This window comes from Phyllostomus hastatus, unplaced genomic scaffold (genome assembly GCF_019186645.2).
Source record: "Phyllostomus hastatus isolate PE091 unplaced genomic scaffold, TTU_PhHast_1.1 phas_contig_16, whole genome shotgun sequence".
Lineage (NCBI taxonomy): Eukaryota > Metazoa > Chordata > Mammalia > Chiroptera > Phyllostomidae > Phyllostomus > Phyllostomus hastatus.
The window spans coordinates 1373217-1656871 of NW_025333643.1; the positions used below are offsets into that span (position 1 = coordinate 1373217).

Here is a 283655-nt window from a genome sequence, read left to right on the forward strand (position 1 = left end):
TGTAGATATAGGTAAGAATTAGTTAATGCTGTGCCGTATACCTGAATGCTGCTAAGAGAGTAGGTCTTGAATGTCCTCACCGCAAGAAAGAGACGGCGCCCACGTGACAGCGTGGCAGCATTGCCTGAAGCCACGGTGATAGTCGTTTTGCAACAGGCCAGTGTATCTAATCAACACATCGTGCACCTGACATTCACACGATGTTTTGTGCCAGTTACATATCTTAATAAAGCTGGGGGGAGATTTTTAAAATTAATTAATTATTTTTAGAGAGAGAGAAACATTGATTTGTTGTTTACTTATTTATGAGTTCTTCGGTTGATTCTTGTATGTGCCCTAAGCGGCGGGGGGGGGGGGGGTGCGCCAGGGTGCGGGGAGGTGTTGAACCTGCAACCTTGGCATACCAGGACAACGCTCTAACCGACTGAGCTACCCAGAAAATAATTTTTTTTAAAGAATATGTGCTGAACTATGTAGGAAACCATCAAGGCAATGATGAACCTATACTGGAGGCTTGGACAAAATGTTCCCCCCAGCCTGGAGCTTGCCCTTTGACTTTCTTAAGGGTGTCTTCAGATGGAGAAAAGTTTTTAATGTTAATCAATTACAATGGATCTATTTCTTCTCTTCTAGCACCTTGTCTTCTGTTTAAGAAATCCTAGTTTCGAACTCTTCTGCTGGTCCACACTCAAGTCTGTCATCCACTCCAAATCAGTTTTGTGTGTGGAACTGGGTAGATAGTCAAAGTCTGTGGTTTTCCATGCGACATCCAGGCATGCCGGCACAGGCACCGAAGGTCGCTCCTGTCGCCCCGGGGGAACTGCAGTGGGGCTTTTTCGTATGGAATGCTACATGTGATGAGCACAAGAAGCAGCCACCTCATGCAGCGACGTGGGCGACGTTGGTAGGCTTCATGGTAAACGAGAGAAGCCAGACACCCAAGAACACGTTCCAGAGGCCCCTGCGGTGGAATGGGGTGACTGAGGACCCTGCGGGGCAGGGTGTTGTCTGGGACGAAGCACAGGAGGGCCTGCCGGGGTGTGGGAATGTTCTGTGTGTTGACCTGGGTGTGGCAGCTCCACAGGTGTGTGCAAATGAAAAAATACATGCGCTATGCCTTAAGATGAGCTCACCGAACTGCTTGCATCCCGTGTGCTGATATAAAGGAGCGCCCTTGGGCCTGGGGAGGGGGGAGCAGATGCAGTGTGTGCCGCAGAAGCTGCGAAGAAGCTCTGCAGAGATGGAGACTTAGGAAGAACAATGGGGCAGCGCTTGCCGTCCGGAAGCTGGTCTGGCTTCCAACAGGGCCTCGCTGTTCTCCTGTGGGTCCTAGACACGCTCAGAGGACACCAGCCTCAGGCAAGGCCCCTTTGGGACCATGTGCCAGTGAGACACAGCAAAGTCACTTCACAGTTGTGTTTTGGCCCAAACTAAATGAGGGCCCCATGCCACCCGCACAATACCAAGCATATCTCTTCTCTCAGGCCCCTCCTTCGGCTAAAATGAGTAATTACTACGTCTTTACCAATTACAGCTTCAGTGTGTTTTTCAGTCTCTCCTTTCTGTGGATGAGATTTACTAAGGTTCCCCAGTCATGGAAGTGCCCCCACTTCCTGCCAGCATTCAGTCTGCCTCAGACCCTGCCCCCTTAGGCTCTCCTCCCAATCACCCAAGGAAGCCCGCATCCTGTGTGATAGCTCCGTGCTGGCACCCTCTGCCGACACCCCACCATCCCCTGGGGGTGGGACCTCCCTGTCTCGGTGAGTAGCAAACCCACCTCGTATAACTACGAGGCTCCGAGTGGGCCTCGGGGGCTCCGGGTGGTCTTTGGTCGTGGGTCATCTACAAGACGTTTTATCGAAGCCTTAAAGAATGATCATACGTTTGACAAGCACAGAAAGAAGAAAGGGTGCTCCAGGCCAAAGGCATAAAATGAGCAAACACTTTCGCGGAAGGGAAGGGTACGTTGAGTGTATTTGTGTGTGGGGCTGGGGAAGGGGGTACAGTGGAGGTCGGTTGGGCTGGAGTGTGACCCATGTCAAGTGACAGGCTACAGGACCAGGATGAGGCAGACACGCCTTCAATTGTATGTCCAAGGCACCTAACCCCAGCCCTGGCAGTGTTTCTGTAACTATCTGTAACTCAGGGCCTAGCCCCAGCCCTAAGCTGGCTGTCAGCATCGCTGGATTCTGGTCAGGACGCAGTCCATGGCGAAATTGGTGGATGAGGCTGTCACTAGTGCCATCTCTGAGGTCAGCCCTGTCTCCTGCTGCCTGCAACGACCACTTCCAGCCTTCGCCTCTCACCACGCAGCTCCCGTCCTCCACCTTCCCGCTCCTGGCTGTGGAGCGTGGGCAGGGGCCCGCCAGTGGGCAGCCATTCCCACCCAGGTCCCTCCCACCGAGGCTTCATTTCTCATTCCTGGCCTGTTGCCACAGAAGGAATGAGGCGGCAGCTCTTTTATCCTGAGGCCGGCCCCTTGCCCCCAGGGGCCTCTGCCCCACTCCCCCAACCCTGCTCCTCTTCCCCAGCCTTCCCCTGCACCCCCCACCCCAGCACTGGCTGTGCTTGCCCTTTGCTCACCATCCTAAAACACTAACAACAAAAGCCTCCCTGGACTCCCCTCTTCCCCAGGCTGGTCGGTTCTCCATCCCTCCTGTCAAAAGGCATGGCCCCCTCTGGTCAGTCCCAGGCCCTCTTTGGATCCCATCTGACTTCTAACCCCTGGAGACATGCTTCTCCCTCTACTCAGGCGGCGTTCCTGGCTCTTGGTCCCTGGAGCCTCTGCTGGGCTGACTCCTCCTCCTCTGACTAGTGAGCTGTGGATGCTGGAGATCTGGGTGTGTCTGTTCTCACTTCTTCTTGGGTGACTTCACCTCCTCTGCTGATTTCTATGACCTCACCAGTGCCCAGATCTCTCTGCCAGATGCTTCCACGTGAGCTCCCCAAATTCCACACACCCATCTCAGGCTGGGCCCCCCATATCAAAGATTAATGAACAAGGGATGCGATAGGAAGAGCTCTCAGTAGAAATTGGAAAGGCGGAGGGAAAGCAGGATCGGGAAGGGGAGGGAGTCCAGCAAAGACGGCAGAGGGTGGCTCTGGCCTGTCCCCTGGGAGCCCCATCTGGAGGCAGGGTCTCTGGGCTTACACATTCCTGCACCCACACAGAGTCAGGGCCTGGGGCTGCCCCATGGGATGTCCATTCCCAGGCACAGCAGCATGGTGAAGGCAGCCTGCCCAGGAGGAGATGCAGGAGCAGGCCAGCCCTAGGGCACAAATACAAGGGGAGATGGGGAGGGCAAAGATCCCAGAAGGCAGCATCCAAGACCACACCCACCATCGGCCCAGGCTGCTCCCCTCTGGGATTTGCCACCCCAGTGGGTGGTGCCTCCTGGACCCAGGCCGGAGGGCTGGAACCACACCCTCTAGCCCCCAAGCACCTGGGCCAACTCCTCCTCTAAACCCTGCACTGGACATAGGCGAGGGGTGGGGGTGAGAGGTGGCACAGAGAAACCCAACCAGTCCTTGCTCCAAGAATTCCTGGTCTAGCAAGGAAGGTACACTTCTAAAGGGACCATTAGGAGCCCCTGAGATGGATGAATGACGAAGGGAAGGGCTGCTGCCACCCCTCCCCCGCACTATTCCTCAAGGAGAAGGGGCCCCTGGGACTCAGAGACATGAGCAAAGCCCGTCAGCTTGGATTTGGGTCAGGAAGATTGGGTCAAGGAAGGCTTCACAGAACGAGGAGTCCTTAACCAGGCAAGGAGGTGGAAAGGGTGATTCAGGCGGGAGGCCCGGCAAGAGCAGAGGCAGGAGGCAGGGCGCAGCCTGCTCTATACAGAGAACACTGGTTTCACCAGGAGTTCCGTGACTATCTGCAAGGCTCCCAAGTAGTCTTCTCTGGAGTCCCCGTAGCTGCATTGGGTCCCTCCCCTTTCTTCCTGGTGAATGTGGCCTGAGGACCCAGGGACAAAATCATACCCTAAACCTGACAACTGCCTAGGACCACAGTGGCAGAGCTGAGGACTGGAGGTGGGGGTTCTTCAACAGCTCTTCAAGCTAGGACAAATACCGTCTGCATGTGCAAATTAAACGACCATTGGAGACAGATAGAGATGCGGTGGAGGTGGGGAATCTCTGGTTGGTGTTCTGACTGCTGACCCTGGCTGAGCTTCAGCACTGCACACCCCCCCTCCCCCCTCCCCTCCCTCCCTCTCTTCCTGGTTTCCTTTCTTCCTTCTTGCCTCTCCCCTCTCTTTTATTTGAATACTGGCTGTATTTATACAGTGTTTCATAATCTACAAGGTTTATTTGGGTAGAGGTTGTCCAGAATAGGTGTCTTTTCCATCTTATTGATAAAGGAGTAGAGGCATGGTGAGATTTACACGGTTCCACAGACACTCAGGGGTAGAACTTGACCCTAGATGTTCCGAATCCCAGTCCCATACCAGTCGGGAGACTGTTGGGATAATCCAGGGAGGGGGTGGCAGTGGTTCAGAGACGGTGGCCACCATGGAAGTGCCGGGAAGCCGTCATGTTCTGGATATGAATTAGCTGTAGTCCAAGAAGGAAATGGAGGGGTCAAGGGCGATTCCAAAATTTTCACGTGAGAAACTCAGAGGTGAGTAGGTTCAAGGGCAGGGAATCCTTAGGGTAATCAGAGCCAAGTAACATTTGAGATGTCCATTAAACAAGGGGAGGGGGTGTCCAGGAGGCAGCTGGACACGTGGGTCTGGAGTCTGGAGGTGGGTAGGGGGACCCGGACAGGACGTGCACATTCAGGGTGATCAGAATGTGACTGATGAGGCCACCAGGAGGGCATATAAGAGAAAAGGGCCGAGGACCGAGTCCCAGGCTGCGCCAAAAGGTGGGGAGCGGAGAAGAAACCAGAGAAGGAGCTGAGAGGAGGGACCACAGGGCCAGGTGGATTAGCAGGAGGAGACGAGCTGCTCTGGAAGGCGGGCAGAGGAGCTGGCTCCTGGCCCTGGCGGGGCACGGCCCCCAGTGGACTGCAGAGGCTGACCAGCAGATTGCTCCTCCTGGTACAGCGACCTCAGCATTTTGCCTTAAAATCCTTCCCCCACCCTCCCCCACAAACGTAAACTTTAATTTTTTACAAGGAAAAACAAATGATGATTAATATCTTTCCAAGGGACTAAGTAACTAAAAAACAACTTTTACGTAATTAAAAAATTGAGATCTTCAACACATCCCTTTCCAAAAATAACAAAAGCAAAAAAAAAAAAAAAAACCAACCCATACCAAATATACAGAGCCTTATTAAACACCAAAGTGGGCAGGTTTCCAGAAAAATAAAAAAATATTTGTCTAAGGTTTTCACAACCAAAATGACACTTCCCCGCCCCTCCCCAGGCCCCTCCCCCGCCCCCGCCCCTTGGCTTCCAGGCTCTAATCACGAGGCTCTAATCAGAGCTGAACGGCAGAGCGAGGACAGGCGTGTTCTCCCGGGGGTACAGGCCCACATCAGCACATTCTTTGGTGGTGGGCCCGGCCCGGTCCAGGTCTCCAGAGCTGGTGGCTTCGTGCTCCTGGGCTGATGGGCGAAGGGACTCTGCCTGGCAGTCTCCTGGTTCGAGTTTGCAGCACCTGCGTTTCTCCCTATGGTGGGCATCCCCCTTCTCCAGGAGACCCCTGCTTTGACCTCAAGGGGCCAGTCTTAGTAGACTGTGCTGAGGATTCCTCACTCCTTGGGCTGGCATTCAATGCTCTTTCCAGCCCCCCAGACTTCCTTCCTTCAGCTTCAGCCCTTCCCAGCATTCACCTGGCAGTTTCCCACCTTTGAGCATTTGTAGCTGTTTTTCCCTCCATCTGATATCCTCTTACTGCCACTCCTCCCAATCTTGCATATTCAAATTCTCACCATCTTTTAAGAGCACTATGACCACAGGATCTCACTGACCTTCCACAGTCCTGATTTATAACTGTTATCCTGGGGTGATTGTTAATAGTTCCCCCTTTCACTCTCAAAAATACCCTGGTTCAGACAACAGGTTCTCTAATCACCTGATGAGAAGCCCAGCTCAAACTCCTGCTTCGAGAAACCACCCCTGGTCCCCAGAGGGAAGGTCTCCGTTATCCTGACCTTGAACGGCCCCCAGTCCCTTTCCTGAGTGTTCCACACTCCAGCCGACATCCTCCTCTGCGCAGAGCCGCTCTCCCCTGCCAGGCAGATACAGCCCCTTGACTAAAAGCATTCAGAAACATAGTGTCATGGCTTGGGTTGTGTACCCCAAAAAGATACATTAAAGTCTTAACCCTGGATACCTGTAAATGTGACCTGGTTTGGAAATAGGTTCTCTGTAGATTTCACCCAGTCTTGAGTCATTGGGGTGGGTCCTAATCTGATAGGACTGTGACAAAGGGATATTTGGATGGAGAAAGACACATGCAGAGGGAAGATGACATGAAGACACCCAAGAAGATGGCGGTGTGACCGAACTGAAGCAGCGATAAGACAAGGGATGCCTAGGATGGCTGGCGAGCCCTGGAAGCTGGGAACCCAGCTGGGTTCTCCCCATGGCCCCCTGAGGGAGCGTGGCCCTGCTGGCCCCGCAGCCTAAGACACAGCGGTCAAAAGTATGAGATGGTAAGTTGCTATTGTTTTAAGCTGCCCTGTTTTCCAATTTTTGTTACAGGGGACTTATGAAACTAATCAATATAAAAACTACCCTTTTGACTAACTGCTTCAATGAGATACAATTTATATACTATAAAAGTCACCCTTTTAAGGTATAAAATCCAATGGATTTTTGGTATATTTGCGGAGCTGTGTAACCATCAGCACCATCTAACTTTAGGACGTCTCAGCACCCCAAGAAGAAACCCGATATCCGTCGGCTGTCTCTCTCTACTCTCCCTGCCCCTCAGGCAGCCGCGCATGTGCTTTCTGTCTCTGTGGGTTTACCTGTGCCACCCATTTCGCACGACATGCAGCCTTTTGTGTCTGGCTTCTGTCACTTAGTGCCCTGGGTTCCAGGCTCATCCACGTGGAGCGTGTAACGGTACACCACGCATTTTTACGGCCCATTCTTCAGCTGATGAATACTTGGATTGTTTCCACTATTTGTAAATCATGCTTCTGTGAACATTTGCGTACAAGTTTTTGCATGGACAGATAACTTCGATTTTCTTGAATATGTAACTCTTTTTTAATGGAAAGATAATACTTGCATGCAGTAAGCAGAATTGCCAGCGGCAGAAAGAGCCCACAACTGGAAGCCAAACTCTCTGTCTTCCCTGTCCAGAGACCACCATTTGTTTTGGTCCTGGCCTTCCAGAAACATCTTCCGCAGATACACCCTCAGGCAAGTGAACATTTCTTTTCTCCAGCAGAATTACCAGCAGCTGACTGTCCTGTCCCTTGTTCTTTTCACACAGCAATACCTCTGGGGCCTTCTGCATCGCTATATGGAGCTGTATGTCATTCTCTCAGCGTCTTTGTCACTGAATTGCTTGGATGTACTCATTATTTGTTGGACTATCTAAAGGGCATTCAGACTGCTCCCAACCTTTTGTCACCGCAAATAAGCCACCCCGAACATGTTGGCGCGCCCACGCAAAGATTCCTGGGGGGCGTGCGGAGTAGACCAGAAGATCCAGAGGGGGACTTGCTGAGACGTAAAATGCGAGCTTTTCTGCAAATTCAGCAGCCAGATGGTGACTTTATGTGGATGTCACAACCCACATATAGAAACTAGATCCTTTGCCAATCTGTTTCCATAAATGTGAAGAAGCAAGCCCAATTTTCTCTTAAACAATAGTGACTTTCAAGAAATTGGAAGTCTGCAACTTTAAGATGAGCCAGAGTAATACAAATAATCATTCTGAAGTATCAACTTAGTATCATGGTATAGAAAGTCTTTTTTCTCTTTTCATCTTGCTAGTTCAAAGACAGGCTGTAAAAGCAAACCTCAGTAATAACTCTGTGCCTGTTGTATTCTAGCTGGACAAAGTTTTTTTGACGAGTCAATTTTATCATGCGGCCTGCCTTAAAAGTTGAGAATCATCAGGTGAAGTCCACTCTCCCAGCCCTGACACTGAGTTAGGTCAGTGACCTTGAGAACACTCCTTATCTTCACCAGGTGTTGGATGGTTTGCCTCACAGGGAAGCGTTGGATAAGACTAAGACTCTAGGATATTAAGCTTCTAGGTCACGCTGGTCTCTGCCCTGTGATAGCTCCTGTGTGCCCGTGGGTGGCCGGGGAGCCCTCTGCTTTGATATAAAGCCTTAACCTCAGACAAGGGGGTAATGTCAGATTTAAATGTCTAAACCTTGTTTGAACTTGAAGTGCGAACCAAGGGTTAATGTCATATTTCATCATTTAAAGGGGACATTTAAATGATGAAATAGGGACCTTGGGCAAACTAGGGACCTTGTTTGCCTAGATGAACTCAAGACCAATCTTATTAACATGTGCAGGTACCTTTGGCAAGGGTTTGGGGGAGGTGGTGGGGCTTGGGACTGTCCCAGAGATCACAGATGAATTAGCATTTCTTGCTCTGGCTCATTACCGGTGGATGGAGGCGCCTCCTGCAGCTCCCAGCAGGTCGGGAGCAGGAAGTTGGGTGGTTTGGACAGCAGGAATCTGGCTCCACAAAGGCTGCTGAAAAGCCATTGTTCCAGGGTTTAATGGGCCCTTTTGTTGGCAGCTTTCTCCTGTCTCAGCTGGAGCCAAAGTCTTCACCCAGACACTGATAAACAACACATTCGGTGCCAGAATGAGCTTACTGACACTCCCCTGCCAACCAGCCACCCCCCTGCTCAAGAACCTTCAATGACTCCCCATTGCCAACTCGCTCTCTACTTGCTACCCCAAGGTGACCACAGTCTGGCTTAATTTTACTGCCCACTATTTCTTAGTGTTTATTTTTTAAAACATTTTTTAGAAGATTTTATTTATTTATTTATTTTTAGAGATGGGAAGGGTTGGAGAGAAACATCAATATGTGCTTGCCTCTCACATGCCCCCCACTGAGGACCTGGCCTGTGACCCAGTCATGTGCCCTGCCTGACAAGGAATCAAACCAGAGGCCCTTTGGTTCACAGGCCAGCACTCAGTCCACTGAGCCACACCAGCCAAGGCTCTTATTGTTTTATTTTTTTTTTTAAGATTTTATTTATTTTTAGACAGAGAGGGAGAGAAACATCAATGTGTGGTTGCCTCTCGTGTGTCCCCCATTGCGGACCTGGCTCTCAACCCAGGCATGCGCTCTGACTGGGAATCGAACCTGTGACGCTTTAGTTCAGAGGCTGGCATTCAATCCACTGAGCCACACCAGCCAAGGCTCTTAGTGTTTTATTTTAACCAGCATGGTTCCAGCATCCAGTCTGGGTCAAGCACTGTGTTAAATGCAATGCAAGAATCATCTTGTTTCATCTTGATGAGTGTTCTTTTCTTAATTATATTTTGTTGATTGTGCTATTACAGTTGTCCAGATTTTCCCTCCTTTGCCCCCCTCCACCCAGCAACCCCCACTCCCTCAGGCAACCCTCGCACCATTGTTCATGTCCCTGGGTCATGTGTACAAGTTCTCTAACTACTCCATTTCCTTTACCGTGCTTTACATCCCTGTGGCTATTCTGTAACTACCTATTTGTGCTTCTTAATCCCCTCACCTCTTCACCCACTCCCCCACACCCCTCCCATCTGGCCACCACCATTGATGAGTGTTCTGAAAAAGGTCTTATCCCTGTTGTATAGATAAGGAAACTAAGGTCCAGAGCAGCTAAAGTGGCCTGCCTAATGCTACACAGCCAGACAGCAAAGGGCCAGTCTCTCACCCTGAGCTCTTCCTCCCTCCCTCCCTCCCTGCCTGAGGATGGGGCTGTGTGCTGAGCACTAGTGTGAGCAGGGCACTAATGGAGGGCTTCTGAGGGGGTGACCCTGAGTAATGTGAGGAGGAGAGCTAGGCAATGAGGGGAAGAATATTTATGACAGAGGGAAGAGCAAAGCCTGGGCCTCAGTTTCCTTATCTGTCAGATGTGTATTTGTGTGTACAAGTGTGTATGTGTAAATGAGAGATGTTGCTTCCTGGTTCTCTGGTTCTACTTGTACCCTAAAGCACCCTGCATTTCTCTGAATTTCCCCCCAGAATCAGTGAATGGCGAGCACCTCTAAATTCTGTGCCCTAGATGCCTTGAGGCCTCACCCCTAGCCCCATCAGGCTGCTGGCTGCAACCACCCTGCAACCTGAGGCAGGAAATAAACAGACCAGCTGAAAGGAGTGTGCTGGGGTGGGGGGGACTGGAATGAGCAAGGGCTCCCCCTTTAGAACAGGGCGCCATCTCCACTACTCCGTCCTGTCCTATAAATCTGGTCAGTCTACTCACTTGTATCTTTTGCAAGGCCCTTGGAGCAATTTGAGTGTGTGACTCTGGGGTGGTACGGTGTGTTTGTTTCACGAGTATGGTGAGGACCCATCACTCAGTTCCTGTTCCACCTAACACACCTTTGACAACCATGCTACATCTTTATTTGCTGCTTTTTTTCTCACTTTCTTCTTCCCTGGTTTCTCATTCCATTAGCTTCTGTTCTTTTCCTCTATCCTCTCCTCAGTCCTCAACAATTCCCCTCTTACCCCTACTTATTTCTCATGTCTAAATATACTTCGACATAAGAAGTCTTTCAGGGGGTCAGAGCGGGCTTTGGAAAGGTGGTAACACTCTGAAACCAGAAAAGTCGATGTTCGTGCTGCCGGCCACCCACCAGACCCAATGTGCAGAGACAGGGGTTGAGTCTTCATGGGCGCTTTGTTCAGACGGTCGGCGGTCTGAGAAGACAGTGGGTTTGTGCCCTAACAGATGGTCTTAAATTCCATTTTAAACCGACCCTTTTGAAAAGGAGAAGAAAAGTGTAGGTAAGGGGATTGGAATTCAGGGGAAAAAGTTAATCAGATAAAAAGCTGCTGCATTCTTTCATCTGTGTCCTGGGCAGTGGTCTTTATCTGTGCGGTGGGCAGTGGGCGTCACACCCTGGAGCACAATGGCTCAGATACGATCTTGACGGCTTGCAGTCCTCCCAAGACACAAAGGCGGAACCACTCATGGTCTCCTGGAGTCAGGGTGAGTCATATCTTCAGTTTCTGGAACAATTGCTTTTTACGTTCATTAATTACTAAGCTTATTAGCTATTGCCTGAATTAAAAATTTTTCCAACATTTGAGTCCCCTATCAACTTGAGCAGGGCTTTGAGGCGGTGAACAGAACAGGAGTTTGTCTGGTAGAAAAGGGAAGAAGTAGCAGGAGACTAGGGAGCTTAAGTGTAAAGACTGGATTCATACAGGCAAAGTTGGAATCCTAGCTTCTGCACTTGTCAGCTCTGTGATCCAGGGCAAATTATATCACATCAGCAAGCCTCCGTTACTGCACCACCATAAAGGGCCTCAGTTACTGCATCAGTATAAAGGGAATTTCTGTAGCACCTACTAAAGGGCTGAGCTCAGCCTTCAGTGAGAACATTTCTGGTGCTCGATTTACAGAAGGCATGCTATAGATATTTGTTGAGTGAATGAATAGGTATTCCGGGCAGAGGGACGGCATAAAGAAAAGCTTGGCAATGAGACCAAGCACAGCATGTTTGGGGAATTGTCTTCGTGCCAGAGCCCGTGATAGAGCCCGATCTTACTGGCTCCTGAGAGGCGATAGCTCACATCTCTTTCTGACTCTGCATTCAGTGATGTTACCTCAGTAGCTTGGAATCCACCGCCATCGGTGTCTCTGCACCATGGAAATTGGCAGACACTACAGGTCAGAAGGTCTTTTTTCCCTCCAGTGAGCTGGTCGACCAGCACACCGTCCCCTGTAGCTGGGAAGATGGGTGGGTTAGGCTTCAAGGGGTCTTAGCCGGCAGGGCCTGGAGATGTTCTGCTGACCCTGTTTACTGCAGGACTTCGGAAAGACGATTTGAACCCACCTGACCTGAATAAGATATTTTTTTTAAACTAAAAAAAGTCCAGGCTTTTGAGTTCCTAAAAAAATCCCAAACATGTCACCATATTATATTTACATCATTCTAAAAATAATCAGTTTTTTAAAGACCATTCATTTTATTGAATTAGCAAAACTTGAATTAGAAAATCACTTAATTTCTCCAGCTAAAAAATCAGGGGCTTTTTTCATTGGGAGAAATGGGGTGCGAGGGGCCCTGTGTGAGACGGTGGAGGCAGCCCCTTCACAGGTGATCATGCAGGAAAGAATGTCTGTTGGCCTTTATCTTGATGGCAGTGGGAAGTCCTTGGAGGGTTAGAAGCAAACAAGCAATATGATCGGATTGTGGTCTTGGAAAAGATGTCTTCCACTGCTTTGTGAAGAGCCTGGGGTGGACGCAGGCGGATGGGCAACAAAGATGCAAGTGGACCAGGTAAGAGATAACAGGGTATAGAATAGAATGTTCCTGGAGAGACAAGACCATGTGTTCTCTTTCCTCCTGGGTACTTAGCTGAACTACATTTCCCAGGCCCCTCTCCAGTTAGGAGGGAAGTGATGTAAGCCACTTCTAGGCCTACGTGTAAAAACCTCCCATATGATCCCCAGGTTATTTCCCTAACACCCCTCACCCCAAGGATCCATTGTAGGTCTCCAAGGCCTAAGGGATGGCAGAGCGACTAGCTGGAAGGATCCTGGGTGTACGAATGGCTGTATGGAGCATCCCCACCATCTATTTCCCTGCATGGGACTCCTGAGAGGAACACAGCTCTATAGTGTTGAGCAATGAGATCTGGGGCTGCTTGTTACAGCAGCCAACCTGACCAGTGTAGGGAGGCTGGTGGAAGCAGAGACTGGTATGCAGATCTGAGAGCACTTCAGGGGTAAAATCATGGGACTTGTAATAGACTGGACATGGAATGGGGGACGAGGAGGCATTGTGGGCCATGCCCAAGTTTCTTACTGAATGCCTTTTACTGTGCCTTTTACTATGGGGAGACCCTCAGGGGTTTGATCTTGAGCTTGGTGTGTTTGAGACATGAGTGGGAATATCAAGAGGCTCTTCTCTTGGCCCGTGCAACCCAAGGCAGTCTGGCAGCTCGTCTTGGGAGCACATCCTGGTAGTGAAGGCCACCTGCCATTCACAGGGGAGAGAATACAAGGAGCTTCTGTCTGTGGAGCCATTGTCCTGCCCTTGGCCAGAGACTACCTGTGCGGCCAGGGGAAATACTGACGGCTTCCGTCCCAGTCCAGCACACATTCCACCATGTCCAGACTATGGACTCCAAGCTGTAGCAAGGTTAATGTTAAAACCACTACTTATTGAGTACCTACCATGTCCCAGACCCCATGCCAAGCACTAGACTACATGACTTTATTTAATCTTTAATCAACAGAGTTGAGAACAACTAGTGGCCCCATTTGACAGGTGTTGCATCTGAGGCTCACAGAGGTCATGCAAGGCAAGCCTTTAACCCAGGTCAGAATTCCAGAGTCCATCATCCCAGACATGGAGCCAGCCCTGCCCTGGGTGCTGAGACTGACAGTCTCCAGAGCTGAATATGGCCCAGCCTCCTGGGTTCTCCCAGTGAAGACCCCTTCAGCCCCTCATAGTTCTTGTTCCTCTCAGCTGGGCAGTGGCTATCTCCGGCATGTCCTGGAACCCTCTTCTTTTATCTTCAGGAGGCCTAAGGCTAGGACACCATATCTTATTTCGCTCTCCCAGAGTGGGCTGTTACTCTGCCAGGTCTTGGGGCCTAGATTATTGATCCACCCACTTTTGGCACAGTAAAGAGACCACATGACCCTAAGTTCCTAGGCTAGTTCAGAAACCCATTTCTACCAGCTTAGTCTAAAGGTAGGGTTTAAGGCATCACAGAATCCAAGGGACAGTTGAACTAAAACCTAAAATCAGGTACCTAGATGCCACTACAACCTCTGCATCTCTTATCTCTGCTTCTTGAGGACTGTCACAAGGCAGACCCAGCCTCTCTTCTCATTTAAAATAGCCCCAATTTTGTTCAGCAACATGCACAACTAAATACTCTTTCCCAGCTTCCTTTGCTGCAGCCATGAAACATAGTTTTGGTCAGTGAGATGTAAGCAGGTATCTGCTGTGAGTTCTGGAAAGGTTTTTGTTCTTTTTGATAAAAGGCATCCAGCACAGCTGGCCTAACCCTTCTTCTTTTCATCCTTCCTTGAATGCAGATATGATGGCTGGAGCAAGGGCAGCTATTTTATAGCCATGAGAAAAAAGAAAGACAATGACAGAATTCTAGCTGACCCTACTGGGTGGCTAAACCAATGCCCCTCTAGAGGTCACTTCCCTCTGGACTTTTTATCATATGAGAAAAACGTAACTTTATTTATTAAGCCATTGATGGCCAGATTGGTTTTGATTTGCAGGTGAAAGCTATCCTAATGGAGAAAATTGCTATCACTTTCACTGTGGCTGCATAAATGGAAACATAGTTACCCCTGGCCCCTGAGCTTCACATTTTACAGCATCTGAACTCAACCTTCTGAACCCCAGGTTCAAAAATAACATTCCTGGATTGGGACCCATTGGCCTCATTTAGATTGTTTCTGCCTGGCCCAGTCACCACTGGCAGGAGGGCAGGCTATGATTGGTCCATTTGGTGCCAACCCCTAGACCAATGAGCATCAGCCAGCACATGAGTAGAAGGAGTGCCATTAGAACATAATGGTAAGAAGGCCTCTGAGTAGCCTGATCTATCAGTGTCTGTTCCAGTCACCCAGCCAAGGGCACTGATTGGCTCATCTCTAGTCACCCGCTCCAGCTTTTCGTTATTCCACCAAGTTTATCATTCATTCACTGTGTGCATGCTGCGTGGTATCGCAGTAGGGCAGGATTTGAACCGAGTCTGTGATCTGGCCCATTTCCACTGCTTGTCCCCAAGGGCGGCCTAGCTCCATATAACCACTGGACCCAGTTTACAGACTTGAGGTCAGTCCTGGACTCTGCCTTGTACTGGCTGGCCAGTGACTGACCGTTTCCCACTGCAGCTCAGTTTCATCTACGGCAGGTCTGGGCTTCCTGCTGTTCTGTGTCCTCTCTCAGCTTCGAAGTCAGTAGACCCGATTCTATTCCCTCTGCCCCTCCACCCCTGCACCCACCCCTGACTGTGTGACCTCAGGCAGCCGTCTCACTTCTCTGTGCTCAATTCCTTGTCTGTAAACCAAGGGGATAATCCTGACCTTGTTGGTCATTGAGGGTAAAAAGATTCATGACATGACTCTGGGCCACACAGGAGGTGCTCAATAAATACTAAAAATAAAAATTTAATGGCCCTGAGGGAATGTATGACAAGTCATAGGCAGAGTTTCCTGAGGCCAGCCACCCAGGAGGAGCTTGGGCAGTGGGTGGGATCCAGCCCAGAGATTCTACTGGAGCACGACAAGCAAAGGCTCTCCGAGACCCCTGCGTTAGGCCTGCGTAAGCTCATGAGACTGGTTGGTAGATGTGGGTCAGTGGTACATGCCAGTACCTAGGGGAAGGGCAGCAGAAAGCTGTCCCTGTCCATCTGAGGGCTGGCAGCCACTAGGGCCACATGTACGTAGGAGAGAGAAACCAAGGACAACACATGGGACCTGTCAATGACAGCTGCTGGCCACGGAAGAGAGGCTGACCTTCTCTTTGTCTCTCCCTGCCTTTCCCTGGAGCTGGGCAGGGCTGGGTGGGTGGACAGCAGTGCCAATTCAGGTGTTTAGGTGCTTCCTGCACAATTTTAAAGTGCTTCCCCAGCAGCAGACTCCCTGCACATGGCAGGCAGGCACCACTGCCTTCCAGGGCCAGGCCCGGGCCAGGGCTTTGGAGAAGGGCTCCCCCTGCCTTCAGCACCCTCACTGACTCATGGGGGATAGAGAGTCCAGGCCAGATCAGAACAGCTCCTTCTTCTGTACCTGCTAAACATCAGGTGGTGTGACACACACATTCATGTACACGTCATCATTACTCACCAAGACCCCAGGAAAGAGAGGGCCTATTATTATCCCCATTTTACAGAAAAGGAAACTGAGGCTCAGAGAGATGAGCTAGCTTGCCCAGGGTCACGTAGTCAGGAAGTAGAGGCCAGGATTCCAGACCATGTCTGTCCAGCCCCAAGGAGTGGTCTCTTTCTCCTGCATGACAGTCTCCAGGGCAGCAAGCCAAAAGTCAAAATAGCTCCGTGGTGTCATGGGAGGCAGCGAGCTGGGCACCAGAGAGCTGCGCCTGGTTCCCCAAAGTCCTCACAGGCAGGCCTGGCTGTCTGCTTCAATCACCTTTCCTTCCTCTCCCCAGCTGAGCTCTCCCTCTAGCTCCAGGCCTCCGTTTAGATGTGTCTCCTCTGGGAAGCCCTCCCATATTTCCCAAAGTTGGGACTCCTCCTCTCAGCTTCCCCACCCTTCTCTGCTTGAACCCATTGTCTGCCTCAGGAGACTCCAACTCCAGAGGACAAGACTATTTCTGTCACATCCCCCACAACATCTTCAGGTGTAGGTAGCAAGGTGCCTGGTGCATAATAGGTCTTCAATAAACATATGTGGAATATATGGAATAAATGGGTTTTACTAGATCCCCTCCCCAAAGAGTATGAACCCTTTCCTCGGTGGTAGGTACTACATTGCTGGACCAAGGAGAACCGGAGTCCCAGGGACTGCTTCTCAGGAGCCTGTCCCCACCCCCAGGGTGAGATGTGTCCCCAGAGCCCAGCCCATTGAATTTTTTCCTGCAGACTCACCCTGTGATTCATTCTTAGCCCCTGGAATGCCTGTGTCTACCCAGAGGCCACAAGCCCCGGTGCTAAGTTTAGTGACTGCAAAATGTCCCCGTGAAATTCCAGGCAGAGCCAGGGGGCTGGTGGCACATTCCACAGAGCTTCCTTGGGCCCTCCCACTCAGTGCCAGGGCCTGAAGGGGAACCAAGCGTCCTTTCAGTAAACAGCCTGGGAGGGCTGGGTTGCCATCTCAGGGCCTTGTCCAGCAGCCACAAAGCTCAAGGACAAAGGTTTTCTTTAACGTCAGAGGAGCCTGGCATGGAGGAGGGGGAGCCCAGAGGAGCCTTTGAATGATGTACCATAGTGGAGAGCAGCCTTGTCGAGGTTCCACGCAAACTCCTCTCCCTGGGAACCCTATTGACCTGTTGGAGGGTCTGCGCCTAGAGTAAAACTCTCCTGCGGGGGGGAGGGCCTGCTTCCCTGCACCTCCCTAGGAGATGGAAGGGTCCCAGCTCTACCCTTCAGGCCTCAGAACCCCCTGTCTCCTGCGCTTTGCAAGGCAGTGCCCCCAGCCTCCCCCTGCTCTGTAGGCCCCTTCACATTTTCTCTGTCTGCTCTGCCCCTCTCCCACAGATGAGCCAAAGACCCCCACACAGGACTGAACAGAGGAGACGTTGTGAGACGTACCGAGGAGGACCCCTTCCTCTCTCTGAATAGGGCTTGGCTGTGTATGCCCCCTGAAGGTGGTGGACGGGGATCTCCAGTTGTCTCAAATTGTTGGTTTGGGTCAAGCCTGTGGCCCGTGAAGACCGTTAGATCTTGTTCAGACAAACATGCTCCTCGGGAAGGCCTCCCCCAACCTGCACTGGGGCCGCTGGTTTCAGCCAGCTCCTCTCCACCTGTGCCTTTCCAAACAGGAGGAATCCCACCCCCTCCTCACGTGCTGGAAACCCCAGCCACCCGCCGGTGAATCTCCGCGGTCGCCCCAGCACTGAGCAAAATGCCTTCACAGAGGAGGCACTGAGCTGGAGGCTCTTTATAAAATGGGAACTAAATACATTTGTGGATTATAACAGTTTAAAGTATAATTTAAAAGAATAAGGTATTTAGTGAAATCAGTGGGGAAATGAAAATGCTTTTAACAAATGGAAAAAATGAATATCAGACAAAAAAGAGTCTTAACTGCTACTTCACCCCACAGTCTATGCAAAAATGAAATGGAAACGATAATTAATAACAATAGTAGCAATGGCAGGAAGAAGCTTTGGGAGCTGATGGATGTTTCTATGGCCCTCATGGTGGTGATGGTTTCATGGGTGTATACTCGTCCTCAAACTCATCGACTTCTGTACATCGAATGTGTAGAGCGTTCTGCGTGTCAAAAATAATCCATTTAAAACAGATCATAGGCATAGATGTCAAACACAGAACCAAGAGGACACAGAGATGTCTTTGCTACATTAGGCAGGCAATGGTTTCTTGGTCAGGACACAAAAAGTACTAACCTTAAAAGAAGAATATGAAAAAATAGGACTTCATCCAAATTCAAAGTTTCTGCTGATTAAAAAGACACATTAACAAAATTAATAGGCAAGAAAATACTCACTGTGTGTGTGTGTGTGTGTGACAGAGGACATATTCCCAGAACACACAGAGAACTGCAGACCCACAGTAAGAAGATGAATGACCCAGTCATAGAAAAAGCCAGAAGACTCGAGCAGATCATACTAAAGAGGATGCTAATGGCCAGCACTCACATGCAATGGTGCTCAACACCAAGGAAATACAAAATATTAGAATCAAAATTACTGCCAGGTACTACTTTATACCTGCCAGAATGGCTGGAAATGTTAAGAACACACAGCACCAAGTGCCATGAGGATGTGGGACAAACTGGAATCTCACACTCTGCTGGAGGAGAATGAAAGATGTGCAGACACTTTGGAGAGCAGTGGGGACAGCTAAGGAAATTCCAAAGTTGCCTTAAATTAAGCATACACCTACAGAGTGTCTTGATCATTCTGCTCCAAGCTATTTACCCAAGAGCAATAAAAACATATGTTTCTACCAAGACTTGTGTGAAAATGTCCACAACAGCTTTCTCCATGTTAGCCCAAGCTGGAAACAACCCAGATGTCTATCACCAGGGGAGTGGACACATGAACTGTGGAACATCCTCACAATGGAATACGACTTAGCAATCAAAACACGTCAGTGGCTGATAACAGCGTGGGTGCCTCTCCGAAAGGACACGCTGAGGGGACGAAGCCAGACCCCAGAGAGTACATCCTGTACAGATCCGTCTGTGTGAAACTCTAGGACAGGCAGAGCTGGCCTGTGGTGAGGGAAATCAGAGCAGCGGCCGTCTCTGGGGACAAGGAACGGCCGTGAAGGAGCTCAGGGCAAGTGCCTGTGGTGCTGGAAATGGTCCACATCTTGCCAAGTGACAATGATGAGGGTGGATACAAATGTGAAAATGCATCCACGAGACCACTTAAGATTTGCGGAAGTTATGCTATGCTAATTACATTTGCCTGCAGCAAAGTGTATCTTTAAAAAATTCTAAAACAATTCATAATATTTCTAATAACCTACAATAATAGTAACACAGCAAATCATGGATTTTTACTGCCCAGCTTAAGAAACAGAGCACGGCCACTATGTTAATACCTCCCCATTTTCCTCCCTCCTTTAGAGGTCAGCACGAGCTGGAATTTTGTGTTGATTATTCCTTTGATTTCCCTCCTAGGTGCACCACCTCTGCCCATTTCCTTCAGTAGTTTACTGTTCAGTGTGTCTGTTTGGCCACCACATATAAACGGAACTGTTCTGCCTGTGTTCTTCTGAGACTTGCTTTTTCTTGCTCACACTGTGTCTCCAACATCCACTCCTGTGCGTGGCTGTGACTTGTTCGTTGTCCTCCCTGCACAGTATTCCAGTGTGGAGCCGAAGTGCAACTGATTGTCCTCCCGTTGATGGACATTGTGTCACTTCTAGGTTACGGCACATGGTGCTTGTGCATACCCTCGTGTGCAAACGGGTACAATGTCCTCCAGGGTGTTAACCAAGGACAGGAATTGCTGGGTTACAACAGCTTTGCTAGAAATTCCTAGAGAGTTTCCAAAGTGAACCTGGATGATTCTGCAATTTACCTTGCCACAGCAGAGGATGAAAATTGCACATCCTCACCACACCTTGGAGTTACTGGGCTTTGACATGCTCGAAAACGAAGATAGGGATCACAAACTCAGATGCCTTGGAGGCCGTTAAAGTAACCAGTGACTGCGCTGGGGGAACTGTAGGGATGGGTGGAGGCTGCGGCAAACTGGAACTGTCTGAATTAGGGACCTTGGCTGTGCTCCCTGACCGTAGCTGGGAGGAAATGTAGACCCAGGGCTGCCAGCGTTCTGGAGTGTTCCAAAGAAGCCAGAAGTCCAGATTTTTATTTGAGCCATAACATCTGATTTTGGAGTGTCAGTAACGATTTCAGATTTGTTTAAAACACTGTATTATACCAAGTACATTCGTGGGCCAAGCCCGAACTCTCCTAGTGGATTTATTTCATTAAAATTCAATGCAATTGCATTTATAGCTGTTGGAACTTACTGGAACTTTGGCGAGTGACTGACTGAACTCTCCGTGGCTTACGCTAATGTATTCTGCAGAATGTTGTGCCCCTCTGGTGGGAGTCAGCATTCTTCCTCCCGCCTGATTACTCAGAAAGCTTAGCTTTCCCCTCAGAGGGATAAGGGGAATGAGGTGCTACTCTCATTGGCTGTGCCATTAAATCTTACTCATTTCAAGCTACTGGAGAAAATCACTCCCTCCTTCATGCCTGCATCCCTTCCTGTAACTTGTTCTCCACTCAGCAGTCAGATGCAATCTTTCAAAATAGAAATCAGATGACATCACTTCCTTTGCTGGCACCCTTCATTCAATCCCCACCACGCTCAGAGATAATCCGGACTCTTGACCAAGAAGGGCCCTTCACTGCCCCTTGCCGTCCACTCTGCTTCCCTTCCAGCCCATCCAGCTCCCACTCAGTCCCCACTCAGGATGTTTGCACATGCTGTTCTGTCTGCTTGGATCTCCTCTCCCTCTGATCTTTCTGTGACTGGTTTCTTCTTAGCCTCCAGGTCACCTTCCCAGAAAGGCCTCCTCGGACCACTTACCTAAACAGCAAGTCACTCTACCTTGAGCTCTCGCAGCCCTTGTGGAAGTTGTTCTTTGCACACACCGTCCACAACCAGCTCACACATGTGTGTACATTTTGCTGACTACCTTCCTACCACAGGGTCAGATCCCTGAGGGAAAGATCTGTCACCATCATGTCCCCAGCCCCTGGTGTGGGGCCTGGAACGTAAGTAGCTTTTGAAAGAATAGATGTGTGTGAAGCCCCTCCCATGAGCAGGACGCTGTGCTAGGGGCTGTTGTGGAGTGAGACAGTGACTAACTGAGGCCCTGATTTCAGAGGGCAGGACCTCGGAGAAGAGGCCAAATCATCTGCGGTACAGGGCAGGAAATGCCCACTGGCCAGGTGGCAGTTGAGAAGTCCTGACATGGCTGGGTTGGCTGTTTGCAGCTGACATCTCTTTCCACTGTGCACCCTGACAGTTGTTAAGTATTTTAATTTTCTTCCCTGGATAAAGCTAGAGGTGAGATCAATGGCTGGCAGGGCAGAAGAGACTTAGAGGTGATGAGCACTGGATGCTGGGTCAGAACCCATCCGTGTGGCCTTGGGAAGTCTCAGCGTGGACGAGGGACGGATACCCCGACTCTCAGAGCTCCATGTGCAAAGCTCGGAACACCAACTGGCAGCTCTTGCCAGGTGATGCCAGGCCAGGAGGTTTGAATGGAGTCTGGGGTCACGGTGGGGTCGGGGGCAGGGGAGTGCCTTCCTGGCAGATGGAGGGGAGTGAGGTCGAGCCAGGTAAGCAGGTGGGGAGGAGGGCAAGGGGCTGAGACTCAGGAAAAAGCCAGGGCACCGAGGCTTCACACAGGCCTCATGGTATTCCATCTGCCCTCTGGCCTGACAGGGATTTCATTAAAATGCTCTCCTCTAGATACTAGAGGGTTCCACTCAGAACTTGAGCTGCTGTCACTCCTATGGGCTTTCCTGGGGGAGACAAGGGGTGCCCATCCCCTGTGAAATCTCCACTGGATCAAGTGACCCCTTTGCAGTCTAAGTGACCTCTGGGGACCACCTCTGGGGGCTTTGTGTGGCAACATGCCAGAGAAGGCTGTAAAGAGGCAATATTTATCCCGAGGGACCTGCTATACCCCAAGCCACAAGGAAACTGGACTCAGAGAGGTTAAGTGAGTTGCCCAGGGTAACACAGCAACAACCACAGAGACTTAAACCCAGCTCTCCTGACAGCAGGCCCCAGGATCATGGTACAAAGGCACTGTGTGGTCCTTTACACGTGCAGGCATCAGCACATCTAACCCTTGTGATAGCCCTGTGAGACAGCTCGAGTAGTTATCCTGATTGTTCGGAAGAGAAGTCTGAGGGTCAGAGAGGCTCAGAGCAAGGTGGTGGGTGGCTGACTCAGAGCGTAAGAACATGCGCAGTGAAAGTAGTAGTAGTAGTATGGATAGCTAGCACTTAAACAGTGGCTACTCTGTGCCTGGCACCGCCCTAAGTGCTTCAAATGCCTTAACCTATTTAATTCTCACAACTGCTCTTTGAAATATCTGCTAGTTTTCTCCCTGTTTCCAGAATCTGAGGAAGAGGGAGGTTTGGGTCTTCCTGGCTCCTGAGCCTACACTGCAATGTGCCAACTGTGCGGCGCGGCTCCACGTAATCGGAGGCAGCCAGCGCATACTCGTCTGCTGCCCCAGAGGATGCCACGGAGGCCCCCGGAGAGGCAGCAGGCCTCCCATCTGAGGGGATGCTGTGGGACGGAGCCCTGGATGGCCTGGGCCCCTTGCTCTCCATGCTGTGCAAGGGGGAAGCATCCATGTTACATAACCAGTCTGAGCCCCCACTGGTGGCTTTTGCAGTCTAGGTGGGTAAGTGGGTACCAGCCAGGGTGCAGAAGGAGGGTTTAGCCCAGGATGCATCGAGGTTCTGGCTTCTCCAGTGGAACTGAGCCCTGGATTCTGGGGGCTCCACAGGGCCCGGTCCTGCCCTGCCCTTGCCCTTCGAAGGCAGTGACCTCTCCTGAGCCAGGGCAGGCACAGCAAGGAGCCGCCTGGCAGCCAGCAAAGCAGAAAACACAGCTCTAATCAGTCTAATAGGTGCGCTAATCAGTGTGCATCTGGCGCAGCTCCAAAACAGTGCAGGCTCCTGTCCCCCACCGGGGCCCAGCTGGGTCTGGCTGCCTGGTGAGAAAGAAGCCTGATGCCTGCCAGGCTAGAGTCTACTGTGGGCCCCTTTCTACCTTTTTTTCCTCTCTTAGACATTTACTGAGCACCCAGTGTTTGCCAAGCACAGTCTGCCTTGGGTCCTAACTCATGGTGTTCATCTCTTAGTTCCACCTCTAAAAGTTCCTTGGGTGAGAGCGGCCTCCACTCCTCCCATCCACTGCATTAGAGAAATGGGCTCTGACAGCCCTGGGTTCGAATCCAAGACTGCCCCTGGCTCACTCTGTAACCTCAGGCCATTGCTTCCCTGTAAAATGGGTTGATGGCTCAGCCTATTGAGGCAGTAGCTGTAAGGGCCCCTCTCTAGGTAAACTGAAGTCCCACCTCCTCCAGGAAGCCCTCCAGGCTTCTGGATCCCAAATCCCAGATGGCTTCTCCCTGCTGGTCTCTGGTCTGACCCTATCGTGTACTGGAAAGCATCAGGGCTGAAAGGTGAGAAGTGATGACCAAGGTCAACCCTGCCCATCACACAGTGCCCAGGGGACCTGAGACCTCTCTGGGAAGCGGCCTGAGATACCTCAGTGAGCCAATGGCAGAGTTGGTGCTAGAACTAGGGCCTCAGGGTTTCCTCTCCAGTGCTTTTCTCTAGACAGAGCCTTCTTGGGGCAGCCAAGCTAATGATGAAGAACACGTTGCGAGTGAGCTTGAATCCCAACTGTACCACTTAGCAGTGTGGGGGGTGGGGGGCTTGGGGCAGGTCTTTTCTTCTTGCTGAACCTCAGTCTCTGCATCTGTAAAAGGGATGATAATTATATTGTTGTTAGAGTATTTATTGCTGCAGGCCCTGGGTAAAAGCCAGGGATTTGAGATTCACTTGCTCTCCCTCTGGGCCTTGTCTGGGCTGGTGTGGGAGAGAGGGTGGGGAAGACCGTGGGCCCTGGAGCCAGACTGTCCTGGTTCAAAGCTGGGCTTTGTTCCTCCCCAACCCTGTGACTTTGGGCAAGTTACTTAACCGCCCTGTGCCTCATGCTCCATCTGCTAAAACAAGGTTACTATAGAAACTTTCCTTGTTGAGGATGAAATGAGTTAGTATTGGTGAAGTGCTTGCAACAGGATCTGGTAAAATAAAACACAAATGCCTGTCTTGATGTCTTCCTTCCTACAGAGCCCATGGGGCAGTCACAGAACCTGCAGGATGGGGCGTTCGGAGCATTCCCGGGCCAGGCCCTCAGCCCTCTCTCTGGGGGGAAGGTGACCTCCGGGTGTGACAATGGGCTTCCTGAGCAGCAGTCACTGGGTGAACAAAGAAAAGATCGGAGTGCTAATGCACACTCATGACACTTTGAGCAATTTCATTTTGAGTACGCGTTTTGTAATCTATGTAATATGCTAGTTCAGTAGCATGTCTATACTTTATAAATAAATGTCCATCTTTGGGGGCTGTGTGCTCATTCAAGCTTGGTGACCATCTGACCTAAAATAATACCAATCATAAGGAAACATTTTGGTGGGGGGACCACCTAGTGCTGAGCATTGCATTAATACCCCCACCCCCGCCCTGACTCCTGGCCGTCGCGGGCCTGTGCAAGCTGCACCCCCCCGCACTGTTTCATTACCTTCCCCTCTCAGTTCCCCTTTGCCCTCTTTCCCCGCACGGACAGCCCTTCTCCAGTGGGAAATGGCTACTATTTTGTGCGCAGCTTGCAAGATGAGTATGTTTCTACTCTTCAGTAAGATTGTTCCGGGTGAGACTTTCATGCAGAAAAGGCCAAAACCAACACATGGAGGGCTTTATGAATTTTCACAACCTGAACATGCTGTGTCCTGCCAGATCAGGGAAAAGAACATAATGGGTGTTCCATAAGCCCCCACCTGTTCTTGTTAGGGGGCCACCCTCCTGACTTCTGACACCATAGAGTTGATTTAGCTGTCCCCGAACTTTATACAGATGGGGACATGCACTGTGTGCCTCTCTGTGTCTGGCTTCTTTCGCTCACTAGCACATCTGTGGGGTTCATCCATGCTGGTATAGACTGCATCGGTTCTCTTTGTTGTCTGCAATGTCCTTGTGTGTAAGGACCACAGGTGTTCTGTACCCACTCTCGCTGGACGTGGGGGTGTCTCCAGCTGGGAGGGGTCACAGACAGTGCTGTGCATTCCTGAACAAAATTTCTGATGATCACAGTGCATGTCTCTGTTGAGTAAATAGCTGCAGGCGGGATTATCGGGTCCTGGTGTGCGCGTTCACTCGGCCTCGGGAGGTTCTGCCAGAGCTTTCCCAAATGCCTGCACCTGCACCATTTGGCACTCCCACCGGCGACGTAGGAGAGTTCCGGCTGCTCCACATCCTTGCCAGCTCGGAGTCTGCCTTTTTCATCACAGCCATGACAACGGATGTACCTGGATTTGTGATTTTTGTAAGTGATGCTGCCTCACAGTTTTCTTTTTATTGCTTACTTCCCCCCTCCTACAAGCTTCCCCTGCCTCCTTCTGAATAGCTGGAAGCAACAGCTCCTGTTTGCTAAACACCTAGTATGTGCCAGACCCAAGAGATTCATTCTACATCTATCTCATTTATTTTTTGCTACCACCTGTTGAGGGAACTACCATTTTACAGGTGAGGAAACTGAGGCACAGAGATGGAAATACCCCTCCCCAGGCCCAGCTCACCATTTTGGTTGGCAGAAAGGGGGTCAAAGTGAAAAACTCCAGTGTGACTTATGGGTGTTCTGACCTGATTCCTCCTTGGCCTGAAGTAACCAGGATTGGACTGAGGGAATGGTGTCTGAGGGACCGCAGAAGTGTGCGTTCTCACGGAAGGAGGCGGGGCTGGACCTGCAATCAGTGCCCTGATTCTGGGAAAATCCTGGTTCTTCCCAGGCCTCGGTCTTCCCAGCTGTAACACGGCAGTGTCCAGCACAGGGCACAGATAGATCAGATAAATGTGTCTGCCAGATTAAATGACACTCCTAACTTTGCATCGAGTTCCTACCGCGTGCCAGGTGGTCTTCAATTGTTACCGCACTTATTTCTCACAAAATTCCTTCAAGCCATGTATGGAAATCTCCCTGTCATAGCCAAGGACACTGAGACCCAGAGAGGGGGACACACTTGAGCACTGTCCCACTGTGCACAGCAAAGCCGGGGTGGGAATGCGCGTGGCTCACTGAGGTGCCCCATCTCCTCAAGGACCCTGTTGTCCGGGCTGAGCTTTACAGAAGCTATAGAACTGCTTAGGTGTTGGAATGTATTATTAAATTCTTCAAGAAAAAGGATTGCTCTCCCCTCCACTCCTAAGTAAGAGGGAGCAAAATGTTAACAGCAGAGTTACGACGTGACCCAGGAATTCTACTCCTAGACACACGCACAGAAGAAACGAAAACGTGTGCACAGAGAACTTGCACCTGAGTGTTCACGGCAGTGTCGTCACAGCCGCTGAAAAGCGGTTAAAGACCAACATCCGCCCACCGATGACTGTGCACCCAGAATGCAGACCGTCCACGCCAGGGAACGTTAGTCAGCTGTGAAAAGGAGTGTGGTGTGGTGCCGACCCTTCCCGGTACGGATCGACCTTGAGCACGTTGTGCTAAGTGAAAGAAGCCAGTGCCAAACCACCACAGATTGTATGATTCCGTGTATGCAAAATATGCGGAACTGGTAAATTCCCAGAGACAAAACACAGATCCCTGGCTGTCTAGGGCTGGGGTCAGAGAGGTAGCAATAGGGTGCAGGATTTCTTTTTGGAGTGATGAAAATGTTCTAAAATTAGTTTGTGGTGAGGTTGCAGAACTCTATGCTAAGAAGTGCTGAATCGCACATTTTAGAGGGATGAATTCTGTGGCATGTGATTATGTCTCAATAAATCTGTTTTTAAGAAATGGAAAGTAAGTGGCTGAACATGAAGTTTGGTGGACAGGATACTCTCTGAGGGCTTTCTGCAAGTGTGGCGCCGCCTCACCCCGCAGCTGGCCCCTTCCGTTGGTCAGCCTTGCCAACCATTCTGAGTGCATAACAAAAGGTCATCAGAATGCACTTGGCATTCAGGCCTGGCTCACTGTGCCCTTGTTTGCAGGGGAAATTCTTGGCTGTCTTCCCTGTTGTTTTTTTAGGTCCCAAATCATCTCTCTAGTTCATTCATTCTTTTGTTTATTCATCAAGCATTTATTGAGCACCTACAGCATACCAGTCTGTGTTAGTCGTGAGACAAATACAATCCGATCCCCGCCCTTAAGGAGTGAACATTTTGTTAGGGGAAACAGGCCTAGAAAGAGCAAAGCCTGATCAGATATGATATATCTGGTCATGCACTTGACGACTATTCACCGAGTCATTACTGCACACTAGACCTGTGTCCGGGGCCAGGGGAGTCATAGTGTGAGAGAGGCAGCGTGGCCTGACGTGGGTGCACAGACCACAGCTGCGCCGCGAGGGCCAGGTCCCGGCTCTGCCACTGACCGGCTGTGTGAGTGAGCCTCTCTGTGAAATGAGGATGAAGTGGAGTCTACGCTGTAGAGCTATTGTGAACATTCAATGATCCAATATATGTGATTTAGTAAATTAATTTTAATTTTAATTTAACTGGCCGTCCTGTGCTTGGAGCAGTGCCTGGTCCCTACCGTGGACCTGGGAAGCATCGGCTGTGCTGCAGTCATTACACTGGCACTAGATGTGACCAGTCCAGGGAATCGACAAGGCTGTGGCTTCCAGCCTGAGGGAGACTCCAAGCTAGTCAGGGGGTGACTAGGCAAATGGCGTGACACGCAGAGGGAGCAGCTTGGGTTGAAGCCTGGGGCAGAGTGACCACGAGGCTGAATGTGTAGAAGAGGTAGCGGCAAGGATGAGGGATGGGGTGGGTTCTGGACCAGAACTCCTGGTTCTGGTTGGGACTCCTGGTTCTCTTTGCACTGGCCCTGTGCCTGCTTTGGGTTGGGGGGGGGGGGGTGGCAGTCTCTCCTTTCAGGTCCCAAGCAAACTTATGGTGTTGAACTCGGGGAGGCCTCTTGAGCCAGCCCAGGGAGAACAGGCCAGTGTCCACGGGGAGAGAGGGTCTAGGGATAGAGCTGGACAGCAGCTGCTGAGACTCCAGGAGGGTGGGAGGCATAGGATTCATGCGTTTCCCTTACTCTGTCATCACTGACTTCCGAAATGGGCATGTCATTGTCCCCATTTTACAAATGACAAAACTGAGGCTCTGGGAAAGGAAGCACTTGGCCAAGGTCACCCAGACATTTTTCCTGAACCCCACCTCTTTAGCCCCCAGACCAGGGAAGAGGGCAGTGGCAGTTTTGAAGGCTGGAGCCTTGAGTTAGGGTTAGGGTTAATCAAGCTTGTGTTAGACTGAGGTGAGGCTTCCCCTGAGCCCCAGACAGCCCCTCTGCCTCCTTGGACTGCAGTTTCCTTCTCTGCAAGATGGAAGCGGCAACACTGAACTCACCTCCCCGATGGCCTGAGATGCATTCGAAAGCACCAAGCACCATCCAAGTGTCCAGGGCAGACTCGCTCTGCCTGCATGACCTCAGGCAAAGCCTCCTACTTTCTGGGCTTCATGTCATAGATGGTGAAATGTGATTTCTAAGTCACTCTCATCTTGAGCTTCCTGAAAATGCTCACCTGGGCTTCAGCTCTGGGAGTTCTTAGGTAGTTGTGGGGTTACGAACTGGAGGTGGAGCATGCAGGCTGACTGGAGTATGGCTGCCAGACTTTGCAAATAAAAATACAAGATATGCCCTGGCCGGGTGGCTTGGTTGGTTGGAGTGTTGTCCCAGGCACCAAAAGGTTGTGAGTTCAATTCCTGGTCTGTATACTTACCTAGGTTGTGGGTTTGATCCCAGGTTGGGGTGCAGGGGGGAGGCAACAGACCAATCTTTCTTACATTGACATTTTCTCTCTCCCTTCCTCTCTCTAAAATTAATAAAAACATATCCTTGGGTGAGATAAAAATAAAAAAATTAAGGTTACCCACTGAAATTTGAATTTCAAACAAATAACAAATACTTTTGTGATAGAACTGTGTCCCAGGCAATATTTGCAACCTATTTGTACTTTAAAAATGTACTTGTTTATCTGAAATTTTAGTGTAACTGGACGTCCTGTGTTTGATCCAGCAGCCTTAGCCAAGGGAGGTTGAATGCCTGCCTGTCCAGCACTGGCCTGGGTCTCTCTTCACCTGAAAAACATGGGCCCAGGAAGCCAGCGGCTTGGTGGGTGGGGGTAGAAAAGTCAGAGGGAAAACATACCTCCCCCTCCAGCCTCCTCCCTGCTTCTGTCCTTGCTTTGAAACTCACCCATGCCCTTGGCTGGGCGCTGGCTCCATCAGCTCTGGGGCTGAGAGCGGTGTGATGTAAGACCAGCTTTTATCTGATGGGCAAGCTTGGAAAGGCTGTTTGGTGTTCGAGGCCAGGGTGCTGGTGGGTGGGATGGGAGCCCCCTGGCCTTGGCAGGCTCTGGAACCCAAATTATCTGGGCCAGCCCCCTCCTACCTGCCACTCCCCCACTATGACTGGAACTCAAAGAGCACCCTGGGTTTGAGGACTGCCCCCGTCCCAGGAAACACTATGCCCTGGGCCTCGTCCACCATGTGACCCGGACCTCCGAGCACTCCATGGGAAAGAGGGACTTCTCCCTTCGGGCCCTGTTTCCCCGCTACCTTAAAACAGGATTAATTCCTCTGGCCGCTCGCACTGGGGAGAGCATTTCTGAAGCCGTCCCGCACAGGCCTGTGGTGCAGTGGTCTCTTTCCTGCATCCACTTCCCTCTGTCCGGCCACACGGCCCAGGGCCCCTGTCAAAAGGCAGGACTGAATTATCACTGAGGGGACTAAGATGCAGGCCTTTTTCATTCTTCTGCTGATCGTTCCTTCTCTCCGTCCCCCCGCCCCCTCTGGCTCTCTCTCTCAATCTGTCATGTTGTTTTGTATTTGCTACTTAATGTCATATCCCTTTGGGTATGGGGACACTCACGGGGGACCCACATCAGCAGCGAGGCCTTGCCCCACAACTCAGCACTCACATACCCACTCAGTTCTGGGTTCCGGCTGCCCGGCCAATGCGGTGCTGCAGAAGGAGGCAGTAGACTGAGCCAGGCATCTCCCCTTCCCTGGCCTGCCACCCTACCCGCAGTGACAGGTAGCCACAAGGGTAGTGTACCTTTCACACTGAGGTAGTGTTCCTCTGTACTAGGTACCTTGATTCCTCTACCAGATTAGCCCACCTAATGCCTTCTGGTGCTGCCACTTCGGAGTGAGGGAACCCACTGCCTTGCCCTTCTCTGAGACGCTGCAGGCTTCAACTCTGGTCCTGTCTGTGCCCTGGCCCCCTGGTAGTCAGGGCCTGGGGTGCAAGGGGGAAGGGTCATGGGCGGGGCCTTTAATGTCACAGAGAACTGGCAGGAGGCGGGACCACATGGCAGCCTTGGTCCAGGTCCCCGGTGCATGCTCCATTGTCCCACTGGACTTCAGCAACACACAATCAAAGATAAAATTATGAATTTCCAGGCAGCAACCGGGAGCTTTAAAGCCCAAGCACAGGGCTGGCTCTTCTGAGAGACTGCTCTGGTCTCACCGGTGGAGGCAGCCGTCCTGCTCCCTCCTGCTGCATGGCCTTTGCACGGGCTGCTCTCTCTGCTCGGAATGCTCCCCCTCCCCTCTTTCCCCATTCCCGCACACAGCCCCAGTGCGGCTCGGACTTCGCTTCCCTGGGAAGCCTGCATTGTTCACTCCCCCAGACTGGAGGCCTGTGATAGCAGGAGCCAGGATTTTGCTAGTCAGCCTCTGAGCTCCGAGAGCCCGCCGCACAGTAGGGCTCAGTCGGTGTGGAATGAGTTCTTAGCTGAGTGAATGGCTGGAAGAAGGGAAGGGCAGGGGAGGATGTGTATCCCAGGTAGTGGGGACAGCAGGGCAAAGGCCTGGAAGTGACAGGCCTGGTGTGTTTGGCATCACGGTGCCCTGAACCAGAGGGCTGGTGCAGCAGAGGCCGCAAGGTCAAGTTGGGGTCAGACTGTCAAGGGCCTCAAATGCCAGGCTCAGGATTCACACTGTCCTGGACAGGGCAGGGTTCTCTGACAGGCATGGAGCAGGGAATGCTGTGGCCACAGCGGTGCCACAGGCAGACTGGAGAGGGTGGTACAACTGGAGGCAGGGAACCCGGGGGAGGCTGGCACAGTTGTCCAGACCGGGAACAGTGAAGGGGGAAGGAAAGTGGAGAGGTTTAGCCTCTGCCCCCGTGCTGGGTCCCCCACAGCCTAATCCTTTCTCTGGCACACATTCCAATGAGGTGCTTAAATGTCACGTGGCAGCCGATCCCCACGCGATGGGATTACTGCACTCTCCTGCACTTCCTAGGCCCCGAGGAGGGCAACAGCACACGCCAACCTACAGCCACCTCTGAATCCTATCCCTCCATGGGGTTTTTCTCACCTGACCCGGTGCCCAGATTTAGCTCTGAGTCTGAAACACCACTCGGAAAACGAGAACACTAGAGATCTTGCTGGCCACCGGAAAAAGACATGTGGAGAGAGACAAGCAGGTGTCACCAAGGAGAGTAGGTGACAACTCCAGGAGCGTCTGAGGGGCAGAGTCCTGTCTGAAGGATTGTTTGAAGGGTCGCTCTTAGGACAGAGAGACATCTAGACCAGCGGAGATGCTGGGGGGAGGGGAGGAGGCCAACTGAAGGGCCGTGTGTGCCAGGGGAGGGCAGTGGGTGATGGCTCGGCGATCGCTGAGTTTACCCGAGTGGCTTGCTGGAGTGGGGAGAGACCTGCCTAAGGGAGAAATACTGGGCGGCACCGGAGTCCATGGGCCAGACTGCCCTGGGGTCAACCAAGGGCCACCACTAACGACACTGTCCTCCCTGAGCCATAGGCCCCCAAGAGGAAAGGACAGGTAAGCTGCCGGATCCTGGAGGAAGATCGTGGTGGCCAGTACATCAGGGTTATGAAAGAGAACTCGTTAAACTCATTGGGCAGTTTACAAGCACAAGCTTTAGACCTGCCAGGCAGCTCCAGAAGACAGAGCCAATCAGATGTCATTTCTGCCCTCAAGGAGCTTCCAGTCTGGGGGAGGAGAAAGGCCTCGGGGAATTAATTTCTAGGCAAAGGCGGTCATTCTCTTCAGAGAGAAGTACACATTGCTGGGGGCCAGAAGGGGGGGGCCTGCAGCTGGGAGACACTTGGGGTGGGTTCAGGGCTCCGCCCTGAGCAAGGTGAGGCCTCCTGGGCCTCTGTTTCCTCTCTCAGATTCGACCGGAGCAGGGGTTCTCAGCCTTGATGGACCATAACATCCCCCTGGGGGCTTATGAGCACACGATTCTGGCCCCCACCCCCAGAGTGTCTGATTCCGTACATCTGAGGAGGGGCCGGGAAGGCGCATTTCTGACAAGTTCCAGGTGCTACTGATGGTGGTCTGGGAACCCTGCTTTTGAGGACCAGTAGACTTACATAAGGGTTTCCAAACCTTATTTCAACCACTAACCTGTCTTCAGGAGCTCTAAAAGAGAAGCAGGGGTGTGGTGGAGAGCACCGAGTTCAAGGGTTAACTACCATCCCCCGCTGAGTTCAAGTGCTAACTACCGCTGCCTCCTTCATTCCACCAGCGAGGAAGGCAGCAGCCCTGAGTTGGCACTGGGTCCCTCAGTGGGGTCAGATGTGGTTTGCCATTGACAAGTTGACCCTGGGTAGGCTGGCCGTGTGCCATCTCTGGGCCTCCATTTCCTCCTCTGTGAAATGGGTTGTAGGAGTATGCAGGCGTGAAGCTGCTACCATGGGGAGAGCAGCCAGCATTTCCATTCTCGGGACTTCTCCCCGCATCCTCTGGGCAGCTGCACTGGCCTGCAGCGCTCACAGCCAAGATTCCAGCTGGATTCGGCCCCCAACGCCCTAAACCACAGGCATGTGGCCGCCCCCACTGGGGAGGTGCAGACCAGGGTTAACCCGGCCCTCTGCACCCCCTGGCCTGTGGCTTTGAGGGAGGCTGGAGAATATTTCCAATTACAAAATCTCCCAGAGCAGCGGCTGTTTGGAGTTTGCTTATCTCTCTGCCCACCCCTTAGAGAGCCCCTTAGGCAGGGGCTGAATCATGGGGTGTTGTTCTGTGTTTTGTTCCTGACTTTTTCTCCAAGAAAGAACCCGCTGTGTTGGAATGCCTGGAGGCTGGCAGGGCAGGAGGGTCAGCGCCATTGCCCTCCTGCTGGGCGGGTCGCTGGGAGTAGAGAGAGTTCCGGGGCTTAGTTTTCTCCTCCCCCCATCTCCTCCCTCCAGGGAGCAGCCACCAAGATGTGATAGCGGTTCTTGATGCCCAAGTCCTGGGTTTGCCCTTCATGGCCCCTGGGATGATGCCTCTCTCCTCTCCCAGTGAGGAAACCAAGGTGATTAGCTCCCCAAGCCCAGCAGGGCCATGTCTGCCACTCTCACCCTTTCGTTTCCACCTCCCAGCTTTGCTGGGCTGGGCCCCCATCTGCCTTGCCCTCCTTCCACTCCAGAGTGGCCAACAGTCCCTGTTCTCCCAGGACTGAGGTTCCTGGGATAGAGGACCTTCGGTGCTTGGCTGAGAATGTCTCAGACAAATAGGGTGAGTTGGGTAGGGCACAGACAGAGAGTGGAACAGAAATTTGGTGCCCAGCCAGTCCCCACCCCTCAACGCTGTGTGGTTTTGGACAAGCCACTCTGCTCTCTGAGCCCAGTTTCCCCAGTCATAAAACCAGCCTTATAAACTATCCTTCGAGACCATCAGTAATGGCAGGTGGGATCATTACCAGGTTTAGCCAGCAGCTCACAGCAGATGGACGGGCCCAGAATCCTGTAGTCTAGTGCCCTGCTCTCCCCACACGTTCGGGTGTGAGATTCTGAGCCCAGCAGAGAGATGTCCCCCACCTAGGGAGTGGAGGCACAGCAGGGCAGGGCTGAGCTGCAAAGGCCTCCTTGAGGAGGTGACCTTTGGGCTGAGACACAGAGAAGGAGAGAGACCAAAATCTGGGGGAAGAGCATTCCAGGCAGAAGAAACAACCAGTGCAAAGGCCTTGGAGTAAGATCTAGTGGATGTGTCCTAGGTCGATGGGGCAATGGTGAGAGACAAGGTTAGCAAGCCCTGCATGAGCCAGGCCATGCAGATGGGTGAGTGAAGCAGACGTGGGTCCACGGAGGTCAGGTGAGCCATACGGGGTCGCACGGCAAGTGCGGGAGTACAGGGTAGAGGGGGAGCCATGTGAGGCTGAGAGTGGGTCCTCAGAGCCTGGACCCAGCAGAGGATGCTGTCGTTTGGTGCCCATGAACCAGAGGATGCCAAGGGCTGAGGTGCGATTCCCCCAATGCCCACTGAGCTAGAGCAGGGCACCCAGATGTGACCCAATGCAGCCTAAGCAGGGAGTAGATTCCAGACCTGTGAAACAGCAGGACCGAAGTCATCAGAAAGGCCAGCTGCACTTTGTGTCCAGGGGACTGGGTTCCAGGTGTTCCTGGGTATGGTGTGTCAGTAAGATAATGAGAGTAAAGATCACTGCCTCTGGAGACTCTGCTGTCCCTGGAGAAGACATGTGGCCCTAAACTCACCACCTACCACCCACTGGACTCATTCATTCACTGAAAAAACTTTAATGGGGGCCAGGCTCTGAGTCAGATCCTATCTACAGCCACAGAGCCTCATCAAGACCCGTATCAAAATATATACATAATGTGACATTTTTTGAAAGAGGACCTGGCCGCAGGAAAACATCCGCAGAGGTGAGGACATTGGAGCCAAGGCCGCAGGTCTGCTGGAGAAGAAGAAAAGACATTCTGGGCTTTAAGTGTGACTAATACAGAGGTACAGAGCTGTGAACTCGCTCGGCTTTTAGTGGCAGGGGACAGGGCCGCTTGTCGAGCGTGATTGCGTCACAGGGTGCAGGGAGCTCTGGAACAATCGGAGAGGGCAGCGAGATGCGCGGGGCTGGGGGACCTGATGCCGTGGGCCCTGGGGTTTATCTCACCGGCTTCCAGCTCCGGCCGTCGCTGAGCTGGCCTCCAGACCCCGAGACCCTCACACCCTTCAGCAGCTTTGCCGCTTCTGCCTCCTGCCCTGGCCCTCCCAGGAGCTCCATAAATCAACTCTGCTCATCTCTGAGTTATTTTTTCACTGTGGGGATGTAACCTCGCACATGCTTGCCCTGGAGCGACCCTTTTGCTGGAAGGAGACATTGAGGCCTGTATTGCTCAGAGTTCTATGAGCCTTTCCGGCCCCAGCACACCCGGGAAGGGCAGCTGGGGCTGGGAGCCTTCATCCCCACTCGTGGGTCATTAAACGTGGCTGGGCCCACGGAGGGGCTCAGTGCCCGCGGACAGCGTCCAGAGAACAAGATGGGGCTCATCCTCCTCCCCAATGTGTGGTTCAGATGAGGAAAAAAACCCTGAGGACCCTCTCATTGACACGAAGGTTTTACCTCTAATGTCTTCACATTTTTTTACTAAGCCACTCGCTTCCTTTCCCAGTTCAGTCAGCTCTCATCCTGGCTGAAATCACCAGGATATTAACACCCCCGACGTGTGAGCTGAGAAAGAAGATGGTAGCTGGGAACCTAAGTGTTAACTGAGAACTAAGGTGTTTAGCCGAAAACAAAGATGTTAGTTGCCAAAAAACACCCATGATCACCAAGGTATATCTTTTAGATCTTGGCTAAAAGTTAGACTTGGCTAATAACTACAGGGTTAGGCGATAACTGAGACGTTGGCTGAAACATTCAGCAGTTAACAGATAGCTAAGGTTGATAACTGTGACGTTAATTCGAAAGTCAGATTTCTATAACTCAGTAATTAAATGGCTAGCCAGCTACTGAAGCAGAAACTCAAAGAGGTGTTTGTGCATACACATTCATCTCAGGATTACTCACAATAGCTGGAATGTGGCCATCAACCAAAAAAAAAGGATAAACAAAATGTGGTATATTCATACAATGGAATATTATTCAGCCTTAAAAAGGAAGGGAGTTCTGAAACATGCTACGGCACGGGTGAACCCTGAGACTTTGTGCCCAGTGAAGCCGCGTCCACCTGGGAGCGAGGTCCCGAGTGCCTGGTGCAGAGTAAGTGCTGAATAAACGTGAGTTCTCCTGCCTTACAGATCCCTCCACTGCGTCTCCCTTCCTCCTCATTCATGCCTGCTAAACCCATCTTTCTGGATCAAACACCGGCCACAAATTTCCCCCCCTTGGCTTAACAAAGGCAAGTTAGAACTAACCACAAAACAGAACAAAATACCTGAAGGAGAAAGAAAAAACTGGAAACAAACAAGCCCTGCCCTACCCCAAATGCCTCTGAGCAACATGTGAGGTGGGCGGGGGCCGCAGAGAGCCTCACTCTGACCAGCAGGCGTTGAGAGGACTGGGGGCCCGCCCACGGCTTTCAAGCTGCCAGACCTACCTGTGAAGCCAGGCTCCACCTTTCAGTGGCTTTAGGAAGTCACTTTGCTGTTCTGTGCCTCAGTTTCCCCATCTGTGAAATGGCAGAGAGGTAGTAGCAGTACCTGCCTGTCTGATGACCCTCTTGTTTGCTTGTCGAACCTTCTGCTGAAGATGGAGCATCTATTGTATTTATTTATTTATTTTTAGAGAGAGAGCAAGGGAGGAAGGAAGAGAGGGTGAGAAACATCGATATGAGAGAGAAACATGGATCAGCTGCCTCTCATACGCGCCCTGACCAGGAACCAAACCTGAAACCCAGGCATGTGCCCTGACTGGGAATCAAACCAGTAACCTTTTGCTCTGTGGGATGATACCCAACCTACTAAGCCACACCGGCGGCGGGTGAGGGCTGAAGGTAGAGCATCTAACATGGTGTGAGGCAGATTGGGGCTTTTCAAGAGGCAGCTGCTGGGGTTCTTCTATTGTAGGAGGAAACGTGGGGGGAATGAACTTGGCCCTGGACTGCAAGCACTCCATTCTGCACCGCTTCTTCACACAAGGGCTGCGAACACAGTCAAACGAGTAGGGCGTCCTCGCCTCGCCCCCGGAGAGCCTGTCCAGAGCCCTGCATGCAGTAAGTCCTTCGTTAGTCACACACATTTAAGCCCTAGCCCAGACGTTTTAACTTTTTTGTGTAATTTCCTTTTTCTTTTAGTCTTCTTTCTTCAGCGGATTCCCACAAAGAGCTCAAGGTTCCAAGTCTGGTTGGCTTGGTCCTCCTTCCCCTGCCTCCAGCCACCTGTGCACATCCCCATGAACCACAGTGTGTGAAATCCCTGCTCAAGCCCAGGGATAATGACACCTATCTGCATTTATAGTGCACCTGCTGTGTACTCTGCACTGCCTGAACAAGCTGTCTCCATCCCCCACTGTACTTCTCAATCACAGTCCTAAAACCATTTCATCATCCCATTTTCCAGGGGAGAAGACGAAGCCTAGAAACATTCTAGTTTGTAAGGCCCCCCAGCTTGTAAGTGGTGGACAGTGATTTACAGTGAAGCCAGCCTCTCAGCCTGTGCTCCCTTTACTGACCCACGTGAGGCATTGAGGAACTGAGGCCTGGAGCTGGGGGAGTAGTGACTCCCCGAGGCCATGCTGCTGAGTCTGGGTCAAGGCAAGTGTGATCTTAGTGACTTCCAGGCTGAGGAGCTGTGCTGGGACGAGACAATGCTTGTGGGTCCCCAGGGTGGGGAGAGTTTGCTGCACCAGGTTTTATAACTGCTCCGGACTCTGCTATGCAACAGATTAACATCCAGAGCAGCTGAAACCATATCCAAGTTTAGGGTGTTGCCACTGCCTCGTGCAAGCCCCCAGCTGGGGACATGGCCTGCGACCGAGACACACGCCCTGACTGGGAATCGAACTGGTGACCTTTCAATTTGTAGGACGACGCCCAACTCACTAAGCCACACCAATCAGGGCATTAGGTGTGTTCTTAACTGTCTTCTTCTTCACCCTGCACAATGCCCATTTAGTAGAAGGGGAAACTGAGGTTCCAAGAGGGGAGGTAACTTGCCACTTCTCCCTGACACTAAGACTCACTCCCCAATGCCCTAGGAACCTATAGTAGGAGTAGTAGTGTAAGGGAGGGGAGGGGCGTAATTTATAACCTTAGGGATAGCTACTGAGAATCCTCTCGCCTCCCCCCACCAAACAGAATGTGGCTCTACTGTACATAATATATGTTTATTGAATGCATGGTGGAACAAATGCAGGTCAGACTCAGGGGTAGTGCTTCGAAGTGTTTATTGAGTGAGTGAATTAATGCGTGAATGGATGATTTTCAGTGGGGCATATTAAGAGGCTCCCAGCCACTGTGCTTTAGAGGGAAAGCAGGGAACAGTTTGCTCCCCTGCCCTCACTTATCTTCTCTTTCCCCCTTCCCACCCCTCCAGGGGAACCACCTGCCCAGCTCAGTGTCTTATTTGGAAGCAATCATCTCTGCTTCCCTCTGTCTCCTGCCTCCCAAAGCTAGTTCCATGATTCATTCCTTTAAACAGACCTCTTGCTCACCCTGGCTGGTGTGGCTCAGTGGGTTGAGCACTGCCTGCGAACCAAAAGGTCACCAGTCAGGGCACATGCCTGGGTTGCAGACCAGGTCCTAGCTGGGGTGTGGAGGGAATGCAAGAGGCAACTAATCAATGTTTCTCTCCCTCTCTTTCTCCCTCCCTTCCCCTCTTAAAAAAAAAAAAAAAGCATTAATGGGCTGCCTTGGTTCCTTTCTAGGTGACAAGTTTGTGCTTTGAAAGGGGTAGTCCTGAGAAAACGGAATGTGTGAACTTGTGTGGTCTGGCAGCGCCCAGGATTGGGGCTCAGCCTGGGGTTGGAGTTAGGGCTCAGGGTCAGGGGACCATGGGTCATCCAGGAAACAAGTTAGTGCTCAATTTCTGACCAGAACCAGAGCTTCCTCAGCCAGAGTGAGGGCTGAGATCTCAGTGTGCGACTCGGGCTAGGATTCCGCAGGCTTAAGGTTTGTACTCAGATAAGGAGAGAGAACAAACCGAGGACACAGTCAAGATCTCGGCTTAGTTCATTTTGTGAATCATCCTTGTGGATTAGTGGATGGTTAAGGTCAGGGCTCTACCGAAGACCAGGATCAGGCCTGTGCCTATGTCCTGAACTGGGACTCAGTCCGCGACCGGAGTCAAGACACAGGTTATGACCAGGATCAGGGCTCAGCCTGAAAGTGAGATCAGGGCTCAGCCTGTTTCAGGGTAGAAAGCTGGCCTAGGAATAGAGTCAGGACTTAGTCTATGACCGACATCAGAGGTGAGTCTGTGGATAGAACTAGGGCCGAGTTTGGGAATAGGTTCTGGCCTTGGGATTAGGGCCTCAGCCTGGAACCAGAGCCAGAGCTCAGCCTGTGACCAGGGTTAGGGACCGGGTTATGGTTGGGATCAGGGCTCAACTTATATTTGAGGCTGTTCACAGCCAGGCTGTGACTGGATGAGGAGTCCGCCTGAGACCATGGTTAGGGCTCAGCTGGCATCTGTGTGCAGAGCTCCTGGGTGGGTTCCTGATGAAAAGAGTGAACACAGCTTCCGGAACCACTTAGCTCCCTCCAAAAACTTGGACCCCCCTGGAGACAATGGAATTTTCCTTCTGTTGCTTAAAAACCTAGCTTTTTACATGTGGGCACTGTCCAGGTCCTCCCACGCCACCAGGGGAGCTGCCTCGGTGCCTCCACCCAGACCCCTGTCTCCACCTTCTTGCCAGGGAGCCTTCTGGCTCCAGGGTTATTAAGGAGGAATCTGTGGGAAGGAGCGTGTAAACAGAATCCGTCACACGGGGCTGGGGCAGGCGCCGGTCCCTCCTGTGGCTTCTCTGGCAGCGGTGCTGAGTGGGTGATGTTGACAGGAGACTTCATGAAATCCAGAGGGAGGTGCCCTGGCAGGGCCCACCTGGACGACAGCCCAAGACGGTAATTAAGTTAATTCCGGTGTGTGTCCCAACAAGCGCAGAAGCGAGACCGGGGCCAGGGCCCATTCATACAGGGCTCCATGAGTCTGTCATAATGACAGAGAAAAATAAGTTTTGGAACTTACGTAACCCCACTGCTTGGGCCCCCAGGGTTAGGCCCAAATTGCTTTTCTTTCCCAGGAAGTGCACATACTGCAAAACGGTACCTGTGTATCAGAGTCACCTCTGTGGGCCATAGGGCATGGAAGAACACAGACCAAGAACTTGGCTCTTGTCCCCAGTTCAGAGGAGGCCAAATGAGGCTCAGGGAGCAAAAGCATCTTGTTCAGAGTCATGTGCTCTGGATACAGGACGACCATCAGGCGCCAGATCCCAGTTTTCCTGCCTCGAACCTCTCCAGTGTGAGGGCTTTGGGCGACCAGGGGACAGGGAGATTCGTTCTGCCTGAGAGGGAGGAAAGGAAGACTCTCAAGTGGGGCCCTGTAAAGGAGAGATGGGCGTGGCCAGGCCAAGGAGGGGAAGAGCATACCAGGCAGAGGAACAGTGCGTCCAAAGGCACTGTGGCTGGAAAGAGCACAGCATGATGGGAGGAAGAAGCAGCCATCCCATGGGGCTGAGTGCAGGTGCAACGGTGGGGGTGGGGAGGAGAAGGAGGTCGGGGGGGGGGGGCCAAGAGCCTCGTACACCAGGGTTGCCATAGATACGTCTCCCACCACTTATCTCATTTCATCCTCACAATGGACCTGTGAGCTAGATGCTTTTATGGTTCCCATCTGATAGATGAGTAAACTGAGGCTCAGGAAATTTGAGATGTCTGCCTAAAGCAACACAGCCAGAAAGTGGCACAGCTGGGATTGGGAACCCGCATCTGCAGGGCCCAAAGCTGCTCCCTTAAACACGCTTATAGGCTGCTGTAGCCTTCCCCCACTGTTTTCCAGGCCAGAATGGGGTACCACCAGGACCTCCAGGAAGAGGAGAGGAGAGGGGAACCACTTGCCCAGGAACAGGGCAACAGCAGAGAGCCCATTTCCAACCCCAGGCTTCTGCAGGGCTGTCTCCAAGGCTGAGGAAGCATAGGGGCTTGGGGGCAGGGTAAGACCCGTGGTGGCAGAGGAGGGAGAATTACAGAGACGCCAGTTCCAGCTGAACTTGGGGCTTCTTGGGCAGGAAAGGAGCGCTCCATCCTGGGAGGCATGTAGGTGGGGGAAACAAGAGAAGGCACTCCTGGACTGCGTCTCTCCTGAGATGAGAACGCCATCTGCGTTTGGAGGATCACCCACCTCTGCAAAAAGCCATTTCTGACCTTTGGCAGTTGAGAGGTGTCTTTGAGTAGTTTCTAGAAGAGGCAAAGCCTGCCTGAGGGTGTTTCTAGCACCTTGTAAACAGCCTCCAAACAGGAGCTGAAGTAAAAGTCCTTAGTGTGCAGAGATCTCTCTGTGGAGTCTTGTCTCTTGCCTGAGTAGGAGGCAACAGAGGCAGTAGCACAGAGAGGGGGAGAAACTGACCAGGCCTCACACAGCATGGTTCCGGCGGGCCTCCTGGAGAAGGGAGGCGGCCAGGCTCCACCCTCAGGGCGAGGCCCTCCCATGTGGGTCAGAGAGTCCTTGACCTCGCCCTCAACCAGGAATGAGAGTTTGTTTTTGGCTGAATATTTCCCCAACCGCAGATGAGATGGGACAGGACTGCACATTCCAGATTTTTGGCAGCTTGGGAAACTGCTCTGTGGGTTCTGCCTGGTCACTTTGCCTCCTCCTGGTGGCCTGCTGCCCACCGCTAAGGCCCTGGGGTCTGGCTGCCAGCTTGGATGAGAACCCTGCTTGTGGCCAAGGGTGCTGGCAATGCCCCACCACCGCCCTCCTCTTGCCCCGAGCTCCAGACTCCTCTGTTCCCTCCCTCGGATCTCACCTCCACAGACGTTAACCTGGGTCATGGGAATTCCACCAGCACCGTGAAGACAGGCGTCTCAGCGGAGGGACAGCTTGTGCTGCAGCCTGGAGGCACGACAACAGTGTGGGCTCCTTGGAGAAGGGCCCGCGTGCTCTGTGGCTGAAGCACAAAGCTCCTGTCCTGCAAGGGGTGGGCGATGAGACTGCAGGGTAGACTCAGGCCAGCCCGCCAAGGGCCCGGAGCAATGAGGACTTGTGCTTTATCTTGGAGCAGTAGGGAGCCATCCACATTGGGCAGGGCAGTGCCAGCGTCAGAAATGTATCCCAGAAAGGGCGGGGGTGGCGAGCAACGCACAGTGGACTGGGTGAGTAAGAGTGCGAGGACCAGGAGATCAGGGAGGGAGCTGGAGTGAGGACCCAGCACAAGCAGGGTGCCAAGGAAGGGACCAGCCAAGCATCTCCAGAAGACAAAAAGACAGGCCAGGTAATTGACTGGCAATTGTGGAGCTGACAGATACGGATATTAGGGCCCCCATTTTACCGAAGAGAAAACTGAGACTTAGAAGAAAGTGACTTGCTCAAGATCATTTGTCTAGGTACTGATGTAGCTGGCACCATGGACTCCAAGTGCAAGGCCCTTTCTCTCTCCTGCAGCCCCTTGGCAGAGTTCAATGCCTTTGACACCTGAGGCTGGGGTGAATTTCTAGGATTTCTAAGCCCTCCCAGTGAGGGCCTAGCCAGAGACCCAAGTCTCTGCCCACAACCCTCCCAAGGACCCCGGTCCCTTCATCCCTGCAGTAAAGCCCCATCCCTCCGCAGTCTCTATCTCCCTTTCCACTCCTGGGTGGGGCCCATTTTGGGAAGTTCAGGGGTCAACCTCCCTTCCTGCTTTCAACTAGCCTAAGTCCCTCCCGCCCTTGCAGCCCTGCCACTGTCCCAGTCCAGGCCCCGTCCTGGCTCAGCTGCACAGTGGAGCAGCTTTCTCCCCGTCACACTGGCTCCCGTGCACTCCGCCACCTTTGTGACGCCAAACTGTCTGATGTCCCCAGATAGAGCAAGCACTTTCACCTGGACACGACTTTGTATTTGCCATCTTCTCTGCCTCGTTCCCTCTTCCTGGTAAACTGCTATTCACCCGTTGACGCCCAGCTGAAAACCACTTCCTCACGGCTGCCCTCCCAGACTGCTGCAGATGGAATCCGTCTCTCTTCTCCACATGCTGGGAGGTTGCTTGCTTGTTGTCCACCCCACAACCTGGGAGGGCCTTGGGGGCAGAGGGCCTGTCTCGTCTCTGTGTCCCCAGCCCTCAGAACAAGGCCAGGCACACAGCAGATGCTCAATAACTGCGGAGGGGAAAGAGAGATGAGTGCACAAACAGGCACGTGAGTCAAGGAACGGCTGACGCTCACACCTTAGAAGCTCAGACGGTTGAAGACAGGTTTTGAAGCCAGACAGATCAAGATTAAATTCCAGCTGTGCCACGTGCCAGCCGGGTGGCCATGGGGCTTCAGCCCCCAGAACCTCCGCTTCTGCCTCTGTAGAGCGTTGGCAATCATTCTTAGTGCCTGGCCTGAAGGGTGAGTTTGGTAGCACACTGATAATGGACGCAGCACAGTGAAACATTTGAGTGTGGCCTCTGTGGAGCCAGCTGGCCTGGATTCAGATCTTGCCTCTGCCACTTTCCAGCTGTGAGTTTGGCCAAGTTACTTGACTACTCTGTGCCTCAGTTCCCCCACCTGTAAAATGGAGAACAATAGTGCTGACCTCATAGGGGGCTTTTAAGGGTCAAATGAGGAAATGCGTGTGATGTGCTTACGACAGAATGTGGCCAGTGGGAAGCACCAGACACGCTTGTGTTTCACGAAGTGAGCAGAAAGTGCCCAACACCAGGGGGGTGCTTGCCCAGGGCGAGCATCCTGCTCCCCCACCTCCTCTCCCTCCACCCTGTGGCCCAGGGAGGATGCGGCAGGGACCTGTCAGGGCCAGAGGGGGTTCCAATCAGCTGTCATGGCCATGGGCCCTCTGGGCGGACACAGCAGGGGCCACGGTGCTCCCACATAGATGCCGAATTACCGGCCCACTTCACCGATAATGGTGATCGTTTCAGAATCTTCCGTGCAGGAGGATGATACAAAGCAGGTTGCCTTGCGAGGGGAGTTCCGCTGAGTGGATTTCAAACTGAGCTCCACTCCAGAAGTGCCTTTCAGCATGCTTCTTTGACGCCCGATCAGAGCGCTTCCTTTCACTCGGCAAGATCTATATCGCTATGAGAGTGATTATTTTCGTTGCTATTCTTTTTTGAGCACTAAGTACAAGGTGATTCAGCCAAACTGCATAATTTAATTCCTTTAGCCTGGTGACAGGAAGGTCATTCCCAGTGGGAGGAGGAGGAGACAGCCTCAGAGACACGGCCAAATAAGCCTCCGGTCACCCAGCGTGGAAGTGGTTACACACAGAGCCCCCTGCATTGGGCCCCAAACCAGTGCTCTTAACACTGCTTCTCAGCACTGGCCACTTGGGGTCAGCTGAGAAGCTTGGAAAATGTTGATTCTGGGCTGGGCCTGGGTCCTGGGTTTTATAAAGCTCCCCAGGAGATCTACCAGGTGGCCAGGTTGGCAGGACAAATCGGGGGGACAGAGGGGCACACCTAGGGAAGAGCTGTCCTATGGGAGAGATGTAATCCATGCAGCTCTAGCCCTTGCCCCCCCCCCACACACACACAAGGATGGAGTCAGCATTGATGCCTTGCTGAGCCAGCTCTTCCCCAGAGACAATTTAATCACTGGAGACCAGACCCGGGCCAAATGTAGGCTTGGAACATCCAGAAAGCTGCAGCTCCTCAAGGAGTCAACAAGGAGGCAGCAAGTCTTATGGCAGCATTTCTTCCAGGAGCCCCTCCGGACTGCGGGCCATCACCTGCCTGAAAGCCCCTGTCTGGCCTGGCTCATTTCTTCACACGAAATCTTGGGAGTCTAGTTTGTCTGGACTTTGACTCGGGCCTATTCATTCTGACGTTCCGATGAAGTGTCTCTGAGCCCGCGTCCTCCCTCCAAAAGCTCCTCTCAGATTTACAGACGCCAGCTCTGTTTGCTCCTCCGCCCTCCCAGAGCCGGGCAGATTCCACAGCCTAAAAGATTTGGGGCTCTGATCCCGGTTCCTCCGCTTTCAAACTCAGTGGCTTTGGGCTAGCCATCTAATGTCTCTGAGTCTCAGTTTCCCTGTCTGTAAAATGGGCACCTCGTCATACTCACACAAAGGCTGCCAAGATTCAGTGAGAGACTGGTATACAGGAGGCACTCAGCAGTGACTGTTAGTTTTACCTTGACTGTAAAAAGAGAGGGATAGCGAGCAGCCCAGAGTTTCACAGCCTACACCACAGGCTTCGGGGGTTTATACCCTGTGCAGCCCACAGCTCTGACCCCAAGTCATCGTCCTGCTGTGAGAGACAGACCGCTGGTGGCCATCCCGTGGGTCGGAGGCTAACGCAGCTACTGCTGCGCTCCCCAGCTCCCCTCCACCCAGACCAGCCTCCGCATTGGCTTTAACAATGTGATGAGCTTGAGCCCTGGCTGAGGAGCCCCCTGAGTGCTGCCACCCCTCCCGCCCTCCTCTGAAGCTCTCTCCCTCCAGCCCTGCTGCCCCCACCCTCGTCTGTGCCCCCAGAGGTGCACACTTCCTCACTCTCACCCTGCAGCCAGGCTCTGCCCCTCGGGTGGATTCTCCACCCAGCTGGAGCCATGCAGACCATTTTAAAACACTGTGGCCACCTGGTTATAAACCTCATGGCTCCCTGATCCCTGCATCTCAGCCAGCCCCCAGAGGCCTGTTGTAACCTGGCCACAGCCAGGCTCTCCACCACCCCCAGCCTCCACTACATGTTCCGCCTGCCCTGCACCTCTGGAGCTGCCTGAATGTGCCAAGTTCTCTCTTGCCTCTGAGCCTTTGCACATGCTGTTCCTCCTGGAATGGCCTTTCCCTATCTCCTCCACCAACTGGCTCCTACTAAGCCTTCAGCTCAAATACCTGGGGCCATGGATCTTTCCGGGGTGGGGGTGGGGGGCCTCTGCAGATCACGTGGACTTCCTCACAGCGTGGTGGTTGGATTTCAAGAGTGAGGAAATCAGAAGAACCAGATGGAAGATGCATCGCCTTTGCAACCTAGCAGTGGAAGTCACACTGCATCCTTCTGTCATTGTCACCGGCCCACCCAGACTCAAAGGGGGAGAACATATGGGCCTCACCTCTCCAAGGGAGGAGTGTCCAAGTCACATCAAAGGTGAGCCTGGATAGTGGGAGATGCCGCCACTCTTGGAAAACAAAATGCCACCGACGGGAAGGTCAGTGTAAGAGCTGCACAAGCACAGTGCCTGGGGACACTTGGTACGGGGGCCGCAGTCCGGGGCCCTCACTGTCCTCCGCTACTGCCTTGGGGGACAGTGTGGCCTGACTCGATACGAAAGCTCAGCAATGTTAGTCTCCTCTGCAAAGTGTGTGAAGCATCAGGGGAGATTTGTCTGTACTTGGAAATTTCACAACTGAACAGGTTTCGAATTTTAAAGGTTGAAATGTTAGCAATCTTGAAAACTCCCCAGTGGCACTGAAAAAGTAAGATGGGCCATAAATTATTTCAAAGAGATTTGGGGCAGGAAAAGCAGGGACATTTTCCAAGTACGCCCGGCCTGCTAAAGATTAGGCCTCCCAGAGTTTATTGGGAGAAAAGGATGTGTCTGGCATCCATCCTTCCGACCACAGGAAAGGCCTGGAATGTTCTGGGGAGATGTTCTGATGGGGTCCATCAGAGGCCACAAGACAGAACTGCAGGCTGGGGGTGAGGGTGCTGGGGTGGGGAGAACCACTCTAGATTTTCCTTCTTCGTTTTAAAACCCTGGGCCCTGCTTCCTCTGCACCTATCAGTTGTCCCCAAATGACTGAGATTTCCAGGTTGTGAGGAACACTGCAGACCCCATGAGTTAGCTGCTGACACCCTATTTTGGCTATTGTATCTGAGGGGACCCCCACTTACCCTCAGGTCTCCGATCGCACCACGTGGATCTCCTGGACCTCCAGCGCAGACACCTGCTCTGTCTCCTCGGCCAGGAAAGGTGAAGCTGTGCGACCTCCGCGCATCCCCCCTCTGCTGTGAGCCGCTCATAGTGACCCCTGAGCTGCTAGCCTCTCGGACACCACAGAGTGCTTGGTGACCGGCTGTGACGGGCTGTGTGGGACGCACTCATTATTAACAACGATGGCACCGCCTTCCAAGTTGGAGCAGGGCGTGGACAGAGAAAGGGGCTCAGGACCAGAAGGCACGAGCTCTTCCACTTCTGAGTGTGAATGAACCTTTCACTAAGCATTTATTGAGCACTTACTGTATGCCAGACCTCAGACAACTCTGTGGGCACGGTGCACAGGAGAGACATGGCCCCTGCCCTTGAAGGCTCACTATCTGAACTGTTCCAGAAATGGGGGTGTCTAAGTGGAGACTGAAAGGCGAAGAAGCATTAGCCAGGGGGAGGGGAGGGGCTGCTTTCCTGACAGAAATGGGGGAAATGTGAGGGCCTGGGGTCAGAGACCACAGCGGCTTCTGGGGCACAGAGTGTGAGCACAGAGGCAGAGCTGGAGGGGGAGGAGATAATAAGAACAATAAAATACACAACATGTGAGGGGCTAGAAAGTGCTGAAGAGAAAACTAAAGCGAGGAAGAGACTGAGTGTGTGTTGAAGGGTGGGGGTGGGCCGGCCATTTTACACAGGGGATGACCGCCCTGCGGGAGGGCCTTTCCGTGGAGGCCAAAGGAGGGAGAGTTGTGTGACTGTCTGAGGGAAGGACATTCCGGGTGGGGGGTGGGGGAGCAAGTGCAAAGGGCCTGAGGCAGAGACCTGAGACTGGAGCCAGGAGGCCAGTGCGCCTGGAGCAGAGGGGTGAGGGGAAGGAGATGGAAGGTGAGGTCTCGAAGGCGATGGGGGTCACACTGCACGGGTTTCGTGGGCCGCTGTGAGGGCTTTGGCTTTCCCCAGTGCGGGTGAGAGCCATGCCGGGGCGGGCGGGTGCTGCTGGGCAAAGAGGAGTGAGGGTTGACTCAGGATTTAACAAGATCCTCTGGGCTCCGTGAGCAGAGGCGGAAAGGGCAAGGGAGAAAGCAAGAGAGATGATGGTGGCCGCACCGGGGCAGCAGCGCTGTGGCAAGAAGTGAGTGGTTTCTTGTGTGTTTTGAAAGCAGAGCCAATAGAAACTGGAGAAAGAGAGAGAGAGGAGTGAGGAGGAGAGGAGAGGGCAGGGGAGGAAAGAGAATGGCAAATTCATGGCACACACACCTCTCCATTCTCCCCTGGGCCCCTGGCACGCCGCTGACTGAGGCCCTGCGCCCTCGGTTCCCAGACTGATGCTCAGAGTCCTCCTCAGCCCGAACCTATAAGCCATCACTCCCATTCATCAAGGTCAAATACTAAATGAGCTAACCTCATTTAGTCTAAACAGTCTAAGCTCACACAGCGATGGGAACCATTATTTGTGGGTGCTACCCTGTGCCTGGCACTAGCTAGTTGCTTTTGTTGTTATTGATTTATTACCATTTTTAATTACTTAATTTCCAGCTTTATTCTAGTTGTTTTTCAAACTCTCTCATATCAGTACTCCCAACACAGACTGTGGGGTTGGCTGGCATCAGCATCAGCATCCCCACTTCACAGATGAGGAAACTGAGGTGTGAGCAGTCTAGAGACTTGCCCAGAATTTTCCAGTCGGGAATTTCAGCACCAGGATTCAAACACAGCACTTACTTATTCCAACTCCCCACAGGAGGCCCCACTCTCCCCTGGAGACTCCGCTCCCTGCCCAGCTCAGGTCTCACCCATCACACCTGCACCTCCTGGCCCTGCCAGGGCTCACGTTCCAGCAGGCTGGTAGAGGCAGGTGTGAGCAGAGCACACCTGGAGGCTGAGAAGCCCGCCCACCAACCCCTCGGCTATCGCCAGCCAAGGTGGTGTGGAGGGGGTACGTGCTCCGACTTTGGGAGCCGGGCCCAGGCTGGGGGATCCCCCCTGCCCCCAGCTGGGGGGCTGCCAGCTGAGCCCAGCCAAGGGCAGCAGTCTTTTCATTCTGACGCACCTGACGCTGAGAGCCAAGAGTTACTAAGGAAAAGGTACAACTGAGGACACCAGTACCAAGGTAGGGCTGGCCATTGTCGTCTGGGCCACACTTCCCTCCACCAGGGCATCTTCTCTGTAACTAGAGTTGATGTGTCTGTCCGTCCTGATGTACTGCGGGGGTCTCCAAGAGCCTATTGTGACCTAGGAGGACAAAGAGGCTCATGATTCCTCAGGGGGCTCCAAAGCGAGACCACCTGAGCTTGGACCCCAGCTCTGTCGCTTACCTGCTGTGGGCCTTGGGTCGGTTACTTTACCTGTCTGGGCCTCTTCCCAGGAATAAAAGGAATAGTAATGGCACTCACCTCATAGATTTTTGTGAGTGCTGTGAGTGGTCATACGTGTGAAATATTTAGCACTGTAGGTGCTCAGGAAGGTTAACTGTCATCATCGTCATCATTATTCTTCCCTGAGTCTTCAAGGTCCACATGGACCTGAGTGGGTGCCTAGTGCAGCTATGGGAAAACACAGTGGCAGCCAGCTTCTGTGGTACCGGGGGTGGGGGCATGAGGGAGCTGGGTACAACCCATAGGAGCTAACACCTTGCTGTGTGACCCTGGGCACTTCCAGCGCCCTCTCTGGACCTCCCCCTCCCCCTTGTTCATGTGCAGATCTGACTGAAGGCCCTCCCAGCTCTGCAGCTCTGTGACTAGGCTGTTTTGGAGAAGGAGTGCCTGCTGTGTGCCCAGCCCAGGGCCAGGTGCTTGGTGATGCCTTGATTTGGAGGGGGGCTTGGGACCCTGGGACTCCTCTAAGTCTCTTAGAGGAGTAACTGGGTCTTACTGGTTATTTGGTTTGCCCTGTGCATTCCTACCCGCTCCCTGCTGCCCCCTACCCCGCCCCCCAGGAGGCTGTAAGTTTCAGAGATGAGCGGTGCTCTCTCTCCGTGCTCTGTAAGGCTCGCTCTCTGTACCACACAAGCTCTTCCTTTGCCTTCCACACTCGGGCTGGGCTCCACCTCTTCCAGGAAGCCTTCTTTGACACAGGCTGAGTTAGCTGCCCTTGCAGGCCTCCTCAGGGCCCCTCTCGTGAGATGGCTAGCTTTGGGGTGTGTCTCCCTACCACATGAGTGCTCTGGGAGATGAGCGGCTACTGTGTCCCTGGCACCGCAGAGTGCCAGCCGGGGCAGGCACAGGAAGTCCTTAATGAATGACGAATGGAGGAGTGAGGGAAGGAATGCATGGTGGCCACCTACGACTCTAGGAATCTTCGACGCGGCTGCCTAAAAGGATGGGATGTGCTGAGAAGAGCACAAAGTGCGAAGAGCCCGTAGATTAGGATCCCATTCCTGGCTGTGCTCCAACGGAGGCGAGAGGGCCTGGCGCAGGGCTAGGTGTCCTGTAATCCTCTCTGCCGAGTGCTGTTCTGTCCTGTCAGCAAACTGAGGCAGGTCTCTGGCTCTGAACTCTCCCAGGTAACAACAGCATCTAACGAAAATTATAAAACCGTTCTGTCTTTATTCTGTTTGTTTTTCTGGTACCATCTGTTTATAGTGGCCAATTCTCCGACATGATATGGATTTTCCTTTTCACCTATGCTGACCTAAGCAATAATGTCAGTAGGGGGCTTAAGCCCCCTGGATTCTGGGAATCAAGTGATCCAGGTTCAAATCCCAGCTCCACCTCTTCACAGTCATGTGCTCCCAGGCAGTTCTCTTTGCTTCAGTTTCCCTACCTGTGCAATGCAAGGATAGCACTGGGACCCCTGTCCAGCCTGAGAGCTGTTACAGGGGTTGGTTTAGACCCACAAAGTGGCATAGTCAAGGTTACCTTCTGCTATGAGGACGTTTTAGAAAGTGTGTTGACACAGGGCAAGCATGTTAAATAAATAGGGTGACTGGCAGACATCATGGCTTGGGGAACGCTGGCCTGGGCCACCGCTCCACCCCACTCCCCAAAGCCTGCTGCTACCTGCCTGCCTCCTGGTAAGTCCCGGGAGCATAGCCTTAATCTCTGAGCTGGTAAACATGTGCTCAGGTTTCTCAGCTTTGTCCTGTTACTTGGAGTGCTTCTCAGGCCCTGTCTCTCCTCCCACCAGCACCGCCCACCACCCTGATTCTAAAAGCCCTGGGTTCCAGGTTCAAGTCCATCCTTGACCCATGCCTTAGTTTCCTCATCTATGAAATGGGCAGGGGCACCTGCCCCTTACCCACAAACTGGGCACAATGCTCTTCCCACCTCTTAAGCTGTGATAAGACACAGAGCCTCTGTTGGCACAGGCAATGTCATTACTGTGGCTCACTGGCTGGCTCAAACCCTTGACTGCAGGGCCCCAGGAGACTCCACTGTGCCCTGCAGCACCCCTGCTCACTCCCACCTCTCCCCTCTACCCTAGCTGGGACCCTCGCCCAGGAGGCCCCGCCCGTTCTTCCCCAGCACTCCCAGCATCCCACAGGACAGGGACTGAGGGCTTTACCTGCCACCTGTAGGTTAGCTGGGGAAAGGAAGAATAGCAAAGGCCACTCAGACCTTGGTTACTAACTGGGTGGCCTCAGGAAGCTCACTGGACTTGCTTTGCCTCAGTTTCTTCATCTATAAAATGGACAGCAGCTTCCTCATAAGGTGATCATGGTGATTTCATAAGCCATGTGCCTGGCACGTGGTCTACCTCCCATGGATGTGCCCACTGGAATCGTCATCCTTTTGAGGCTCAGACAGGGAGGAGATCCTGCCGTCTATGGGCTGGTTTCTGGCACTGCGCTTGGTCTTAGCACGTATGGAGAAATTCGCCTCATCCTACAGTTTCTACACACAGCCACCCTGGCAGGATGGCCGGCACCTCTTATCTGCCTCACCCCCACGGCCCATTCATTCCACCTCCACAACAGCCAGCCCCCGGCTTCCCAACCCCACATCCAACCAGCCCCACCCCTGCTCCAAGCCTTCTATGGTGCCTCGCTGCCCTCACCCCCTCCCGGTACCCTCCTGCTGCCCCTGCTGGTGCCCCTGACGTGTGATTCCCTAGTTATGCCTTGTGCTTTCACAGCTGGGCCTCCAGCCCAGAGGCCTCTTGGGCCAGCCCCACTCTGTCACCTGCTGAAATCTTCCTCATACTTCAAGGCCTGCAGCTTGCCACCTTCCGGCACAGAGCTGGGGCCCAGGGTCAGCCAGGCCTGCATTTGAACCACGGCTTCCACCCCTTCATCTGCTGCTTGGTCTGGGCCAGGTCACCTTTCACCTCAGAGCCTCAGTGTTCCTACCCGGGAAACAGGACGGCATTGGAGATGGAAGACAACGTAGCTCATCAGAGGTTCCCAGGCACTTGGCACCCAGCCAAGCATTTATCAGCATGATTTTGTTTTCTCTCCCCAGCTGCGCTGTGACGTGGGAACAGCTAACGTTTATGAGCACTGACCCCGTGCCAAGCACTTTATGCGTGTTCACTCACTCAGTCCTCACACAGTGCCCTAGGAGAGGGACTGGTGCTACCCCGTGACAAATGACAGAGCGGGCAGTCTGGCTCCAGAACACGGGTGCGTAGCCACGTGGTGACCTGATCTCTAAGTACAGCCTTTTCAGATGAGAACACTGAGTGAGACCAGGGAGGAAAAGGGGCTTGTCCCAGTCCCCACAGCGAGGACACCGCAGAACGGAGTCCAAGTTTGGGCCATGCCAAGCCCCATCCTCGCTGCCCTCTCCTGCGCCCAGCATAAGGCCAGGCACACGGCAGAGCCTCTGCAGAGGAGGCCGAGCGGGGCGCCCACCGACTCAGGGGAGATCACTGCCCTGGGAATCTGTGGGTTCCCCTCAGGGCCCCTGAGCATCTTTGCCTGGGGGAGAAATGAGTTGTGAGAAAGGGTAACTCTCCCACCCACCTGGGAGCTTCTTGATATTGGGAATTTTGCTTCATTTGTCATCCACCTACCCACCCACTCATCCTTCCACCCACCTACATATCCGTCCATTCATGCACACACCCACCGTCATCCATCCATCCATCCATCCATCCATCCACACATCCACTCATAACTCATCCATCCATCATCCATCTTTCCTTCCATTGTTCTGTCTATTCACCCATCACTCCACCTTCCAACCATCTACCCAACCGTTTATCCTTCCTGCCTTCCTTCATCCATCCTTTCGTCTATCTATCCATTCATCCATCAATCCAGCCAGTCAGCCAGTCAGCCAACACCTCTTCTCTGCTAGGCCCTGTGCTGTGCTGTGCTGTGGACTTGAGTGGATTGTCCCAAGTCCCCAATATCCAGGACTCACTCCCCAGTAAAGAAGACCAACTTATAACTCAGTGGGATATGAAGTGACAAATGCTATGTAACCAAGGTAGTATGAAGGACTATGGTAAACCAGAGGAAGTAGAGGACTCTGCTTAGGTATTGAGGAATACTTCCTGGAGGAGGTGCCCTTTGAAGGGCATCTGTATTAATAAGGGCTCTCCAGAGAAACAGAAACACTAGAAAGTATATATAGAGAAAAAGAGATTTATTTTAAGGAATTGGCTCATGCAATTATGGAAGCTCGCAAGACTGAAAATTAGAGTTGGCCGGCAGGCTACAGATGCAGGAAGAGCTGATGTTGCAGTTCAAGTCTAAAACCCCTCTGCTGCAGAATTTCCTCCTGCTCAGGAGAGACTGGTCACTTTGTTCTAGTTGGGCCTTCAACTGATTGGATGAGGCCCACTGATGTTAAAGAGGACAATCTGCTTTGCCCAAAGTTCACCAAATGAAGTGTTCATTTCATCCCCAGACACTCTGACAGAAACATTTAGAATAATGTTTGACCATGTATTTGGGCACTGTGGCCCAGCCAAGTTGACACATAAACGCAAACATCACAGCAGCTTATATGAGAAGGAGATGCAGGGGTTCAGAGCATTCTAGGCAGCAGAAACAATCCCTGCATCAGTCCAGAGGCGGCTTTGGGACAGAGGACAGTCTAGGATACAGAACATGGGCGGGAAGGCGGTGGGCAGCAAGAGCAATGAGTAGGGGGACCAGTCCGGACATGAAGCAGGAACATTTGATGGACTCTGACCTCTCAGGTAGGTTAAAGGGAAACGGAGCGGTTCACAGGTGACATTGTCCTTCCTCTCCCCTTCCCCAGCCCCAGGAACCTGCCAGACCCAAGTCAGATGTGGCGGACAGAGAAGAATGCCTGGTGGGCAGGGGCTGCTTTAACCACTGCCTCCAGCTGCCCCCGAGTCTGTGAGAGAGGCCCTGTGTCTTTGCTGAGAGACTGTCCTGGCCGGGTTCCCCTGGGCTCCCCACCCCTGCACTCCAACTCACTTCACGCCCCACTCTCCATGCCGTTTCGTGATTGCCTTCTCTGCTTGGTGCATTTTGTCCTTGGCTGTATCTCTTTCTTTCTCTGTCTCTCTCCTGCTCTGGCTGTCTCCCTCTCTCCCTCTCTTGCTCTTTTTCTCTGAGATACACGGGACACAGGTAAATGGCTCTTTGCCACCCAGACACTGGAGCATCCCCGGTACAGAGACTACCCTGCTGGACACGTTGCAGAGACCACCTTGTCCGACAGTCAGGACAACCGAGGCCTGAGTCTTGCCTGGATCACTCAGCAGGTGGCGGAGAAGCTAAGAAATGCCTCCTACACCCTGACTCAGGAGTGCGCTACCGCAGAGCCTCTGGGGCTGAGGCCCTTCTCTCAGGCTCCCACAATGGCTACACTCTTGGCTTGCCGGAGGGGCCAGTTGCCAAGGGCCAAAGACTCAGCTTAGTGAAGAATAAGCTCAAGGGAGAAGCCATGGGACAGGCGTCCAGGAAGAGGTGGTCATGGAGGCAGATGGCCCATGTGCACCTCAGTTTCTCCTCTTGTCCCTGTCTGCCTCTGCGATCCCGCCAGTCCTTGGAGAGCTGCGGCTGGGGCCCCCTTTGGAGGTTTGCACAGGCCCAGGCCCCTCCCTGGCATGACCACGAGGAGGCCCCACATGTCCTGCCCTTCAGCTTTCCCCCTCAAGCCTCTCAGTGCACGGCCTGGCGCACAGGTGTCTGCCCTCCCTGCAGGGTGGCCTTGGGCCAGTGAAGCCCCCTCAGTGGACACGGGGCTCATCGCCCTCCTGGGCAGGGCTCTGGTGTCCAGTTCCTGGCATTAGTCTCCCTTGCTTCACTTTTCTCATCTGTAAAATGAGGATGGCAGCACCTGCAGTGGAGCTGCTGTAAACTATGCATCAGTCCACATCTGTAAGTGCCTAGAATGGTGCCTGGCACACAGTAGGTACCACAGTCCTCCCCTCTCGCTTGTTAGTGTTGTTATAATTACAATCACAGCAAGCAGCAGGGTGAAACAGACTTCAGCCTCTCGTTTCTCTGACTGAGAAGATGCCAGCTCTGTGGGTGTCTCGCTCGGGAGAAAGAGCTTAAGAAATTCCCACTAGCTGTTGCTGTGACCTGCGAACAATGCCTCCCAGAGGTCAGGAGGCCTGGACGCTCACGCACCTCTGCTAGGTGACCTCGGTCAAGTCTCTGACTCACTCTGTGCCTCAGTTTCCCCATATGGAAAATGATCCAGCTCTGACATGATTCAAATCTGGGAAATTTGGGCACAAAGTCAGCCCAACTATTTCAGTGGGAAACATTGAGTGAGCCGCCCTCTCGTAGTGGGAGCAAGGGGGAGAGAAGCCAGAGCTCTCTGTGGTGGATGGGACAGTGGGCTCTAATGCCGGGACCCTCCACGGGTGGCCTGCCTGCTGACGCTGAAGGACACCGACTGGCAGGATTCATCATCCCCGTCTTTGGCCCGATCAGCCTCTCACGGGGCCCTCCCCCAGCTCCAGACTCTCACTCTTCCACAGGCATCCGCAAGACTCAGCTGAAAACCCCTTCACTGAGGAAGTGTTCTGGGCTCTCCCCGACCCCGCTCCCCCCGTGGCTGTCAACCCCTTTTCCTGTCCTTCCCTCTGTCTACTCTCTGGTTCTCTTGCTGGTTGCTTTTTTCCCTCAGTTCCCCTGTCTCTTCCTCTCCCCCTCTTTTCCTGCCCCTCTTTGGCTAATTTCTTTTTGTCACTCCCCCACCTATGCATTTAGCAGCCATGCCCAGCTCAGCACACACCCCCACTCCCACCCCCACCCTAGCCTCCCTTCTCTGCTGTCAGTGTTTGCCATGGAGCACTGGGTGCGAGCCCTTCCAGCAGAGAGCTGGAGCACACTCGCCCCCCTGTCCTGGACTCTGCAGGGCCCTGCCCCCTCCTCCACCCCATCTAATCCACACCAGGGCTTAGACAGGACACGCAGGGAGCCAGGGTCACACAGGCTGGCAGTGGCAGAGCCGAGATCAGCCCGGGCTGTCTGACCCAGTTTCCAAGCTCTTCAATCCACTGGCCACATCCGCATCTAGAATGGGGTCCTTGAATCACCTCGCGATGGGTCTCTCTGAAGACAGTGGGGGATGTGGGAGGCAGAAGGAGATGGAGGTCGACTTAGATAAACCAGCAGGGGCAGGAGTGGAAGGGACCCTTGGTATCCGGTGGTACCCAGATAAGATTTTCCAGCAGGGCCGCCGTGGTCTGAGCCTGAGCAGTCCCTGAGGGTGACCCAAACCGGCTCTTCCTGCCAGGTTTGAGTTTGCGTCAAGCCAGCGCCTCATGCCTGAGTGACGACGTGAGGGTGGGCAGGCTCCCTGGCAGAGGCCACCCCTGGCAGGATGGGCAGGGGCCTGTGCCAGGCGCCAAGGGTTGGTGTTCTTCGGTGGTGGGCAGGCAGGGGTGGCTGTGGAAACTCTGAGAGAAGCAGCTGCCTCTCCCCTGGGAGTGGGAGGGAGGAGGAGACGAGAGGAGGGGGGTTTCCCTAGGCCCCAGTCCCTAGGGTGACGTGCCTGCATGTCTGGAGCATGAGCTGACAGCCCGATTGTGTCCATGGAGGCTGCGTCCTGGGGCCTGCCCAGTGCGGGGTGGTGCCAGCCGCCGGTGCCCTGGCTCAGGGGATGCTGACTGGGGGCCTTTGTAGACTTGCCTCTGCCTGGGGGGGCTCAGGCTGTGCTTCACCCAGGTCAAAGGGGGACGACACGGCCCACCTCCCTGTAGCCACGTGAGGGTCTGGGCACCTCACAAAGCCCATGCCCCAGGGGAAGAAAGAGTGGTGCAGAGAATGGGGGTGGCCCAGGGTCACACAGACAGTCTCTGATCCGTGGTTAGAGACCCCTATGCCACAGCTTGTGGCTGTGTCCTCTGCCCCATCCTGGCTCCTAATTCTCAGTCACTGCTGGGCCCCCAGTGTCCCATTTAACACCTCGGCCTATGGTAGATGTTTGGCACATGTTTGCTGAGGAAATGAATGAATGCATGAACTTGGAGAAACCTGAAAAAAAGCACATCAGGATCATTGATTGAATCTCAGATGTTCTCACCAGGGGTGCCCAAACTTTTGGCATCTCTGGGCCACACTGGAAGAAGAAGAGCTGTCTTGGGCCACACGTTAAATACACAAACATGAACAAAAAGTGATTAGCAAAAGAAAGATTTTAATTAAACTTATGATTTTGTGTTGGGCCGCATTCATAGCCATCCTGGGATGCGTGTGGCCCATGGGCTGGGGGCTGGATACCCCTGCATCATTGTCTGAGCCTTCCTCCGAGTGAGTACAGTGATTATCCCCACATTACAGATGAGGAAACTGAGACTTAGCGTGCATTTTCTTATCCAGTGCCCCAGGTAGGAGTTGTCTTATGGAGCTACTGTCTACCCTGTGACTTGTGTGTTATGTCCCTACACTACCTCTGGGGTGGACTAAAGCCCACAGATGGATTTGGGGCTGGGGTGGTTTCTGACCACTGAGCAACCTTCCCAATTGACACCACATCAAGTCTCCTCTCCTGGCCACCCACTGTCTGAGACGACCCCAGGACTTGCCTGGCTTCAGGGCCTCTTTTCCTTTTTATTCACAGAATTGAATTGAATTGAATTGAATTTGATTTTTAATTATATTTTATTGATTACACTATTACAGTTGTCCTTATTTTCTCCCCTTTGCTCCCCTCTACCCAGCACCCACACTCCCTTAGGTAGCACCCCCCAACCCTGTTTATGTCCATAGGTCATGTGTGTAAGTTCTTTGGCTACTCCTTTTCCTATACCACACTTTACACCCCCCTGGCTGTTCTGTAACTACCTATTTGTACTTCTTAATCCCCTCACCTCTCCTCCATTCTCCCACAGCCCTCCTCCAATCTCCTTATCTTTAACCCTTTGCATTTTAATTATAATGTGTCTTGGTGGGGTCCTCTTTGTATCCATCTTGTTTGGGACTCTTTGCTTCCCAGACTTGCGTGTTTATTTCCTTTACCAAATTAGGGAAGTTTCCTTTCATTATTTTTTCAAATACATTTTCAATTTATTGCTCTTGTTCTTCTCCTTCTGGCACCCCTATGATGTAAATGTTACATTGCTTAAAGTTGTCCCACAGGCTGCTTACGCTATCCTCATTTTTTTGGATTCTCTTTCATTCTTGTAATTCTGATTGGTTGTTTTTGCTTCCTTGTGTTCCCAAACATTTATTTGATTCTGGGCTTCATCCACTCTACCGCTGTTTCCCTAAATTGTTCTTTATTTCAATTAGTGTATCCTTCATTTCTGACTGGATCTTTTTTATGCTGCTGAGGTCCTCACTAAGTTTCTTGAGCATCGTTATAACCAGTGTTTTGAACTCTGCATCTGACAGATTGCTTATCTCCATTTTATTTAGCTCCTTTTCTGGAGTTTTAATCTGTCCTTTCATTTGGGCCATGTTTCTTTGTCTCTTCACTTTGGCAGCCTCCCTGTATTTGCCCTGTCTTGGTAGAGTGGCCTAATGTAATAGGTGTCTTATAGGGTTCAGTGGCACAGCCTCCCCTATCACCCAAGCTGGGTACTTGAGGTGTATGCTTTGTGTGGGCTAAGTATACCCTCCTCTTATAGTTGAGCCTTGGTTGCTGTTGGCAGATCAATGGAAGGGATTTACCCAGGCCAGTCAACTGCAAGGATAGGCTATGACCACTTATACTAACCTCCATCCTCCATTGAGGATCAGCTGTGCAGGGGCAGGGTGGTGGTGTTCCAATGTGGTCTGTAGCTTCCACTGGGTGTGCTGGCCCTGGGGTTTCCCAGGTGGTCCAGGCCAAAATCAGCTCCCACCTGTGTTTTGCCCATGGCCACCCTGCCTGAGTTATAAAGCAATCTGAGATGGCTTCTACTTGTGCTGGGCTTGGAGATCTCTAGGCTTAGCCAAGCTGTGAATCTAGGTGGCTAGTTCCAGGCCTACGACTCACTGAGGCCAGCTGCTGCTTGTTTAGGAAGCTGTGAAACGTAAACCAAGACTAGCCATTCATATGAAAGAGCAGCCTGGGTGGGCCCATAAGTTGGGTAGGGTAGAGTCTCTGGGGGTCTCCAAGGCAGGTCAGTGTTAGCTAGGTTGATAAAATGTTAGGTACAGCGCCAGTCTACGGTCTCTGTTGTGGGGAGGGCCCAGAAAATGGACAATGGCCTCTGCTTGCCTTGATGCTAGATACCTCAGACTCCTCCAGCATGCCACTGGTGCCCCTTGAGATGCCTCCCTGGCACCTGAGCCCAGAGGAAGTGAGTCTAAGTAGGTGAGTCCATGTGTGGGGTATTTAAGAGGAACTGCTTGGGGGCTCCAGCAGTTTCTTCCACCAACTCAATCCCCACTGGTTTTGCAGCCAGAAGTTGTGGGGACTTGTCTTCCTGGCACTGGAACCCTGGGCTGGGTCGCCTGGTGTGGGGCTGGGACTCTCACTCTTAAGATATCCTTCCTAAATATTTACTCACCACATGTGAATGTGGGACCAGCCTGTTCCATGTCTGTACCCATCCTACCAATCTGGATGGATGTGGCTTCTTTAATGCTATAATTCTCAGACTTCCATTCAACTCGATTTCTGTCAGTTCTGAGTGATGGTTGTTCTAGATTTCAGTTGTAATTTTGTTGCAATTGTGCAAAGAGGTGAGCTATGTCTTCCTATGCTGCCATCTTGACCAGAAGTCCTTAATTTGTTCTTAGAAAGAGCAGGTGAACATCATTTGAGACTCAATGGAGGTTTTTCTGCCACTTAGAAGCTGGTTGATCTCAGATAAACCGTTGACTTCTCTGAGCCCACTTTCCCATCTATTACATCAGAATCAAAGTCACACCCACATTGACCAGTGGGAGTTAAACAGGAACAAAAGATTGAATTAGAGCCTCTCTATAGAGTATCATACAGCAGTGAAAAATGAACGACTTTGTGCTACAGGTACCACCTTGATGAAGAAGGAGAAAAGGCAAGTTCCAGAAGAAAGTATTACGTGTGGTCCTCTTTATCTAAAGGTCAAAGACACAAAATATTTGGCATATATTATCTGTAGATAGTGAGAGAACAAAACTACACTTTAAACAAGACTTGGTTACTTTTATAAAGACTGAGAGGTATCTGGAGGTGTTCAGCTTATCCAAGGTACACGTTTGCTAAAATGTGACCTTTCTCAGCACCACTTGTCTATCTGTTCATCGCCCAGGCAAGTGATAAAGGTGGATAGGGCCTGCATAGTGGCAAAGGACAGGGAAAGCTGGGGCAGGTCCAAGTGATGTTTTGAAGGTATATATTTTTTAAGTTTTTAAAAATATTTATTTATTTATTTTTAAAGACAAGGGAAGAAGAAGGAAGGGGAGAGAAACATCAATCAGTTGTCTCTCGGACACTTCCTGACTGGGGACTGAACCTGTAACCCAGGCACGTGCCCTGACCAGAAATCAAACCAGCAACCTTTTGCTTCATGGGTCAGTGTCCAACCAACTGAGCCACACTGGTCAGCATGAAGGTATATTTTGACAGGACTTGCTTTGGGGTTGCATGTGCCTTTGGGCAACTGACTTGACCTCACTGAGCTCAGTTTTCTCATCTGTGAAGTGGCGACAGCCCTGCATGGAGTACGAGAAGACAGTATATCAGTGCCTATAAAATGCTCAGCACAATGCCTGGCTCACTGAGGCTCTCGTCCAGAAGTAGAGGGCCTTAACCACTGTGGTCTTTATGCAGTAGGGGGTGAGTGAGGGATGGGGCCACATGGGGGCCCCCATTAGCCTACTAGTTGGCCAGGGCTTCCACGGTTTCTCCCCACCCCCACCTCCGTGGCAGGAGATCAGTCCTGGAGACATTTTGCTCCAAGCAATCCCTAAAAATCCCTTCCCACGTGACTCCCACAGGCCCTGCTAATCAGTCATATGGTTGACCTTGAGCTCGGAAGCTGAGCCGCACAAGTCCACGTCACCCTCCTCCCACTGTTGTGAAGTTCTGGGCCTGTGGGTTCTCCTGCTGGTGGAGAGGAGAGGCCTAGCCAGCACCCACAGCCCAGAGTGTGCCAGAGCCGGGCTGAGGCCTGCTGTGCCCACTTAAAAATCCTGGGAATAATAGACCTGGCTCTGTGACCTTGGCCTATCTTTTCAGCTCTGGGCCTCAGTTTCCTCATCTGTCAAATAGGGATATGATGGCAGCTGCTGCAATAAAATCATGATTTTCTATTGCCTGACTGGAATGGAGCTACCTTTACTGTTTGTTAGTATTGACCTCAAAGTCATCTCCAGGCCCTGTCCCTGACCCACTACTATAGTTTTAAGCACCACGAGATTCATTTCATCCACTGCTAGTCAAAACAGCGGCCAGCACAGGCCATGACACATGGCACAGTATGTGACCAATTGCTTGGGTCAAGTAGGAGTTGGTGGGGGTGGGGAGATGTCTCAGGAAGTCTCCGGCATGAGCTTGGGTCCCATATTGGCTCTGACCCCTGTGTGACACTGTCCCCCACCTGCCTAGTTCTCCTGGACATCAAAACGCCACCTCCTCCCTGAATGGTTCCAGTCCAGAGCGTTTTCTCTCTCCTCCTTGGTCCTGTTGCCATGCATCCCCGAGCTCCTGGCAAGTCTGGCTGTGTATTTAAGGCTCTGAGTGGTGAGTGGTGTGTAGTGTCCCCACCAGTGAGGCTTTGTCAGGGTCTGGTGGCTTTGTCCACCCCTGCATGACCCATAGGGTGCCCCCCAATGAATCCTCTGAATGGATGGAGTTTTCTCTCTGCTTAACTGGGGCCAAACCTTCTTACATCACCCCGGTGCGCCCAAGGCCAGACACGGTGACTGGAACACGGGATGACCAGAGCACGGACTAGCGTGGAGCAGAGGGCTGGCAGGGTTCTTCCCTGTTCGTTGGGATCTGGCTGCCCCCGTGCCCACATCTGGGTCTCTGTGATTTTCTCCTCCTGTTCTTCACACCCTTACATAGCCCTCACCCACACTGAATGGGGCTGGCCAGTGCAACCGGTAAGATATTGCAGAAATTACCTTGTGTGAGTTTTGAGGTTTTGTCATACAGCAGGGCAGCTTCCTCCTGAGGCTGGGGCTGCGTCTTCTGGAGGAAGCCAGCCACTGTGGGGCCAGTAGCCTGTACAGAGCAGGCAGGACTGTCGTGCCAGCCCTGGATGTGAGCCATCTTGAGAGCAGAGCCTCCAGCCCCAATCAAGCACTCTGATGACAGCGGTCCCAGCTGAGGTGTTGACAGTGACCTCAGGAGAGACCACACTGCCCCCTTCCAAGCCAGAAGCACCCTGCAAAGCAGCTCCAGGGTTCCTGGGCCACAGAAAACACGCGATATAGTCAATGTTTTTTGTTTGGGGTAATGTGTTACACAGTGATGGATAGCTGGTACAGACCACAGGGCTCCTACCACATCCCTTAGGACCAACAGGATTTCAGGCAAGAGCTGCCCCTGAGTTTTTGGAGGAATACTTGTCAGGCTGCAGGTTTCACACAGGACCCTAACCCTACACCTGGACCAACATGGGGATGCAATGCACGAGCATTGGGGAGGGGGAGCAAGCTGTCTACTGCAGGCCCCAAGCTGGGAATTTCCTGTCCTCAGGAGGCAGGCGTGACTGTTCTCAATACTGTCACTCTGTGCCAATGAGAACAATGCTTCCCCAAGGCAGAGAGGGCTCCCTGGTGATTTGTGGAGTCCAGGGAGGAGGGCTGAGAGTTTTATTAGTAAGAAATTGCTTCAAGGCCTGGTGGGTACCCAGGTCAGACTCTTGTTCTGTTTTTGTTTGTTTTCTAAAAAAAAAATTTATTGCAGCATCAAACCACAAAAGTTGCAGTTTCCCTGAATTCAGGCACACCCAGTTATGACCGAGACGTTCTCTCTGCCAGTATCCAGATGCCCCGCTCAAGCCAAATAACAGTTACTGGGCACCTACCATATGTAGGTGCGAGGCCACCCCTTACTCCCTCCACTGCTGCCCACGTCAGTGCTTGTCCGGACTGGTGCCACAGCCTCCTCACTGGTCTCCCTGCCTTTGTCCTCATTTCCCTACAGTCCATTCTCCAAATGGAGCTAAAGGGTCTTTACAAAGGGTAAATCAGGTCATGTCATTTCCTGCTCAAAACCCTCTACTGACTTGGACGTAAAAATGAAAACTTGCCCTGGCTGGTATGGCTCAGTGGATTGAGTGTGGGCCTGCGAACCAAAGGGTCGCCAGTTTGATTCCCAGTCAGGGCACATGCCTGGGTTGTGGGCCAGGTCCCCAATGGAGGGCGCATGAGAGGCAACCACACATTGATGTTTCTCTCCCTCTCTTTCTCCTTCCCTTTCCCCTCTCTAAAAATAAATAAATAAAATATTCAAAAAAATATTTTTTAAAAATGAAAACTTACCATAACAGTGGAACAATCTGGGGTTACCACCTGACCAGTTTGAGATCCCTCACAATGGGAACACCTGACATTTTGAGCCTCCTGGTGGAATGTGACATGAGGGCCACAGCCCCACCTGTGAAGTCTCAACTCGGCATATTTAAGGGTCTCAGTTCATGTGAAATCAGGGGAGAAAACAGCCCAGTGACACTACAGGGAAACCGACAGACAGCATGGCTGTCTTGGGCTCTTCATGAGAATCAATGTCTCATTCTCTGTCACCAAACACACCCACTGTCCCTCCACAGTCCAACAGGAGAGTGTGTCCCATCCAGAGGTGATGGACATGGTGACACAGTGAATTTCTCAGACTTCATCCTGAGTAGAAGAAGCTGAGCACGTGAGAAAATGCTGTCTCATTCCATCTATATGAAGTTCTAGGGCAGCCCAAACCAATCTCCTGTGATAGAAAGCAGAACTGTGGGTGCCTCAGGCGTGGGTAGGGATTGCCTGAAAGGAACTTGTGGGAAACTTCTGGAAGGGTGAAGACATTCTGTACCTTGATCTGGGTGGTAATTAGATGTGAACAAATTCACCAAGCTGCACACTCAACATTCGTTCACTGAATGGGTGACATTTAATTTAATAAAGTAATTAAAGCAATAGACTTTCTAAAAAGTCAATGTCAGGGGAAATAGGTGGGAAACTATTCTAGTTTAAAAGAATTTGACATAGCAACCAAGTGCAACATGTAAACCTTCATTAGATCCTGGTTCTAGGGAAGGGGAGGGGGAGGAAGGGGAACGGAGGGGAGGGGGGAGGAGACCCAGCTATGTAAAACATTTGGGGGGCAATTTGAACATGGATTGAGTCTTAGGGAATTATTTTCATTTTCTCTGCGAATGATGGTAACATGCTTATGTAGAGAAACATCCTTGCTCTTAGGAGACACATGATCAAGTGTTTAGGAATTCATTAGGGGTCACACAGTCTTCAAGTTGTCTGCAAATGCTTAAGCAAAATAAAAGCCAAAACATATATATGAAGATAAGACAGTGAGTGCCAAAATACTAACAGAGGCTGAACCTAGGTAAAAAAAATATATGTATGTGTGCATGTGTGTGTTCTACATTCTTTCAACTTTTCTATATATCAGCACATTTTTATAGATACAATGTTGGGAGTACAATGCATAAAATCTAAAGCTCTGGCTGTGGCTTGTGAGGCCCTATGTTACCCAGCCCCTGCCATCACTGGTCTCACTCCCTGTCATTACCCCCCACACTCCCCCTACTCCAGACACTCACTCGCAGCTGCTTCTCTGGTCTGCCTGGGGCCTTTGCCCTGGCTGTTCCCGCTCCCGGACCACCACCCCCTAGATTGCCACGTGGCCGGGTCTTGTGACTCACGTCTCAGCTCTGATCCCAGAGGGATCAGTAGCTCAGTGCGGTCCCAGGGGACACCAGCACTTTACAACTTTTTGCAGCAGCACCCCCAGTGTGTCAGTGACACTTTTCCCTGGAGGTCCCTGGTGGTGGTTGCAGCTCCAGAGGTCGATGCCCTGAGCTGGGCACCCAAAGCTGGGAGAAGTGAGGCGATGGCTGCCTCCCGGAACAGTGAGGTGTCCCATGTCTTTTCTCCAGAAAGAAAATCTTTCCCATGAGCCTCCCCCAAACAGACCTTCTCTTCTGTTCCATTGGCCAGAACCTAGTCACATGCCCACCCCAGACTGGTCACTAAACTTGGGGGATGGGATGGCTAGAACTCTCTGGACCGATCAACATTATCCCCCAGGGTAGGGCATGTTGCTCCCTCTCCTAAATCGGAGTTCTCTTGGCCGAGAGGAAGGAAGATGGCTGCCGAGGAGACAATGCTATGGCAGGGTCCTCATAGGTTCCTGGAATGTGGAGATGACACAGCTCACTTGGCATCTGTGCCCTTTTTAATCCTTCCAGCAGGTCTAGGGAGCAGCTGGTAGTCTCCAACCCCATTTTGCAGATGGGCAAATGGAGGATCAGAGAGGCAGAATGATGTATCTGGCTGGCCCAACCCCAAATTCTCTGTGAGTGCAGAGGCTGCAAGGGCGGGACCAGCAAAATATCATGCAGATCCGGGTGGGAAGAGATTTCATCAGGCTGGATAATGCAGCAAGGCTTCATGGAGGGGTGGCATTCAGTGGTGCCCGAGGAGCAGAGATTTCAGCAGAGGCTGGGCAGAGTGTTGGGAGGAGGGAACAGAGAGGGCAAGGCCAGGGATGGCAGAGCACACGGTACACTGGGGCGAGGAGAATGGAAGGAGGAGAGCCTAGATTTCCAGGCCACCCAGAAAGCCAAAGGAGGGCCTGCTCTTTGTTTTGCAGGCAACGGGGAGCCACTGAAAGTTCTGGGGGAAGGGGCAGGGACATTGCAGAGCAAGCTGAGAGAAAACTGCAGGAGGCTGGGAGACCGTGGGAGAAGCCGGTGCAGAGCTGTGGACACAGAGAGGAGACTCAGTGGTGGCGCAGAAGGCCGGGAGCTTGTGGGGCACTTCTCTGGGGGAAACATTTCTACTTCCTGGGCGACTGGGCCTCATCTGTGACATGGCATCATGGCAAGACCGCCGCCTCAAAGGGGTCTTGTGAAGACTCAAGTTCGCAGCCCAGCCCATTTGTAAGGCGCCCTCCCCTTCCCACACCTGCTCAGCACTGCCTGCTGCCGTGTCTGATCACTTCCTATGTAGCGGTCTTGTGCTGAGAGCTGCACTTGCTCCGAGTTCCACTGACTTCCCGAGCCGCCTGTGAGGGCCATGTTATTTGAAGGGTCTTGTCGAAGGCACACATCTGGGGAAGGCTCCAGCCCCAGTGCCCTGGAAATCGGGGCCTTTGTACCAGTTGCATGTGACTCCCTGGCCCACAGCCCCACTGAGTTAGGCTGACCCAGCTCAAGGACTCCCAGGACCTGCAGTGGCCTGCCACAGGTGACCCCATCTCACCTCTAGTCCACTCTTGGACCACCTCTCTCTCGGGTCCCCCATCCCTGCCTCTGTCCCAGCACTGCCTCATCTCCCAAACCTGCACCTTCTTTCCGACAGTGCCGCCCCAGAGGGCCCTGTGGAGAGATCTGAGCCTCCTGGCCGAAGCCAGGAAAATAGGCAGAACAGCCGGCTCCTGCCAACACCCTGGGGTACAGCCAAGATGCAATTCTGGTCTCCAGAAAACCTCACACTTGGAAGAAGCATTTAGAATCCTCCCGATGGGAACCGGGGAGGTCCATGGTGAGCTGAGGCTTTTCTTTTAACTGCTGACTGATGCAATTCTATGAATCACTGAAATGGGCACACGGGGGCAGCTTTTTATAGCAGAATGAACAGTTGGCAACAACAACCTCAGGTATACCAATTTTGGAAATCCTCCTGGCTGGTGTCTTCTGGGATGCTCCGGCTGCGGGAGAGGGAGGACTCAAGTTTATGGCTTCTCAAGTTCATGCAGGTTTGGAGGTCCCTTAGGCCTAGGTACTAAATCCCCTGCTGCCTGACATTCCCCCATTAGGGCAGGAGCCTCTGCCCAGCTTTATTTCCTGTTTCTTGTTAAGGCTGAAAGCTCCCACTACCATGTGATTCTCCCCCTGAGGCTGGAGAGACGGTTCCCTTGCAAGGGGTGTGGGCTGGGGAGGTGGTGCTAATACAGGGAGTATAGAGAGGGCTAGACTCTGGCCCCGGCCTCAAGGAGCTAAGGAGTAATAGCACAAAATGCACTCTGGCAAGATGCATTCACCTCTGTTACCTAACTCAAGAGGAGCCATTAGCTTGGCCTGGGGAATAGGAGGGCAGACCTATCAAGGGGCTGCTCATGCAAAGACTCACAATGGGAAAATCCAAAGGGAACAGAAAAGAATCCTCTTGTGTGGCTGGTGGGAGAGGTTAGGGGTGAGGGCTGGCAGTCCAGCTGAAGAGATAGGATTGGGAGACCTGGAGGGCTGGCCGAGGTCTCCCTTTGGCGAATAATAGGGAGCCACTGAGATTCTTTAGCAAGAGAGTGACATGTGAGTTGGTTTTTCCCCAGGGGCTCAAGTGGAGCAAAGCCAGTGAGGGGGGTACTGGCGGGGGATGGGTAGAGTGCAGAGCCTAAGCCAGGGACTGCGTCCGGAGCTCCTCCTATTTGGGAGAGTCTCCTAGGATGCCGGGGACTTGGTGGCTGAGAGTGAGCTAGGGCTGTCCAGATGGAGTGTCTAAGCCCTGGTGAGGAGCAGGAAGAGGCCAGGACAGAGGAGCCCCTGGGTCACTTAAGATAGCAGGGCTCAGCCCTTCACTGCACAGATGGGGTAACCGAGGTCTGGAGGGGGCCGGGGTCACACACGGGTCTGTGGCAGTTCCAGGCCTCAACCCCAAGCTGTGAGCTCCGTCTGCTCAGGCAGGCACCCCCTTCTCTGCTCTGGAGTCAGCCCCCCAATCCTGCCTCTGCTCCCCAGGTTCTGTCACATGGGGGCAGATGTCTTCACGTCCCTCTTGGCAATGATAACACTTTCCTCACTGGGCTACTGCGGGGACTGCATGGATTGGCAGGTACAAGAGCTGAAAGCGGTGGCCGGAGGCAGCGAGAGCCCAAGAGCATTCCTGCCACAGTTACCTCCCCCCACTCCAACCCTTCTCCTTCCCCTTATCTTCCTTCTTGCCTCCACTCCTGCATGCAACCCTTGCCCCCATTTCCCTTTTCCCTTCTAAAACAAACAGGCATCTACCTGGTCAGGTGTGTTTTGTGAAAACAAAAAGAGTGAACTCACAGTTCCCTGGGGGATTTGCTAGCCAAGAGAAGACTCTCACACCCACACTGCTATCCACTGAACTCCCCCACCTTTGGGGGTCTCACCGCTCCTTCTCACCACAGAGCCTGGAGTGTTGGCAGCTATCACAGCTCCACGGTACAGGTGAACATGCCAAAGCACGGAGAGGTGAGGTTACTGCCAAGGTCACATGGCTTGGAACTATGAGAGCTGGGACCGTCCTGCCCCAGAACCTCTGTGCTGGGCCCCGGTGCTGTGCTGGGAAGGGCTACCCTTGGGGATATTCTACCCAGGGATATGTCACTCACTCATTTTTTCATTTATTCATTCATCATTACCTGTGTTTCCTCAGGGATCTCACATTTCTTTAAAGACTTTTTTTTTTTGGTCCTGTCTAGTGTGGCTCAGTGGATTAAGCACTGGCCTGCAAACCGAAGGGATGCTGGTTCAATTCCCAGTCAGGGCACATGTCTGGGTTTTAGGACAGGTCCCCAGTTGGGAACGTGCAAGAAGCTATTGATCAATGTGTCTTTCACACACTGGTGTTCCTCTCACTTTCTTTCTCCCTCCCTTCCCCTTTCTGTAACAGTAAAAAAGAAAAAAAAATTTTTTGCAGTTGCCGTTGACATTCAATATTGTATTAGTTTCGGATGTTCAGCATAGTGGTTACACATTTATATAGCTTGTGAAGTGATCCCCTCTGATACCATGCAGTTATTATAATATTATTGACTATATTCCCCGTGCTGTACTTTACATCCTGTGACTATTTTGTAACTGCCAGTGTGCACTTCTCAATCCCCTCACCTTTTTCACCCAGCCCCCAGCCTCCCTCCCATCTGGCAACCATCAGTTTTTCTGTATCTAGATCTCATTTCTCTAATTGTTTTAAAGATTTTATTTCTTCGTTTCCAGAGAGAGGGGGAGGGAGAGAGAAAGAGAGGGAGAGCAACATCAGTGTGTGGTTGCCTCTCATGCACACTGCACCAGGGACCTGGCCCACAACCCAGGCATGTGCCCTGACTGGGAATCAAACCGGTGACCCTTTGGTTCTCCGGCCAGCACTCAATCCACTGAGCCACACCAGCCAGGGCTAGATCTCACATTTCTTAAAGATGCAAACTGTCCTTTTTATTCCTGTGTTCCCCAGTCCTTTGGAGCATGTGAGGTGCTCCCAGATGGAAGGTAAAGAAATACATGCAGAAGAGAGTATTTGTGAACACAATATGCCTATGCTCCATGGCTCCACTTGCTCATCCAGCTTATTCCTGGAGCCATTGTGTTCCATCTCCATCCCTTGCAGCCCCTGGACCATATCCTGCTGGAGGCACTGGTGGTTGACCTCCGGGTGGACACATCCAGTTGTCACTTGTCAATCCTCTTTCACTGAGCTTCCTTTGACTCCATTAACCCCTCCTCCTTCATGGTACCCAGGATTTTCTCTTGGCTCCCATGATATGCCGTCTTCTGATTTCCTTCAACCTCCTGCCATTCTTCTGCAGACCCCTTCATGAGCTCCTCTTCTGAGACCCACTCCTGCAAGTTTGGGTCCTCCTCTCTCTTAAAGTACTTTCTCTCAGTATTCTTATGAATTCCCTGGGATGTAAAATGCTAGTCAAGGAGGGCTTTGTGCCCTGACTGGTGTGGCTAGTGGGTCTGCATCATCCTGCAGACCAAAGGGTTGTCAGTTTGATTCCCAGTACAGGGTATAAGTCTGGGTTGCGGGCCAGGTCCTCATTTGGGAGCATGCAGTAGGCAACTGACCAATATTTCTCTTATACATTGTTGTTTCTTTCCCTCTTTCTCCCTCGCTTCTCCTCTCTCTAAAAATAAATAAATAATTTTTTTTTAAAAATTTAAAAAAGAGGGGAGCTTTCATGAAGAGTACCTAAATCCAAATCACCAACAGGAGCCTTTCTATAACTAAGACGTAGAGACGAGACCAATATCGGGTGAAATGAAATTAGTGGCAAAATCACCAGACCCATAAGAGCCCTCACCTTTTTTCTCTTACCTTCGATCACTGGAAAGCATTTTGAAATAGGAACAGGAGAACGCCAGCATTTAATGGCCATCTTCTCTGTGCAGGCACCGTCTAAAGCGTAACTTCACTTACTCCTCACCAGCCCATAGAGGATTAGAGTGGGAGGTATTAGTTAGTTTCAGCTGCCTAACAAATATCCCAAAATGAAGTGGCTTAAAACAACAACAACTTAGTTGGTGATTTGGGCTGGGCTCAGCTGGATGGTTTTTCTACTGCCCTGGCTGGGCTTCCTCAAAAGTCTGTGGTCAGCTGGTGGGTCTCCCTCCACATGGTCTCTCATCCACCAGAGGGCTACCCTGGTCTTTTTCACATGGCAGGGAAAAGGTTCCAAGATAGCAAAAGCAGAAGCTGCAAAGCCTCTTGAGGCCCAGATTTAAAACTGGCACAGTGTCACTCCCACTATATTCAATTAGCCCAAGCAAGTCACCAGCCAGCTCCAACACAAGAGCAGTAGGGACAGGTCCCACCTCTTGATGGGGAGGATTATATAGTATTAAGACCAGGTCCTAATCTTAATCTGCCACCGGGACAATGTTCATGTTGCTGGGGAGCCTGGTAGGGAGAAAGCAGCTGGAGAGACTCCAGATCCGGGGCCCCTCCCACAGCCCCAGAACCGTATGCCTTTGAGCTTGGAAAGGCAGACCTCACTAGAGATGCTGCTCTGAGGGGTCCCGGCCAGTTTGAAAACCCCAAGAGCCAAAGCTCAGAGAGGGGATGGTGGCCCAAGGTGCCCCAGTCACCAGGGCAAGGCTGGGACTCCCTTCCCCATGCTCTTTATCCTGAGCGGTGTGCCCCAGACCTTTGTTAGGTTTTACTGTGTAAGTTTTTCTTTTGCCACAACTCACCTGTTACGGGTTGAAAAATGTCCCCCCAAAAGATATGTTGAAATCTTAACCCTTGGCATCTGTGAACGTGCCCTTGTTTGGAAATAAGGTCTGTGAAGATGCAATCAAGTTAAGATGAGGTCACCAGGGTGGCCCTAATCCAACATTACTGGTGTCCTTATAAGAAGAGGGAAATCTGGACACAGGGGAGGGCGGCCGTGGGAAGTCAGAGACTCGCAGGGAGGGGATGCAGCAGTGGCCCGGCCAACGGGGGAATGCCAAGGATGGATGGCAACCACCCGAAGCGAGGAAGGGGCAAGGAAAGATTTTCAGCAGGGCCCCCAGGGGTTCGTGGCCCTGCGACTCGTAGGCCTTGGACTTGTGGCCTCCAGAACTGTAAGAGGACACGTTTCTGTTGTTCAAGCGCCCCCCACCCCCCACCATTGGTGGTGCTTCGTTCCAGTCTCCCTAGGAAACGCGCACACCTTCTATCTCCCTACTCATTTCATCTGTTTTCCTTCAAATGGGCTCATTTTCAAACAGCTTGCACATATTTTACTACAGAGTAAATCCCCCATCACTGCTCTAACTGGAAGACCACAATGCTTTCTGTAAATAGAAGGCTCCTTAAAACTAACGACAATGAAAACCAGACAATCTAGCCAGATGCTCTTGCCTGACAGCTTTGATCTGGGGCCGCCTTTGATGAAAAACGAGATGATAAGTGACAAAGGGTGTCAAAGACACACAAACACCCAGCTGAGACTTCTTGATCTGGCAGAGGGATAAGAAAAGAATTGAAAAGAGGAAACTCCCTGATTACCTGGAAATGTCTCATTCTGAGATGTCTCCAGTGATTTGGGCTTCAGAGTAACCACTCCTCCCATCCCCCACACCTGTCCTCCCCTTAAGTTTTAAAGAAACTGAGGGCCAGAAAGGTCTCATGATTTGTCCACGGTCACATAGCACCGGTGGCCAAGTCTGGATGTGAGCCATACTGCTATGTGCTTCCCAGGAAATCACACGTCGGAGACCTCTTGGTCTGTCCAGTGGCCTTGGGTCATGCCCAGGTGGCCATGGGTTGAGCATGTGGACACAGAGCAGGGACAGTGAACTCTGAAGGCTGTGCAAACAGACAGACAGGCTGCATGTCCTAATCCTGCAGCAATCGCAGCCAAGCAGAAGTGGGGCAGAGGTACTACTACACTTAGGGGCAACTGGACCGGGGCAGAGCTGGACTCACACTGAGGGGTATAATCCAAGTGATGATCAAAAGATCATCACTTTCTTCTTGCTCCATTGGACCATGTAGACTGAAGACCAGGGTCCATGCCGGCAGCTGTTCCACATCCTGTCACATGTGGTCACGTGCTAAACCACAGAGGTCATGGAGCGCATCTCCAAACAAGCATCTCCTTCATCCTCATTCTGACCCCACAGCCATCTACTTCCTTCTTCCTCTGCTTCTCTCCTCCTTCTCCCTCTTTCTCTCTCTTCTCTCTTTGCTTCCATTGCCTGCTCTGGCCTGTGGAAAGGAACAAGGTCATAACTGAGCCAGATCTGCTGGGATTCAAACCCCAGCTCCACTGCGTGGCCTTGGATAGGTGGCTCATCATCTCTGAGCCTTGGTTTCCTCATCAGAGAAATGGGTCCGCTCCTCCCAGGGTACTGGGAGGGTCAATGTGGTCATGCCTATGGACATTTGACTCAGTACCTGGCACATGGTAGGAGTTCAGTAAATACAGCTTCCCTCTTCCCACCAGAGTGCAAGCCTCCGTCTCCTCTGCTGCACAGCCTGTCACAGGGCTTCTCAGCAACCCCGTCAATAATGAGGACTGTGTCAGACCCTGGGCTAAGCCCTCTCCTGCATTAACTCACTTAATCTTTCCATCAACCTTGTGCAAGAGACACTGTCGCTACCCCAGACAGAGAGTCCTGTGCCTGAGAGGGGGCCCCTTGGGACCACTTTCCAACAGAACGAAGACTCTTCAAGGCCAAAGAGAAGTGCCCAGCCAGGGCCCAGAGTGCTGGACTGTTGGCCTCTTCCCCCTTCCACCCACCTGGGGGTGGAGAGGTCCACTGGTGCACCCCACAGGCCCTGGGAGGGACAAGCAGGCTGGCTACTTCGGGGGCTGCTGGGTGTGGCTGAGCTGGAATGGGCTGTCTTGTCACACTCACATGTGTGCAAAGTTGCTCAAGGCTGAGGGCAGAACCAGCAGTGGCAGGAGAGGAGCGAGGGGCCAGCCAGGGCCACAGAGGGAGGGCTGGCTCTCCCCCCACCACTTGAAGTATCAGACTCCAAGACAGAAAATGTGTCATTCAAAAAAGTTGATCGAATGACAGAGTGTTGAAGACACACAAGCACCTGCCTGAGACTTCTTGATTTATCAGAGGGATAAAAAAAAAAAGAATTGCAAAGAGAAAACTCCCTGATTACTCTCCAGCCCACCATGAAAGCATACCTGCCCAGGAGGAGGGGCAGGCTAGGTTTTATTTAGCAGCGTAGTAGCTTGACGTATAACTTTCCAATATCAAGACAGATGCATGTGGGCCTCCCATTTGTTGCCCTGGGGCCGGCCCTGCCAGTGTGAGGAATGACTTGGTGTCATCCCTGTTCTGCCAAATACTGACCCACAGAGGACAATGCACTCGTCAAGTAAAGGAATGTGCTGGCCCCGACCGGTGTGGCTCAGTTGGTTGGGCGTCATCTGTGAAACGAAAGGTCGCCAGCTCAGTTCCCAGTCAGGGCATGTGCCTGGGTTGCGGGTTTGGTCCTCTGTCAGAGCATGTACGAGAGGTAACCATCAATGTTTCTCACAATGATGTTTCTTTCCCTCTCTTTCTCTCTCCCTTAACCTCTCTCTAAAAATAAATACATAAAATCTTAGGAAACAAAAAACAAAGGTGCTGGGAATAAGCCTTTTAATACACAGGTGGAGAAGATCAGGCTTAAGACCTGTAAATAGCATCCAGACACGAGGGCAGATAATGCCCCTGAGACCATCTTCGGGTCCATGTGGCAAGCCATTTCCTCCCTTGGTGCCTGGTTCCCTCACTTGCACAGAGAAAGCAAGTGGCTTTTCCTCTCCCCCAGTCCCTGTCTAGAATTGCTCTGATAACCTTGGACCTGTCTCTTCCCTTCCCATCCTCCAAAGCGAGCCCCTTACCTCCGGTCAGACATCTGAGACCTGGCCGGGTAGCCTCCCACAGCCCTCTTCCCCACTGTCTTCCACACACGCTTCTCGCTTGCTCACTCCATTTCTCTAGGATGGCGAAGATGACCTTAGAAGGGGCTCTAGTGTCATCCTCATTGTATAGCTAAAGTGAGGCTCAGTTTGGGATTGGTTCCTACCTCAGTTCCACCTGGTGAGGGTCAGAGCCAGGAACCAAACGCATGTCAATATCTGATCCCCAGAGCCTACCCATCTACCCTACAGCTGGAAACCACAGATGAGAAGCATCTTCTAGGCACTGCTGTGTGTCCTGGGACAAATCACTTGCCCTTTCTGAGCCTCCGTTTCCCTGGGAAAGTGTCCTGGGTCACTGAGAGCTGAGGGATTCTGGGATTCCAGGAGTGGAGCTAGGGTGTCCTGTGTATGAGCCAGGTCCCACCCTGCCTAGCTCAGATGACCAGTCCCGAGGGCCCAATCAGGGCAGCCTTGGATCAGGCCATAAGTGGGAACAAAACAGACCGGGAGCTTGCCTCCCTGGCTTTGTTTATTGTCTGGGAGCTGGGAATATTTTGAATTGTTGTGTTTGCGGAGGGAGGGAAAAATAACCAAGTATAAGAAGGCAGCCAGTGAGAGGCCCGGGCAGGAATGCAGAGGAATCGGGCCTGCCTGGGTATGTCTGGGAGCTGGTGATGCTCCCAGAGGCCCAGCACCCTCTAGGTCGAGGATGCTCGGCTCAAATTGCCCGGAGAATTTCCTTTTTTAAAAAAGCTTCATACCCAACTAAATTAGGCTTTCTGAGGGTGGCGCCTAGACAGAAAGGTTTTTTAATCTTCCTGGGCCCTGGCCATGGGCAAGTCAGGTTGAAAACCTGTGTGGCCAAACTGCAGCCCCCTGGAAGCCCCATCAGAGGACTCGGAAAACGGGACCCCTGGGTACCAGCCCAGAATTCCCAATTCAGGAGGTCTGGGTGGGGCCTGGGACTGAGAATTTCTCACCAGTTCCAAGCACTGCTGCTGCTGGCCTGGGGACCACACTTTGAAAGCCACTCACTCGGGGTGACAGAGCCTTTAAGGATCCCTCAGGGCTTTGATTCCCCTCTCTCTAGGGGAGAGGGGGAGGGGATGTAGCTCCCATGGTTGAATGCAGTCTCCAAGACTGGCCCCTATCCCCAAAGTTACACGGACAGGGAGTTTTGCAGTGCAGTTGTGTGTGTGTGTGTGTGTGTGTGTGTGTGTGTGTGTGTGTAGGGGTGCTCTCACGTGTGGGTGTGTGTGACAGGCAGCTCCAGAGCCATTCATTCACTCCGAAGACATCTGATGGCCACCTCCCACAGCCGCCACTTCTCTAGGCCTGGGGACATGGTGCTAGACCTGGCCGACTCAGCCCTGCCCACGTGCCCACGTGAAGCAGGCAGCCTAGCTGTGAAAACAGGTACACAAAAAGTGATCAGTGTACATTCACAAAATTATCCAAGTTGGGAGGAAAATAAAATCAAGCCAAGGCACAGAACTGGAGGAGGGGCAGGTGGCTATCGGAGACACAGTGGTCAGAGAAGGTCTTTGGGAAGGAGGCATGGCTGAGGCATAAATGGTAGGAAGGAGCCAGCCCTGGGAAGGGCTGAGGAGAAAGTGTCCTGGGCAGGGGAATAGTCAGAGCAAAGGTTCTGTGGCAGAAGGAGCTTGGGGCTGAGAGAAAGCCAGGAGAGCAATGTGGCTGGAAGGGGTGGGGGTGAGTGACAGACATGTGGCAGGTGGGGTGGGGAGGGAATGGAGGAGGGGGGTTGTCCAAGAGGCTGTGAGGAGTGTGGGCTTAGTGCCAGTGTGGTGGGGGGCTGCCCTTGGGGTTCAAGGCAGAAAGAACTGAGTGGGTCTGAAGCTCTTTCTTTTGCTTTTTACTGGGGTATTCACGTCATTGAGTGATGTGCAACACATCTAAAGTACACAGCTCCTTGGGTGTTTGTATACGTATACACCTGTGTGGCCTCCACCTAAATCAGGTTACAGCACCTTTCCAACCCTCGGAAGGGTCTCTCAGAGTCCTTCCGGCCAACTCCCCGCTGCCCCGCCCCACACGCAATCAGGGCTCAGATTTCCAGGCCCATAGAGTCACATCCCCGGACTGGAAAGTCCCCATCACTGCAAGCAGCGGCACAGCGTGCGGCACGTGGCGTTCTCCTCTCCCCACAGGTGTTTGGAGATTCCCCCGGGTGTTGTGCATCTCAGGAGTCCTTCATCTGTTTGTTTTTCTCCTATGGATGTACACTACTGGGGCCGTTTCCTTTTTTTTTGCTATTATGAATAGTGCTGCTATTTACATTCTTGTGCAAAAAACAAAATTCAACCAAGTAAATTTGAAGTTCTAATTTGCTTTATTAAGCAATTCGTTAATTGGGTAGAATCCAACTTAGTAAATAGAAGGGCCTCCGAAGGGTTGTACGGAATGGAAGGTTTTTCTAGAAAAGAAGAGTGGGGCCAAGAAGCTATTAGCAAGAGAAAAGAAAGGATTATTTTGGGGCCGGGACGTCTTCCTTTTGGGGGAAGAGAACAAGAAGGGTTTTGTCATGGAGATTGCCTCTTTTTGGGGGGAAAAGTAGTAGGAGGGCCTTGGACAGATTACCTCGTTAGTGTTGACCAGAAAATTCCAGACTGGTGGAGTGCATTGCTGGAGGAGGTCAAAAGTCGAAACTACAGTCGGGTTAGGTATTAAATCTAGGTTTGGTATCGTGGGCTTTTAGCACAAGTAACGCCACCTTGGGCCTGTGGCTTTTCTTTTTAACGATAGGCATAGAATTAGGGATAAAAAAAGGAGTCCCACGAAGAGCAATCTCGGAGGTTGATCTGATCATAAATTCCTAAGTGGGCAGGTCATGGTGGGTAGTCACGCGCTAGGCATATAACTTCCTTGTAAAAGGCTTATCTTTGCTTTAAGCAAGCCCTGTGCATTGTTTCTGTGCATCTGGGTTAACACTTTTGTTAACCTCTTTTTAGACAGCTCCTTCTAAACCTGACTGCCCTTTCAAATCCCTTCTTCTAAAGCGTATCCACACTCAAGATAACAACCCTGTAATCTGTTCCCGCCTTTCTTTCAATGACCTAAAAACCAAATGCGTTAAAGAAGCTGCAAACTGTCATTACTTGGGAGCTTTTTCTCAGCCTGTTGAGATCTTGCTTCCAGGTGTATCCTCTGTTTGGCTCAAATGAATTATAAATTCTCTACAGGTTTGGACATTCTGCCAGCTGACAAGTTAAATGGATGTTTAAACCTTAAAGGAGATTGCCAAACTGTTTCCGCAGTGGACGTGCCATCAGGCCGCCCCACCAGCCGTGAGGCAGAGTTCACGGATCCCCTGGCAGCTCACGGAGATGGGCTGAGGGGTGGGAGAGGAGGCGAGGGAGGAGCCCCGCCGCGCCCTCCTCGGCAGTCAGTCAGTCAGTCACCGGAAGGGAGATGGTGGTCTGCTGGCATCTGGTGAGTGGCTGCAGCCTCGGTGAATGAATAAATATGCACGTGTGTCCCCCCCCCCGCCCCCCCGCCCCCCACACACAGCTCTGCAGGTTTGCCTCCAGCACTGTTACCTTCCCCTGCCCTGGGGCAGATTTGCTGTACCCACCCAGGGAGAGGGGAAAGCGAGCCCTGGAGGCTTGCCACCTGCAGACCACATCCAGTAAGGGTCTCCCAGGATCCTCTGCGCTCCAGGCCCAGTGCTAGGCACTGCCAGGCATCCCTGCCTTCCAAGTACTCCCCACTCAGGCTCCAAGTGTGCCGGAGATCTAGGCTGCAGGAAGGCAAAGGGTTAAGGGATTTGGGGGAGGGAACAGCAGGGAGTAAGGCCTGGAGGAGGGGAAGCCAGGGGCACACCTGCAGGAGGGCCATCCAGTATCCTTCCAGGCACAAGACTTGATGCTTTTTGTGAGTCAGCTGTGCTTAATCCCTACAACAATCTGGGGCATAGGGGTTACAATTAGTCTGGCTTTACAAATTGGGAAACCGAGGCACATGACTCACTCTAGTTTACACAGATCAAGAGAGATGAAGCTGGGGCTTGCAAGCAGGCAAGAGGAGGGTGGGTGAGGAGAAGCAGCTTCCTGAAGGCTTAGCCGCTCCGGCCAAGCCTCTGATACAGCCATCTGTCTGTGCACCTCCGGAGGACTGGACACATGGGGTGTGTTCAAGAGAAAGTGACCAGGACAGGGACCACTCGGCAGCTTCATCACTTTGTCTCCTTAGGGAACGACTTTCTCAGAGGTATAAGAAGCTGGCCAGGTGGACCTCCAGCCGGCATTTCACCAACTCCCGTCAGTTGCCTGGAAGATGAGATGACCTACTCTGTGGCGAGGGATAAAGGGCGAGTTCAAAGTTCAGGATCAATTTCATTTTATTATTTTCAACTGCTTAAAAAAACCCCTTCCCAGTCCCATTCACTGCCTCTAAGTTCAGGGCTGCGGACACTTGGCCATCTTTCCTCACACGCCTTCGGGGAGCTCTCCCAGCTATCGATTTTCAGTTTTGAGATGGGAAGAGGTCGTCCCCAGGGAATTTCAGGCCGGCTTGTGGCTTCTGAAGGAAACCACTGCTTGGGTTTCCTTGAAGTTCCCTCCTCGTTGCCAACGGTTTCTGTTCCTTGGCATTCACAGTCTCTTCCTAGAGCTTCCAGCTGCCGTGCCCTGGTGAGGGGACAAGGGTGATGCACTAAGTACTTCATGGGTCTCAAACTCAGCCCCTTGCAGGGGACAAGGAGGTGACATAAATGAAGGGATTAGCCAGGTGGGGACTGTGGCAACCTGGGGAGCCCATGCCTCCATGTGAGGGTGTAGCTGATGCCACTCAGCTCCAAGTGATGGCAGACAGGTAGATAATGGGCCTGGAGTGACTCTGTGTCGCCATTCTTTGAAAAAAGATTTTATTTATTTGTTTTTAGAGCAAGGGGAAGAAAGGGAGGGAGAAAGAGAGGGAGAGAAACATCAATGTGCCAGAGAAATGGTTGCCTCTCTCAAGCCCCTAACCAGGGACCTGGCCCTCAACCCAGGCATATGCCTGACTGGGAACCGAACCTTTTGGTTTGCAGGACGATGCCAAACCCACTGAGCCACACTAGACGGGGCTATCTTGCCATTTTTTTTCCAGAGAAAGCAGACATTCAGGTTTCTAAAATGTGAACTCTCCCAAGTTTTTTGTTTTGTTTTGTTTTTTAGATTTTATTTATTTATTTTTAGAGAGGGGAAGGGAAGGAGAGAGGGAGAGAAACATCATGTGGTTGCCTCTCGTATGCCCCCTATTGGGGACCTGGCTTGCAACCTAGGCGACCCTTTGGTTCACAGATGGCATTCAATACACTGAACCACACCAGTCAGGGCTCAAGTTTTTAATTGTGGCAATTAACTCAAGTATTTTAGAGCCCAGTAGAGTCCAGAGAAGCACATCTGAGTGCTGAGTTCAGTGCAGGTACTCCTCCCCTGCCCCCCCGCCCCCCGCCCCCAGTTTGAGACCTCTTGTCATAATGGTTCAATGAGGCAGGATTTATTGTCCCATATTATGGATGAGGAAACCAAGGCACAGGGAACAGGCATGCAGGCCCAAGTCATACAGCTGGGAAACAACAGAAAGGGGAATAGACACTGGGGGTCTCTGGCTCCATGCCAAGTTTTCCCCAACCACCCTGAGTTTGCCCATGGATGCCCCCCAACCCCCCTTGCCCTTCTCTGCCTTTTATCTACCCACCTGGCCTTGGGTTGAGGTTGGAGCCCTCCCTGACTTCTCTCCTCCTCTTCCTCTTTCTCTCTCCTGTCCTCTGAGGCTGGTGTTTTTGTCTGACAACCACTAAGAGCCCAGGAATGTCCTCATTTAAAAGTGTGGCCTCTAGACCTACACGGCCTGGGTTTGAATTCCAGCTCTACTACGTGACCACAGAGTGACCGTGGGCAAGTTACTGAATGCTTCTGCGGCTCAGTTTTCCTTCCCGTGAAATGGGAAGGTTAATAGTACCCCTACCCCACAGGGTTATTGTGAAGACTGAACAAGTTAACATATTTAAGTGCATCACACCATCCCCAAAATGCAGCTAAGTGCTATCTATAAAAGGGTTTGTTAGATAAAATAAATGCAACAAATGTGTTCAATACCCAGTGTGTGCCAGGCCCAGGACTCAACAGGGGCACAAAGGACCAGGTCCCATCTCTCGTGGAGTTAATAGCCTAGAGGAGGAAGATGGGGGTTGGCCGAGACGTGTCGTGTGCATTGCTCAGACACCATCTGCACTACACTGGCCTGCCTGAAGTTCAGACCACCCAATGGACCTTTCAAACTGCAGCCCTGGACATGTCACTCCCCTCATCCCTCCCGTGGCCTCACTGCCCTCACTCCCTCCCTCCCAGCCTAGCTGGGCCCACATCACCTTTGCTTAGAGCCACCACCGCTCTTGCCAGTGAGTCTTTGCTTAGTGGCTCCCTCTGCCCGGATCACACTTCCCTCTCCCTTCTCCTCAACCCTGTGGCTTAGTCAGTGCTTCCAGGTTCCATCTTAAGCTCCAGAGTCAGCTCCACACTATGACCTGCCTCTTTGCACAAAGAGTCTGGGGAGTTTCTGCTTGCTGTCTGCTCCTTCAACTCACAGAGGAACCTCACTTCCATGAGAAGGGGAGAAATGTGGGGACTCAGTTGCTTTCCTCTTTAGCTCTGGTTTCCTTACAGACAAAAGGGGTACAGGTACCTTGAACCCAAAGAAGAGAGCTGAGGTGGCTGGAAGTGGATGCCACCCAGGGCTGCTGGGATGCTGGAGACACTGCTGGTCCCTGGATACTTCCTGGAGAGAGGGGCACTTGGGGCCGGTAGAGAAGGGCAGGGAAGGCACAAGAAGCCAAGAGAGAGTATGTGCCAGGAGTGGCCCATGTCTGGGTTGGCTGGAGTTGGGTGGGGGAAGCCTGCCAGAAGGTCAGGATGGAGATAAGACAGCAGGGGGCCCCAATGAGAAAGCCAGGGAGAGGCCGTGTCATTTCCAGAGTCCTGTTGTTCAGCATCCTGGGTCTATCCCAGGTCTGATGGGGTGTGGGGGTGGGGGTGTCTGTCTGCAAGGCCTGTTTGGTACTTCTTCCTTTATTCTTAGTCCAAAAGGTGGAAGGATCCATGAGCTCTCCACATAGTCTCTCAGGTTCAGAGAGGGAATGACACAGAGAGGAGAAAACAGGTTCGGAGAAGGAAAAAACATTGCTGGAAGTCACACCGCACTTCCCCCTCATGCTCAGCCAGAGCCTGGTTATGGAAAATGGTCTCTGAGGACTTGCTCATGCAAATAAGGACAAGAATAATGGCACATTCCCCATTTTCATTTAAAAATAGTCTCAGTAGCTGACACTCGCTTGGCACTTAAGTGCCTGGTGCTGTTCTGATTGCTTTACACTGTTAACCTTGTATCTTCACAGCAGCCAGGGGAGATAAGTTCTCCTATTTTTATTTCCATTTTACAGATCAGGAAGCCAAGGCACAGAAAGCCCCAGTAACACTACCCCAAGGTCACCCAGCTGGGGCAAAGCCAAAAATCCGGAAGCTCTTTATTGGCTTCACATCACACTGTCAGGTCGCCCTCATGCCTCGGGGAGGCAGCAAGGGAGGGCTGTTGTGCCCATTTCTTGAAGGAGCATATCAAGGCTGAGAACCTGGATGATGGTCCAGGAGGACGCAGCAGAGTGGTTTGGACTTCACAACGCAAGGAACCAGATGCCTCCCACGAGCCAGGTGGATAAGTGAGTGGTAGAGTCTTTAGCCTGGCGTTAGGAGCCTGATCGAGGCGGGGTTGGGGCCTCTTTTAGCAGGAAGGGGCTGAGGACTGGCTGTACCACTTGGCACCAGGAGTTGTTGAGTAAGGATTTCCCGGAAAATTCGCTGTAGTGGGGAAAGCATCGGGCCGAGTGTTCGACCACCACCTGAGGTGTGCACGCGCGCGCTCGGCGAGCCCGGGCTCTTTGTGTGTCCGAGCCCGTGCGCGCGTGCGTGTGTGGAGTGTGCGCGCGCAAGTACATGTGTGTGTGTCCGCGTATGGGGAGGGGCAGGGTTCCCCGGGCCCGCCCCTGCCCCGCCCCGGCCCCGCCCCCGGCCCGGCCAAGCTGGTATTTTTCCACCCAGCAGGATGGGTGATGCTGAGAGCTGCCGGCTCAGACAACAGACACGCGAGGTCAGGAAGAAGCCGCTTATAAATTACTGCTTCCTTCGCGCCGCTGCCAGCATCGAGCTCCGGGCCCTAGTTGCAACCCCGCTCGCTGGCGGTAGCCGAGCCCAGACGACTGCGAGCTCGGAGACCCAGCCACGCTGCGGAGCGCGGAGCGCGGACCCCGCGGGCCAGAGATCCAGTTGGTGGGCAGACCCCGGCGAGTGGAAGGGAGCGCAGCGCCGCGGACGCCCCAGGTACTCGAGGGAGAGGAGCCGGGCTTACGGAGCCCCGTCCCCGTCCCTGTCCCCGCGCTCCAGCTGGCCCCGACTTCCTCCCTACCCATTGCCCCTCGTTCTGGCTCCCCTCCCACCACCGAGGGAGGGAGGGAGGGACGGAGGGACGGAGGGTCGCCTGCCCAGACCTGCTGGCGCGGCTGTTATTGTTTCCCGGGCGAAAGGGCTAGGCTTCTTATGCAGGCGGCAGGTGTGTGTGTGTCAGTGTCTCAGTCTCACTGCAGTCTGTTCTTATCTTCGCGTCCCTGTCTGTGTGTGTTGGGGGTGTGTGGGTGGGGGGGTGGGTGGCTGTTTCTTTATATCCCCAGTAGCATGCACTATGTGACCCAATGTATGACTGCCATTCTCTGTGTCCAGGGCTGTGTGTGTGTGTATGTTCTGGTGTGTCTGTGATACCTGAGTGTGGTTGTGTCTTCAGACGTGTGCAGTGTGTGCCCCGGTGTGTGTCTGTGTGAACTTGTATGTGTGTGACTGTGGCTTCAAGTAGCTGGCTGTGCACATGTGTCCACCCGAGTGTGGCTGTGTCTTTGGGTCCCTGGTTGTGGACACTTGTGTGTCTTTGGCTGTACGTGAAGGAGCGTTTCTGGTGTCTAGAGGGCTGAACAGCGCCGCTGGTTCTTCAGGGCAGACACTGAGTGGGGAGAGGTGATAGGGCGGCATGGCTCCAAGGGTACTGCCTGTGTGCCGCGTGCAGGTGGCAGTGCCAACATCCAGTCGTCTTGAGGGACAGCTGGAGGCCAAGTGGGCCGTGGGCAGGGGCAGCTAGACACTCCTCCTGACTTTTCCCCTTCCTTCTGGGTTCCTCTTTGGGGCAGGAGGTTCTACTGCTCCTACCAGGGAAGCCATAGACAGAATCTCAGAATCCACAGCTCTGAAGCTTCAACCTGACTGGAGGGAGGGAGGACCTGTGGGCTGCCTTCCTGGGCACTCAGAGGGAGGTGTGTGCTCAGCAGGGCCACTAGCCTGGCTATTTTGGTCATTGCCAGGCCTCTGCCAGATCCCAGCCTTCCCCAGGACCAGCCCTAAAGGCTTGGGAGGCAGCCCAGGCCCCCTGTTTCATGGCTGGTGAAATAAATTAGCTCAGTAACCGCCCAGATGCTTGAACGGAGGGTCTTCAGGCTGAGGTTTGAGGTTTAGTGGCGCGTGGCTCCATTTGGACTTCGGTAAATTGGCCCACACTTTGGCACTGCTGACGTTCAAATGAATGTCATAGAGGAGATCTTTTTAAATTTCTTTTAAATTTTTTCTTGGCTGGAAGGGAGGGGAATCTCATCCAGAGTCTCCTAGCCAGAAGGAGTTTATTTTTATGAGAGAGCGAGAGCGAGAGAGAGAGAGCGTGGGTGAGCACTTAGCAACCGCCTGCCTCCCTCTCAACCAGGGAGTCATCCAGGGAGTGTGGGGTGGGCATGAGGAGGTGTGGGGGTGGAATGGGGAAGGCAATTCATCAGGATGGTGTTGGGAGGGGGATTAGAGGGGGCCTGAGGGCACTGACTGATGAGTACCCACCATAAGGTGGGATTGGCAAAATGGCTAGAGGTCCTAGGCCTGGCTCAGCCCCCAATTGACCTTGGACAACCTTTTTGGGGGCCTCAGTTAACTCATCTGTGAAATGGGTGGAGTAGACTTGTTATGTGATAACTAGAATCTATCCCCAGGGAGCTGAGTTCAAGTACTGTGCCTCTGTCTGAGTTGGCCTGCAACCTTGGGTGATTCCCTGGGCTTCAGGCAGCACGGACACCAGTGCCAGCCTCACTGTGTCCTTGAGGGGATTGAGAGAGATGAGACCGAATAAGCCTGTGGTAAGCTGTAAAGCTGGGCTAGGCTTCAGAGCTGCTGATTAGAGAGTGTCACGAGGTCCCAGGTCACTGTGGTATGTGGTAAGGGGTAAGGCGCACCCTCAAGCTTCTGTCCTTCAGGGGTACCTTGACCCTTCTCTTTTATTTCATTCTGCTGTGATTGGGTCACATCTGCTTTGTGGAGTTGGGAGGCTCTAGTGAGTAGTGCCCATTTTACAGATGGGCAAACTGAGAGCCACTCAGAAGACAGCAGCTTGACTGGACAGTGGTAGGATTGGGCTCAAAGGCCTTCCCTTGGCCAGGTAAAGAGTTTCATCTGTGGAGTTTTAGTAATGTCTTAGGGAGCTGAAATTGAACCAGGACTGGGGAAAATGAGGGACAAAGGTGCCCTCATCCTCAGGGTTGGAGGGTGAAGGCGTGGGACTCATTGGCACCTCGATTCTGTCCCTATTTATCCATCTTCCCTTCTCTGTACCTTCTCTGGGAGCCCTGCCACTTGTCCTGAGCAAGTGCCAGCCTTCCAGGAGGTAATTCGGTCCCCATGGTGGCATTGCTCACTCGTCTGTCCACCTGTCAACCTGTCAACGGACATGAGAGCTTTACCTACCTGAAAATCTTCCCAAAGTTTCCCAAATAAGACACTTGAGTCATTGAACATATTCCTATAAATTGGAAAGAGCTGAAAAATAAATCGCGAGGAGCACTGGAAGGAAGCCTGGTGCAGCTGGAGGGGGTCTGGGTGAGAATTAGGGCTGGCTCTGAAGCCCCAGAATCATCCCGGTTGGTGTGGACTGATCCCTAATTTCTGCATAAGGTCAGAAGCAAGAGTACGATTCTTTTGGAGCCGAGTTTCACTTCCTCCGCGCTGGCCAGCTTATCTTGACCCAAGTGTTGGTGTGAATTCACAGGGTTTGCGGAGGAGCCATGGAGATGGAAATCTCAGTGGCCTTCCAGTGTGAATGAGAGCTCTTTTTTTGATGTGCCTCATTTAGTTGGTTAATAAACCCCGCTCAGGTCAGTTCTGGTCAGACACTGGATTCAGGGTAGAACATTGGTTTTCGGAGAGCTGATAGCCCAGAGGAGAAAGGACAGTATGGCAGCCACTATGACCATGCTGTCCACAGGGTGCTGTGAAGACTCCCTGTGCATTGATGGCAAGGTTGTAGGCAGGAGGAAATTTAGCTTCTTAGAAGAGGCAATTTTGGAGTTGGCATCTGAATGGGCTGGTGGTATGGGTGGTGGGCACAGCAGGCGCAAAAGCACAGGCACGCCTCCCAGGGTCCCAGCTGGAGAGAGGAACTGGTGGAGGCCCTGAGTGCCAGGTAAATGGGCTTAGCCTTTATTCTGAGGGCAGCCGGGGTAGAAATAGCACCAGACTAGGTTCAGGGACAGCAGTGAAGAAGCCAGTTAACCTCCCAAGCCTGGGAGACCCCTGATGGTGACTGAGGAATTAAGTTGGGGTGCAGAAAACCGAGGGTGGCCCAGCTGCTGTCGGTCAGGGCACAAAGCATTTTCTGTGCCAATGAAGCTTGCCTTGAGCTCTTTCTGTAAACGTGGGGTGAAGGCCTGGACATGCTGTTTAACAGGTTCACAGGCCATTAACTTACTGGCTTTGACCTCCCTGGGAAGACGAGGCCCCCGCCTCTTTATGATGAGGTACATCTGCCTCACAGGGCTAGACAGGGCTTCGGGGCTTCCCCTCTCACCTCATCTTGTCAGGGGCTGGGCGCAGGGGTCAGGGGTGGCTGGGAGAGGGCAGAGAGAATGAAAATTGTTATGTTTCTAAGGCTGGGCAGTCAACCAGCCCTCTCTTGTAAAACCCAACATACAAATCACTCAAAACAATTAAAGGGGAGGGGGGCCTGTCGGGGCAGGGGGCAGCAGCAGTTATTTCTAGTCTGGTATCAGAATTGCCTGAATTACTTTTTACAAATCCAGATTTCCAGGCCTGGTCTGGACACTGAATCAGAATCCCTGGGAGTGGAGCCAAGGAGTCTGCATTTTAAAATATTTTCTTGTGATTAAAAAAAAATTAAGTTGAGATATAATTTACATGCAAAGATGTGAAATGCAAAGATTCTGCTACAGTTTGATGAGTTTTGGTGAATCACACAGGTGGTTATACCTGTGTAGCCACCGCCCAGATCAAGCCTTGAACTGCTTTATCGTAGAACATTTCTTGTTCCCCCGGAAAGTTGTCTGTGCCCTTCCCTTCCCGAAGGGAGCCGTTTCTGATTTCTGTCTCCGTAAACGGGTTTGGCTGAGCCTAGAATGCACAGGAATGGCATACATACTTTTGTGTCTGGTTCCTTTCTGCCCAGTGTTCTTGAGATCCATCCCTGCTATTCAGTGGGTGTCAATGGTTTGCTCCTTTTATTTCTGGGTAGTGTGTTCTCGTGCGGATGAACCAGTTTGTTTATCTGTTCTCCTGTGTATGGACATTCGGGTTGTTTCCAGTTTGGGGTGACTTGGAATAAACCTTCAATGAGCGTTGGTATACAGGTTTTTTTATGGGTATATATTCATTTTTATAGGAGTGGCAAACTGTCAAAGACGTCTTTTTTTAATTATAAAAAACAATACACCTCAAACAATACAAAACTGTATAAGCTCAAAATAATTCTTTTATATATGTATATGTACTCATTGATTTTAGAGGGAGAGGAGCCGGGGTGGCAGGGGCAGACATCAGCTGGTTGCCTCCTATAAGTGCCTTCACCAGGGATTGAACCAAAAACTTTCTGGTGTACAGGATGATACTCCAACCAGCTGAGCCACCTGGCCAGGGCTAAAAGTGGTTCTTAAAGATCATTTAAAAAAAGTTCAATTTAATCTTTAGCCTGTCCATCTGACTGTCAACCTATTATCTATCTCTTTTTCTAAATTATATTTCATTTATTTTTAGGAAGAGGGGAAGGGAGGGAGAAGGAGAGGGAGAGAAACATCAATGTGTGGTTACCTCTCATGTGTCCCCCCACTGGGGACCTGGCCCACACCCAGGCATGTGCCCTGACCAGGAATCAAACCAGCAACCCTTTGCTTGGCAGGCCAGTGCTCAATCCACTGAGCCACACCAGCCAGGGCTAGCATCTATCTCTTTTTAACAGTTAAGGCCTTTAAGATGATACATTTTCCTCTGCCTACAGCTTTAAGTGTATCTCTCAGATGTCTGTGTGGACATATGTTCTTTTTTATTACTTTCTAGATCAGTTTTCATTTCCTCTCTCACCTAAGAGTCATTTAGGATCTCTAGATGTGGTTTTGTTTTGTTGCTAACAGAAATGGCATTGTATTGTTCTTGGTTCTGCCATTCACTCTATTCAAACAACGGAGCATTGTAGAAATGCTGCTTTTTGGAACATGCAGATTTGCCCAGCCATTCTGAACAGCTAGCATGCATTCAGGAGGCACCACCTGGGCTGGCTGGTCTCGGTCACCCTGCTCAGTGAATGAAATGCTCCTACCCCATGACTTGAACTTCCCTGAAGGTAAGCAGAGAAGCAACCCGATGCCATTGAGCATTCTGAGATGGGAAGGAGCCAATACTTACTGAGAACCCACTCTGCCTTATTTCCCTGAGTGCGTTTTAAGACTTGGGGTCCTTACCTCCATCTAATAGATGAGTTCTTCTAGTCTCAGAAAAATGACTTGCCTCCACTCACCCAGCTGGGAAATGGGGAGGGGCCTTGGAACCAGAGCCCATCTCCTTCTAATGTTAATTGAGCACCTACTGGGTGCTGAGCATTGTTCTGTGGCCAGGGGCACAGGGTTAAAGAAATCAAACAGCCCCTGTGCTCAAGGAGCCTTGTGGGAGCGGATGAGATCTCTATCAGGAAGAGTTAATAAGCAACCTGGGCAGTTTCTGGGCAGTTTCTGTCGAGGCACACCAGGGAGGGTCTGAGGGCGAGTGGGTCATTAGCTGGGAGTGTGGGGGCTTCGGGATTACTGAGGTAACCCTCCCTGCCCACCCACTGAATGGATGAGGAGACTGAGGTCTGAGGCATAGATCAGCTCTTGAAGATAGGCCATCAAAAAGGGCCCTTGTCCACAAATCTGTTCTTCCCCAGCCCCACCTGACTTTCAGTGGTTATGCAAAACAAGTGAATTTAAGGACTGATTTTTACCTGTCTCAAACTTTCTGTCTCAGACTTTCGGTGCCCATTGTCGAGAGTCCCTGATCCTGATATTATCACAAGGAAATGGGAAAAGGGGTGAAAGGGCAAAGCCGTACAGATCTGAGAGTTTCCTAAGGGTTTCATTGCTCCGGAGACACCTGCAGACTCTAGAACAGGGAGGAAAGCAAGACCACGTGTGTGGGGGTGGAGCCTGGAGCCTGGCTCCTGCTGGGCAGCCCTGGCCACTGTGGAGTGGAACTGAGGCAGCTGTGAGGGTGCTAATAGGTGTCCGAGCACGTCTGGGCTGCAGGGCAGGAGAGCTGAATTCTGGTCTGCTCACCTTGGGTTCTCCTTGGCATCTCTGAACTTTAGCCTCCCCATGAAGTGGAGGCTCAGACCACATTGCCTCAGGGTCGCTTCAACAAAGTTCTGAGAGTCCCACCTGTCCCCGGGCTTTTCTTAGCACAAGGTAAAAGTGATACGTGAATTACTGCCATGTTTCCAGCAGAGAGGCCTTAGTCCCGGGGGCCAGCTTGCCTGCTGCCTGGTTGGGCATGGAGGGGTGAAGTGGGCTGGTGGGTTTCAGCAGAGTCCTGCTTAGTGGGTGGTTTGGAAGGCTCTGCCGTCTTGGTGCATAGCCATTCAGCACCTGGAGGTGATGGTGGCTTAGCTCTCGTGGAGGACTCAGGCCAGGATTCCAAGGACTTCCATTCTGTTACCAGATGGCACCTGGTATCTCCTGTCTGGGTAGATGTAACCACAGGTCAAGAAAATAGCTTCCTTACCAGCCTCCATGGCTTCCGGGCGTCTCTCTGTAATGCCACCGACTTCAAGAACCACTTAACAATGCCTGGCACATAGTGAGCACTCAGAAAGGTTACAAAAGTCTAAGTACAATAGATATAAGCTCACCCTTCCTGGAGCCCCTGTGGGGCAGAGCTCAGGTCCCTGCTGTCTGCCTTTAATTCACCCACCTGACTGGGCAGACTCAGCAGGCGAGGGTGGGGGTGGGGGGATGCTTCAACAGAGGGCCTGGTGTGCAGTAGGTGCTCAGCGCCCGCGCGCGCACACACACACACACACACCTCTGCTGCCCTTGACCCTGAAGCGAGAGCCTATATTTTAAACATTTGAATGAGTATAGGCTTGGAAATTAAATTCACTCATCACTATCCACCCATCCAACAAATATTTATTCATTCTAGGCCCTGGCAATGTGGCAAGTGACCAAGATAGACCAATTCATGCCCTCATGACGCTGAGCACAAAGTGACGAGTTATCACTGGGCACAGGGACACCAGGGTTTGGGCCCCTGTGGCTGCTGGCCTGCTGCACCATCTGGGCGAGTGCTTTCCCTTCTCCGGTCCTCACTTATAAGGAAACTTGTGTTTGGGGGGAAATGCCTGCTGAGTAGAAGGGGGAAACATCCTTTGTTGTCTACTGGGGAGTGCATGCCCTCACCCGGAGGGGTGCTGCTCTGGCTGGTCCCCTTTAAGGCTGCCATTGTCATCCCGTTGGCTTGCGAGATGTCTCAGTCCTTCCCCTGGAAGGAGCCTGCTGACTGGGGGCCCGCGGTTCTGAGATGCTCTGAGCAGAGCAGTGGCACCGGGCATTTAGTAAAAAACATTCCTGGGGGAACAAAGCAGGCTTTTCTTCAACCACCAGTAGAATAGAGGTTAGAACACACCTTTCAAAAACGAAAGAGAAAGAACCCACTCTTGCTCCACCAAACCTGCCAGCCTCTCTCCACTTTACTGGGCAGAAGTCATCTCCGCCTTCCACTTCTCACCAGTGGAAAGTGTGGGTTGTTTTGAAAAGATTCACATCCCAGGCCTGAAAAAACAGTGCCGGTCACCTCAAAACACTCTCCCGGGGCCGCTCAGGACCACAGTGTGTTTTCTGTGTCCACTTAGTTTTATACATTTGAGCCAGTATTTTTCAACTCGGGATTTTTTCTTTTGCACCTGCATCTGGTCACCTGGTTTCTCCCATGGACTGCAGTGCTGTCCCACCCAGCAGGGACACCCCCCGCCCCCACCCCTCCCGCCCGCAGCGTGCGGGTTTCGGTCCTGGAGGTATGGCAGCATGGTACAGGTGGATCCCCAGTGGAAGTGTAGGGGAGGTGGCTCAGGAACTTCAGCTCAGTAGCCTTATTCTGTTACCCTGGCTGAGTCCTGTGATCTGTCCCTACCTACTTGCTCTCCACGTCTCATTGTCGGACATGCCCTACCTGTGCCCCTTCCCCTCTCTTGAGCCATCAGGGGGCTCAGGGGAGGCTAGGAGACATTGGAGAAATTTTCTTCCCTCTCAATGTTTCTTTACCTCCGACCTCTGCCGGCCATTCCCTACCCCACCCCGACCTTGGCTCTGCCTTGTGGTGCTGCACCCACAACAATAACATGTACCTGGGCCCCTCGGACTAGGAAGCTGTAGACCTCCCCCGGATTCTTGTTCAAATACCCTTTCCATGCAGGAGGACTGGGGTGGGGCCCGAGGTTCCGCACCTCTAACCAGCCCCCAGGCAGTGCCAGTGCTGCTGGCCTGAGGCCCACTCCCAGTAAAGGAGGGGTCACAGCCATTGCCCCCTTCCCTCCCACCCCCCACCCCCAGGCTGCCTCTGGAAACCAGGCCCCAGGGGGCCTTGTAAGCATCATTTCTCTAACCATCACAAAAGATACCATTGTTCCCATTTTGCACAAGAAAAGCTGAGGCCCCTGAATGAGCAGGTAATTAGCCCAAGGTCACACAGCTGGGAGGCAGCTGAGCCAGGCCAGACCCTCTGGGCCAGTGCCACCTTGGAAAGGATGCTGGTGGGGAAGCCCTTTTCTGCTGAACAGTGTCCCTGGTCCAGAAGCCACAGGAGGCCTTTAAAGGCAGCCAAGTCGGATGTAAATCAGAGAGAGTCCAGGGCCCACCAGGCCCTGCCAACAGCAGGGCAGCATGTCAGGCCCCGGCCCGCAGCGGTATTTGGCGCTGGCGTGCTGCCTGGGGCCAAGAGCCTTGGGGGGGATGTTCACAGCTCCTGTAAGAGCCCAAGGAGGCTCTGTGCCTCTTACAGCTTCCCCAATATTTAAATGATCCTCAGGGTGGAGGGCTGGCTGGAAGGGTGGGCAATGGAATGGGCGTGAGCTGGGACCCGGTGCTTCGATTGTTTCAAGACTGCTCATCCTCAAACCACATGGGCCCTTTCCTTAATTGGGGGTGTGCTTTGAAGATGGGCAGCGCTGGTCTGCTTGGCTGGGGCTTTATTTTGCACTGGCACCTGCTCCGTGCAAACTGGGAAGAGTAGAACATGCTTAGAGTCTAGCTCATGGAAATGTAGTCACTGGAGCAGCAGCTGGAGCCCCCTGGGAGGGAGCTCGTCAGAATGCTGACTCAGGAGTGGGGTGGGCCCGCTCCTCGCTGTTCCCACAGGCCCTCCAGGCTTAACCGCGAGGAGGGTGGATTCCTCCGGCAAGGGGATGGTACCCCAGTCCTGACCTTTCCTGTCGGCTCTCTTGGTAGCTAGAGCACCACCGCTGCAGGGGGCCTCTGATGTCACTTTATCTGTGCCCCACTTGACTGATGGCCTGAGTGTCAGAGAAGGGGCATGCATTAAATCGCACAGCACATACAAAGCAGGGCATAGGTCCATATTCTTGGGGTTACAAGCAGCAGAAAATCAGTTCAAACTAACTCACTCCCCCAAAAAAAACACACAAAAAAACATTTTCTGACTCCTTTAACAGATAAGCCCCAGGGTCAAATGTCAGGCATGGTTGCATCCAGGTGCTGAGACTGTCACTGGGACTCCTTTCTCTGCATTTCTGGTTTTCATGTCCCTCCTCTTTTGGCTCCTTTCTCCTTGGGGCGCCCCCAGTTGCACAGGGTATTCTTTCTCCCAGCATAGCCATCTCAGCTTAGAAAGAGCCTTGTTTTTTCCCAGTATTTCTTAGCATAGCTCCTGTCATCACTGTCATCGCCAGGCTTGGTCATGTGCTGCCCTCAAGCCAACTGTGACAGCCCCTCTGACTGACTAGGCCTGGCTCACATGCCCGCTCCTGGACGTAGGAAGGGGGTCAGCCCACCCAGAGCCACAGAGACTGAGAGTGGGTGCATGTGGGTCTCCTGAGGGAGATCGATGCAGGCTGTCCTGACAAGAAGGGGCCTGGGTGCCAGCCCTCTAGACTCACAGGACCCAGTGTCATTCTGACCTCATGCAAATGCGAAGTCTCACGCCAGATAGAATTGTACTCTTTTTCCTCTGGTTCCCTCAGTGTTTGCTTGTGACTGTGCACTAAACATGCTACCTTCATCTTTCCCATTGTCCCTCGTCTCCTGATATTGCCCAGGATAGCAGGGTGCACATTGCCACCTCCACTGCCCACACGGTTGGAAACATTATTCCTCCACCTGAGCCTTCACAGAGCGTGTGTCCACCTGGAAAACAAAGGCTCCGTGACATCTCTGTCACACGTGGGCCTTTACCAGGGGGTTCCACGAGAGTGGGGACCTCGGCTGTCCATTGCTGTGTCTCAGTGCCTTGATCAATATCTGGCACAGAGTAGGTGCTCAGTAAAGCACCGACTGAATGTTCCTGCGCTGTGGTGTCTCGGACGCAGTGGACGCCGCTGGGAGCCTGTGGACCGTGGGGCCCGAGCACAGCTGCGCGGTCGTCTCATCCGGGGGACAGGGAGGTCTCGAATGCCGGGCCGTTTCTGAGTCTGCGGAGGAGGCTGTGAGGGCAGGTTGCAGACACAGTGACGAGTGGGAAGCGTTCAGCCTGGAGGACCCTGTCTGCCCTTCCACATCTCTGCTAGTCCATTTAAATATGAGGTCTTAGGTGTGAAGGAACCATTTCCCAGATCTCTGCATTTTTATATTCTGGTAAACTGGAGGAACCTTCTAGTACAGCTCTGCTGGTGGAATGAGGGGTGGAAGTGATCTGTCCCCACTTGCATTGTTCTCCAAACTGAGTTCCAAAGAATAGGAGGTGTTCTATTTTTTTTTTTTAAGGGGGGTGGTTTCTGGAGTCAACCGCATTTGGGGACTGCTTGGCTCAGCAAAGTTCAACAAATTTCCTTGGCACATGAATCTCAGAGCCTCTAAATAGTCGATAATTATTCTCCAAGTATCTGGGGTCCCCAGGGTCCCCCCCCCAGCCCACCTATCTAGCCTTGGCTTGTCCCCGTGCTCACAAGGAACCGTCATTCCCAGACCTGGGTGTGTGACTGGGCTGGTGGGGTGCTCACAGAGGTGTGGACCTGAGAGTTGGGGCAGGGGGGCTGGCTTAGCCAGCAGGGCAGGCCATCTCCTCCTGACCTTGGACTTGGGCATCTGCTCCTCCCAGCACAGGCTGCCTGCGGACAGTTTCGGGGGCACTGCATCGCGGAGAGGGGTGTGAGAGCAAGTGTGTCCGCATGCATGTGTGTCTGTGTGAGCATGCGAGTGTGTGCACGAGCACCTCAGCACTTCAGTTTCCTGTCTCTGCTGGACGTTGATGGGGGCGCCTCCTGGCCTGTGTGAGGCGGGTGGTCTCATCTGGAAGAGGACTGAGTCCTATTCACAGTCACGACCTGACCAGATCTTTCCATCTTCGCTTCCTCTCGTTGTGATAGGTCCAGAACGACGGCCCCTTCTGAGGAGCCTCCAAACGTAAGTGGCACTGAGCTCTCCCTACGACCATAGGCTGCACGCATGCGACAGTGACCCAAGGTGGGGGGCGCAGGAGCTTGGTGTTTCCTCCAGGCCCAAAGAGGGGGAAAACAGACCCAGGCCCCAGGCTCTCATCCACAGAGCGTCACCTCTGGGCAGCGGGTCCGTAGCCCGGGCTGGCCACCTGTGCCCGCCGGTGCCAGGGAGGCAGCCCTGCAAATGGGCCAAGCACTGGTTTCAGAGCCCTGGCCCTGCTCCCATCCCGGCTTTGCCGCCAGTGGTGGTGGGGGCCTCTCTGGGCTGGCCCTGAGGACTGGGGCCAGGCTTCTGTGAAAGGGTGAGCTCCTTGGCTCCCGGCACAGACAGGACGCTCCAGGAATCGGGGCTGCTGTCCCTTCATTAAACTCTGCATTTTTTAAAAATTGAAAACCTTCAGAAAAGTTGCAAGAATATTACAGTGAACTCTTGTATACTCTTCACTCAGGTTTTCCCTTGGTCAACATGTGCTACTTTCGCTTTATCTCTTTCTCTCTAGAATATAAAAATAGTCACTTTAATACTTTCTCCCTCTCTGGCTCTCTCTTTTTTTTTTGCTGAATCATTGGGGGTTTTGCAGTCAAGATGTCCCTTTACCCCAACCCTTCAGCCTGTGTTTTGCAAGAGCAAGGCCATTAATTCTTTTATGTAAGCACCCGTAATTATCAACCCCAGGACTTTTGACATTGACACACTTCTGTTATCTAATCTGCAGACCAAATGACGTTTTACTTTTGTTGATTGTGTCCTGATACTTACAGAAGCTCCTTTCCCTCCCTAGCTTGGGACCATGACCGTGCTTTTCAGGGGGGCGTTCATGGGGGTGGAACCTGACTCAGTCACTTTTCTGCAGATGTCTACTCTGCTGCGATTTAAAATGTTCTCGCTCGCACGCTTTCAGAGTCTTTTAGTTGTGACGTTCAGTAAGAAATACTTTCTGTGACAGTATGCTGCCCATGCTCACACGTACACACGCATGAAAATGAAACCACAGTTTCAGAAATAATAACTCACGGCCTCACTGTCGGTGGGTTCTGTTCTCTTCTGGGTTCTTGTGTAAAAATGATAGCCTGACCCTTAAGTTGATTTCATAACTCACTAGTAGATTCTGCTCTGGAATTGGAAAATCCTGGCTTCATGGGCAGTGATTTCTCCTGGGGTTGGGGGGGTGCGGAGAGGAGGGAATGCCCCTGACCAAGCTCCCACTGGTGCAGGGCTGGGTTCTGGTTGATTTGGGGGCACCTAGAAGCCAGAAATAGGAGAAATGGCCCAAAGACCCTTGGCCTGCTGCTGCCAGTGGTGGACCTGATTCCATCCCTGTCATGAATATCCCGTCCCCCGCCCCCAGCCCCCCCGCCCCCAGCCCCCCCGCCCCCGAGCTGTGTCCAGTTCTTCATGCTGTGATGTCAGATGTGGACAAGCAGGTAGGCGTATCCCTGGTGGCTCAGGACACTGCCCTGACTAGCTGCCAGTAGGCACAGAAGTGTGTGTCCCATGCCATGTCACCTCCAGGGTCATCACGGCAAACATCGTAAATGTCAGTAAAAATACTTGCTAACATTTAACTCTCGAACGGCACTCTGTGGTGCTGAGGGGTTTAATGTATCCTAGTGCGTTTTACTCTCCAACACATCTATGACTTGGGTGTTGTTATTCTTTTTGTAAAAATGACATAACATTTATCGAGCGTTTACTCTGGACCAGGCATGACTAGGCTCTTCCCAGACTCCCACACCCCTCACAGTGGCCCTGTGAGGGGGGCACAGGTAGCTCCCTACACAAAGAGGGGAGCTGAGGTTTAGAGAGGGGAGTTGACTCCCCCAAAGGGCACAGTTGGGAGGGATTCGAACCCTGGTTGATCTGACCCCAATGGCAGGGTCATTCCGCAGTGCCTTCCCCTGCCCCTCCCGTGCTTGGAGCAGACTCCCACTTCAGCCCCTCCTGAGGCTCCGTCCTGGTTAATGAGTAGCCCAGGCAGCTGGAATCCAGGTGCCTTCTGTTGAGAAGCTGGAACGTGAGATAAAGGGAATATTGTTCCTCTCCTCCAAGGCTTGCTGACCCATCCACATGGGATGGGAGCTCATTTTACAGGAGAGGCAGTTGAGACTGAGAGGTGGGTGTGCTCTCGGGCCTTTCAGATGCCCCCTCCAAGCAGCCCTCCTGGGTTTACTTTTGACATAGTAGGCAACGGGAACAGAAGCTGTCATTCCTGAAGTCTGAGCATTGCTGGGTTGCAGCCCTCCTCGCTGTGCTTGCCAGGTTCCCATCTGAGAAAAGGGCTGACAGTCACTTATGACCTCCTCACAGAGTTTTGCGCAGGTGGAGGAGATGGTGCGTGATGTTTGTTCAGCAGACTCCGAGTTACTAATGAACCAGCCAAAATACTTAGTATTCTTGATGGAGCTAGGGCCAGGCAGTTCTGGGTTCAAATCCTGGCTCCACCCTCTGCCATTGACCTTGAGGGGAGAGTCACTGAATCTCTGAGCCTCAGATTCCCCACCTGGAACCTGGAATGTGGAACAGTAATAGCACCCGGAAGGGTCAGAAAGACAGCGAGTGCCAGATCGGGATAGTGACCACTAGGTCACTTTGTCATCACAGTGGAGTTTTGAAGCCCTCAAGAAGCCCAACAAAATTACCATATTTTTCCGTGTGAAATGCACACTCACGATTTTGGCCCAAACTTTCAGGAAAAAAAATCTTTCGTTTTAATTTTCAATTCAATTATTTATTTGTTTCTATTTAGAAACAAAACCAATGATCATATTCCAGGGTATTATTTTGCATATGGATATCGTTATTGCTTTCTAGAGTTACACTTCTAATGCATAAGCACAAGTGAAAAATTAAAAACATTTATATAGACACAGATGAGTGCTACTCATGTATAACGCGCATCCTCATTTTTCCCTAAAATATTTGGGCCAAAAAGTGCGCATTATACATGGCAACATGTGGCGGTTCCAAGAATCCCAGTACATTTTCTCGTCTCATCTCCCTGGCAGGATTCCCTAGCATGCCCCGCCCGCCCCCAGCTGAGAATCAGATCCACCCTCCTGGGTGTCTGGGATAAATTTAGCAAGATGGGAACCTGTCTGGACTTGTGAGAATTCCCACGGGGCGTTCCCCCTGCCCCTGCAGGTTGTCAGCTGGCAGGGAAAGGCCATTCATACCAAGACCTGCGACACGGTCAAAGCCTCAAAGTCAGCATGGCTCCCTCTAAGGGCCAAGGCATTGAGAGTAGTATTCCTGGTTTGTTACCTGATTTAAAAACTGACATAGATTTGAGCCCTGGCTGGCATAGCTCAGTGGATTGAGCACGGGCTGCGAACCAAAGTGTCGCAGGTTCGATTCCCAGTCAGGGCACATGCCTGGGTTACAGGCCATGACCCCCAGCAACCGTACATTGATGTTTCTCTCCCTCTCTCTTTCTCCCTCCCTTCCCTCTCTAAAAATAAATAAAATAAAATCTTTTAAAAAAATAAAAATAAAATAAAATAAAAACTGACATAGATTTGACATAGAAAAACATTCTGTAAGTTTAAGGTGTACAACATATTAATTGGATACATTTGTGTTGCAATGTTGATTGCCGTTGTACTATTAGCTAACACTTTCATCGCATCACATAACTATCATTTTTTTGAGTGTTGGGAAGTAATATCTTTAGTACAGAAAATTTGAAGAGCACCGAAAAGTCAAAAAAAAAAAGAAAGTAAAATTTATCCCAGTTTCCACCATCCCGAAATACGCTGTTGACAGCAAGACTGGCACCAGGTGTCAGACCAGTGAAGTCAGGCCAGACCTGGGCTCAGCAGCCTCGGTACCTGAGCCTGGCTAAGGAAGAATTCAGAGCCCAGACTCAACCTATAAGCAAAAGTTTATTTAGAAAGTCACAGGGGCAGAAGAAGTGAGCTATAGAAGAAACAGGCTCAGTAAACAAGTTAATAGAAGCCAAAGAAAAAAAAGGACCCTTGGAGCTTAGGAAAGAGACAAGGAAAAGGTGCCTGGGGGAGGGGCTGGTGTGGGAGTAGGTGCCGGAGCCTGAGCTTCGTGGGGTCCTCCATCTGGGGCAGGGGGTGTCCAACCTGCGGCCTCCAGGCCGCATGCGGCCCAGGATGGCTATGAATGCGGCCCAACACAAAATCATACATTTACTTAAAACATTACTTAGTTTTATTACTAAGTTTCATACTAAGTTTTATTACTTAGATATGTATATTTTCTACATTAGTAATTACAAACTTGGGACCTGCTCGACAATTCTAAAAGATTATCAAAAGAGCCGCTGCATAATTAGAGTTATTATATGAGGACTTTTTGACTTATCTGTGGTGGTGGGCATCACGAATACCGTGCATGGAACTTTTTTTGCTCATCAGTTTTTGTTAGCGTTTGTGTATTTAATGCATGGCCCAAGACACCCCTTCTTCCAGTGTGGCCCAGAGTCTCCAAAAGGTTGGATACCCCTGCTCTAGGGTATTTCTCTGGAGGTCTCGGGAGGATCCCAATAGAATATCCATCAGCCGTCATGAGTCTGCAGCTGGTGCTGACGTTAGCCCTTCCATTGCTTGTCTGGTTTTGCTGTTTTTCTGGGCCTGGAGCTGAAACACAGCTGACCCCTAGATGTCATCATCATCCCTAGGGGTTAATGCTGAAGGGACTGTCAGCAAGGGCCCACCTGGGAGTTGCATGAGGCCGTTCTAGGGCCCTTGTCCCTCCTCCTACAGACGGGGTCTACTGCAGGACCAGCTACATGCTGGGGGAGGGGAGGTCCAGACTGCACAACTGGTATATGAAAGGTCAGAGGGTCTACTTGCACATGCTGTGGGAGAGAGGGTCACCCTGGGGGCAAAGCTCCAGTTTTTCCCATTGCTGGGTTCCCCGGTCCCCCCCACCCTCACCCCGGTGACCTTCTGTACCTGGCTGCTGTCCTTGCCCTGCTCACGTCTGTTTGACGGCCTACCATATAGCCATATGCTATTTTAAATTTTAAAGTTTTCTGTGAAAATGGAACTCTCGGCTTGGTTGTGTTTAGAAGCCCACTCCCTTCCCCCACCCCAACACCACTCCTCACCTATTTCTGAGCACTTTTCTGGGTCTTGGGTCTTCTCAGTCAGGGGTCCACGAACTCCTTTGAGGGTCAGGTAGTGCGTGTTCTGTGCATGGGCCGTGTGGCCTCAGCGCTGTGTCGTAGCTAGCCCATGAAGCCAGTATGCAAATGATGGGTGTAGCTTTGTGTCAGTAAAACTTTATTTACAAAAACAAAAGCCTTGGGTCTGGTCCAGGGACCTCAGTTTGTTGACCCCCGGTTCAAACTGGTTTTCCTTTGTTAGGTAGATCATCATTTATTTAATTAATTCCCCAGTGATGAGGAACGGGACTTTTGCAGTTTCTCTTTCTTGTAAACCACTCTGCTGCGAACATCTTTTTTTTCCTTTCCATTTTTAACTGTGGTAAAATACACACAACGTGAAGTTTGCCGTCCTAGCCATTTTGAAGTTTACAGTTCAGCTGTGTTATGTGTATTCACAGCATTATGCAACGAATCTCCGGAACTTTTTCTTCTTGCAAAACTGAAGGCAGTGACCGTATTACACACGGTCTGGTCAGCAAACTGGAGTTGCCAGCCTGAAGGGCCTGTGCAATTTTTAAGATGCTGGACACAGTGTTGCCAAATTTTTGACCCTCCAGAAATTACCCTAAATGACAGCCCTGAGGCATCAAGAGAGTCTGGTGGCACTTCCCTGGGGAGTCCTTGCCTTCCGGGCTTTAGGGAGCAGAGGATTTAAACAATCCACCCCAGAGACCTGGCTCCCAATCTGCTAGCCTTCCTCATTTGGGGAAGAAAGTAAAAAGTAAACAAGAAATGCTATAAATAGTGGGCCAGACCCCGAGGATAAATACACCCTTTAGAGAGAGGAGAGGAGTGGTTAAGATCTTAGCTCAGATGTCCTGTGAGTCTGGGTGTAAAGGTCATCTGACCTCGACCTTACTGTGTGACTCAGGTCACATCAATCAACCTCTCTGGTCCTGAATCCTCTGACAAAGTAGACGTCACATAGAATGATGTAGGATCTCCCTTCTCTGGTTGCTGTGAGGATCATGGAAGAAGAACTATGAAAGTTCTCAGTACACGGAGGGACACGTAACAATTAACAAATGGTAGTTATTGCAATTGCTGTGCCGACTGCTACCATTATTGTAATTATTTCCGACACCTCTATCTCAGGATAGTCTGAATATACAGACAAGAATAGACTGAGCTGCCCTTTGCAGTTCTCAAAAACTTTTCCATCTTTCATACTTATATTATCTTACAGCGTAGTTATTACTGTCTCCATGTAACAGGTGAGAAATTTGAGGCTCATGAGGGCAGTGGCCAGCTCGAGGTCAGCCACGTGTCAGGACCGGGAGCCTGGGATTTAGCCCACATCTTTGGCGTGTAGCCTCCTCCACAGCTGCTGGGAGACGGGGCCTCTGGATGAGCAGGGTGACTAGGGCCTCCCTCTCTGGTCCCACCTGTGTCAGGAAAGCTCAGGTCCCAGGTGGAGAGAAGATTCCCTGGGTGTATCTTCCTGTCTTGGCTGTTAGGGATTTCAAGGAAAGGGGTTACAATTCTAATGTGTGGGGGCTTTCCCATACCACCAAACAGTTCTCCCACACCAGCTGGGTGTCCTAACATTCCACTCAATTCTGACACCATCCACCTGGGGTGGAGGTGCCAGCCTCCACTTAATTAAGGGCTCAGTCCACACGTTTGACCCCCTTCACACACCAATTACAAGTCCAGGTTGTCACCTGGGCTTCTAACCAACTGGCTTTAGATTGGAGGCTCCCATGACCTCCTCCTTGGGTTCTGTTATTTTGCTAGAGCAGCTCACAGAACTCAGAGAAACATCTTACTTACTAGATCACTGGTTATTATAAAAGACATAGCTCAGGAAGAGCAGGATGGAAGGGATGGACAGGGCTTGCTTAAAAACCTTTCACTAAAGAAGTTTCAGGCCTGGGGTGTGAATTTATGGTCAGATCACCCTGTGAGGTTACTTTCCATAGAATCCCTTTTTTCCCCACAGTCTGTATTCAGACCCAGCCAGGGAAGGGCCCCCCAGAGCCTCCTGTGGTACCTGGTGTTCTCACCTAAAATATGGGACTGGAATCATTTCCCCAGGACGGCTGCTGGGGTGGCAGTACTGAACTTTGAATGTGACTCTCGCTTTGCCGTTCAGGAGCTGGGTGCCCCGGGGTGAGGGTTCACCCTCCCTGAGCTGGGGGCTCACTGGAAAACGGACAGCAGTACACGTGCCCCTCCTCCTGTCTGCATGTGCTTAGGAGGAGGGTTGGCCCCCACCCCAGCCTAGCAGCTCAGTGGTGCACCTCTGGGGGGCGGTCTGTGTGGACACCTGTGTTCAAAAATCACTTCCGCCCTCCTTCCTTTGTTCCTAGGAACAGCCACAGGTATTTTGGGGTCATCTGCTCCCCTGCCCCTTAGCCTCTAGTTCCCAGCCCTGACTGGGCCCCTGCCTCACCTTGTACATTTCCCATCTTTATCCCCAAATCCTCCCGTCTTCTCCTCTCTGAGCCCTCAGTCTGTGGGTTCCCACTAGGGCTGCCATGATGCCACAGTGAGGGATGAAGTTCTTGGTCATATTTTCAGGGTCAAGTGGTGCTGTGAGCCTCTGCTTGTCTTGCTGTCCCCCTGGTCTTTTCTGGGTGTCCTGCCCGCCCTGACCGTCTCTCATACACGAGATCTTTCTCTTGCCCGTTAAGTTACTGGGGCCCAGAGAGGGGCTGTGTCCCGAGGAGGAATCTGAGGCTGGGCCCTGACCAGTGGGAAGGATGCTGTGCCCCATTAGCTATGTCTGTCGAGGGGGCAGGCGGGGGGAATCTGGAGTGTGATGGTCCATGTGACATGACGTCCTTGGTGGTGGACACCTGCTTTGGAAAAAATGTGGGAACAGAAGAGCCAAAGGTGGTGAAACGTCTGCACAGCAAGAGGCTTCCTCTTGGTGGCAAGGAGAATAGGAGCATGGCTACCTGTGTGTGTGTGTGTGTGTGTGTGTGTGTGTGTGTGTTAATCTCTGGACACGCTCATTGATTTTAGAGAGAGGGGAAGAGAGGAAGAGAAACATCAACATCAATGTGAGAGAGAAGTGTCCATCATTTGACTCTCTTGTGAACCTTGGCCAGGACCGAACCCGGAACCTGGGCACCTGCCCTGACCAGGAGTCAAACCCGAGACCTTTAGGTCTATGGGATGATGGATGATGCCTGACCCACTGAGCCACATGGGTCGTCAGGGCAGAGTGTGTGGTCTTCAGTCCTGACTCGCTTAATTTGCACTCTGCTGGAGGTTTTCAGACCAGGCAGCTAGAGGATTCAATTCCGCTTATTTCCTGGTCTCAGATTCTCTGCTGGCTTTAGCGGTGGATAACACGTCCAGACACTGTGGATTAGGTTGTGGAATAAAATGCAGGGCACCCGGTTAAATTCAAATTTCAGATAAACAATGAGTCATGTTTTTAGTCTAAGTATGTCCCGTGCAGCATTTGCTAAATCTGACAAGTTTACCTTTGCAGCTTTTATTTATCCAACAACCCGGGGAGATCATTCCCATGGAAACCATGACGAACTGCTTCTTGAAGTTTCAGATTGTCCCCATGAATCTAGTTACAGTGGCTGTCGCCCCAGCCCTGACCCTCTTTGCTGTGAGACTCTAAGACGCTGCTGCCTCGGGCCTCTGTCTCCTCATCCAGGCACCAGAGGGATCAGCTGAGTTGATTTACAAAGTCCTGTTCTGACGTAGAGATGCCTCCTGAGCACCTACCCTGCTCCAAAACTCATCTGAGCTGAGAGAGCCCCGGGAGAAGGTTACAATGTTCTCTGCTTTGTGGGCAAAGAAGCTGGGCCCACAGAGGTGCCCAGTGGTGCCACTGCGGCCACACCGGGTAGGAGACAGGATGGGGGGGCTTTTGGGCGCCCCACCTGCCCTCTCCTTCCCTGGGTTGCTACCCAGGAGGCCCCTGTTGCCTTTCCTGGTTTATTCCTCCTAGACTCTCTCCTATCCTGTGATGATCTCTCAAACCTGAATGAAGTCATTTATTCAGCATCATTTATTCACTTACTTGGTTTTTATTGAGCTCCCACTGTATACTGGGCACCGTGCTGGATGGTGGGGATAGAATGGGGAACAGGGCAGGGGGGAGAGACATAAATGATTACACAAACCATTACTCAGTTGCACAGTGAGACAGGGGCCCCCCCAACTCAGTCACTGTGCATAACCAGGAGACTGGGTCTTGTCTCAGGGTGGAGGAAGGAAGTGGCTTGGGAATGGGAGCCAGCCCTCCTTCTCATGACCCTGTCTGCCTCCGCCTTCCCACACATGCTTCTTTATAATGAGCCTCCAGAGGCTCAGAGAGGTGCAGCAAACTGCCCAGGGTCACACAGCATCTTGAAGTGTCAGGCCTCTGCTCGCCTCAGAACCACACTCCCTGTCCTGGCGCTGTCTAGAGAAAACTCCCTGCTCTGCTGCATCCTGGCTATGTGACATCCCTCAGGCCCTGTCTCTGGCTGGGCCTCCGTTGCCACATCTGTGAAATGGGTACTGTGATGCCCACTGGGTTAACTGGCGCACACACAAGAAAAAGCAGTTTGGTGTACTGAAAAGCTCGATGCAGATATTTCTTGTTAATGTGTCTTATTAATAATGGCCATAATAAAGTGCTTTCAGGGACAGTTTGGTCACCCTAAAGGCCAAAACTCTCACCCTAGAAGACAAAACTAGAAAAGGCAGAGCTCTGGATGGTCCCCTGTGTTCTGGGTAGTTGGTGGTGGGGCTGCTTGTAGGCACCGATTCCCACACATCGGACCTTCGCTGGCCAGCAGATCTCTGGGGCCCGGCCCGAGAGTCCTGGCTGGGGGCTGGGCCTGGGTGTGCGTCTGAGGAGAAGGGTTGCCTCTCACTTTTTTTAAAGTAAATTAATTTTATTTCATATTCACAAACAATATGACAGATGATAGTGATACAAATATAAGCAAGACATAGTGTCAGTTTTTTAGACTAGTAAGTATGTGGACATAAATGAGTTTTCATTTCCAGTTTAATTAAGAAACGACTGACATGCATTGCTGTGTAAGCCGGAGGCGCACGGCGTGGTGGTTGGCTGGACGTGTGTTTCGAGGTGATGCCCACGCAGGTTTAGTTAGCATTCATCCTCTCAGAACAATGGCCCCCTGCTCTTTAAGGTCACAGGTTGCAGACCTTTTGTTTTCCCTGGGCTCTTTAAGAAATCCCCATGTCTTTGAGCCCCACCTCAGCCCTGCTGAGTGAGGGGAAGGCCCAGGTGAGAGTTGCTGATGCCCGGGAAGTTTGGGGAAACCTCTGAACATCTGAAAGCTGAGAACTGGAAGCCTGTTCGTTCTGTCATCAGAGAGTTATGGACTTTTCCTGGGGCTCAGGTCCTGGCGGGGCCCCGGGGACCCAGAGGTGAGTGAGTCTCACTCTGCCCAGGCTGGACACTCCCAGGCCAGCGGGGAGACGGATCAGGAGTCCATTGGCGGGGTCTCGTGAAGATGCTTTGGGCATACGAAGTTTGAAAATCTTTCCCAGAGGCCTGAAATAGGCTCTTACCAGGTGGGCCCAAGACCAGAAGGGCGTTACTGGCAGAGAAGCCGCCCATGAAAAGGCAGGACTGAGGACTGGACACTGCCCATGTTGTAAGCGGGGGGCATGTCTGGGTGTCCTGTTCAGGAGGAGGGGCGAGGAGAGGGATGGCGTGCTCTTGCTGGCTGAGCCCAGATGCCCTGCTGAACGGTTGGTCGGTCTTGACTCAGTTTGGGGAGCCAGCCCGAAACCAGACGTCCTTCTGTAATGCTTCCAGGCGCCCCTGAAAGGTGTTGTAGCTGTTTTGAGTCGGCTTCTGCTCAGGAAGAAAAACAAAGCTCCACTCTCACCCAGACACGCTTGTGGGCGAGTTGCAGGCGCAGCCGGAGGTCCCGTGAGGAAACCCGCTCTGACGAGGTGTCTAACCCAGTTTCACCTCTCACGTGGTTTTGGAAGCATATGACGTGCCTTGGGAGGAGGAGGCAGTGCCAGTGAGCTGGCTGCTGCTTGACACAGAACACCGATGGAGGAGCTGTTTATTTGGTGTTTTCCCTTCAGGACAGACAGCCCCGGGTGTTTATGTCTGCCTTTCTCAGCTGTGGAGGACCTGAGAAAGGGGGTAGTCAATGTTGATTAACAGCGTGAAGTGGAAGGTGGCTGGTTTTCATTCAGGGCCACACTGAGAGCAAATCCGATCCCGTGTTGAGGCACTTCCGTGTACCTTCCGTTGTGTAATGTGAGGTGCCCCATTCTACAGATGATGCAACTGAGGCCCGAGAGGGAAGTGATGTACCTGAGGTCACCACTTCTTATAGCTGGCAAGTGGCAGAGTTAGGTCCCAACAAAAATCTTTTATGGTGACACAGCACAGGCGAAAGTGGAACTAGGCAGGCGTATTTGGGGAACAGTCTCGAGAGGCGTGGGGGTGCCTGTTGGGGGATTCAGAGGACAGAGCTGGAGAGGTCCGTAGGGCCCCTTCTCTCCAATGGCAGAGCTGGGTAGGAGTTATTTAGAACTGGGCCATCTGGGGGTCAGCAGGAGCTGATTGACCAAGTAAATAGATGAGTCAATTAAAAAGGACGGATGTCTCAACTATTTATAGTTGTGGCCTAAATCTCAGGTATCTATCCTTGCCCTCAAGCAGTAAAAGGAGACTTTTTCAGATCTCCTTCTACAGGATGAATAAGCTGATTAAGTGCTGGCTGGGACACTTTGCTGGAGGGTCCGGGTGAGAGAAAGCTCATGGGAGGTGTGGCCGTGGGGGCTGCTCTCCGGGCTGCGAGGGAGGAAGGTGGGAGGGGGCAGTCACATTCCCAAAAATGACGGGGGCTTGGGGACAGAACCCCTGGACCCTACCCCTGCCGTCTTCATTTGAGATTAGCCACACCCCTGGACATAGCTACTTAGTTGCTCCGCACAGGCTGAATTTAAATAGTTAAAAGCTCTTCCTGGGCCGAGGGGCCGGTATTTAACCATCCCAGCGGGCACACACAATGGAATGGGAAGGTCTCTGTGAAGCACTTAGTGTGAAGCCTCAGCTCAGTGGGTATTTTGGTGGCTGCTGTTCTGCGGTGGAGGTGGCTGCAGCCTCGTCCTTGGAGATGCAAAAGTACCTGTGACCCGGGCCCATCCACAGACCTGGGTCCTAACCCAGCTGGCTGATTTGCAGAATGACACCTCTATCTCCTGCTAGTCTCCGTTTCCTTCTGTGTCAGGCGAATAGGGGAACTTTCTGGTGTAAAAGTCAGGAGGTGCCCCAGACCCAGTGGCTGAGAACCTAGGACTCTGGAGCCTGGCCTCTTCCTGGCTGTGCAACCTTGGTCAAGTCACTCAACCTCTCTGAACCTCATAGGGTAAGATCCCTCATCTTGTAGAGTGGTTGGTGAGGACTGGGTAAACTTCTGCACTCAAATATCAGACGTTGAGCCTGGCACGCATGGGTGCCCAGCCCAGGGAGCTGGTATTTCTCTCCAGAGTGGGCCGTGCAGGTGGAGGATTCTCCATACATCTAAGGCACTGTGCTCACTCAGGGAGTCTGCCTGAGTGGGAGAGAGAGCAGGGGACAAATGCAGGAGCCCTTAGGTGCGTCTGAGTTCTGACCTGAATGTCCTGCTGAGGGTCTGGTGGCAACAGGGGCTTCCTCAGAGGCGTCCAGCTTAAAGCTGGTTGTGGCTCCCTGTGCTGGGGACTGCTTGCCCAGGTTGTCCACCCCTGACCACCAGTGCCCTCTGCCTACCCACCCCCTCAGTCCAAATTGTTGCCTCTCAGCCCCTGAGTTGACCAAAGGCAGGTTGGTATTCCCTTGGGGTCAAGGACCTCCGTGGGATTTGGGGCTCTGATGACCCTGGGCCTGGAAAAGAGGTCCCTGAATAGATAAGGAGAGTTGAACCGGGTCCTAAACATCCGAAGTTGTAGCAGGCTGGAAGGGGAACTGGCTGTACAGAGTCCAGAGTTGAAACGCTGGAGACTGAAGCTCTTATGCCTCGGCCTCAGTTTCCCCACCTGTAAGTCAGGCACAAGAGGCCAGATGACAGTATTGAATTTCATGAACTATACACATCCAAAAACCAGATTGGGGCAGAGGTGTGGAATGGCCTACCCTTGGGCTGGTAAACTTTTTATTTTACCACTTAATGGCAATTTTTAAAAAGATGCCATCTATTCTCACTATGATGATGTGAAAGAAATGACATTTTTAATTACCCCCCCACCCCCCTAAGAAGGAAGGCTGCAGCGTTAGCAGGTAGGGCTGATAGGGTTTAAGAAAGGTGCCCACGCAACCCCCCACCCCAGTCCTGGGCCCCCTGCCCTTGGCTTTCCCTTTGCACTTGGGGCTGGTGAAGGCTCACCCAGGCTGGCAGAGGCCTGGCACTGGACAGCCGTGGACGAAGCAGAAGCTCCAAGAGCAGCTGCCGTGACCTCGGCTGTCTTGCCCTCCGGACAGCGGGCCCTTCTCCGAGATCTGCCCTGGTGGGAGTCGATATTCACCCTCGTGCGTAACATCTTAACATGTGCCTGTCCGCGTGCCCACTCAACGCTGAGCAGTTTACCTGCGTCAGTTTATGTGATCACCCTCTGTCCTGGGAGGTTGGTGTAGCCCTGGGATCAGCTACAGTTTTAGTGGAGGAAACTGAGGCATAGCAGGCAGCCCAGGGCCACACGGCAGAGTCAGGATTCGACCCCTAGCAGCCTGAGCTTCCTCGCAAGCCCCCTTCCCTTTTCGGACCTCAGTCTCCTCACCTGTGGACTTGGGCTTGGGGGCCTGGGCTGCTGTGTCATTCAGTGATGGCTTAGTGAAGGGTCTCAGGTGTCCAGGGACCACTAGGGGTTTGAGGCTGCCAGGAGTCGTTGAGGGGTCATGTATCTGATTTCTGCAGCTGCAGCCATCCTGGGGGATGCCAGCGAGGCCACTTTCCTCTCCTGAAGGTGTTTTTCACAGCTGCCCAGAGTCTCCAGCTGTGACCAGTGGGAAGGAAGCAGGGAGGGAGGCCCCTTGGCCACTCTGCTCCAAGTAGCTGGGCTGCAGTTGCCCCCCGAGTTGCCAAGGTCACTGTGCTGTCCTTTTTCCCCACAGCTTTCCAGCAAAGCCTTTGTCAACTCTCAAGCCCGTGCCCCAGTCCCTGAAACGTCACCTCCCTGGCCTGGCAGGCATTGCAGCCCCAAGGGCCAGAACATCACCAACACCTTGTAGGGGGCTGTAGGTGCTGGTCTAGCTGCCTGTCCCTCCTCCTGCCCTCCATCCTTCCACGGGCAACTACCTGAAATATTCTCCCAGCTGCATCCCAAGGCCAGGTAGGGGAGGTGACAGGAGGTTCCCACATTCATGCTCAAAACCCAGGAAGCCACCAGCCCATGGTACCCACATTGTCCATCAGCCAGCAAAATACTGGGGGGGGGGGTACCCAGGATTCCCCATCCTACCCCACTGACGAAGAGGAGAGGAAGTTGGAATAGAAGGGAAAGGTCAGCTGGGAGGAAGCTGGGGTAGGTGTTGGGGTGATGGCCCTCATCTCAGAGATGGCTAGCCTGCGTTTGATCCCTGGGCCTGGCATTGCCCCATAGGCCCTTGGCTGTGAGTCCAGGCTGTCGCCGGTCTCAGGAAGAGTGTGTGAATCTGGCCATCATCTCGGTGTCTGACACCCTGTCTGGGTGTTAGTCTGGGAGGTCCAAACAGACTAGCTCATTGAACCCTGTAACCTTCAGACGTAAGCACTGTTACTGTCCCCATTCTGAGTTTGAGAGACTGAGGCAGAGGTTTATTTATGAGTGCAGAGAGAGGGCTATGTGTGTCTGTGCACACCTCCAGGTCGTTGGGGCCTGCAGGTCGCCCGGTCCACAGCACAGGCCAGAGAGGGCCAGCCCTTGCCTCGGTCAGGCAGTGGTCAGTTACTGGCAGAGCTGAGGCCTCCCCAGGGCCTCTTGGGGCCTTTCCTGTTGTTCCCTGAGCTTGGGAAGCTGGCATTTTAGGTGTTTCTCCTTGTGGGAAAGCCCTACCTGCTGTGTCTACTTTAGGGAAAAAGTGACTCCCCCCTCCATGGGGGTAACAGCCAGGGAGATCCCCAAGTCCCAAGCAATATCCCCTGCTCCTCATTCCTGTCACTGGGGACGCTGCCAGAGACCTGCGCAGCTGGATGCCAGGTCCGGGCTCCCTTCACGCTCTCCGCTGGGTGGTGGGGAGGGGACGTCTGATGCGTGTCCGAGCCCCAGGCAGTCTGCCTGCCAGCCCTTACCTGCCTTTCTCAAGCCCCCTTTTACTTGATCAAGCAGAACAAGGGTGTTAGAGTCTTGGCCTTGTCTTGGGTTCAAATTCTGCCTCTGCTACTCCCTGGGTAACCTTGGCCAGGTCCTATTGCCTCTCTGAGTCTCAGTTTCCTTATCCGTCAACTGGGAGCAAAAGCGCCCACCCCCAGGGGAACTAGAAGGAGCAGCGGCAGTAGGGTGTAGGAGAACCAATGTCAGTCTGTAGAGTCTACCACGCCATTACTGGGGCAGATCCCGGACCTGCCGGGGCTGGTGGGAATGAAACCAAGCCCGGACCAGCCCCCTGCTGCTCCAAGCCTGGCAGGAGCAACCATCCATGTGTACACAGTGTGCACACCACGCATGCTCTTGTGCACTCTCAGCTACCCATAGTCTTTTTTATTGGTCGATTTTTGTTACATATTTTACTGAGTGTTTCCAGTTCATTAGCACCACTGTTCCCAACATCACCTGATGCTAAGATTCATTCCAGAGCTGGGGGCTGGTTTAACAGCCTTGAAGATTCAGATTTCATAGGTCTGGAGCGGGGGCCAGGCGCCGGCCATTGCAGCCACAGTCCCAAGAGAACTTTGGATTTGTCCAGAGTCTTACAGTTCTGAGCAAGAGCCCAGCACCTGGAGAATAGTGCGATGATGCAGGCCAGAGGAGGAGAGGGGAGAGAGGGAGGTGGGAAGGAAAGGCTTCCTGAAGGAGGTAAAACTTGGGTAAGGTCTTCAGGGTGGGTGGGACCCACCTAACTATGAACCCACAAAGCACAGGAATGAACGGGATAGTGCTGGGGGAGCAAGGAGGCCCGGGACTCATGGGAAAGAGGAGAAATAAAGTGGCAGAGGTTGTGGACAGAGGCAAACAAGTATCATGAGCTTTGGATTCCTGGTGGGAAAATTTAGCAGCTGGGAGTCACCGCTAGTTCTGGAGCTGAGGGCAACACAGCCAGGGGAGGGGATTGCAGGACACAAGCTTGGCAGAGTTCGGGGCACCCCTCTGTGGAGTTTCCAGTGGCTGGGGTGGCCTTGCTCTCTGAGGCTGCGTGCGTGGCGGAGCCGTAACGAGGCAGGGCTGTATCCCCGACTCCGCGCAGACGCTGTCGACGTGGGATGGCACCGCAGTGAGACTCTGAGGGAGATGGAAGTTGTCGGGGCTGCCCTGGGGGGTGGTCTGCTTATGTAGGGAGACCGCGTTTGAGAGATATCTGCCTTCCCTTGAGCTCAGCCCAGACCCTGGTGTGGATCTGAATGCTGAGTTTTTCTTCTCACCGAGCAGTAGCTGCTGTTAGGCACCGTCCTGTAGCCCTGGAAGTTGCCGCTGCTGCTGCACCAACATCTGCCAGCCTGACGGAATTAGTTATGAATCCAGTCCACCCAGGTTTGGAATAAGAGCTTCCCTTTCAGCCTCTGGCATCCACTGTATTCCATCAGGTTGGGGGTGTCAAGAGTGTGTCTGCCCTTGACGACCTCCTCCAGCTTCGGTTTCCCTTCTGGGAACCCTGTTCCTTGCAGCTCTGATGATGGCCCATCTGTGAAAGAGGCTGGTGCCTCTTGTCATCGCTCTGCTCTGGGCCCCAGGCCTCTGTTTCCTCATCTAGAAAGTGGGCTTGCATTTGCACATACCAAGACTGCTGAGGACTCGTTCTGAGCTTTTGGGTTTTGTGCAGGATCCAGCAGCCTCTCCCAGTACTTGGCAAACTTTTAGGGGACTAGGGAGAATTCACCTCAAAGTCATTTTGGAAGATGCTCAGGGAACAGGTTGCATAATGAAAACTGATTTTCTAAAGCATGGAGGCTCACCCCTCCAAAAAGAGCAAAGGTTTGTAGACTCTCGTACCACTTGGGGGGAACTGTGTGCCCAGGAGCTGGGAACACACCTCTTTCCAGCAGAGTCGGAGGGGCCCACCCTTCCTCTGTCAACCTCCCTGCTCGTGTCTTAAACGTCTGCCATTGCTCCGTCGCTCTGACCGAGGAGCGCTCACAGCTATGAGGTAGATACTTACTCCTATGTTGAGTGTCTCCAGACTCCTGAGCCCTAAATCTGCCTGACGGATATCCACAATGCCAGGCACTGTCAGGAAGCAGGCCCTAGGCAACAGAGGGACAAACAGATAATTATGCACCGGAGACTGTCACATGGCCCGTGCAGCCCGGGCTTGGCACCAGGAGTTCTTCATCCTGGGACATTTGTTGCCTGTGAGTTAGTTGGGGACAGCTTGAGCCAAGCTGTGCTTTAGGAGTCCCTGGGGGTCTTGGGTGGGCTCCGGAGGGTGGAAGACACCTGAAGCTTGACTTCCAGATAAGCGAGTTCAGAGGACAGGTCCTTCGCTCTGAAGCAGGGGCAGGGACGGCAGACATTGCTAGTTGATCACCCCCTCTGTTTTGCGAAATCCCAGGCTTTCATTCTGCAGGCACCCAACTGTCGCTGCACTGAATTTCTAAGTTAGGGTGAGGTAAGGGTAGAGCTAGGAAGGAAGACGAAGGTCTTTCTTCATTGAGTAGAAACATGTTTAAAAGAGGAACAATGAAAACAAGGAGCTTTTTTTACAAACATTTACTGAGCTAGGAGGTTTCACACACTGTAGACAAGACATTGCGCCCACCTTACAGACGGCAGCGCTGAGATGAGAGGGGCGACTTGCCCAAGGCCCTGGAGCAGGGTGCCCTGGCTGCTTTCCACCAAGCTGTGCCTTCCCGCGGAGCTCTGCCGACAGAGTCGGTTGGGAGTGGCTGAGCTCTGAGTGGCATCGAGCTATAGGCATGCCATTAGCTGGCCTTGTCACCCAGGGCCTGTCTCCAGTTTCTGTAGAGTGAGAGAGGGGCTGCTTTTTGTTTGCTTTTTTTTTTTAAATCCTCACTTGAGGATATGTTTTCATTGATGAGAGAGAAAGAGAGAGAAATGACAATGTGAGTGACAGCCATCCGTTGCCTCCCCCGTGCACCCCAACCCAACACAAACCTGCAACCCAGCATATGCTCTGACCAGGAATTGAACCCGCAACTTTTTGGTGCACAGGATAATGTTCTGGCCAACTTGAGCCTCCTGACCAGGGCTCTGTGTTTGCTTTTCACAGCCTGTGAGAGGAGGGTGGCTTTAGGGTGACTTAAAAGGGGAAGTTTGAGGAAATAAAAACTAAGCTTTTTTCTCATGTCTCTTTTTGTGGCCTCCAGAAATAATTCTGGGTGCCACAGAGCCTGCTTCAGGATCACGATTGACTGCACCCCACCCCCACTTCCGGCAAAACCAGGCCTCGGCCTGGGGTGGTGGGGAAGCTGACAGGGAGCGCAGTGACAGGCTTGTGGTCGGTGAGTCAGTGCCTGGAGGCTGTGGCCTGCTGACTCACCGCCCTGTGCCTGAAAACAGGCCCCTGAGCACCAGCAGACATCATGGCGGCCCTCCTCCGCTTCCCTAATTCTCTCCGTTAGCTTAGCTTCAGTTATGGTGGCACGTGGCCTATGCTGGAAGTCTGCTAAGTGGCATTTGGGGTTTGAGCCCCTTCAGACGGGATCGGAGAGGCTTGAGCGTGCCCACACCCCCTCCTTCCTGTGGAGTGCAGGGCCAAGTCCTGCTGGTGGGCTCAGCCAGCGGTGTCATGAGACTTCCTCCTTGAAGCCTCTTTCATATTCCCCCTTCGCTCCGCGTCGTGGGCTCCTGTCCTCCTCATGGACTGGTAGAAAACTTTGTTACTTTGACAAATGGCCCCTCCCCCTGTCTCTGGGCGTTAGCACTGTGAGGGCATGAAAGTGACCCCGGGCTCCCCGCAGCGGGCCTGAGCCAGCCGGGCAGTCGGCACTCAGTCAGCGTGGGACGGCTTGTTCTCCTGACCAGCTCCCGGTGAGTAAGGGCCTGCTCGGGGCAGGGGACTGACCTGTCTGAGATTGAATAGCATCAAAGGCTGACCCTCTTCTTTCCAAACCCCCGGGCCTCCCCCAAGGAGGGATGAGGGGATTGGATTTGATGCATGAGAACGTTTTCTTCTCTGCGTCACTGGGCCCAGGGGAAGGACTTCCGCCGCCCATCTGTGGCTGGTTCCTCTTTCCAGCGCCACCTTCAGCCCATCCCAAGGGACTCGGTGCATGAGGAAGAGGCTGGCTGGCATTGGGATGTCTGAGCTAAGGGCTTGGGCTCTATGCAGGTCACCACCAGAAAGTCCCCACTGACAATGGCTTACAGGGAAAAGCCCGCTATGGGCCCTCAAATTTCCCAGAGTGGGAGGCATGGGTTGGCTAGGTAGGTGGTCAGGGACAAGCGTGGGGCTTTCAGCTGAATGTGCTGAGCCTTCAGTGGGGCAGAAGGAAGCTTTCAGGGACTCCCACTACCTTCTGGGTAAATCTAGGTTCTCACCCTGGCCTCCAGGCCTCGTCTCCTGTCCAGGTCACCCCGTGCCCTGACCTCTCTTGTTCTCGGTTCCTACACTGGCCTTCTCTGTTGCTTCACCTTGCCCAGTGTGGCCCTCTTTGCACATGCTGCTCCCCACTCTGAGAACACTGTTCCTCCAGATGTTTGCTGGGCAGAGCTCCCAGGGGTGTGGATTTGGACAAGTGGCCTCGCCTCCCTGGGCCTCATTCTTTCATCCAGGCTTCTAAGAGGAATAAGTGAGCTGGTACCTGAAAGGACTTAGTGTGGGGCCTGCCTACGGCCAGTCCCCAGAGGGGCTTCTCTGACTCCCTGTGCCCCCTGACCTCATCTTGCTTGGTTGTCTGCTACGCTCTGGGCCCGGGGGTAACTAGGAACTTGTGTGTGTGTTTGGTGTCTGTCTCCCTTCTGGAATGTCAACTCCTCAGGGCCCACACCCATGCCCCCAGTTCCTGGAGCCGTGCCTTGGCATCTAGGGTAGGTTGTCAGTGAATGTTTATCCAGCTTTCACTGCTTGCTAAAGCCACCTTTGCTCTGCTTTCTCCCTGGACATCTGAGCTGCAAAGGGGAAGTAGCTGCCCTGCGTGACCCACCGGAACCAAACTAGACCCGGCTCTCTGACTCCTAACCCACTGCCCTTTCCTGAGTCCATGGCCTGCTCGGCTGGTGCCTGGGGCACCTCTGTTTTGGGCATGATGTGTGCCCAGCTCGCCTTCACCTAGAGCCAGGTCATCCTCCCCTGGCCCCTCTGCCCTTCCCCAGGCCCGGCCCCGCCACAGGGGGACCTTCTGCAACCTTCCGCCTCCTCCCCGAATCCTCCCCTTTGTTTGCTCTCTGCTGCCCACCTGTGGTCTCCAGGCCTTGGGGCAAGGCCTGCCATCTGTAGGGAGATAAGAAATTGGGACCCAGACCTTTAACCTGCCAGTGCTCCCTTAGGAGGGGAAGAGGACAAGGTGGCTGTGCATCAGGCCCGCATCCTGCCCTGCTCCCCCCCAGAGCTGTACCAGAGGCTGGTTCTTTCAGAATTTGCCTACCTTCCCCCATTTTCCCTTTGCAAACCACAGATGAGCAGCATAGCCTACTCTGCTGGGTGCCTGTGCGGAGGTCCCTTGGCCCAGGGTTTGGGTGCGGTTCTGGGTCTTCCGCCTTGTGGCCGTGGGCCTGGGTCAGATCCTCCCCGGGAGGCTTCGGGAGGAGTAAATGCTCCTGGAGTTCTAAGGCTGAGCCGAGCCAGGTGGGCGCTCTCGGTGGAGGTGGGGGTCTCTGAGGGTAGACCTGAACTTTTGTGGGGCGGGGAGGTTGATTGCAGTTTAATTACAGGAAGGGAGAACCTTGCCCACAGCCGTCAAACTCAGGTGGGTAACAAGCCCTGTCCCCAGAGATGGTGTGCTGAAAACAGTTGTCCAAACAATTCACTTTCACTAGGACCAGGATACTGCTGCTCATTGTTTAGGCTTTGTTCCGGGCAAAACAATGCCAGGCTTCCTGGATGACCTCACTGGGGTGGGCCATCAGGCCTGTGAGGCTGGGCTGGTCAGCCTGTCCTTTGCTGTGGCCACCTTGAGTGACCTGGGGCAATGGTTCGACCAAAGAGGGCAAACTGTTTGTGTTTGGCCCACACAGTGTTTTAGAAATTGGACAATGCGTGTGCCCACACAGCTCGGATTTCAACCTGTCTTGAGAAATTGGAGGAGCTGGCCCCAGTGGGCCCCTGTCCCTGCTCCTCCCTGTGGCCTTCCCGCTGGACTGCTGTCCCCGCCGGGCAGGCCCCCAGAGGCCTTTGAGCTTTGAGGCCTTTGAGCTTGTCACACCTGAGTTAGCCTGAGTTAAGAATAGATAACAGCATTACCTTTGAAATGTGGTTAGCAAATCTATGTGATTTTAAAAAAATGTGTTTTGGTTTACTGAGAGCATAGCTATTTGCTTTTACTGTCAAATAAGCAACAACAACAACAATAATAAAAAGCAAACTTAAACAAATAAACAAGATAGAAGGATACAGTCCACAGGACTCAATCAAAAGATTAAATCTTCATAGGTATACTTTTATAAGAAAAAAAGAAGTTCCTATGATTAATGTCTACTTTTCAAAATTAGGTGCCCCTGGTAGAGGGGGAAACTGTGCTGTTAACACAATGCACTTTTGAGGGGGAAGGGGCTTGGTCAGCACACGTTTCCTGGGCCAGGATGGCGTGTGGCCGAAGTTACCCATTGAGCCCGGGTGTCCTCCTCACTGCACCTGCCCCAAGCCTGCAATCTGTGGAGACGGCGCTCACAGGAGCCCCTTCAACCCAGCAGAGAACTCTGGGAGGCTGTCTGTGTGCTAGAGGAAGCCCCCAGCCCACAGCTCTGTCCCCGTCTGCCCCAGTCCCGGGGGTGTCATTGGCCCGCCCAGCTAACTCCTGGGGCCCTGGCACGGACTGCTCAGCAGGTCCCCAGGCCCTGCCCCGTCTCTGTCATGTGGTCCCTCACTTCCCTGTTTGCCCTTGCCTACTTCCCTAATTTGCCAGCCCAGTCCAGTGGCTTGAAGTTGGCTTAAAGGCGCCAGACCCGATCTGACTTTGTGACTTTGCTGAAGTAAGTGATCCCAAACAGCCAAGTGGTTGAAAACATGGAATTTAGGGGCCAAAACAGACCCAGGAGCCATTTGAAGCTCTGGTGGCCTTTTACTTGCTGTGTGACTCTGGGCAAGTGACTTCACCTTTCTGCGCCTTGTCATCAAAACAGAGATGGCAACAGCATCATGGAGGGGCTGAGAAAACGCTTGCAATGCCTCAGCATAGTACAGAATAAGTGTGTATGCTGTCAGTGCCCAATAAATGCAGCCTGCTTGCTTTCCTTCTTTTTTTTTTAACACTCAGGATAAAATGTCTGCCACATAGCACGGTAAAATACAATATCCAGTATTTATTATTCAGTTAGTATATACCAGGCTCTATGCTGAAAATTTTATTGGCATCACCGAACTTAGTCCCTGTGAGGCGAGTTTTATTTTCACCCCCCGTTTTTTTAACCGAGGAAACTGAGGTGCAGAGAAGGTTGTCACTGGCCCCGGGTCACAGAGCATAGTCATGACCTCAGTGAGCCCGGAACACTGGCTCTGGAGTGGACCGGGGACTGGAAAGGAGGGCAGACAAGGGGACCAGCAGTGTGCTTCACTCTACAGCCAGCCCAGCAGGCGGGGGCCACTCAGGCCTTGGGTTTCCCCACTTGTAAAATGGGTCTGTCATCCAGGTCTCCTCCTCCCCTAGTTCTGGGGCGCTGGGAGCCACTTCCCTGCCCCATGAGGTTTTCGGAGACACGGCAACTGTCCAACCAATCGTAGAGTCTGTGTGTGTGGTTGGCCCTTTTGGAGTAGGGGGAGTACTCCAAAGAGGAAACAGAATAAGTCCCTGTCCTCTTATTTAAAACCATGGCAGAAGCTCCCAAGAGGTTAAGTCAGTGACAATGCGAGATTTAGGTCATTGTTCACTACAATGTAGCTGCGTGGGGACCTGGGGAAGGGTCAGGTTCTGCAGGGAGGCCGAGGCAGGGACCCCCTCACTGCTGGGCAGCTTCTCCTAGAAAGAGAGGGAAGGGCTTGGTTTCCCCATATCCCTGGCCTCAGGCGGCAGATGCTGGGGGAGACAGCCACAGCGGCATGTACCACTCAACCTAAGGCCCAGCTAGCTGGCCGAGGGCACCTGGGGCCAGAGTGGGTGGGAGGGCACTGCAGGCAGGCAGGCAGGCAGGCAGGACAACCCTCTGTACCTCTGTAGTCCTTTCCCCTTCTGACCTCAGTGTCCGCATCTGCAAATAGCCATGCTCCAATGCCTTGGGCCTTGAGCAGACCAAGGTGGGATTCTGGTTCCAGTCCCCTTTCCTGCTCGAAGCTCAACTCCCTGTCTGTACGACTAAAAGCCCCTCCACAAGAAGGGTCTTTGAAGAGTGAATAGAAAACTGTTTCCAGACAGCTCGGCCCAGAGTCAGTACTGGTAGTTTTCAATCAGGGGAGCAAAGGAACCTCTTCTAAATCCACTGCATCGCTGCCACCAGGCCGAATCTGTCTGAGCAGTGTCAGAGCTGACCAGGTCATCTTCAAGTCGTCCTAAGGGCATGGCCGGCTCTGGCCTCAGCCTGGAGCAGAGACAAGGAGAGCTGCAGCTGGGCCGCGAGGGAGCCTTCATCTTGGAGCCTCTGTATCGGAGCCGGTCTAATCGCTCGTGGCTGTAATAATCAAAGAGGAAGCTCTTAAAATGGGGAATTATGTATCACCTTTGCTAGAAAATAGCCCTGGGCCTGGCGCCAATGAAAACAGCTCTCAGGGCAGGCAGTGAGGCAGTGCCTGCTGGGACGCCTGTGGAGGGAGCTCGTTCCTAAGCTCTGGATCATGGGGTGGGCTGCTGGGTGTGATGGAGAATCAGTGGGTCTCATCGAGTGTCGCCTGAGATCAGGCTGGGCTGGCAGAGGGACTGCAGAAGCAGAGCCAAGAACCCGGGTACATCACAGTCACTGTCACAACCAGTTTCATGACCTTGGGAGTGTCACTTGGCTCTCTGGGCCTTGCTGATTTCACCCTGAGTAGGACTGACCCCAAGGTCAGGCTGGACCCGATAATAATTATAGCTGTAATAACAACAGTAATACTAGCAGCTACTATTTAGGGAGTACGTGCCTCATGCCAACTAGTGTTCTAAGCACTTTCTACACAGCTCTCTCATCGGTCCTCACCACATGCCTGTGAGGTGGGTACAATTATCCCCACTTTACAGATGAGGACACTGGAGACCAGAGATGCTGAATAATTTGCCTGAGGTCACCCAGCCAAGAAGTGGCTTTCAGCATTGAGGCCAGGGTTCGAGCCTTGATGCCTGCAGGGGCCAGGCTATCACTTGAGGGCCTGGAGCCGCATGCAGGGAGTCTGAGCCTAAGGAGGGGACGGAGTACAGCAGTTCTGTGGGGCTAGTGTCCCAAGGAAAAGGGGCCCCAGTAGGCTGTGGGGAGTAGCTGGGTTTTCTTCTAGGAGAGGTTGGAGGGTTGGCTGGTAGGGCGTGATGGTCTGAGGGTACTCTGTAAGTTGCCTTTAGCTGCTGTGTGAGAATAGATGGCGGGGGGTGGGCAGAGTGTCAGCAGGCAGGCCTGTGAGGAGGCTGCTGCCTCCCATGCTCTTCCAGGACTATTGGGGCCTGGAGCGAGGTGGTTGCCATGGCAATAGAGAGAAGTGGGTGGATGCCAGGAATATATGAGAGGCTGAATCCACTGTCTTGCTGCTGTGGGCTTCTATAGGCACAGGGCTGGTCAGACACCCCAGAGGGGCTTGGAATGAGCCCCTGGAGAGGGATTTGGGGTGTCTGCACATGGGTGTGGCCTCATCCTGCGTGAGAGAGCATTGGGGGAGGCCGTGGAGGATGGTTTGGCCCGAGGGAGCCAGAGGCAGGGCCTGTGAGTACAGCACCCACAAGGGAGGGCAGGTCACGGTGAAGGAGGAATGAATCTCTGGATGCTCCCTGGGAATGGGGATGGGGAAGCCCCCTGACACCGGGCACTGACGGGTCCCAGCTCTGCCCCATTCAGGCCCTACCTCCACCCGGGCATGGCTGCAGGGGTGGGAAAGATGGGGCTCTGAGTGTGGAGAGGGGGTGGAGACCTCACTTTGTAGGAAATCAGCCTGGAACAGAGGAGGTCTCAGAGAACTTGGTGCTCCCCCCTTCCCCCATATTTTTAGAGGGTTCCCTGAGTGCCAGTGTGGCAAGTGGGTGTGGGGGCCAGAGGACAGACCCAGGACTCTCAGGGTAGCCAAGGGGAAGCAGACCCCAGCTTCTAGTGGGGGCAAATTTTGCCAGTCTCAGCTGCCTATGTGAGCAGAAGCTGGCCACCTCCCTCTCATCTGGCTGACCTTGTGAAGTGCCTTCCAGCTCTGAGATCCAAGGAGAGCCCAACAGGGCGGAACCGACCTTCCTCAGAGGCTCAGGGGTCATTCCCTGAAAAACATCTTCACTAGGAGGGAGTTGAGTCCCACATCCTCCAATTATGCTCCCGTCCAGCCAGCCTACAATGGATCACTCAGATAACCATCGGGGGCTGCACACATTAACACTGGAACAATGCTGGCTGCTCGGGCTATTTTTACAGTAGCCATACGCCTGGGCGAACCCCCACGTCGCCCCAAGGGAGCAGGGCAAAGAAAGGCCATGCGGATGCCGCCACCAGTCTGCACTCTGGGAGACAGAGGAAGGGCTCAGTGAGCCGCCCGGTGGCTCCAGGAAGCCTTTTCTTGGTCTGCTCTCCACCAGATAGCAAAACAATTGGGGTCCCCCACCCTGAGCCAGGGAGAGGAAGGAGGCGTGGGGGAAACAGGGGTTCTGTTGTGCTTTTGTGCCTCTGCTCCTCCGGGCACGGCCCCTGTGGGCCTGGCTGCTGGGGCCAGGCCAACACATCCCCTCTCCACACCCCAGGCCCTCAGGCAGCCCCGCCTTCTGGGCCAGGCAGCGAGGAAAGCCAGGCTGAGGCCCAGTGACTCTCTGAGTCCTGTGGTTGGGAAGGGGCTGAGCTGGGGTTCCCACTTAGCGCCAGCTGCTTGCAGATCCCACTCTGGGAACCATCTACCTAACAATTCTCGCTTGATGGCCTACTGTGCACCCGGCTCTGGGCAAATAGCAGTGGACGAGAGAGGTCCCTGAGGCACTACTTTGGTCGAGGAGGAGATGGTTATCAAGGAGGCAAGGACGTGAATCAACAGCTTTTCAGGGAGTGCCCAGCAGTGTGGCAGGACAGGCTCAGATGCCAGCTGACGGTGTCCTATTGTGAGCGGGGTGCTGAGCCAGCCCGAGCCTGCCCGTGTGACGGGACCCCCATCGGGTCCACCTGATGGTTGCCAGAGGGAGTGTGAGCTACAATACACTCAGTCCGACCTTCCAGTTTGTCAAGAGAACCTAGAAATCTTAACTTTGCTCCGAAATCTGGTATTTACAGTGGTGGCCACCAGTGTAGATCGTGGGGACCAGTTGTATCCCAGGCTGCTTGGCTGTGAGTGGGTCACCTTTGCCATTATCCTTTCCACTGCACAGGGGGAGGAACAGGGGGAGGCAGGCCCCCGGGCTCTGGCCCCCCAGCACATCCGTCTTCTGCGGCCCTCTGCCTGGTGGGGGTAGACCCTTGAGGACGCCCTGTCCCTCTGGGCTGGGACTCCTGGTGCTCTTGCCCTCAAGGCCACACTCCCAGGGAAAGTGAGGAGTCGGGGACCTGAGGAGGTACGGGAAGAAGGGGCTCTGCCCTGGCGTAGTGGCAGATGTCCTCTCGAATGGGGTCCAAGCAGCAGTGGGCTGAGTGTGACCACACACAGCTCCCGGAGGCTTCGGGGTTTGACCTCCTCTGGGAGCCTGCCATTGCCAGACCTGACAGGGAGTCAGTGGGACGCCGGGAGGATGCAAGGGTCTGCACCAGCCAGAGAACCCATGGAGAGGGGTGGACAGAGGGAGATTGACTGGCTGTCTTACGTAATCCTCACCAGTGCAAATCCCTTATTTTTTATGCTGTAGACATGAGACTGGTTAGTGAATTGCAAATATATTTCATAAACATGCATTTGCCCACACTTTGATGGAAACCCCACTTTCAGGTGGTTCCCATTCCAGCCTGAAACCCCATTCCTCCTTCGTTTTGCGTTTGTCCGTTCTTCAGGCAGCCAGGGTCAGGCGCCCCCCGGGCTTCAGGCACCGTGCTGTGTCCTGGTTGCCACGGGGGCTGTTGTTTTCTGTGCAGATTGAAATTTGGAAATAGTATCTTCATTTCCAGAAAATTCAGGCAGGGGTTATTTGGAGGGTGCCTTAGAACTGTCTGGGATGTGTTGAATTTTGCAGCAATGGTGCCAGGGCAGGGGCAGTTTTGTGCTTATGTGCCATTAAGTGCAAGATAAGGTGGGACATTCGAGGACGACAAACGTGGGCTCAAGCTGCTTCTCCTCAGCAGTTGCCCGAGGAGCGGAATCTGTCGGTTTCCGAGTTGTCAGGTGTCCGCTTGCCTGCAGGGGGTCTGAATCACTCAGGGTGTTGTCAGAGCAGTGGATGGACAAGAAGATGGTCAGCTCGTTGTCAGAGCATGGGACTGACAAGGAGATGGTCAGCTCGTTGTCAGAGCAGTGGATGGACAAGGAGATGGCCGGCCCGTTGCCACAGGCCTGGGGAGGTCAGAGGCAGCCCGTGGGTGAGAAGGGAGAAGTTGTGTTGAAGACACACAGGCTGTTCCTTACCGACGTCTTGGGTTCTGTTTTGTCCCTGCAGAAAGCGAGGAGGAGATGGCCACCAAGGAGAAGCTGCAGTGTCTGAAAGACTTTCACAAGGACATCCTGAAGCCATCCCCAGGGAAGAGCCCTGGCACGCGGCCCGAGGATGAGGCTGAGGGGAAGCCCCCACAGAGGGAGAAGTGGTCCAGCAAGATCGACTTTTTGCTGTCTGTGGCTGGCGGCTTCGTCGGCTTGGGCAACGTCTGGCGTTTCCCATACCTCTGCTACAAAAATGGTGGAGGTGAGTCTGGGCTGGGCAGAGAAGAGGGTGGGAGCAGACGGGGGAGGGGGGTGGCGTCTTGTGCCCTGCTTTCCCTAGTCCCCCCCTGGACCTCCCTCGGTCAGCCTGCCGCAGCCTGGCCTCCCCCTCCCCACCCACCCCCCATCCCCCCGGCCTGAGCAGCAGGAGAGGGGCCCGCCTGGGAGTCAGGTGGTGCTCTGTCAGGGCCCTGCTGTGTTCCGTCCGGCAGATCCCTCAGACTCTCTGGTCCTCCAGTTTGCCGTCTCTGAAGAAGGGTGATGAGACCCACGGCCCCCAAGCCTCCGACACTCACACTCCCTTCGTAAATTGTATCCGTGTGCCTCCTGACTCCTTACTTTATATCTCTCCTAACGTTTGCTTTGGCTTCTCTAACTCAAACCAAACGTGGTTCAAAAGCAAGCTTCGCTCCCCCTCCTAAAGGGAAAATCAGCATTGTTTGCCATGATGGAAAGGTACCTAGGGAAAAAATATACAGTGAAGAGATTTTTGATTTTCCTATTTTAATTAAAATTTCTTCTCCAGTTTTTCTGAGATATAATGAACGTATCACCTGGGATTAGTTTCAGGGGAACAACGTAATGACTCGATAGGTGTACGTGTTGTGAAATAACCACTCCAATAAGTTTAGTTAGCGTGACTCACCTCAGAGTCACACAGTTTTTTTTCTTGTCTTGAGAACTTTCAAAATCCCTCCCTTAGCAGCTTCAAGGGTAGCGCAGTATTATTCACAATAGTCACCGTGCTGTATATTCCGTCCCCAGAACTTACGTATAACTGGAAGTTTGTAGCTTTTCACCATCTTCACTCATTGAAGATATTTTTAAAATATTGAGGTCTTGGTTGGTTGGTTGGTTTGGGCTTTTTACCCAAAGGCTGAGAGCTAGAGTCTCTCCTGCGGGTGGTGCTGCGGTTGGGCGGCGCGTGCTGGGACCTTGGCTGTGCAGCAGGAGAGCCCGAGGAGGGCTGGGTAGGGAAAGCTGCCTGTGCCTGAGGGCTTAGCGGTCCACAGAGGTGGACACACTGCATACAGTCCGCGTTAGGAGAACTGCCTTTTGGGAAATTCTGCCTTAGAGTCTGGTTTCTTAACCTTTTGTAGGTCTCAGGTGCCTTTGGGACTCTGATGAGTGTTCTAGACGCTCCCCAGAGCAAAGCGCATACACATAGACCCAAGTTGCCCACAGTTTCAAAGGGTTTATGGACCCGCTGAAGCCATTAGTGGACACCAGGTAGGAACCCTCACCCCGACTCTTTGTCCCTCACTCCTCCCCTGGCTCCCACCCCCGGCTGGAGGTGCCCACCTCTTGCTTCTCATCGCCGCACCCTTCCTAGCTAGTTCACCTCAGCTTCCTGCTCTGCGCAGGCCTGAGGACAGGTAGGTGAAGGCTTCCATGAGGTGGTCATATTTGAGATGGGTCCTAAGGGCTGAACAGCTCTTATTCAGATGGACAATGTGGGGAAGATAAGCAGGCAGTCGGCACAGCTTAACCAGAGGCTCCGAGGCTTAAAGCACCTGGTAGACTTGAAGAAAGTGAAAGGGTGAACCGGAAAGGTGATGCCCGATGGACAGGTGGGCAGGGCCTGGAGAATTCTCCACCACGTCCAGGAGTTTGGCCTCCACCCCTCACATCCGCACACATTCTCTCTGTTCTGTTGGCTGGGAGGGCTTGGGAGTGAGTGCCCACAGCCTCGGCTCTTGCGACAGACCCAGCCTGACCCTCATCCGCTCTGCTCTCTCCGCAGGTGCCTTCCTCATACCGTATTTTATTTTCCTGTTTGGGGGCGGCCTGCCTGTGTTTTTCCTGGAGGTGATCATAGGCCAGTACACCTCTGAAGGGGGCATCACCTGCTGGGAGAAGATCTGCCCCCTGTTCTCCGGTGAGTCTGGGACAGAGGTCCGGGGCCCTAGTGTTCCTGGGTTCTGCCAGTTTTTACTGAGCACTTGCTGTTTGCCAGGTACCTCGTAGCCTCATGCAGGTCACTTGGCACTGTGCCCGCTAGAAGGTAGCAGCCTGTACCTGGCACGCGTGATGCTGCTCACAGTGACTGCTCAGCATGTACCGGCTGGTCCCAGCTCTCTGGGCTGTGGGAGGGCAGAGAAGTTGGCAGCTGCTCAGCGGCGTAGTGCAGGAGACAAGCACTCGGACTCAGGGGTCTGCTGTCTGGGTTCCAGTCCCTCTTCTCCTTCTCTTGCTAACTCTTGTGACTTTGGGAAAGTCACTTAATCTCTTTGTGCCTCGATTTCTTCCTCTATAGAAGGGAAACGGTATGCTTACTTCAGTATGCAGACAAAATGACACAGTCATGTAACAGTGCTTTGTCTTCATCATAAGCCCCACATTAATGGTACCATTGTTATTATAACATTCAGTCCTATGTCTAGTACCCAGCATGCATTCGTAAGATAACACTGTTAACGATTATAATTGGCAAGAATGGCAGGATGTGTGTCTATTTAGTCACCCATATAAACATGTCCATCTATTGTCCATCAAATCTTTCTTCTTTAAACTAGTCGATTTAATTAGATTATTCATCCATTTGTCTGTTCATGTATCCATCATCCATCTGTCTACCCATCTACTCATTCCTCCGTCTGTTCATCGCCCTCACCTTCCAGCCGATCACCAGCCATGCATCCATCTAACCAACCACATGCCCATCCATCAGTCCAACATAAACCCACTCAGCTCTCTGTCTCTCTAACCAGTTCTCTCACCACTTATTCATCTAACCACCCATTCATTGACCTGCCCCATCTCCATGCAGGCTCTTCTATTCATCCAAGTATCCCATTAATCTAACCATCTGTTTTTTCACCCATCCATCCATCCATCCATCTAGTCACCTGTTATAACCTTACAGATATTTGCTGGTCACTGTGGAAGGTCCCCTGGGGGTGCCACAGCCTTCCATTTGAGCATGTGGACATAGTGGGCCTGGCCTTCCTCCTGATGCTTGTCTTGCTTGTCCACACCCGTAGGCATCGGCTACGCCTCCATTGTGATTGTGTCCCTCCTGAATGTGTACTACATCATCATCCTGGCCTGGGCCACATACTACCTGTTCCAGTCCTTCCAGTCAGAGCTGCCCTGGGCGCACTGCAACCACACCTGGAACACGCCCCATTGCATGGAGGACACTTTGCGCAAGAACAAGACCCTGTGGAGCACTCTCAACACCAGCAACTTCACTTCCCCTGTCACCGAGTTCTGGGAGTAAGGCTGGGCTCCCTAAGGAAGGGGGGGGGTTTGGGTGGGGGCAGAGGAGACAGCCCACTCCTTTGTCTTCTCCCCAGCAATATGGGATCAGGGAGAAGCTGGGTACAGATATGGAGATAAATCCGTGCCTTTGGTCTCAGACAGGCCTGGAATTGAGTCCCATTTCTGCCATTTTACTGGCTGTTTGATGTTCAGCAAGTATCTGCCCCTTTCCGAGCCTCAGTTTCTTTAACTGTGAAATGAGGGGAATGAATCGTTCTAACACCCGTGGGATCTTTATGAGGATGTTTGAGGATGTTTTTCCAGATGCAGGTATATGTACTTATATTGTCTGAAAATGATACAGTTTTCTTAATGTATTTTAGAAGAAATATAGTTAGCACATCAAACCTGTTATGGCATGAAGGAAAATGCATATATGAAGCTGGAGTAGTTATTCAAATGAAAAGGTAAACAGATAGAGTGAAAATTATGTGTCAGTTAGCTTTTGCTATGTAACAACCATCCCCAACTCTGTGGCTTTAAACAACACCATTTATTTGGCTCAAGGTTCTGCTGATTGGCAGTTTGGGCTGAGCTTGCCTGGGCAGTTGTTCTGGTCTTTGCTGGGTTCCCTCATGGGAAGGTCAGCTAGTAGGGCATGAGGGTAGCTGTTCTGTGGATTGGGGAGTTATTGGCTGGGGTTCCAGGGTCCATATGATCTCATTACCCAGCAGCAATCTAAGCTTATTCAGAGGCAGCTCAACATTCCAAAGCAATGAATAAGAAAGTCCCAATCAAGAGCAGTTTTTAAGCCTCTGCTTGTATCATTTTTTTTTTAATGTCCTATTAGCCAAAGTAAGCCACAAGACTAACCCAGATTCAAGTGGTGGAGAAATAGGTTCTGTCTCTTTATGAGAGGAGCAGAGAATTAGGGGCACTTTTACAGTTTACCACACTGTTGTCAATAGGAGCATACACATAGGACAAACATCAGAAAGGCAGTGTGTGGAGGGGCTTGAAGTTCGGGTACCTCTTAACTGATATATAGGAAAGTTCTTCTAACCCAGTCCTTGGAGGACAGTTGAAGATATATTTAGTGCATCACTTGTCTTGCCCTTCATGGGTGCGGCCCCTCCAACTGGAAATAACTGCGGCAAGGCCTTGCATGAAGCCCGGGAGCCTGGAGCCGGGGATGCTACGGAAGCAGGTGGACCCTACTCATCATACAATGATACTCCCTCTCTCTTGTGTGTGGCTTTGCTGTTTCCAAGGTGTCTCCTCACCTCTGAGAACCTTGCTCAGGAACAGGCCCACAGCAGAGGAAGTGGCTGCCTGCTGCTTGGCCCCAGGCATGATTTGAGGCCAGAGGTGGGAAATAATAGGCAAGTCAGTCAGCCCTCACTCAGATGGCGCAGGTCCCTGTCATGATATGCGGGCCTTTCAGTGTGTGCCCCCAAGTCCCCGGGGCTCTTTATGTGCATGTGTTTCCCCTTGTGGACAGAGGGGGCATTGCAAGCACATTCACCACCCCCTCAGCTGCCCACCCATCGAAGAGCTGAGTTTATAAGCACAGAAATGCGGCACTTTATTCTTCTCACTTCAGCAGGCCTGAGACCACAGCCCTGTCCGCTCTCTGCTGTTTGTGGCACAGCCTGATCACCCAGGGCCTGTCCTCCCAGGACACTGGCACTTAACCCGCCACTTGGGCGCCTGCTGGGGCCTCATGGCCTCGGGTGTGGATGAGCCGCCTGGGCTCAAACCCTAGCTGTGCCACTTCTAGCCTGGGCAGGTGCCTTGCCTCCCTGGACCTTGGTGTCCTCACCTGTACCAGGAAACATCACAGCACTGCCCTCCCAGGGATGGCCAGCCTGAGAGCCTGCGTGATAAACAGGGGCCATTGCTATTTATTCAGTGTCCTCATAGTGGACAAAACTCCAGTTCACAGGTCCTCTTGGCTCTCCCTTTAAAGTATATTCAGAGTCTGGTCACCGTCCCCACTCACACTGCAGCCCTCTGCCCTTCACCTCGGGACCCTCATCATCTCTCTCCAGACCCAGCACTGGCCCTCTCTCTGCCTGCCTTGCCCTTGCATGTCTGCGGCCGGTTGTGAATCCAAACATGTCGTTTCTTAGCTCAGATCCTCTCATGACTTTTCCCATACAGTGATCTCACCCAGCCTGAGAGGATTTTAAGTGTTTCCGCCCAGTTAAGTGCTCACTGACTGCTGATTCTTTTTTAAAAAATTTATTTATTTATATTTACTGAGAGAGGAGGGGAGGGAGAAAGAGAGGGAGAGAAAATCAGTGTGCGGTTGCCTCTCACACGTCCCCTACTGGGGACCTGGCCCACAACCCAGGCATGTGCTATGACTGGGAATCAAACCTATGACCCTTTGGTTCTCAAGCCGTCACTCAGTCCACTAAGCCACACCAGCCAGAGCTAGTTCTTCATATTAATTACGTATCTGCATCCACTTGGTGGTGTAGCCTGGAGCAGCAAGTCCCTACCCAGTTCTGGCCTCATTTTCCCTTCTGCAAATGGCCATCCATATAAGCTGGGCTTTGAGGGATAAGTAGAAGCTCACCAGGCTGAAAAGGCGAGAGAAAGGGCGTTCTGGGCAGAAGGAACATCCCATGTATCCTGAAAGCACGTGATTGTTTTGGGAACAGCAAGTCATTGGTTTGGTCAGAGCACAGGACACCTGGGGCCAGGGAGAAGGACTGAGGCCTCGAATGTTAGGCTGAGTTTGAGCTTTGCTTTTTATTTTTAGAAGGGGGACCCATGGAAGGTATACAAGAAGGGGAGTGACATGAGTGCATCTGTGTGTGCTGGACATTGCTTAGTGAACACTGGTGGGAGAAAAACTGGGATGTGTATTAAGTACAGACTCTATACTGGGCCTCAGGGGGCTTGGCCATCAGTGGGTCTGGGATCCCTTTGGGGTGAGATTCAGCTTACAGGACTTGCCCCGAGAATAGCCACCAGCTCCACAGTGATTAGCTCTGGGGTTTCCATGGAGAAGGCTTGCTGGGTTGACACCGAAGTGTCTCTGGCTGGTTCCCCTGTTGGGCTGCAGAGCAGTGTGGGTCTGCCAAGGCAGGCGTCCCTGCACCTCGAGGTGAAGCCTTGTCGTAGCCGTTGTTTCCCTTCTCTTACCCGCACCGTATGCACGGGCCCCGGAGCTGTCTTTTCCTCGGGGAAATGGTGCGTGCTGGGTGCTCAGCAGCTCCCTGGGCATCAAGCAGTGAGGCACCGTGGGACCGGATACTTCCTCCTGGCCCTGGACAGAGGAGGACCCGCTGATCGTCCCCGCACCCCCCCAGTTGCACAGGAGGAGACGGTGGAGAGCAGGGGGTGGCGCTCCCATCCCTCAGCCTGGGGACTGCCCCCTGGCTCCCCCGAGTCCCAGCTGCACGTCCTCGGGGCGTGTTCAAACCCCTGTCTAAACCCCTGTGATAGCGTGCCAGCACCCCTAGCCTGGCTAGAGTGTCAAAGAAGTTAAGTCAGGGCCTCCAGGTGGGGCTTAGGAGATGAGACACGGAGGACCCGAGAGGTGAAGTGACGTGTCAGAGGGTGCTCTGCGGCTGAGTTCCCAGCTCTGTCCTCAGCCAACGGATGCCACCTTCAGTGTCTGTGTTTCCTCAACCTGCGAGTCCAGGCTAAGTCCACAGCCGCAGCTGCCGTTAGGCCGTGTGTGTGTGTGGGCGCGCGTGTGAGACCCCACTCGGAGGTTACACGTGGGGTCTTCTCTTGGTCTGGATCCTCTGTGCCCGCCCCCTCTGCATCACTGAAGTGCCACGCTCAGCAGGGGCCGGTGAGGGGCCCTCTGCCAGGTCCCTGGGAGAGCCACCCGGCCCCCGAAGGTAATCGTTACACGCTGGCTTTATAATTTAACTCTGAGTCAGTGCATAATGGGAAGCAGAGCTTCTTCCCCCAGTCACCTTGGTCCTGCTCACCCCTGCTCTGGGGTGCCATCGTCCTGAGGGTCCTGCCTCACCCCTAGCCCTGGAGGAAGACAGGCGGGGCCAGGTCTGGCCAGTGCCCTCCTTCCTCCCCAGTTCCTCCAGAGCCCTCTGGGAGCTCCGCACGTATCATTAGACTTTATTAGAATCAAAGAAATGAGTCATATTTGCAAACAAGCCCTGCTCAGCCAATCTTCCCCTGCAGCTGTGGGAAGGGGGAGGCGGGGGAGAAAGCCTTGTGTGGCCCCATGCTCAGGGCGGACGGGCTCTTTTATAATTGTTGCTTCCATCAGTCTCCAGGGAAGAGCCATCGCCAATAAATGGCTGGCCGGCAGTCAAAAGGAAACGATTTGGCCCACTTGGAGGACGTATTTACATCTCTGAGTGCCGGCTGGACGGCAGCAGGCTGGCCGACTCAAAACAGACGTCCAGGCAATTCTTTTTTGGATCCCACCCTGAATGAATCATTACTATTCTTGGACAAGAATGCAGCTCACCTCTGTCTCTCCTCCCTCTGTTTGAGAGATGCAGGGGAGTTTGGGATGCCAGGGCCCTCGTGAAGGGTGGCAGAGGACTCTGCACCCTGGTGTCAGGTCCCCAGGGTGGCATCAGAAAAAGAGACCAGGCCCAGGGTTGATTTTTAGCTGGGTAATTTCAGGTGAATTCCTGAACCTATCTGAACCCCAGTTTCTGCATCAACCAAATGGGTGTTATTGATTTACTCAACTAATGTCTGTTGAGCATTTACTATGTGCCAGGCACTGTTCTGGATCCAGCAGGGATGAAGACAGACACAGGTCCTGTCTCTGCGCAGATGTCGTTGTGGTAGACCAGACATTAAACAGACACTACAGACAAGATTTTCATAGAAAAGTGATAGGTGATGGAAAATAGAGCCAGGGCAGGGGAAGGAGAGCAGCCAGGGTTGCTTTGCACACCGGGTGGCCGGGGAAGGCTGACTGCCCTGGTGAGGTGGTGTTTGAACAGAGACCTGGAGTGGGCGTGGGGTTCAAAGATCCTGAGGCAAGAGCATGCTCCGCCTATCCTGGGAACATTCCAGAAGGCAGTGTGGCTAAAGGAGGAAGTGAAGGGGGCCGTATGGGAATGAGGCCCCCATATGGGACTACCCACTGTGTGTACAGGTTGTCCTGGATACGCCCCGTTTACACCTGGGGTCCTGGGGTCATTACTAGGCACCACCCTCCCTGCAGGCATCTGGGTCTAAATGATAAGAGTGTTTGGACATGTTCAGGGAGACAGAAAGGAACGGGGCAAGTCGGGGGGCCTGTCGGCCAGGTAGTTTGGGGCCACGGGAGGGTGGAGAGCAGCGGAGGGCATGGCCGGGTGTGGGTGTTGATTGCTTGCCGAGGGCCAGCTGGGGGCTTCGAGCAGAGGCAGGAGAGACAGAAGCTGCTGCCATAGCCCTGGGGAGCAGTGGGGGGGTGGGGGTGCAGGGGAGATGTGGCCAGGTTTGGGGAAGGCTGGTGTGGCTAGGAGCCACCTGTGAGGGGCAGTGCACCATGGCGGTCTCTCCAGGGCATGGCACTGCAGTTTTCGGAGCACCGGGGGACAGCCCAACAGATCCTGGTCTGCTTTGTGGCTGAGGCTGGTGCGGGGTGGAGGGGGGGGCAGGGTGTGACAGGGAAGGGACCTGAGGAGGGTCCTTTGAACTGAGTCCCCTCAAAAATGGATTCAGATAGACCCACACACTTTCCGGCCTTTGTGGCCATACTTGAGATAATCCTGGAAAGGATGGATGTCCGTCGTTTTGGCCCCCAGCCCATGTCAGGCTGAGTTATGACAACCTGTGATTGATGAGACGTGTTCCATTCTTAGAACATCTGCATGGCCCATTATAAACGTTTTCTAGAGTTTAAAATAATTTGTATAAAGGTGGTAGGTGCACATTGAAAACAATCAAATAATGAAAAAGTATATTTAATGCCAAGTGAGCCCCCCCGACCCTCCCCAGCGGGTTGTCCCCAGCGGCAGTGACACAGCCAGCGTGTTGCACGTCCTGCCAAAAACTGTCCGTGCGTGTTCGAGCACAGTGTGCACCCACCCCTTTCACACAACAGGAGGCACGCCTGGGTGCTGTTCCTCACCTGGCTCTGTTCACCCGTGCGTCTCCAGGACGGAGTTCCTTATCAGTACCCAGGGAGCCGTCCCCGAGTCCGGGGCTGCAGAGCACTCATTCCACTGAGCCTGAGCCTGCTCCGCCGCTGTCGAGGGCCATTTGGGTGGCTGCCAGTTTTCGCCCTTGCAGACAGCACTGCGGGTGGACCCCGACTGTGGCCGCATGTGCCAGTGTGACTGGAGAGGAAGAGTCTTGGGACTGGGATTGCCGGGTCGAAGGAACCATGCTCTACCGTGTCACCGGAGGCACCGTGAGATGCTACAGGGAGATGCCACCAGTAGGAAAAAAAGCAGTTCCTTGCTGTGGCCGGCTTGGCCGGTCCATTGCCTGCAGGAAGCCAGTGTGGCAGCTTCCCGTTCACAGCGGGCACCGCTGGTTTTCCCAGGCGGTGTGGGGAGGAGGCAGAAAGGTGTCGGTGAACCGACCGCTGGCTTGGTGCCAGCAGAATCCCAGCTCCGAGGTTTCAAGCTTCTTGGCCAAATTGCTATTGAGGAGAAAAGGCCGTCTGATGACTGGGCGCCTCCTCAGCATTAGCTGAGCGCCTACTGTGTGCCTACCTGTGGGATTCTTGTCTCTGGGTTGTCTAGAGCCTGGTGGGCAAGCCAGACTTGTCACCAAGGGTGACACCCAGTGTGAGCGGACGGGCAGGGACTCTGTGGTTGGTGGTCTGTGGTGCAAAGGGAGGGCTTCCCTGGAGCATGAGGACGGGGTGCGCGGCCTTGGCGAGGCAGCGGCGCTGTGGGGGTGGAAAGTGCTCTCTCCCGGACATTCATGGGGATGCCTGGGGCCTCTGCCCGGCGTGCCCTGGGCCCTCATCGGAGGCACCGAGCTCTGGAGGCTGCGCAGGGAGGGCTTTCTGTTGTACAGCGCTGCAGCCGCCAGATCCGCGAGCGTGGCAGGGCCCCAGGCGGGATGCAGTTGGCCGCCAGCCCTGCCTTATGGGGATGTCCATGGTCCCCTGCTCCAAGGTTCCAGGTGATTCCAGCTCGGGGCAGGGGCTGGAGAGACTCTTTTTAAAGTTTGGGCTCTTGTTTTCTCTGTGAATCAGAGGGCAGTTAGGTGGGGTCCAGAGGCCCTGCTGGGCTTTGGAGGCAGGCGGGCCTGGGTACAGGGTGCCAGCTCTGCCTCTGCTGTATGTGTGTTTGGGGGCAGTGGGCCCCCCCAGCCTTGTTTTCCCCATCTGTGAGAGGGGGCAAATGACCTCCAGTCCTCGGACCAGATGACATTAAACTGAAAAGAACTTTCTGGTGTTGCCACAAGCACACGCCGTCCTGGGTGACGGTGGGAAGCCCATCGACCAGCTGGAAAAAGACAAAGGGAAGCCACCCCTTCTTAAGGTTAGTGGGGATGTTGGTCCAGAGTGACCTGCAGACTTTCCATTCACCCCAGTGAAGTCCTTTCATTCCCTCAACGTGTATTCACTGAGGCCCTACTATGTGCTGTGTACTGTGCTAGGTGTGGAGCACAGCAGAGAAAGGCCTGGCTGGAATGCCAGTCGAGTGGGAATTTTGAATTTGTTCAAGGTCCTCGTGTTGAAGCTTCTCTGGAGGAAAGGAAAAGAAGTGATGAAAACATGTCCCAGAGTCCTGACCATGGGCAGCGCCCCCCGCTGGCCGAGAGCTGGGGGTGGTCTGGAAGGCTTTCCCTGCAGCATCCTGGGCGGGAGCCATTCGTGTTTTACAGATGAGGAAACTGAGGCAGAAAGTCACATAACTCTCTCCATCTGTCCTGCTTCAAAGAGGGAGCTGACTTTCGTTAGAGGGAACCCAGCGTCTGCCAGGGGAGCGTGAGTGCTCTGCCTCCCATGGTGTGTGGCCTAGAGACTTGGGGGACTGGTGACATCAGGGGCCAATGTCCCTTTGCTCGGCATGGCTGCCCTAGGTCAGTGCTGCGGCCATCAGAGCTCTGGGGCAGTGGGGACGTTTCTGGGCACCAGGGTGCATGGTCCGCTCAGCCATCAGCACCCCGTGCTGCCCTGACCTGGCCTCAGATGGCATCTGCCCCGTGGGCTGTGTCTGAGCAGGTGCTTGTGCGTGTTAGCAAGGTTCTTGGCCGCAGAGACCCAGGCGGTGACGGGCGGTGCTGGGCGGGGCTGGTGGCTGCCCGGGCTGATTGTCCTTCAAATGTCTACCTGTCTCCTGTCTTCACAACCCTGGAAGGGGAAGGTTCAGCCAGCACTGCGTAGGTGCCAGCAGCTGCTCCAGGCCTCTCGGCCTCATGACCGTTAGAGCCACTAGGTTCCTCCGTGGCCGGCTGCAGCCCCTGGCCCTGTAGTTAGCGCCTTGTGTGAGTTTTCTCTTCACAGAATCCCTGTGAGGAGGTGGGGGGGTGGTGTTCTACAGCCACAGGTGGAATACTCTGTCCCCCCTGAGGCTTTCATTTTAGTGAGAGATCCAGAGACAAAGCAGGTGAATGGGATAAAGGAGGCGTGGGGCAGCATGCGAGGGGATGGTGGCTGTTCCGTGTTAGAGGTGAGGGCGGGGTCTGGGAGACTGGGGAAGTGGCACCAAGTCCGAGACTCCACAGTGGAGCCGGGTCTGCTGAGAATGGGTGACATGGTTCTCATTTTACAGATGAGGAGACTGAGGCTTGGGGGTTTACTTAACTTGCCCAAGGCCAGGCCGGGTTGAACCCAGGTTCACCCGACGCAGGAGTTGGAACTCATCCCCTGGATGACTCCCTCAGCAGCTCTGGGATGAGGGCAGTGGTAACTGTTTCCCGAGACCCTTGGGGAATTCCGGGACTTGGAGGGGACGGGCGACCTGTGCGCACGCAGCACGCGACCTGGGATCTGAACCCCGGCCTGCCCAGAGCATGGCCTGCCTGACTCGCGGCTCTGTTTGCTTCCAGGCGCAACGTGCTGAGCTTGTCTTCTGGGATCAACAGCCCCGGCTCGCTGAAGTGGGACCTCGCTCTCTGCCTCCTTTTCGTCTGGTTGGTCTGTTTCTTCTGCATCTGGAAGGGCGTCAAGTCCACAGGGAAAGTGAGTTGTGCTTCTGTCCCTCCCCTGCCTCGTGGAGAAGGGCCCTGGCCGGAGAGCACCCCCGGCCCCGCGGGCCGCCGGCCCAACACCCGCCCTCACCTGGGACGGGGTGTGGGCTTATAAACCGGTCCCCGAAATGCAAGTAAAGGCCTGGTGTGAAGGGTGGCCTCGTTTCAGGATAGAAAGACTCCCACCACGTCTGGTTTCAGGTGATCAATGGTTTAACGACCAACGTGCAAAATTCCTGAAAACGGAGCAGCCGGCTCCCTCTGCGGCCTGCACAGGCTCTGGTTTCGGCCGGAGAGCAGCCGTTAGCAGATACCTAATGTTGAGGTGGTAACAGATAAGTTAGCTGGAAATGAGGTTTTCTGCAATTCTGTTAATTAGCAGCTCTTCCTGGAAAAGCATGGACCCTTGCTTCTCCCCGTGGGTCCCTGACGGGCCCCCTGACCCCTGGGGGCTTGTTAGACACGCAGACCCCAAGGGCCTGCCTTGGACAGTGAGAATCTGCCTTTGAATAGGAGCCCAGGATAATCTAGACTTACACTGAGGTTTGAGAAGCGCTGACTTGGATGTTTGCTGCAAAGTCAAATTAACTAAATCATCATGCCCGTAATGGTGTAGCTGGTAACTAAGATGTTCCTTATTAAGGAAAACCGTCACTGGTGATTAAGTGCCTCACTCACAACCAAGATGTTAGTTGTTAACCAAGACGTTGGCCGTGACTGAAACACGCGCTGCTGATTAATGTGTTACATGGTGACTACGAGGATGTAAGCCATTAACACAGGCAGCGGCGGATCCTTACAATGCCAGCCTTTAGTTCAGATTTCAGGTATCCGCTGATAGGTATTGGCCATAGTGGCAATGTCAGCCTGTAACTACAATGTTCTGTGTTAACAGAGCCGAACACTTGCCTGCTAACCACGCCACGGACTGGTGTCACAGCCACCGTGATGGCAGAGTCAAGCACCGTGGTCTGTGGCCGGAGGTGTGAGCCTGCACCCACGGCACGCAGCCAGTAGTTGAGGGGTCGGCCTGATCTGCTTTTCATTTCCCCCTGTCAGTTGCTTCTTGATGGGGGGGGGGAATCTCTAAGATCAAAAAGCCCCTAACGGTAAAAAAGCATGTTAAAGTGGTATTTGAGGTGCAGCGGTGGGCAGTAGAGACATCCGCTGAAGAAGGGGCCGTGGCTGCGCCAGAATCTGGAGTTGAGGACCGTGTTCTCTAGGGCTGAAGAGCCCGTGGGCAAAGGCGTGGATCTGAGCAGATTCCAGCTGGGCGAGGCCTGGGCCCCAGTGGTCGCAGAGGCGGAACGGGATTGCTTTTGGAGGGGGGCCTGCATCTCCCACGCTCTCTGCCTGCTTCTCAGGGCAGAACCACCCTGTCTGTGATCCCAAAACCCAGTGTGGAAAGGAAGCAGGCCAGGCTTCAGGAGTCTCCAGGTGGCACCCCCCTAGCCAACATGGTCCCCCAGGATGGGCTCCCGGGTGCTCGCCCACCCGTGTTATCCCGTTTCGTCACCGCCTCTCTTCAAACGATGAGGAGACTGGGCCTGAGAGGCGAGGTGTCTTGTCCAGGGTAGCGCCCTTGCCTTGAGCCTCAGTTCGTCTCCTAGAAAGTGGGTGGCAAGGAGGGTTAAAACGCCAGTGCCTTCCTTACCCTGCCTCCATTTCCCCACGTAGAGGTGAGCCTGTCAGGAAGTCTCCGAGCGCTGGTCCCGAGCAGTGCCAGGGACGCGGCCATTCCGTAGCTCTCACCGGCGCTGAGCCTCTGCACCTGCTGGACGCTGCTGTCCGAAGGGGCCAGGCGTGTGCAGGGCTCGACACACAGACAAACGCCCTGTGGTCCAGCACTGACAGATTCTTTGGCTGTAACGATATGTAAAATATTGGCTGGGGCAAAAGTAGGTTTATGGTTGTGCGTATGCAAAATACAGAGTTTAGTGTGGTATTGTTATCTGTTAACAACTGTATTTTCTGTATGAACAACTGTAAACCTACTTCTGTGTGGCCGTCTGTGGGTGGAGTGAGACGGCGACAAGAAGACCTGGGGGGAGAACAATGCACGAGAGAAAACAGGGAGTGTCGGGTGCCGTGGTGAACAGGGTGGCCAGGTAGGGCTCCCCGAGAAGGGGACTTCAGCGAAGGGGTGAAGAGGTGAGGGGGAGCCTGGGGACACCTGGAGGAGGGGGGACTGACAGCTGGTGCAGAGGCCCTGGGGTGCGCCTGACCAGGCCCTTCGGGAGCCCCCAGCCTGACGGAGGAGGCCAGCGTCTCCCAGGAACAGGGGGCAACAGTTGAGACACAATGGAAAGGGCAGAAGAGTTGAGTCAAGGAAAAAAGTAATTCTAGGCTGTGCGTGTGGCCAGTTGAAGACGTGACCTGTTAAAGGTCTCCTTGCCTGCCCCGGGAGACAACCTCCTCTGGCAGCTCCAGGCCCCTGAGGGGCGGGCGTGGTTCCCAGAACAATAGCAGGGTCCGGGCCAGCCCACAGAGGAGGCCAAGACAAAGGCACAGTTAGACTCAAGCTCCACGGCCTGCTGGCCACCCAACCACCCACCCGCCACCGGCCCTGGCTTCCAGCCCTAGCCGCAGGCCAGGTTCGTAGTCATCATGGTTCAGGGAGGTGATGAAGTCCAGACCCTCACACAGGAAGCACAGTCCCGCGGACCCAGTGGAGGGCCCTAGCTCACGCGTGTTCTGAGGCTGTGCCTCCAGGGCAGTGGTGGCAGTCAGAGCTGGACCTGGTTTGGGGCCTCAGCGCTGTCCCCACAAGCTACATAACTGTGGGCAAACCCCTTTCCCTCCCTGAGCCTCATTTCCCCCTTGTGTGAAATGACTTAGCAGTGCCACCCCCCCTCTCTTCACACAGGGGTGCTCTGAGGACCCTCAGGGCCCGCTGAAGCACTGGACTCCGACCCACAGCCCCACCTGCCTAGACCTCCCCCCCAGAGGAAGCTCAGGGCAGCAGGAGACTGGACCATCTCTCTCCTGCCTCGAAGGCCACCCTCTCCCCACTGTCACTAGAGAATGAGGAAGAGTTGCCCTCGCAAGTTTCCAGGGCCATTGGGCCACAGGGCATTTGGGTCAAGGACTCGGAGGAGCCACAGAGGTTTGCCAGCAAGAATGGAAAACTACCATGTCCCATGGCAAGGCCTGCTGGGCCACCGCCAGAGGCCCACTGGCGGCGGCTGGCACCAGCCACTCCCACAAGGATCCCGGAGGAGTCACGGAAAAGTTGAGAGAACGGCTCTCAGGGGCTTGTCCTCAGAGTGGTAGATTGTGCAAAACAAGGGTGGCTTTACAAGGAGGCGGCCAAGGTGAGGCTGTGTCCATTCTGGCTTTGGGGGAGGAGCACAGTGACAGACACAAGACACGGGACCCTGCACCTCGCTGGCCCAGATCCAGTTCCACCTCTGCCACCTTGGAGCTCGGTGACCCCAGCACCCCTTTTTGTGGTGAGGATTAACTGAGTTAGCATGCGTCAGCTCTTAGCGGAGTGCCTGGCACTCAGTAAGCACCATATAAGTGCTTGTTAAACAGATTAAATACAGAAAAACAAGGGAAGCCACCCCCTTCCCCTGGTGGTGTCCTGTGGCCCTGACACAAAGCCCTCTGGCCACCATTCGGTCGTCCAGCCCAGCGGAGCCCAGCTGGCTTTGAAGTAGCCGCCCTCTGGGGACGGCCTGCTGTCAGCAGCTATTGTCCGCCAGCCCGGGTGTGGCAGCCGAGGCCCAGGGTGGAGACTGGTCGGGGGCCTGTCCGCAGGAAGGGAGGAGCGGCCGCTGGTTTTCTTCTTTCACCCCTTCTGGGGCTTCCTGCCCCACTCCCACCCTCCACACCTGCCTTCTCGTCCTCGGGGAAATAGTGAGGGCTCCCGGCCCCAGGAAAGGAAGTAGGGTGGCTAGGGAAACTGAGGCCCAGAGGAGAAAGGGCGTCCAAGGAGAGTGCAGCAGAGGCAGGAGTAGGGCCCACCTGTCTCACGGGGCCATCGGGAATACTTCCTCCTTGCCCATGTTTCTTGAGGGCTCACTGCGTGCCAAGCAGGAGCGAGGTAAGCATGCGGATTTCCCTCTGCCCAGCTGGGAAGTGGCAGAAGCCAGTACACACCCAGTCTGGGTGCCCCAAGCTGACTCTCAGCCACTTCCCCCACCCCAGTGGCAGGGGAGCCTCAGAGCTCCCCTTGTCTGAGCACACCCCTCTTCACAGCTGGGGAAAGGGAGCCTAGAGAGGGGCAGTAACTTGCTCAAGGTCTCTCAGTAAGCCGGTCCCGACCCTTGGGGGACCCTGGCCTCCCTCCGGCCTTGTGGGGGATTGACTGACCTGCCAGACTCGGAAGGACTTACTGCTCACGTTGTGGTCTGGAGGCAGGCCCTGGGGCGCGTCCCACTCTGCCACTCCAGCGTGTGGGACCCACAGAGGCAAGCAACGGGCTCCCTGGGCCTGTTTCCTGGCTTCTGACACGCAGGTAGTGATAAAACCTCCCACTGTGAGGGAGGACAGGTCCGACTGCATTTAGAAGTTACCGCACTTGCAATAGTGCCGGGCACACAGTAAGCGCTCAATACATGCTGGCTGGCGGTATTGACAGAGGGCAGCTGAGTCAGGTAGGCCCTGAGAGCGTCCTGTTTGCCCTTTCCCAAAGCCCCTTCCCGCCTGTTTCCACACAAAGAGATGGTGGCTGCCCAAGAATTCTGCCTCACCGAGGGTTCCTGTGCCATCCAGGCGAGCTCTGTCACCCTCTGTCAGTGTCTGTCACCCTCCTGCACCCAAGCAGTGCTCTGCGGCACCCTGGCACTGCCTCCTCCCCCCAACACCACGGCATGTCTGTGCTGCTCGCAGCCTTAGTTTGCCTACCCATGAAGTGGGTGTGTTGGCTGTGTGGCGGTTCCTCCCTAGTTTCTCGGCCCATAAGGCCCTCAGAGGGGGCTGTGGCTCTGGGAGCGGATTCTGCACCCTGCAGATAACCTGGGCTAGTCTGAGCCCTGCTGAGCCTCCACTCCCCTGGTCAGCAGGCGGCCAGCGTATCAGTTTGAGGTGGGCACGGGGACATGACGTGGCCTTGTGCCTGCAGAGTCGCAGCTCAGCCGGTACCCTGCTGGAAGTCTCAGAGTTTCACATCCATTCAGCCACATGCCTTTGAGCTACTTGCAGGCATAAGCCTTGCCTGGAATCTTCTCCTCAGGATGAAAATGATGGGGAAATCCATCCCCGAGAACTGAGGCCACAAGATGTTTGGAGACCAGTGCTTTCGGGATAGGAGGAGGGGAGAAAGCAGGGCAGGCCCTTGGGGACAGAAAGGCCCAGCCTGGGTTATCTTTCATCCACACCTTGCACTGACCTCGGCCTGTCTGGGGTGTGCTGCGTGACCCAGGGGAGGCTGTGGGCCTCCCATAGCTCCGAGGAGGTGGAGGGCCTTCCCCACCCTGGCCGAGGGGCTTTGGAGGCCGCATTGCCTTCCCAGAGGTTCCCCTGTGCTTCCTGCAAACTTGCAGTGTCCACAGAGGGCCCCGCTCCTTGAGCACCACAGCCTCAGGCCTCTCCCAGTCACGTTAGAGACGCCACCCCGTGGAATCCTGGTCTCACCGCTTGACGACGACTTTCTCTTTCTCCTGTCTTCATTTGACACATGAGGCAACAGGCCCCAAGAGGTTAAACCTGATGCCTGAGGTCACCCTGCAAGTGAGGGGGAGAGCTGGGGTTTGAAGCCGTGCTTACTGACTCTGGACTGTGAGCCGTACTAGTGGTTGTCATGTTAGCTCACGTGAGCTGCGTGCCGTGTGCCAGCTGCTGGGCTGAGCCTCATTCACACACACACTCGATAGTTTATTGTCTTTTTTTTGATAGTTTACTTTCTTATTTTGCATTTTCCATCTCTACCCCCTAGAATGGTAGTTCTATGAGAGCAGAGATTTGTTTTCTGTCTTGTCCACCACTGTATTTCTAAATGTAAATATTTATAGGACTTTTTTTTCATTGAATCTTAGTGAATCTATGAGGTAGGTACTTATAACCTATCTCATACTTATATAGGTGAGACAACCATGGCCCAGAGAGGCTAAGCAACATGCCCAAGGTCACACAGCAAGTGAAATGGCAAACTTAGCCACAGAACCCTGCCTCAGGAAAGACTCTCTGATTTAACAGCAGCAGGTGGCACCACAGGCCTCCCTGAATCCCTGTTGTCCCTCACAGGTTGTCTACTTCACGGCCACTTTCCCATTCGCAATGCTCCTGGTGCTGCTGGTTCGGGGACTGACGCTCCCCGGTGCAGGGGCAGGCATCAAGTTCTATCTGTACCCGGACATCAGTCGCCTCGAGGACCCACAGGTACTTTGGGGCAGCTTGTCCCCCCTCCTACCCAGGGCCTCGTTCTTGGGTGCCATCACCCCCTGGTAGTTTTCCATGGGGCGGTGGCGGATCATTCACAGTGCTGTGGGCTTTTCCAGCTAGCTGTGTGTGTATCTCTTCATGTGGAGGACTCCTGAGGCAGGCCAATTATAGAGTCTTCTTCAGGCGCTAGGCCAGGGAAGAGAGAGAAGTCTTTCTGAGTGAGTTTCTCCTTGGACCTGGCCCCTGCCTGCACCAGCTGAGAGAGCTGCTGGCTTCCTTGGCCAAGGATGGAATTCAGAGTTAGTGACCTTGGAAAGTGGAGGGATCAGTACTGAACGCCCACCTCCTGGCACTTGGCCATGTGACCACAGGGGGTTGGAGAAAAGCCTGGGAGATTTTATGGGCCTGTTTAAGGATCTTTTTGTCTCCAGGATGCCCAACCTTCAGGTTGCTACTTTGGGTCTCTTCCCCTCTCTCTTCTCCCTCTGGGCAGGCAGTGGGTGGGACGGGGCTTGGCTGCTAGCATCAGAGGATGGCGTGGAAGGCAGCTTTGTAGCCATGAGGAGGCCTGCCTAGGGAGGGTTCTGGAGAGCAGCTTTGCCTGCATCAACCACTGGGGGATTCCTCTCCTATCCAACTTAGGGTCCCCAGACAAGAGCAATTACAGTAGAGACAGCAGCCTTGACTTCACGGGCTGCCACTGGCACTGGGCTAGGTCTTTATCCTCTAAACAGGCAAAATAGCTCTGTGGGGCAGGGCTGTGGAGCCCACTTCACAGAGGCTTCGGGGGTCATATTGACTTGCCCACGTTGATTCCATGGTTGGAATCTAGATCCATCCACCTTGAAAGCCCAGCCTCTTAACTCGGATGCTGAGTGACTGGGGTTTCTTCAACTTGGGGGGTTCCCTGCAGCTCAGTGTTGTCTTGAAAGGCATTTGGATTTCAGCACAGACGCTCCAGTTGCAATGGAGAATCTGCGCATTTTGAGGGGCAGTCCTCAATGGTCCCGTGGCCAGGGATCCACGCTGCCCCCTCCAAGAGGCCAGCTCTAACAGCCCCTTCTCTCTCTCCTTGCCGCCCCCCACTCCCCCACCTCCCCACAGGTGTGGATCGATGCTGGGACCCAGATATTCTTCTCCTACGCCATCTGCCTGGGGGCCATGACCTCGCTGGGGAGCTACAACAAGTACAAGTACAACTCATACAGGCAAGTGATGTGCCGGCGGGCCTGGTGGACCTTAGAAATGATGATGATGTTTAAAGAAAAAAGAGAAGAAGTAGGGAGCGTGGCTTCCTTGTGTTGTGAATTAACTTGCTCCCTGACATATGTGTAACTTAGGGACTGTATGCTGCTGGGATGCCTGAACAGTGGTACCAGTTTTGTGTCTGGCTTCGCAATTTTTTCCATCCTGGGCTTCATGGCACAAGAGCAAGGGGTGGACATTGCTGATGTGGCTGAGTCAGGTATGGTGGTATTGGTGGCAGTGGTGGTGGGCACTGCCACCTAGTGTGTAAGATGAGTACTGCAGGCATGAAGCCAGACCCCAGGGGCTTTGGAGGGGGGGGGACGAGCCTGGTTTCCAAGATGGACCCCCCCCACCAAGATGTCCCATAAGTACCAAAGAGTACAAAAGCTAAATTTTAAATACTTTCATTGCAATTTGGCCCAAGGGGCGGCAGAAACATGGGTTTGGTTAAGTCGGGGAATATTTAGCTACTTTTGTGTGGTCTTTCCCTCTCCCCCTCCTCCCCAGGCAAACTCCTGGTTTCTACAACAGAAACCACTCTCCTAACTCAGGCCCAAGCCAGCCACCAATCGGCGTTCCATCACCACCTTCTCAGCTTTGGTTTCTGTATTTTGCACTTTGCTCCCAGCGCGCTCCCTCTAAACAAGCCCATTCATTTGTTCCACTGATGTTTATGGATTTATCGAGTCTCTGCTCTGTGTCAGGCACCACCGTAGGCCTGGGGTGGGGGAGACATTGGGCATGGCAGGCCGCCCTCTGGGACAGGGACAGATCTGATTTGGGGGTGGGTTGAGGAGACACTGTCACCCTCCCAGGGTGTGGGCCCTATTGGCTGTATGCTCCTCCCCTGGACATGTGGAAATGAAGGAAATACTCTTGGAATCACAGGCTCTGCAAAGCCTGGGATCTTAGTCTGGATCCTGGAGCTGCAGCAGGATAGTTCCAGAATCTGGGAACCACAAGGTCTTCAGCTGCTAGAACTCCAGAGCCTCAGAGCCACAGTATCTCAAGTGCCTAAATTCTAGGACTTGCCATGATGCGCCAAGTCCTGGACTTGCAGCTTTAAGACGGCAGTGGCTTAGATGTGGGAATGAGAACCTTAGGCTCCCAGGATCCTCTTAGTCCACCTTTCTGGCTTCTGTGCCCTTTCCCAGCCCTGCCCAATTCACCTGAAGGTGGCCTTCAGTTGCCTGGAAGTTGTGTTATTTTACACACCCCCTTCTGCTCTGCCCTTACGTTAGTGTGATGTAAGGTCCTTACTCCAGAGACTACCACAGACCAGGGACAGGTTCAGCTGGGGTCCTGCCCAGGTGTTACCCTTGCCCATAGGACCCTGGAGTTGGGGGTCGGGGTGCCTCGGCATTGTGTATTCAGATGTCTGCTCCACAGATGAGACCACTGGCCTGAGAGTCTTGGGTGGTCAGGGTCAGAGCGGGGGTCTCTAGGGTAGGGCCCCTCTGCCATGAGGGTGTCCCCACACCTGCCTCCGCCCTGACCCTGGATACATGTGAGAACACATCGGGGCTCCCCCGAAGTGTTCTGAGCCCCTGGGCTCTGCTCTCGTCCTCACTGGCAGAGACGCTGCCAGGCCCCACCCTTGTGTGCAGGACAACGTGGCAGGTCCACCCTCGGCCCCATGCGTTTCTCCACTGACCCTGCTTCCGAGTCAGACCTCTGGACCTAGCCTTCCTGCCCCGAGAAGCCCCCGAAGGCAGGCCTGAGACTGAGGACACAGAAAGTAATTCCAGAAACACCCACAGCCACTTGTGATTTGGCAGAGTGGTGAAGGGAGACAGTAATACGCCTCCTTCGCAGAAGGCTTTTTTCAGTCGAGGGCTTGCAAACGGGTTCTGATTGATTGACTGGGAATCACCAGGAGCATGGAGCGAACTTGGTGGTGGGAGATGTGCACCCACATGTAAGACAGCACTCTGTGGACAGCTGGGCATTTTCACATGCATGTGTACATCGTCAGCCTCAGTGGTTCTCTCCCTCCCGTCCACTTCAAAGACCTTGGCATGTATTCCCCACGGTGATGTCTGAACAGCCGACACATCAAGGGTGATTATTTCTCTAATAAGCTTTTAACAAGCACCAGATTGAGTCGAGTGCGTTTGAACGAGATCATTACTTAGCTGAATGGAGTGCAAATGAGACGCGGAGAGGCGCGTCCTCTGCCGACGGGCGTGCCGAGCGCTCGGCGCAGCCGTGCTGCTTCACGGGGGTGCTCTCTCGCGTTCACTGTGCACTTTTAGATGGAGGTGCTCGGACCCTCTCCCAGAGGCTCGCTTGCGAAAGGCAAAACTGAAATACAGAAACGAGTGCGTTGAGAACCTTCACAGCCCCCAGAGGGGTGGGGGCCCCATTTTACATCTGTCTCGAAGTCGGCTGGACTGGACTCCTCACGCAGAGCTGACATGTTGGGGGATGGGGGCGCAGCCCAGGTAGCGGCGTAGTTTCCTGGTCCAACTTTCGCTTTGGGGTTAGTCCCACCCCTCCCACTTGCGGCTCAGGTGCTCGTTCTCTAGCCGCCCGAGGACGGTCGGTCACGGTCAGGTCTCCTCAGACCCAGTGGACTCCGGATCGTTAGAGGACTCACCCTTGACCACCATGTTTGTGTGTAAAGCCGTGCGGTGTGGTTTCTGGCTCCAATTTATGTCAAAGTCCTTTTCCCCCATTCCTACACCATTCATTTGCTTCAGATACCTGCTTTAAGTATCCTGCCTCTAGTCCTTTTTTGTTTCACATTTCTTGTTCTTTTTGTTTGTTTGTTTTTAGTTTTGGATTTTATTTTTTCAGCTCAGGCCTTTTAGGCCTCCTGCCCCTTGGACCCACAGGTCTCAGTCACAGCTCAGCTCCTCCCCTGGTGTCATCTCCTAGGTTGGCTGAAGGCAGAGGGAGACATTTCTCCATGTCCTTAGAATGGTTCTAGTCAGAAAGGCACCCCCTGAGCTGATGGGGCTCCTGTCTCCCAAGCCCTGCCGCCAGACTCTGCCAGAGTCCCCTCCTTAGAAACCAGAAGCCCTTTTCTAGGGACATGGTGTCAGCATCTAAGGATCTGAACACGAGAAGGTTCCTTGGGAGTCGTTTATGGTGACCTGCCCCTCACTTCTCAGGTGGGGAAACTGAGGCCCTGAGCGGGCACGTGGTGATGTGAAGAGTGGAGGGGGGCAGTGGGAGGAGCAGTTGATTGCAGGCCACGGGTCCCTGGGCCTGGCAGCTCGCCCCCCACACTCCCCCCTCAGCTTCCGCCCCGGCTGTGACGTGGCCTTGGTGGGTGTGCAGAGGCACCGGGAAGAGATGTTGGCTGTGTGGGGCAGGTGCTCTATTTTCCTTCCACTTAGGCAGCGTTTTAGTGGAAACAGGGATTTAGTAGTCAGCTCACCAGGGCGCTCCCCCAGCTTCCCTCCAACAAATGTCGGCGCTGGTGCGGCTGCTCCGCTTGGAGGTGGGGATGCTCCTTTCCAAGCCAGCAGACTGAGTCCAGGCTCAGAAGGCCCACTGCCCACCCCAGATAACCCGGGGCCATCCGGATTCCGTGTGTGAGGAGGCCGCTTGAGCTGCTGCTTAGGAGACAGATGCTAAAACGGGGCCCCACCTGCGCCCCCGTGCGTCCCACCCAAAAGTGAGACAGGCCTGGTCTCTTTTCCCAGGCCGAATTGCGGCCCGGCTCCTCCCTGCACTTTGGGTTCGGGGGACCCTCCCTAGACCCCGGCGTCTTTGTGTGAGGTCGGAGCTCGGTCCTCGGCCTCTGACGTGTCTCCCCGCTCTGTCCCTCCCCGTCTTCTCTTCCCTTTAGGTCCCGGCCTGGCCTTCATTGCCTACCCAAAAGCTGTGACAATGATGCCACTGCCCACATTTTGGTCCATTCTGTTTTTTATTATGCTTCTCTTGCTTGGACTGGATAGCCAGGTATGTACAGATGGAGGGGCTGGCCACAGGGTGGGACTGGCCACGGGGAACCTGGTTCTGGGAAAGCCTCCTTGTCTGTGCTGTGTGCGAGGTGGCTACGCCCTCCCCGTCCTCACACCGAGCTTGCAACAGCTGAAGCTTACAGTGAGCGAGGGCCCCTCTGGGACGCCAGGAGTGGGAAAGGCCTGGGGCAGCGGGAGCGTGACATGCCCCCACAGCACAAGTCTTTGACCTCAGCAAGGGGAAGGACAACCGAGGGCTGGTTAAAACAGAGCCGCAGGCGGGAAGTAGAAGGGCAAGGCTGAAACAGAAACGCCGGGCTCCCGGGGAGCAGCTGGGCAGGGGCCCAGGAGTGACACCAGCACGTGGGCCATGAGGGGAAGGGACCAACATCTCTGCTTACGGCACAAGGTGGTCCCAGTACCAAGAGTCCTAAATGGGGCCAGAAAAACCTGAACCACACTCTTCTGTGCTAATTAGAGCACAGCGGCTGGAATTCTTGTCCCCACAGTGGAACCCTCATCTTGTACTGCTTCCTGAACAGCCCAGCACTGGGGAGCCTCCCTCAACCCCACCCGGCCTCTGGCCATCCTGGCTTCTGCCCTCCTGGGGCGGGGCTCCACCTCTTAACACCCTCGTCCCATCCCCTCCAGGGTGCAGGCCTCTACCTGGTACTCAGTGAGAGCCAATTAGGGCTGCACCTGCCTTTGAGTAACACACTTCTAAGCCTCTGTGTGACATTGGGCATGTTTCTTCCCCCTCTGAGCCTCAGTTTCCTCATCTGGTAAATAAGTATGATTGTGTCTCCATTGCCTTCCATGAAGCACCAGGTACAATGCCTGCTATAGAGCAGCTGTGACCTCTGGTCACCTGTCCCTGGAGATAGGTATATTTTCACTGGGTCTTCTCAAGACGACAGTTCCCAGCACAGGCGTGACCCCGGAAGTGGGGAGTTGCGGTGGGCAAGGCAGGTGGTCCTGCTCCCAGGGCTCGTGAGAGCCGTGTGTGTGGTGTCTGTCACCAGAGCTGGCGTCTGAGGTTGGTCACTGAAAGCAGGCGTCTTGCAGCCTCATGTGTGGTCTGGGGGTCTGGCTGACTCACAGAAGTCATTGGTCATCAGAAACCCAGTGAAAGGAGGGGCCTGCAGCCAGTTCAGGGGAGGGCTTTGCCGCCTGCCCTCAGGGCAGCAGCCACAAAGCCAGTGCCCAGGGCGGGTCACAGGAACTCAGAACCAAAGTCTTAGATGGGCACGCAGAGCAGAGGAGGTGGTCCAAGAGCAAGGTCAAGAACAGAGCAAAGGGTTTGTCTGAAAGGGGAGCGTGATTAGCAGAGAAGATGATGAAAATATTTGGGGGATTGAAAACAAAATACTCTCGCAGTTGTTGAGGGGCTGGAGCTGTGTAAACAGCAGGAGGACTCCATTAATCATTCCTCCTTAATGAGTTTGGCCTTCGGAGGCCCCAAGCACATGGCTTTTATAACTTCTTCCAGACTGCTAAGTGAAAGTGAAAAACAAAAACAGAGAGAGGTTAATCCATGATGAAATCTGATGTGTTCGTGGGCCCACAACAGGCCCCTTAGTCTGTGGAATTCTGCTTCCTGAGTGAGCGTTGGTGGTTTTATCCATTAGATTTTCTCCCGGCGAGGCCATGCACCTCCGAGCTCAGCCCCACAGAGACCAAGGCCCTAGGGAACCCCAGTGAGCTCACAGCCAGCCTCAGAGGGAAGGTCCTCTTCCCTCTCCAGAGCGTGGCCTGTTTTACCGACAAGGGACGTGGTGGGCTGGTGCCTAGTGAGCCGGGCGGGGCCTGGTGTCCGGTTCGGCGGCGCAGGCTGGGCTCCCTCTGCGCCATGTGCTCTGCGAGCCTGGGGACACGGGGAAGGTTTTGCCAGTGCTGGTGACCGCCACACACCCCGCCAGCACCGTGACAGGTCAGGTGCTGCCGGACGAGGTGTGCACCTGGGCCCGGCTTCGCGCCTGGCTTTCTGTGCGTGTGTGCGTGGTGTCGCACTCAGAACGTGAGATGGCCATCTTCCCCGTGTCTCGGGGTGCGGTTTGGTGGGATTCGGTACGCTGGCCTGGCCTGGCCTGGCCGTGCAGCCGTCACCACCGTCTGTGTCCCAGAACCTTTCATCTCCCCACACTGAAACTCTGTGCCCACTAAACACTGGCCCCACCCCCCACCCCAGGCCGGCTTTTTTCTGCATGAGCTCCTTAATCTGCACAGTGCCCCAATGCCTGAAAACCTGAGGTTTAGGGAGATGAGGACACCCCTGGCTGAGGCCCGCATAGCTGGTGGAGGAATGAGGCCAAGGCTTGACCCTGGGGCTAGCTATTCCCAGACCTGCTAGTTTATCTCTCTTGTCCCCACTCTGAGTTACCCCCAAATAGCTCTCCCCTGTTGGAGGTGCAGAGACCCACAGTTGACCTTAGGTGCGGTCTCTCACTTATGCAGGAGCTTGACCCTTGCTCATTATAGAAAACATTCTCCCAAAATTTCTGGTATTGAAATATGCTAGAAATAGGGGTGGGGGCACTCTCTCAGGAGCCATCACACTGTTGAGCATTTCTTGGTGAGACGGAGTAGGGATGTCCCTCACCCAGAGGCAGATGCTGGTAGTGGTCCGGTCTGCCTGAGGGGACACAGCCTGTGAATGAATGTGACAAGGACAGAGCTGAGCTGCAGCTCCTCTCTCAGGAGCTCACCCATCTCAGCCCTCTGACACGGGTTAAGCTTAGTCACCCAGTTGCCAGTTCATTCTAATTATTACTGGAAAGGGAATCAGGCCCAGAGTGGGTCTGCCTCGGGCCGGCCTTGACTTCATGCAGGAAAGATTTCACAACACAAGTCCGGGTGATTTTGAGATTAGGTTTGTGAAAGCTGGGGACAGTGGAACAGGAAGGGCTTAGAGTAGAAGAAGCAACAGGAGAGGGACTAGGTGGGGTTGCTTCGGCTCGGAGAAGTCAGGAAAAGGGGGCCTTGGAGACAAGTTCAGGGGGGAAGTCTGAGACAAGCTGCTGCTGCCCATTGCTCCTCGAGCTGCAAATCTCTTGGGGACCCTTAGAGTGCAGGAGATGCACGGATGTGAGGGGAGGAGAAGGGGGGGCACAGTCAGGAGTGCTCTCCAGAAGGAGCGTACCCTGGATCCTTGTCTCTAGAGGGTTTTAAGGACTGGGAGTGTAGGGGAGGATCTCAATAGAATACTCATCAGCTTTCCCAGGTGTGCCCTTTTAGGGTCGTGGTTTCCACTGCTTGGTCAGCACCAGGGCAGGGGGTCTAAGTGTCATGAGCATCAATATGCCAGGGGAGGGAAGGCCACCGTGAGGGTAAGGTCAGGCACCAGCTTTTCCCATTGCCAGGCACCTGGGGCTTTCTGCCCTGGTGACCTATATCTGGCTGTAAGTTACTCAGCCAGTCTGTTCAGCTGTCTGTCTCAGTTTCCCCATTCCACTTGCCAAAGAATTTCCCTAGCTTCCTGCTAACCTGCCTCATATGATTTCACATCTGTCTCAGCATATCTGCTGAGTCAGCAAAGCCCTCCCATTTTACAGGGGGAGAAACTGAGGCTTGGGAAGTCAGGGTCCCACGACTGCTGTTCAGAGGGGCAGGTCTGAAGGGGCTGGTGGTGTGGGGGTGAGGGGGCGGCGTTCTCTGGAGATGCAGGCCTTGGCAGCGAGGGCCTCGTGCAGGCCTGGGCCCTGACCCGCAGTGACACTGGGTCTTCCTGTCTGTGATTTCCCTATCTCCAAACAAGAACGAACCTTTGTTTTTAAACTCCCTTTGAAGCTTGACACTTGAGCTGCAGGTTAGCTATAATTCAGTGGCAATTTAGGTTCAAAACCCTTTTCACTTGACACTTCAGTTAGAGGTCAGAACCTCAGTCCCTTGTATTTGGGCACTTTTCAAGAGCCTCTCGGTCACCTTTGCCCTGAAGCCCTGGCAACAAAGAGTCATTTCTCCTGCTGCTCTGAGTGCATGCACGAAAGGATCTGTGCCTGGTTTGATCCTCCCAGGATGCATCCCGGAGGAGTGAGTGGTTGGGCTTGTCTTTTTTGTAGGAATGCTGTGGAGAGATTCCTTCCCAAAAGCTGCTCCCGGATGAAAGAACAGAGCAGAAGGGTGGGGGGTTAGCTTTCCGATTTTTAAAGGAGTGAGATGGGCCTAAGAGGGTGTGTGGGTCAGCAGGGCAGTTTGTCTGTGGCCATCTGAGTGTGAAGTGAGTCCGTGGGGCCTGGTAGCCTGAGGTCCAGCGTCATGCATGGGGGCCTAGAGACAGTGGCGGGGAAGTGTCCTCGCCGGGTCAGCTGCAGAGGCTGGAGTCGTCTGCGGGGCCCTGGTTAGGTCTGGGACACGTGTCCACAGGGTGGAGGTTTACGCTGCCCTTTGAAGAACGAGGCAGCGCTCTGTGTCATGATAGGGAAGTCTCTAAGCTCAGCTATTAGGTGTGCCGATGGGAAGATTTAGAAAGACTGGGAGTCATGCTAGAACATCACCTCATGTTTAGGGGCCCAGGGGTGGCTTCCCAGAGTCCGTGAGCCTTGGAGTCCTGGCTTCAGTGAGCTTACACACGTAGGCATGTAGGTGTGCATGCATGCACACCTGCAACATGCTCTTGTGGGCCTACGAGCCCCAAAGAGTTTGAACCACCCCATGAATCTGATGGGGAGACCGAGGCCCAGACTTGCCTTGGGTTTCCACCTGTTCATCACGTGTCTGTGGAGCAGCTACATGTGCCCAGCGCAGCTGGACACTTGTGACCTTGCAATGAGGGGACGTCACTCTTGGGTTCAGAGAGGACCAAGGCCAAAGTGGGAGGAGTTTGTCTTGTCAACACACATGTGCTAAAACACATGCCAGGGCAGAGGTCAGCATTGGCTCCAGGGAGGCGGTCACCCTTGAGCTGGGTCTTGAGTGATGGGGGAAAGGCATTCTGGTGGCAGGATGGGGCTCAGCAGAGGTGCGAGCTGCGAGATGTGGGAAGAGCTGTGTGTGGGCCACCGGCCTGACCAGCAGGCCGGGCCCGAAAGACCAGGTCCATGCATTTGGACTTGACCCCGAAAGCTGACTGCATGAGCCAGGCTCCTCTCTCTAAACAGAGGGGAGGTGCTGGGCACCTGCCACTCACACCGCTCTCTTTTCCCCCCAAGTTTGTTGAAGTCGAAGGACAGATCACGTCCTTGGTTGACCTCTACCCATCCTTCCTAAGGAAGGGTTTCCGTCGGGAAATCTTCATCGCCTTGATATGTAGCATTAGCTACCTGCTGGGGCTGACGATGGTGACGGAGGTAGGTGGCTCTCTTACAGGCACGAGGGGCCTCCCCTTTGCGGGGCTCTTGGTGCCCCTGATATGTGTCTCAGTGCAGTTCAAGATCATACTGCCTTCTTGTTCCCCTCAGCAGCTGGGTGAGAGGACCTGGGTGGGTGGTGTCCTGAACCCACCCAATGCAGGGGTCCTGCCCTGCCCAAGGGCACTCGGCCTACACTGTGGAAAGGAACTCAGCAGATGACCACACTTTCCCCCACCTTTTCCTGTTACTATGGCAACACTGCTGCTCTCTCTTTCCCTTATCCTGGGAGGCCTGGGGGAGGGGTGCTCCACCTAAAATCCATGTTAAGGACAGCTCTGTTCCTCCATGACTGTGTAGCCGCCCTTCACAGGCCTGGAGGGGAGGTGGTTCTCGAGGGTAAAGACTTTAGGCAGTGTGGAGACCTGGAGTGTGCCTTGGTCAGAGAGTGGGCAGGGCCGGAGGAGGGTCCATTTGAAGTAGGACAAAGAAGCACAGGAGGAAAGGAGCAGGAGTGTCTGAGGCAGCAGTGGACCAGCCAGTCTAGCGAGAGGTGGGCCAGAGAAGAACAGACCCTCGTGCTAACCAGCGTGGGCCTGTGGGCCCTGCGCAGGCCCAGGGCAGGCTCTCCCCACCTGTCCCCACCCGCCTCCCACATTCTGCAGCACAGGTCGCATCAGTTCCCAGACTCGGTCTGGGGTTTTCCACCACCACTTTCCTTACTGCAAGTAAAACATAGATGTTTTTTCTGGACGTGTCTGTAAGAAGCCTCCCTCCACAAAAGGCACATCGCAGGCCCACACACTAAACTGCTGGTTGTTGCTGAAATCTTCCGTGTTGGCCGCAGCGGGTGTTAAGAGCCTGCTTTGGGAGCAGGCCTGAGTGAGCGTGGGGTTTTGTGCTGAGGATGACGCACTGCTCGCCTTTCCTTGTTTTCTCCGTGTGGGTGTGGAATGAGTCAGACACGAAGCGGGGCGTCTTTTTACAGAGGTGTCGGGTTGTCATAGCCTTTGCCAATTTTTCTTTTGGGTTTTATATTTTTTATGGATATGCCAGAGCTCTTTATATATGAAGGGAATTAGATACCAAATAACACATCGGACATCTTTGTGTTTTTCTCCACAGGGTGGCATGTATGTGTTTCAACTCTTTGACTACTATGCAGCTAGCGGTGTATGCCTTTTGTGGGTTGCATTCTTTGAATGTTTTGTTGTTGCCTGGATATATGGTGAGTACCGAGTTTTGCGTGTCCTGTCTCAAGTCTCTCCTCTGGGCCTATTTAGAAGTTTCAGAAACAGAATTCTAAGAGGAATTGATTGAGTCGAACACAAAGGCCTTCCCTACCTGGACTTCCCGGCGGAAGGCAGCCCCCTCCCTGCACAAATCACATGGTTGTGGCCGCACTGCAGGTTCTCCCTGTGCTGAACGTGCGAGGTGTGACCGTGTGTTTTGACAAACACGTAACTTGGCTGTGCAGGGTCTCCCTGTGCTACGCTGCTCTGGGGTCCAGGAACAGAGCGTTTAGGCCTCCCTGAGACCTTGGGCTGGTCACACCAGGTTTTGGACAGGGCGTGCCTAAGGGTGGCCGAAAAAGTACAGGACGCCCATTACTTTTTATTTTAGATAAACGCCTGCCACACCTGGGTCTGTGTGTTGTCAGATGCAGGGACGGGGGTCAGGCCCCAGAGCTCCCTCATGGCTCTTGAGCGCTCGCCCCGCTGTTCCCGGGGCGGACGCTGGCATCGGACACCGTGTCACCGTCTGCCTGCCTCTGTCTCTTGCAGGCAGCGATAACTTGTATGATGGTATTGAGGACATGATCGGCTATCGGCCCGGGCCGTGGATGAAGTACAGCTGGGCTGTGGTCACTCCAGTTCTCTGTATTGTGAGTTTTCTCTCGCCTGGCTGTGGGTAGCGGTGCAAAGAGGAAAGCGTATCAGGGGCTGTTGGGAAATGAGGGGGATCCACGATAGAGCATGTAACTTTCCCCCAAACTCTTCCAGAGCCCAGGAGCCCACGTCCCCTCACTGATTAAGTGAAGGAGCCATTGGGATGTCCAAAGGAGAGGTCACAGTAGTTGGAAATGTGTCACTTCCATGGTGGGGCTGGGGCGGGGGCGGGGGGGTGGTTCTAACTAGAGAGGGGACTTCCCAGCAGAGAGGTGCTCTGGGCTCTCCCAAGAACAAGAAAGCTGCGTACCAGCCCCAGATGGAAGGGCAGTGAGGTGCCACACTCCCTTTCCTACCAGGGACACCCCAACTGCCACCTTGGAAAGCGGCCTTGGAGTGTGCCGGGCACCCTGCCTGCTTCCAGCCCCCGCTTGGAGGCTGCAGCCACAGGGAAGTCCTCTGTAGTGAAAGCTGCTTTCCCATCAGTGTTTGAAACCAGTCGTGAGCTTTGAGCTGACAGCAGGGGAAGATGCCTGCTCTGCCGTCTCAGCTTCCACCGTGGGAGGCACATGCCACTTGCATTCAGGGACCAGGGGCTGAGGAATAAATACATGGGCCTTCCCCTGAGTGACCTCTGCTGTTGGACAGAAGAAGTCCACATTGCCGTCAACTCACTGAGTAACTTTAGGGGGCCTCATCCCCCCAGTGGTAACATGAGGAGACTCTGACATGGAATGTGAGTGGCAGCTGACAACCGTAGGTTGTCACTGCTGTTATTTAATTTAATTGTGGCCTTTCCAACTGAGGTGCTTATTTTACCCATAAAAATAGGTAAACTGTAGCAGCCAGGAATCCCAGCAACTGGCCAGGATTTTTTAGAGAGAGATCGTATTAGGTTCAGAGGCCAAGCTCTTGTTCTTACTGGTGTGTGTTTGTGGGCGTCTCCTCTCACCACTCTGACCGTCGGCCTCTTCCTCCCTCCCTCCTTCCCTGAGGAGGTACACAGATCAGAGATGGGCTGCACCTCGGGGTAGTAGGATGAAGTCACCCTGGTAGAAAGAAGAATGTGACGGGCAGCTATAAAGCTTCCTCATGTCGGGAGAGCACAGAGCCGCCACTTCCTGGCACTCTCCCATCTAAGCAGCAGCCCCCACACAAGGACAGAAACGACAGCGGGGCTGGGCAGACAGCAGGTGCCCACCATGAGGATGGTGTCTTCACGTTGTGGGTCATCCTCGACAGCCTAGGTTGTGCTCTGAGATGTCGTCATTCTGATCAGAGCAGGAGCCCTGGGCCTCCCAGCCCAGCCACACGAGGGAAAGGGGTCCTTTGCACAGGCTCGGGGGCCCAGAGCTGACCCTGCCTTGTCCCACCCCACTGTTAGTGGGCACTGATGGCCGTTGGCCATTTTCGTGGCCTCAAGACTGGGCAGTGGATACCCAATAGGGCAAGGCTCAGGTCCACGCCTTATCCTGGGAGGCTGGGCCTGGGGCCCAGAGATGGAAATGGGTGGAGAGGGGAGCTAGCATTTATTGTGCACCTGGAAACTGCACCATGTGCTGGGAACAAGATGCATGCCTCCTGCCCTCCCTGACTCAGGCGGGGTGGGTGCAGCCCGTGCTAAAGAAGTCATTGTAACCACCAGCAGTCTGGGAAGGAACATCTGGGCAGGGCCTGGGCAAGTGAGACAGGACCATTAGAGCTAACTTAGGAAGGGGGTGCAGGTTAGGGGAAAAGAGGTTCAGTCCGAGGGAATATCCTGGTCGAAGGCCCTGGGCAGGTGGCTGAGGAGCTGGAAGGGATTCAGGGCAGCGGGAGCACAGAGGAGTGGGTGGATGAGGACGGAGGGGCACAGCTCATAGTGACACTCAGGCCAGGCTGAGAGCTTGGCCTGCATCCTGAAGGCACCTGGGAGCCACAGAGGGTTTTGAGCAGAGAACTGGCTTGGTGATGTTTGCACTGGGGGAGGTCCTTGAGCTGCAGAGCGGAGAAGGGCGCGGAGCCCCTTGGGTAGGGCCTGCCCTGGCCCCAGAATCCACCTAGCCCAACGCCCAGGACCCCCCTGACTGCCCCCATCTCTCCACAGGGATGTTTCATCTTTTCTCTCGTCAAGTACGTGCCCCTGACCTACAATAAAGTGTATGTGTACCCGACCTGGGCCATCGGGCTGGGCTGGAGCCTGGCTCTGTCCTCCATGGTGTGCGTCCCCTTGGTTGTGGTCATCCGCCTCTGCCAGACGGAAGGGCCGTTCCTCGTGGTGAGCACTTGGGGCCCAGGCTGGATTCGAGGGGTGGAGGGGAAGCCGAAGGCCAGCTGGCCGTCAGTTTACTGAGTGGTCTGAGCCCTACACCCCTCCCAGCACCAGGAATGGTGGAGACTGTGGGCGGGAGAGCGTCTTGGGAAACTGGGAGCCCAGCAGCAGGCTCAGGCTGGGGAAGGCCCTGGGGCGACTCGGGGCTGTGGCAGGAGGAGGAGTCTGCCAGGCAGAGAACTGGAGAGAGAAGGCGTGGGGTGTGCTGCAGGAGGTGTGACAACACTCAGGCAGCAGTGACACCTTCGGGGGAAGGGGGGTGAGGGAGAGGTGACGGCAGGTTTGGAGGCCCAGCAAAGAGCTAGGGCTCTGCCTTGGGAACAGAGGGGCTGCTGTCTCTGAGACGGGAGCCAGGGAGCCAGGGAGGACGCCCAAGCCCCACCCCGAGGCCTTCCCTGACCCTGGAGCCAAACTGCAGATGAGGCCCCCCGCCCCGCCCCCGCTGCTGCCCCCTCCCCAGTCCGTGGTCCTGTCTGCTGACCCACCCTCAGAGGCCACCTCTGTGCTGGACAGAACCTCCAGCTTCCAGGCCTCCTTGCCTGCCAGTCCCCTCCCCCGAGGCCTCCCGCCCACTGCCCACCTCCTCTCAGAAATTCCTCAGACAATGCTGCAGATTCCAGGCCAGCCAGACCGGGGCTCTTTCCAAGAAATCCTTTTCTTAGAATCTCGCTTAACCTTTGGGCTTGGGTGGACTCCAAGATTGCACTGTTTTGTTCTGAGCTGTTTTTTATTGTTATTCTCTTAAAAATCTGGAGCCAGGATGTCCTGGGGCCCCAGCTCTCCCTTGGGCTGGGTGGGTTTCCTTGTGGGCAAGGGAACGGCCCGGAGGTGGTGGTGGTGGGGGAGAGGAGAGGCCAGGCAGAAAGGCACCAGCCTTCCCTCGACAGAGGAAGTAGGCAGAGGTGTGCCGGGGGGCAGTCACGAAGCTCGGTCTGAGCCCCAGAGTGCTGCTGCTGCACTGGGCTCCTGTGTTTCCTCAGAGGACTCAGGGGAGGGCCCCGGTATTTAGCCAGAATGCTGCCTGGTCCTACCATCTGTTAAAATATTTAAATACTGAGCCTGGGGACATACAGGAGATAGCCACTGCCCTGGGTCTCTCAGGGCGCCCCCCCCTACATATACCCTGTGTGAACCCAGTCCCTCCCCAGGAGTTTCCAGAATGTTCCTACCATCCAGAAACTAAAGGGTTAATTGGATACATAGCCAAGCCATTGGATATCTGTTCTGATTGGCCAGTGCCCACAGCAATTACATAGTTCAACCCTGGGGCTGGACACCAGGACGCCCAACAGGTCACTCACTTGTGTGTTCCTTCAAAGCTTAATTTTAAAACATTATTCCAGCTCCAGGTCAGAGGTTTGGTCAGAGTGGGCCTGGTGTAGGGGAAGAGGAGGGGGCAGGGGAGGAGCCACTCCACCCTAAAGCTGCACCCCTTCCTTAACCCCAAGGCCCTCCTTGGAAGGCAGCCATCTGTCTCCGCTGTGTGGCCCCTGGAGCCCCCCTGCACGGTCGCCTAGGTGGCCTCCCAGCCATGAGCATCTCTTAGAGCAGGTTCTACAGACCTGGGTCTCTGTCCCGGAGGAGTCCAGTGGCAACTTACCCTGCATTTAAACGGCCCCCAGGGGGCTGTTCGGGGCGTTTGCCTCCTGTCCGCCTGCTGTGTGCACACCCCATCGTACAGATGTACGGACAGGCGGAGCGATGAGAGGGGTGCGGGATGACCTTCCTGCTGGCACCCCACCCTCGCCCTCTACCTGGGGTCTCCAGCTGGCCCTCCAGGGACCAGGCAGGCAACCGAAATGGGGGAAGCCCCAGCAGCAGGCCCGGGGGTGATGCAGTCAGCTCTATCCTGTAGTTACCAAGGGGACATGGGGCCTGCCATGGCTAGATCTTGCGATTTTTAAAGAGAAGATGGAAATCTGGATTTTCAAATGAAATATAGCTTTTAATAAGCAGCTCTGAAAATTTCTAATATACTGAAACCAAATGTCTAGATAGAGAACTTCATAACTTCTTTCTATTTAAGTTCCTGAGTGGACACTGGACAGAGGCAAGCGGGGAGGTGGGAGCCCTGAGTTTGTGTCCCCGCTCTGCCATTGGCTTGTCCTCACAGATTCCACGAGCGGGCCCCAGCTGGGAGGACCAAGGGACCCTAGAGCACCTTAGTTCAACCTCTGGATTTGCCAGTGGAGGAGGTGGGAGGTCCCCGAGAGGATAGTGGTTTTCGAAAAGCCAGACCGTGCACTGGCCCAGAGAGGGCAGACGGCCAAGGTGAAAGGGAACCTGACTGCCTGACGTGCCGCCTGCTCCTGTCCCCTTCCTTCTCCAGAGACTCAAGTACCTGCTGACCCCGAGGGAACCCAATCACTGGGCCGTGGAGCGGGAGGGGGCCACGCCCTACAGTTCCCGCTCGACCATGAACGGCGCACTCATGAAGCCGACGCACATCGTGGTGGAGACCATGATGTGAGCGCCCCCGGGCGGCGGGCCGCTTTCCTGCTGTTTACTAACATTAGATTCTCATAGGACCAGGTTTACAGAGCTTTATATTTGCACTAGGATTTTTTTTAATTGTCACAGAAAATATTACTGTGTGTGTGCACACGCGTGTGTGGTGTCGTGTGTATGTGTATTTTGTTTTGATTTGGGGCTATTTTGTACAAAAAAAAAAGCCCCATGGGCAGAAGTCCGGGGCAAGGCAGAGCTTTCATACTGAATTAGATGTATTTTATGGGAACTGGTAAATTTTTCTTTGTATTTTTTTTTACATATAATTATATATACACTTAGAGATTGTCATACACTTTTACCACTTGAATTGATCTTCTTGCCAGCAATAGATCTCATTTTCAAAAGCAATTCTTCGGTGCTTATGTAGCTGGCAGAAAGTTCTGCCCCAAAAAACACAGGGTGGAATTTTCCTGGGACAGCAGACCCATTTTAAAGGTGTAGTACCTCCCCAGTCTGGTTCAAGCAGAAGCATCCAGCAGGGAGCGGGCCCCACCCGTGGGGGCTGGAGAAAGGGGGTTGCGAGGAGGCGCCTCTGCACTCGCGGTAGCCGGGAAGGGAGGCACCAAACTAACCGGCCCACCCCTCAAACAAAGGCACTGACTTAACCCTGACAGGTGAGGCCCCGCAGCGAAGATCTGGTTCTAAGTGGTAGAAACCGTTGCACCAGGAACAAAACCCCAGCTTTTATTGAGAGGTCCGTGGTGGATAGTCGGAGGGACTGTCAGAACCAGCCATCTGCGCTGGGCGGTGAGGCTGGGGCTCAGCGTTCAGGAGAACACTCACGGGGCTGACCCTGACCGCTGGGCCAGCATCCTTCCCGTGGCAGCCCAGGTGGAGACCGAGGCTGGCCCAGCCGGAGCCTGCAGGCTCAGGGCCCGACCCCACAGGCTGGGTCTGTCGCATCTCAGTGGGGTGCTGTCAGGTTCCGGTCACTCCCCTTCCCCCCTCGAAGCTGCCTGTAGGAGGGAAGCAGTGTGTATCTGGTGAGGGACAAGGGGTGAGCGAGTGGACCAAAGGATGTGGGCCCTGGGGCTCGGCCCGGTGTTGGGGAGGGGTGCTTTTCTCCCCCTCATTTCTCCACCCTCATCTCCCAGAGGCCGGGAAACTCCCACAAGCTCTTGTCGAAGATCCCAGCCCAGGGCCGGGAGGGCTCCACGCAGGGAGCACCAGGAGTGTCTGTGGAGGTTCACTGGACATTTGAGCCCAGTGAAGTGCTCCCCCCACCTCCCTCCCAGCTCAGTCACAAGCCCAACTCTCTGTAGACCCTGGGAGACAGGAGAAGTCTGCATTACACAGCCCCTGTGAGAGCTGGTGTCAGACACGCACCGTGTGGGGACCGAGGGGAGGCAGTGAGGGAGTGTGTTTTTAGGAAGCTGGGGTTCATGGGGCTGGCACCCCGGAACTGGCTCAGCCAAGTGCAGAGTCCTTTCTGAGCCAGAAGCGAAGGTACTCTACCGTTAACATCCCGAGTGTGGACACACCTCCACCCTGGCCCTATTTGGACCTAAACTGTGCCATTTAAAGTCACTTCCAAGTTCAAACTCTAAACCGAAACGTCACAAAGGGCAGTGACTGCCTGCAGGGCAGGTGGGTGGAAATGAAGTCCACCTCAGGCTTTCAGAGCAGGGGCTCTGAAACCTGGAACCCCCCTCCCCAAATCTGGGAGAGGGGGGAGCCTTTGGGGTCCTCCTCCCAAGGGGCAGAGGCAACTCTGAACCTTCGAAACGTCTTGTCTTTGGTAAACTTTCACATTTCTCTCTTTCCAAAGCGTACACTCTGCCAAACAACGCCTATTCCAAACCGTTCACAGTTCTAATGTGTTCCTGTTTTTCTATGTATTTATGGTTGCCGCTGTGTCTGATTGGATTTCATTGTTTGTTTCCCCCCCTAATTTTATCGAATAGCAATGTGACCCCTTCCCCTCCGTCCTACGGAATTGTATGCAGGTCACTAACCACTGTCAGTGACTGGGGACAGGCGACGTGCGGGAGCGAGGGGCTCGGCAGGCTGTGGCTGCCTGGGCATCTGGGGTCATTTCAGGCTACATGCATCTCCCCTCTGGGGCTCAGACCCCCAGGGAAAGGTCACAGGGTGGCAGGCAAATCGCAACATTCTGGACGTGACCCGAGGAAGGCCTCTTATAAGATTCCCAGACCAAATTCTAGACCAAAGACACATGCAGACCAAGTCCCCAGGTCCCACCTGGTCGGAAGGTCAGCCACTGTCCCCAAGCCCACTCCTCGCCAGTCTCCCAGGTCCCTGTCTCCAACTGTAACCCTCGTGTCTACTCCCCTGGCGCTGGTGTATCCGCAGAACTTGGCTCTGTGAGTACAATGTGTCTCTATGTCTCCACATAAAGAAAACTGTCACTGGCGCCAGTGACTCTGGTCCGCCTGTCTTGGAGAAGGGGCTGTCCTCTGCCCACTCTCTGCCTGGATGGGTCAGAAATTCCGATGCCCACGCAGAGTCCAGCCAGCCAAACTTGGAAGGGACGTGAGGGAGGGTGTTTAGAGAACGTGATCGGGATGCAGGAACGGGGCAGGGCCCCCGGACAAATCTCACCAGGCAGAGGCTGCATGAGCAGGGCCCGGGCCCCGCCAGTCCCTGCAGTGGAGTTGCACGGTCAGTGACGGAGAGGCTTCCAGCCCTGCCCCCCAACTTAGCGCCCTCATAAAATGGGGAAATTGAGGCCTGGAGCCGGGGAGGGTCTTTGGCACAGCAAGCGGGAGTGGAACCAGACTGTCTGCGGTCAGTTCCGGCCGTATGTCCTCTCACGTGTGTGTGGCAAGTGGTGAATGCAGCTCCCCGGTGTTCTCCCTAAAGACCAAGGAGGAGCCTTTAGGAAAAAAAGAAAAGCTCTGTCCCCAACGTTGGGGGACGAGGTGAGTAGCACCTGCCACCCCCTGACCATTCGTGGGCCCACTGGTCCCCGAGCTGTGACTCAGGCCTCCAAAAGGAAAGGCAGCCCCTGTTCACCTCCACCGTGACCCTGCACCCAGCAGTCCTTTGTGAGCTAGGCATTGAGGTTCCCATTGCACACAAGGAAACTGAGGCCCAAAGAAGCCAGTCAGTGTCCAAAAGGCAGAACGCTTGGGCAGGATTCAGCCTGAGGCCACATAAGACAGTGGGGAGTGGCTTTAGATTCTGATTTCTGAGCAGTACCAGCTCCCTCTCTGCACCCCTGGCCCCTTGCTCTCCCCCAGACCCCCGGCACACCCCCAGAGACAGCGGTGAAGCACAAGGGGAAAGCCAGCCCCCCCCCTCAGCCCAGCATGGGGCATTCTTATATCACCAGGTCCCACCACACAGCGGCCAGTGGCCCAGCCAACATTTCAACACTGCTGCCCCTCTGGGTGGGGAATGCTCTGGGCAGCCAGTCCTGAAGGCAGATGCCTCCCTCCTCCCCCCACACCTCAGACACAGGCCAGGAAAGGACTCAGAGAAAGCCCTTCTAGGCGGCTGTAGGGCCCCACCCAGCCCTCAGACCCAAGGTCAGGCAACTCCAAGCTGGGCCATCCACATGGTTGCTGCAAACACCACTGTGCAAAAATGCAACAAGCACAAAGCCACAAAACAACCCAGAGGTCAAAACTGGAGAGGAACGCGGGGCCCTCCCTCTGCGAATGCAGCCAGTTCTGGTGGGAAGCTGTTGTATTGTTCTCCTGTGGGTGTCACCACAGACCCCCTCTGACAAGGTCCCCGGGGTGGAGCATCTTGTGACACACTTGGCTTCAAACTGAGATGTTAGCGCCATGGGTTTTTTTATCCAATTAATTTTCAAATCCTTATCAACTGTGACTCTGAATTTAGCACAAGAGAAAGCCGAGAACGTGAGTCTTGCCTCCTTCCGGAAATATGTCTGGCTCATCAGGACATTTTTTTTAAACTTCAAAATATTTTTAAGATATTTTGAACTTTTGTAAAAAAAAAAACAAAATAACTAACAAGAGACTCATCTGAGGAGGAGCATTTGTATTTGAATAAGATCTCCTTGGTGTGTAATTCAGTCTTGCAATATATAAGCTTTTGTGTTAAATGTTTCTGATATGAATCCCTGTATTTTGCAGGGTTTTTCCTTTCCTTTTTTTGCTTTGTAGATAAATATGTATATCAATATTTTAAATTCATCTTTGCTTTTTTTTTAGAGGAGTTTGTAATCACCTTATAACATGAAAATAAACATTTCCTTTTTAAATCCAACATGTGTGGGTTCTGTTTTTGATGAGGCTGGTTTTTCTTACATTTGACAAGTGCTTTCCAGTTTGTAAGGGGCTTTCCATCCCGCCCTGGATGCTCCTCAAAGGAATTATCCAAGGCTGGAGACACTGAGGTGGAGGCTGCCAGGTAGGATGTGGTTTGCACAAGGACACACGGACGGCAGGTCGGAGACAGTCGATTTGCACCCAGGTCCCCTGATGCCTGGGTCTGCACTGGCTGCGTCTACGGGTCCTACTGAATGAGCTCACCTGCTACGCTCATAGCCCCATGCGGCTGGGAGATCTCACAGTCTCCTGAGCCTCAGGTTCCCCATCTGGAATAAGCCACCGCCCCCTCTAAATGTTCAGGGATGATCAGAGATGATGCTCATGCATCAGGCCCTCACCTGCACTGGCTTCCTCCCCACCCCCCACAGCACAGGGTGACCTTGCTGTAAGCCTAGGAAAGGGTTGTAGGAAGAAGGGCACCAACCTGAGGTCAGTGCCCTTCTCCCTGCCCCACCCCAGCCTCCCACTAGGTGCAGTCACTGAAGCCTGGTCCCATGCCATCCCATCAGGGCTCTGATTGCCAAGTCCAAGAGTAGGGCAGGGGCAGGGGAGGGGGCTGGGTGACAGGTAAATGGCAAGTCCTGGAGGTATGCACATGGGGCCCTCAGAGGGGAGGACACCCTCAAGGTCAGTGGTTGGCACAGATGTCCTCAGCCTTGGGGATCATAAGCCCAAAGCACTGTTCTAGGTGGGGAAGCAGGCCAGGAGAGGGTTGGTGTTCCGGGCAGCCTCCCGCCCACTGGCCCCATCACCCTTCAGGAGTGGGCAAGTTCAGGGGAGCCTGCCGGGTCCTTTCTCCAACTTCCCAAAGTCTCAGTATTTCACTTTTTATAGATGATGTTAGAATAAAACCTCCCTCCCTCTTTTTCTGGCTATCTTCCTTTCTGTTGGTCTCCACCCACTTTCCTCCCTCCTTCTGAATGTTTTGGCTGTGAGGCGTGTGTTCAAATCCTGGGCTCATCCCTATTACCTGTGTGACCTTGGACAAGTTACTTAACCTCTCTGTGCCTCATTTCCTCATCTGTAATGTTGAAATGGTGGCAGAGCCACCTCTGAGAGCTGTTGGGAGGATCCAGGGAATTCTCACAAAGCTCTTAAAACAGTGCCTTGTGCACAGGCAGGCCGAAGGACCAGTGCTGCCTCTCGGGAGACCGGCAGCACCCTGCGCAACACTACAGCCCCCAGTTTTCTTAGCCGGCCCACGTAAATGCAATCGGTGTGGTCCAGCCCCTGCTTGCATCCCTCCTGAGATGGGGAGCTTACTCCCTCTGGCATGGCTGATTGGAAGAAGCTCTTCCTCTGTCCACACAGAGCTGTGGCCCCCTAGTGGGACCCAGCCCTGCCCCCTGGGCTCATCCTACCCAGGCCACCACCCCCAGGCTGCCCTCTTGGCCCTTTCCCTACCCAGGCTGCCGGCCTGCCACTCACCTGCCTCAGTGACTTCCCAGTGCTCAGAGAATCAAATCCACAGTCCCTACCTGGGCCTTCATGCTCTGCAGACTTCAGTCTGGTCTCTAACCCCACCCCCGTGTGTGCCTCCTTTCTCTTCCTCGAACTCACCAGCTCATTCCCAGCTCAGGGCGTTTGCACATGCTATTCTCTCCGCCTGGGACGTGCTTCCTCCGACTCCCCAGGGCTGACTTGTGTCCTTCGGGTCTTGGCATAAAAGCAAAGCCCTTCCTGACCTAGTCACTAACCCCATTACTGTCTCGGTTTTTTCATTGCTCTCTATTCCTCCCGAAAGAATTCTTTATGACTTTTTTTTTCACTTGTCAATGGTCTGTCTTCCCCTAGAGTATAATGCCATGCAGACAGGGCCTCATCTGTCTTGTTCCTGATGGTTTCCCAAGGGCTGGAATGATGCACCACACACAGCAAACTTTTTGACTAAATGACTTAATGGATTCATCAAAAGCAGGTGAGATGTTATAAGATCTCGACGGAAGCTGACTCTTGCCAGCTTTTGATTTAAAAAAAAAAAGTAAACACCCGACTCTAGGTGCATTTAAATAATTTTATTTAAAAAATCCATATCAACCCAACAGCATCCCACCCCCAACTTCCAAGTCACTGCAGCCCCCCGCGGGACAGACAGGTTTGCACGGGGCCCCAGCCGGCCCCCACTGGCCTCTGCAGGCCTCGCCTTGGCTTGCGGTGCTTCCCGAGAGCCCTAAGAAACCCCATGTAGAAAAATACTTTACAAGGAATATGCTCTCATCTCAGCCAGAGAAAAATACAGCTTTTTGGGGTGGGAGGGGCACGTTGCAAGGGCTGTACTCAAAATGCATAGGCAGGCAGGACGCTCGCTCACCAGGGACGGGTGTCGGGAAACATCAGGTCTGGGACGAACGATCCCATGAGAAGCCAGAAGAAATATTGCATATGAGAAGGCCGGCCACAGTGAGGAGGTCCGCCCGCCAGGCCTCCCGGCCTCGTTGCATCCGTGGGTGGGGGGAGGGGTGGCAGAGGCCTCAGCCCGAGGAGGGAAGGGAGCATTGGTCAGGGTTGGGATGCATCGTCCCTCGCCCGCAGTCATCATAGCCTTCCCAACCCCAGAGGCCCTGGGAGCCTGCTCTGTCCAGCTCTGTCAAATGACAGAGGCCCAGAGTGGCTGGGCCACTTTCCTAAGGTCACACGGTTGAGGCTGCGAGTGGCCATGTCACCATTGTACCCCACCCCCCACCCCAAGCTGAGGGTTCTTGGCATTGGCTTGGTACCCCTGTAATGGGTGGGCGGGGCCCTTTCACCGGGGCATGGATGCTCGCACAGGATCCAGATAGTAGAGGCACTAAGCAGTCCATTCGGGGCACAAAGGGCTCTTCAGGTGCACGGAGCAGGGGACAGGGAAAGGGAGGGGTGAGGAGAGGGGAAGCAGGTCCTTAGGGAGAGTGTGGGCAGGGTGCCAAGGGGGCCACAGTGGACAGGGAGGCTCCTACCTGCTTAGACACTGTCCACCCCTTGATTGTCCAGTGGGTGCACCAGACTAAGAGGGGGTCACCCAGCACCTGAGCAGTGGCTCAGGGGGAAAGTAACAGGCCTCTTGACTCCCCATCTGGTCCCTTAGAGTGGAAGAACATTTTCAGGGGACAGAGGTGGAGATGGGTGCAGGTAGGAGTGGGTGCTCTGTTTTCCTGAGACCCCCATTAAGAGCTGGGTGGAGCAAAGCCAAGCCCCAGGCCTGGCTGCACCCTGCCTGCCCACCTCCATCCCAGGGGCCACACCCTGGGCCACCAGGGGGCAGCCTGTGCCCTTCTTAAAATCAAAAGCATTTCTGATCTGTGAAAAATGAGGAAAACGATTTTAAGAGATGCTGGTGCTTCCAGATTGCAAGTGGGAAGAAACTTCCTTGAATGACCACCATGGACACTGTCGCCATTGGGTGGGGGAGAGAATGGCCCATCTCTCCAGCCAGTCTCTCCCCTGTCCGTCTGTCTGTCTGTCCATTTCTGGGCTCCTCCCTCATTCTCCTGCTCCCCCAGGCAGGACATCTTATTTCCATGGCTTCCCATCTGCACTGAATGGCAGGTGAATGGAGCCCCAATGTTGTCCCCAAATGACTCCCTCCTCCTGGAGGGGCCTGGGCTCAGAGAGGTGTATGCAGATGGGTCAGCGGCCACACAGCCTTCAAAAGAAGCAGGAGGGGCTGAGAGCCCAAAGCCTGACACGGCTGCCCGGTGGGTCAGGACCACAGCCTCACACTGCAGAAGCTTCAGACCAGAGATGCCATGAATGAAACAATCAGTGACTTTCACATCAAAGGGCTGGCACTTCCCGGATTCCAGAGGCTCAGAACCTTCTAAGTGGAGACGTCAGAGCCAGAGAATCTCGGAACCAGCAAGCCCCAAACACCAGAATTCTGGAGAAGGAGGCGGGCTCCTATCCCAAGCAGCATCCTTCCTGGCGATCAGCTCTCCAGCTGAAGTGTCCCCGCCGCAGGCCTTTTCCTGAATGCCCCCCATCAGGAAACTAACCCTCTAAACACCCGTGGATGCATCACCAGGACACCTCACACCTCAGTGTACCACCCCACTGGGGCATCCAGCTCCCACTTGCTCACCTCCTGTGATAGGGAGCTCACTCCTCCGGCAGTTCATTCCAGTTCCACAGCTCTGCTGCAAGTGCATCCTACACTTAGCTCAGCTTTCCCCACCCCAGGTACTCCTCTGAGGAAGCCCTGTAGCGACCTGCAGCCACCTCCAGACCCCTCTTCTTCAAGCTGAGCAGCCTGTCTCTATTGGGCCCCGGCACCTTCAGCCATCTTGGAGACCCATAGTGGAAAAAGACCTCAATGCCCCTCCAACTGGGGCAGGGGCCTCACTGCCTGGCACCCCAGTCCACAGAACCAGAGAACAGAGACAAGGTCCCGTCCACAACTCAGGGCCAGCTAGATGGACAGATGGATGAGTGGGTGTCCACATCTCCAAGCCAGCTAGAGGTCTAGGAGCCAGGATCTTCTGCAGTGGCCCTCTGGGTGTCTGGACCAGGCTGACCTCAGAGCATCCGTGGGCTGCTGGGGCCTGGTGCCTGTGGGGTCCGGTTGCTCTGTGCCAGTGGGTTGCGGCTGACGACCAGCTCCAGCACGTCACCCGCCTCAGCCAGGAGCGGCACCGCCAGGCAGCAGTCGAAGTCCCGAGTGCGCACATGGTTGACCTGCAGGGGCGCACAGCCTGGCGTCAGCTGGTGCGGTGGGCCGAGGGGTGGGAGTCCTGGCATTTTCTAAGTGTGAGCCCCGCCCCCGCCCCCGCCCCCACCCGGACACAGGGCAAATCTGAAAAATGCACACAGAGGAAGTCATTCTGCATTTAACTCTTTCAGTCCTTCTGGGGGGTTTAATCGAACAGCAAGTACTGGGAGATGCCAGCACAACCCCCACACCCCGATGCCTGCTTCTCTCCCTTCTAACGTGAGAGGGCGCACGCGCGCTCAGCCCCCTGCCTCGGATTGTGTGACCACGCCCTTTTTCTATTTTATTTGTATTTTATGTTGGCCTATTTCAAGCAAACAGTGTTGGGTTTTTGTTCCTAATTTAGCAGAAAAGTTTCCTTTTAAAATAAATTTAAGTTGAAAAAACATCAATTTAGAGAAAACATATATTCAGTAAATTTAGCACAAATGTGGCAGAAATCACCCCAAGGGAACCAAAGTAGCTGGGGCAGGTGCCTGGGCCAGGACGCCCATAACTTTCCATCTGCTCACCTACATTTCCCAGCCTCCCTTGCAGTTGGTGAGGTCACATGACTAATCTGGCCAATAGTCCATGTAGGGGAGAAGGCAGAAAAAAACCATATGCGATTTTCCAGTCTGGCTTCCTCTGCTGTAGGGTCTGAGGCAATGACAGAGGGTGGAGCCTCCATCAGTGGAGGTGGAGCGAGGCTCACGCCTGTCCACGGTGGACACAGGTGAGCAATAAATAACGTATTTTTCAGACTATAAGACGCACCCCCACCCCTAATTTGGGAGGAATAATGGTTGTTAATGCTGCTGTTGGGTTCTGTTTACATTTACATTGGTGAAATCTTGTGTTATTTACGTTATTAAATATTTTACCACATTTTTTGCTTCAACTTTTCCCCCTATTTTCCTCCTCTAAAACCTAGGTGTGTCTTATGGTCCAAAAAACACAGTAACTGTTCGCATGTGTTAAGCTGCTGAGACTCAGGGGTTGTTACTGCAACATCGGGCCTAACCTAACACAGCTGGTGTCGCTGTTCCCTCCTCACAGACAGAGAAACTGGGCTCAGGGAAGGGAGGTGAGCTGCCCAAGGCCGCTCAGCCGGGGTGGGAATGGGGGGTCTCTCCCACCCTGGGGCTCGAAGAGAGCACCCCGTCTGAGGTGCCCCTGCCGCAGCATTACCTGGAGGACCCTGTCGAAGGGCTGGAGGCCCCCACGCTGGGCGGGCCCGTCAGGACGCACAGTGTGGACATAAACACCCTTCTCCAGGAGGCCATCTGAGACGCTAAAACCAAAGTCATTCCTCACAGGGTCCTTGTGCAGGGTCACCTGGGAGCAGAGGAGGGGGTCCCTGGAGGGCTGAGCATCGTTGCCAGCTTCCCACAGGGGCTGAATCCCTTGGTCTGGCATTCGGTGCCCCGGGACCCAGCTCGGCCCAGCCCCTGGCCCAGCTGCACTCCCCACGTTGTACTGTCTGCACAGTGTCGCTCCCTCCCTTCTGCACCGCAGCAGACCCCACCCCCTCGCACAGCACTCAGGCACAGCAGGGCCTCTGGGGAAGGTGCTCCCATCCCACCCTCCCAGGAGAGGGCCTCACACACACACACACGTGTTCATCTCCCACTTTATCAAATGGTTGGCTGCAGGCTCAGAGTTTCTGAGGACTTTGGGGAGAAAGGTTTTTTTCTCCTATGTGTGTTTTATCTGCATGATAACCTACAGGTGGCAAAAAAAAAAAATCCTGGCTTTAAGTCCTGGCTAGTGTCGCTCAGTGGATTGAGTGCCAGCCTGTGAATGAGGGGTTTGATTCCCAGTCAGGGCACATGCCTGGGTTGCGGGCCAGGTCCCCAGTAGGGGGCATTCAAGAGGCAACCACACATTGATGTTTCTCTTCCTCTCTTCCCCTCTCTAAAAATAAGTATCTTTAAACAAATGTTAACTTTTTAAGGTAGTAATAAATATATACACATATATACACACATAATATATAGAAGCCTTTATATGTTATATGTATACACACAATAACTTAAGTCGGGAAAAAGTGAGTCTACTTAAAAAATATTAATAAGAGCTCAGTGTGTAGCACAGGGGTGTGTGTGCATGTGCCTGTGATGGAAGTTTGGGGAAGCCAGCACAAAGTCCCCCTTTCCTGGTGGGGGGGGAACAAGGGCCCAAGAGGGGCAGGCCCATCTGGAGCCCAGGGCGAGCCCCCATGGCACCAGGACACTCTCCCAGGCCTCCTGCGCCCACCCCAGCACCCACCTTGTGCATCTCCAAGGGTGTTGGCAGCAGCAGCTCCCGCATCTCCTCGGGGGAAGTTCGTCCCTCCCGGCCCCTCCGCCAGGGCCGGCGGCCAGGCCTGCCCTCGAGGGCCACGCTCTGCACAGTGCCTGTCATGATGGATGCCTGCGAGGACACAACCTGTCACTCGGGTGCTCACTCTGTTTCAGTTGGCCGCTTTGGACGCCTACTATGTGCCAGCCTTCCAGGTCACAGTGGGGAGGAGCCCAGGTGCGGTGCTGGCCTCCTGGGGCTCGCAGGATCGATCGGTCACACTAGCAGTCAGAAGAATCACCACTGGCCCTGAACTGGCACGAACTCTGTGTTGGGCTCAGTTCTAGGCGTTTTATGTATAGAACTTATTTTATTCCGTGCGTTATTCCAAATCAGCAAATACCGTTTGTTTTGTTTTGTTTTCCATTTTACAGATGAGGAAACAGAGGCTCAGAGAGATTAAGATTTGAACTCAGAGTCTGGCTCTAAAATCAAGGGTCTTAACCACTCTGCTACTTTGTTAACTGCAAAAACACGTAAGATAAAATCACACACAGCAGTAAAAGTCACAGAGGCAGGTACATGGGAGGTGAGGGCCTAGGACAATGAATCTGGTCCAGTGTGAGGGCTCAGGGAAGCTTCCTGAGCTGAGATCTAAAAGATGAGCTAGAAGGGGGGTGGGGAGGAAGAGAGAACCTGGCAGGCAGAGGGAACAGCATGTGCAAAGGCCCTGTGGTGGGGGATCCGAAGGAAGGCCGGAGGGGGTGCGTGGAATGAGGCTGGGAGGCGAGGGCTTGATCCTGCCCGCCCTGAGGACGACAGTGAGAAACGTTAACATTGCTCCCGAGAGCAATGGGACACTCTGAGGAATGTATGCAGGGGGGTGGGGTGGGGGAGGCAGCATCCGATTTGTGGATTTAGTAGCATCTTCCAGGTTCTGGGTGGACACTGGACTACAGATGAGGGCGTGGAAGCCAGGAGGGAGACCTGTTAGGGTCCCTGTGGCAGCCCAGATGAAAGACAACTAGGGTCTAGACAGGGTTGTGGCGGGAGGGGGGTGGGGAGAGGCAGGGGGGCGGAGTTAGGACACGTGTCAGAGGTGACACGAGGGGGCATTCAGGGAATGTCCTGAGGAGTCTTCAGTGCCGTGCTCCAAGCTGAGAGCAGCATGTCTGTGGCCCTGAGGGAACGTAGTCCCATTCAGACTGGGAACTCCGGAAACGGGAGTAGGGGGCGCATTTGGGGTTGGAGGGGTGGGAGGATGTACTCCTTAGATGTCATATTATACGACTTCCTACGCACCGAGGTGTCTCTCCAGCCTAGAAACTTCTCTCCTCCTGCCCATCACATTACCTGAGTTCCCACTATTAATGCAAGGCTCTGTCTCACATTGGGGCTGGGCGTCAGAGGTCCCCGAATGGAAAGACAAGAGGCTCAGAATCCTGGGGTCATAGAATCATTAAAAAAATGAAATCAGGGTATCATAGGCTCTTGGACCCCTAGAATTATAGAATTCTAGAACTTCCATATAAGATGCAAACTGAGCTGAAACAGAAACTCATATCTCCCTCCAAATCTTGTGGTAAATTAAACATTTAAAAATAAATGCTTTCAGCCCTGACTGGGTACTGGTTGGTTAGATCATCATCCTGATACACCAAGGTTACAGGTTCAATTCCCAGTCAGAGAACATATAAGAATCAACAAATGAACACAAAAATAAGTGGAACAACAACAAAAAATTGATGTTTTTCTATTGCTAAAATCAATAATAAAAATAAACACTTCCAAAGCAAGAAAGAAAAATTTAGAGACAGGCATAAGCAGGAGCAGAACCATTTGGCCCGTGGAAGCAGACAGGCATGTTAGGAGCCAGGGTGCCCGTTCGGGGAAAAGCAGAGAGCTAGCGCAGGGCCATCCCCAGTTGGATGGGGACTAGAGATGTCTGCCTGCCAGTGCGAGGGTTCGGAGAGGAACCCCCAGGACGGCTCTGGGCCAGCGAACCATTTGTGGGAAATGGGGAACCTGCACGTGACCACTGTCTGAATCTGACTTCCACAAACAGAAACAAGGAGCTGAGAAGGTAATGTGAAAAACTGGTTTGCAACTGATGGAGATCAAAAGCCCCAGCCAAGACCTGTGAGACTCTGTCTCAGACACGCTTCAACAGCCTCCTGCCTGCAGGAGCACTCGCTGCTGAAAGCACAACGATCGATGAAATGCAAAGTCCGCCTGCTCACACATGCAACAGACAAATAAGTTTGCACCTGAGAAACTAGGGGAAAAAACAAAGCTAAAGAAATAAGCCTGCTTAAAATGTGCAGAAAAATAAGAAAATGAAACATTAAGAAAAAGACTGTGAAGAGTTGAAAAATAATAAAAAATTGTAGAAATAAAAGATGTGGAAGTTAAAATACAATATTTAGGAAATGGGTTCAGCCCTAGATTAAGTACAACCAAGGAGAGAATCAGTGAGTTGGAAGACATTAGGAAAGCAACTAGGACGCAGTACGGAGAAAATGTGAAAGCACAGCGGAAATGTTAATGATTGCTTTCAGGGTACGAAGGAGGCTCTGAGGTGACCCTGTCAGATCCTCCCTAGATCCTTCTGGGCAGCCTGTTCTGTCGCGGGCACTGCTGACCTCTCACGAGGTTGCCTTCTCCTCTGAGGTCCTCTGGCTCCGCGTCTCCTGTGTTGTGAATGACCATCCACACGCTTCCCCAGGGCACACCCACAGCCATGCCCACATATGGCGCATGCACACACAAACACCAAAACTGCCCCTGGGCACTCAAACGTGCACACTCAACACACGAGATCTGAAGAGACACTCAACATTTGTGCGTGCATGTGCGTGCTCACATGCATACATACATACATAGTCCCGATGCACACGATGATGCCAGACGGGCTCACATGTGCACACAGCCGATGTGCTGGCCACAACACTCTCAGTCACACTTTCAAACATGTTCATGCACAGTCTGCACATGTGTGAAGACACTTTTACACAGAGGGTGCCGGGTGAGTGCACGCCTACAGGTTACACGTGCGCACAACCCCATCAACATGCGTGCCTCCCATGGGCACACACACCAGTGTGCCCAGATGCAGGTGGCCCTACACAGGCCTACAGGGCAGGTGGCCCTACCTCCAGTTCCCTCAGCAGCTCTGACTGACCACAGGACTCCAGGTCTTCGAGGGCTTCCCCAAACACTCGCCAGAAGCCCTCCTTCTGGGCAGGTCGGGGGGCCGGGCTGTAACGTAGGAACCAGAGAGCGTCAACTCCCAGTGGGCGGGTGGGCGGGCAGGCAGGCTGGGGCCTGAGGAGTCTTCTAAATGGCCATCAGCGTTGGGCTCCAGGGGCCAGAGGGTGGGCGGGCGGGCGGGCATCCTCGGTGGCTGTGCCAGGGCCCCGGGGCAGTGGTGGGTGACACGGAATGAGGGGAAGACGCAGTGAGGGGCAGCCGAGACTGCCGGCGGTCAGTTAGAACAGGGGCAGATGAGACGGGGTGGAGAGCGGTGACACAGGGCACCTGGGAAGAGAGACAGAGGGACGGACAGACAGACAGAGAGGAGATCCATGGTGTAGCCCCAGAGGACAGCTTCTGGACCCACCCAGACACATGGCATCGTAGGACAGTGACAGGGACAGAGCTGGAGCCAGCAAGGACACAGACAGATGGAGAGGATGGAGCATTTGGGCTGGGGGAGGGGTGGAGACCGCCTGTAACTTCCGTCACAGGTTGTACGAGCCCCTCATCTGCTCTGACACCGAGTCTCATTAGAAGAAAGGTAGCAAGTCATACTTTCACGGGTCGGAGTTCACAAAGCCACCTGCCATCTACAAAGTCCTGGCTGTTTATAAAATCGGCTACAGTTTGCAAAGCACTTTCTGTTTTCCAAAGGCACGTGGGCTTCCCTCTAGGGGGCCTCGGAGATGATGATGAAACATAGTTGCCTCCTTCCCTTCCCACTTTAAGATGAGAGGACTGAGGCTGAAGGACATTCTCCCCATTAAATCCCTTGTACACAATTGGGCTATGGAGCTGGGTGCAAGGGTGGCTCTTGTTCTCAGGGAGCTGACGAATCGGTCACAAAGCATGGACTGGGTGCCAGGCACTGAGCTGGGGTGCCACGCGGAAGAGACATAGAAGAGCCAGGTCATTAGCCAGGGAGACACAGAGTGGCCAGTGCCATTAGGAGGCTCACCCAGCCGCTGTGAGGACAGCGGAGGGAGGAAGGAATGTCACCTGCCTGAGAAAGTCAGGGAAGCATTCCTGAGGCAGGGGGATTTGAGCTGGGTTTTGAGGGATGAGTGGGGGTGCTGGCCAGGAGAGGAGAGGGAACGGTGTTCTGGGCAGAAGGAACTGCCGGACCCCGAGCACCGACGTGGGAAGGGGGTGGCTAGGATGAGATGAGGAACAGCATCCCTCCAGGGCGCCAGGAGCCTGTTCTTTCAAGGAGACAGGCTGAGTCCTTCGAAGCCAGCTTTACAAAAACCACCATATCCACGGCCCAGGGCTGGTGCCCATGACCCAAAAGGCCCTTGCAGCGTGCCATCCAGCAATCTGGGCTAAGTCAGGAGGGTCGGGTCGGAGTTCTGAGCCTGCTGCTGCCCTGGAGCACAGGGGACTACCAGGCTTGGGAAGGGCAAACCAGGCTGCTCCCCACCCCCCACCCCCACCGTTGCCCCTGCCGTGCCCGCCACCAGCAGGCTTTTCCACCTTCTCAGCCTGGCCGGGGTAGTCTGCTTGAGGTATCTCTCCTCTCCCAGGAAGGGCTTCTCCCGGGGGGCCAGGCAACGCTCTTCCATCACTGCCATCGCTTTGGCTCAGGGACTGGCCACCCTCACCCATCCTAACCAGGAGTCCATGACTGTCTCTCCCACATGGCGTTCCCCCCACAGACCTAGACGGTGGCTCCCAATCCTCCTCCTCCTCGGGGAAGCTCCTGTCAGCAGGGGCTGGGGTATAGCTCGTCCTCCGGGGCTCGGTGGGTGGGGGGCTGCTTCTCCGCCGGCTGGGCTGCCACTCCTGTGGGTTCACACCCCGGGCTGTCGTCTGTGGAGTGTGGGGACCTGGCAGGTGGAGACAGGGGATGTCTGCATCCTTCCTGTGCCCTTAGCTCACCCTCCTTCCAGATCCATTTCTAGCAGTGCTGGCTGACCCTGAATAGGTCTTGTCCTCTCCGGGCCAGCATGGCCACCCAGAGTGCCCTGAGGGCTCCTGCCACCCAGGGCCCTACCCCAGAACCCCCTGGAAATCCTGATCATGTGGCAGAAGTGTTAATGCCTGGGCTCCAGGTCCCTATCTCCGCTCCACTGGGCTCGGCTGAGCAGACCCCCTGCCTGAGAGGGAGGGTCAGTGTGTTGACCATCCTTCTCTTCACGCCTTTCAGAGCTCTGGAGGTCCTGGCTGGGGTTGAGCTGGGACATGCTCACCAAGTGCTCCAGATGGGGGAGCTCTGACCCAGAGAGCAGAGACCAGGGCTGGGAGCCACCCAAGGCCACGTAGAGGCCTCACTCCCTAGTTCCCTGAGCATGGCCTTGGGGACTCCCTGTGGCTCTGGGTCACAGAGGCCAGAAGGCCAGCCACCAGGCTCAAATGCCCCCTGCCCCTCCTGAGGCTACCCATGGGTCTCAACATGCATGGACAGGCGAATTTATGTGCTAGGAGGGCACCCTGGAGGTTTCCACCCCAAGCTGCATTTTTTTAGGATGGGGTGAGAGGGGGCCTTCTGCCTTTCCGTATTCAGTGGGATGCAGTGAACATTGGTTGAGCACCTGCTATGTGCCGGGCACCAGACTAGAGTGAGAGAGGCAGCAGAAGCAGGACAGGCGTGGCCTCTGGCCTCACGGAGGGGTGCTGCAGATGCTGATCAAAACATGTGTGAGAGCCTGTGGTCTCTGCTCTGCGGAGTGAAGCTCCCTGAGAACGGCTAATGGGCCCACCACACCTGCCTTCTGGGAAAGCGTCTCTAAAAGATGGGGCTGGGAGAGAAGGCGCAAGGAGGACCAGGTAGAGGAAACCACCTTGCAAGGGCCTGGCAGCTGGGGAGACCCAGGGAGAGCATGTTGTTCGTCCAAGGGCTCTGAGCTGTTACCTGGGCCCCCAAAGCCACTCTCTGTGGCCGAGCTGTCCCAGGACTCCACGGCGCTGTCCACGCTGGGCACGGCGGGCGAGAACCGGGCTGCCAGCAGTCCTCCTTTGAGCGCCTCTGGCGGGTCCTCATCCACGTCGCTAGGCTCGCTGAAGCTGCCGGACTTGTGGGGCTGGAGAGGGCCTGGGAGGAAAAGCGGGGAGGGAGGTATCATATCACTGCCACTGGCCTCTGACCTTGGAGGTACAGAGATGCTTAGCAAGCCTCAGTTTCCCTACCTGAGTCTGGTTTGGGAATTCATACGTACTGAGTGCCCCAACCCTGCTGCTGGGCAGTCTGACACGTGGGAGGTGCCAAGTGAATAGACAAACCCATTTCACAGATGGGAGCACTGGGGCATGGGGAAGCTGAACAACATGCCCATGGCTGCATGGTGAGCAACAGTGGAGCCCAGATTAGAAGGAAGACCCCACAGCTCAGGTTCCTCCCACCGTACATGGTGGCCTCCCTACAAAAGCACAGGGGACAAATTCAGGGGAAGCTGAGGGACACACAAGTTATGACCACAAGGCGCAACAAGCAGTCTGAAGAGGCAGAAGGTGGTGAAGAAGAGGGTTCAGAACCAGCCTCTGCCCCACACCAGCTGCGTGACCTCGGGCCCATCAATGCCCCCTCTGAGTCTTGTCTGCTCAGCTGTCTCAGGCATCCTCCCGCCTCCATGGCGGTCAGCAAGGGTTCTGTGAGGTGGGGCACCACGCCCGGCACAGAGGCACAGAGACACCTCCCTTCCGAAATGGGTCGCATGGCCTGAGGGTGTAAGGTGAGGCTTACGGTCTAGTTGCTTCTTGATCTTCAGCGTGACGGTCTCACCAGCCACCTGCAGAAGGTGGATGGCCTCACTCAGCGGCCGGCCCTTGAGGCTCACATTGTTGATGGCCAAGATACGGTCCCCAACGTGGATGGCACCAGTCCTAGGGAGGGGGCACAGGGCAGAGGATGGGTGTTAGGCACTCAGGCCTTCCCAGGGTGGTCTGCCCTCAGGAAACCAGGAACCCCAAGGCAGTAGTCTGGCTGACCTCAGCTAAACCCAGGTGCCAAAAGAAAAGAAAATGTGATCTTGAGTTGCATCAATAGAGGTATAAAGTCTAGAATCTGGGAGGGGATTATCTCGCCTAATTCTAAAGTTAGGTTTGGAAACCAGTGTCAAGCATGAGTCAGCCACAAACTAGCTGCCAAATTCTAACTATGTGATCTTGGGCTAGTTTCCTAACTTCCCTCAGTGGCTTTGTCTGTAAAATGGGGGTGATAATACTTATTTTATCGAATTATTACCAAAGGATGGATGAGTCACGTGGATTCAGGTTTCCATCCAGCAGAAATACATGAGCAGCTGTTCCTCTCTCTGGGCTTCAGGTCCCCCCTCTTCCCCGCCCCCCCAGAAGGAGCATAATCCTTGGGGCCCAGTGGTTTTCTACCTAGAGACTATTAGATGACCCAAGGAACTCTTTAAAAAATGCAGATGACTGGACCCACCGCTGAACTATTAAACCTATGGGCTGGGGCCAGGCGAGGTGATTCAGAGGAGCAGCCAGGACTGAGGGTGGGGATAGAAGTTACAGCATCTGCTGAGGATGCACCTGACCCAGGGAGAGGAGAGAGAGGCAGAGGGTTGGGGTGGGGAACCTGAATGTGATGTTGTACCCAGCTAGGACCTCCCAAAGGGTCCGGCCCTTCATCTCTGTGTCTCCAGCTTTGCCCAGCAAGCCCTCCTGGGGACTGGAGTGGGGGGTGAGTGAGTCGGGGAATGGCAGGCTTGGGGGGCGGTCCGAGCGGGGCCTCCAGCCGCCACGGGGCCCCTGAAATGTGCCGGCCTGAACTGAGATGTGCTGAAAGTGCAAAATACACACCAGGTTCTGAAGACATAGTATGAAGAAAAGAATGTAAAATGCTTTGTTAATGTTTATGTTGATAACATGTTGGAATATTTAAGATTTACCATAATTGTTTCTCTTTACTTTTCTAGTGTGGCTACTAGAAAGTTTATAAATAAATGGTGGCTTGTATTACATTGCAGTGGGATGGCCAAGCTAGATCAGCCTGACAAAGGTAGGGGAAACTGTTTAGTCCCCAGTGCGGATTACCTGGTAGGTACGCAGTAAATGTGGGAGTTTGAGGTCAAAACCATCCACACTGGCCTCTGCAGTCTGCCATATGTCCAGCGGGGGGCGCTCAAGGAGCAGGGACACCAACGGGGAGCTGTCCTATGAAGCCTCAGCCCCAGAGCTCCTCCCATCCTCTGGCTGCAGCCCACCACCCTGTGGCCCCTCTTACAGCTGAGGGGGGAATGCTCCCTCTCACCTGCACTGGGGTGGCCTCCCTGTGAATCCTGTGGGCACACTTCCACCTCTGGGGCCCAGATCCACCTGCTCCCCTCAAAATTAGAAAACCTGGGACACCCCGTCTTCTCACAGCTTCCTTAGCTGCCAGTTTGGGGGATATTTCCCAGGGCAGAGGATAGCAGGGGGCAGGCCACCAGTGTGCCAGGAAAAGCCCCAGACACTGCCAGGATCCAGGAGCTGGACATGGCCCCTGCACTGTAAAGGCACAGCAGGTGCTCCAAAAAGGCCCGTGGTGCTCATTTTCCAGAAAGGGTAGAGCCCCACCCCCACCCTGGGCGGGCAGGGCACAGAGGGATCAGCACACCTTTATCCAGCACTGATCTGGAGCCAGGAGGTCTGCAGGGCGCTGGCCCGCCTCTGCAGAAATGAGGCTTGGAGAGGGCAGGGACAGGCCCGATGGCCCCCAGAGCACAGATGTGGGAACAAAGGTCAGAGTCCAGTTGGGTTAATCCCCAAGCCCAGCTTCTGCTCCAGGAGGGTCCCTGGCCCACCCTAAGGGGCTCTGGCTCACCTCTCAGCCAGACCTCGCTTGGTGAGGCCCGAGATGACAATGGGGTCAAAGGGCTCCTCTGTGCCTGAGATGGTGATGCCCAGGGGGCCCCCGTAGCGTTTCAGCTCCACCGTATAGCTGATGGCACCTGTGGCCTCCTGCTCATCTGCAAGGGTGGCAGCCATCAGGGCAGGGCCCTGGAGCAGGGCACCCCCGGCCCCTCGAAACCTTGGTGCACCTACTCTCTCATACTCATCCACTCACCCACCCACCAGTTCACACACTCACTGGTGCCGTGACTTCAGACGGTGCAACCTGGGCACTCTGAGGCCATCTTCTACTCCCAGAATATTTTTTTTTTTTGCACCCAAACACAATTTAGAAAAAGAAAAGAATCGTGGAACAAATATTTTTAAATGTAGATTTCATACACCAAATAAAACAATGATGGTGGTGATAATGCTAATCCTGATAAGAAGAAACCAGATTCCCAGTTTATCTTAAAAAAAAAAAAAGAAATGGGCCCACAGGTGACTACCCCAGGGTAGGGGTTGGTGACTGCCCCTCTGAATAAGGCATCTGCCCTCCAATGGCCATAGTCCTCACCCCTCCCCCTTTTGCCTCCCGAGCTGTCATTTTCTTATCTTCTGTCAGTTCACTCACTCATGTCACCTGTCTGGCCTCAGATGTGTCCCAGTTTGCAGCAATTGCTCGTCCACTCACACACCCACCCACACAGCGGTGCATCCCATCTCCATTCATGCTTCACCCACTCATCTGTTCACAGCTGCTCCCATGGGTCTCCTCTGTAAGCTGTGTGCAGGGCATGGGGATCCAGGCGGTGGCTTGGGCCCCTCACAAGGGTCCTGGAGGGCCCCAGACTCCAGGGACAGGGAGAAGCCTGTGGTGCTGCCCCTCCCTGCATCTGTCCATTCAAGGGCCCCCCACCACTGTCCCCCCTCGGCCAGAGGGAACCCTGAATCACAAGCAGGAAACCCGGTGGCCCAGAGGGTAGACCTTGAGAGGTGGCAGGGACCGGTGGGCCATACCAGAGTTGTCCTCATCCTTCCGGATCTTCAGCTTCACCAGGTCCTCACACTGCCGCAGGATCTGCACGGCGTCCTCCATGGCACAGTTGTCCAGGCGGATGTTGTCGATGGCCAGCAGCTTGTCACCTGGCTCGAGGGTGCCAGTCCTGCATGAGCAGGGGTTGGGGGCATGATGGAGCCCGGCACATTCCAGCACCCTACCCACCCCCATTGCCTACTCACCCCGCCCGGGCCCAGGGGTGCCCCTACCTGTGCGCCACACTGCCTTTCTTGATGTCGGAGATGGTCAGGGGCTCCCCTCGCTTCCTGCTGGCCGCTGGAGGAAGAGAGGCTGTGTCTCTGACCTTTGATAGTTTCATCCTCAGGAGGGGTGACCCAGGATTGGGGCGTGGACTTGGAGCCTCAAGCCCTGTTCCCACTGGTACCTGGTTGGGCGGCTGTGAGCAAATAGGCTCACCTCTCTGTGCCTCAGTCCCCCCCCCCGCCGCCCCGTCCCGTCCCCCCTCTGCCAAACGGGGGTGCCTCCACAGGCCTCATAGGGATGTGGTGAGATTCAACTATATAACGCAGGCACCTGGCACACAGCAGGTGCTCAATCCACATCAGCCGTTTTTTTCCCTCTGGCCCATCCCCCAGCAAACTGGAAGCTCCTTGAGGGTCTACGTCTGGCTGGCGTCTGTGTCCCCACTCCTGGCACAGGGCTGGGACCCAGACCTGGGTCATTCTGCCACAGTGGCATCTCCCTTCCCTGGCTGCAGGGAGTGTTGGCAGTCAGCGGCTCACAGCAGAATCCCATTCTGGGAACCCCCTTTGGCCGAGGGAGCAGCCTCACCCAAGGCGCAGCCTCCATGCGAGCCTGGTCCATGAGCCGGTGCAGAGGCCTGGCTCCCAGCCTCGGCGAGGACAACGTCCGAAGCCTCCCAGCTAACGGCTCTCCAGGGGGGTTGGCCGGGCCTCTGTTGCTACCGAGTCGCAGCCCAACTTCTCCCCGTGCCCAGGCCTGCGTCCCTCATTGCTCGCAGGAGTTGACCTGGGGAGGTCTCCTCAGGAAACCCCTGCACATAACTCCTTGTCTAGGAAGCAGTTTCTCAGGGAACATGCCCTAAGGGAGTGGCTAAGTGTTCTTGAAAAAACAGTCCCTTTGGGCTAATCAGTTTTCCCATCAGTGACCAGGTGGTTGGACCCCCTTCTAGACATTTTGGTATCTTTGCAGGTGAGACACAGGTGCCCCTTCCAATCAGCCTACTGAGCAAATGTGTAGACGGCAGCTGTGTTCACCTTGAATGGGCAGTGTTGTGTCTCGTACAACCTGAGCGACTGCACCGGGCGGTCCAGCCCAGAGGCTCCCGGGCTGTGAGCAGCTTCTCCCCTCCAGGACTGCTTAACCCCACCTCCATGGCCTGCAGGGCCTGGGGCCGGGAAGAGCTGCAGCAGCAGCCCTCTGGACAGCTGCCCCTCCCTCAGGCCTCGGTGGGGGCTGAGGGGCATCCCACACAGGGAGGGCAGTACTGGTCATCTGTTCTCAGAGGCAGTCCTTGGGGAATGGTGTCCCCGTCTCCTTTGTCTGACCTGGGGTTGACCCACCAGTGTGTATGCTGCCCTGGCCAGGAGGCCACCTCAGCAGGGCAGTGGGGGCAGTGATACTGTGACCAGGAGGGTGGGGCCTCTGCTCCCCTCACCCCAACTTCTTTCCCCTGGGGAACCCCAGGCTGAGCTGGGCTGAGCCAGGCTCTTGACTCCCAGGTTCTAATCAGCCTCATTCTCTGTTCTCATTCATTCATCCTATAATTGTTCGTCTGTTCATTCATTCAGTAAAAATTTACTGAGTCCCTAGTATGTGCCAAGAAGGAAAATAGCAGTGGACAAAACCGACAAAGCTCCCTACCCTCCTGGTGTTACCAATCTGGCAGCGTCACAGATAATGAAGAAAACTGAAAAGTAGTTTGTCAGGTGGGAAGGCGTGCTGTGGAGAAAAAGGCAGAAGGGCAGGGGCCCTGTGGGGAGCAGCGCAGTTCTAAACAGGTGGTGGGGAGGGCCTTGCCCAGGCGACGTGAGCGGAACCTGGAGGGGGTGTGGGCGCGGGCAGAGGGGCAGCCCGTGCACGGGCCCTAGGCCGGAAGGAGCACAGCCTGTTCGGGGAACAGCCGGGAGGCCAGCAGTGGCTGGAAGCGTGTGACCGAGGGAGATGGCAGGAGGCAAGGTCAGAGGTCACAGAGACCAGATCACAAAGGGCGTCCAGGGCCCGGAGGCCTTCGGCTGTCACTCGGAGTGAGACCGGAGCCCTGGGAGGATCCCAAACGGCCTTACACTAGTGTAGCCCACTTTCGGTTTTCATTCTGCAGGCCTCACTTTCGTGCCTTTGACAAATGGGAATTTAAGCACTTGCTGTGTCTTGGGCCTTCTCTGGGCGCTGGGCACACAGAGGCAGATGGAAAACCAAACCCAGCCTACGTATTTGGTGCCTTGCAGGGCACTTCCCCCCACGGGGAGACCCCAGGGGCCTGGAGACTCTCGTGCAGAACAGGGAACCAAGGCTTTAAGGAGCTCCAGTCTTGTTGAGGACAAAGCTGGGCAGTGCAGGACGCAGGGACCCCATGCCAGCCAGTCCTCCCACTGGGGGCCTCTCCTCTGGGCCAGGGGATGTGTTCCTTCCCCCGGAAGCTGGGCTCACTCTGCTCCCAGGGGCAGGCAGGGATGGTATGGAGGGGGCGGCACGGCTCGGAGGGGACTCACAGCTGATGGTGATGCCCAGCTCCACGCCGCGCCTCTTAGGCAGCTTCACGTGGAAGGTGCCGCTACTCGGGATGACAGATTCTGGGTATAAACAGACGTGGACCCGTGTGAGAGCCAGCCCCACAATTCTGGGCCAGTTGGGAGGGAACCCAACTGTGTTCACTGTCCCAACCCCGTCCTGCTTCTTACACCTGACGGATGAGAAAACGGAGCTGACAGATTGGCCCGAGACAACCAATCCACCTGGAGAGAGTGGCATCCGGGACTGGAACCCAGACCTCATGACTGCCAGCTGGGGGTCCCCATAGCCAGATCCAACCCAGTGATGGGTTGGATCCAGTGATGACTTCCTGAGCACCTATTATGTGCCAGGCCTGAGGTGGATGTTTTCACGTGATTTGTCTCCTCTAACCCAAGCAACATCCTCTGCAGTGACAGGATTCTATTCACTGTTTTAGAGCTGGGGAAACTATGCCTTGTCCAAGGTCAGAGGTTGCCCCAATCACAGGACCATAACTCTAACCTGAGTTCCGGTGTGGAATCCCTCATCGGCCCTGACGCTGGTGTGTGGACCTCCTTCCTCCCTGGCCAGTGCCTGCGATCAGGTGCTCAGGCATGCACCTCTGCACCAGGCAAGAGCAGGGTGAAGACAGCAGGGAGCACAGGGTTCCAAAGCATGAAGAGGAGTGAGGGTCACTCACTCACCTGCCACATCGAACTCAATCTCCAGCACGACCTTGCGGGCCAGCGCAGCATCCCGCAGCAGCTGGTTGGCTTCCTCCAGGGTCCCATCCTCGGTGGCAATGCCGTTGATGGACAGGACACGGTCCCCCACCTGTAGCAGCCCACACCTGAACCCCAGGTAGCCCAGCAGAGAAAAGAAGCTCCATTACCCTCAGGACTCTGTTGGGAGATGGGAACTCGGAGCAGGGGTGTGACTCAGCCCTGCTCTTACAGATAGAGATCCTCAGGCAATTCACCACGTGACTCTGGCTAAGGGCATCTCCGCGGCAGGCCTTGGTTTCTATGTCTGTTCCATGGGAATGATGCCGTGCCTCACAGAATGTTTACGTGGAGGACTCTGACCTCACACAGACAGGACTTCGAGTCCTAGGTGTCTCGTGAGCTGTGTGACCCTGGGCAAGTGAATCAGTTTCTCATCGCCTCAGTTTCCTCATCTATAAATGGGGCTGGTGATGGTTAAGTGAGATAACTTGTAAAGCCAGGTTTGGTGTGAGACTCGATTTCCCAGGCTGCCCGAGAGTTTCCACGGAAGAGTGGCCGGCCCAGTGGCGGGGGGCACTTACCTCTCTGCAGGGCTGTCGGGCTCGATGAAACGCACCAGGGGCGGGGAGGACAGGGTCTCGGTGGCGAAGATGCCGCCCTGGAGCTGGAGGCCGAAGCCGCTGAGGGGGTCGCCGCAGAGCACAACCTCCGTGATCTCCGTGTGCACGATCTGCCCACCTGGCCCCACCGTGCTGGAGGCCAGAGACACTGCGGGGCAGGTGGGCATGGCGCTCAGTGAGGCCGACCCAGACAGGCCTTCCTGAGGGAGCCAACCCACCCCTGGGCCAAGGACCTGGGGTCAGAGGGGTAAGGGGGGGACAGTTCTGAACGCCCTGGTACCAGCCAGGTTACGGCCCATTCTGAGCCTCAGTTTCCTCATCTGTACAATGGAGTCATGATCCCCACTGGGCAGGACTGTGGCAAGGATTAAGGAAGACTACTCCCGGGATTGTCTTGTTGGAGAACAGCAGTTCTGAGGTCAGTGATACTGTTAAGTCACATGCTCGGTTAGGTTAGCTATGTTATAATGCTACTATACACCACAGTATGCATTATGTTATTTTTGTAACAGCTTTTTTGCGATACAATTTACCTACTCTAGTATTCACCGATTTAAAGTATACAGTTCAGTGCTTTTTGGTCAGCCCCACATCCTCCCGTCTCTCCTGGCCCTGAGCAACCAGTGGTCTGTTTTCTTCTCTGTAGATGTACCTATGCTGGACATTTCAGATCAGTGCAACCGTGTCCGTGATCCCTGGTATCTGGCTCCTTCCGCCCAGCGTAAGGTTTTCAAGGCCCACCCATATTGTACAGTGGCATACATCCAAATTCTATTCCTTCTTAAGGCTAAACATCCCATTGCATGAATATACCACATTTGTTGACCCGTTCATCTGTTAATGGACATCTGGGCTGTTTCCACCTTACAGCTAAATTAATGAATAATGTGCTATGAATATTCATGTATAAGTTTCCGTGAGGACGTGACAGAGGGCTCCTTTTCTCTAGGACAGACGCCCAGACATGGAGCTGCTGGGTCCCATGGTCACCGTACATGTAACTGATGTTGATATATTACTTAATATACATTGTGTTATGTTTCACGTATAAATACATTTGTGTTATTAATGTGGATATTGGAAAGGGACCGAGAAGCACAAATTGGCCATCACAGAACAGCCCCAGGGATGTAAAGGGCCGCATGGGAGGCAAAGTCAGTAATGCCGCAGCAGCTGCGGGGCGCAGAGGGGCGCTGGGCTCCCTCTGCGAGCGGGAACCGCTCTGTGGGGCGTGCAACTGTCCCGCCACCGTGCCGCACACGCGCCTGCAACTGCTATCAGACAACCCTGGACGTCAGCCACTCCTGGAAAACTCTTTAATTTAAAATATGGATACCAAATATAATTTACTAAATAAAACTTACTTCTGGATTTCACTATATTACTAATTACATTAACTATTCTATCCTTATACACTATTTTCTTATTTCATATTACACATTACAGTATGTATAATATATTGTGTTGTTGGGCATATTGTGTTGTTATATTTATCTTGATTACTTTTTTACTATTATATCCCTAATGATAAGAATGGTGCCTGGTATATGTGCAGGTGTTCAAAATGTCATTTAACTAATTAATTAATTGTTATCATCAATAATGACAATGATAACTCTATTAGCCACGCATTCCAGGCAGTGGATAGGTGAGGCGTCCCAAAAGCCCCAGCTTCCACATGCTCCTGCCTACAACCAGCGTTCCTGAATCTCTTCACCTGCACACCCCCGGCTTTGCTGGTTGACAAAGATGGTTGGTGAAGGTGTTTCATCTCTCAGCTGCCTTGAAATCTCTTTCCCTTTCACCCTGGCTGCCGGGAAGCTCACAACCATATTTAGCTCCCTTCAGGTGCCAGGTGACTTGTACTCCTCTCTTCCCTCGCCTGGGCCCATTCCAAATGGCCCAGTTTGACCCTCCATCATTCCCGGAGCCTCTGCAACTCCCATGGCAGGAGGCTGGGGATGCTTTCTACATCAACAAAGGAAAGTCTCTTCCCAGGGAAGATTTTAAAATTCTGGGTATTCTTGTGACTTTTGCTACTACACATGGCTTCTGCATTTTCATTTACTACTATTTGCCTTTATATTTATTCACTCTTCATAATATTAAAATACCTCCATAAATAAAGAGAAAAGTCTCTAATCAAAAGGTAAGTAGCCCTGGTTGGTGTGGCTCAGTGGATTGAGTGCTGGCCTGTGACCCAAAGGGTCACCCGTTCGATTCCCAGTCAGGGCAGATGCCTGGGTTGCAGGCCAGGTCCCCAGTTGGGGGGCATGTGAGAGGCAACAGATAGATGCATCTCTCACACATTGATGTTTCTCTCCCTCCCTTTCTCCCTCCCTTCCCCTCTCTCTAAAAGAAAATAAATTTTTTAAAAAGGTAAGTAGAAATGTATGTAAGTATAAGTAAATATATATATATGACAACCATAAAATGATTGCATTCTGGATGGCTAGTCTCAGGCCTGTGGGTCTTTGTCCCAGGGGAATCTTTTTACACGTCAGAGAGCCGACAAAGACACGTTGCACCACACACGTGCGTGGATCAGACAGGGCTGAGTGAGAAAAGTGAAGTGGGGTGACTGTGAGACCTCTGTGAGAGTCTAAGCAGGCATCCTGTCCTGGAGGAGACTCTCTGCCACCACCTGCTATGAGTTCTCCGTAAGCAAGACTAAAACGTAAAACGTAACTCAGACGTGTCCTCATGCAGCGTGCAACCTGCCCAGCCGTCTGTGGTGCACCCCTCCTGCTATTTAACGACTCTCCGGCCCCCACACACCCGAGGCCCTGCCCCAAATACCCCCTAGCCTTCAGCAAATCTGTCAGGCATACAGGCAGCCCCAAGGGGAGGGAAGAGGGCATGGCTTACATGAGCTCTTGTGTTCCCTTCTGCGCTGCCTCCTCCTCCCCATTGTGGTCCGGGGGCTCATGGGCTGGGATCCACGGGGAAGGGTGCTGGGGTTGGTGCAGGAAAACGTGTGGTTCGTGATCGGTGAGGAAAATGGAGTCGAGGATAAGGCTGAGGAGATGAGAGCACAGGCCCGTGACCCCCAGCAGGGCCCTCCACCTTACTGCACAGTGGGTGCCGGGAAGCCACCCAACCTCAGGGAGACAGAGGGATGCCTTCCCCTGTGCCCCTTAACCACCTGCTGTGTGACCTCAGGCAAGTCCCTCCCCCTGTGGGCGTGGAGGACTGTGGGGATCTCAGGGACCTGGTGAAACCCAGCTGCCAGGACAGGAGCCCTTCTCGTCACTAACGAGCCCGGGGACCCTGGGCAGGCCCCTAGTATCTCTGAGTCTAGGTTTCCTCCCCTGTGAAACATGCACAGCCACAGTGGAGTGGTCATGTTACATCGGCTCTGATCTTGGCCGGCAGCTGTGGCCCAGGTGGGTGTCCTGTAGTGGCCGGGCCGGGGGCTGTGGCAGGAGGGCACGCAGGGCTCCCAGCGATGTGGTTGCTCACTTCTCTGCACCTTCACTGCAGCCAGCAGAGAAAGAGAGAGAGGTGCAGGAGTCAGGGGCTGAGCAAGTCCGAACGCACAGCACACTTCCCCCATCCCAGGCTGCACTCCCATCTGCAGGTGAAGTGAGGAAGACAGGAGCAGCAGATCCTGAGCTTCCCCTGAGCCGAGGGAGGCAGTCAGGATTCTGGTCACGTGTCCCGGATGCCCGTGATGTGCCTGTCGGGCACTGGACTCAGGGCTCAGCCATGTGGCAGCAGGGACAGGGGAGGGAAAGCAGGCCCAGCCAAGCCCCATAGTGGGAGGTGGTGGAGGAGGATTTGAACCAGGCCAACTGTCCCTGGAGCCTAAGAACCCGCCTGTCTGCTTTGAGGAGTGCAGCTGTAGAGGGCACCTGGTCACAGCACCTTGGGAGCCTGCCCCAGGGCCATGGTCTCGGCAGCCTCTGCTAGAGGCTGAGCCCTCAGGGTCCCTGGCCTGGCCAGGACATTTCTGCCCCTTGCTGGGCTCTCAGGGGCAATTTGTGTGCCAGGGCTCCTGTCGGGCTGGCTGATTCCTGCTCAGACCTGCATCCTCCCCCTTCAACATTTCACAGCCCTTCCCCCCAAGGAATTCTTCTCACTCACACTCCACCTCCGGGTATCTGCGTCCCGGGGGACACCAGAGGTCCTGCCTCCCACGGGCCCCACCTGATCATCCGCACTGGTGACGACGGAACCCTTCCTCCCAGACTGCCACAGATCCTGTCCTGGCTCCTCCCTCTGTGGCGGGGTTCTGAAGGGTCCAGCCTGGTCCAAAGGGTCCTTGGAAGGAGGGGTGAGGACCCAACTACCTCAACCCATTGGTTCTCCCTTCCTGTGCAGCACTTCCACAGAGCACTTCACTCTGGGCTTGGCCAACTCTGCAGCCGGCTGCCAGGTCCCATGGACTAGTCACTTAGCCCCTCTGTGCCTCACTGTCATCATCTGTACATTTGCACTAAGAGAGTGGCCACCTGCTAGAATAGTGGGGAGGATCAGAAGGAGTTAACACATACGATGTGCCCTGAGATTCCCCCAAGGGGACCCACCTGCCTCGGAGGGCTTCAGGGGCCGTCGACTGTGGGGCCCAGGCAGGATCTCCAGCTGCACTTTTTCCGACACACTGGCCAGGAGCTTGGTGGCTTCGAGCAGCGAGCAGTGTTCCGTGCTGGTGCCGTCGATGGACAGGATGTGGTCTCCAGCATGCAGTGCTCCGCTCCTGGCAAGGCGGGGTGGTGAAGGGAGAGGCTGGTCTGGCCAGACAGAGCTCCGGGTGGCCTCTCCTCCCAACCCCCGGCCCCCTGCACTATGGCAGTACCCAGCATGTGCCTCACCTGTCCACCACACTGGCTGGCTTGATGCGGTCGATGGTGATGACCGGCTTGTTCCGGTAGGAGCCGGTGGTGAGCGAGATCCCCAAGGCAGACCCCGGTGTCTTGGTTATTTCCACTATCAAGGGCCCCGAAGCGTTGGCCACGGTATCTGGCACATGGAAGGAAAGAAGAGCTTAAAAGGCAAATACTGAGCACTTTCGTCTCCAACCTCACTCTGCTGTCTCAATTTAAGTTTTGTTGCCTTTCGTTACAGAGAGGGATCACTGCATCCGTTTTACAGACTAGAAAACCAGGATGTGCGGAGGTAAGGGCTGTCTTTGTCCAAGTTCGCAGAGCCGCTGTGCAGCGGGGGAGGGCAGGGGTTCAGGCCGGAGAGCCAGCACCAGTTCGCTCACACTTACTGAGAGCCTGCTGGACGCCGGCTGAACTGCAGTGTTCACTGCGCCCCTCCCCCACCTCGGAAAATGGCGCCCCCATCGACCCCGCGCAGTGGCTCAAAAACAAGACCTGGCTCTCTCTGCTCTCGGCCCGCCACCATGCCCAATTTCGGCAAATTGGGCCGGCCTGACCTCCACCACATTTCCTGCATCCGACCCCAACTGTGTTCCTCCCCGGGCACCGGGTGCAGCCCCCATGGCCTTTCTCTCACTTGATGGCTGCACGTTAGAGGGCACCCTCAGCCTTTCCCATCCTCCCCGCCACCCCCCACCCCCCACCCCCCCCCCCCCACCCCCCCACCCCCCCACCCCCCCCCCCCCCCCCCCCCACCCCCCCACCCCCCCCCCACCCATGTCTGATAGCACTACTGCCATTGGACACCCTCTGTATTGAATTTATCCTGTTTAGTCCGTATCTCCCCACCATAGTGTCATCTCCACAAGAACACACACTTTGTGTGTACTGCCCTCAGCAGAATCCCGCAATACATCAAATCATGGCTGGTACATAGAGTTTGTTGTCCAGAGAGGCTCAGAGAGGCTGAGCAGCTGGCCCAAGGTGGTACAGCCTTTGCCGTGATGAGGCTGTGTACCCACTCTCTCTTCCCCCCACCCTTGGGCCTCTACCTGCCCAGCCCTAGTCCTCAGGACCCCAGCTCACCTGGAATGGCCACATCGTACTCCACCTGGAAGAGGGCCTCCTGGCCGCACTGCCGCAGAGTGGCCAGGGCCGCAGCGTGGCTGGCCCCATGCAGTGGGATCCCATCGACGCTGAGCAGCCTGTCACCCACCTTCAAAGAGCCTTCCCTGTAGGGAAGGGCCTGGTCAGCCAGCCTGGCCCGGCACGAGCACTGGGCACAGCCCTGCCGAGAGGGCACTGGGAGAGGTGGGCACAGGGGACAGAGGAGGGGCAGGGAGTGGGCAAAGGAGAAAGGGCCGGAACAGATGGGTGAAGGAATGCATGAGTGAGGGGAAGAGTGAGTGACTATGAATGCACAGCCGGACATGTGCAGCGGGCAAATGAAGGTGGGAGTTGGGTCGGCTCTGACATCTCCCTCCCAGCTTGGTGCTTGAGGAACTCAGTTCTAGCTCACCCCTAGAGCGGCAGAGCTGGGGATGGCCCTCGAGGCCACCGGCCCCCTCCTACCCTGAGCATAGAAGAGGGTGCCAGGGCCCCAGAGCACCAGTGGCACGTGATTTCTCACTGCTCATCAGAGAGACCTCCTCCTGCAGTCCCCACCCTGGTTTCTCAGCAGTGATTCTGTCCCAGTGACACATGTGCCCGGGAACCGATTCATCAGGGGCCCCAGGGTGGGGCCCAAGATGGGGTCCACTTTGGTTTGGGTCAAATCCCCACGCTGGAATGCCTGCCCCAGCAGGTGGCCAAAGCTATTCTGGGAGGTTCTATGAATAGCTTGTCACAGGGCCCTGTCCCAGGACCAATTTAGATTTCTGACGAGGCTGTTCCAGGCTTCTCTTAAAATGGCCAGGAATCTCCCACTGGGGACGTCAGGGGCTGGGAACCACACACATTCCTGCCCTGTGCCTTCTCCTCCCCACGTCTCTGGGCAGGGCCGGGGCAGGCAGTGCAGCCAGGACTTGGGGAGAGGGCACAGGATTGCACAGGGCCCCAGCGATACCACTCACCATGCCCCAAAGTCCCTTACAGCAACTCTCAGGGTCTACAGTGTGGACCCATGCCCCAGAGGGCAAAACTAAGGCCAGGGAGGGGAAGAGCAACATGACAACAGGGCTCGCTCTCCCCCTGGTCCCCAGACACAACAGAGTGATGGGGAGGGAAGAGCTTGGGGCCTCCCTCACTTGGGGTTTAGTCCTGGCTCCACCGACAACTCCCCGAGTGACTATGGGCTCAGGGTGTCCCCTCTCGGGACCTCAATTCTCTCCTCCAGAGAACGGACACCATGGCCCCTGCTCTGCCTCCTTCACAAGGTGCCAGGGCCGGTCAGAGCAGCTCGAGGCCATGAGGCTTCCTCTGGCTCAGGCTTACCTGTCCGCTGGGCCCCCCGGCCGCACGCAGGTGAGGACGAGTGGGCGACACTTGTGGCTGTCTTCATGGGCACCTCCTGGACAGGGTTCAACGAGAGGCAGACAGCCCTCTACCCACACCTGCCGCAATCCCCAGAGGCCCTGACCCAACCTCTAGGCAGGATCCAGTAATTAAATCTGTTTGAGAACCTTGTCTGCTATTCACAGACCTGGATCCTGGTATGAGATACCAACAACGTTAAATCCCACCTCCCGCCAGCCAGAGACAGGCCGAAAGTAGGGAACATGACCAAAGCCCTCTCCCTGTGAGACGGCTCGCTCCCCTTCCTGTGACCTTCTCCTCGTTCCCCTTTCGCCCCGACGGATGGCTAGGCAGCTCCCACCGTTTTTCTTAATCTCGGTGGCAGCTTTCACCATCGTTTTCTGGTACAACCTTTCCCCCACACTCCCGTTAACCATGCGCACTTCATCGCTTGGCCAGATTTTCTGTTTTACACTTGGCTTAATTGTGTTCAGTCCTTTAAAGTCAGAAACAAGATATATCTGATATATCAGATTTCTATAGAGATTCATGAAAGCAAGACAGAATAGACACAGAATTAGAATCACCCACTTTCCCCCCTGCCTTGTCCCCGGGTAACTGTGACACTGACCTCTGAGGACAAAGCCAAAGCTGCTGCCCTCCTTGCAGAGGGAGACGTCCACTGTCTTTGAAATGATCCCCAGGCTGTTCTCAGGGGCTAGGGGAAAATGCAGGACTCCTTTGAGTCTCTCAGTCACATCACCGAGCTGGCAGATGTCCCCGGAGCTCATTCCAGGAGAGTGGGGTGACCAGTCACAGAGATGACAGAGAGGGCAGATTCTTCCCCATTGACAAGGCAGAACGAGTGAGGCCTAGAGGGACACTCTTCCTAACACGCACTTAGTCCCTCACCTGGGCAGAGGAAGGGCCTGCGCACGCCCACACAGGACTCAGGCTTGAATCCATGGCTGGTGGGCTCAGGCCAGGATTGAATTCCAGACAGTTACCCAATTTCAAGGTTTTAGACCAACTCTGAAAATTCAGAGCTAGGCTAAACCCTAGGTTGCTGTACTCAGCACAGGACAGTAGGGCAGGGAGAGCGGCAGGGCAGGCAACAGTTTATTCAGCCAGTGTTTCCAAAACTTGCCCCCATAAAGGAAAAAATCTGGAAACCAAATAAGCAAAATGACAGTGGGCTATAAACAGGGCCCTACCACCTCCTGGTGGCAGCATAGTGCAATTGCAGGCAAAGTCCCTAGGTGAGGTACGGATGTTTGCAGCCAGTCCCCAGGTCCCACCTACCCCAGGTGGCATGATCCCCACCCCCCAGGTCCTGGTAGGGAGGCAGCTGTGTCCACCCACAACCAAGGCAGCGGAGAAAGTTCCCTGTCCAAGGGCACCCACCGGGCGGGGGCAGCTCATACTCCACCTCCAGCACCACGCGCTCGCCCACATTCTTGAGCAGGGTGATGATCTCATCGTGGCGGAGCCTGGTCAGGTGGATCCCGTTCACTGACCGGATGTAGTCACCCACGTTCAGCAGGTCACTCCTGAGAGCAACGAGGCCAGAGTGCATGCGTGGTGACAAGTGCCAGCATTTATACCCACCCTCCATCGAATCCTTGTGTCCCCTGGACCCTCATTTTACACATGGGGAATTTAGGCTCAGAGAGGTCAGACCATGTCCAGGGTCACACAGAGGGTGAGCAGGAGAGCATGGATCCTAACCTAGACCTGTCTGACACCCAGGCCTGACATTTCCCCTGATGCTGGTCTGCCTGCTTTTCCTTCCTCTCAGGGGTCACCCTCGGGGCCCTAACCAGCCCCAGCCAAGCCCGCAGAGTGGCCAGATCATCACCTCCTTTGCTAGTCCCTAACACTGTTCCAAGCTTTTCACCACTAATCTGTCTAATGCAGGCCCCGAGAAGCATCGACGGAGAGGCTAACTCCCAGGTTTCGTGGAACTCATGGTCCCAGGGAGCCACGGAGGCAAAACAATGGGAAATCCAGGGCCATGTGTGCAGACGTGGCACACAGCGCTGCATGAGCAGTGGCTATCCCAGCCTGGGGCGGGGGGCTCCCCAGAGGCAATGTGGAGGGGGGAATAGGAGTCTACCAGGAGTGTGTCATGGGGAAGGGGACTTCCAGGGAGAGGGAACTGCATAGGCAAAGGCCTGGAGGGCCTGGCAAGATGGGGCACTGTGGCCAAGTCAGCCTGGGGGTAAAGGGAAGGTGAAGCCAGGGCCTGGAGTGACAGCCACCACTGAGGGCTTCCTTCTGCAGATACCAAGCTCTTGGGTCCTTCTGGAAATTGCTGCCTTGTTGCTTTACCCAAAGCCCCAGAACATTTTCCACTGGTCTCTAGCCCCCTCCTGCTGCCCCCACCAAGCCTCGCTTCTCACCTGGCCGCGAGCCCCCCAGGTCTCAGGTTGGAGACCCTGGGCTTCCCATCCTTGTCGGTGCCACCTGAGATGGTCAGGCCCAGTGTGCTGCCTTCTTTCTTGATCAGCTCCACCACGGTGACCCCTCGGAACTCCTCTGCTGACATATGGGGGGTGAGGGGGCAGCATGGGGCAATTTTGGGCCCACAGCTCCAAGACAAGTGAGGCAAATACTTGGTAAGGGCACTTGGCTGCATTACGCTGGGTGACGTATCTCCTTTTTGCAGAGGAGGATCAGAGAGGTTATGTGGTTGGTCTAAGGTCACAGAGCAAGTTAGTAGCAGAGCCAATGCTGTCTGACCCCCACCCAGAGCCGCTGTGCCTCCAGGACAGAGAAAGAAGGAGGACAGGGGGTTCATTACCTGGAATGCTCTGTCTGCGGCAAGCCAGGGCCACATCGGCTCCTCCTGCGTCCTTGCCTCCTTTGGAGTAAGGCCCATCGTCTGCAGGCAAGAGGGACAGAAAAGGTCTTGAGTTCCATTTCTATTCAGGCAACGCTTCTGCTTTGGAAATCTTCCACTTCATGGATGTGGCCTGCCAAAGGGGTTCCTTGCTGCCACCAGCTGCACCTGTGTCACTGCAGGCAATCCTTGTGGTTTCTCCACCCAAGGGAGGCTCCACCTCTGCTCTTCTGCTTCTTTGGAACACTCACCTCATATGGAAACTTCACAGCTGCTCTGCATTTAACCATCTGCTCAGCCTCTCGGGTGGTGTTATTATTATGGGTAATATTATTCCACTGTACACATAAGGAAGCTGAGGCCCAGAGAGGGACAACTCATGCCCATGGTCACACAGCTGGGGAGTTATGCAATGTGGGTTAGAACCCGGGTCTGCTGACTCCCCAGCTGGGGCTGTGCTTGCATACCTGCTGGGACAGGGGGCTCTCTCACATGCAGGCAGGAGTCACAGCACCTGTACGACAGTGCTGACCATCCGTGAACTCAGTCTGGAGTGGACCAGATTAAAGTTTCTTCCTGAGGGCTGCACTTCACAGTGTACAAGCCATATTTTCAGTCATTCTAGGCAGCCCCAGGAAACTCTGTCTCCTTCAGCTTTAATTCTAGAAAATGCTCTCCTGTTGTTTCTTCAAGTATTATTTTCTTTATCTCCCTCTTTTGAAATGCTTAATAAACATACTTTGCAATTTCCACCTTATCTCCCATGACCCTTCACCCACCTATCATATTCCCTGTCTTTTTTCTAATCTTCAATGAAATCTATCATTTTGGGTTTTCTAACTTAGAAATTTTCACACATTTCAAACATAAGTAAATTACTAGAATTATATAAGGCAGAGGTTCTCAAAGTGCTGTCTCCAGACCGCAGTACCTAGCGTTACCTGGGAAGTTGTCAGATATGTAAATTCTTGGGCCCAGCCCAGAACCTAGTAAATTGGAAACTTTGGGAGTGAAGTCCAGCAATCTGTGTGTGTGTGCATTTTAGTATATTTACCTAACATTTTTCTCCACTTTAAAAAATGTATATGAGGGTTATCCAGAAGGTATACAGTTGTGTAATATAAAAATAAAGACATTGAAGAAGATACAAGAAACATTGTTTTTTTCCTCCCCTTTATTCCCCTCTACCCTCCAGCCCCGCTCCTACCAGCATTCCCCCCCTTAGTTCATGTCCGTGGGTCACACCTATAAGTTCTTTGGCTTCTCCATTTCACATACTATTCTTAACCTCCCCTGTCTATTTTGTTCCTACCATTTATGCTTCTTATTCCCTCTACCTTTTTCCCCATTCTCCCTCCTCCCCCTCCCCATTGATAACACTCCATGTGATCTCCATTTCTGTGATTCTTGTTCCTGTTCTAGTTGTTTGCTTTGTTTTTGTTTTTGTTTTTAGGTTCATTTATTGATAGTTGTGAGTTTGTTGTCATTTTAATGTTCATAGTTTTGACATTCTATTTCTTAGACAAGTCCCTTTAACATTTCATATAATAAGGGCTGGGTAATGATGAACTCCTTGAACTTGACCTTATTTAGGAAGCACTTTATCTGCCCTTCCATTCTAAATGCCAGCTTTGCTGGAGAGGGTAATCTTGGATGCAGGTCCTTGCCTTTCATGGCTTCAAATACTTCTTTCCAGCCCCTTCTGGCCTGCAAGGTTTCTTTTGAGTAATCAGCTGATAGTCTTATTGGAACTCTTTTGTAGGTAACTGTCTCCTTTTCTCTTGCTGCTTTTAAGATTCTTTCCTCTTCAATCGTGGGTAATGTAATTATGATGTGCTTTGGTGTGTGCTTCCTTGGGTCCAACTTCTTTGGGACTCCCTGAGCTTCCTGGACTTCCTGGAAGTCTATTTTCTTTGCCAAATTGGGGAAGTTCTCCTTCATTATTTTTTTTCAAATAAGTTTTCAATTTCTTGTTCTTCCAGTTTTCCTTCTGGCACCCCTATGTTTTGGATGTTGGAACATTTAAAATATCCTGAAGGTTCCTAAGCCTCTCATTTTTTTGAATTCTTATTTCTTCATTCTGTTCTGGTTGTTCATTTCTTCCTTCTGCTCCAAATGCTTTATTTGAGTCCCAGTTTCCCTCCTGTCACTGTTTGTTCCCTGTACATTTTCCTTTATACCACTTTGCATAACCTTCACTTCTTGCACTATTTTGTGACCATATTCAACCATTTCTGTGAGCATCCCAGTTACCAATGTTTTGAACTCTGCATCTAATAAGTTAGCTATCTCCTCATCATTTAGTTGCTTTCCTGGAGTTTTGATCTGTTCTTTCATTTGGGCCATATTTCTTTATCTCAGTGCAGTTGTTATGTTATAAGGGGTGGAGCCTTAGGTATTTGCCAGGGAGGGGCAACATACCTCACTGCGTTGTGATGCTATATGTGGGGAAGGGGTCAGAGAGGGAACAATGCCGCTTACTTGGCTCTTGGCCAGCTTTCAGTCACTTCCCCCCCTACCCACAAGCAAATTGGGTCCTTCTGGCAATGATTCCCAGGTGGGTGGTTTTGTGTATGTTCTAGGACCCCGTGGGTCTCTGCAATGAACTCTCCTGTGAGGCCAGGAGTTTCTCCTGTGGCCACAACCCCCATAGGTTTTTACAGCCAAATGTTTTGAGGTTTTATTTCCCATGCTGGAACCCTGGGTTGCATGGTCAGTCTTACTCCCCAGTTGTTCCTCCCGATCCACACGCAAATGTGGGATCACTGGGTTTGCCAGCCACTGCCTTGCCATAGGTCATCTCCACCCTGGCTGCCTGTCTCCACCCCTCCTACCAGTCTGAATGAATGTTTCTTCTTTAACTCCTTGGTTGTCAGATTTCCATACAGTTTGATTTTCTGGCAATCCTGGTTTGTTTTTTTTTTAATTTGTTGTTGTCCCTCTTTTGGTTATGCAAGGAGGCAAAGTGTATCTACCAAATGCCTCCATCTTGACTGGAAATACCATTGTAAGAAACATTGTACACAGGACAATGATGCCTCAGTCCCCTTCAAAGTAGGCACCTTGGGACCTTACGTAGTTCTCCCAATAACCATCAGCTGTCCCATCATATTTTCCTGAATCTCATCAACAGTCTGAAATTTCTTCCCTTTCAAAGGTGATTTTAGTTTTGGGAAAAGATAGAAGACACAGGTTGCCAAATCTGGGCTGCAGTGGGCTGAGTCACCTGGATGATTTAACGTATTACCTAAAAATTCTGCATGAGATGTGATGCATGAGTGGGCACATTGTCGTGATGAAGCTGACAATCACCAGTTGCCCATAGCTGCAGCCTTCTGAATCATCTGGATAGTTTCCACAGAGGAATGTTCAAGCTTAATCAAAATTTGATGCAGATTCATTGTTTTACTTGCTCAGTCACTTTGAATGCAGTAGCCACAAAAGTACATGTGCTCACTCAATGGCGTCTGCCACCCCCACTAACTAGTACAGTGAAATCATCATTGTTCACACATGTGCATTCCAGTCCACTCTCCTTCACTGCCATTACATCGATGTCCTGCAAACTGTTCTCATTATATTAACAATGGCTGGACTTTTTCTGGACAGACTTTGTAGACAATAAATTTTTTCTGGTGTGTATTTCTATGGGTTTTGGGAAATGTATCCTACAATCAAATTTTAGAACATTTCTATTGCCCCCTCAAATTCTCCTTGCTCCTGCCTTGTAGCTAGTCCCGCCCCCAACCTCAGCCCCACAAGCCGTGATCTGTTTTCTCTTTCTATAATTTTGCCCTCCCTAGAATGTCATATAAAGGCAGTCATATGATATGCAGACTTTTAAGTCTAGTGCTTTCATTTAGCACAGTCTTTCAAGATCGATCCATGATGTTAAGTGTATTGGTAGTTTGCTTCTTTTCATTGCTGAGTGGTACCCCACTGCATGGAGGCATCAGCTCATTCAGCCATCAACCTGGTGGAAGACATTTCTATGGTTTCCAGTTTGGCATGGTTTTAAACAAAGCTGTAAGAAATGTCTGCATACAGGTTTTGGTTTGAATAGAAGTTTCCATTCCACTTGGGTAAATACCCACGAATGGGATTCTGGGTCATATGGTAAGGATGAGGTTAATTCTGTAAGAAGCCGCCAAACTGTTTTTCAGAGTCGCTGCACTATGCCGCATGCCCACTAACAGTGGGGGAGGGCTCCAGCTGCCTCGCATTCCCACCAGCACTTGGCAACGTCAGTTAGGGTTTTATTTCTTAATTTCAGTCATTCTAATAGATGTGTAGACATATCTGAATAAGGTTCTAATTCACATTTGCCATGACTAATGATGAACATTTTCCCTTATTCGCCATCCATATATCTCCTTTGGTGGAGTGTCTGTGCAAAGCTTTTGCCCGTGTTTAAACTGGGTTGTTTATTTTCTTGTTGTTATTGAATTTTGATGTATTCTGGATACAAGTTTTTTGTCAGATGTAATAATTTATGTTTTGAAAAGCCAAGTGACTTGGCATCAAACCACACTGGTGGTTTGAGAACCACCAGTATAATGAATCATATTTACCCAACATCTAGTTTTAATAATTATTAACAATTTATCCTGTTTACTCCATTTATCTTTATCTATGCTGAAATATTTTAAAACAAACCCTGGACATAATGAAATTATACCTTTAAATATTCCAGTATGCATTAAAAAATAGGAGCATATTTCCTGTATAGCAGAATACCATTATTACACCTTATCAAGTTAAAACAATTCCTTAATTATTAATTCAATACCCACTTCATATTCAAATTTTCCCAATTCCAATGAATTGCAAATCAGCAACCCAGGCATGTATCCTGAGCAAAGTCCAACCAGCAACCCTTTGCTTTGCAGGATGACGCCCAACCAACTGACCCATACTGGTCAGGGCCCAATTCCAGTGAATTTTTAATTTTAATAAGTACATGTTTGGTTTTCAAAAGCTCTGTTTGATTCTTTTGCTTATCTCCTTGTTTTCCTCTTGTTTTCATATGTTGTTTTTTCCTTGCCTATTATTGTTTCTTGTGTACCTCTAATAATTTAAGAAATTTTCAACATTCATCTATTATTCTATTTTTCTATTACTTCAGACTCTCAGGAGGTATTTTCACTGCCTGATGACACTCCCTCACGGTGGACTGTTCCCTCATGCATTTGGTAATTGTTGGATGATGAGCTCATCTTTGTGGAGCTTTATCCGTGGGAATGTTATTCAGCCCGGTTAAGGGCTGGTCCCTCCAGGGTCCAGAGAAAAATTGTAATTCCTTCCCCTGGGTGCTTGCCAAAGCGTCATTTCTCTGACTCCAATGTTCACATTAAGTTGGTTCCAAGACTCTAGAACCATGGAGGCAGTGTAAATTATGACCTCCATTGGAAACAAGGGGAGAACCTCAGACCACAGATTCTCAAAGGAGTCCACTTGGGGCCTAGGCAGGACAGAGAGGCTTTTGCTGTATCTCCCTGGTAGAAGAGTGGACGTTCCCCAGTCCCCCCTTCCCCTGCGGGCACATCTGTTTTACAGTCCTGGCTTTAGGCTGCGGTATCAGTTCCAACTAGGGCAGGTGCAGGGTCTCCTTCCCTGTGCCCCTGCACTGTGAAAACCCAGGCCCTCGGTTATCAGACCAGAAAACGCCCCCATTCATGCTGCCGCCCCAGTAGGGAAGCATCGGCATTGGCTTACACTCGTCCTGCCGGTTTACAGTTTTCATGTTTTGATTGGAAATGCATTGAATGTGTAGATCAATTTGTAGAAAATGAACATCTTTAAATACTGAGTCCTCTCATTGATAAACATAGTATATTATATCCTCCATTTATTTCTGTTTTAATTTCTCCCAAGAATACTGTGTATTTTCTCAGGTAAAGGTCTTACATCTTTTTCATTAAATATATTCCTAGATATTTGCATTGTTTAAATGCCATAATAAGTGGAATTGTTTTTCAAATTTCATTGTCTAATTATTTGTTGCTAGTATATAATAGTAGTTGATTTTGTATTCCAACCTTTAAAATCCACGTATTAATTGAAATTGTTTATCTGAGGATTCTTTTGAATTTTCTGTCATCTGTGAACAATGACAGCTTTATTTGTTACTTCCTAAACTGTACACTTTTTATTTCTTTTACTCTCATTGCACTGTCCATACCTCCGGTACCAAGGTGATAGAGGTGGTTACACAGGCCATCCTTATCTCCTTTCTAACTCACCCTCTTCTTTTGCTGAGGGTTCATCTGTGCATCTCAAAGGAGTCTGAAGCTAGTTTTCAGGCTGCCTGCTCTGTGACAGGCCAGCGCCCTGCCTCCTTGCAGCAGCCCCTTGCTTTACGCACTGTGTGCTGGATTCTCCTCTGTGTCATGTTGTATACCAGCCACGCCCTGTGTACGCCACCCACACTATTTCCTTTTCCTCTTTCACTTCTCACAGGGACCCTAGGAGGAGGCAGGTGCTCCCATCACACCCATTTGACAGATGGGGAAAATGAGACTCAGAGCAGTTCAGCAAAGTCACTGGCCAAGGCAGCCTCTGCACAGAGCCGGGCCCAGACCCAGGACCTTTTGCCCACCCTACCCCGTGCTCTAGGCTTCCTTGACCAGCTTATTTTCTCATGTGCCTTCTCCAAGTCCTTTCTCAGCACTGGACTAGATGGACAAGGACTACTAACAAACCATCAAACTTGCGGGTTTCCGTGCTGCCTCGAGGGCCCTCCTTCCTACACACCAGATCTACACCATGGCTCTGTGGTATCCTGCTGCTTCCTGAGCCTGCACAACATCCCCCCCCCCCCGCCCCCCGCCAACTCACCGGCCCTTGGAGAATAACCTGCCTGCCACCGCCACGCCTTCAGCTCCAGCTTGGCCTGGCCTTGTGAGCACGGGCCCAGGGCTCAGCCAGGCCTGAGCGCATATCCTGGTTCAGCCACTCACCAGCTGTGGGAAGATCACTCTTCTCCCAGCCTCCTGGCCACAGCAAAACTAACCCACAGAACCTATCACCCCTCCTCACTTCTCAGAGGAGGCGTGAGAAAGAAGGGCTGGAGAGGAATTAGCCCTGGCAGCGGGCAGAAGCCACTTATCCCATCCCAGCCAGGTCCTTCCCTGAAGAGAACAATCACAGGAGAATTCAGCCAGCAGTGGAGTCAATCTGCGTCAAGAAGAGGACTCAGCCCAGGCCAGGCTCGGGGCTCCGTCAGAACCAGGAACAGGGTTCAGTCTACAGCAGGCTTCTCAGCCTCCACACGACTGGCACTTTTTGCTGACATTCTGTGTGGTGGGGTCTCTGGTCTGCCTTGTAGGCTGTTTAGCAGAATCCCTGTCCTCTGACCACTAGATGCCAGTAGCACCCCACCTCAGTAGTGACAACCCAAAATGGCTCCAAAAGTTGCTGGTGTCCACTAGGGGACCAATATTGTGCAACCCCCACACCCCGCCCCCAAGAATCACTGCTCTAGAGTCAGAGTTGGAGCTCAGGCTAAAGTCAAGGTTGCAGCTCAACCCGGGTCTAACAGCCTAAGTACTTTCACCACCTGCAGCTCTATCTACTGAGAGAGAAACTACCCCTGCTTGTGCTCGCTGCACTCAGCCAAACCAGGGCCAGGCTCCCTTTGCTTGCCAGAAGGGGGTCAACAACAAATCAAACAGCAGTTAAACCTGGAGTCCTTTCTAGGGCCCCTGGCAGCTCTGCTCCCCACGTTTCCCCAGGCCCCCTGTTCACATCGGCCGGCAACGACTTAGGCAACACTCCATTAAGTATAATGTCTCCCATTACGGTTCTCTAACTCACACTTCATTTAGATTCAACAAGATGTTTCTGAGCTAATAAAATTAATAAGATTGGGTTATCTCAACTGTGTGACAGCAAACTTCTCTGGTATTTCACGAGGGCAATTCTGCAATTAAAATCTCTCTTGCCCTGAGCGGTGTGGATCAGTTGGTTGGGCATCGTCTGGCAAAGCAAAAAGCCGCATTCGACTCCTGGTGGATACACATGCATGGGATGTGGGCTCGGTCCCCCGTCAGGGTGTGTATAAGAGGCAACCGATCAATGTTTCTCTCCCTCTCTTTCTCCCTCTTTCTAAAAATAAATAAATAAAATCTTTCTAAAATAAATAAAAAAATAAAATCTGTCTTATCCTATGCAAATGAGATGCTGCTGCTGGACAGTCCCTCTGTGCTGGGCTGTCCTGAGAAGATCAAAGACAAATTTGCTGGCTCCAGGTTTGTGAGTCTTGGGGATGAAGGAGGGGAAGACTGGCTCTTAAGGAAAGGAAGAGAAGCTGAGGATCAAGTTCACCAAACTCAGAGCAGTGAAATCCCGGGAGTGAACAGAGGGGAACAAGAGTGTGTTTAAAAGGTGGAGTTGGAGCCCTGATGTGAAAACAGAAGATTAAGAGACTTAGCCTGAGACACCATGGGATCTCCAAACGCAGGATTCTGAAGCAAAGGACGCAGGGTGCTGGCTGCTGAAGGCCAGGACCCATCCCCTGAGGTGTCTGTGGAATCCTCCAACCTTGTCCTCACCCCTATTTCCTCACCCCAACATTCCATTCTTGCTCTGGGGAACTACTCAGTGCTGGACTGAGTTGCAATGATACCCTTGGGGCATGTGAGGGACATGGGTCTGCTTGTCTCAACAATGAGTGGCCCCAACTCCCTCCTACAATTTCTTGCTGGTGTTGAGCTCGGGCTGTAAGCCATCTCTTCACCCAGCAGCCAGGCGGGCCTGACACTGTGCTACAGGCCAGGACTCAGACACCTGTGGGCGAAGAGCCAGTGGGCAGTGAGAGAGGGCTTGAGAGACTCTTGGGGGGAGGGGGAGGGTACATTTCAGGGCGTGGCCTCGATGACCTTGCCGGATGAGACTTCTGGACGTCGAAGACCCAGCACCACATTCAGAAAGTCACTCGTAAGGAATGCTGCTTCCTGCTCAGTGGAGACATGGCATCCCACGGTCACGAGCATCCCCGGGTGGGGGACCGAGGCAGCCGGTAAGCGGGGAATCAAAGCAGGGCCAGGATCACCCCGTGGCTGTGTGACTTAAGTCTCTGTTTCTCCACCTGTAAAAAGGGGGCTTATCCCCACCTCCTCACTGCCAGCTCTAGCCAGCCCATGCTTGAGAATTTGAAGAAATTACTTTATTTATAGAAATCCCCATGGGGGATCAGGCCCCAGTCCCCCTCCCTCCGAGAACATGCTCACTCTTCGCCCCCCCTCTCTTTTTTGTTCCGGGACCTGGTAATTACATGCTTAGAGATGAAGGCTTTTCAAAAACATCTTTCCCACCAATTTTCAGCTGGAAACATGCATAAAAAACAGAGATATTTTTATCTGCGTGTTTCTTTTTTCCTGTCTCCTCCTTCCAGCAATGGGCAATTATGAGCTTTTGCCTTCAGTCCGTCCATCCAGTAAGAACTCACTTCAGAGGAGATTCATTTCCGCAGCGAGGCCAGCCAGCCATCCTGGCCAACGCAGGCTGGGTGCAGGCTGGGTGCAGGCTGGGTGAGTGGGGGCGCGGGAGGGAGAGGTGCTGCGCCCAGCACGGTCCAGCACACCTGGTCCCCAGCCCCACGCGGTGCCCAGGGTGGGCGGGTGGGTTTCTTTTCCATTTCATTTCTCTTGAAAGCATTGCTAATTTGCCTTCATTATCTCTGTTTCTCTGGAGCCCCAGGGAACTATTGAGCTTTGACAAAGGAAAAAGGAAGTCAGCCCCTAGCCTGGCTGCCTTGGCCCTGACCCGCCCAAGGAGCAGGGAGGTGCTGGGAGGGCCTGTAGACTCGGCCTTGACTGAGGCCTGATTCTGTGGGCCTCCATGAAGGAACATTCTGGGGGCCCCTGAGAAAATAAATGCCCAGAAGCTTAACTTGGATAAGCAGGAAATGACACGGAGCCAACTGTGGGGCCAGCCGGCCCCCATGTGCTGATGGGGAGCAGGGGGCTCCCCAGTCGCCCGGGGTCCAATCGTCAGTCGCACACGGTGGCCCATTGCTGACTACTCTCCCAGGGAGCCTGCCACAGCCCTCGGCCACTGCTGGTTCAGGGGAGGGGTGGATGTCGGACGCAGACCCACTTCAGATTCTCAGTGGAAATCTGCTGCCGACGGGCTAAGGGATCTGGGTGGAGTCACTTCTCTCTGACCCTCGGGCTTCTCCTCTGCACAGTGGGGGTGCCAGCTGCCCACCTCAGGGGCTGGCAAGAGGAATCAAGGAGATTATGTGGCACCTAGAAACCAGGAAACACGACAGTTCTTTCCTTGCCCCCTTTATTCCCCCCTTGCCCTGGCCCCGTCCCTTAGAAAGGTTTTCCTAATTAATAATGGTAATAAGGTAGGATAGTAAGAAGTTGGGAACATTCCTTGGCAAGTGGAATGGGGAAACTGAGACAGACAGCTGAACAGACTGGCTGAGCAATGTACAGCCAGATACAGAAGATGACACCTAGGTCTCCGTTGTGTTTCAGCTCCAGACCCAGAAAAGCAGCAATGCCAGACCAACGATGGAAGGGCTGCCATCAGGACCAGCTGCATTGACTAATGACCCCCAATCAGTGGAGATCCGGACCCTGAAAGGACACACCTGAAAAGCTGATGAATATTTTCTTGAGATCCTCCCCATTGCTCCCCTAAATGGGGCCGGTCTAAGCCCCCCAGTCTACGGCCCGGGTCTAAGGCCGCCCCAGACCAGCCTTTAAAGCCCTCAAGCCAAAGGACCCAGCTTGTGCTCTCCCTCCCGGCAGCCTCCCTGCCCCTCCCCCTCCCCCTTCTTCTTCCCTCTCAGGGGTGCATCCCCTGAACTCTAAGGGGTCCCCACCAGACTCGCAGGCAGGGGAGCAATGGGCACCAGCCTTTCCTCCCAGGCTAACCCCAGGGCCTGTCCCCAGGGTCATCTTTTCTCTGACTTCTTCAAGCCAAAGCAGCCCCACCTACTCTGTCTCCTGTTGCTTCTCCTGCCCTAAGCCCTTCCTTGTTCCACTGTCCCCAGCTTCCATAAACGTCCTCTCAAAATCAGCCGCACTCGTGCTGTGAGATCTCTCCTGCTCACAGTCAGAAACCCATGCACTCCAGGCCAGCCCGAGGCAGGCCTGCTCAGGGCTGGGTCCCCTTTCTGGGAACAGATACGACTGCGCATCAAGTGCTGGGCATCATGCTGTGTGCTTCATATACATTATTCCATTTAATCCTCACCACTTTCTCAGGTGGCATGATTGTTATTCCCATTTGAAAGATGGGGAAATTGAGGCACAGAGAGGCTAAGTGACCTCCCACTGTAAGGAGCAGGGCCACGATTTGAACCCAGGCTGTGTTCTAAGGACTTCAAAATTATTATCACTTTATCGTCATGACAACCTTATGTGGTAGGTACCATTACCACCCTGATGTTACAGATGAAGAAAATGAGGCACAGAGAAGCTTACATGCCCAGGGCTGTGCAGCTCCTTAGTGGCAGAGCCAGAGGGCCCCTTCCTGCCTCCTCCTCCCACCCCATGACAGGCCTGGGTGGGCTCAGGGATGATGCCGGTGGCCCCAGTTCCTTTGGGAACGCCTCACAAATAATGTCCCTCTGGCCATCACAGTGGACCAGGGCAGACAGCTGGATGGGACATATTTTATCTGGTTCTGCTCAAAATGACAGCTCCCCACCCCACCCCACCCTAGCCAACCCGCCTCCCTCGGGGGAGGGAAGCATGGAAAGACCGATGCTGCCACAGGGTGACCCCGCATTCTGCTCTGTGCACGCTTTTCAGGGGAACAAGAGGAAAAAATATCAATAGATTTTTTGGACTCCTGAGTCACTCGGCGCCGAGGAGTGCAGAGGAAAAAGAACAGGGAAAAGGACCGCCAGGCCTGCTCCGAGCACGTTACAGGCCCTGAGAGTGGTCAGCTCCACTGAGCAGTATCTGGTGACCCCGTTTTACAGACGGGGACCTGAAGCCCAAGAGGTCACTCAGCTGGTGAGCCGTAGAGGAAGGACCGGCACTGGGGCCTTTCCGGTCCCTGCAACAGACCCCATCCTTAACCCTGAAGGGGTTTGCTCGTTCTCTTTCACAGTGGGGTGAGGGACCCCAGATGCAGGGCACCCTGGAAAACAGTGCTGGCCTCCAGGAGGCCCCCCCACCTCGTCAGGGCCCAGACACCCACAGGCAGGGCGTGACAGGGCTCCCGGGGGCCATGGACATGCACAGGAGAGCTTGCCAGCCCTGCAGTCCCCCTTCCACGAGGCGGGTAGAGCCCAGGGCACTGGCCCTCCCCCGCCCCGGCATCTCCTCCGTGGGGCCACGGTGGCCCCAGTATCATGCGGGATGAGGTGCAGGCGCAGGTCCGGCCTTGGCCTTCTGCCTCCTGAGTCTGTGCTCCCTTGTCCCACCCTGAAACTGGCAACACCAAGGATCATGACCTCAAAACCGAGTCACCACGGAACCATTTTATGTCCCAACAGTGGCTGCCTGGAGCAGTAAGAAGACTCAGTTCACCCCGTTGAGTGTAAAAATTCTCATCCCAGTCCCTCCCTTGACCTCCCCTCCTCGCAGTCTCCCCTCTGCCGGCCCCACCCCAGTGCACGGTTCTCCTCCTGCTGCACTTCCCACACGCGTGCCCGTCCCAGGGCCTTTGCACTGGCCGTTCCCTCTGCACAGAATGTCTTCCTCGGACATCCATAAAGCTGCCTCCCTCACCTCCTGCCTGACAGGGAAACGTCACCTTCTCAGGGAGGTCTTCCCCGGTCAGCCTGTTGGAGCTTCGGCCTGCACCTGACACCTCCAACACCTCCAACACCTCCCGTCACTTCCCTCCCCTGCTTTATTTTTCCTCAGAGCATTCAACGCCATCTAACAGACCTCTCTTTTTACTTTTTTACCCTAGTGATCTTATTAACTCTCTGCCCCACTAGGAAATCAGCTCTGGGGGGCCAGGTTTTTGTCTGCCTGTTCACTGCTCCGTCCAGCACAGAGAGCGCCTGGCACACAGTAAGTGCTCAGTAAATGATTCTGAACTCGATTTCACTTACGGATTAGGAGAATGGGAATCAAAGAGGTGGAATAAGTGGTTTGAGGTTGCAGAATCAGGAAGAGACAGTGCCAGGATGCAAACCCAGGCCTCCCTGGCTCTGGGCCATGGCCTCCATGGTCTCCGTGGTCTGGAGCCTGGGGTTTCCCCACGGCCACAGCCCCTGCTGTGGAGGAGCAGCTGGGCCTGCCCGAGGATCCAGGTGGGTGTGGCAGGAGCTCCCCCCGATGAGTGGGAAGCCCAGGCCACAGCAGAGGGGCCCTGCACACACCCAGCCCCAGCCCTCCCGGTCCGGCTGGGCGGCATGTGCTCACCCAGGCCTAGCAGGCTCTGGGAACAAAAACCACTTTGTGGCCTGGAATCAGAAAAGAGTGGACACTAGAAGGAGGGGGGAAGTTCCTGCCAAAATTTGTGTTCATGCTTACTGTGTGCCCAGCCCTGGTTGCATCCCTTCCTGCAAGGGCTCAGGGTTAGATGGGGGGATAAACAAGATCCCCAGGGGCAAGAGTGGACATAGTCGAGGTATGGGCCTGAGAAAGGACTCATTCAGGCAGGAGTCCTGTGAGGCAGAGAAAGGACTGGGCAGTGAGTCCCACAGCCCCCAACCCCAAGCCTGGTGCTCAATGAGGAGTGGCCTGACTTCTCAGGGCCTCAGCCTTCTCTGCAAAATGTGGGGGGTGTATGGGGTAGCCACCTGTCAGCTGCCCTGTCGCCCTGCTCTGGGGGGAGGCCATGTGAGCAGTCTGGCCAATCAGAGATCCAGTGGTTTTTCAGGCAAGGAAGTGTGATCCAAGCTGGGCCAGCAAAAGCAGCCCCTGGGGTGTTTGCTGAAACTATTGGAAACAGCCCTTTCTTAGGGAGCACAGAGCTAGTTAACCTTAAGATTGGAAGCACTGGGGCTTCTGGAGAAGAAACAGTCTTCCTGCAAATGAAATTCCCCTAAAGAGAAGCAGAAACCTAGAGTTCTAATCATGTTAACTGAGCACCTGGATCCTGCTATGCCTGAAGCTCCATCTTTGGATTTTTCTTAAAAAGAGCCTTAGCACTGATACCAACTGAGGCAGGTGTGGCCATGAGGTCCTGTGACCTGGGGAGGACACTAGGTGAGGGCTGCAGTGGTGAGGGTGGGGGGTCAAGGAAGTCATCAGTGAGAGAAAAAGTTTGGAAGACCATGAAGGGCCTAGAATGGTAGGATAAGGAGCTATAATCAGATTTGAGTTTTAGCAAGGTCTCTCCCATGGCAGCATGCAGGGAGAGGGGCAGGCCAGGAGGCCAGGGAGGAGACTGGGCAAAGGTCCAGGCAGGCGATGCTCATGCCTGAGCCTGGGTGGAGGCAGAGGCCCATGAGGAAGGAGGGGGGAGACAAGTACCTGCCAATGTCCCACTGCCCTTGTGGCCCTGACCACGGCAGGACGAGATGGCCTCACTCACCTGGGCCTTAGGTCAAGAGGACAGAAGTGCACAGGCCACAAAGGCAGTGTCTCCATTTACAGCGCAACTGTTGGGGGTGTGTGTGGGGGCGGGCAGGAGCAGATAACATGGGGTCAGATCCCAGCTTTGCCACTTCCGGCTGTGTAGCCTTGGACAAATCACCTAACACCTCTATGCCTCAGTTTCCCCAACTGTAAAATGGGGAGAATAAATAGTCCCAAACTCATAGTGTTGTTGGCAGGATTAAATGAGCAAATGTACAGACAGAACTTAGAACAGAGTAAGACCTGGCCGGCACAGAGGAAGATCTGTCAGACAGCTGTCAGCCATTACGGCTTGCATTATTATTATGTGGGGGCAGGGGGCAACCCCGCCTCCGCCCCTTGCCATGGGTGGGAAGGTGGGAGCCTCTGTTCTCTAGGCCCTCAGAAGCAAGGTGGGGAGCCCTGCCGAAGTCAGTCATGTGTGTGCCAATTCCTAGTAAGTCTCTGTGTCGCAGCTGTGGAGCCTTGGGGAGAGCACCGGGCCTGTGCCTCCTCGGTTTCCTCACCTGTCTGCTGGGACCACAGTCCCTCCCTTTGGAGTTGTTGCGAGGTGGGAGAGTTAAGAATTTGTCGAGTATGAGAAGGGGTTGGCAAGGGTGGCCCAGGGCACGGAGTGAAGGATTACCTGGTCCTAGCTCCTAACGAGCTCCCTATTAGGGGGTTTGGGGATGGAAGGCCAGCCCAGCAGGCTGAGGCCAGAGGGACAGATGGACAGCTAGATGGCTGGAGCAACTGCGTCTGCACCAGAGCCCTTCGCTGAGTCCTGGTCCTGGCCCGCCCAGGAATGTGGCAGCCATGCAACACCCACCCCACTGCATCCCCAGAGCCCCACCGACCAGCCTCCCGGCCAGGGCTCCTTCCTCCTGCCGCAAGGTCCAGGAGCTCCGTCCACACCACCCTGACCTCTGCCTTTGCTCTCAATCTCTGGGCAGGAAGCCTACCCCTACTAGCTCAAGCTGAGGTGGATGCCCACCCTGGGGCACCCCTGAGGGCTGAGTACTGCCCTCTGGAACTCCAGAGCTGCCTGCTGCCCTTGCCGTGCTGGACAGCCCAGGGGACTCAGCCCCTGCTGTAGGACAGCAGCCAGGGTCAGACAGACAGCCCTGTCACCTGCTCCCCCTGGCCAGGTGTCCGGCCCCTGCACTCTCTCCAAGCCCTGGGTCTCTGGGGAGTGGCAGTCCCAGTCTTAGCCATCCTAGTTCCCTCTCGGGCAGTAGTTTGAGGAAACAGCCTGAGCGCTCTGCCTACAGATCCCCCATTACTTACCGGCCTCTCCAGGGGTCTCCCGGTTAAGCCCACACAGCATGTCTGCTATTGTCCCTGCCACCCACCGACTCCCTCAGGAGCCACGCTGCTCAGCCCCTCCCACACCCTCCCCAGGGAGGGGCTGTGGGAGGGAGGCTCACAGCTCCCACTGGCTGGGCACTGAGTCCACCCACTGCAGCAGGCGGCTCTCTGCTTAAAGGGGACATGCTGCTGTCAATTCTGGCTCCTGGATGGGGTTCAATACCCACACCCCCATAGCCTGGGCAGGAGATCTTTGAAGATAGGTTGCCTGGGGTCTCCCCCAAGGCCCCAGTTCAGCTCTCAACTTTCCCTGGGACTTTGGAAAATGATTGCCTTCCCCAGGCCTCAGTTTTTCCATCCAGAGAAGGGGAAGAGAACCTTTCAAACTTTTTCTTTAAAGAGCAGATTCCAACAGAATCTTACTCGGCATCCCAAGACATAAACCAGTCCAGTCAATGGATGATGCCGGGGCGTGTCTGTGGGTCTCAGGTTACACAACCTTGTGCTTTGGGGCCCCTGGGACCCTTCCACTGACATCCTAAGTGGATATAACTACCTCCACCAGGCCTCAGTCTCCTTTTCTGCAAGGTGGAGCTTAGGAAGGATGAGCCCAGCAGCCTGCCACGTGGAGCATCCCCCCAGCTTTCTGGGAAGAGGGAGCAAGCTGGGCTGGGGACCTGCCTGCCTCTGGGCTTGACAGGCAGGAGCAGGTGGTCAGGACTCCAGCCCCGGCTGGGCCTCAGCCCTGCACACTCCTGGGTTCCTCCATGCTGGCTCCAGACTGACCCTGACGACCCCGATGGACTCCCTCCTCTGCTCTCCAGCTGCTCCTGCTCTCCATGCCACCCAGTAGAAGAGTAGGTCACCGTGCCATGGGGAGTCAAAGCCTGCGACCACCCATTGCATCCAGTTGAATGCGTGTGACAAAGAGTGAAGCCGACGAGGTTCTGGCTCCCGTGGACTTGGACACAGGGGAACATGCAGGTCTCCCACTAATTCTGTGTCTCACAGTGAGTGGGAGAGCACTTCCCAGCACTCAGGGACCAGAGGTTTCCTCTGGGCTCCCTCCTGAGCAGGGGTGCCCACCACAAAACCTAGCCCACCCTTGCTGGGCCACCCGTGCTGGCTCCTACCAGCCCTACACCGATAGCACCCTCAGAACAATCCAAACTCTAAATCTGGGAGGGGCACTTGTACCCTTGTATCCATAGGCTCGTGTTCCTCCGTTACTGCCGACTTCCTAGGGATACTATCCTCTTTGGGTGACTTCAGGCAGGTCCCAAGGGGCAGGGACAAGGTTCCAGGCTCCAGATCAGGTTCCCTTGGGCCAGCAGTGAGGCCGAAGGTCAAGGAGAGAGGCTAAGATGTCAGCCATGGGGGGCGTGGTAAGGTGGGTCAGAGAGGGAGGACCCGTGACTGGGCCAGGCAGAGAAGGGGAGGCAGGTTCAGGGTGTGGTTCACGGTGCCAGGCAGCGGTCAGGACTCGGCTCTCAATAAAGACCCTGACCCTCCCCAGGGCACTGAGGGCTACTTGGGGGCATTCCTGGCTCCACGCCAGGCAGGGAGGACTGAAGCCGTCTAGGCATGTAAGTTGCTCTAACAGACCCTTGCCCTCTTCCCCCTGCCCCTCATTTATAGCCCCTTCCTGGTTTGCAAGGCTTTAGTTACATCTGCCTCCTCTTATGAGAAAATATTTGCTTTCCACCCAGATGCATTTAAATGAGCTATGAAGACGGGCTGTTGGAAACCTCGCCATGTTTGTCTCTCTCACTGCTCCTTTGGAATTTACTTTGGCGGATGAGCAGCTCCTGGAAAGGTCACACCATGGGTTATAAGGGAGCTTGCACTCAGCGTTCCTCTGAGTGACCGCTGTGCCAGGCACTGGGGGCCGAAACCCGAAGAGACAGGTAGGAAACAGTGTCTTCCCTCTGCCCTCTGTCCCCATCAGCCCACTGAGCGCATTTGCATTTGGCTTTATCCAAAAGCCTGTTTGGAAGTACCTGTTAGTCCATTTTGGAACAAGGCAGGGTTTAAGTAAATAGTCAGCACAGAGAGGTTAAGTAACTTGCCCAAGGTCACCCAGGTATAAGGGTGGGTCCAGGCTCACATCTGAAAGATCTGTTCTTAAAGGTGCTGACCTGGGCCTCTCAGAATTTCAGGGGCTTGAAAAGGGGTCCAGGAGAGCGGCTGAGGAGCAGCTAGCTCTTGCTGATGATCCACTGAGGAGGTGCTTTGGAGCCTGACTTTGAAGGATGGGAGGGAACACATCAAAAAAGGAAAAAGTCATGTGCGTCCATGCATGAAATCCCGTAACAGCGACTGAAAAAAAATATATACTGATCAAGTAGTAATGATAGAATAGGTTGTGCTAACAGACTCATAGAAAAATCACATATTAAAAGTTTCCTATGAGTAATGTGTAGAAATCAGCAGTTGCAGTTCCTCCTGACAGAACGACCTTCACCGCAGGAAGTGGATGGGCGGCGGCAGTTCACATCCAAGCCTGCGGGAACAACGCCCGCACATGTGGCTCCTGAGCCCGCATTCAGACTGGAGACAGAGCAACGGAACGACCCGAGGACACATGCAGGAGACAACAGTGAGACTGCCGGGAGCAGAGCTGGGAAACCGCACGTCCCCAGAAATTCCTAGCCCCCCTTCCCGCGGTTCTGCCACACGACCCAGCCAGGAAGCCCGGAATGCCCGGACGGTCTTGGAGGCACGAGCCTGCCACCTTCTCGGGTGTCAGATCCCGAACAGAACCCTTTCCGTCTGGACCAGAACCTGCCTCATGAGTCTGGCTTTCATGGCGGCCGGCAGCCAGACCTGTGGGTCATTTTCTGGGGTTCAGCCCCCTGTGACCAGTGAGGAGACCGGGGAGGAGACCAGGCAGGGAGTGGAGACGGAGCCAGGTCATGAAGAGCCTGCGGAGGCCTCACTCCTGGGGGTGCGGTCTGAGGAGCGGCAGCCCCGCCCAGGCCTGCTAGACCCGAACCCGAATTTTCACAAGGTCCCAGAGGATGCAGATGAAGTTTCAGAGAACAGTATTAGGAGTCTGGCTTTCCCTCTGCAGGCAATGGGGGCCACGGATGGCTGTAAAGTACTGCATTTCATCGTGTATAATGCGTACCCATGTTTTCATGTGCACCATACATGGGATTATTATACCCCAAGGCATGTGATCATTATGCCCATGTATAATGCACACTCTTATTTTTCCCTCAAAAATTTGGGCAAAAAAGTGTGCATTATACATGGCAAAATATAGTAAGGGGGTAAGAAGGCTCTGCAAGGACCTCAGACACAGAGCTCAGCCAAGGGAGAAGAGAAGAGGATTTCCCCTGGGAGGTGGCCCAAGAGCAGGAGGAGCTGCTGCCTGGCTCCAAAGACAACGCCTCCCCTCCAAGGCTGCCTCGAGGAAGAAGAGGAAAAGTGGGGGTGAGGGAGTGGGAGGGTTGGGGGTCACAGGGCTGGGTCTGTGCAGTAGCTGGAAGCCAGGCCTGCCAGGTGCCTCGGTGGCCAGCGGCTGCAGGTCACAGAATATGCTCTGTTTCCAATGCAGTGGATGGTCTGTGAAGGGGGTTGGGGTCTCCTAGGGGAGCTAGCAGGGCCACCGAGCTGGTAGACAGCTGCTCCAAGGTCAGGAAAGGCCCTGCCACCTTTGTATCCTCGGGCTTTGCGAGACAGTTGCAGGACGGGTGGCTGTGTGACCTGGGGCACAGATCTAAAACTCTCTGGACCCCAGCCTCCTCACCTGCAGAGTGGAAATAATAAAAGCACCAGCCCCTGGGGTTGGGAAGAGCACATATTAGTGAGTCGGAAAGCATTCATCCGTCTTTCCTGCCATGCGTGTCACACCAACACTATGAAAGAGACCAGAGAGGAAGGACTTCAAGGTCGGACACACTCAGGTTCAAACCTCAGCTCTGCCAGCTACCTGATTCTGGGCAAGTCACTCTGCCTGGGCCTCTACTCCTCCCCCCACCCCATTGTGAGGACCGAGGGGCAGAGACCGTGGGAGGGGTTTGCAGCCTGTGACTGCCCAGCACACACTCATGACCTCTGCTCTACATGGGGCCAGGCCTGCGGGCCCTTCTTAGTGTCTCTTAATGGGCACCACTGGCACCACTGTTGGGGACATTCTCTGGTGTGCTGGGCTGTCTTCCATACCGAAGGACCCCTGGCACCCCTGACCCTCGCCCACCCAGTGACAGTGACCATTGCAATTAGGAACCAACTGACTGCAGGCTGCACAGATGGGAAAACCGAGCCCCAGGGAGGGCCCCACCGGCGCAGAGCAGGGGCCTGAATCCCCGCCTATTTCATTCCTCTCAGGCCCCAGGGCTGCATCCACCATAACTGCAGGCAAGCCGTGTCCTGAGCCCACCAGGGGCCCTGAGTGGCAGCCGGAAATGAAGTCTGGGTGAAGAGATGGGGACTTGAGAACAAGAGATAAACCCTTTATTGCTGTTCAGTTGCTTCTTCCTCTCTCTCTCTCCTCACACCAGGAGGTCAGGCCAGAACAGTTAGTCCCTGCCCAGTGGCTAAACTTTTCTATAAGGTGGGTGTTATTGTCCCCATTTTAACAATGTGATTCCACCAGCTGCAGGTGAGGGACACTAGGCGACCCCTCGTAGGGGCTGCTTTTTGCCTGTGGCTCCCACTTCGACCAAGTTGCCTGACATCTCCCCCACCCCCAACTCCAGTGCCCCTCACCTGACTTTAGGGCAGGCTGGGTTGGCTTCAGGGTAATGCCACACCCATGGGCCACTCCTGGCTGTGGCCCCAGACTGACACCTGCCAGTTCCCAGCACCCCTCTCCGCAGCCTTCCTCCAGCCCCGCAGGGCAAGAGGGCATGCGAGTGACTGACTGTAAGAGCACAGCCTGGCAGTCCGTGTGCCCAGGCCAGGGGAGGGGAAGCCACCGGGATGTGGGGACCCGGCTGATGGTTCTTCTGGACCAGGTAGGGCAGGAACTCTGGGTCCCAAGCTTTGGCACTTTATAGCATTTTACACCTATTTTCTCATTTCATCCCCACAACATCCCCACTTTGGAGATGAGGAAACAGGGCCCAGAGAGGTATAACCACTTGCTCTTGGTCACACAGCACATGAGGGATGAGCTGGGATTGGAACCCAGGCCTCGTGATGCCATCTTCACAAGCACCCCATCCAGTCTCCTGAGAAATGCACACCGGGAGTGCTCTCCTCGGCCCAAGTGACTGTGGGGTGGGGTCCTTCCCAAGCTGCTGTTCACACAGGACCTGCTCCATACCTAGAACATTACACGTGATGTCAGAACACCAGCATCTCTTGGAGGCGGGACTATACCCAAAGAGGTCTGCTAGGAACCCAAACAACAAAGGGCCAAGAGTCAAGGTGGCTCAGACGAGAAGTCCAGGCAAGCTGCCTGGTGGAGGCAGCATCTGAGCTAAGCCTTGAGGGACAAAAGAATCAAACACTCAAAGAAGAGGCAGGAAGGGCATTCCAGGCAGAGGGGACAGCTTGGGCAGAGGGTGGGAGGTGGGAAGATGCACAGTACATGTGTGGAGAGATGCCAACCAGCACAGCAGGTCAGAGGGCTCCATGGTAGCAGGTGGGCTGGACAGGCAAGTGGGTCTGGGTCCTGAAGATACAGAGACCTGCTTCAGAGGAGGGAATGCTGTGGCCACAGTGTGGATGGCATTTAAGGAGGGGCGGGCTCTCCTGAGGCCCCTCCAATGAGATGATGGGAGGGTGGGACACACACAGGGCCTGGGGAGCCTGGAGGGAACAGGATCCAAGTTATCAGGGGCCTACTAGAGCCTCAGCATAGGGAAGTCTGATTACAGCAACGCCCCCTTGTGGCTAGTGATCAAACAGGCAGGCACAGCCCGTTTCCTGTGCCCTCATGCCCAGTGGAGTGGGAAAGTGAGCTCAGGACAAGGTTCAGCCTGGTGGCTAAGACTGTACCTGGAATCCTACCTTCCACCTTCTCTGGCAAGCATTACCCTCTGAATAATGCAAATGCCTCAGGTGAAAAGGGAAGGGGCTAACATTTATGGAGAGCATACTGGGTACCCAGCACTTTATGTGCAGGGTCTCTTGGAATCTTTAAAAAGCCCTGCCAATCCCATTTTATAGAGGAGAAACTGAGGCCCAGAGAGGAGAAGGCACCTGGTCAAGGCCTCCAGCTAGGATGGGCTGAGGGCCAGACCATCAGATTCAGGTGTTCCCTCCTCGGGTCCATTACACGGCCTCTTCCTTCTGTCCGGAGCCCTCTTCCCCTCGCATCCTTCAAACCCAACCTAAACACTGCCTCTACCAAGAAGCCCACCGTGACTACAGCAAATGGGTCCCCTTTACCCTCTCACAGCCTTTCTTCCAAGGCATTTGTTCATCTGTTCTTTTCCACTGCATGGGAGATCCTCAGCTGTCCTGCTCTTTGGTTTGGACCCTATGCACAGGACTGGGCCTTGCACACAGTAAGGAAAAAGTTTGCTGAGTGAGCAAATGAGAAATCAATGATAAACACACATACTCTCTGGACGGCTACATTGGAAAGAAACCAATAATGTATCCCCTCTGACACTTCAATCTGATGCTGGAAATCCCTTCTGCTGTCTGGTGCAGCTTGTGCAGCTCCACAAATGGGGGCTCACCACCTCATGAACAGCCTTCTGAACAGCCCTCAACAGTCATGAGGGATGAGAGTCACTCCAATATCCTGAGCTGGAGCCTGACTTGCTATGGCTTCTTCAGGCCCCAGGCCCCTGCCCCAGACCGCCCTGCAGAGTCTCAGGGGCTGTGTCTGGTCCCAGGCCATGGCCTCAGAGCCCTGGCAGGAGAGGCCACAGCTCAGAGTCTGCATGTGGCTTCAGTGGGGACCCACCAGCTCCTAAGGGCCTCTCCGAAGTATGTGGTTGGAAAGAGTGGTGGCCATTCACCCCATCGGTCTGGGGCAGTGCTCACATGGGTGTCTTTGATCCCCTACAGATTTTAGGAAGCTGTTCACCTCTGGTGGTGTTTGCTTCAGGATGGAATAATCTCTTTTTGTAGGTGAGGAGTCTTTGTAGGTTTGGAGTTCAGAGGACAAGAGATTGAGGAACTTGGGTGTCTGGCTCCAAAGCTTTAATCACAGTTCAACAGACACATGTCCTCAGAGAGGCTCAGTTCTATCTGATTTTGTGCTTTCCTGATGGACGCGACTATTGCAGGAGAACCCTGGAGCTGTGGACTAATGGTGGAAGCTCAGGCAGGGTGGTAATTTGGGAATGACCCAGCACAGCCCAGTTCAATAAGATCCTGGTGGAGGGGTGGGGCGGGGGATCTGCAGGGCTGCAGGTGGGCCCTGGCAGAGGCCACTTGTTGGAGGACAAGGCCTGCCCCTGAGATTTCTGGGCCAGTGCCTGCTGCCTGACAGCAGAGGCACCCACATTCCATGGCACCCTCAGTGCTGTTCAGGAAGGGTCACTGGGAGGCAGCCAGCTGGTGCCCAGAACTGGCCTGCCCCCTCCAGCCTCGCCGCCCCAGCACCACGGCCTGAGCCTGCCGAAACTTCCCAGCCTTTCCACTCTTGGCCTCCCAGGAATGCACTCTCTCTAATCCCTCACCTGCCTGGCCGAATCCTGCAAGTGCCCCAAGATTGCCCCACCGACCCTTCCCCCAGGAAGCCTCTCCTGGTCCTCCAGTTGGTTGAGGCCTCATCTGAGTCCCTAAAGCCTTAGACAGCCCTCAGTCCCACTATTGCCAACTCACTGGATGCCCCCTTCCTTGCCCATCTGCCCCCGATGAGCCTGACACCAAGAAGTGACGAACATTCTAGTCTGTCCCCCGCCAGCCTGTTAGCACCCCCTCCTCAAGCAGCAATACCACAGGAGGCCTTACAGGGGCCCTGGGTTCAAGTCCTGGCTCCACCTTGAGCAAAACTGGCCTTGACCTTCCCATGTGTGAAATAGAGGCACATGCGTGGGCTGGGTTAGGAGTAGGACCTGGGGTCTCTGGGGGCTGCTTCAGCTCCACCTTCAGCCAGCCTGGGACTCCCTAACCTCAGTCCCTAGCATGGGCTCCAAATGGTCCCCAGCTGTTTCCAAACTTCAAACTAACTTTCCTTGACAGATCCATTCTACAAATGGGGTGCTGAGGCTCAGGGAGGGACAGGGACCTTCCCCAAGGTCACCTGCAGGGACTCCAGCTGTCCCAGTTGTGTGGCTGTGAGAGGTTGCTGGGTGTGTGCCCCTCCCCCCACCTCATCCACCCACTGGCCTACACATCTGCGTGTGAGTCACTGCCACCTCGGTCAAGACAGCGCAATGTGGGGGCTGCAGAGACAAGGTCAGCTCAAGGAGAGCAAGTAGGCAGATGTGGAGAGGCCAGGAAGAGGCTTCTAGCTAGGAGAGAGGAGAGTGAGGGGCACAGAAGGGAAACTGAGGCCAGGAGGAGCAGGGACCACAGACAGTGGGGCCAGCCTTGGTCTCCTGTCTGATGGGTGTTCATTCCGCTCCATCAGACCCTCTCTTGGGGAGGGAGACAGGGCTAATGGCCTTAACAATTATCTGGGCAATTGGGACAGGCAGATGGTCCCTCTGGACTGAACATTCAAGCTGACAAATGGAAATGATGCTGGGACATCAGCTGACAAGTTCAGTGCTGGTGTGGTGGGTGGCGCAGGCAAGGCAAATGAGCTGTTAGGACAGTCACCCTAAGTGTGTGCCTGGAACCCGGGAGGGGACGGACTTGGCTGCTGCTCTGCCCAGTCGGACTTCCCCAGACCTGGGCTCCACCCTAGGTTCTGCCCGGGGAGAAGGACACAGACAGGCTGGGGCATGGACAGAGGTGTGACCCCGTGGGGAGGGTGATGGGCCCTGAGAAGTAGGACTGCTCAGCCTGGAGGACCTTGTGAGACCCTACCACTCTCTCTGCAGAGCTGTCCTGTGGCAGAGGAAGCAAAGTGAGGGCTGAGAACCTTGGGGGACCCTGGAGCAGACAGACTGGTAGCCACACACTGGGAATGCACCAGACGGGTCCCCTGCTCCTGGCAGTGGAGATGGGATAACTGGCCACTGAGGAAGGCCCCATGGTGAGTCATTTGGGCTTCAAAGTCAGCCAGTGTGGCTCTGAGGCCCAGACTCCACTGTTTCCTTCGTGGCCATGTGACCTTGGGAAGGCCCTTCCTCTCTGAGTTTCCTCACCTGCAAAGTGGGGCAATTTAGTTCACAGCATTGTTATGAGAACGAGAAAGCCCCTGTCAAGTACATACGCAGCATGGGGCCTGGCGTGCAGCAAGTGCTGCCATGCTGGAGCAACAAAGAACAGGTCCAGAGGTTGACTCCAGGCTGCCAGGATTCCAGGAGCAATTCCCAGGAGTAGAGTTTGTCCCTGGCTCCTTAATAAAGAGAGAAATCCCATGGCCTCTGGGACACCAGGGGTGACCTGAGCTTCTGGGGCTCACTCACCACAGAGGCAGAGGCCTGGGAGCAGGTGACGCTCTGGCACTGGGGGAGGAACTGATTTCCACCTGGGGAGTCAGATCTGAGACCCCACTGCAGCTGCTGCAGAGTGAAAAATGCCAGCAGCCGGATGTGGAGGCGAGTCGGAGACAGAGGAGAGCCTCATTATGGAGGACAGGAAGGACTGAATAATTCATCACGGACGAGCACCGTGGAGGGGGTGGGTGGACAAAGCTGGGGGTGGGGCACAGCACAGACCTTCCCTGTGCCCAGGAAGCACCACGCGGCTGGCAGGAGAGATTACTATCCGTAATAACCTTGCCGTCGCTAACACTGCTCATTGCACCTCCAATACGTCACTCTGCCCACCCTGGCCCAAGCAGTCGGAAACAGGCCCCTGCCCGGAGCCTCCCTGAGCTCATTTCCCTCACCCGGCCCCTTCACCTCCATGGCTCTATCCTTGCCAGCCTGGGAACACCCAACATATTCATACCCCAGGACCTTTGCACTGGCTGTGACCTCTGCCAGCCACATGCATTCTTCCCTGGAGAGCTGCATGGCTCCCTCCCCAATCTCCGTCAGGGTTTTGTTCTCATATCACCTTCTCAGGATGGCCTTCCCTGAACACCCCATTTAAAACCATACCCCACTACCCACAAACCCCATCTGCTCCTTCGGCTTCATATTTCTCCACAGCACGCATCACCACCACGATGTCTTGCTCCCTCACTGTCACTCCCAGAATGTCAGCTGTAGGAGGGCAGGGATCTAGGGTGGTCATATTCCCTGCTGTGCCCCCAGGGCCTAGGACAGTCCCTGGCACGCAACAGGCACACAACAGGCACTCATAAGATAGCTGTTGAATGAGTGAACGACACAGGGTATTCTGCTCCCTCAGCATCACCGATCCGCCCACCCTGTAGCCCCAGCCCCTCACCTCTCACCTAGCACTAAAAACTCAGTTGTCCTTGCAGCCACCCAATGAGGAAGGTTTAATATTAACCCCCATTTAAGATCAGAAAACTTGGGCCCAGAGAGAGAAAGCCACTTGCCCCAGATACACAGCTGGGACTTACACCCGGCAGCTGGCTCCAGGGCCAGCGCTCTCCTCATCCCGCTCCCTCACAGGAACGCATCGGAAATGAAAGCCCTCACTCTTTGAATTGAACATGACATTTTTATGCCCCTAAAGGCCAAAGTGCAGCCCCTTGGGAAACCTCACTAATCTGATCTCCCAGAATCCTCAGTTCTACCCTGCGGGGAGGCACTGTCCTTATGCGTAAACCATGGAGGAAACCACAGTGACCCGGGAGGTCTGTGTCCTCTGCAGGCACCGAGGTCCAGCACACGGGTGTTAGAGTCAGGCCCCCGCCCTCCCAGGTCTCCCTGTCCTCACTGCCCCAGTGCAGACAATGAATGACATTGCCAGGACGCTCTGAGATCAGCCGGGGTTGGGGGAGAGGGGCACATAGGGTGTCTAGCACAGCAGAGGTGCCCCCACATCTGTGTGCACCCAGAGGTGCTCCCCCTGGGTCTTGGACCTGGGGTTGAAATTGGGGAAGCTGAGCCAGGGCTGAACACTTCCTCCCCCCGAGTTCTGGCCCAGGCAGACTGCTGCTTCTGAATTTAGGCCAAGCCTCAAATCTCAGTCTGGGGGACAAAGGAGCAGGCTGCGCTGGCCATGTGGTCCAGGGACCCTACCTGAAGCAGTCATAGGGTGAGGAACTTCGGGGTCCTACCAGATAAGATGGGAAACAGTAAGGCCTATTTAAAAATAAGGGCTGGCTTCTTTTTAGGATCTGCCATCTGCGGTGGAATCATCGCCAAGATGCAGATTTTCATGAAAACTCTTAAGGGAAAGACCATCCCTCTCCAAGTTGAACCCTCAGATATAACAGAATATGTAGCCCTGGCCAGTGTGGCTCAGTGGGTTGAGTGCCAGCCTGCGAACTGAAAGGTCTCCAGTTCAATTCCCTAACAGGGCACATGCCTGGATTGTGGACCAGGTCCCCCACTGGGGGTGTGCAAGAAGCAACTGATTGATGTTTCTCTCCCTCTCTTTCTCCCTCCCTTCTCCTCTCTCTGAAAATAAATAAATAAAATCTTCAAAAAGAGAGAAAATGTAAATGAAAAATTCCTCCTGATCTGCAAAGACCGATCTTTTCGGGCAAGCAACTGGAAGACAGACGTGCTCCGTCTGACTACAACATTCAAAAGGAGTCCACTCTACGTCTTGTGTTGAGACTTCGAGGTGGTGCTGAGAAAAGGAGGAGGTCTTACGCCTTCCCCACAAAGAATAAGCATGAGAGAAAGAAGGCTAAGCTGGCTGCCCTGAAACACTACAGAGTGGGTGAGAGTGGCCCCTGCAAAGGGAGCGCGCTGCAGATGAACGCGGTGCGGGAGGCTTCAGGCCGGCCCCTTTGACAGACAGGTGTTGCCGGACTTTGGCTGCAATAAAAACTGGAAGGCAAGCAATTGTATATGGGTCAATATTAGATGTGAGCTAGCAAAAAATAAATCAATAAATAAAAATAAGGGCTGGAAGTGGGGAGATGTGTCCTCAGGTGTTTAAAAATATTTTGGAAAAGACAGAGAAAACATTCCCCTTCCCTCAGTCTCTTCAATCCTTCTCCCTTGAGCTTTCCTGTTTTCACACGTGGACACCCAGGCTCACTGTCTGGGCAAGCAAGTTCAAGTGCCTCCTGTAGAGCCCTCAAAAAAGTAGGGAGAGAGTCACTGCACAGTGTGCCCTCAGTCCACCAGGGTGCCCCGCCCCCTTCTGTTTTCTTATATCTTGTTAGGGGTTTGCTGGTCCCAGACACCCTGGGGTCAGTGGTGCGGCAGGGGTAGGGGCAGGTGGTGAGGGGTAAGAGGAAGCAAGTGGCTGAGCCTCTCATAGAAAGATGGAATTCAAAGTGACCAGGTGTCTACTGTGTGCCAGGCCCTGCCCCGATCTTCCCAAATCATCTCTGCCATCTTGGGAGGGCGGCTTTTCTTGGGTTTATATTACCAATGAGGACACTGAGGTTCTGAGTGGGCCACACAGGAAGTAAGAGCCAGGGGCAGGACCTGAATCCAGGCCGGCTGGGAGCCACACAAGCACCTCCCACATCTCCGCAGGAGGCAGCACCCAACCCGCAGCATGTAGCTGTCTGCTCTCCAAGTCCTGGGGAAGCTCAGATCTGGAACAGTGCTGGATGTGTCTGTCTGTCCCTCTGCAGCCTAGGAGGATCCCACTGGGTCCTCAGGGTCCGTGAACCTGAATAGTGCAATAGTCGGATGGGGAAGGGGACTTCCCCCTTGGAGGAGCCCCAAGGGAAACCCTGTTCTTGACGCTCTCCAGGCTTTGGCTGCTCCGTCCCCGTGGGAGGGGCTTCCAGGGACTTGTAGGGCATCAGACCACCAGCTGCCACGGGCCAGAGCCCAGAGCCCTCTGTCTCCCCCTGGACCCTGCTCCACCGAATACTCCTGAGGCAGCCCCTCCCTATGCAAGCCCTCAGAGTCCAGAAGATGCTCACGGCAGTTATGAGAGGCTCTGTATGTTAGCTGTGCAACCTTGAGCAAGTTATTTAACATCTCTGTGCCTTAGTGTCTCACTTCATACAATCAGAATAAGGATGGGACCAACCCTGCAGGGCTGTTGTGAGGAGTTAATGAATTAATGCATTGTCTGGCACACAGTGGCACTGAATTAATGTCAGTTGCTGTTGCTCTTGTTAGTGGTATGATTATTCTTAGTTCTGAGGCCCGAAGCGCAGACAATGTGATCCCACCCCCCACCCCCAGTCCATGCTGCAGGTGGAGAGATGGCAGCACAACGAGGCCACAGGGGAACATGGGGGCACCCAGCCTGGAAGTCTGCTCTCAGCTGCAGACGCTGGTCCCCAGCCCCACTCCCATGCCAGGCTGTCCCCACCCTGAGCCCCGTCCTGGGCCTCTCTTAGGCACTGGACGTGCACCCAGGGGTGGGACCTTGCACGTGCTGGGACTCAGAGCACTCAGTCTCTCCCAGGGCCTAGTCCTGCCTTCGCCCACAGCCCCTCACCCCACCCCGACTCCCCGCAAAGAGCCCCTGCCCCCCACCCATGCACACACAGTGCACCCCTGCCAGCCCAGCTGACCTGGACAGCACCATGCCCCAAACGGGGAGGAAAGAAAGACCATCAGGGACATGCCATGCGAGCGGGGCCATGAAGGGAGCTGGCACAGAAAAGTAGAGAGCGAGGGAGATAGACACACACAAAAAGAGATGGTGGGATAATCAGAGGTGGGGGAGAGGACGACAGGGCAACAAGAGAGACAGAAAGGGAGAACGAGACAGAGGCAGAGAGAAAGATGGAGAGACAGAGTTAGAGAGACTCAGACAAAGAGTACGAAAGAGAAACCCCAAAGCGCCAGAAGACAGAGGGTCAAGGTGAAGCAGGGAGAGACAGAGCAGGGAGGGGGGCCTGGGCGGGAGGTCCCCGGCGCCCCTCAGCCTCACCCTCCACCCAGACCCAGGTCCCTCCCAGCCCCTGGGCAGGCACAGGATCTGCCCCACATTCCACTGGCTCCTCTCGCTAGCTTGGTACCTTTGGGCCGCCGCCTCACCACGCCCAGCCGCCACTTGAGTGACACAGCCAGCATCGTCTTCTCCTGCCCTCCGGTCCCAGGGCCAGGGACACGACCTGCCCGAGGTCCCAGCGTTCCTGGAGCCCAGCGCGCTCCTCGGAGCTCCTCTGTGCTCCGGAGCTGCCTGTGATAACTGGCAGAGGCTGGGAGCTCCCTGCTCCCTCCCTCCTCGAGTTGCTAAAATAGATAATCCTCCCAGGAGCCAGCAGTGCTGGCATCCGCGGTGGCAAGGCCCTTCCTCCACGACAGCCCTGGCTGGAAAGTGAAGCTCTGGGTGCACTGGACCCCCAGGCAAACTCCCATGTCTCACCCCCACCCCCGAGTCCTCTTCCTCCCAAAGTGCTCACCTTGCCCACTCCTTTTGCGCCAATCCACCAACCCCACTCCCTCCTTCCCTGGGCTGGACTCTTTGCAGCCCTCAGGTCTTTGCCCCTGCGGGGTCCTCCACCTGGAATGCCCTTCCTCTCTGGCTCCACTGGGAATGTTTGCTTAGCCTTCTGAGGCCCCTGTTTCCTGGAAGTCCTTGCCTGCTGGGTCTCAGCCATGCTTTTCATACTAGTGAGATTGTCTACTCACTCCCAGAAGCTCACAGAGACAAAGACAGGGTCGGCTGCAGCCAGCACAGGCATTTGATGGGGTCATCGGTATAGAATGATGAGACCCAGGCAGGCTCTGCTTCCTCACACCTAACCTCTACAGTTACCCTCATTGTAACATGGGATAGCGAGAGGATCCACCCAAGGGGCTGGTCGGGCGGGGTCCATGGACTGACTACATGCAAGGGCTCCAGGCATTTGGCAAGAACTCAGCAAGTGCATGTGGCATCTCTTCCTCTTGCTGAACAGAAAACTCCAACTCAGCAAACAGAGAGTGAGGAGAGAAATCAGAGAACACAACTCTTTGGAGATGGGCAGATCTGAGTGAACCCTAACTCCGCGTGCCCCACTGAGACTCAGTTTTCTCATCCGACTAATGGGGCTAACAGCTCCTGTCTCTGATGCAGTGAGGGTAAGGGCTGTAGGAGATCATGTGCCTAGAGTACTTAGTGGAGTCCGGCACACAGTAGGTGCTCAATACATAATAAGTAACAGCTAGTATGTCGTGATCATTCTGCCTGAGCCCAACCCCTGTGTGTGAGTGGGGATGGGACGTCCAGCGAGGTGACAGCCTGGCTGAGGTCAGACAGGAAAGTCAGGATCCAGTGCTTTCTGTGGATATCTCTTTAAGCTCCACAGTGCACAGAATGGTCCTCAAGTCATTCTCATTTCCCAAGTGATGAAACTAAGACACAAAGAGGTACAAGATGCCCCCAGGCTCACATATCATGCAACTGGCAAAAAAGGATCTCAGATGCCAGCCACCAGACCACCCCACTGCCACATCCTGACAGTAGAGAAGCCCCTGTAAAACACCTACTGTGTGCCTGTCTCTGAGCTGAGCACCCTGCCAGCTTAGCCCAGGGAGGTGAAGCTGCCTGCTGGGGGTCGAGACTGTTAAGGACAGAGCTGAGAGGGGAGCCCAGACAGTCTGAACCCAGAGCAGGGGCTCTGGCCGAGAGGGAGGCAGCTCCCCACCCCCTGCACTACCCTGGACGAGAAGCCAAAGGGTCCAGGTGGACATGTGGAGGTACAGCAGCAAATAAGGCTGCACGGGAAGGTGGGCTCTGGGACACCCAGGGCGGGGAAGACCCAGAGGCCTGGCCCAGGAGGGTTTCTTGTCACCAGTTTACCCTGGAGGACACTCTGCAAGTGTTCCAGGCCCCACAAGTGAGGACATCCCCAGGCCTGGACCAACCCATGGGCAGAGAGGTAGGTCGGCCCACAGAGCATCTCAGCCAGCCTCCATTCTCCCTCTTCCTCTCCTACCTCCGCCTCAAAACCCCAGCAGGCCCCAGTTGCTGCTACCCCCAGCAGCTTCCAGAAACAAATTAGCATCTCATCAAAAATGCCTTTCATCTTCTCAGCCAGGCCCTTTCTTCTGTGGCCCAAGTGGTGACATTTCTGCCTCCCAGCTCTTCTGATGTAAATGAGACAGATGCCTCTAGGCTTTGGAGAAGGGGGGTGAGGTGGGAGGGGCAGACCCCTGTCAACCACCTCTCCAGGCTGGTCAGGAAGAGGATGAGGGTCATCTGCCCCTCTATTCACTCACTGAACAAATATTTATTAAGCACCTCCTGTGTGCCAAGCCCGGAGGTACAGCCATGAACAAAATCAAGCCCTCACAGTGAGACATTCTAGTGGGGAAGACAGAGAAGAAATGACAAGTGCAATAATTGAGTACGAGTCGCAGTACGTTAGAGGTGCCACATGCCGGACATAAAGTGAGCAGGGAGAGGGGTATCAGAGCTCAGAGGATGTTGCCATTTATAAAGGGAGAGGTCTCCCAAGGACCCAGACTATGGTCTCTAAGTACTTCTTCCCACTCTCAGGGCCCCAGGGCTCTTCAGAGAAACAGCTGATTCCAGGACTGAGGCAGGAAACATACAAGACCAGCCTGGGACACCTTGTGGCAACAGAAAGTCAAAAGGACACAGAAGGCAGCCTGAGGGGGCTCCCCCTGGCCAAACCGGGGACAACTTGAATAAGAATAATGACTGCAAAGCTGTAAACATCCATGTGTCCATGATTTTTAAAAGGAAAAACACCTCACAGGTCCCTTTGGGGGCAGTTAAGGCACCACCTTCTCACTCTGCAAACAGAAAATGAAGGTAAAGAATGAAGCCCTTCTCCCGACTTGCTGTGTGAACAGTAGTTTAGGGGAACCTAATTAGGGAAAGTCGTCCCTCACGGAAGAACCACAGCAAGTAAGCGCAGAGAAAATAGTAGAGTTGAAAAACCACCTTTTGGCAGTTCTAATGAAATTAAGGACCCCACGGTGACCATCAGTGAAAGGCTGAAAGGGACTGAATGACGGAGGGACCCGGCAGCTGGCCCTTGAACCCATCTTGGCGTCACCAGAAGTGCCACATCCTGGCCTATGTGCTCTGGGGGGTGGGGGTGGGGCAGGTGCGAGGAAGGCCCAGCCCCAGCCATGATGGATTCAGGATTTGAACCTGAATCAAATCCAGCTTTACCCCAAATAAAAGAACAGAAATTACAGGGGACAGAAGAATGTATTAAATGACACCACAAGGTCATTCCACAGGACAAATGACCTGGTTTCACCAACAAATAATTAGAGTGAAAAAAATAGGGAGAAGGAACTGTTACAGATTGAAAGAGACTTGAGAGACCCATCAACCAAATGTAATATGAGGACCTTAGTGGAATCCTGATTTGAATAAACCAAGTGTGAAAAGACATTCAGGAGGCAAGAGGGGAAACTGCACAAGGACTGGGCATGAGATGATATTAAGGATCATGGTTCATTCTTTTTATTGTTGTATTTATTTGTTTGTTTGTTTTTAAATCTTCCTCCAAGGATATATATTCATTAATTTTAGAAAGAGAGTAAGGGGTGGGGGAGAGAGAAGGAGAGGAAGAGAGAGAGAGACTGATGTGAGAGAGAAACATTGATCGGTTGCCTGCCATAAATGCCCAGACCTGGGACCAAACCCACAACCTAGGTGTGTGCCCTAACTGGGGATCTGAACTTGAAACATTTTGGTTCATGGGATGACGATGACCCAACCAACTGAGCCACCCAGCCAGGGCTACAATTTAATTTTTTTGTCACAAAAGACAATGAGCCCTGGCTGGTATAGCTCAGTGGATTGAGTGCGGGCCTGTGAACTGAAGGGTTGCTGGTTCGATTCCCAGTCAGGGCACATGCCTGGGTTGTGGGCCAGGTCCCTGGTTTGGGGCATGTGAGAGGCAACCACACATTGATGTTTCTCTCCCTCTCTTTCTCCTTCCCTTCCCCTCTCTAAAAATAAATAAATAAATATTTTTTTTAAAAAAATAGAAGATAAGGATACATTTGAACTCACAAGTTTGTGCTGATAAAAGACTGCTTTTCAGCTGTTTCATGCACACCGGGGCCTGGCAGTATTTCAACCGTCCACCTCACTCTGGCTCCGCAAGCCAGTCTCATCGGCCTTCAGGCTCCTGTGCACCCCGAGCAGGCCCGGCTCACTTCTGCCTCTACACTGGGTCTCTACACTGGATGGCCCCTCTGCCTGGAGCATTTCTCTCATGTCCTCACATGCCCCACTTCCACCATCATTTGGATCTCAGATGAAATGTTCCCTCTCTGTAGGCCTTTCCTATCTGCGCCATGTAACCTTGTCCCCATCCCAATCACCACATGTCCTGTCAGCCCTTTGAAATGGTATCATAATGCCGATCATTTCATGCATTTGGTGTTATCGTCAGTCGTCCTGTAGCTTGTGAGCTCCCTGCTCATCTGTCGCTTCAGAGCCTGGCGTGGGATCGGTGTTGGGTAAATGTTGGTAGAAGAGAGCTTCAGACAAGCATGTGAGCCCCTAAATGACAAGTTCCCCACAGCCCCGGTAGCCCGCACATGTGGTATGTGTCCAGCACTGTGGAAGCGCTGCCCAAAGGAGACATTGCAAACTGGTGGCCCACCGTACTGTTTAATTTTTTAATTGTGGCGAGAAAAGCAGAAACTTCCTAATTTTAACCAGTTAAAGTGTACAATTCAGTAGCCTTAAGCATATTTACACTGCTGTGCAGCAGGTTCCCATGATGCTTCCCTCTTGCAGAGCTGAAACCACACCCATTAAACCGCAGCTCACCACCACTCCACTTTCTGTTTCTGCCATTCGACTACTTTAGATGCCTCGAGTACATGGAATCACACAGCATTCATCATTTTGTGATCAGTTTATTTCACTCAGCACGATGTCCTCGAGGTTCATCCAAGTTGTAGCATGCACCATGTATGCATGGCATATGAGCATGCACCACCTTTTGTTTTTCCATTCATCTGTCAGTGGACACTTGGGTTGTTCCTACCTCTTGGCTATCGTGAATAATGCTGTTATGAACATGGGTGTGCAAATATCTTTTTAAGATCCTGCTTTTAATTCTTTTTTTAAAAGATTTTATTTATTTATTTTTAGAGAGAGAGGAAGGGAGGGAGAAAGAAAGGGAGAGAAACATCCGTTGGCTGCCTCTCACATGCCCTCAACTGGGGACCTGGCCCACAATCCAGGCATGTGCCCTGACTGGGAATTGAACCAGTGACCTTTAGGTTCACAGGCTGGTGCTCAATCCATCAGCCACACCAGCCAGGGCTGTAAATTTTTCTTTATTTCACTTAGTGTAACCTCATTTCTGCCTGGATCTTTTTTTTTTTAAAGATTGTACTTATTTATTTTTAGAGAGGGAAGGGAGGGAGATAGAGAGAGAGAGAAACATCAATGTGTGGTTGCTGGGGATAATGGCCTGCAACCCAGGCATGTACCCTGACTGGGGATCGAACTTGTGACACTCTGGTTCGCAGCCCGTGCTCAATCCACTGAGCTATGCCAGCCAGGGCTGCCTGGGTCTTTTTTATGCTGTTGAAGTATACTATAAATTCCCTGGGCATCCTAAAAACTAGTGTTTTGAACTTTACATCTGATAGACTTTTTATCTCCATTTAGTTTAGTTCTTTTTCTGCAGTTTTGTTCTGTTCTTTCATTTGGCCCATGTTTCTTTGTCTCCTCATTTTGGCAGCCTCCCTGTGTTTGTTTCTGTGTATTAGATTGAGCTGCTTTGACTCCCTGTCTTAGTAGCCTGTCCTGTTGTAGAAAAACTCACTGGTAAGTTGAATGGGACAGAGTCTTAGGTAATTGCCAGGGTGAGGCAACCCATGTTGCCACTCTGTGGCTCTGTAAGGGGAGGGATCGAAGAGGGGACAATGCTGCTGCCTGGCCTCCGGAGTTTTGTCTGGGAGGAAGCTATCTCCCGGCACTCACTCTGTTTCCAGTCACTTCACCTTTTTTCTGTGTGCCACTGGTGCCCTTCCAGGTGTTGCCCTGGAGCTGAATCCCAGAGTGAGCGAGTCTGTGTAAATCCTAAACCCATTGCAGGACCTTTAAGAAGAGACTCCTGAAAATCCCACAGTTTCTTCTGCCGCCCCAACCTCCACTGGCTTTTACAGCCAGAAATTACAGGAACTCATCTTCCTGGTGCTGGAACCCTGTGTTGGGTGGTCTGGTGTGGGGCTGGGATCCCTCACTCCCAAGGTATCCTGCCAATTTTTATCCACCACACGTGGGTGTGGGACCATCCATTCCATGTCTCTGCACCTCTCCGCACATCTCCATGATTCCACCCCTCCTACCCCTCTGGATGAATGTGGCTTCTTTAATTCCTTGGTCATCAGACTTCAGTATAGTTCAATTTTCTGATGATTCTGGTGGACAGTTGTTTTGTAGTCTAGTTGTAATTTTTGCTGTGGTTGTGTGAGGAGAGGAAGTTTGTTTATCCACACCTCCATCTTGACTGGAAGTCTGCCCTTGAAGTTCTCACTAAGTTCTTTGAGCATCCTTATAACTATTGTTTTGAACTCTGCATCTGGTGTTGTGCTTGCTTCCATTTCACTTAGTCCTTTTTCTAGAGATTTCTCCTGTTGTTTCATTGTCTCTGCATTCTGGCTGCTTTTCTAAGTTTGTTTCTGTGTGTTGGGGAGAGCTGCTACATCTCCCAGGCTTGGCAGGGTAGCCTGTGTAGTAGGTGTCCCATAGGGCCCAGTGACACATCCTTCCCAGTCACCTGAGCTGGGCGCTCCAGGTCTGCCCCCGTGTGGGCTGTGTGCACTGTCTTGTTGTAGCTGAGCCTTGCTTGCTATTGGTGTTGCAAGGAGTGACTGACCCGCAGGCTGACTGACTGCAAGGATCAGCTGTAACTGCAGTGGAGGAGTGGCTGTGCAGAGGCAACCCCATGGGGCACGGCTTGCCTTGGTGGGGCTTTAGTGCTCCCTGAGTCTGCCCCTTGGGCATGTTGCTCGTAGAGATGGAAGGGTTGTAAAATCTGGCAAGGTCTGAGGCTGGCCACCAGGTGCACTGGTTCAGGGGCCTCCTGGGAGGTTAAAGGTCAGCCACTACCTGTGCCCTGCCTGGGGCCACCTGGCATGAGCTACACAGCAATCTGCAGGTAGCTGCTACTTGTGCTGGGCCTAGAAGTGCCCAGGAAAGGCCAAGCCGTGAACCAAGGCCTGTTGCCACTCATGCTGGGCCTGTGGCCACTGAGAAGTGTGAGGTACACAGAGGCCAGATGCTGCTTGTCTGAGAGATTTTAGGAAAGTCCAAAGCATGAGGCAAGAAAGGCCATTTGTATGGATAAGCCACTGAAAACAGCTTGGGTGAGCCTACAAGTTGGGTGGGGTGGGATCTCAGGGAATCACCAGGGCAGGGCAAACAAGGATAGGTTAATGGAGAATCAGATATGATGCCTGCCTGTGTGTGTGTGTCTGTCTGTCTGTCTGTGTGTGTGTTAGGAGTGGAGGTTGCCAGAAGAGGAGCAATGGCCTCTGCCAGCACTTCTGTCTAGCAGAAGGCTGCCCCTCCCCCCAACTCCCATCCTGGTGCTGGACAATTCAGTTCTTCACCTGAATCATATTTCCCTGGTTCTTTTTAAGCTTCTGCCCCAGTGCTGGAGCTCAGAAGGAGTGAGTCAGAGTAAGTTCATGCTTAAGTCCTTTAAGAGAAACTACCTGGGACTCCAGAAGTCCTCTGTCTCACTTACCCTCAATCCCCACTGGATTTTACAGCCAGAAGTTATGCAGACTTTTCTTCCTGGCTCTGGAACCCTGGGCTGGCAGGCTTGGCGTAAGGCTGGGGCCCCTTGATCCTTAGGTGGGACCTCTGCAAATAAGATATCCCTCCTGCTTTTTATGCACCACACATCCCTAACTGCCTCTCCACCCCTCCTTCCAGGCTCGATGTGGGTTCTTCTTTAAATCCCTAGTGGTAGGACTTCCATTCAGCTAGTATTCAGGAGGTTTTGATAATAGTTGTTCTGTAGTTTAGTTGTAATTTTGATGTGGTTGTGGGAGGATTCAAGTAAGGTGTTTGCCTATGCCATCATTTTGACGGGAAGTCTATGGTTAATTCTGCTGTGTTGATGCCATTATTATGATTATATTTAAGAAAAAGTCTATCTGTTGGAGATACAGATGAAACATGAAGAAATACAAGATTTGCTCTTAAAGTGCATCAAGAGTATCCATGTGCTACCCTTGCCATTTAGGAGTAAATAAAAACTTGAAATATATAAAAAAAATAAGCACAGGGTCATAAAAGGCCTCAGTGAGAAGGCGAGATTTGAAGGATGCTGAAAAGAGGGACAGAGCCGTGGAGGGGAAGGGCCGCTCCAGCAGGAAGGCGGCAGAGCAGGCCTGGGGTCCGAGGAGGCGGAGTGTGAGGGGCGGGAGGGGCTGCAGTGCAGGGTTTCCTAAGGACGCTGGCTTTCCCTCTGCGTGAGATGAGAGCCAGTGTCGCATCTGGAGCAGAGAAGGGACATGGGCTGACCTGTGATATTTTTAAAAATAATTTTTTCACTTATTTATTTATTTTTAAATTGATTTTAGAGAGAGGGGGAGAGAAAAAAGCATTCACTTGCTGTTTGATTTAAAACCATCCTCCAGCTGCTAAAGGGATGACAGGGGTGAGGACAGAGGCGGGGAGGCCAGGGGGGAGGTCCCTGCACCCAGCTGGGAGCCCAAGGTCATTGAGGGGGGAGGTGTGAACAGAATCTGGTTTCTTCAAGGCTGAGCTGCCTTCCTCTGCCAGGGTTAAACACTTGCAAAACAGCTGATGTTCCTTTCTCTGGGTAGCGGCGTGAGCTCTGGGTCAAAAAGGCCTGGACTCAGATGCCAGTGCCCACTCTGTCTGTGGTCACTTCCCCACTCTGGGCCTCAGTTTCCCCATTGGAAAAATGAAGATGATGATGAAGAACTGGGACAATCCTTAGGCTGCTTTGTTGAGACAACAGGAGTGAAATATCCTGTAACCTGGTAAAGGCTGGGCATGTGTCACCAAAAGAGAAACAGCCTTTATCGGGCAACTACTAGGTACTAGGCATGGAGGTCAGGGCTCTACAGACATCCAGCTTCACCTTATCACAGGTGACCTCACCTAAAAAGCTTAAAACAACTAGCTCTGAATCAGAAACTTTGCTGGATTATACTCAGCTATTGTAGTTGAGTAGAATCACTGCCTCATTTTTGCTTTGTAACAAATTTGAGGCACTGAGGTTCAGAGACCGCAAATGATGAGTCTAGCATCACACAGCTTCCAAGTGGCAGAGGAGGGATTTCCAACACAACCCCACCCCTTTACCTTCTCCAGACCCCCTCCCCCTCATCAGACCCCCTCCAGGGCCAAGAGCCCGGAAGCAGCCCCACAGGAGGCAAAAACCCTACCAGGGAAAACAGCTCATCTGTATTTTTATGTCTGATGGTTCCAAGACATTTCTGAGCCAAAAAAGAAAATGCCACCAAGTATTTTCAGCATGGGCCAGGGTGGCTGTCACACAGGTGTGCCAACAGGGCCACCTGCCAGGAAGCAGGTGCACGCCTGTTAGTTTTCCTGGCACTGCCTTCACAACGCAATAATTAGGCACAAATGCCTGGGCAGACATCGTTAATGAATGTGCAGATGAAATCGTGAGGCACTGGGGCAGAAGTGACCGAAATGTCGTAATTGTGACCCCGTGTTCCACAGGGGCGGAGGCTGGGCCAGGGCCCCTCCCCGTGCCAGGCCGTGCCAGCACCGGCCAAGTTACTCTCCTTGTCCATGAAGTGGGTAATGTCACCCAGGTTGTGACAGCTTCATGAAGTAACACCAGTCTGGGCCTGTGAGGGCTGTGTGAACAGGACTTGTCTTCTAATTACATGCCCGGCATGTTCTTTCAGATTACAGGTCCTCCTCTGAGAAATGGGGATCAAAGAACTAACTTGTACTAAGTACGACTCTGCAGTAGACACTGATCCTGGGCTTTGTACACATTAACCCTCTCTGCCACCCCATGAGGCAATGACTGCGATCAGCCTCATGTGCAGACCAAGGTACCTGGAGCACAAGTGAAGGCCAGGGTCACGAGGCTCTGGGCCTGAACCCCAGCAGGCCAGCTCTGAGTCCATATTGGCACCCACTCCACTGTTCTTCCTAAACACAGCCGTCTCTGTTGTGGTCCCCGTGTGCGCGTGTGGGTGGGTGTGATCAAACACAGCCAATCTGGCATAATGAGCAGCAGAGACACAGCACAGCTTCTAGCACCACTGGCCTCTGCGCCCTTCCACCTCGTTTCCTGCTGCACGGCTGTCCCCGCAGGCTGGACAGCCGAGGCGCCCTGCACTGAGAGCAGACCAGAGTGGGGCTCTCCTGGGTTCTGACCAGCTGTGTGACCAGGGGGTCACCACCTCCCCGTTGGCACCATGAGGGCATTTGCCTCGCATTTGAGTAGTCACGAAGGTTCACCCGGCTGAGAGGTGGGAGCTGGTATCATGCCCACGCTCTTCCCTTGGGACAGGCCAGTGAGACCAACACCCACCTGGGAAATGGGTGATGGGCCACAAGGGTGCACAAGAGTGCAGTCCCAGAATATTAGTCTTGCCAGTCCCAGAGTGCTGGGTCCAGACCACAGAGCATTCATCACGGATCCACGCCACACTGGGTTCCGACCACAGGCCATTAGAATAGCAGCAGAGAGTGCCAGAATTACAGGCACAGAAGCCACTGCGGGGAGTGGACCCAAGCCACAAGCCACCAGATTCACGGTGGGGACAGGGCAGAGGGACTGGCATCGTGGGGCCCCAGACCATGTCCAAAGGGAGAATATAAGTCATCGGGTTCTCACCAAGTAGATTACGATCTCCCAAAGCTCCTTCCACAGCCCCTGCCTCCTCCACCCTTGCCCTCAAATCCCACCAACGTCCTCCTCCCAGAGCTGTGGGTGAGAGAGGCAGTCACGTGGCCACTGTATAACCCAGGAAAGTCCCTGCCTGCTCTAGGCCTCAGTTTCCCCACTGTAAAATTAGGGGGTTGGCCCTTTCTGAGTGTCAACTCACCTCCAATAGCCTGTAAAATGATCTCATCACTCTTTTCTCTTTCCCTACAACCTCTGTGGCTCCCAAAGGACCTCACTTGAATGAATGAGTGAATGAATGAATGAATGGATGAATGAATGAGTGAATAAACGAGGAGCCCTCCTGAAGCCTGGTCAGTTCCTCTTATCTGACTCATCTCCCATGGCCCTGGAACCTCAGCCTCTGCTCTAGGTCCCTGAGGTAAACTGGGTCCTTCTGCCCCTCTTCTTTTACCACACGGCCTTCTCCTTGGAAAGGCCTCCTCCTCACCTCCCAAAATCCCCTGGACACTCTGATGGGTTACCTCCCCCAGAGAGCCCTTCCTGAATCCTGAGACCCTAGCTAACTTCTCTCCACACACTGCTGGACTGACTGGACACTCCCCAGCACCCCACTGCTCCCTGCCCAGCCTCATCCCCGCCTCAGTCCAGGTATCAGCATCATTCAGCTGGATGACCCCAGCAGCCTCCTCACTGGTCTCCCTGCCTCCACCATCACCTTCCATAATCCACCTTCCTCGTGGCTGTCAGAGATTCGACTTCATCTTTCCCCTGCTTATACACTCCCATGGCTGCCAGGACACTCCTGTTGAAACCCAAATATCTCCCAAGGCCAACAAGATGCTATGTTTTGGTCCCCAGTGACCCTCCACTCCCTTTACACTGGCCTCCCACCATTTCTCAACCACAGGACCTTTGCACCCGCTGTGCCCTTGGCCTGGAGCCCCATCCCCTGTCTGCATGGTTCCTCCCCCGCTCTCTCCTCTAGGTCCTTATTCAGTAATCATCTCTGTGACTATGGAAAGGTCCAGACCTCACTTCCCAGCACTTCATCTATTCCCTGCTTTATTTTATCATTGGCATTTGTCACCTGACAAAGCACATTTTACTTACAAAGCTTATTAATTGTCTATCTCCCCCACTGAAATGTCAGCTCCATCAGGGCAGGGAACATGCCATTTTGTGCCCTGTCCCCACATACAGTAGGTGCTCAACAAACACTTGTTCAGTAAGGGACTTGAGTCACACTCAGTCTTCAGGTATTTCCTTGCTCTTTGCTGGCTGCTGGTCTGGCCATGGGGGCCGGCTGGGCTCCCGATTCCTTCCTCGCTGTTTCCCCCTTACTGTGGGGCAGGCATTTGCTTGAGGTCACTCAGCAAGGAAAGCAGAGCTAGGATCTGAATCCAGGACACTTAGTTCCAGACACTCTTCAATCTGTTCCTGGGCACTGAACAAATCTCTATGAAAAAAAATAAAATAAAAAAGTCTACAAAATCTTCTCTGGAAGAAGAGGTCAGGCCCTTGAGAGGAACCCCGGTGACAAGTCATTCAAAGTCCCTTGCCACCATGTGGGTTCCAGTTAAGTGAGGCCAACCATCCATCATGGCTAGACTTAATGAGGCTATTAAGTGCCAGGGCATTCCTTGGGGACCCTGCAGGCCTCTGGGCTGCAGTGTCACGTGACATCCCAGGAATCAGGAGAGACAGCAAGAGGTTCAGGCAGATGCCATTCCAGAGGTAAGGAAAGCCTGGGGTCAGAGTGAGGTCACATTCACAGGGGGCTCTTCTTGTCCTCAAACCAGGGTCTGCCTGAGGCTCGGGCAGCAGAAGAATCGAGAGAAAGAATAATAATGATGACAGCAGTGACAATCCAGTACCATTTATTCATTCGTTCACTCACTCACTAAATAGCTGCTGAGCAGCTCTGAGGCTCCAGCAGTGAACACGACTTGCAGCACTTCTATTCTAATGGGGGAGACAGTCAATAAGCAGGATAAAAATGCAGTGTAAGGTGGGCTGAAGTCAGCAGGTTGAAGGAAGATAAAGAGGGTGAGAGGGTTGTGTGTGGGAGGAGGCCCCTCTGATCAAGTCTTTACACAAATGAGAGAAGCAGAGGATCTAACAGGAAGACCTCTGAGCCAGGAAGAGGGCGCAGCCAGTGCAAAGGCCCCGAGGCAGGACTGTGCCTGGGTGTTGGAGGATCGGCAAGGACGCCAGTGTGGCTGGAGCCAAGCGAGTGACAGAGTAGATGTCTCAGCGGATGTCAGGAAGGTCACGGGGCAGACCCCCACAGGCTGGGTTGGCAGTCGTGAGGACTTCGGCTTTTCTGCTGAGGGAGGTGGGACATGTGGGAGGGACGTGGCAGGATCCCTCTGGCTTCTGGAGAACAGGCCGCAGGGGGTGAGGATGGAGGAGTGACAGGGTCACTGCAACTGTGCAAGCAAGAGATGCTGGGGGCTTGGCCCAGGCAGGTGACATGTGGGGGACTCAGGACACGCTTTAAAGGAAAGTGGTGACTCTACAGACACACGCAGCCCTGTGGGGCGGTGAGAGGTACGTCTACTGTGCAGAATAGCAAACTGAGCCTCACAGAGGCTGAATCCCTCGCCCAGGGCCACACAGTGAGGAGTGTCAGAGCGGGCATTAGAACCCAGGGGATCAGGCTCCGAGACCTGCACTCTCTCGTCATGACGGCCATGAGGGTCTCCTCGTGGCTTATGCCTGACTCGTGGCATGAGGTTCAGGGTGTGAGATCAGAAGGGGAGCAACCCCGTCCCATCACTAGCTGCTGGTTGGGCTGCACAGTGAAGCTGGGAAGAGGACCAGAGGGCTGCTCGTGCGGGAGTCAGGGGGAGACGGGACAGGTGAGAATGAGAGGAGGCAGCCGGGGACACATACCCAGCTTCCTAGATCTGATGGGGAAGGGTGCTGGACTCACAGGGAGCAAGCAGCATATGTCCCTGCGAGGAGGCAGTGGAGGGCAGGGGTTCCCATCCCAACTCTGTCCTACACTAGCTGTGTGACCTTCAGCACATCACTTACTCTCTCTGTGCCTCAGTTTCCTCACCTGCTCAATGGGGCTGTTTCAATGGGGGTGACCACACAGAAAGTGCTGGCAAAGCAGACGGTAGGGGCTGATGGGCAGCAGCAGGGCTACCAGGATCACGGGCAGGGGGTGCAGCAAGGCCTCCCCACTCTGCTCTGGCTGCCCCCACTGTCCTGCTTTTGGGGTTTTGCCTCACACTCTATTTCCGTCCTCTGCTGTGGACTCAGGACCTCCTCCATTAATTCAGGACTGACAGCCGTGACTGAGTTGGGCCTGCTTGCCTGGAATTCCGACTTCAGAGGAAGAAAAAGATTAATGCTCCTTCTGAAACTGGGAGATTCACTAAATGACGTGGTGGCCAAGGGCTGGTTCTCAGAGTCATACTGTGCCAGAGAGAGCTTCTGGTCCAAACGGCACCCCACCCATTTTACAGAGGAAAAACTGAGACCAAGGAGGGAGGGGACATTTTGAGCCATCAGACCCCCCAGGTGCCCACCCCCCTGCCCTGGGGGCATCCCTGGTGCCAGAGGCATAGGGGATCCAGGCAGGGTAATGGTGTTGGCCAGCCAGGCCAGCCAGGATGAACAGGGCCCTGTGGGAACACACAAAACCTCTGGTCATTAGACCATGAGAGATCCTGAGGGAGAGGCCTGGAGACATTCAGGGGAGGAGGACTGGGAAGCATTTCTGAATTTTCACACCCAGAGGGCTTCCTCCAGGGTCACGAAGTCCAGAGTCCGGCTCTGTGCTGCCGTCCTTTCTGTGTGCGGTCCCTTCGGAACTTCACAACCACACTAACAGGCCAGTGTTTTCGGTTAACACAGCCACCACTCACGGAGGGGACACGACCGGCCCAAGCTCCCACGGCTGGTAAGTGACAGGGCCGGGAGCTGAGCCCCTAGCCACCTGAGCTCGAGCTGCTTCAGCGGCTTCTGCCCCACAGGCCCCTTTGTGGAGCATCCTCATCCCCACCAGGCGCCATCAGTCAGGCTCTGCTCCCAAATGTCAGGGGAGCAGAATCAGCCTGCCTGGCTGACAGCTGGCTCCAGACAGCCCCTCAGGGAGGAGGCAGATTTGGGTGAATAGCAGACAGAGCCCTGTGACAGCCAGTGGGTCAGGCGGCCAGGGCAGCAGGGGAGGCGCCATCCTGAGAAAGTCCGAGGGAGGTGGGGCGCAAGGAGAGGTTGAGAAGAGCTCACCCCTCACGTTTCCATTGTAGGGACCCTGGATCAGGCCCCGGTCTAAGCACTTTATGTATGCTAACCCATTTAACCCTCACAAAACCTTTGCTATACTATGTCTATTATTATTTCTGCACTTTTCAGGTGAGGAAACTGAGGCTCACAGAGGTGAAGCATCTTGCTCAAGGCCTCTCAGCAACAAGTGGCCGAGCCAGGATTTAAACCCAGGCTGTCTGGCTCCAGCATCCCTGCAGAGAAAGAGGGGCTTGAGGCAATGTGTAGCTGAGAAGGACTTTTAAGGACAAGGGTCCTGATGTTCAATGAGAAGATATGTGGGCTTGTGTAATGAACCCCCCCTTCACTGCCCCCTCCAGGCCTGTGTCTAAGTCAAGTTGCTGTTCCACATCCCTCTTCGGGGTTTACGTGCCCCAGCCTAACCCCAGGTGGGCATGGGGGGAATGGGGACCACCCACATGGGTTGGGGATGTGACCCCTATGCCAAAGCAGCAGCACCAGGAGGTCAGAGACAGGGGACTGGGGTGGGGAGCTGCCCTGGCTGCAAAGAAACATTGAAGGGTGTTCAGGCTGCTGGGGGCCCAGACTGGGGGTGTTGGCGCAATTACACCCTTGGCCAGACAAAGAGCGGAGCTGTGCTAAATGTAGTCTGCAGACCTGGGCCTGTCCTTGAACTATTTCTGTCTGGAGAGCAACAGCAAGTTCAGAAATTGGAAATAAACAGTTCCAGACTGTTACAGCAATTTGATGTTGCTGCAACATCCGTGCCGCCAATCACTGGCTTCTATAGTTCATGCCTTTGCTGTTTTGTTTCATTTTTCAATAATTCACTGCTAGTGTAGTTTTCATATGTACTGGTCTCCGATAAATTGAAGATAAGAAAACACTGGCCCTTGACCAGGCAGCCTGAGAAGCACAACTTTCAAGGAACTAACCAGTGACAAGGAGCTGGCGCCTGGCCCGACATATAATTCAACATAAAATAAAGCTGTACAATAAAACTTTCAAAATGACACAAAACTTTCATGTGTCTTGAAATGGAAGTAAGTTTTTTAAGATCAGGGTTTCTCAGTCCCCAGTACTGCTGACCCTTTAGACCAGATAATTCTCCACTGTGAAGGGCTGTCCCGCACATCGTGGGATGTTCAGCAGCACCCACGGCCTCTGTCACTAGATGCCAGTATACACCCCATCCCCACGTGTGACAACCAAAAATGCCTCGAGACATTTTTGCCAAATGTCCCCGAGGGGGCAAGAAAACCTCCGGTTACAAAGTGCTGGTTTAGACGTGCGCTGAGTCTGTGTGTACGTGCATGAGTGTGTGTCTAGGCGAATGTGTCTGTTCACGCAGGTGTGTCTGTGCGGATGTGTGTGTGTGTCAGTGAATGTGTATGCACAGGTGTGTCTGTGTGGATGCACGTGCATGTGTCAGTGAATGTGTATGCACAGGTGTGTCTGTGATGCATGTGCATGTGCCAGTGAATGTGTCTGTGCAGGTGTGTCTGTGTGGATGCATGTGCATGTTTCAGTGAATGTTTCTGTATATGCAGGTGTGTCTGTGTGGATGCATGTGTGTGTGTGTCAGTGAATGTGTCTGTGTAGGTGTGTGTGTGGATGTGTGTGTGTGTGTGTGTGTGTGTGTGTGTGTTTCATCCCCTCCCACCTTCCCCACTCATGTAACCAGCCCGCCTGGCCTCTGTGGGCATCCAAGTTTGCAATCCCTGGTGTCACCAGTGACTCTTAAGGAAGCCTGTCAGATTTCCCCTCCCTAAAGGTGGCTCACATTAGAGGTGCAGCAACCACTAAGGACCATTCCACGAAGGTTGCCATGGGAATCAGGGGACCTTTAGAGCTGTAGTCCACACAGAGGAGAAGCTGCCTTCGATGCCTCCCACCTCCACCCCAACTCCCAGAGCGCAAAGCACAGTAGACAAGGCCAGCAGCTGGGCAGAAACCAGAGTCCAGCCACAGGCAAGGGCCTCGGTGCCTGAAGAACAACAGGTTGTGATTAAGAGAAGCTAGACGACCACCTGGCAGGGGGTCTGGTGGAGAGCAAGCTCCCGATGGGCAACTTAGGTAAGTGCACAGCTGTTCAAACCACAGGTATCTGCGCTCCAACTGTGGGGGGACTGACTCGGAATGACCTGATAGGGCCCCAGGCTCTGTCTTTTTAAAGCTCACCAGGTGATTTTTTTAAAAAAAGATTTGATTTATTTACTTTAGAGAGGGGAGAAGGGAGGGAGAAAGAGAAGGAAACATCCACATGCAAGAGAAACATTGATCAGCCACCCCCTGCATGCCCCCAACTATGAGCGAGGACCACAAACCAGGCATGTGCCCTGACAGAGAACCAAGATGGCAACCCTTTGGTTCACAGGCCAGTGCTCAGTCCACTGAGTCACACCAGCCAGGGCACACCAGATGATTTTGATGCACAGCAAGAGTTGAGACTTTCTTCTGAGAGCATCTAAGTCCCCTGGGAAGCTTGATAAAAGTATGAATTCATGGCAAAAAAATGAAAAGGTCTGACAATACCAAATATTGGTGAGGATGTGGAGCAGCTGGAGCTCTGGCACGCTGCTAGTGGTGATGGAAAATGGTAGTACTTTGGAATGGAGGTTGGTAGTATCTACTGAAATTTTAAACTATGCAAATCCTAAAATATAGATCAATAAACATGTTAAAAATATGCATACCCTATGACCTGGCAACTTCACTTGAAGGTATATACCCAAAAGGATTGTGTGCACCTGGCTGCCAGACAGCATATCCAAAAATATTCTCAGCAGCCCTGGCTGGTGTGGCTCAGTGGACTGAGTGCCAGCCTGCAAGCCACAGGGTCACTGGTTCAATTCCCAGTCAGGGCACATGCCTGGGTTGTGGGCCAGGTCCCCAGTTGGGGACTCATGAGAGACAACCACACATTGATGTATCTCTCCCTCCTTCTCCCTTCCTTACCCTCTGTCTAAAAATAAAATAAACAAAATCTTTTTAAAAGAATATTCTCAGCAGCATTACTCACAAGAGTCAAAAATTAGAAACAACTTAGAAGTCCATCAATAGTAAAACAGATGGGTAAAAATGGTGGTGTATTCCTGCAATGGAGTACTACACAGCAGTGAAAAAGAATGCACTGCAGCTACACACAACACAACAGATGGATCACAAAAACATGATGTTGAGTGAAAAAAGCTAGATAGAGAAGAGTACATGTTTAAGATTCCATTTATGTGAAGTTCAAGAACAGGTGAAAATGAAGTTTATCATGTAGTGAGGTATACAAGGTAGAAATACCATAAAGAAAACCAAGAGATGCTCATCCAAAATATCAGGAAGGTGGCTGCCCCTGGGTAGAAGAGGAAGGGGATACAATCTGAGATGAACCCGTGGGGAACTTCTAAGGGGTTGGCAATGTTCTATTCCTTAATCAGGGTGGTTATAAGGGAGTTTCCTTTTCATTTTTCTTTACACTACACCTCTCTGTTACACCCATGCGTGTGCTTTACGATTTTACACAAAAGGTGAAAGAAGTGTTTCTGTTCCATTCCAGGCAATGCTGATTCCTGGGTTCGGGCTGGAACCTGGGGGTGAGCATTTTAAACATGCCCCACACCCCAGAGGTTCTGATTCCCAAGGTCCTGGGACCACACCAGGGTCTAAGACATGTGCTGAGCACGTGCCCACATGAGGAGCCCCCATGTTTGGCAGGTCTCACTGCCAAAGCAAACCCAGCCTCCGCTGGTGTTGAGTGGTGAGCAGCCCCAGAGGTAAGAGCCAAGTGTCCACAGCACCTCGGCGGGTCCGCAGAGCATCCTGTTGATGCAGTGCCCAAAGAACGGCCCCGAGGGCTGCTGGCTTTCTTAGGAGTGTCATGGGCTTAAGGGGGGACTTTCCAGAGGGGTACTCTGGATGCAAGGAATTCTGAAAGAGAGGGTGGCACTGCGCTCATCGGTCACTGAAATTACTGGCAGCCTGGTGTGTCCAGGCTGGGCCGACACCCCCTTAAAGAAAACCAAAAGGATGGGGAAGAAGCAATTCTTAAGGGCTGTCATCAGGAGGCAGCTGGCGTCTGTCTGCTGGCGAATCTGCTAAGGCTGTTGCCTCCTCAGAGCCCAGGTGGAGGGAAAGCACCTGACTGGGGAATCTTCAGGCCGATCTGCTATGTAAGAAGCCAAGGAAGACGTGAGCCTCATCTTATAAGTGAGAATGGGCTGGCACAAGTCTGTCTAGAACCCATAGCAGAAGGTGGGCTATCCACCAATAGCCCCTGAATTTTGTTGATCGCCTGCTAAGTGCCAGGCCCCAGGGCAGTGCCGAGGATAGGGGGAGGGCAGAGGGACCCACTGCCATGTGGCTCATGGGTAACTGTGTCATGAAGAGCCGTGGGTGTTGCAGAGCCCAGGGTGGTGCTGTGAGGTGTTACAGGGAGTAATAGGTGGTTTTCCTTCAGGAAAGGTGCTTGGGAAGTGGTCTGCAAGATCAGAGTGAATTAACCAGAGAACTCCCTGCTCCCCAGGCAGGGAGAACAGCGTGGGCCAGGGCCCTCAGGTGGGAGTAAGAGTGAACACCTCGGAGCACTTTTAACACAGCAGGCACGGCTCTAGGGCTCTCCTGTATGAACTCGGTTCATCCTCATGACTGCTCTGATGAGGGGGCTTTTAGTCCCACTTCACAGATAAAGAAACTGGTCATAGAGAGATTAATAAACTGGCACAAGGTCACAGAGCTCACCCATAGCAGAAACTAAACTTGAACCTACGGTCCTACGCTGCCTCTCATTTGGTTTGTTTTCCCCCAAGAATGGAAAGGAAGCTGGCGTGGTCAGAGACCAGAGACCTCAGAGGACAGCAGTGAGAGAGAGGGTGGACAGGGCGCAGCACCAGGCCACTTGGGAGGACCGGTACTTGATCCTGGCAGCAGTGAGGGAAGGCAGGAGGACAGGATGGTATGGGATACTTGTTTTAAAGGTGCTGTCCAGCAGGGTAGGGCTGAACGGTTGAGCAACACTGGACAATCAGCGAATACCACCTCACTTGTTTAACAATGAGAGCTGCACAGCACAGTCTTTTCTCTAGACCGTGGGGTCCACCTGGACACCCCTCTACTAGAAGACAAAGGCACCTCAAATACAAACTAACACATTTTTACAACTTCAACGAACATGAGGAAGCACTTTCCGGCACAAGCCCCTAAGTCCCCATTCAAACCTTTGATTAATCCTCTACACAGAGCAGTTAAGCCACTTCCACATTTTCCCATTGCCGTTTTTGCTTTATTGGGTTCTGTTTCATTGAGATGGAGTCTTTCCTAATTAAGATTTGTAACGAAGACCTGATTCATCCATCAGCTTCTTTGCCCTCAGCACACACTACTGATCAGAGATGACTTCTGTCCCCATGGACATCCCGCTCTGGCCACGATTGCTGTCAATGCCAATTCTCTCGGGTCAGATTTGTGCAAATCTTAATTTGGCATGGAGACTTAATTCTTCTGTCATTTTCTGGATCAATGACTATTTTTACCATGCATCGATGTCAGTTTTATTTTGTGTGGATTATTTCTACTAGTGATGCTCATGATGGATTGGATTGGAGACAAATGGTCTGTGTTTCTCAGAAAATCCATGAGGAATCGAAACATTTGTGTGTCGGGAAAAGAAGAGGTGACTGAAGGAAGACACAGAGAGAGAGAGCGATCCAGAGATAGACAGATAACCACGGGTGGAGGCTGACAGGGAGAGCCAGAAAGACACAGAGACAAAGAGAAACACAGAGTGGGGGGAGACCCGTGAAATAACACTTTAGCTCTTGCCAGCTCAGCAGAGACAAATGGCAGTTCCCAGGCTCACGGGCCACATTGCCTGCTTCCGCCCCACTCACAGTCTGTGCCTTCTCAGCTCCAGGCTGTTGCCCTGCCTACAAGGTCCTTCCCTTCTTGACACTCAGCTCTGGGGCTGCTCATTCCACTGCTCAGGACGGCTTTATCAAAATAAGGAGAAAATCACTTAGACTGTACCCCAGACAGGACCCCTGCACAGACACTGGCCAGCTAACAGCACCCAGGCCTAACAAAACCCTTCTTCCGGCACAGTGGCTGGTGGCTACATCAGTTCATGTCGGGCGCCCGGAGTGCTGCTGACTCCACCATGGAACTTAGTGCTGGAGGCAGGGGCTGCCTCCCCCCAGGCTGGGGGTCCTGCAGGGAGGACTGTGTCCCCTACCAGCCTGGGGACCCCATTGGGCAGGAGCTGGGTCTGACCACCTCTGTGCCCCAGTGCCCAGGGCAGATGCTGAGCCCAAACCACAACCCAGGCAGATGTCCTGACTGGGGATCAACCTGGCAACATTTTACTTTGTATGACAATGCCCAACTAATGGAGCCACACTGGCCAGGGCCAGTATGGCAAGTCTTTTTAATGTCAGCATTTTTGGTGCGTATCTCATTGTGATTATAATTTCCATATCCCTTTGTGAGATGCTGTTGAACACCTTTTCATATGTTTGCTTACCATTCGGATCACTTTTGTGAAGTGCCTGCTCAAGTCCCTTGTCCAATTTTTCTATCAGATTGTCTTTTTCTTGTTAACTTACAAGAGCTCTTTAATACATTCTGGATGAGCCCTTTACTTGTCAACCACATATGCTAAGTATGGCTGGCAGGAAGGCACAGAGCGAGACCACAGGCCAGTCACAGGACTTAGGCTGGTTAGGGATGGTTCTAAAAGAAGAGGCTGGACAAGTCACGAAGCCTTTCCAGCTTGGATGGGTTAGGAATCTCTGACTGTCACACTTCAATTACATGAAAGATTCAAGCACAGGCCAGGAAGAGCAAGAAAGCAGGCAGGCAGGGCAAAGGGGGAAGGAGAGGGCCATCGAGTATTCACCCTGTGCCAAGAGCTGTGCCAGGGGTGTCGCTGGCCCTATCTCACTGTGCTCCTGCAGCCCTGGCCCTTCCCTAGTAGGCCAGGCTTCTTTGTACCTCAGGGCCATTGTGGTTGCTGTTCCCTGTGCCTGTGCAGTTCTTTGCAGAGCTGACTCCTTTTCATCATTCAAGTGTACACTCCACTGTCACCTCCTCAGAGAAGCCTTCCCTGAGTCCTGCAGCTGAGAGGGACTCCCTGCCCTCTCTGTGCCCTGACTGCTTCATTCATTTTAATTCTGAGACCTGTCATTAGGATGCACATCTAGTTGCTGTCTAGTGTGGCACACGCGAACGTAAGACCCATTAGGGCAAGGTCCCAGTCTGCCTTCCTCACCGCTGCATCCCCAGGGCCCAAGGCAGTGCTGCTTGGCAAACGTACTAGCTGCTCAGTAAGTACTTGCTGAGCGAATAAATGAACCAGTTTCACTACAACCCTGTTAGGTCAATACCAACACTGTGCTCATTTCCCAGAAGAAGGCACTGAGATTCGAAGAACCGGGTAACTTGTTCAAGGCCTGAGGGGAAGAGCAGAGCAAGAGTGGAACCTGGTACTTCCGAGCCCACAGGCTGCCTCTGCTCCTTTGCCCCACTCTGAGTCTCCTTTAGCTCCAAGGGCAGCAGTTCCATGAATTGTTACCTTGCCTTTTAACTGGATGCCCTGGCTCCCAGATGAGCTGGGTGAGAGGAGCAGGGAAGAACAGACTGAAGTGGGGATTGCATGGAGACTGGGAACCCTGCCAACAGGCTAGCACACAAACCTGGAACTGGTCAAGTTTGCAAAAATTAGGTTCACCACAGCGGTCAAACCATCTCAGTAGAACCTAAGTCCAAACCTCACCCAGCACAGGAACTGGTATGGCAGCAGCCTTGATGGGAGCTCGCCACCTCCCAGGCAATCCATTCCCATCTTGCCCAGCTCCGAGCAGAGCAAACGGTGCTGGGGCCTTCCTCAGTGTGAGCCTGGCTGGGAGGCCTGGAGAGGACCTGGGAATTCTGCTCGCTGCTGGATGTGTGGCAAGAAATTAGGTTAAAGCAGGAATAATCAGCTCATTAACCCCCTTGCCAGACTCCACATGCACACAAAGTCTGCTTCAGAGCAACACCACCGACTGTCACTGTCTGCCTGCATCCGGCTGCAACGGTACAAGTGAGATATTTTATTTATGTGTCGTGCATATTTATTAGGGAGAGGTAAATAAATTAGCTGCCTGCCATCTGCAACCACCAGCCTTTGACAAGTTCCCTCCCTCCTCCTCTGCCTTGGGAGGGGCCACACCAGCAAATCCAGATCCTATAAAAGAAGGGGCTTCTTTTCTGGTAAGATCTTCTCCGGGGTTTGAGTGGCCCTAGAATTACAGATTTTTCTGAGAGGAGCTGGGTATCAGAGACTATTCTAGGTCATTTGCTAAGAGCTACTCCTCCTAGCAAGCTGGGCAGTGGGCATATTTTCATCTTCATTTTATAGATGCAAACGTGGAGGCTCAGAGAGGTCAGGCCACTTGCCCAGGGTCAAAGAGCAAGTGAGTCGAGAGCCTGAGCTGAAGCTGGGGAGGCCTGAAGACTTGGCCACGTGCTGGGGAGAAAGGCTGGACCAGGAAGTGACTGCATTCCGGCTCTGGCACTAGTTGCTGTGGAGTCCAGTCTGGTCCCTTACCTCTCTTGGCCCTTCTCTGTTGAATGTGAAAATAAAACATGACAGGACAGAGTCCACATGGAGCTGTGTGGAGAACCAAATCACCACCCATCCGAATCTGGAGTGGCCTTCAAGGCCACTATGGAGGCTCTTCAAGCCACCTACTCCACCCTCCTTGAATGGGCCAGGCAGTTCCCACTCCCGCCCCAAGCTTGCTGTGTGACTCTGAGCATATCAATGAGATCTTAGAGCCTCAGTTTTCCCCTCTGTAAAATGAAAAACAACTGGGCTGGGGAGGGCACAGGTTGGGAGGAAGAGGATCTTTTGGGTATGGAAAGATTTGTAAAACACAGGTCTGGTAGGAGGCAGGGGGTAGGCTGGGGCCAAGGACTATGAGTAGGAGGAGAACCCAGAATGCCTGATGGTGTTACAGAGCCCAGAGAGGGGCTGTGACTGGCCCACAGTCACACAGCAATCACAGCGATCAGGAGCATTAGACCATCTGCCTGCTGGGTCGTGGAGACAAAGAGCTGAGCCCAGCCCCATCCAAGCTCAGCCCCGATCCGAATCTTTTAGGAAGTATTATAAATCTACCCCGAATCACTTTTGCCCACAGTCTACAAGCCCTGCCTCACTGCCTCACCTCCCTGCAGGGCCATTACATTAAATTAAGTGAGGAATCCAATGTAATTGCTTTTGATTCTCCCTGAGGGCCACCTGCCACCTCCCTCCAGGGTGCCTGGAGGGCCAGGGCTGCTGCCTGGCACGCACTCTCCCCTCAAACAACCATTATACGGATTTCTAGACAAAATATTTTTTTAAATGTTTGATTTGGTGTCTTTGGAGCTGATTTTGTGAGCCCCCACTAGGTGCCAGCACAGCCTCTCAATAGCCCAGGAGGCAGAATCAGCCCATTTCACACAGAAGGACAGCTCAGAGCAAACACAGGCCCCTTGGGCCCCCAATTCTTGGGCCAAGGGAGTTTGGGGGAACTACTGATACGCAGATCCAGCAAGTCCTAGGGCAGCTGTCAGAGGGAACAGGTGTGAGCTGCAGCAAGAAGCAGGCAGGTCAGACTTCAAGGGGGCCAGATGACAATCCCAATGCGCTCTGTGCAGCAAGCAAAACTCATCGCCGGACTCCCTTCACAAGGAAGGAACAACAATAACAGCAGAGAGCTGGCTCAGCTGGGCACCTACCGTGTCCCTGGCACTACAAAGGTTTCCCATGACTCTCAGAAGACTCCAAAACACCTCCCCTTGGCCTGCAGGGCCCTGCTGGCTTCACACCATTCCACTCTCCTGCTCCCTTCCAGCACTGCAGCCAAGTTGCCCTCCATTCCTCTGACACACCAGACCCACACATGCCCCAGACCTTTGCCCCTGCTGTTCCTTCCATCTGGAATGCTCCTCTCCCAAACCTTCCCTTGGCTGGTCCCAGAACAAATGCCACCTCCTCCGGAAGGCCCTCCCTGACTACCCCATCAACTCTCTTTTATGTCATCCTGTTTCCTTGGCTTCTGAGCAGCACTTTCCCCCTGTGAATTCTTATTTATTTTTCTACCTATTTATGGCCCATCTTCCTTGTTGCATAAGGACAAAGATTCTGTGTCGTGTACTGCTGTATCCCAGCACTTAGAACAGTGGCTGCCATATGGTAGGTTGTAGTTAAACAATTGGAAAATGAATCAAAGGAGAAAGAAAAGAACCAGCCCACACAGGGTCGGAGTGCCCAGCCAGACACAGGCGGGAGGGAGGGAGGCCTGGGGTCTGGGAGAGCAGATGACAGCCCTTCTGTCTGTCTGCCCTGGAGGCTGGTTCCCTAAAGCCCCTGTGCTGGGGGAGGGGGTGGCTTTCCAGAGTGAGTGGGGAGGCCTCCCTGGATGTGAAGAGGGAGAAATGGCCTAGAACATGAGGAATAGCAGCACTCCAGGAGATTATGAGGCCATTAAAAATGACAAGTGTAAGAAATAACATTTGCGGGGGAAAAGCCTACGTAGAATTGCATTACAGGCTGACGACAACCAAAGGAAAGCTGAGTCCTACTGTGGCCTTAGTTATAATAGCTAAATGCGGGGGAAAAAACCTTGTCATCCAACCCTGGGGGAGCAGGGAAATCAACTGTGCCCGGAGCAGCCACTCTGTGAAACGGTCGACAGCTAGAATAAGCCTGGGAGAGGCTGACCCTGTAAATCTATGTGAAGAAAAAGCAAAACATAAATCAGCGTACGTAGTATGAGTTCAACAAAAATAGACAGCAGAAAAAAGATGGAAAGAAACACAACAGAGTGTCCCTGGATATTGGGTTGAAGGAAGATCATTTTAATTTTCTTCCTGGTCTTTATCTTTCTCTCCAAATGGGTATATGTCTAACAATAATTACATGCTTAATCAGAGAGAAAGTAATTTAAGGGGATATATCTCTTTAATAACAGCAAGAGTCCGGGGAAATGTGTACATATTAGTGCTGTGTGGAAAAAGGAGGACATGGCAATGCCTTTTTTTTTGTTTGTTTTTCACTGATATTGCTGTGTTTTAATTGCTTAAAATAGTTTAAAAGCCCAGCAAACATTTATTTCCTAAGGTTTTTAAAATTGGAAACATAGAAAAAAGAACCATGAAACTGGTCAACAGTGGGATTGAGAGACCAGTCCCAGCCCCGGCACGAACAGGGGCAAACCCTTTCTCTCCAAGCCTCAGTCTCCTGGCAGGTAAAATGGGGTTAACCATCCTTGCCTCCCATTCTTGTTGCAAGATGCAGGCCTCTCTCGAAAGGGGTGTGCCTGTGCCCAGCACTTAGTAGGTACTCAGTAAATTCTGTTGCCCTCTGCCCTCCAAGCAAGGGGGAGCCCAGCCAGAACCCTTCCAGCTCCCGCCCAACAGGTAGGCAAACCTTTTCTACACACTCGGACGAGGCAGCCTCTTCTGGAAGGCTGGGAGGCCACGGTGATTTATATCCTCCTGGGGCCCAGCCTCACTTAAATATAGTTGCCCCCAGCCCTGTTGGCCCTCCAGGGCTCCTCAAGCCTAACCCAGAGCCAGCTGCCTGTAAACCTCCAGACATAAATCTTGAGGCCCAATTCCATCAGCACAGCAGGCAAGCAGTAAATCCGAGGCTCCAGGGACTCTGGCAATGGAGTTTCCTGGGAGAATTCATTTTTCACCCTGGGATACATTATTCCCACTGGAAAGGAGAGGGGAAGCATTGCTCACTGGGATGAAACATGCTTGTTTGAAGGAACTTCCCACAGAGGTTCCCCAACTGGGCTGCCAGCCCCAGCTTACTGGCAGCTCCCACAGCCACCCATCCAGGGACCTCCAGCACAGAGACCTTTGGGCAGGCCCCTCTGGGCAGGCCCCTCACACTCAGCACCCTCAAACCTGCTCCTGCATATCCCCCAGCTCAGGGAAAGGGACCTGCATAATCCTCCAGCCAGAAAACCCTAAGTGTCATTGGCCCTCCACATCTGTTCATTGCCACATCTCAGGGCATGCACCCTAAGAAGCCATGCAAAGCTGAGAGCTACAGAGGAGTGAGCCCCTGATGGGTAAACTGAGGCAGACCAGACATCAGGAAGAGTAGAGGGGAGATCCAAGCCTCTGGCATTTGGGAGGCAGAGCAACAGGCAGCAGCCTGCGGGGCCTCAGCTCCATGTCCGTGTGCTCTGTGAGATAGGGGAGCTCCTGGTCTTCCTCAGCACTGTGCACCCCATGTCTGGTATATAGTAGGTGCTCAAAAATTGCCTGCTGATTGAATGGATGACTTAAATAATACTAATAAGAACGTTTTGTAATATAGAAACTGCAAATGCATTCAGCAGCTCCCCGTGGAGCAAGAGGGTCTCTGCCCCCTCCATGCTGAGGACTGTCCTGGCCTGCCCCTGGCCTGAGTCCTACAGCTCAGCTCAGAGTTTGGATGGGGGAGCTTTCAGAGAAATAGAGACATACAGGACTGACACAAACACAGGTTTCAGAGGCTCCGGTGCTACCAGTGGGAGGCTCTGTCAAAGTTTTCCGAGGCTGAGTCTCTTGCCAGCAAACCTGTGTAGATAGACTCCCTCTCCAGCAGTGACAGAGAAGGGGAAGGAGAGAGGGCAGGAAGCCATCACAGCCCTGGGAAGCCCCCTTCTAACACAGTCTGCCTCCTTCACTCAACTGAAGAAACGGGGCTCCGAGAAGAGAGGGCTTGGCCAAGGTCAGCCCACCAGGATGTGAACCCAGGTTTAACTGCTGCCAGATGCTGGGATCTTTCCATTAAATTAACCAGCTTGCCGGATTTTAGAAGCCCAGTGCCCACAATTGGTGGGGGTGCTGAATGTCAGACTTGAAGCTCTGGGCTTCCAGGTACCCAATAAGCAATGCTTTCCCCAACTCTCTGTGGTGGTTGAATACAAAGGATGCGGCTGCTGCCTCCCTTTCCCCATCCACAGTCTGGTTTTCTACTTGACTCTCTCCTTTGGAACTCTGGTCCCAGATGCCTGTGGCACTGGCTCCTGGCTGAGATCCTCTTCCCAGACTGAGGTCATGGAGCCACAATGCTACCACCATCTGACTTAACTATGACCTGCTCCATTGTTCACACCCTTGCCTGGTATGCCCCATAGGCCAGGGCCTGGTCCAATGTCACTATACACAGGGAAACTGTTTGGAGCCAGGGCATCCCCAACCCATCCCAGCCTGGGCTTGATTTCCTCCCTTCCTGCCCCCAGTCACCAGCATCTGAACCCAGAAAGCTCAGGAGCCTAGCTTCTGACACTCGTGTCTACACCCCAGTCTAGCTCTTACAGAGCAGACCATTCTTCTGCACTTTTGACTTACTTTCTGGGAGAATAGTGAATTGCATCACACAGAAACAACATTCCTGGGGAAACACTGGGTGGATCCAAAAGCTGTTTTGAAGAGTCAAAACAGCTCTGATTTGGTGTCTTGTCTGGTTTCTCAGACCTGAGTCTAGGAGCCTCTCCACTGGGCTCTGCAGCCACTCACACCACGCGTCATCATTACTCCCGTCTCCAGCAGCCCCAGAAATCACATCAGGACAACTAAGACCACTGGCCATATGCATCGATTGAGTCTATGTGATTCTGACTAGTGGACATGAACCAGGCACAGACCAAATGTACAAAATGCAATGTGGGTCCAGCTGTCCTGTGTTCTTCCAAGACAACCCTGAACACTGGCCTAGGGAGACCAACCAGTGGTGATGCCTCCCATCATTCACAAGGGCGCAGGCCAGCCTCCCTTCTTAGCTTCCGGGGAAGTTGCAGGTGGCAACACACGCCGTCTCCCAAACACACTGGGGATCAACATCATCCAAGGTTTCTCAGTAAGGATGCTGGTGGCATTTGGGGTGGACAGTTCTTTGGGCAGGACTGTCCTAGACATCCCAGAGACTACATCTGTGACCCCCTCCCACTATATGTCAGCAGCTTTCCAGGGATTGTGGTGACCCAAAGACACCCCAAGTTTGTCCGAAAGTCCCTACTGGGGAGCCACAATCTAGTCTGACCTTTAGAACACAACCCCAATGCAAGTTCCTCTGGGCTCTGTTTCCATGACCCTAAAGATAGGGAGCTCACCTATCTGCTCAGAGAACAGAGCCCATTCTTGTCCAGCTGTGACCAAGAGAAAGCCCCTCCCTACCAGGTGCTGGGACCACCTCCCTATGACCCCTCTCTCCCCACAGAGCCTGGCTCTACCCTCATTCTACCTGTTCTCTCTGCCCTGGATGGGTCTGCTCTGTGTCCCATAGGAGGGGCTCTCTGCCCCCTACCCTTCACCTGTTCTTGCTCTTCCCCCCAGGGGAGCAGGTACAGAATAGGAAGTATACCTTTCACCGTCTTGCTAAATACTGACCCAGTCTGTACTGGGAGCTGAGGGGCTTCAGTCCTTCCTCAGCCCTGCCCTGGACTCTGGGGACATGGGTCAGACACTCAGTGGGGATGGGGCACTGGGGGAACTGAGGGAAGATCTACAGGGAGACCTGTGACCTACAGTCACAACCAGGGCAGAGGTTGGGAGCAGACATGCTACCCAGTAAGAACTTCTTTCCCTAGGGATACAAGTGCTTCTTCCCTTCTTCACCTGAGGCCTGTTTGGAGTGTCCAGACAGAAGTGGAGAACCAGTTTCCTGGGATCAACACTCCACATGCCTGGGAATCCTGGGGAGGGAGTTGAGTTCAGCTTGGGGCCAGGAATGGGTGCTCTAGGGCCGAGACAAGCACCTCCAAAGAACCCTGAAGGAGCCCCATGGGACCCCAAGCCCTCATCAGCTTCACAGTAGTTTAAAATGTCTTCTGCAGCAAGACTACCTGGGTTCAAATCCCAGCCCTGCTTCTTACCAACTGCGTGCCCTTGGACAAGTCACTTGACTTCTCTGCCTCAGTTTTCTCATCTGAAAAGTGGGATTAATAATAATACCTACCTCAGCATGCTGTGATGAAAATTTAAATTGCTAGTATACAAAGCACTTGACCCTTAACAACTGTTAGCTGCCATCATTATTGTTAACCTCACATACTCTCGCCACCAAAGTCCGTATTGCAAAGTGACCCTTTGCACCACCCCTGCCCCGTTTCTTCAGGGGCTTCCACGTTCACAGGTACAAAGCACTCTGCACATTTCCAACCACCTTCCCTTCCATTGTACTTCTTTGCCTTCATGCAGCATCCCTTTGGGGGCAGGATTATTTTCTGATTTTCCTGAGGAGGAAGCGGGGGCCTAGATGGATCAAGCGAGTCATGTGAGAATCACTCACAGAATCAGGAAAGATCCCAGATTCCCACCTCCAGCCCCCTGCGCTCTCTGCAGCACCCATCCAGCCACCAGTGCTCAGGTTTGGTGGCTACTCTGTGTGGCCCTGCAGGTGTCATAGCCATAGAGAGAGCTGAACACACTGCGCCAGGCGTGGTTATGTTGCTGAGTAACTGAGTGACTGGACGCCAGTCAGCGTGAGTGCACCCCACTCTACAGCTGGCAAAGCCCTCCCCCCCCTGTTATCTCTGGGGCCTCACAGTGACTCTGCTGGGGCTGATAATGTTCCCATTTCACAAAGAAGAAAAGTGAGGCCCAGAAAGCCAACCAGTCATTCACACGTGGTTATGTGGCTTGGGAGCAGCTGTGCTGCAGCCCCTGTGGCCCGAGACAGGTTTGTGTGGGGTGCAGAATGGGGTGGCAAGTGCACACCAGCCAGGGAGGGGCTTTTAAGCTCAATGGGGAGCCCCTTGTACACCATCACCCAGACCCAATCAGGTCCCCTCTGAGCCTCAACACCCTGGTCACCAGGCCATTGAGGGAAGGATGTGAACATGGTGAGCCCAGGACCTGCCTCACAGTAGCAGCTCAACAAAGGCTGGTTGCTCCCCCTTCCTTCCTCTGTTTCATTCACCACTCAGCAAGCACCTACTGGATGCTAGTCTCTGCACTGGGCACTGTGGACCCACAGATCGGACGGGGCTCCTGCTCCACGGAGCTCTGTATCTAGTGGGTGAGAGAGATGAGACACAAGTTATGTTCCAAAAGCAGAGCCAGGATGGAAATGTGGTGGGAGAGACTGATTCTGCCATGTTGGGAGTAGAGGGGCCACCAAAAGCTGCACCTCAGGCTTGGCCTTAAGGTGAGGACTAGCAAACCAGAATTTGCCGGGTAAAGAAGAGGTTGGGGGAGAGGCACTCCAGGCAGAGGCGGCAGCCCGAGCAAAGGCTCAGAGGTAGCACAGAACACGATCTGTGCGTGATTAAGGAGGGAAGAAAGGTTGCTGCAGACAGATTGCGAAGCTCCTGGGACACCAGTGGCCTCCAACTCCAAAGGGAGTGTGGCTTGGCCCTCAGAGTCTTTGTCTGAATGGATGTTTAACATTTAAAGTTGGGAGATGATATGTAACACTCTGCATTTTCAGCTTTTCTAGAAAAATCAGAAGATCTGGCAGGCCGAGCCAGGACTCCTACAAAGCATACTTTCTGGTTCAACAATGTCCCCCAGGTGCATTTCACTCCTTTAGAGTTCACCAATATTTATTGAGCAACTGCTGCTTGTCAGGTAATGTGCTAGTTACCCAGAAAGCAGGGGAGACTAAACTAGGCACAGCCATGACCTTCACGGCATTTACATACTAGCAGGGGAGAGGCACTAAATATGACACCAGGCACATAACGAGGTCTGGCAGGTCAAAGTGCTAGGAGGAAAAAGAAAGTTATGGGGCTAAAGGGCTGATAGTTTAGATAGGTTGGTTCGGGAAGGCCTCTCTGAGGAGGGGACAGTGGCAGAGATCTAAGTGAAGAGAGTGACCACACACAGACAAGGTGGGGCAAACGTAGGTTTACAGTTGTTCATATGGAGACTAATCCAACAATTGATAAATAATAATTCAAGAACAAACTCTGTCTGGAGCAAGCACCACTGTAAACCTACTTTTGCCTCATCCTGTATAGGTGGAAGATCAGTCCAGCTAGTGCGAAGACCCTGGGCCTCCTTCATTCATCATTTGGGTCACCAGGGCTGCCCTGTTAGGCATTTAGGTGTGAGACCCATGACTGTAAGTAAAGAAGCACAACGGGTACTCTGTGAGCAGGTGAAAACCGCCCCCAAATGCATGTTTTAGATAACACCTCTGACCCATGGTGAGGAGGCATGGGATGTGGGGAGGTGGTAAAACTTCATACAATGATTTTTTTTCCAGTGGGGGGAAAACTCCTTATTAGGATGACAAGGAAGAGGTAGAGAACATGACACACTAAACTTAAGCCCAGAAAAGAGAAGCCAAGAATGGGAGCAGGGAAATACTCATGTACTTTCTCACCTGCTGTGTCATCTGCCAAGCCCTGCAAAGTAGGGGTCTGGTGGAGGTGGTGGTGGGGGACACAGTGTGAGAACACTAAACCTTCTGCAGCCCTGGAGCTATTTGGTTGCTGTTGTTGCTTTTTGGGGTGTTTTCCAAACCACCTGAGCTGCTGCTTTAGAAAGTCAACTACAAAGGGAACACTTTGATGGGTTTTGTTTGTCTGTTTCCCCATCCCTTTCTAAGCAACATTAAAGTGTAGACTCCTTGTTCTTTTACTCTTGAAGTAGAAGAAGAGACACTATTGTTTTTAAAGGAGAAGGAAGGAAAAGGGAGATCTATAGTCTTGTGTCATCCTCCTCGGCTGAGATTGGGAAAGGGGTGATTCTGTGTACCAACATCACAGTCCGCATTGTGGGACATAACTTCCGCCACTCAAAGGTGTATTTGCATTTTTGGAGGTACAGAGAGATGTTTAAAATCAGCTCCAGTGTGGATCTATAGTTATTAAAAGCAAACAAAAGATCCTTTCCCAAGTCTGGCTGGTCCTTCTTAAATTGATCTGGGCCCCACTACCTGATTTAAAGCAGTAAACAGATGTTTCACAGCAGGAAGGGCATTAGCTCCAGATGTTGCCACTTTGTTCAAGACGTGCACACGCATGCACTGGCAACCATACATACATATACACAGGGCTCGGGGCAGCAAACATTCACAGCTCCCCTTCCGGCACTTGGCATGCTTGCATGGAGCATTTGTAACCTCTGCCTGCAATTTTGACAGAGAGATGAGCAGCAGGAGTGAGTAGCCAATCATATCCCGCCCCATCGTCTTCCCATTGTCTCCTAGGTAACCAGCACAGGGACACATCAGCTAGCTGGGTACCACGACACAAACGCGCGCGTGTACACACAAGCTCCCCCAACAGTCCATGACTGCGGAGACACTGTCTGTCAGCACCCTGGACAGCTCTCCAGGACGGCATTCAGTGCCTTTGATTCCTGCCTGGCTGGCAGCCTCCTCTCCTACAGCTTTCACACCTCCACTCCTTTACCCATGCCATTCCTCTGCCTGGCATGCCTCTCCCCACTGCCATCCCCATCGATCACAGTCTTGCTCATCTTCATCTTCCTTGATCAAGACTTCCAAAGGCTCCCACAAGAAAATCCATAATTCTTCCCATGTGTAGATCTAGCTCCTCCATACTCATTGCTCATCACTCCCCCTCTCCCTCAGTCCTTCTTTCTCTTCCTTCAACAGGTCAACTGGTCCTCCCCACACTACCTGCTACAGACCAAGGCTTTTCTTGGTACTTGCTGTTCCCTCTGCCTCCACGGCTCTCCCTTCTGCTCTTGGCATTGCTGCTGCACTTTCTCATTTTTCAGTCTCAGCTCAAAAGTCACCTTCTCAGAGAGGGCTTCCCTGACCACCCAGGGCCATCCAGCCTCCCCCAGGACTCCCCACTACACAGCCGTGCGTTCCTGTGTTGCCTTCATCTCACTGATGACTCTGAAACTATCCCATTCCTATTTATTTGTCTCTGTCCTCCCTCCTGTCCCCTTCCCCAGTGTAAGCTCTGTTACAGCAGGGTCTTTGTCTTGTTCATGGCCATATCCCCAGTCCCTAGAACAGCTCCCAATAAATATTTGTTGGGTAACTAAAAAGTCATTTCCTCCTCACCATTTCTGTATTTCCCCATCTTTCTAATAAGAGGGCTGGGCTTGATGACTTCTATTAACTCTCCTGGCTAACATACCAAGAGTCCATTAGTGAGCAGAAAAGATGGGCATAAGGAGGAAAATTAATCAGGCCACACCATGGGAAGACTTTGCTGGTAGAAATCTGACCTCAACTGGGTCACACTGCCCTCCTCCTCCAAGCACTGTCCCTGACAGGAATTTGCTGCTGCTTCCAACTTCATATTCTGCAAGCACTAGGCACCTTGAACTTTTGCTGTCTGAAGGACTGAAGGCAACTCCAAGCTGAAAACTGGCTTCCTGCACAGAGATCAGCAAGTGCCTGGGGGCAGGGGGAGGTCCCCCTGAAGCCTGTACTGTGGTGAATAGAAGAAAATGTGTTGCTCTCTACAGGGCAATAGACCGCGAAGGTGGAAGTTCATCAGAACACGAGTCATATGTACACGTCTCAAAAGCATCAGGAAGCTAGAATCACAGAGCTCCCCGTCCCAGTGGCTGGCTGCATGCGTCTCTCTTCAAGGCACATGACTGTTACTTTAGGTTCTAAAAGAGGTGCAGAGTGATCCAACACGTGTGCTATGTAGGTATGGTGAATATAACCATTGTTTTGGTCAACCTCATTGGTCAAGGCCAGGTGGTGGATTCAAAAAGTCACATGGTAGACACAACCGTGAGTCCCCAAACCCTAGGAGTGGAGAACCTCAAGCTGGCCGCTTATAACCCAGAAAGCCACCTTCAGTCCTGTTCGCCACTGACCAGTGCACCAGATGATCTCCCCAAATCCAGAGTTACAGTGGATGTAAAGATCAGGAAAGGAGGAGCAGAATTAGTATTTCTTTAGCATCTACCATGTGCCAGGTCTTGTGATAGGATATGTTGACACTGACTCTTCAAGACCACCCTGCAAGGTTACCCTTCCTGCTTTATAGGTGAAGAAAAAACACTGAAGCTCAAAAGAATTAATTAGTGTGTCCAAGGTCACATAGTTGGCAAGAGGAGGGGCTTAAGCCTGGGACATGAGTCTAGCCTCCAAGCCCACTGTCTTTTCCCTATAACTTTAAATTATACCACAGAATAAGAAGATAAGCTGGTCTCGTTCAAAACATCTCTTCTGCTAGCTGAAGCTCTTTTCTGAGGAGGCCAGATTTATAGCCCTGTTTGACACTTTGACACTCTTGGATTTGGCTGACCTGCCACCACAAGCCTCTTGTCAAGCTGGACCCACATCCCAAACCTCTCATTTGAGACCCAGCCCCCAGGAACCAATTTTCCTGTGGCCTGGAGAAAGCCAGGGATTTGTCTTTTTAAAATAGTAATTTCCTGCTGGCATGGGTATATGCCCCAGCTACCCTCTGATTTAGTGCTGAGCTCAAGGATCAATCTCAAGGAAGATTTTCCAAGGAAAACTCAAGTGCTGGGTACCTTCTGGCCTTGTGGGAGGAAGAAGCAGCCTCCTCTCAAGGGATGTGGCCAGAAGCAGGCAGAATAACTGTTTGCATCACAAGACTGGCATGCCTCATACACGTCACACCGGAGCCGCATGCACACTCACATGCATCTCAAATGCATCGTCCACATGCCTTTCTCTATGTGCATCTCACATGCACAACTCACAGGCACACCATCCACGTGCCTCACTCACACCACACACACACTACACACACAAGCAACACACACCCCCCCCCACAAGCTCTGGGTGGTGGAGGGGAGGACTGGAAGGAAGAGAGCAACTCCCTAGAGACCCTGCAGGACAGGTGTTAGGCCCTCCTCCCCTTACAGATACAGAAAGTGAGCCTAGGAGAAAGGGAATGACTTGTCCAAGATCACAGAGCATGCTTGTGGCTGAGCTGCCCGGATTTTTGAAAAAACCAAGCTCAGACTGTAGGTGGGTGGTGGGCCCGAAGTTCTGCCAGGTTTCCTTCTTAATTTACCCCACTCCTTGGGGGCAGGTCCACTGAGGAGGGGCACTCCTCCATGACTCCCTCCTTGTGAGCAGCCCTAAAGGTCTGCCTCCTCCCTTAACCCCAGGGAAGGAAACCTGGGCACCCTTTGTGTCCTAAAGCTGTGCCATCAGCACCAGCTCAGGTCGGAGAAAGAATGGAGAGTCTGCACCCTGGGCTGGGCAGAGCCGGAGGTCTGCCAGGGGATTGGGGCACCAGCTAAAGCCTGCTGGGGGTCCACAGGCTCTGCTTCCAGGCCCTCAGAACAGAGGGACCCAGTAGGGACACAGGTTACACATCTTACTTAGCTCCAGGGACAAGACAGGAGGGACAGGCGACCAGGTCTCAAGAACCCCCGCCCCCAAGCCCCACACAGCAGCTTCTGGTCTGGGTTGGAAACAGACACTTTCTGATGAACTGTGCCAAACTCAACTTGGGGGGCACATAGGAAGGTGGGGCTAGGGGACTGGACACCACCAAGATCTTGCGGGTCACATCACAGCTTTACCACCTACTGGCTGTGTGACCTTGGGTAAAAGGCTTCCTCTCTCCGAGGCTCAGTATCTTCACCTGTGAAGTGGAAAGAATAACAGCGCCCTCCTGATCAAGTGGCTGTGAAGGTTAAAGACAGAGGCAGATGTGAGGCACCAGAGCACATAGCACGCGGGGCCTGTAAGTCCGCCATTATGCCCCCAATTGAGCAGAGTGTGGACAGCTGTCATTCCCACCGCACTCTGCCCTGACTCACAGTTCTGGCAATTCTCAATTAGCACCGAAACCGAACTTTCCGTGCCTGTGGTAGGACCTACCCTCAGCTACAAGCAGTTCTGACAACAGGTACTGGGATGGAATAGCCCGGAGGCGCCCCAGCGGAGGGGGCTGCACCGCAGCGCTGCGGCAGGGCCCGGCTCCCGCAGGGGCTGCGCAGCTGCGTCTACCCGCCCCCTGAGCCCCCGGTCATATCCAGCCTCTTTGCAACTTTGAGGAGCTGAAGAGTCTGGGGTCGGCGCAGAGGTGTTCTGGAGCGTGCGAAGGAAAGTTGGTACTAGGGATTGCAGCACCGGGATCCAAAGCCCCCTGCCGTGAGCTCCCGCACATTCCGACCCCTGGCTAACTCTCCGAGAGCTAGAAGGCACGTGGTTGCCGCGCCGGCTGGGGGCCCGCTCCAGCAACCGGACTCACGGGACGCTCAGGGGATGCGCCCTCGAGGGTTCGGAGCCTGCGCTCCAGCCCCTGGAGGTTGCCCTGTCCCGAGTCCCATCTGGTTGAGCCCTGTGGAGCCCCCCCGCAGGCTTCCCGCTGGTTAGGCTGCCCTCCGCACCGTGTGTCCTGCGGTGACTCCTCCAGGCTGCCGGCTTCAGAGGCTCACCCCTCCCGCTCCTAGGATGTAGCCGCCTGCCCTTCGCCACGCGCGAAGACCCTCACCAGGAGCCCCCTGCATGTGTGCTCCTGGTTAGCTTGCCGCTGGGTCCGCCCTCCCTGCCCGGCGCTGCGCCTGTGCTCACTGGCCTGGGCCGCGTCATACCTTCGTCCGGCAGCCGCTGCAGGCAGAGCGCGAGGTTCCTCCGCCAGCCCCGCATCCCGGCGGCCGCCCTGCGGCCCGGCCGGGGTCTTGCCAGCCGGCCCCGGCCCGGGCGCCGGCCCTGGCCCCGCCCCCGCCGGGCCCGGAGGCGCAGCGGAGCGCTGGGGAGGGCCGCGGGCCCAGGGCGCGGCAGGCATGGGCTGCCGCGGAGGGTCGGGGGTGTAGGGGCGGCCGCCAGGCACTCCGCTCCGCTCCTGAGCCGGAGGCTGAGCAGCGATGCTCCCCGAGAGCGCGCACTTTCTCCGGCGCGGGGGGGCGGGGCGGGGCGGCGGACCGCGGCGCGAGAGAAGGAGCCTGGAGAGGGACCCCAAAGGGCCGGAGCGGCCTGACCGCCCCTCCCTCGCATCACTAACCTGAACAGCCCCCTCACACACCGTCGCCAATCTCCCCCACCCCAGCTCTCCAACTGTCATCCTAGGAACGCTAATCGCCACCAATTAGTTAATGAGTGAATGAGTGAATAAACAGGTGTAAAGGTGAGATAATGAGTGAATGAATGAATGAATGAGTGTACTGATGAGTGAATAAGTGGTGAAAGAACTTGTAAATAAGTAACTGAGCGAATAAATGAATTAGTGAATCAGTGAATGAGTGAGTGCCCCCTGGCTTCAGGCCTGCAAGAGTCAAAGGACTCTCCACAGGAGCCCTCACCCCTGCCCTGGGAGGGAGGCCTTTGGGTTGCATCTTGCAGAGGAGGCAAAGGAGGCTCAGAGACGGTGAGACATGTCCCCGGACACACAGCAGAGGTGAAGGTAGTGGGGAGGAGGTTTTGTCTCCTGCACGTAATCACAGTTCCCCTTCCTCTTTCTGGCAGCCATTGAGCTCACCAGGTCTCAGAGGCTGAGGAAGAACAGCCTGGGGAAGGGTGTGGGGGTCCTATCTTCAGAAGTCGGATTTGCTTCCTCATCCTTGGGAATGAGGTGGGAAAAGGGGAAGATGTGATTCAGACAAAGGAGTACTACGCAGCCAGAAAAAGAAGGGTCATTCTTTGGAGGAGAGCAAAATAAAGAACAGTGTTTATAACATGTGCGGAAAAAAGGGAGGGAAGGATCTACATTCATATTTGCTCAGGTATCTGGGAAATTACCTCCATTGGAAAAACTAGTCCCTTCCAAAAGGGAAAATCATGTGCGTGGGTGGGGGGGCAGGTGGGAGAGACTTGCTTTTCATTGAATCCTCTTGAAACTTGAAACCCTGAAGATTCATTATATATCCAAAAAATAAGCTGAAGTGTTTAAATGAAATTTTACAACAATATTAAAAAGCATTTATACTCCAGTTCAACACTGCCCTCAACACCCCCACTAATCGAGTCAGCCTGGTTACCCAAATGCCTTCCCTTTGTCCTCCAGCTCCAGGAGGAGGAGAGGGTCCCCTAGTGAACAGCAGAGTGAAGTGTGAACACCGCGGTCAGGACAGGGCACATCTACCCTGGTGAGTGCTGGGAGGAAAGACAGTGGCCTCTGCTCAGGTCCTGGGCTTGTCAGTTTTAAACTGTGTGTCCTTGGGCAAATCTCTGAGCCTTAGATTCCCCACGTGCAGACTAGGGATCATGATAATGTCCTAAAAGTGTCCAGTAAAGCTGGAGTAAGGTGCTGGTGTTCCGAAAGGGAGTTCAGTGATGGAATCCCAGGCATGTCGATCCTACCCATGAAGCCACCTAATCTTTGACCTTCAGAAGTACCTCTTTTGTAAGGTAAAGGTAGGATTTTTACGTGACCTTAGATTCCCTACTACTTCTTCAAGGTTGGTATAATTAGCCCCCTTTTACATATGAGGATGCTGGGGCTCAGAGAGGTTAAGTGTCTTTTCCAAGGTCACACAGCCAGGAGTTGGCAGAACTGGCATTTGAACCCAGATATGCCCAGCTCCAAGCACTCCCAGATAGCACCGGCCCACACGGTCCATCCGATATACATATCACCTCTTCATGTTCCTAAGACCCTCAGGCCAGTCACACTTAAGCCTCATATCAATTCTGAATTATTAATCACTTCAGTGAGTAGGGTACAGGACCAGGGGGGTGGAGTGAGGGAGGAGCAGATCAAGAGGCAGGCCCAAGTCTGCAGACTGCTGACTCCAGAACTTGTCTAAATGGCTGAGAGACTCTGACAAGGCAGTGAGTCTCCCCTGGCAGCCAAATTGTGAATTACTCCTGTCTACACCCAGACTGATGGCCTCTACAGCCAGGATGTCCACTGCTCAGGGGATGATGGGTCAGGGATCTCTGATGGGTGAGGCAAAGGTACCAATGTCAAGGTCAGGAGGCCCCAGCAGAGGAGGCCAGTCAGGAAGTCAGGGCACAGGCCCAGGGCCTCCTCAGTGGTGAGAGCGAAGTGATCCAAGGAGGATGCACAGTGTACAGGACAGGAGTGTTCCAGTTCTTATTGCTATACAACAGGCCACTCAACACTTAAATGGCAGAAAACAGCCATTTTTATCATGGCTGGGAACCCTATGGGTCAGGCATGCAGGCAGGGCAGAGGGTGTCTCAGCTCCTTGATATCTGGGCTACAGTGAGAAGAATGGGAGACTGGGGGTTGCAATCCCCTGTAGGTGATTCACTCACTATTGCCCAAGCTGGAGTGACTCAAGCTGGGCTCAGCCGAGACTGTCCACCCAAATGCTTGCTCATGGCCTCTGCGTGTGGCCTGGGCTTCCTCACAGCATGGCAGCCTCTGGGCAACTGGACTGCTTACGTGGGGCCCCGCAGCACCAGGAGGAAGCCACACCTCCTTTTGTGACCTGGACTCCAAAATCACAGAGTGTCGCTTCCTGCCATCCTCTGAGCAATCACAAGCCTCCCAAATTCCAGGGAGGTGGCACAGACTCCGCCTTTCATGGGAAGAATGTCAAAGAATTTGCAAGTACTTTTGAAACTCATAGAAGGGAAAAAATGTTCAAGAAAGGACGAGGAGAAAGTATTAGAGGAAGCCTATTACCTGGAGGAGAAGAGAAAAGGTAATAGGAATGAGGAAGTCGGAGGAGAAACAACTTACTAGGGAGAGTGATAGAAGTAGTACTAGGAAGTACTAAAATATAAAGAAAGTCGATGGAGAAGGTGCCAACAGAAGAGCGATATTTGGGGAGTAATACAAAGGAAATAGTAATAAAGATGGCACAGCGAGTCACCTTGCAGTGCAACAGCACAGAGGGGAAATGTGGTGGCAGTGGGAGAAACAATAGGAGGAATTGATGGGGAACAGAAGAAGGAGGAGAAGAAATAATGGGGGAGAGATGGGGGGGATGGGGATGGTGGCAGGAGGTGAAGTGGCAGAGTGCTGTAGGACGCAGAAAATTCCGAACAAGGTGACTGACCTCAAGCCCACCTCCAAATTGCATGGCCTCTGTTGAGTTTCTGAATTATGCCTCAATTTCTTTATCTGTGAAATGGGCATGGTGATGCTCTTCATACCTCTCTGATAAGGTTGTTGTGAGGGTTAATGAGGGTTGTTGTGCCTGGCTTATAGTGGGTCTGTGTGAGTGTTGGCTACAGTTACCAGTTCTATTAATACGGGAGAGATGGGAGTGGCACCCCGAGGCAGATGTGGGGGGGGGTGCAGGGAAGTAGGACCAGCTGACCTAAAGGTCTGCCTGCTGCTGTATCAGTGGTGGCCAAGGCATTGCCACCCCTCCTTAAGGGTCCAGCCTGTCAACCCAGCACACTTGGTCCATGGTGGTTCCTGACCTCTCGGCCTCTGAGAGAGTCCTGTGCAGGAGGTGGGGTGAGGACTGTGAGCCCTGCCATAGGCAGGAATCAACAGCTAAAGCAGGGACAGAACTCAGCCAGAGTTACTCACCAAGGGTTGGGCAGGACCTGGGCCACACCCAGGCCTCCAGCTCCTCCCGCCAGGGCTTTCTGGGGAAAAGGGGTTCAGGTTTGGTGCCAGCTGTTCAGGGCTGGTGCACTAGAAGCTCCTTGACTTTGACTCTGACTGAATTCCTTCAGAACCTGCCAGTCTTGGGGGACTTGAGGGGGTTCAACCTGGTCTGGTGAGGCAGCGGGCACTGAGGAAATCACTGTGGGGCAGGCAGGAACTATTCTTGCTTTCTTTCTTTTTGTTATCTAAGTAACAAAGAAAGACAGCATTGCCGATATGTAATATACTGATATTTAATAACTGACGGTGGTGCATATATTTAATTTATAAGTATACACACATTTGTGGGGTATGTGCTCCAAAACTGTTTCACCAGTAGGGGTGTGAGACCACAGAAGTCAGAGAGCCCCGTGTGAAGTACCCCCCATCCCCCACCTCACTGAGCAAACCAGCCTCCTGGGGGAATTTTCTGTGTGGCCACGCACTAACAATTGCTCTGCGATTGCACAGGATCCCAGCAGGACGCCTCCAGAAAAGGCTTTGTGCTCCAGTCGTGCTCCTGTGCGAGGAAGGCCTCCAACCTCCCCTCTATTTTCAAGCTCTGAGTCTGGGACTAGCCTTCCCATCAGCCTGAGCTTTGACTTCACTCTTTCCCCGCTCATCACCATCAAACAGCTGGTATTCTACATGTTTATATGTCCTCCCCCTTCCAGGAAAATAATCCAAAAACGTGTTTCCAAGTGGAAGGCTTAGAAATGGCATTGGGTATTCGGAAGAGCAAAGTTCAGATTCTAACACCACCATTTCATTCCTTCTCTCAACAGGCATTTGTTGAGTGCCTACTATGTTCGAGGTACTACATTTTGGGCAGGGGTATATCAGTCACTTTGAGAATATTCTTGTTCTTATACAGCTGATATTCTCAAAACACACCTTATTGCTGCGTGACCTCAGGCAGATCCCTGTACTTCTCTGAGTCTCTGTTTGCCCCTCTGTGAGGTGGGGCTCACAACCCCCAACTTTGCAGCACAGCTGTAATGAGAAGAGGCAAGGGGCCTGGGGCATCTGATGGAAGACATCCCAGGTGCCTAGAGCTGGAAGAAACCTCAGTCCAACCCCCTTATTCTGCAGCTGTTGACAAATGCAGGTGAGAGAGGAGCAGTGATTTATCCAAGGTCACTTGGTGATGTGGAGCAGAGCAAGAACTGGGGCCCAGGGTCCTCTTTTGTCCCTCTTTCCTCAAGACTGAGGCTCTCTGTCTGGTTCAGCCAGGGCAGAGGAGGGCCATCACATTCCTGGGTGGAAAGACAGCTCTCTGACGCCAGAGTCTACCTTCATCCTCACGCCAGCCAGCCCATGGAGAAGCCAACTTCCCCCCCAAGTGGACATTGGAGGAAACCCACCCCAGCTCCGTTTTAGAAAAATCAGCAGCTAGTGTCTGGGCCAGAACCATGGGTGGGAGCCCCAGGCAGTCCAGCATTTGAGTTGCATGGAAAGAACTGTTCTCTAAATATCAATTCAGCCACAGCTCTTCGGGATAAAGACCCAGCACAGCATGGAAAAAGGTGAGGGGAGAATGCAGGGGCAGGATCAGCGGGTCAGTGTTTCTTCCCTCATCTCCTGCAGTTCAGCTCTGGCCACAAAACTGTGCATCTTGCTCAGCAAAACAAGGGCTGACCCTGCCCACTCACTGGTTGGGAGAGACTATTCAGTGGGCATGCTCTCAGAGGTCTCACCGTTCCTCCAGGACAAGGGCTCAGTAAAGAATGATTTTTGTTCAACCCACAGGGAACTCTCCTCCAAGATCTGAAATATATAATTTTCTCCATTTTGGTAGCTCTGTAGGAATGTTTTATGCCCTAAGACTGGGGCACCAGGAAACTGCCTCACTTGCCTGGCCCTTAAAGCAGGTCAGTGTCCATGGGGCTGGGCTAAAAATCTCTGGAGAAAAGTCTTTAAATAAGATCCCATACTTGAGATGTGGCCATAAACGCCTAAAATCATCTCTGTCCACCCACTCACATTTGCACAGGGGTTTGTTTGTTTTTTTTATCAAAGGCATTAAGAAGGAGCATTAGAAGGGGGCATACATATAGTCCATTTTATATGTAGCTAATGCATCAGAGGGCTACACAGATGTCCAGGACTTGAGGGATCGAGATCCTAGCCAGAATGGGAAGCTTACTGAGATGAGCCCAACATTCTCCCCCTGGGTCATTTGCTGATTCTTGGCACGAGCGAGAGGTGGAGAAGCCAAATGAGCCTTAAATAGTCTCATGGGGCTGATGAGACAAAATTTGAAGTTCAGGGCTAGCAAATCCACCAGAACTTGAAGATGCTGGAGAGACAAGAGGCACAGAGCTTGGCCCTCAGTTCCAGCTTTTCGCTCCACATTCACCAACTTTCAGCCAAGCAGAAGGCAGCTGAAGAGCAGAGTGGAGTGTTCTTCGATCTCACAGAACTTGGGAGGCAAAATTAAAGTTTGAAGCTCAGCAGGGAATATAAGCTCTAGAAACTATCTTGGGCTTTATTTGGGACCACTGGGGGTTTATAGTCCAGAATAAAGGGTAGACCAAGACTTACAAAAATTGCAAACTAGATGTGAATCACTACACAGACCACGGTTAGATTGAGATGACAGACCCTAATTCTAGCTGAGTCACCGGAAAGGGCAAGGCTCCTCTGCAGGGAGGTAATAACATAGAGGCACTGTTCAATTTTTCATGCACGGTCTCTGGCATTCAATTAAAGTTATTTTTATCAGATGCACCAATAAACAGAACCAAAGTGAACAAAAAACCCCAATAGGAATGAACCCAAAGGGGATGTAGTTATTAGTTTTATCAGACACAGACTTTGAACGAATTGTGATCAGTATGTTCAAGAAAATGTAACAAATACAGAACTTTACCAGAGAATTAGAATCTATAAGAAATAACCAGCTGGAGATTCAAGAGCAGAAAAACACAACCACTGAAATCGAGAACTCAATGGTGGGTTTACAGATAATTGTGGACATCTGAAGAGAGGATTTGTGGATTGGAGAACGAGGCAGCATAAAATATGCCAAATGCTCCTTCAGTATAAAGAGCAAAAATAGCGGAGAATATGGGAGAGAGACGTGTGGGGCACAGTGCAAAGGGCTGCCACGTGTGGGGCTGCAGTTCCGGGAGGGCAGGAGAAACAGAATGGAACAGAGGCAGTTGTTCTGATAATGACCAAGAACATTGCAGAACTGATGGAAAAAAAGACATCAAAACACAGTTCCAATCAATGCTACAAATCCTAAAAGAATAAATCTATGGAAAACCACACCTAAACCCCTAAGCCTAAAGTTGTAAAAATTTTTTCCAGAGACAAAAAGAAACTTAATACAGAGGATTGAATGTGAGAGGTGGGGTGGGCAGGGCAGGGGAGAGCAATGGGGGAAAAGAGAGGGCCACTGTAACTGAACAACAATAAAAAACTTTTTTAATGCTTAAGAGCAGTCCAAGGGGGGAAAAGCACATTACCTTTTGAGGAACAACAGTAATACTGACAGCTAATTTCTTATTGGAAGGTGGAAGAAAATGGATGACATTTTCCAAGTGCTGAAAGAAAACAATTGCCAACCTAAAATTCTGACTCAGGGAAAATATCCTTCAAAGAGGAAAGTTCAGAAAAAAAGACAGAAAATTGAGAGAAATATTACCCATAGGCCACACTGAAAGAAATTCTCTAGGGAGTTCTCTAAGCAGAGGGCAAATAATCCCGGATGGAAATATGAACATGCAGAAAGGAAAGAAGGGTAAATCTGGAGTAGAGTGAAATGAAACTTGACTGTACAAAAAAAGCTATAATAATGCCTTCTGGGGTTTAAAGCAGAAATAGCATTAAAATACATGACAACAATGGGAGAAGTACAGGGTTAAAATAGTGTGAGGTCCTGGTATTTTCTATACTATGAAAGGCACTAACTCACACTGGACTCTAGTAAGTCAAAGATGCATGCTGTAATATTGAGGGCAACCACTAAATTGATGGTCAGAGAATATATAACTAATTAACAGAGGGGAAAATGAAATAAAATTGCTTCTTAATTAGTCTAAAATAAGAAAAGAGGGAACAAAACATAAAACAGGTGGCACAGACAGAAAACAAATAGTAAGACTGTAAATATAACATGGAATCCATTTGACAAATATTTTTAAAGTGCAGGGACTATGCCCAATGCAAGACACACAGGTATTAAGTCCCAGTCCCCACCACCATACAGTTTAGTAGTAATTTTAAGGAGAGAAAGAAATCTTGTAGTATCCTGTTGAAATTCAAGTGGGGCTTTATGAAGCAGGCTTATGAGCTGGGCCTTTAAGGAGAGGACAGATTTCTTTGCAGGAGGTGGAGCAGGCCCGCTAGGAGGGTATGGGCAACAGGGGCAAATGGCCAGGGGCAGTCAAGGATGCTGGGCATCAGAGGAGCAGAACAGTCTGGATGGGCAGCATATTTGCATACACACATCCTGGGAGAGGAAGCGATGAAGACCCGGAGGGCCAGCCCCAGGGGTGAGGCAAATTCTAATTCGTGAAAACAAGCATCTAAGAGTCACAGGGTTCGTCTAGTCATCCTCGCCCTCCACCATTTCACACAAGGAAATTGAGACTTGTGTGAAAAAGACGCTTTTTTGGTACAAGCATAATGTGAACTGACCTGAGTTTTAGAAACCTCATTTTTGTGGCCTTTGGGGAGAATGGATTGGAAAGGCAAGATCAGAGGCAGGGAGGCAAATGAGGAGTTTGTGTGGTGGTGAGGAAGCCTGTCTTGGGGCAGTGACCATGCCCCAGGGAGCTGAAAGGGAGGAGGCACATATGCATGACATTGTGTGATGTGACTATATGCCAGCAATGAAGCACATGTACATGTGTATATATATATGAATTCTAGACCTAGAAGAGCTAATGATGTAAGTTCCAGCCTGAGGGCAGGAGAAGACCAATAACCAATGTCCCAGCTCAAAGACAGTCAGGCAGAGAGAAAGCATTCTTTCTTATTCAGTCTTTTATTCTGTTTTGATCCTCAATGGATTAGATGAGATGCATCCACATTGGGGACAGCAATCTGCTTTACTCAGTCCACTGATTCAGACATTTATCTCTTCCAGAAACACCTTCACAGGCACACCCAGAATAATGTTTGACCAAATATCTTGGCATTCCCAGGGCCAGTCAAGTTGCCATGTGATGTTAAGTTAGCCATAGACCCATCTACCCAGCACGCTGAGGGGGAAGCCCAGGCCTACACCTAGTTCACGGTATGACAGCATGCCCCTACCTGGGGTGACGGCGTGGTGAACCTTTTGGGCAAAGGAATTTAGTAAGCCCCTGGCAAGCTTGTACCAGGCTAAGCACCATGGCTAAGCATGATCTCCTAGAATGCTCATCATCACCCTCAGATGAGAGTTTGTGCTTTTTCCTTTACAGATGAGGAAACCGCATCTCAGAGAGGTAACGCGTTTAGAGCTGAAAATCAGACTTTGTCTAACTCCAAACAAAGCTCACTGTCTTCCCACAGCGTCAGTCAGGGCTAAGCAGTGACTGCGACCCAAACGTGTTTGTTTCAGCACCATCGCCTGCCATATCGAGCAGGCCCCCACACGTGTAATGACTCAAATATGATATAAGTGTACTTCTCACTCACGTGAAGTCCAAAATTCCCCCCACCACTTGGAGATTCAAGTATCAAGTTCCCTCCATGCTGTGGCCCAGCATTTCCTCGTGGTCACAGACGTCAAGCTGGGGGAAAGGGCAACGGGAGGCAGGATGGTTTGAGAGGGCTTTAGAGGCCAGGCCTGGAAAACGCTTACCTCACAGAAAAGATATATATAATATAGTGAAAAATCCATCATCTTAGGTGAGGTTTCCCAGAGGCAAAGCCTTAGACAAGGATTCTGTGCAAGTGTTTGTTGAGGAAGAGGTCAGGAGAAACGGGCAAAGGAGGGAGGGATGCAAGAGGAGGCAGGAAGAAACCAAGCAAGGATGTGGTTTCCGGAAAAGTCTAGCCTCCGCCAGACTCCACAGCGAGCTCTGGAGTAGGAACGATACTTGAAAGGTTGTTCCCCCATCCCAGACATTCCCCAGGGAGGCTCCTGTCTGCTGAAAGCCATCTGTAGGAGAAGGGTGCAGCTGTGAGCTGTTAGGCACAGACACTCACAGAAGCTGGGAGGTGGTGCCCCGTTTTGGTAATGGGGATCTGGGGATCAGGGCAGAGCACCAGCAGTGTCTACTACAACAGGAGAGAGAGAAGAGTTTCCTATAGGAGAGGGTTTCTGACCAGGGTCACAAAAGGTAAGCTGAAGTTTTCCAGGAGTAGGGAATTAAAAATACTGACTTAATACCTCTGTGAGCCAAGTACTCTTCCTGCCTCTGAGCTCATTGTGTCCCTGGGAAAGACTTGTCCTGCTGTGTGTTGAAGATCAGACTGGCACTGCCTGAGCTTTGGCCTCCAGGGCACAAGTTCTGGGTCCATCTCACTTTTGGTCAGAGCCTGTTCTCCAGCTCCTGCTGTGTGCCAGGCCCTCAGGCACCAAAATCACTCAGACAAGGTCCCTGCCCCAAAGTGCTGGGGACCAGTGAGGGACACAGACAGGTAGGTAAATGGGTCACCACAAAACAGAACTGGCAAAGAAATGCCCCAAGAGTGTTCCCAGCTCCTGGCCCCATGATCATGCAGAAGAGGCACCAAGCGTTTGCTGAATGAAAGAGAAGGATGTCTTTCCCAATGCTCCCCAGGTCCCCGAAACCTAGCTCGGTCCCTGTACCGAGAGTAAGGTGCTTCACAAAGACATGTGGAATGGATGTCCATGGAGCTGGATTGGGGCTCAGAAATTACTCTGCTTTCTGGTACTCATCTACCCTGGCTAACCTGGATGTTGAGCTGGGGAATGTGTCTATCCAGACCCCGAGCCACCATCCTGTCTGTGGCTCCCCACCCTGTGGACAGGCCTGACACCAGACCCCAGCTGTTCCCCTCCCCACTCCCACGCTGCTCCTGGTGTCTTTACAGGCACAGGGTACTGACTGCAGAATGAGAAACATGTGATTTGGCCCTTCATTCACTGAGACTATGGTTTCTGTCTGCTTGGGCTACAATAACAAATGCCGCGGACTGGGTGGCTTAAACAATCAAAATTTATTTTCTCACAGTTTTAGATACTGTAAGTCCAAGATCAAGGTGCCGCCGGGTCGGTGTGTGGTGAGGGCACTCTCCTAGTTTTGCAGATGGCTGTCTTCTCACTGCATCCTCACATGCCTTTCCTCTGGGCTCCCAGAGAGACCTCTGCTGTCTCTTCCTCTTCTCCCAAGGGCACTAACCCCATTATGAGCACCCCACCCTCATGACCTCATCTAAACCCAGTTACCACCCAAAGACCCCACCTCCAAATACCATCACAGTGGGGGTTAGGGCTTCACACATGAATTTTGTACAGATTCAATTCAGTCCACAGCAACCATCTCCTATGTGTTGGTGCATGGTGTGAAGGGTGAATAAGGTGGCCAAAGCTGCTGTCCTTGTGGAGCTTCCATTCTAGTGGGAATGGGGGAAGAAAATGGGAGAAAAGTTTAAAAACATGAAATGTGGTAAGTGGTGAAAAGAAAGCAAAAAGAGGCTGTGACTGAGACAAAGTAGAATAGATTTCAGGAGGATAATCGGAGTGGGCCTCTTGGAGGAAGAGGCTGAGATTTAAGTGGCAAAGAGAAGGCAGTCCTGAGAGGGGTTCAGGGAGAACTGTCTGAGTCCAGGGAACAGCATGTATAGAAACCCCAAGAGAGGAATAAGCAGAGCCATTCTGAGGCAGTAAGTGAGGGCTCCGGCAGCTAGAAGATGCAAAGGTAAGCAGACAGTGGTTGGAAATGAGAAAAATAACAAAGCTTTATCTCTATGAAGTTTTAATTTCATTTGAAGAGCAACAGGAAGCCATGGAAGGGTTTAAGCAGAGAAGAGACATGGTCAGATTTATGTTTCTAGAGCTTCCTTTGGGATTCTGGGTGTGGAATGGCCTGCAGGGGTCCATTCTGCAAGAGAAGAGCAGAAAGCATGAAAGAGGAGTGGAAGTTGGAGGCCGGGCATGGGTCTAGAATTGAGCTAGTAGTGATCTGGGGCAAAGCAGTAGCAATGGGAATGCAGAGAAGGTGAGGGAGATGGCACCTAATTCTCTGCCCCTTGTGTAGCCTCACCCTTTGTCATGGCAGCACCGTGCTCCTTCACCCTGGGCTCAGCCAGACGACTTGCTCAGATCAGTGGGATATCAGCAGGGGTGACACGAGCAGAGGCTAAAATGGGCCTGTGCATTTGAAGGATGCTCTTGCAGTTCCTCTGCCATCACCGTCCACTGGGCTGGCCTGGTGAAGGATGAGAGACATGGGGAGTTGGCCCAGACTGAGGCTGACCTAGATCCATGGCCAGGCAGCAACCCTCAGACATGTGAGTGAGCCTAGTCAAGATGAGCAGAGCCACTTAGCCTGTCCCCAGCTGACCCTAGACACACAAACGCTTATTATCATATGCACAGAGGTCCATAGACACATGAATGTGTCTCAGCTCAGTGCTGTGTGCACTGAGGTCTGTGTTTGTTTGTTATGTAGCAGTATTGTTTACTAGATAGCTGATACAGGAGGAAATGGGCTGGAGAGCTGCTTCAGAGGCAGAGCCAGCAGAACGTGCTGGCTGTTTGCATGTAAGAGTGAGAGTGAGGGGAGAATCGAGGAGAATCCCCATGTTGCTGGGTTGGACGGGGTGCCCTAAATCAAAACGAGGAAGAGAGGGGCTGGGAGGCTAGCGAAGGAACAGGAGAAGATTGAAGTCCCATTCTATTTGCTCTGAGTGGCAACAGGGAGCCACTGAGGGCTATTGAAGAAGGACAGTGGCCTGGTGACAGTGATGAAGGGCGTGTCCTAAACGCAATGCTCTCATCACCAACTGTCTTCCCTCTATGGCACATTCCTAGAAGGTTAAACTTAAATGTTTTTTGTCCATTCTGTTCCCAGAGAGAAACACACTGTTTCCCCCTTTTTCCAGTTGCTAGGACACTAATCTGCTTGAGAAAGTCATGGGAACATCTGGTTGTTGGAACAGCGCTTCTGGGAATTCCTTTGTATCCGTGATTCTGATGTGCTTCTCCTGGTTCTCCAACAACGAAGGGGCAGTTTTCGTGGGGCACCCGGGCAGCAGTGAGGAGAGCAGGCAAGTAGGGGAGGGCACCCTCAGCACCGACTAAATGCCAGGCCTGTGCTAGACACTTCCAGTTGCGTGGGAGTCATTATTTACCCCAGAGGGGCAAATGCTCAGAGGGAAAAGAAACCATGTTAGCTTTATCCCTTTTGCAAAGAAAGATATGAGTTTTGTGTCTGTTATTATATCTCCTGCACTAGAACATAAGCCCCCCTGAGGCTGCTGTTCCTTTGTTTGTTCAGTCCTGCATCCCTGGTGCACAGACAGGCATCTGACACACAGTGACAACAGTACCTAGCATCCATGCAACATCTACTAATTTCGTAGCACTTTTGTGAGTTCTTCAGGTGTACTAATTCTTTTAGGCTTCAAAATGACCCCAGAAGTGGGTATTCCTTTTGTACCCATTTTATAGGTGAGGAAACTGAGGCACAAAGAGATTAAATAGTTTGCTCAAGGGAGTAGAAGAATTGGGAATCCCAGGCAGTCTGGCCCCAGAACCTGTGCTCAGAGAGGTATGGTGGTTTGTTGAATGAATCAGTGAGCTTGTCCCCAGCCACACAGGGAAACTGGGATCAGCATGTTCCTCATTAGGATGTCCTGTTCTCCTCACACACACACACACACAGACACAGACACACACACACACAGAAGGCCTCACCTTCATGGGGTGTGAACTTCCAGCATGGTGGGGCTGTGTTTTCCCACTGCTGCACCTGGCGAGGAAGTCACAGGTAGACTCTGCTCAGAACCACCCAAGTGCAAGGTCACAGACTTCCCTCAAAGTCCATCAGCACTTTGCCAGGCTCCAGGCACCTTCACCACTTCCGATGGAGCAGGCAAGTGCAGACAGGGTAAGTCAGAGCTGAGAGATTCCTCAGGGCACAGACGGTGTCCTTCCAACTGCTCTCTCGAGTGATGGTCCTCACTGGGTGCAGATCAGGGCAGCCAGAGCCCCTCAACCCTGGGCTCCTTGTCTAGTCGCCACTAACCTCCTCCCTTATCATTGCTTCTCCTCCCTCTTCCTCAATCCTGAAGGCCCTTTACCATTCTGAGGCCCAGGTCACCTGGCTCTTCATCTGTTTCCCCCAAATCTATTGATTAGAATGTGAACCTGTGCTCCGACTCAGGGCTTCAATTTTTGAAACCCGAAAGGCCAGACTCAGGAACATCAAAGTGGCATTTGGAACTTATCAGATTTGGCCTTGGAATTCAAAGTTCCTGGTATTTGAAACTCAAAACTCAACTTTTCAAACTGATATCTTAGCTTTTGAAATTCTTGGTATTTGAAACCAAAAAGTCTAGCCTTTTAAAATTCAAAGCTCTGTGTGCGTGTGTGTGTTTACATGTATAGGGAGGAACATCAGTACATATTTGTGGATGAAGGGTTAACAAAACCCTTCACCTTCGCTTAAGAACAAATTAGACCTTGGGTTAACTTACTGTCGCTGTTAATCCTAGAAAACAGATAAAGGTGGAATGTCATTGTGTTGCCAGGCAACATTGCTTATGTTAAAAATGACTCCTGATTGGTGAATTGATCTGGACCGCAGGACTCATGAATGAATGAATTATATATGCTCAGTGAGAAAGCTGTGCTGTTGAGCTTCCCCATGTAAAAAGGCTTGTTACTGGGTGCGTCGCTTGTGGACGCCCTGGAAGCTTAGCACATGAAGCTGTTGTTGCAAACACATTGGCTCCTAAGGTATGAACCCTTGAGACCCAGGCTTGCCCAATGCAGATGTCCTTTCCTGGACCTAAGTTGTCACCTGGGACCAAAGACGAGTAGCACCTGAGCTGCTGTGGGAATTCCCAGGGATGGGAAAGGTCTGGAGCTACCCTCAAGCAGGCTGTTTCTTGGACTGTGTCCTGAGTGACAAGTGTGTCCTATGGTCAGGTGTGAATTTCATTTTCTAGTTGAAACCAAAGAAGACTCCCCTGGTGGCCTTCCCCCATTAGCTCACGTCTCTTTTTCAATTACAGCCCGGGAGCCACTTGGAATATAAAACTTAGCTGAAGCAACATCCAAAATGAGGGGAAGGCAATGTCCATTACTTGTCTGCAACTTCCACAGGCTACACAAGAGTTCATATCATCGAATAACACTCTGCATTTCACAGATAAGGAGACTGAGGCTCCCAGAGGGAAGGAGACTTGCTGAGGGTCATGCAGAAAGAGATGCTGTCTGAGAGACATCAAGTATTGGCAAAACTGGTTCAAGTATTAGTTCTACTGGGTATGAGCAGGCAGAGCTTGTGGGCTACTCTGACCCCCAGTTTCTTTCTTGAAATTAATGAATGTAATTACCATACAGGGAGGCTGTGAGATTTTAGTCCACTCTCAGATGTCAGGTGCTACAATGCAGCAGAATTCAAAATCTCCTCCCTCTCCTCACCCTGTCTGCTGCCCCCCACCCTGGGGTTTATACCGTCTGACAACAGTTTCTAGTTGCCATTGGACACAGATGTCCCAGGTTCTGCAAAACTGCCTTTCTGTGTCACAGATTGTCCCAGAGCACAGCTAGGACAGAGGTTCTGGTTGTGTCAGTAGCCAAATCTGATTCAAAATGGGGAACCTGATTGCCGGCATTCCAGAACTGCCTCTGGCAAATGTGAATAAACATAGCTGTTGTTAAAGCAGTTGGAATAAGTCCATTCATTCAATAAATATTTGAAGAGAACCTAATATGCATGGGGTTTTGTGAATAGCATTATCTGTGAGCACATATAATCCTTGTCCTTACTGTTTCAGTCAAGTTAGGGAGACAACATTAATCAAGAAACTATTCAAATTAATATATAGTTTTTAAAAGCCAGCAAATGTTACAAAGGCAAATTACAGGGTACTATGAAAACTTGTAACAGACAGTCTGTTGTAAACTGCCATTGTTATTGCCCACTCAGCCTCATGCCCTCATTTTCTCAGTTTTCTTTGGGGACTCACTTTTCCCTTCCATCTGTTCATGCAATTCGGGAGGGGATGAGTTTAGGGTAAGCATATGACCCTGGCCAATCAGAGCATTCTACTCCCTGATACATCAATGATTGGTCAAAGATACATACGTGATCTAAGTCTGACCGATGAAATTTAACTCTGGGACTTTTATAGGGACAGGGAAAAGGAAGTTCTCTTTTTGCTGGATTTTCTAAACTAGAGGGTCAAAAATCAGGGTCTAGCATGGGGGTCCCCTGGGAGACCCTACCTAAGCCTGAGAAAGGCTGATAAGTTTGTCATTAGGCAGCTTCTTGGCACATCATTTGAGACCCTAGATTCAGCAATATCTGACACCATTGCCGACTGGGCTTTTCTGTTCTTTAAACCAACAGTCACCCTTTTTGGCTTATGTCAGTTTAAGTTTGTTTTTCCACTACTTGCAATCAAGAGCTCTGCCTGTTATAGGAATAACGGGTCTTGGAATGCTTCCCTGAGAAGTGACATTCACGCTGAGTGCTGAAGGACAAGTAAGAGTGAACTAGGAGAAGAGACCAAGTCTGAAGTCAGCAGTTTTTAGGCTTGAAAACACTGAGGATTCAGGGAAGGGGAAGAGCTTTCATCCTATGTAGGATGAAAAGGAAAGTCACAGAAATCTCTTTTCATTTTTGATAAGACCTGTATTATAAAGAGCTCCCTTTGCAGACAGAAAGATGCTCTTCCCTGCATTGGCCATGCACAAGAGGGCAAGGCTCAAGGCCTACCTTCCAAAGTAGCCCTGCTCCTAGCTTTGAGGCAGATTTATTTTCTAAAGGGAGGGTACAATTAAAACAAAAATAACATACTGAAAATGGGGCCTATTTTTACATGCAAATAACCACATCTGAATTTACCAGTTTCATAACATTGTGCATTTTGTGTTTCAGATTTTCTTAACTTTTAAGGTTTTTTTTTGTTATGAAAATAATGCAATCATATTTTGGGATATCCAGAAAATAACAAGATAACTCTGTATAACTTACTCATTTCAACCCAACCAAGGTTTTTTTTTTGGTATTTTTCTTCTGTCTTTTTGTTCTGCTAGTTCAGTGCAGTGCAATGCTTTTAAAACCTCAGTGCAATGCTTTTAAAACCTCAAAGTGCCTAAGGATCACCTGGGATTTGTTAAAATGCACATTCTGACTCAGTAGGTCTGGGGTGGGGCTTGGGATTCTGCATCTCTGATAAGCTCCTGGGCGATGCCAGTGCTGGTCCAGGCTGTGCAACGAGTCATACGAGCTGAGGTCAATTTCATGCTGTGTGGCCTTAGGCAACCTAGACAGCATTTTTGCCCTAGCTCATGAGTCCTGGTTCTCAGGGGTCTCCTGTTGACCCCCAGACAGGATCTTAAAGGGCCAGGCAGTAAGAGGTATCCAAGGCAGCAATATCTAAGCACAGCTTAGATGATGATGATGATGACGATGACGATGACAACGATGACCCTTGTTCACTGGGTGTGTTCCCAGCTGAAATCTTAGCCTACAAAATCCTAAAGATGTTTGCTTGGTAGGCAGCACTTTCACCAGAGACATTTATTAAGTCTCCACAGCTCTAGGGAGGCCTGATCCACCCTCCCTTCTGCTTACCATGCACAGGCATCTGCCCTCTGCTCCCCCTGGCCTTCCACAGCACAAAACCCCACTCTTGTAGCCTAGTTCTCAACTCTCCATGACCTGACCCCCTCCAACACTGCTGCGTCATTTCCTTATGTCCCATACTCCAGGTATGAAGGACTCCCAGGTTCCACCTCCATGCCTTTGCCATGTTCTGTCCTTAGCCTCCATTGCCCTTTCCTGCCTTCATCATTGAAGAACAAACATCCCTCAAAACCTAGATAACAAGTCTACTTCAGAAGTCTTCCAGACTCTTTCTGGAATGGCTGATTTCTTGCCCCATGCCTCCTTTGTGTCTTGTACAGCCCTTGCAGAGGCATGACTCTTGGTAGCAGGTGGCTTAGAAAACAAGAGGGAGGAGGATTCATTGGTTTATGTAATGGAAAAGTTCAGATGGCAGAGTTGGCTTTGGACACAGCTGAGACAAAGGGTCAAACTGTGTCACTGGGACTCTGTTTCTAGCTGTTGATTGGCTCTGCCTTCCTTTGTGTGGTGTTCTCTCTCAGGCAGCTCCCAGAAGCCCCTGGATGTTCTACCCTTTACCTCCCCAGCTTTAAGGTCAACCACTGGCTTCACTTTCTCAGCAGCCCTGCAAAAGGTCGAGAACTGAGTCTCATTGGCCTGGCTTGAGTCACATGCTGGTCCTTGATCCAGTCACTGTGACCAAGGGGTCCAACAGCTCTGATTCACCCAGCCTGAGTCAGATGGCCACCCTTGGAATCAGAGGGACTAGAGTGGGGAAGGGCAGCTTCTGGAAGGAAATGAGAGTCTTGGAACCTGAGGCCAAATGAGTGAAAACCCATAAATGCCTACAATAGATGTCTCTTAAAACATCTTTCAAACTGTAGTATTATTTGTTTTTATGATTCTCATCCAGCTGGTAGGGGACAAGGGTCCTTCTAATTTATAATTCCAGAACATCATTCCAGCCCAAGGGAAGCAGAGTTTAATAAATAGCCATTAAATTGTACTTTTTAGGTATTTTCTTGCTGTGTGACCCACATAGCAAGTATATCAGAACAGAGTCTGACAAAGATTTTTGTGACATGTGTATTAAGGTAATGCTTCTTGACAATTTTTAAACCACAAATCCAGTTTTTGCTCAGTGTCTTTGACCATACAGGGTGAATCCATGTGTCTCTCATGGGATCCTCAAGCTGGGGAGGGAGGGCTCCCTCCTTGATGGGTGAGAAAAGAATATGAAGGCCAGATACCTTCAGTAGCTGATTTGATGAAACACAGCTGGACAGTGGCATTGCAGGCAGTTAATCCCACACAGGCTGACTTTCTAGGACCTTCTGATGGTTTGTTGAAGGGATTCTTGATTCAGGAAGACAGAGAGGGGAGGATCTTGGAACCACCTCTGGGTCTTTAAAAAAATATTCTTCTGCCTTAGTTTGGGTTTCCTCAGAGGCAGGTCCTGAGACAAGGATTCAGGTGGATGTAGTTTACATGGGAGAAGATCCAGGGTATCCCGCTGCGAGAGTGCCCATGTGAGGCAGAGGGGAAGGCAGCCGGTGGAGGGAGCTTTGGACACAGACACCACTGTAAGCAACTGGAGCGGAATGCCCAGGAGACTAGCTGAGGGTCAGGGAGGAATGTAGCTCAGGGTTGTCCTACCTGAAAGGCGAGGAGCTGGCATGTTTGTACCCCAGTTCTCTTTGGTCATTGGTTAGGGCTGCTCCCAGGGGGCGATAATTTGCCAGCATACTCAGCAGCTAGGAAAAGGCCTCAGGCACTGCCAGATGGACCTGTGTGGGCTGAAGAGGGCCAGAGGCCTCACGCAGAGGCTGACAGAGGCTGCTGTGACCCTTGCCCTCCCAAGCTGGGAACCACTCTTTATAGAAAAACAGGCCAGAGTACTTGAAATCGGGGCCATCCCAGACCGTTGACAGTGGAGCACCTCAGGCACCTCATTCTGAGAACTTGAGGAGGCCCGAGGCAGATGTGGCCGGCAGGGCTGGTGTGGGCCTGGGCTTCCTCCTCTTTGCTTTCCCTTCATTCTTCTTCTTGCTGTTTCCCTAAAATTTGTAAATTTTTACAAATGTTGCTCTGAGATGCTCATGAAGAATATACTGGGGTTTGGAAATGCAGAGACTGGGGTTTGGTAAATAACACAGGTAAGTTCTTTTTCACTCCTTCTAAGAAAATTATGATAAAAGATTTCAGATATACAAAGCGGAGAAAACAATAGCATACTGAATATCCGTGCATTCACCCCCAAGCTTAAGCACCAGACCATTTCAAGCTGATTCCATCTTTCCCAGAGCCTCCATTCCTATAGAGAGTGTAGGATGTGGAGGCAGGAGCCCAAGCTCAGGCTCCACTCTGCTCCTTCAGAGCTGTCAGCCCTTGCGTCACAGTTTCCTTACCCATGAGATGGGGGGTGATGCTGGTCCCTGCCTCAGGGAGAAAATGAAGGAACCTGGGAATGGGTGCATAAATTTAGGTGGCTAGGTGCCTTTTCGTTGGGCAAAATACTTCACTGAGTTTCTTAATAAACTCAAAAATCTTCTCCATCTTTTTCTCCTCTTTCAATGGCTGCAATTTTTATTCAGGAAGTTTCTACCACAATGGAGTTCTCAGTGAAAAATGGGCAAAGGCAAGGCTGGCCACTTCTCAATGCTTGTCAGAAAGCAAATGCAAGGATCTCTACTTCTTGCCCTTCTAGGAGGAATCGTGCAGACAGTTCAGGAGCAAGCTGCTATAGTAGGGATGTTAATGTATTTGCTGACATAGGTGTCCCTATTCCTGGGGGTGGGGGAGAACTTCATGTCAGTGAATACTGCTCCCTGACACATTTTTATCCTGTTACATTAATATCCAAATATCTTGATATTCCTTCAGAAATCCTCTAAAGTCTCTATTTTCTCAACTGCCAAGAAAAAGGGGTAAAGAGAACTTATATCCTAAGCCGCACTGCCCACCCCATAAAGAATAGCTCTAGCCCTGGCTAGTGTGGCTCAGTTGATTGGAACATTGCCCTGTACACCAAAAGGTCGCCAGTTCAATTCCCAATTAGGGCACATACCTAGGTTTCAGGTTCTATCCCCAGCTGGGATACGTATGGGAAGCAGCTGATTGATGTTTCTCTCTCTCTCTCTCTCTCTCTCCCCCCACATCCCTCTCTCTAAAAATCAATGAACATGTCCTTGAATGAGAATAAATAAAACTTAAAAACCAGATTTAGAAAAGAGTGTCAGCTGGCTACTGCTGGGTAACAAACACTGCAAACTCAATGGCTTAACACAATCAACATTATTACTCATGAGACTACACATCAGCTGGGTGATCTGGGCTCACTCGTGTGTCTGAGGTTACCTGTGAGTCAGGTAGGCCGCTCTCTGATCTGCTCTAGACTCTCTTGAATGTTTGGGAGTCAGACTGGCTGTAAGCTGGCCCAGGATGTAAGCTGGGACACCTTTCATGTCATTTTACATCCTCCAGCAAGACCAGGTTTGTTCTCGAGGCACAAGAAAGTTTAGAAGCAAGTCATCATGTTTACCTCATTCTACTATCAAAGCAATTTATAAGGTCAGCTCATATGCAAGTGGTGGAGAAATAGATCCATCTCTCAGTGGGAGGAGCTGCAAAGTCATCTTGCAAAGGAACATGAGTACAGGGAGGCTATTAACACATTGTATGCGGGAAACGTATTTATACGTTTTATGTTGACTGATAGTAGAGCGCGCAATAAAAACTACCCGCAAACAATGTGTTAATACAGTGAATCCACTGAAAAGGGAAGCGTTCCATGTCAATCAGCCTCTCTCATCTGCCACTGCCCATAGCTGAGGCATGTGGTCTTCAACTTGGCACGTTCAGCTTTGTGCCAGAGAGGAAGAGAGGGAGAGGAAGGAAGAGAGGATCGGGATCTTGGTGACCCTGTGTTTTGTTCCTGTGCTACCCACCACCGACATGCTGGGACGGGTTTGTCCTGGTACTGCAAGTTCTAGGGATCCAATATGGAGCTACAAGTTGGCTTACTGGGGTATAGCTGGTGTTTAAAGTAACAACTAATTGTTAAACATTTACCCACATCTTGGAGTCATGAGATAAACACACAAATCATGTTAGGGTGGCATCCTGACTTGACAGGAAGGCTTACTTAATCCAGACCTCTTCCGAGAACTGCATGTGCTCCTTATGTGAATTTGGGGGAGGAGGGCTGAGCACTAGGGACCATCATCAGAGAGATTTGAAGAAGGCTTTTCTTCAGTCACACTGACTGCCAAATGGGCATCTGAAGACCAACACTGCTGTTGAAGTTCTTTCAGGGCATAAATCAAAATCCTTCCAAAGATCTTAGAAGTCAAATCATCAGGCCTCAGTTCACTCCCTGAACTCAGCCTCCATTAGTCTCCCTATTGCTCATTGTCCTCTAGCTGCTCAGGCCTCCTTGCTCTTCCAGGTATGCTGCTTCCCCAGGGCTCTTGCACATGCTGTTCCCTCTACCAGCAGTGCTCTTCCCTGCGATACCCACATGGCTCCCTCCCTCACCTCCTTCACATCTTTGCTAACATTTGCTTTCTCTCTATCTGCCAGCCTATCTATAGAATGCAGGCCCCTTCCTGCAGCATTCCCCATCCTGGATTTTTCTCCTTGTGACTTAGCACCATCTAACTTACTATACAGTTCATCAAATTCAGACTTTACCAGTAGCAAGATGAGCCATTAGTTTATACACCACAAAGAAACAAAAAAATCTGCCCATTAAGCTATAGAGTAATACTAAGATACCATTGAATGTAAGAGACACCCCAATTTCAGAAATGTTAAATGTGGGAGAAAAATTGCCATCATAGAATCCATAAAACATAGTATATTTTTACTTATTTATATTGTTTATTTTCTGTTCTTTACACTAGAATGACAGCTTCACAAGGGCAGGGTCTCTGCCTGGTTTTGTTTGTTTGTTTGTTTGTTTGTTTGTT

At 53.0% G+C, this 283655-nt stretch overlaps 2 protein-coding genes across 8 annotated transcripts; one reads left to right on the forward strand and one right to left on the reverse strand.

The window, feature by feature from the left end:
* Nucleotides 1–82366: 82366 nt before the first annotated feature.
* On the forward strand, nt 82367–158509 carry SLC6A6 (solute carrier family 6 member 6). Of its 3 annotated transcripts, XM_045832283.1 has the most exons (15): nt 82367–82651; nt 94200–94236; nt 122245–122487; nt 124249–124383; nt 125489–125723; nt 134658–134790; nt 140988–141122; nt 142230–142333; nt 142466–142590; nt 146173–146285; nt 151435–151572; nt 152698–152800; nt 153357–153457; nt 155548–155718; nt 158102–158509. In XM_045832283.1, the coding sequence occupies exons 3-15, from the start codon at nt 122259–122261 to the stop codon at nt 158240–158242; spliced, it is 1863 nt and encodes a 620-aa protein (XP_045688239.1). In that variant the 5' UTR covers nt 82367–82651; nt 94200–94236; nt 122245–122258; the 3' UTR covers nt 158243–158509. The 3 variants fall into 3 exon arrangements, with proteins under 3 accessions (XP_045688239.1, XP_045688240.1, XP_045688241.1); XM_045832284.1 differs by lacking the exon at nt 94200–94236; XM_045832285.1 differs by lacking the exons at nt 82367–82651; nt 94200–94236 and adding an exon at nt 113030–113464.
* A 6089-nt stretch (nt 158510–164598) lies between these two features.
* GRIP2 (glutamate receptor interacting protein 2) lies at nt 164599–223626 on the reverse strand. Of its 5 annotated transcripts, none has more exons than XM_045832540.1 (24): nt 223527–223626; nt 193698–193778; nt 193297–193432; nt 192299–192444; nt 191526–191612; nt 190874–190949; nt 189527–189672; nt 188429–188576; nt 188144–188313; nt 186966–187091; nt 186483–186632; nt 183576–183762; nt 182974–183119; nt 182269–182349; nt 179785–179851; nt 179536–179681; nt 178508–178652; nt 176429–176568; nt 175601–175780; nt 174407–174575; nt 172647–172752; nt 169483–169626; nt 168403–168549; nt 164599–167198 (listed from the first exon to the last, which is right to left on the reverse strand). In XM_045832540.1, the coding sequence occupies exons 1-24, from the start codon at nt 223579–223581 to the stop codon at nt 167040–167042; spliced, it is 3138 nt and encodes a 1045-aa protein (XP_045688496.1). In that variant the 5' UTR covers nt 223582–223626; the 3' UTR covers nt 164599–167039. The 5 variants fall into 5 exon arrangements, with proteins under 5 accessions (XP_045688496.1, XP_045688495.1, XP_045688493.1 ...); XM_045832539.1 differs by having other exon boundaries at nt 193297–193435; XM_045832537.1 differs by having other exon boundaries at nt 193297–193552.
* Between the last annotated feature and the right edge of the window lie 60029 nt (nt 223627–283655).

Excerpts from the sequence above, each read along its gene's own strand:
- GRIP2 (XM_045832537.1), bottom strand. The coding sequence starts at position 223,581 with ATGCTGGCTGTGTCACTCAAGTGGCGGCTGGGCGTGGTGAGGCGGCGG. Across the intron at positions 179,852-182,268 it reads GCTGGGCATCACCATCAGCT|CGGCCAGCAGGAAGCGAGGG; the intron begins GTGAGTCCCCTC and ends CTCTTCCTCCAG. Across the intron at positions 172,753-174,406 it reads GATTGGGAGCCACCGTCTAG|CCCGGCCCCCCGACCTGCCC; the intron begins GTCTGTGGGGGG and ends CCTACGTTACAG.
- SLC6A6 (XM_045832283.1), top strand. The coding sequence starts at position 122,259 with ATGGCCACCAAGGAGAAGCTGCAGTGTCTGAAAGACTTTCACAAGGAC. Across the intron at positions 146,286-151,434 it reads TGCTTGGACTGGATAGCCAG|TTTGTTGAAGTCGAAGGACA; the intron begins GTATGTACAGAT and ends TTTCCCCCCAAG. Across the intron at positions 155,719-158,101 it reads CGGAAGGGCCGTTCCTCGTG|AGACTCAAGTACCTGCTGAC; the intron begins GTGAGCACTTGG and ends TTCCTTCTCCAG.